Below are 288,358 nucleotides of genomic sequence, written 5' to 3'. Positions count from 1 at the left end.
GGAAGAGTTGTGCAATTGCCCAAATCGATATTCGTCTGTCCGCTAGTCACCATCCCCAAACTGATGGCCAAACGGAGCAGACGAATCAGACACTAGAGCAATACCTACGGTGCATGTTACATCAAGTGGAAGAAAGCTGGAAGGATGTGCTGTGGATAGCTGAATATGCCTACAACAACTCGCTACACACCAGTACCGGACAGAGTCCATTCTATACCGTACATGGAAGGCACCCACGTACTTCCGAATTAGATACCCCCATGGCCTTGGAAATGCCTGGGGTAAAGACTTTACATACAACCATCACTCAAGCCTTAAGAAAGGCAGCAGAACACTTGGTCCAAGCCAAAGAAAGACAGAAAAGATTCTCTGATCAACACTGAAGAAAAGCCTGAGACTACCAATTCAGAGATGAAGTCTGGTTGGCGTCTAAGAACGTGCCCATAAGAGGAACTCGAACATTTCATCCCAGATATCTAGGGCCCTATTCAATCAACGCTTTTATAAATCCTGTGGCAGTAAAACTAGCTTTACCACCAAATATGCAGATCCATCCCGTATTCCACGTGTCACTCTTAAAACCTGTTCAGCCTGGAACTTGGGTCAAAACACCACCAAATCCGGTACTGGTTAACGGAGAACGCAAATTTGAAGTCAAGGACATCCTGGATTCTAAACTCACCAGGTCCAAATTATATTACTTAGTGGACTGGAAGGGATACAGCCCTCAGGACAGGACATGGGAGCCTAGCGAGCATGTCCATGTGCCACGCCTGGTAAGACGATTTCATTGGAACCATCCGACCAAACCAGGGCCAGACGGAGGAAATACCTTGAGAGGGGCCTCAGGGGGGAGTGCTGTCATGATCCAGGCCCCTCACCCATCAGGTATAACAGCCTCGTGGCAGCAGTGGGGCTAAAGCCCTTCACACTGGCCCCAAGGGCCTTACAACTCCATCAGAAACATGCATGGAGTCAGTCCACACCCAAACAGCAGAACGTGCTTCACGTTATTCTGCACTCCTGCAGCATAACGCTCATCATGTCAAGCTCCTGCTCATCTGCTTCTCTGGTAGCCCGATCCTGAAGCCCTAGATCCGGATTCCATTAATAACGTGGAAGAACAAGAACAGCATTAGCAAGCAAGAACACTTATCTGTAAAGTAACCTGTCTTGAATCCATCCTGCGCTTCGCTTACCTCGGCCATCTCCGGAGTTCGCCACAACCTGCAAAGGTAAAGAAACAAGGACAGCATTAATAACAGTTCTTACCTGGGCAAGCAGCGAGTCCTGGCAGCACCCTGCACTTCTCTTACCTCGCCCATCTCTGAGTTTCACCACAACCTGCAAGGGAGAAGGAACAAGGTCAGCATTAACTAACCACTTACCTGGGCAAGCAGCGCTTCGATCGCTCATCACTCCGGAACATCACCACAACCTGTACAAAGAGAAGAGAACACAGGTTAGGAATTAACACCAATAAACAGCGTAGCACTCGGTGCATCAATAACTCACTGTGGTCTTCACCATTGGCGCAGCAACTCTGAGATCGCAACCATCCCTGTGAAAACAATAAGAGACATTGTTAGGTAACAGCATAGTGGAGCAAGATGCCGAGAAGACAGAGAAAACGGAGGGAAAGAAAGAGACAGAATAAAGACGAAAAAGACATTATAACTTAACTAGAAGACAGGAAGCAGAGTCGGATTCACAGCCGGTTTGGACCCAACATAAGGGCACATGGACCTGTGAGTCAACTAGGTCCATGGAAAGCCTGCACCAACCACGCGCCCCTGCACAGAGACGCAAGACGGAGAGTTCAACGCACAAAAACCTAAGGTGAGCAATAACCCCAAGGGAGGGGATTTGGACCAGAGGGAGGTGGGAGTCCACCCATCACAGAACCAGTATCTTAACACTCCATTCTCCTCTTATAGGTGCTACCCAATGTCTGGCACATAACCAAGCAGAGAGGGGTCCCGGATAGTGCTTAAACCTCCGTCCAGTATCATGTGGCGCCCCGTGGATACAAGGTGAGCATAACAGTAGCGGACCCCGTGAGATGAGAGAGTGCTGGACATTAAAAAGCAAGCATATTTATACTTTTCTTCCACAATCCCGGACACATCGTCCAGCCCATCTTTAAGCTACATATTCATTAGGGTTCACAGCCCGTAAACATACTAATACAGATTCAAATAACTATACATTGTTCAATGTTTTCCTCAAACACTAGACATGTTTTTCTATACATAAAATACAATGGTAACATTTGTTTTCAAGCTTAAAGTTAATCCAGTTTCAAGGAACGTACACACAGATTTCTGCAAAGGCACACGGTTTCAGCTATTCAACATTCTGTTACACTGTTTGAACGAGGATGACGCTCTTGGTACAGACAACATTTAAATTACTGTTCAGTTTAACTCTAGTTTAGCTCCAAGGTTTCTTAGTGCAGGACAAACAATCCACTCTCAGCAGCCACAACATGTTTATCTGTGTTGACACAGTGCAAAGTTATTTTTTCTCTGCTGGAGCCGGAAACACAAAGTTTAACATTAGACAGAAACAGAAGTTAATCAAAATGGCGGATGATTCTAAAATGGCGGCGTGGTCAGCCTTATTCAGGATCATTCAAATGCGATTTTCAGTGTGATGCGAATGTGCTTAGGGCAATGTTCATTATCAGGTGGGATTATGTGAAATATACTTTAACAAACCCTCCTTTTGGCCTAAGCCAAGAGCATTCATTCAAACATCAGCATTATCAAAAACCATTTATTATTGTCAGAACATCCTGAGTCACTGTCTTTGAATACATTAATCGCCATTAACTCCTTGATGGTAATATCCTGCATTATTAAGCATTCAAAATGTTCCCAGCATATGTGTCTTAGGTTCTAGTGTACCTATTGCCTTTGCACAACTTCCTCCTATCAAAGAACACATGACAGGCAGACATTGTATGCAACAACAGCAAAACAGTATAATGCCAAGAATTACCATTAAGACTGAAAAGATTTTCCAACCCCAAGATCAGAACAAGTCCCAGAACCATGTACTACTATCCCAGTTTCCCTCTGGAACATGTAATTCAGTACTTAGGACATGTACTTTCTTAATTGCCTTAAATATGGTGGGGGAGGAATCTGGTACAAAGACACAACACGCAGATCACAGGATTTGGCATACTCCACCACACTCAGCTAGAATGATGTGTAGCACCATCCTATTTTGGAGAGCCACTCATCTAATAGGCTTCTGCTCTAACATCATATTATACAGAATGTCAGTTGTCTCATTGATGGTTTTCTCTAACACTCTTGCCAATTTCTAATGTCTTGGAAATTTATTATTTGTCCCCAGAACGGCACCAAGAATTTGGCAACATCACCCTGAATTTGCGAAGGAGTGTCACCATTCTCATCGTGCCTGACACAAGTTTTTGAGACTTCAGCAGTGGTGGTGACATATACTCCTGGCAACAATATGCCCAAATAACAAGTACCCTACCAATCTCTGGAATACCATGGATATGCCTCATCTCCGCAAATGAAGTAAACAGGATCTCCTAAGTACAGAGGTCTATCCTCAGTGGTTAGTACGGCAGTATTTGTACATCCCTCAAGTGTACCCATTCGTTGGGAATCCTCTCTTTGTATACAGAATGAAACAGAGTTTGGACTATGGTTGATGGTATAGGAAGGAGGCATGACATCCCAATTACCTACGGAAGCCATTTTGAAGGTAATCAATGACTGAAAAGGTCTAGAGAGTCTTTCAGAAAGCCTAATAGAAGCAACATTCAGCTTGCTCCTATTCGCAAACAAAGAATATCCTAAAGGTGTTAAAACTCGCTTTTCAAATTCGTTAAGATTAGACCCATCAAAATTCCTCGTAACACTATCGTTCCATTGGCCAAAGAATAATGCCCTAAGTGAAGCGTAGCAAGTAGTATTTAAAGGGAGAGCATGTATATACCAGCCCAGTCCCTTTTCCCCATGTTGTGGCAAATGCAAACATACCCAGCAATTTGTTTTATTCAGAATGTCATGGGTGGTATTCATAATCATTAAAAGTGTTATTATGATAATGCCCTCTGTGTTGGAGGTCTCAATGATAAGAGTGTGCAAATGCACATAAGGTGGAGACACAGTGGGAATACTTGGAGTCGGTAACAGGACAACAAGTGGATGTGCATTTTCCAAATACCAAAATCCAAATGTCATTAATTATAAAACAAGCTGTTATTGTGACCAGTGTCCATTGGGTCCTAGGAGACCATGACACTTGACCAGCAGGTTTATTATCAGAAAAGTAACCAACATCCCTTTTGTATGAGTGGCCTGTAAAATAGGCATAGTTTCTCAGTGTCTGTTACAAAGCCTCACTGTTAGGCTTTTTTAATTCATCCGTGGGTGGCACCTGCCACATGGCCTATGTTGATTGAGGGTAGCTTTGCCGGTCCCTGCCTCTTAGTTATGCAGCAGAGGAATGACAAGGGACTGGCTCAACGGTGGCTTCTTGTGGGTTTCTTGTGGGCACAGCCTAGCCGCATTTTCCTATACTATTTACATTAATGTAATGTCAGAAACTCTAAATCTAAATTCGATTCTGTGGTCGCAGATCATACCTTGAGACTCCAGGCACAGAATGGTCGGTGAATAAAGTGTTGTTTCCTGGAGAAGATGAAGAAGCAGAAGCAAGATCGGTCGACGGTGAAGAAGGATTTGAAGAAGAAGCAACAATCTCCCCAGGCCCCACAGGCTCAGGAAGGTCTTTTGTAGAATAAACAGCAGTCTCCCCAGCCATCACGGGCTCAGGAAGGATTTCTGTGACAGGCTCGGTGTCAATCAGAGCAGGCTTGTTGTGAGCATCAAGATCACCAATTCCCTTCTCCTCCCCTTTGTCACAGGGCAGAGGAAAAGGAATCCTCTTCACGTGTTGCGTGGATCCAATTGTCCTTCCCAGCCACTCATACGGTGGTCTGTGTGGCCGAAAGGATTTGATGTGGTCCCCTCAAATGTGGTGCAAGACAGGACCCCCTCTCAAAGTTCTTCAGAAGGACCTACTGGCCAGGTCGGAGTCGATGACCTGGACCCTCGTATTGTACAGGAAGGGCTGCTCACACATGTTGATGAATCAAACACAGGTTTTGAGTCAACTGGTCACAATAATCGGACAAAAGTGGATACTGAGTTTCTTTCAACTGCTTGGGTTTTGGAACATTCCATATATTTGCTGGTCTTCCCATTACAATTTCAAAGGCGGAGGGCCCAGTTTTAGATTGTACGGTTGTCTGCATTGATAATAAGGCTATTGGCAAAGCATCAGGCCATTTCAAATTGCTATGTACACAAACCTTTGCTATTTTGTTCTTTAGAATTCCGTTATGGTGTTCCACAAGACCGGCACTCTGAGCATGCCTGGCGGAATGGAACCGTTTATCAATCTGTATTCCCGCACAGACTTGCAGGATGACAGCAGTGATACAATGTGGACCATTGTCAGACCAAACTACCCTCGGCAAGCCAAACCTGGGAAAATATTCCTTCAACATGGTTTTTGCCGTTGACATTGCCGTAGCATTTTTTAAAGGAAAAGCCTCAATCCATTTACTGAATGCACAAATGACGACTAAAACATATTTGTAGTTTTGAGAACGTTCCATCTCAATAAAATCAAAATGAATCACCTCAAAAGGCATACAGGGGGGACCAAAACTGCCCTTTGGTGTCGGTATTCCCTTCCCAATGTTATGTTACAAGCATATCATGCGTCTTTGGACAAAACGTTTAGCAGTTTTCTGAATATTGGTATTATACCAGACAGGATCTAACTGCAAATCATTTTTGCACATATATGAGTTGGAACATGAGCCATAGTGACTATAGCAGTGACATAGTTATTGGGAACCATCCATCTTTGTTTTTCACTATCCACCCAACAACCCTCATCACCTAGACCCGCTGGACCCTTCGCCCACTGTTTGGTTTCTTCTGGAGTAGCTTCAGCCAGAATTTCTTTTATACTGCTAATACCTTTATCTATCATACAAGTGTCAGTGACCCCCTTTGGTGGATCCAACACATACATCTTTGAATGCAAATCAGTGGCAGCCTGTTTGGCTATTCTGTCAGCAAAAGCATTTCCTTTTCCCACATCGTCCATCACTTTCTGGTGTGTGGCACACTTCATTATTGCCAACTGCGTAGGAAGCGCAAGTGCTGAAATTAACCAAACTATTAAGGTACCATGCTGAATCTTTGTTCAATGCGAGGTCAAGAAACCTCTCTCAGCCCATAGTCGCCAAAAGTTGTGAACTACCCCAAATGCATATTGGCTCTCTGTGTATACATTCACACTAAGCCCTTCAGAAAGTTCACAAGATCTGGTTAGCACAATAATCTCATTGGCCTGCGCATAATTATGTGGAATTTGTTGGTATCCACAATAGTGTTTAATGTGATATCGTGAGCAGCAGTCGATGTGCCATCCGGAATTTTAAAGCAGGAGCCATAACAAAAGAGCCACCATTGTGGATTCTTTAAGGGTGTATCACTTTAATCAATTCTGCCTTTCGTTTCTTGCTCTGTAGTATAGAGGCAGTCATGTGACATCTTGTCACTACAGTTTGTTTCTTGCGGAAGAGGCGATAGTTCAGCAGGATTTAATGAGCAACATCTTTTAATTTGGATATGCGGAGCAAATAGAATCAGCTTGTACCTTTTTAGTCAAGCTGATGTGAATTGTTGCATTTGCGTTCTGTTTAATAGAACGTATACGCAGTAGGGTACCATCATGGTTAAAGAATGACCTAAAACCATACCCTAACTTTGTTTCACGGATGCAGTGGCAGCAGCTACAGCTCTCAAACATCTTGGCAAAGCGCATGCAACAGGGTCTAACGTGGAGGAAAAACAATCGTACGGTCCATTCGTGCTCCCATGTTCCTGTGTCAAAACAGCCAAAGCACATTTATCACAGTGATGCACATACAACACAAAGATCTTTTCATAATTTGGTGTGGCAAAACTTGTGCTGAACACAACGCAGCCTTGAGAAAATCAAAAGCATTCTGGCAATCCGTGTTCCACCGTATAGGCAAAGAAATACCCTTCTTTTTCAGTGCCAACATATGTTTTATCATGAATGAAAAAAGCGGGTTCCACTGTCTACAATATGAAGCCATGTCTATCAAAGCTCTGACCTCTTTCTGTGCATTTGGGACAGACATACTGGAGATGCTTTGCATCCGTTCAGGTGTCAGCCTTCTTCCCTCCTTCGACAGGAGATAGCCTAAATAGGCGACCTCCTATTGACAATACTGTATTTTTTCAATGAAGCCTTATGCCCATGTTCTGCTAAATGAATAAGCAGCAACACAGTGCCTTCTTTGCAAGCAACTTCAGAATCAGCAGCTAGAAGTAGATCGTCAGGAGATCTCCTTGAGCAGAACCATCTCATGTTCCGGAAGCACCTCAAGACTTGAGAAGAACCATCTCCAGTTCTTGAAGCACCAGAAGACCTTCCTCTTTTCTTCTGCCTTCGCTCCCCCTCTCCCCTGCTGATCTGTTCTCTCTTGGCACTGTGCACCTGGCTACCCTCTGTCCTTCGGGCTCGGGTAACTGCTCACCCTGCCACCCTCCCGCACTGCCTCCGGGCCACCCCTTGCACTGGGGTCTGTATCTGTACCCATACAGCCCCCACTTTTTCTTCCTGCACTTATCAGACCTACCCTGTCTGCTGCCTTAAACCTAGCACTTGCAAATTGCTGGCTGCATTACCCCTGTTTGTTGCCTTTATTATTTATTTATTGTTATTTATCTGTTTCTTCTCTGCTTCACACTTTCCACTTCTCACACCTTCCATGCACTTTTCCCCTCCCCCTCTCCCATGCTCTTGCGTGTTCTCAATGTCACTGGGCCTAGTAAGATCGCTGTTTTGTTCTCCCCTGTTCCCCTGCCTTGCCTTGTCGCGCTCTGAAACACTTGTGTACGAGCGCGATAGAAATAAAATATCAATCAATCAGTCAATGGACTGCAACAACGTGCAGGTAGAAGGTAACTCAAGCGTATCAAGCTGTTCTTTCAACGCTCTATTATAAATGCTTGGACTCTCAGTGTATCCTTGTGGCACACGAGTGAATGTTAACGAGCGTCCCCCTAGGGTGAACCCAAACAAATATCTGCTTTCAACATGTACAGGAATACTGAAAAAGCATTTTTCACATCCACAACACTAAAATGTGCAGCCGTAGCTGGAATCATTGTCAATATTGTAGTAACATCAGGTAAATCGGAAACTTATGAGCAACAACCTTATTAATGGTATGCAAGTCAATAATGAAACAAAAAGGAATCGCATTATCCCCTTTCTTATAAAATGGCAGAATATGCTCCCTGCAATTTCCTCAATCACACCTATGTGTACAAAAACAGAAATAATAATCTTCAAAGCCTGTTCACCTTCAACCGAAATCTTACATTGCGGAATACTTGGCAATTTAACACTTGGTTTCAACACAATTTTAACTGGTTCAATTTGTAAAATGCCAACGTCATTATCATTAATTGCCCATAGATGTGTCGGAACCTTATTCAATTCAGTTGGTAAAGGCCTAGACAACAATTGTGCAGTGGAAGTTTGTTGAGGTGAAATCGTTAAATGCACTCCATCCGGAGAACAGTAAATAACAGCATTCAATTTCTTCAATACATTTAATACCAACAAATTTTCACCACAATGTGTCGTCAACAGAAATGGACAAGAATCAGTGAATGGTCCCAGGGAAATCGTTACCGGCGGAGAGACTGTGCTAACCACTGGTGTACCAGAAAACCCTACAGAAATATTGCTCTGCCCTGACAGTGGAATATCTGGAACCTGTGAATGATCAAAAGAACACTTCTCTGCTCCAGTATCTATCAAGAAGAGATGCTCCCTATTCCCCACCTTGATTTCAACGTAGGGCCCTTTCTGATCAACCGGAATAGGTACTGGTTACAGACTCTGCTTCGGGCTGTCCTAATGGAACAGTATATCGTCAAATGTAAAATCCTCAGAAAAATGGACAAAGTGTTATCGAACATGTTCCCACTAGTAACACTCTGTTGCTGGCTAACTTGTGACGGTGCCTGTTGATTCTGCGCAAACTGACTTGTACTAGGATCCCAAATCACAGTACAGTCTCTGGATCATCTGCCCATGGCACCATATGTGCCATTTGATCTCTGCTGAAGGATCGTGCATTGTGCTCACCAATGACCCTCCTGTCTACAATATTCACATTGGTTCATAAGTACAGGACCCAGTTGTGCATTACTCTGTAGTGTAAATTGGCCTCTAATCTGTGTATTGCTACATCTAGCTCCTCTAGCTATTTGCTGCAATAATACTCTAGTTATCAACTCTCCCTTCTTCTTTTCCACCTTCTCCGTCTCTATATTAACCCTATTCTCATAGGACTGAGCCATATGTCATACTTCAGACTATGATTGTGCTTGCCAAGCACTCTCAGAAGTCCTAATTTGTGATTGGAATTCAGGCAGCAATCCACGCACAAAATTGTCTACAAACAGCCTTTTTCCTGACTCTGTACTGAAGTCTTGAGCACGAAAATCTGAGAACAATTGTTCAAACCTATTAAAATACTCTGTTGCACCCTCAGACTTCAATTGTATGCAAGCCGTAAGTTTATTACATATAATTCTTTTCTCTGGAACCAGAGTTTTTAATCTAGCTACTATTCTGCCTGGCAACACTAGTGTCACTTGTGGTGGTTTCTCACCAGCATTCCTTCCCCATCTAGTCGTACTAAAGCATCCCTTGTACCACCCATCCCTGCCTGATCATTTACAGTTCTAATCTGTTTCCACAAATCAGCAGATCACGGGAAACAACAAATCTATATCACCCAGCATGAAAACTGATTAATGCAAGACAGACTCAATTTCTTTATAAAATCCTGTTGGATTCTTCCTAATATCTGGAATTGTTTGTCTCATAGTATTCACCTCCTGTCTAGAAAACGGAACATGAACAAACTGTGAGACACAATGTGCTTCAATAGTAGTAGCAGGTGTTGTTGCTGCGGCATTAGCTGGAATTTCTACTTTCGGGAACAAATGTAGAAGGAACCACCCTCATCGGCAATTGTAAAGAAGACAAATCTGAACGTCTATTAAGCAATAAGGCTAAATCAAGTAACAAAGTAGTCAAAGCAGTATTGGGCGAAAATTCCCTCTTATAAATGACCATCAAATCTGCAGGACAACAAACCTTTCTTTTCCTAAACTCATCATGTAGATACTCTACCATCACCTGTAACACTTTCCTTTGCATTGCCGGAGCATACTGACTAAAGGTGTCATGCACTTCAATGGGAGAAATTGAAACATCCATAATCCATCTAAGAGCGTCTCTTGTGCAAATGCGCACTTCTTCAATCATTGGTTTCAATGGAGGAAGAAATTGTTTCTGCACATGTGAATCTTCCCGTCCATTACCATCCATGTCATCTTTCTGTAACCAATCTAGATCCCTTTTAAACTCAAATACCTTCTCTACATGCTCATATACTTTCTCTGCAGTGTCCCTTGAGCTGGCAAGGACATTCAAATCCCTCAACCCCTGTGGGACATTCATGTCCGTCAAATCACTCCACATATCGACTAAATATGTTCCCATCCATTCTATCCAAATATTCTGTTCAGGAATACCCCCTTGATCAGAAATCGCAACTAGAACAGATGATTCATCACCCTTTTCGATATACTTTTTAGCACATGCATATAATTCTCTTTTTCTGCCCCTTCAACCACTACAGGTGAAGCAGAACCACTTAGTAAAGAGTCAATAGGTAGCAGAGGCAATACCACTAGCGGTACAGATGGAATTATGGGGACGGCAACTGTCGGTAAAGGTGGAGGTGCAGGAGGAGTAACAGCAACAGGAAGAGCAACAACAACGGGAAGAGGAGGAACTACGATGGGAGGAGGCACATAAGGAGGTGGTGCAGAGGAAACAGTTCTATGTTCATTCAGCAATTTATTAATTAATTCATCTGATGTATGAAAATCTGGAAACGGATATATCTTTTGCACATCAAGTTGGACAGCCCTATCCATACCTCTAATAGATTCTGACTTTTTATGCTGATCATGCAATAGTGCTTTCTCTACATTTTTCATATGTCTACATGCATGTTTTTCTTTACTTCTGAGTTGCTGCATAGCTTCTTTTCTCCAATCTTTAACTGCATCAAATGCTGCAGTGCTAGCCTTTTTCCTCAACAACACAGATTCTAAATGCTCTAGGCGGGAAATTTCAAAACTGCCATAAACTGGCCACTGAAGTTCGGAAACATGTCTAGTCTGTCTGTGCCAAATATCATTGAATACGATAGTTCCTAGGCCATACTTACAGTACATTAAAAAAAGCCGTTGCCCATTGGGTGGCGCCAGTTGGCCTGGTTCCAAAGATTGTCTATCTGTGCGGAATAATACCCTGAAACAGAATGACAATTTCTCAGGCATATCAGATCACTGGTGTTACCTGGCATAGTTTGTTTTTGCAAAAACAAATCTGCAATCAATATCAGGATTCTTAGGAATCAGGGTCCGATCAGATTACAAATAATTGTGGCTGGAGTTTTTTTCGCAAAACAGTTCTCAATACGTGGACCCTCGTTGTGATGTGTCACTAAACGCTGCTCACCGTCCAGGGATCAGGCGTGCAGTACTGCAGAGGAATCGCATCTCACTTTGCAGGGGTGCTCTTCACTCTCCCATCCCGGTCCTCAGCCTCGTCTTTGTTTTAACAGTGTGACATCGATCCTGAGGGTCCCTATTTGGGCGCCATCTGAAAGATCAAAGAAATATCAAGGCTAAATACCACTCAATAGAAATACAGCAGGCACGAGTACAATGGTACAAGTACACTTTTATTTCACTGAACAGCTGTCTGGTCTCTCAACACCTCCCAATGTGTGGTAGTGGACACCGTGAGATGAGAGAGTGCTGGACATTACAAACCAAGCATATTTATACTTTCCTTCCACAATCTCGGACACATCGTCCAGCCCATCTTTAATTTACATATTCATTAGGGTTCACAGCCCGTTCACAAACTAATTCAGATTCAAATAACTATACATTGTTCAATGTTTTCCTCAAACACTAGACATGTTTTTCTAGACATAAAATAAAGTGGTAACATTTGTTTTCAAGCTTCAAGTTAATCCAGTTTCAAAGAACGTACACTCAGATTTCTGCAAAGGCACACGGTTTCAGCTATTCAACATTCTGTTTCACTGTTTGAACAAGGATGACGCTATTGGTACAGACAACATTTGAATTACTGTTCAGTTCAACTCTAGTTTAGCTCCAAGCTTTCTTAGTGTAGGACAATCCACTCTCAGCAGCCGCAACATGTTTATCTGCGTTGCCACAGTGCAAAGTCATTTTTCTCTGCTGGAGCCGAAAACACAACGTTTAACATGAGACAGAAACAGGAGTTAATCAAAATGGCGGATAATTCTAAAATGTCAGCGTAGTCAGCCTTATTCAGGTTCATTCAAATGTGATTTTCAGTGCGATGCGAATGCGCTTAGGCCAATGTTCGTTGTCAGGCGGTATTATTTGAAAAATACTTTAACAATGTGATTGCGATTAAAAGGGTTAGCTAACTCTTTGGATTACCGCTGGGGTTGGACAAACAAGTTAAGATGTGCTTTTTAAAGTATAAACTTGCTTACTTCATAGGGGCTGGGTTACTAAAGTACTAAGTGCATTCATATTTGATAAGTCAGTGCTTACGTGGCTGGGCCATGGTACAACAACAGGCCCGGATTAGTATATTATAGGCCCAATTCATGGCATTTTTGGAATGGTTCAAAGTGACTTTGCATGGCTGAAAAGTGACTTTGCACTACCGACACAAACCCTGATTCATGGGACTGGGCAAAGTGTATTTTTGCAGTGCAAAGTCAGTGCCAAGTTCATTTTGTTCTGCAAAAATGTCTTTGCACTGAATTTGCACTGCAAAAATACATTTGCACAGTTCCATGATTCAGGGTTTGTTTCGGCAGTGCAAAGTCACTTTTCAGCAGTGCAAAGTCACTTTAGAACTGTGCAAAAAATTCCATGAATCAGGCCCCAAGACCTTGATGATAAAATGGTTTTAACAGTCTTATTATTATTCCTTATGTGCATTCAATGAACCACAGGTTCTAAAGAAAGGACACGTTCAAGATAATCTAAGTTCAATTCACTGTGTGTAGCAAAGTCGGTGAAGAATGTAGAAAGTTTTTTTTAATTATTTTTTACAATTTGCAATGCTGCAACGTCTGAAAAACCCAAAGAGTAGTGTCATATGTGGCTACGACTGTTGATGTTACTTTGTTCCTGCTGCATATAGCTCTGGTCTCTAAAACCTGAGCCTGTAAAACCTGTACTCTCTGAGGGGTAACTATGCTGTCAAATTCATACTGCCACGCAATTTGTGTAACCTAGCACTTTCTCTGCTTCATGAGACCTAATTATTTATCGTCAGTGTTCACATAAGACTTACCTGTGCCTGTAAATTCAGTGAAAAGTGACCTATAACGTATGAGCCAGTAACGACTATATAACTAGAGGATCCATATGAATTCTAAGGACTGGGCCTGTTTGATATGTTTAATGTTCCCCACTAGTGCTACATTCCAATTCTAGGGGTTTCTCCACTGCTGCTGTGTTTCAAATCTAAGGGCCTCATTACACGGATGGCGGTGGACCAAGGTGCTAGTAGCACCTTGGTCCATGCCGGTAAAATACCGGCACCACCTTGGTGGAAAGGGGAATTACCGCCCTATTCCAAGGTTGGTGGGGCGGTAATTCCCCCTTCCCCCATTGCCCTTCCCCATTCCCATTTTTGCCCCATAGGGTTCTATGGGAATGGGGAAGGCGCTAATTACGGCACCGCAAATTGCGGTACCGTAATTATCTCCCTGGTCCCTTTGCGGGTTGGTTTTTAACGCCTGCAAAAAGCAGGCGTTAAATTCCCCAATCCGCAAAGGGACCTCGTAGTAAGGCGGTAAGGGTTTACCGGTACCGGTAAAATTCCGGTACCGGTAAACCCTTACCGCCTACCGTGTAATGAGGCCCTAAGTGTTTTCCCACTAGTACTGTGTCCTAATTCTAAGGGTGTGCCCACTACTCCTGTGTTCCAATTCTAGGTGTTTTCTCCACTACTGCTGTATTCCAATTCTAGGGGTTTTCCCCACTGTTCCTGTGTTCCAATTCTAGATGTGTTTCCCAATACTGCTGTGTTCCAATTCTAGGGATATGACCCACTACTCCTGTGTTCCAATTCTAGGTGTTTTCCCACTGCTGTTGTGTTTGAATTCGAGGGGTTTGCCCACTGCTCCTGTGTTCCAATTCTAGGTATTATTCCCCACTTCTGCTGTGTTCCACTTCTATGGGTTTGTCTACTACTCATGTGTTCCAATTCTAGGTGCTTTTCCCCATTGTTGCTGTGTTCCAAATCTAGGGGCTTGCCCAATTGGCATGTGTTTCAATTCGAGGTGTTTTTCCCACTACTGCTTTGTTTCACATCTAGGTGTTTCTCCGCTGCTTATGTGTTTCACATCTAGGTGTTTTTTTCACTGCTACTGTGTTCCAATTCTAGGGGTTTCTCCGCTGCTGCTGTGTTTTGGATCTGGGTGCTTTTTTTCACCGCTGCTGTGCTCCAATTCTAGGTGTTTCCCCTCTGTTGCTCAAATCTGGGTGTTTTACCACTAGTGCAGTGTTCCAAATCTAGGTGTTTTACCACTGCTGCTTTGTTCCAATTCATGTTGTTCCTGCACTGCTGCTGTGTTCCAATCCTAGGGATTTCTCCACTGCTGCTGTGTTTTAAATCTAGGTGCTTTGCCGCTTCTTCTGAGTTCCAAATCTAGGGTGTTTTCCCAGCATTGCTGTGTTTCAAATCTAGGTGTTTTACCACTAATTCTGTGTTTAAATTTGACCTATTTCCCCAATACTGCTGTGTCTCCAATCTAGGGGGTTGCCCACTACTCCTGCATTGCATGCATGGGTGTTCCCCACGATTGCTGCGTTCCAATTCTAGGTGTTTGCCCACTACTGCTGAGTTTCAAATCTAGGTGTTTTTCTCCAATACTGCTGTGTTCCAGTTCTAGTTGTTTCCCCATTTCTGCTGTGTTTAGAATCCAGGTGTCTCACCACCACCACTGCTGTGTCTCCAATCTAGGGATTTGGCCGCTACCCAAGTGTCCCAATTGTAGGTGTTCCCCATTTCTGCTGTATTTCAAATCTAGGTGTTGTCCCGCTATTGCTGTTTTTCGAATCTGGGTATTTCACCCACTGCAATCAATAGTTAGTCACACAGTCCAAACCTCCCTACCCACAGCCAACCATGTGCCCTCCTAAATTAATAGGAACTGAATAGAACTATACCCCATAGCCAGATTCATAGGCTCTGTGTCCAAATTAGTCTCAGTTAGAGGTGCTAAACTGTATTTCTCCTCATAACCAACCCCAATACTCAACGACCCAAAGCTAGCGAGAGGTGTACTGTGTAGGTCACCATCATCAAGCCACAGAACTGAACAGTGCTACTCCTTACAAAAAAGAACCACAGCACCACACACACACAGCGATGGAGGCACATAAGCCCTCTTCCTCACAGAAAATGGGTTATCTGACAACTACAAATCGACTGTGCATGAAGCCAGACCAGACAAATTGGTATTAATACACACCAACAGAGAAAACCAAAGAGGAGGCAGAATCGCAATAATGCACAAAGAGTACATCTGAGCCGCACCACTCCCCTCAACCGACATTGAACACTGTAAATCCGTCTTTATCGAGATCAAACTCAATGACCAAGCCAACATAGTGTTCCTCCTGATCTACTGACTGCCGCCCTACAACCTGAACCTTGACACGAAACTAGCAAGCTCCATCACTATACTATCAACCTACCATTGCAACCTAATCATGTTGGGAGACTTCAGCATCTGGTTTGAAAAAGAAAAGGAAACCTCAGTGAACTCACTCAATGCACTCCTGAAAACACTTCACTTCAAGCAAATAGTAAATGGATCCACCCACAAGACCGGACACATCTTGGAGGCAATCTTCTGCAGAGAAGGACTATGCGCATCTGTGCCACCTACATCGATGGTATGGAGCAACCCCTACCTGATACCGTTCTACATCAAACTCCAAACCCGCTTACCACCGGGAAGTAAAATACTACACGCCACTAAGAAAAGAAACTGGAAGAGCCTAAACCTGGAGTCCTTAGCAGATTTCATACAATTAACCAAACCTAACATCACAGAGCCAATCAAAACAAACCCAGTGGTAGTGAAAAACATAATCAGCATCTGGTTTACTGAGGCCCTAGTCTGCCTGGAACCAGCAAAAAGGTTAAAAGCCACACCAAAAAAACTTGCTGCAATATGGTTCAGAGAAGAGCTGAAAGAACTAAAACAAAATGACTGCAAAATGGAAAAAATATGGAGAAAACAGTACAACCGAGAGGACAATATAAAATACCAAAGACAACTCAGACTATACAAATCAACAGTACTCAAAAACAAAACAAAAATACTACACTACAAGAATTGAATCGCCAACCAACCCAATAAAAGAATCATCAAAGAGATTTAAAAAACGTCATCCTGCAAAGAAGTTGTCATTCCGAAACACACACTGTGTGACGGCCTCACCAACCACTTAAGATCAAAAATAGAAACAATCCAACAGATCATCAACACAAACTGTTCTTATACAATCATAACCGCTGAAACACAGACAACGGGCGACACACCCACTACAGCAAGACTCACCTGCTTCAAACCTATTCCCGAAGAAATCTTCTCCACACTTATCAAGGACACTAACCTCGCAGGATCTCCAAGTGACGCTTGCCACCCAGACATATTCAAAGAAATCCTCAACCACAAAACCCCAGTGACACACTTCCGGAACTTAATGAACCTGTCACTTAAAATAGGAATTGTACCAACTTCCTTCAAATCAGCAAACATCAAACGACTGATAAAAAAAGTATCAGAAAGCTCAGAATATCCAAGCAATTACAGAACTATATCCAACTTGCCCTATCTTGGAGAACCATGTATACATAATCCTACTTAAATACGTCAAAACAAACGGAATACTCGACCAATCGCAAGCCGACTTCAGACTAATGAGAGGAATAGAATCAGCGCGCATATCGATATGAGGCAACCTGAAAATAAATGCAGACAACAGCATCCAATCTGCCCTCATACTACTGGAAATATATGCGGCAATCGACACAATATGCTACGCAACCCTAATAAAAAGACAGTTGGAATGTGGCATACGGGAATCCACCATAAGGTGGCTCTCCTCATTCCTAACAAATCAAACCGAAAGAACTTACCTGCCACCTTTCACCTCAAACACCAAAAACATCTCCTGTGGAGTTCCACGGTTGTCCTGCCTCTCGTCCCTGCTCTTCAACATCTACATGTCCCCCTGATGAAAATCATTCAAACCCATGGACTAACCACCACCAACTATGCAGATGGCACACAACTGATTGTGAAGATGATCACAACCCAGGAACCAGAAAACAATCTCAAAAACTGTCTCACGGATATCTAAATTTGATGACAACGAACAACCTCAAACTGAACCCAGCCAAAACGGAAATAATTATCTCATCCCCAAAATGCTACGCAACCAACCCACAACTGGACTGGGCAACAGGCATGGGAACAGAGCCAGATATTTCCAATGTGATAGACAACCTAGGAATATTCATGGACAATGGACTATCCCTGGAAGCGCAAGTCATGCAATCACTAAAAGTGCTTCTATCGCTTAAAACTACTCAGGAGGTTGCTCCCAGACCTCTCCTTTACACACAGAACCCTTTCAATCACATCCCTGATACTAACAAGAATTGTCTATGCAAACAGCCTCTACCTGGGAATGCCATAAAGACTCACCAAGAAAGTCTCACGGGTCCAAAACAAAGCAGCCAGGATTCTTCTGAGATTAAGCAGAAGAGACTACATAACTCCAGGTCTCAAAAGCCGTCATTGGTTACCAGTAAAAAAACACATAAAATTCAAAGGCCTTTGCATTTCCCATGAGTCCCTACACAGACAAGGAGCTGAACTCCTCCATACCAAGATCAGCCGCTACGAGCCAAGAAGGGACTAAAGGTCAAGCGACAGCCTACACAAAGAGACAAAACAATGCGAAAGAGGAAATTCTGAGGAACAGCATTCTGATGCCTAATTGCTAACCTATGGAACACCATGCTACAGAAATTAGAATCACAGAAGACCACCTCATCTTCAGGAAATTACTAAAAACCTGGATATTCAAAGGACAATGACAAGCGCCAAGGGACAACAGTAGCAAAACATTGCAGACCAAAAGAAACACACTGAGGGATGCAGTCACAGATAACAGTGGCAAAACCAAGGAGGACCAGAATACCCCACCGCCCACATTCCCTGCCTCCCCCAGTCATGCCACACAACTAGAGGGATCAGCAAAGAGTAGCCTGCCCAATCAGCAGACTCAGGCAGACACCCAATGTGCAAATGTACGCATTGAGGAAAGCCCAGCCAGGTAACGCATTAAATCGAAGTATCAGACTAACCATGTTTCACCTACATAACTACATAACTAGGGTCACCCGTCGCTCCGCTTCCTCAATTTAGGAAGTGATGGCAGGGGAGGCCGGGTGGGCTGACAGACCACAACCAAGAATGTTGGAAGGTACCATTGAGCTGCAACCAAAGGCACACTCCAGAGGCACTGTCAAAATAACCGATGTACTAACCCCCTTTCCTGCTCCTCCAACATAACCAATGCCACTATACAGGACAATAGGCTAGCCACACGAAACATAGACACACATAGAACTAATCTAAGTCTCACACTCAACCACCCCTCTGTGACTCTGGAAATAACCGTACAGGGAACATACGCATATACATAGTCCAAAAATCCATCCACACTACACAAAAGCACAACACCATTCAATCAAACACCTAACAGTCATCCGTGACTCTGGACCCCCTTTATGGATACAACCAACCAGTGCACACAAACACAATCCCGCCCTAACCTCATACGACCCACACACACACAACACAAACTTTAGCACACATCCGAGGCACTGAGTCCTACCCTGAAGGTTACAACAAGCGGGAATCTCAGCTAACTCCCACATGCAAATCAACACACACAGACGCCAGTTGCTCCTTGTGTTGAACCTATCAAATTAGTCTATCATCACTACCACAACCAGACCTCTTCTCCTGCAGAGCCACGTGAGCGCCTGGAGACTGCCCTTGGGTGGTAGCAGTGTGTGGTATAAATCTACATATCTTGTTTTACCGGATCGGAAGTCTCTTCCATCTAAAGGCATATGACAACAATGTTCACATAAAGTGAGGGTTACCTCAGTTTATTAAGGAGAGAGCCAGTGACCATCATATAATGTGAGGCATAGCTCTGCTATTCGAGAAATGACCCTTTGAGATTGGTATAAGCACAGAAATGTCAAGCCATTGCAGAATGAACGTGAAATGTACATATGACTTGTAGAAAAGACTCAGGCAAACAAACGAGGCCCATCAGCGTCGCACCTCGGGGTGCTTGGCAGACAGGGCCTGATTCTCAAATAATTGCACTGGACTGAGGAAGGAGATGCTTGTGAGCACCTTAGAATTGCTCTTGCTGCCTATACCTTTTCAACAAGCACACAACTGGAGCAAACCATGGATGCTGCTAATGAAACCTGTGTGAACCCCATTTGCACACGATCACCTCAGAGAAGCTGCAGGCATCTCCCGGTATACTCCAATGTTTGGCTTTTTGAATCAGATACAAGCCAGCAGGTTCAAATCTGAGATGCTTAACGACACCCCCTTGTTTGCTCCAGAGCCTCCAGTACAAATCTTTGTGAGCCAGGTGCAAAATGTCCACTATACCAGTACACAGGAAGGAGAACTGCACGTAGAGCAGTCGACGCTACTGGCAGAGGCTGCGCCACGTTTTGTTGTATGTCACCCCTAAAGTGGTCGCCACGTGACCAACTCAATAAAAGGGATAGGCCGTTTCCGGCTCATCAGCCTAAGAAAGAGCTGGCTCCGGTGTGGTTATTTTGAGCACCATGCTGGTGCTACACCGAGTGCAACAGGCCCAATGGCGGGGCACTGCACGTGGATGGTGCCCCTGCTGGGCAGTGCCGTCCCACTTGAAGGTATTGTCCATGAAGGTATTGTCCATGTGACCACGGCTCTCTGTGCATTCCCGGCCTGGGTGCCCCCAAAGCTGGGCTGCAGTGAGCTGGTAGCCCCCAGCCCAAGTGTACCGCTCCGGTGACCCGGTGCTTGCAGGGTGACCCCTGTTCATTGTCTGAAGCATTAATGCAGCCCAACGGTCCATGTCGGGTGATCCCGACATCAGATGTGGCCCGCTCCAGTGATCCGGGAGCAGTCCACAACAATGGTGATGAGACTGTCTGGGCAATGCGGGCGTGTGCGAGCTGCTGGAAGCCCCTTTGCACTGTGAACATAGCTCTCAACTCACCCGCTTTTGGCGGGTGTCACCCGCCTTGCAAAGGGCTGACTCACCCGCCAAGCCTCCTGCACGCCCATTCATTCCAATGGGCGTCTCACCCGCCAAAAACAAAATCGGGTGATTTCACCCGCCTTTGCGAGACAAATGGTTGAGAGCTATGCTGTGAAGGAGGAGTGGCGGGTGGTCAAGGACCCCGTGTTTTTGCTAAAAGTGAAGGCTGCCTGATGCCTGCATCCTGTTGAAGGAGCGGTGTCGGCCGCATGTGGCGGGGGGCATGGCCTGGTGTGCCCCGGGCCCACGATGCTGGAGGTGAGGAGGGGCGGGTACACGGGCGCCCACTCCCCGTGCCATGAGGAGAAGCACAAACGGAACAGTCCGTGTGGCCAGACCGCGTGTGGGCTCGGCGGCCTGCTCAGTGGCTGCATCACAAACACTGTGAGGGGCCCCAAGGCCGGCTGGCGTCTGCCTGCGATTCCCAGCAGCAGGGAGGGCCAGCCAGCGGGGCCTCCTGTGCCTGCCCATTTCGGAGGTAAAGGGAATTTTAGGGGAGTATCGGGCCCCGCGGTGGTCCCGATAAGACTGGGCGTGGCCCATCAAGATACAGTGGTGAACAAAAAAGGAAAAAAACAAACAAGGGGCGAGCTCTGCAGAGCAAAAAAGGTAGTGGGCAGAGCCTAACAGATACCCGGGCCGGCCACGGTGAAAGCAAGAAAAAATAGGGAAAGTATGCAGCGCCGACAGTGAGGCCTGCAGTGAACCCGCAAAGAGGGGGCGTGGCCCACCATGACCCGGGCTGGTCGTGGTGAGAAGAACCGGAGGGAGGAGAAATGGTTTGCTGTTGTGTGTGCCCTGTCCCACAGAAGGGCTGCATTACCAAGCCCCCATCACATCAAGACCGTGGGCAGGGGCGGGGGAGCCCCCTAAGTGAACATTGGGTGTGCATGCGGAAGGGCCTTTGGTTGTTTTGGTGCACGTGTGTAGTCATGGTGGGGCTGGGCAAGTCATCAGTAAGAGGATAGAAAACAGAATATAGCCCTATGCAGTGCCTCGTCCATGGACATCAAGCAGGGGCAGAGGTGAACACAGCCCTTTGCAACTTGTCAGCTACCTCCCCCAGGATGAAGGTACGCCTTCTGTGGCAACGGACCCGGAATGGTAGCGGTTCCACAGGGAGTGCTTGTGCGCCCTCAGTACCAATAAATTAGCCAAGCCACGCCAGAGGGCACCGAAACTGCTGGCACCACCCCGGGGCAATGTGGCAGAGACTCCCGAGTGAGAAGGAAGAAGGAAGGAACAGAAAAGGGTGCAGCTCTTGCGAGTGCTGGTCATCAGTGACTGACATCTTCAGTGTCCGGCCAGCGGCCCCAGTGTAAAGGGTGAAGTGAGTGGCTCGTCATTCCGCCACTAGCATCCTGTAACAGTCTTTGCCCACCAGCGAAGGACTAGGCCGATATGGCCCCTGGGTGTGCTTTGCTAGCTCGTGAACTCTGGACTGTCCTGAGAAGATCCCTATCGAAGGCGGACCGGTATCCTGCAGACCTGCAAGAGTGGAAAGTGAACCCAGTAGTCGTGATATCTAAGGCTGGGAGTCCGCAGACCCTGGATATGCTACAAATGGCCCAGCCAAAATGTTGTTTGACATGGCGCTTATGAGTTTGAGGGTTTGGTAGTAAGGGGTGCCAGGTGCGAGCGATGGTGGTGTTTTGGTGGTGCAGGATGCACTCATCCAGGTTAATAGGGGGTGCTTGTGTGTAGAGTTTTCCAACATGTCACCAGTAGCTCACCAACCCTAACTGCCAACCCGAGGTATCCTGGGCCCCTAAGTGTGTGAAAATTAGGTGTATGTATAGTCCTAGTATTATTGGGTGTAGTGTAGTGGGATGTTATTTTGTTTGCTCATTATCAAAAAGGAGGAGTGTTGTATCGCACCCCTCCTGGGAGCATGGTAGCTCCCAGGACTTGTGTGATAGGTCACATAGTGGTCACCATGTGACCAACTCAATGAAAGGGAGGAGCCGTTTCTGGCTCGTCAGTCTGACAAAGAGCTGACTCCGGTGTGGTTATTTCGAGCACCATGCTGGTGCTACACCGAGTGCAGCAGGCCCAATGGCGGGGCCCTGCACGTGGACGGTGCCCCTGCTGGGCAACACCATCCCACCTGAGGGTACTGGCCGTGTGACCACGGCTGTCTGTGCAACCTGGGCCTGGGTGCCCCTAGCCCATGTGTACCGCTCCGGTGACCTGGAGCTTGCTGGATGACCCCTGTTCATTGGCTGCTGCGTAAACGCAGCACACCGGTCCACGTCGGGTGGTGATCCTGACATCAGCTATGGCCCGCTCCGGTGATCCGGGAGCGGGCCACAGCAACGTTGACGCGCATTATTTAAAGACGTGAGATGTGCAACCGAGCGACATCTTGTGCTGATACCCATTGTCAGGCGCTCCTTGGCTGCAACCCCCAGGAGAGGCGGCAGATGGCTCGCCTCATCCCACGCCGACTCTGGTGTTTGACAACGGCTTCTTGTAAACTGTCAAAAGTTTGTTTCCTTAAATATTCAGATCTTTAAATAATGTAGAAACAGAAAGGGGCAAAAGAAAAAAACCGTGGCAGATTTCAGTTTTCTTGCAGACTCCGGAGACCACGTCTTTACGTCAAGACGTGAGGGTGACAACTGAGGAAGCGGGCAGCACGAGGGATTCAGGGGTACAATAGCTTGCAGAACACTAGCTCAACGTTCCAATCAATGATTTCCCCCATGGCACGGTGGTTAAAGCGCATCAAACGCATTTCTAAGAGCTAGCACACTAAATAGGGCAAAGGCATGTTACAAAAGCAGCAATTAGTACCCTGGAGGGGACAGGCTAGTGATGTGGGAAGATGTTGTATAGTGTTGGGGATTTATATTGCGCTTAACGCCAGACTCCTCCACAGGGGAGAATCCAGCATTGTGAGGGGGGCAGCCATGAAAAAAGTCCTGCTACTTTCCCCCCAAATCCCGTGCCTGCAATTCCATATGGTCTCATTCGCGCCCCAAACCGCCCACCACCGGCCCAATCTACTTTTTTAATAACATTAGTGACAGACGGCATTTTAACACATTAAACAAAAATGACGCAGGAAACTCATCTATTAGAGTTCTGTCCAGGCGCTCTGGGGAAAAATACATACAAACCTCCTAATTTGCATATGGATTGTACCAACAGAAGTGACTTCACAGAAAAGGCCATTGTAAGGAGCATCATCAGTCTTTGATACGTGGAGGCGTCATGGATGTGACTTTAGTATAAGTTGCCATGAGTAAGCCAATTGGCAAATCACTTTGTGGTGCAAAATACCTCAATTGCACTATTATTTTATATGGTGCAACTCTATATTATTCCGATCCCCCGCTTAGAAACCACTCCTGGTATTAGGCGTGTTATAAATGAACAATTATTATTAGGCTTTTTTTTTTTAAATAACAGTATGATTCATTTACATGAGGTATGAAATGAATCACTTACAAAGCTGCACATCAGACACAGTGCGGTTAAATGATTTGCCCAGGATCACACACTTGTTTACATGTTGAAACCTGGTTGTGGTCAATTTAAGCAACTGAGCACATCATCCCAGGTATAATTGATATAGATATTTATTAAGGTTTTGCTTTGAATGCCATGTGCTTAAATAATACTGTATTTATAGCAATGCCTTAGAAGCAAACCACATTACATAATAAACTAGCCTTTCATAGTAAACTAACTATACACTACATACATTGTCATAGAAATAGGTTGAGCAATAAGAGTACGGCTTTAGTTTTATTTTCCCAATCCTGCATTCAAAGTCACGATAGCACCATGCAGATTAATGCAAGCCTAATAAATCCCCCTGGGGTTTTAAAGCCATAGGGCCTCATTCCGACCTGGGCGCAAAGGGATACCGGGCGCCGTTAAGGACATTGGTGCCGGTAATCCCTTTGCGCCCTACTACGAGTTCCCTTAGCGGGTCCCTTCCTTAACCGAAATTCTATGGCAATTCCTCTCTAAACAAGAGTACCATCAGCAACCCCATACGTGTTTCAGCCTTGTTGGGCATCATCAGTGAGGGTGACCAACCCCAAGTTCCTTTCAAAAATACAAAAAAGGTAGCAGGCGCCCCTCTCTCGAAAGAACAAGGCGTGATAACATGTTCTGGGTGCAACCAGACGTGGACTTCCTGCACACTGTGCTTAGAGAGGCTCAGCTTCAACTCACTGATGATGCCCAACAAGGCTGAAACACGTGTATGGGGTTACTGATGGTACTCTTGTTCGGAGAGGAATTTCCATAGCATTTCGGTGCTGGACTGCCCTTGTGGGCGGGACAAAGACTGATATGCAAATGGATATTTCCCATCTGTGAAGGTACAGTGAGCAAAAAGCAATGGCTGCGAACTCTCAATGTGGTTAATAACCACTGAACAGGTTATCATGCCTTGTTCTTTCGAAAGAGGGGCGCCTGCTACCTTTTTTGCATTTTTAAAAATATAAACACACTAATCAAAATCACAACCCTCCCTGGAAAAGAAGACACAGAATATGCAGACTTTGTGATGAAAGTGGGAACTCTGAGTCTGAAGAAAGGGGTGAACAGGCAATCATTTCATCAGCCATGTCAAGATCACTGAAGATGTCTTTTAAAAATTTGGGGTCTTACTAGTCACAAGGGTCTCTTAAGGCAGGCCAGGAGACAGATCCCTCCAAAGTCTTGTAATGCTTGATCTTGGGGCTCAATGGCATTGATCCAGGCTTTGAGGTGCTCTAAGTGGGTTGAGCCAGCATCAAGGCATTTTAAGTTGATTGTTCCCAATGGATCGCAGGCGTAGAGCCAGTCGAGTCAGCTCAGGACAGCGATGCGGTGCAGTCCTGTAGAGAAGAACGGCTTGAATCAGGTGAAGGGTCGAGTCGGTGTCTCGAATCAGTCGAGTCACCGCAAGAAGGTCCAATTATGCAATAATAGTCTCGAAAATGGCTGAGGTGAAGGTAGCAAGTCAGCGGCTCAACAGTGGATCAAAAAAACGATGAGTGCCAAAAGCATCTCCAAGTGCTTGCAGTGGCCCGAAAAGCATCTTGAGAAGACAAATCAGCTTGAAAATGGATCCTGGATGAAAACAGAGTCCAGGGCTGTTTCCTGACTTCTGGTTGCTGGGGGATTTCACCCATGGTTCCAGGGGCAAAGGTAGTCTGGTGTTGTACAGTTCCCAGCAAGGAAACATGAAGTTTTCTAGAGATCAGCTGCAGGGTTCTGTCACCTCCAGGTCACCACAAATATTCCTCTGGGATGGTTGAGGGAAAAGCGTGTCCTTTTCTTGGAGGTCTTTGTCTTCATCTCTGAGACAGAGCACTTTGCAGCAGACTGTACTACCAACAAGGTTCCAGGTGTAATCCTTCTTCTAAAGTAGTCCAAGGTTATCCAACATAGTGAGGGTCTTACCCTCCTTAAATAGCAATCTTCTCCAGCGGATTGGGTCGCTTCTAGCCGTCTTTTAGGGTCACATCTTGGCTGCTGTGTTAAGAATCTTCTGCCTGATGATGTTAGTCCCAGGATGCCTTTTCTGCAAGAAGTGGGGCTTGGTAATGGAGGCTTAGAAGCCCTCACAAATCCAAAGATGCTGGAACCCCTCTCTTGCTGGAAAGTCCTCTCATGGGCTACTCTGCCCTCTTCCCCCATCTGCCAACATCCAAGAGTTACTGGTAATTATTTCCCGTGTGAGCTCTCCATTGTCCTGACAGTGTTTGCCTTTGAAGCAGTGGCTCCCAGCTAGCGTCATTGGGAGATTGTATGTCCAAAGGCGTAGGTGACATATCTTCGCTGGGAGATAAAAGGGAAGTTTTCTGGGCTCATCTCAACTGGTTGCTTTGGATGAACCCCCTTACCATACGCTGGCACCCACAAGGCTCTGTCAGGGAGTCACCAGCATCCAAGGTAAGAATATTAGGACAGACATCAATATGTCTTGAACAGTATAATTATAGCTTCCCAGAGGCCACCATGTGAAAACTAGACATGGCTAATCATTAGTTTCCCCTCGGCCACTAGGCTATGAGGCACACAGTCATAAAATACAATTTAAAAATACCATGGTTACAAAAGGGCAGCAACTGTCTGTTGGAGCTTTGAGTTCCAGGAGGGTTGCCTTTGGAATGTAAATGTGACTCTGTGACTGCTATGCTGCCAACTACAGGGCAGCTGCAGTAGGTGTCAGTAGAGTAACATTGTTGTACTACATTTCTCTATCAGCAGTATGAAACTGAAGTTTAACTAGCAGATCTCACTTCCAGAGATAGAATTACCAGAATTGTGTTATTCTTAAAAATCAAAAAAGCTCAGGCTACTCCACCTTCACAGGTGGCATTCTGTCACAGCACAGCACACTCTTCTAAACTTAGAATCAGCTCAAGCTGTTTTTAGCTTTAATAGATAGTCAGGTTGGTGAAATCAAGGGGTAGGCAAAGCAGTCCATAAGGACAGCAAGCAGCAACATTGGCCTACTGATCACTAGCTCAAGTTACTACCAAATGATGCCCATGACTAAAGAACGCTGGCATAAGCTTGGACTCTATTGAGATAGGATCCAATACCTTGTGTCTACAGCCTGATCCATGGCATTTTTGCTGCCAGCAGAATAGATTGTCATGTGAGGCATTACAGAAGGACAGAGTTCTATTCTATTCTGTTATGCTTATAAAGCGCCAAAAGCCCTCAGGAATCTAGGCGATGTAACAGGGAACAAGACAAAATACAAAAACGCAGACCATGGTATAATTCTAAGCAAACAGTCTGGTCTTAAGACGTTTCCTAAAGGTAAGATGGTTTTCTTCCTTCCTCAAAGATTCCGGGAGCTCACGCAAAGCCTGTGTGACTTTCACTGGGAAGGAGCGACCATTTCCCCAAACTCTTTTCAAACGGGAGATCCTCAAGCTACAGGCCTCTTTTGAGCGTAAAGTTCTGTTAGGCATATAAATCTCCAGCTTCTCTTTTAAATAATGTGCTGCAGACCTAAAAATACATTTGTGTCCCAGTGTCAGTAGCTTAAAAAGGATTCTTGACCTATCGGTTGCTGAAAGGGCTTCCCGACTCAGATACCAAAACCAGGAAAATGTCCAGTGACATTTCCCTAGGACTTAAATTAACTGGACAAAGTACCACTAACTGCATTTGCAACTTTTACGCCAGTTTGACAGTTTGGTGAAGATTAGCATAGGACCATGCACCTAAGCACACCAATGCCAGCCCCAAGGACAATTGCACGCCACCGCTGTTATCCAGTGTGTGTCACTATTATTCTAGCGACGGTTGCTTGACCTATCGGTTGCTGAAAGGGCTTCCCGACTCAGATACCAAAACCAGGAAAATGTCCAGTGACATTTCCCTAGGACTTAAATTAACTGGACAAAGTACCACTAACTGCATTTGCAACTTTTACGCCAGTTTGACAGTTTGGTGAAGATTAGCATAGGACCATGCACCTAAGCACACCAATGCCAGCCCCAAGCACAATTGCACGCCACCGCTGTTATCCAGTGTGCGTCACTATTATTCTAGCGACGTGATATGTGGCTACAGCAGTGCTAAGTACTGAACATGTAAATGGGTATGAACATTGGCTGTGAGGCTGGAGCAGGAAATATATTGGTTATTAATACCCTTACCCGTCCCACTTAGCTCAATGGAGCAACTGTTATAATCAAGCTTTACAGACCCAGTCCGAGGGTCTAACCGAGCATGATGTGCCCGGAAGACCAAGCAAAAGGGCAAAAAAAAGACATGGCTTGACGATGTGCCACTGGACCAGTGGCGTGTTCAGGGAGTGGCCTAGATTGGCACATGCTACCCCTGGGATCTGATTGGCAACCCAGGTTCCACCAAATCCTAAACTATGATCATTAAGTGTTTGTGCTCTCGTATTTCGTGCTAACCCTGCATAAGTCAGTGCCCCACTTGGGCCGCCCTAGTCAAAAGAGTCTGGACGTGCCACTGCACTGTACAATTGCATTGCTTATCCCCCACCCAATGCCAGCCTTTAGCACACTTAACTGCAAATATACGGGGCACAGTGGCCACCTGCAGAATTGGAAAGTCTCCAACATTGAAGCCCAGGATACTAAGCATGCCAATCTAGTAAAAGAGACTCGGACACCCTCCACAGCAGGGAACATAAGAGCACAAAAAAGTCTGTATGGCAAACAAACGTGTCGTTAAAGTGACTATAACACAACCTTTAACTGCATGTGTGCTAATCCGTCTTACACAATAAAGTCTGCCGAAAAAATAAGAAAATCCTTCAAGCGTTACCATTAGAATTCATCAGCCATTTATTTATTTCATGTTGAAGTTTTGCGTAGCGCCCGGCTGTAGTACAATTGCTTCAAAGCACAGAAGTGAAGTGAACTTGCTCTCAACTTTCTGCACAATCCTTTCACATTCCAGGTTTATTGAAGGATCATAGACCCACATTTTCACTAACCCCTCTATTTTGCACACTAGGTTTTGTGTTGCCCTGCTTTTCCATTTTTTTGTGTAACCCATTCTTTCTCTGGGCCTGATCACGAGTTGGGCAGCATGTCGGCTGTGATACCGCCCCCAACGACATTAGTATTAGCACCCACCGGTCCGGTGGAATTAACGCTGGATCACGGGTTGGGCGCTGTTATTCCCCATTCCCCATATTAGACCCAATGGGGATTTTTTTGGTGCTATTACCATATTGTAATACCACCGGCAGTAATTGCACCGAAAATGGGTATTTTTTGGCAAATGTACCCCCAGCTCAGAGCTGCGCTTAATAAGCCAGACTTGTGATAGGGTGAGCCCTTAAATGTGGCGGTAATACCGTTACCGCAGCATTTAAGGGCTACTGCCCAACTCATGATGAGGCCCTCTTTCTCCCCTCTCTCCCCTCTTCCTTTGCCTCACCGACTACGTTCTGTGATGCCCTGGCGGGGACACAATAAATACACCCCTCTATGGACAAGCCTAGGTGAACGGAGGCTACTACAGTGTTGACTCAGTGAGGTATAAAACGTTTGCAACATAACATCCAAAGTATCTATGCATTCTACACCTGATGACTATTAACCTCGCCATCCTGTCCCACTATTATCACCCCTCATTCGGGCCACGACTCCACCTTTTAAGTGCTAAGGACGAGTATGCTCTTCCTGTTTGCATAGAATGTCATAGCGCCCAGCATTTAAGGGGTTAAACGCTTACTGTGCACCCGGGAGCACGTGTCTTGAAGTACTTATGCTCGGTGCACTAGCCTCCATGCAGGCGGGCCGCCTATCATCCCAGATAAGCGACTGCAGCACCTTTTATGGGGCGTCACACTGGGTCAGTAGAAGGCTACGTCAATGGTTCACCAGTCATGAATACATGAAAACTAATAAAAATAGCAGAATGATTAATGGAGGAAAATAAAGACCCCAAAATGGGGGAGGAGCACATCATTTGTGTCAGAAGAAAGTTACCTACTCAGAAAAAAGTAGAAGATTTTTTACCACAGTAAGTTGGAATTTTATTGAACTATGGACTGAAAAGAAGCTTTAGTTCCTAGAGAAAAAAGAATGCCGCCTATTGCCGGGGCGCAGACTTTTGATTTTCCCGGTGGGGGGTCGTGGCAAAGCAAAAATAGCCCCATTTTTAACACACGCAATTGGACTTTCCTGGGGGGAGGGGGAGCCCGGCCCCTGAGCACCCGAGTATTCGGCACCACTGGGATATAATGAATGCTGCAAATGTTTAAAGCAGACTTATGCAGCTTAAAGAAATGTCGCCACCAGCCCCAGGATTGTGACCGAGACTTAAGTGCAGTTTTATTTCTAAATCCTCATTAAGGAAATTCTCCTCTTCTGACTAAAGATTAAGCAATATACACCAAATTAGAGACCTAAGCAAAGCAAAGACCTTTTCACAAGCCTTAGTTGCCACCTGGTAAAGCCCCCGTCTGAGATGTTTGTAGCTACTAGAGCCCCAGGCATTTGAGCTGTGGTGCAAAAGGCTGTCTTACGAGAATTTAGCTTCGCACAGTTTGCCCATGCTCAATTCTCGTTAAAGAAAAATAATGATAAACAAACATGGCAACCTGGACTTAGAAATGGAGTCCCCTTTCGATGTCCATAGTGACTGCAGGGTTGAAGGGCGGCCACCCAGGGAGAAAAGGTGAGGTGCAGGCCTGGTGTGGGATTGCAAAGGAGATGGCTGTAGCAAGGGTGTAGGTGCGGGGACAATGTGTGGGGTGAGGTTGGCGACGAGGGGACTGCTAAAAGGCCGGGAAAAATGTCAGCCTGAGGAAATGTGTGCGTGGCCTGCACTGAACGCTGGCATTACCATATATTAAAGCCCGCATTCATGGTTACTTGATTGGCTGGTGCCTTTTCCCCAGTACTATTATTTGAGACGCTTTGATTATGATTGTTGGAGGTTTTCAAGCAATATTTGTTTGTTTTACAAAAAATGTACAAAAAATGTGACGTTATTGGAATGTAACAGAAGATTAAATTGCAGGCCAAGGCCCTAAACCCAGAGAGATCCACTCTGTGGATTGAAGGCGGCCTTGGTAGTGGCTATTGGCCAAGCTAGTGGGTCATAAAAAGTATGGGACAGAGTCCTGCATCCAAAGAAAGCATTAGCTGCGATTGCAACATTTTGGAAGGGAATGGAATTTACTTTAGAAAAAAAAGCGAAATACATCCGTCCATTAACGATTCTCTATTTTGCCTTCTCAGGTGTCTGCATTCTAAACAAATCAGTGAAATAGCAACATTCCAGATAACAGGTCTAAGATTGCATATGGGTGAAACGCCGCCTTTGCCCACTTCAAATAACCACTCCTGACTTTTTCATTCTGATTATTGCTAATCAGTGCAGACTATCTTCTCCTGTAGACTTTACTCAGCGTAAAGGAGCTCTGAGGCGACAGCAGTCAGGTGTATTCTAGTTTGAAATGTTTTATTAGAGCTGGTTATATAGAGGAGACCTGGGGCGCGGGGAGGGGCTGTGGCAGTAGAGAGCAATAAAGGACACACACACTGTGTACAATTGAGCAAGCAAAATAGAGTGTTTCTGGTGAAGTGATGTTTTTCATGGTATCCAGTGATAATAGAGAATACACTTACAGAGAATGCTATATCAAAGAAACAAAAATTGAAAAAAGAAATCAACCTTTTTTAAAAATAGATATGGGGTGGGGAAAGGGTTTAAGACGTGTGGGAATGGGGTTGGTTTAAGCACATAGTGAAATTGGGGATTTGAGGGGGGAACCCCCTAAAAATAAATAAATCAGTATTGTTTTCACTATTATTGTTTTCGCTGAAAAAGCATTCTCTGTTATGTATTCACTGTAATCACACAGAACCGTTTTTCACTTAATCACATCTAAGAAAGTGCCCCAGAAACAGATGAGATTCAGGTACAACTATTGTTTCCAAAGATGGATCTTTACAGGGGTTGGGTGCCAGAAGCCTTCAAACTCCTTTAGGTCTCCCATGAGAGGTATTCCTCTAGATTTAGGGAAGGGCCTCATGTGCCATACTCAATGGCCCTATGACAAACTGTTCAAGACCCCTTTCCACCTGTATCCTGACTACTCCCAGATGCTGGTACCACTAAAAAATAACAATGAAAACCATCCCCAATTTGCAGGGTTTCTACTAGAAATACACGATTTGATGGCCATTGACGGACTCTGCCTTACTGGAAGAAAAACACAAATCCTTATGCTTGGATCTCCTAAAAACCCGATCATGCCGGTTGCGTTGCCTAAGTCGCTGGCGGCCACACAGCACTTGAAGACACCGTCAGGGCTAACATTTGATTCAGAGATGGCCCCCACATTGAACTCACCACAAGGAATGTTCATTACCCACTCCATGCGGACACTGGGGAGTTGAAGCCACTGCAATGTTAAGTGGCATGGTGTGTACTTGTGCACATTTTATTTTCTCACATCAATTTTCAGTTCGCTTGAGAAACGTAAACGCTATTGATGTATTGGGGAGTTCTAAATATGGATGGGTTTTACTCAAGTTGGATTTTATTGCATTGTAATGACTAATGTCTACTTTTAGTAAGTTGCAAGCCAAACAATGTTGGGTGTCATTAACCTACACTGCAACATATTCATGCTTGTGAATCCTGCCATGTATTAGCTAATGAGCCCGTGAAGATGGTTTGATTGCAAATTGCTCATCTTATCGTGGCGTTGTCTTCAATTGTGCTCCATAATCGCCAACCGCATAAGCATTGGGAAATGGTGGCATTGTTATGGAAGTGCACCAAATTTTAATCTTACGTTGGTTATTTTCATAGGCCATATGATTGGCATAGTGTACTTGGCTCTGTTAGTTAAATCCTTGTGCCAACTCATTTCAATTTCCCAGTTTCTCCTCCGAGATGACAAACTAGAATGAGTGACCCCCTGACTCTCAGTTAAGCTTCGTCAGATGACTTGACTTTGTAATTATACCAAGGGACCTCACAAATCTCCCCTAGTCAAATTGAAAGGATCTTCCACAGCACAATGAAAGTCCTACCTCCTCCCGCATGTGTCTCATATAGCCCTTTCACAGCATGCATTAGTGAATTTACCCTCACCAAAAGGTCATGTGTGTATGACTCTTAGAGGGCTGACTCACTTCCTCTTCCCTAGGCTCTAGATCCCACTGTAGTCCCTGCCTTAAAACTTCAGCACAGCTAATTCTTGGATCTGGCACTTCTGGCAGTTGGATTGATATTTAGAGATTAAATCCCAGAGATCAGTAGATGGAGCCTAAAAAAGCCAGCTGCCAATGAGGCCCCTACACTTCAAGGACATGACTGAGTACATCTTGTTTCCATTACACTGCCATGCCTACACTAATTACCAAATTCACGGCAATACGCTTGAAACTGGCAGCACTGGAAAATGCTCCCAACCATGAGCTATTTCATATTTTCCCAATTCATTTGTATATCTAACCCATTCTTATTCCCACATCTCCACCACCCTCACTTTGGACCTACAGTGTGGCTAACCCAGCACTAAGTCCATTTTTCAGTCGTGGTATGGTACCATGGTATGGTACCATGGGCGTACTATACTCTTTCCCTCCATCTCTCTGTTCTCTCCCTCCATGGTGCTCTCCATCTCTCCAATTTACTCTAGCTGCTACTCTATCACCCTTCCTGCCTCTCCCTCAAAGCCTTGGAGGAGAAAATTCAAAAATCATCTCCTGGTCTACAATCCAGGCCTGCCCATCGCTGACAACTATGTCAATGCTTCTTCGAGGCAGACTGTCACAGACATCCTCTTTGATGCTCCCTCTACGGACCTATGGACTCCCCACATTGTGTCTGTCTTCTCCCCTTTCTCTGCGTCGCCCATTAATGGTGGCAACAGATGGGAAGTACTCTTGGCAAGCTTCTCATCTTCTAGGTGCATCATGCATCACTCACAAATGTCTATCGCAATCAGCACCCCCTATCTTACCGAACGTATACACCAAGCACCCACCATGAGACCCAAACGTGACCTATACTCACACCAACTCACAATCCCCGCCTTTAACAGAGTCAAAGCAGGAGGCTCTAGTTTTGAAGTGCTAGCACCAGAATCCTGGAACGCTCTTCCACTCAGACTTAGGAAAGAAACTTCTCTCATGGCCTTCAGAAAGGCCCTGAAAACCATACATTTTAAGTAGACCATACCTTCTCCTCAGTTTTGCCCTGAAACCATACATGTATTGTAACCAACAAGTACTGAACACGTAAACTGCACGTATGTAACAGCAAACAAATTGTATGTTAACCTAGTAACTAAGACTTGCTCCCATGTAACCAGCTCCTAAGTGAATATTCTTGTAATAGTGCCTCGATGCCCGAGGGCTGTTGTGTGCTTTATAAATGGAAATAAATAAATGAATGTCTTTCAGAATGGTACTGTCATGGCCCAGGGCTCTCAGCCCAACCTCCTTTCTTGATAGGCGTCTTCCATCTCTCATCAACTTCCTCCCTTCTTCTGCCACTTCTCTTTCAGCCAACCCCTCCTGTCCCATCTCCACTGGCAATAGACATACCACATCCCCATACACCTCCTCAGAAGACCTTCAAAGGTGGCAACCAGCTTCACCTAGCTACCCTCAACTCTCGATTTGCTGTTAAACACTCCTCTGATATCTGCCTCCTTCTTGAACACTATAACTTTGACGTTCTCTCTCTCACTGAGACGTTGTTCACTGCCAGCTCTGTCACTGCTTTTGGCACACGCCTCCCTGAGGACTACAAGATCCTCTCTAAGCCCAGGCCCAACTGGTCTGGAGGCGGATTGGCATTGATCTTCCCTGAATGGGTCCCTTCTACTATCATTCCCACTATGACTTATTCTTCCTTCAAATGCCTTGTCTGCAGGCTTGGTTTCTCTCCAACCCTCTTGCCACCATCTACAGGACCCAATGCATTCAGCTGGACAAACCTTGCATGCTCTCATCTCAGCAGACATGCCTATCTCCAACCCTCCCACCACACCGCTCTCTCCGATTCTGAGCTAAGCCTCTTCCTGCACTGCACTGCCAGTCTCCTTCTCCATCATTCGACCGATGAAGCAAGTGTCAGTTGACGCCTGCTCCAAAGGCAATACAGACTCTCCATCCACCCGAAGAAGAGGGCCCATTTATTTCCAGGCCTGCATCTCTGAGGCCACTAACAACATGGACAAACTGTTTAAAATCTACAAGGAACTCAACAATCCTACTGCAGTCTCCACTTCTACCCTGCCATCCCTGTCCCACTGTACTTTACTGACAACCCACTGATTAACCAAAACTCAGGACATCCTGTCCTCACTCTCCTGTACTCCCCTCCCTCCTACTATCCTCTTTCACACCCATAGCACCAGATGAGGTCTCTAGATAAGTCTTCCCTATGAAAGTCTCCTCCAAGCAGGTGCTCCCCTGCTCCTCCAGAACTATCAAGGAAAACATTGCCAGTCTTGGCCAATTTCTATATTAACTTATTTGCCACTGGCTCCTCCCAGCTACCCTCAAGCACTCCCTTGTGCATCCTCTCCTCAAAAGGCCCTCTGCCTACCCCTCCTGCCCAGCTTACTACTGCCCTATCTTCATCACCCTCTTCCTAATCAAACTCCAAGAGAAGCTGGTCATCTCCCAACCGATCCAACATACTGAATCCGTTGGTTGTTTCCACGACCACCAGTGTGGTATCAGAGCAGCCAGAGTCACGGATACTGCTCTACTGAACACCCGTGAAGATTTGCTCTCTAATCTTGATTCCAACTCTCCGACTGTTCTTATCCTTCTGGATCTTTCCTCTGCCTTCAACAATCATGGCACCCTGACAAATCAGCTCTGTGACACCCTTGGCATCACAGGGCCGTCCCTGGACTGGCTGACCTCATTCCTTTCTGAATGACCTTCCCAGGTTCAACTGGGCCCTTTTCTCTCCCCTAATGCACTCTCCACCTGTGGTGTCCCTCAAGGCTCTAGCCTCTTGCTCTTCAACATCTACCTGATCCCTCTGGCACACCTGATCTCCTCCTTCTCTTCTCACTTCCAGTTTTATGCAGATGTCACACAGCTCTCCTTCAAGCATGGTGGGCTGCCAAACATCCCTGCCTTAATGCCAGTAAGACTCAGATCCTTCTCAATGGGACCCCAGCTCCCTCCTTCCCTCCTACCCTCTGGTCGCTCTCAATGGGTCCCCTCTCCTCAACCTCTTGTGAGGCAAAAAACCTTGGTGTAGTCTTTGACTCTTCTCTCTCCTTCTCTCCTCACATTGTGGACTTTGCAATGAAGGCTCACTATCAGCTGCAATCCTCAGAGGCATTCTCCCTTTCCTCACCTAACCCCAGAAACTCAATGGGGCTCATTCTGAGCCTGTCAATCCGGAAACAATGGTGCCGGTAAGCTTACCAGCACCATTGTTTCTGGACCGGCATACTATAGGTCTGCCTGATGGAGCCACCGTGCCCGACAGGTCTGACCCCGCTGGGCACAGCGGCCGCGGTAGGCAGACCGTCACGGAAGCACCGCAATGGTTAGCAATGGTGCCAGTGCTTCCGTGGTCCCCCTCTATACTCTATGGGAATGGGGACCTACAATTTACTGGCGCCTGACTTTCTTAATCCCCCAGTGGCACCAGGAAGTCAGGGGCCTGTAACTATTAATGGGCCCGGTGGCAACCCGCCAGTATCACCAGCACGGTTACCGCCGGACCTGTAATGAGCCCCAATGTCTCCAGACCTCTGGTCCTTTCTAAGCGGAACTACTGCAACAGCCTCTTCCTCAATCTTCCTTTATCCTCCCTTCACCCCCTTCAACTAATCCAGAAAAGAACTGAGACTTATCCTTGGCCTCAAGCCCAGGGACTGCATCTCTCCAGCACTAACATCTTTCCACTGGCTCACAGTTGCTGCTAGGATCAAGTTCAAGAACCTCTGCATTATCCACAAGGCACCCCATAACACTTGACCAGCCCCTGTGGCCCTTTTATCCCCCTCCTCCACCCATCTTCCACCCCCGTTCACTTATACACTCTCCTCTGTACCCTTCACTTCCCTTCCCACCCCAGCACTTCGCACTCACCCCCTCTCCCTCGCACTTCTTGTTACTGCACTTGCACAATACAAATGTCACAAGGCCTAGTAGGACCTTTATTGTTATTGTTCTCTCTTGTCCCCCTCTTTTTTTTGTCTTGGTGCGCCTTGAAACACCATTACTTGTATAAGCCCTTACAAATTTCCAATAAAATAAATTGGTGTGATATGGAAGCTTCGTAACATGTTATAAGATGACATAACATGCCATAACATATAAAATTATAACATAGAATACAAGACCAAACCCTCACCAACTGCCTCCCACAAATAAACAAATAGATGAACACCATCAGCCTTAACCTTTTAATTGCCATGGGTTTTCCCCCCCAGTGCCAAGGCCTTTTTTGGTGATTTTGGTATTTCGCCATTCAATGCCTTCTAATGTTTTCTGTTTCATTAAACCCTTAAGTTCCAAGGTCGAGGTATCTCGTCCTTGGCAACAGGGAGGTAATCCCAAGGATGAGATACCTCGCCCTTGACACTTACTCAACCTGGACAAAACAGAAATCATGATCACGGCCAACAATCCTTCAGACCAAAATCACATTTCATGGTCTAGCGAAATGGGAAACTGTCCGGAACCTTCAAAAGTAGTCACAAGTCTTAGAATATTAACAGACACCAACCTAACACTGGAAACACAAGACAATGCAGTCGTGAAAAAAATACTTTTTACGCCTGCCCACAATCCAACAGATTCTACCTTTCCTCACTTTCCCACACAGAACACTTGCTGTCATCTTCCATGTCGTGTCAAGAATAGACTACGCAAACAGCATCTACATTGGAATGCCAGATCACGTCACCAAAAAACTACAGTGAATACAGAACGCAGCGACAAGAATACTGAACAAGAGAAAACACATCAAACCAGTCTTGGGAGGATAGCTCAGCTGCAACGTGCTCACCTTCGAAGCACCACATGTTCGATCCCTGGATCCACACTTATCATATCATAGCATTGAGCACCATACACTGCCTACCAGTCAAAAAAGGGATTTACTTCAAAACTATTTGCATAGCACACTGAACAATGCATGGCCAAGGAGCAGAATTAAGAGCAAAACAAACATTCAGATACAGCAATGACACATTACTCAAACCAAAGCAATACTCAAAAGTGAAATATGGCGGACCAGAGTTATTTTGCATTTCAGCAAAACTTTGGAACTTACACCCCAAGGAATTACAAAAATCAGAAGAATACATAGAATTCAGAAAACGACTAAAAATCTGGCTCTCTAACTCACCCACCTATCAGGTGAGCACTAAAGAGAAAAAAAACAACAGCAAAAATAGGAAAGGCACCACAAACCATTGAAAAACCAAATCGAACAAAACAAATTGGACTGAACCAAAGAAAGATAGCATAATATCAGCAGACCCAAAATAAGGAATTCATCCAATTCAAAACAATGCAGCCTCCATCAACTCTAAGCCTACCAAAAAACGTTAAACTATCCTACAAACTCACAGCTCAATCACCATATACAACACATGCATACCCCTAGCACAACACAAACTAGGGATCACACAGCAAACGGCACACCCCCTCTGTACTCTCACTCAACCCAAAACCAGTGGTCAAAGTGAGCGGGAGCGGTTGGGAGCGGTGCTCCTCTACTTTTTTAAATTAAGTTTTACTGCTCCTATACTTTTATTTTTAAAAGAAACTGTTCCGGAACGGTTTCATTTTAATATAACAGTGTAGGAAGAAGTTGAAACTTGCACTTTCAGTGCACTACAATGAACGGCCCCTTACACAACAGGTACATGTGTTTGCAAAAGAATATAGCCCCGAACACGAAATCACCACTTTAGCCATACCATCTGGAAGCAAACCCAACACACAGTAATTGTTTTTCTGAACTGAAGCTAACAACCGCACAGCTAAAAGTTCTCTTGCTTTATCGCGCTCAGTCTCAATACCTAAATCTCTGCAAACTCTTCTTCCTTTCAGATCTCTGTAGCGTATGGAGACCATGAAAATTTCAGTGGTGCGTAGTATACATCTCAATAACATACCACAACATAAAATAGTGATAAAATAACGTCCTATGTGGCTGCCTGGAATGCACTTATTGGAGTGCACAGGGCAGACTGAGCCAGAATTGACCACCTAAGTGGGCTTTTGCTTGCTGCTTGCTTGACTCCCCAGCTTCAGTGTTTTTGGGGTACCTCACAGGTGAATTGACGATTCTTGTATTTTGTTTGCTTTAGCTTGAACTTTTAGCAAGGAGAGCTGTAAGAGGATTCAATTCAACACTACAGCTAAGTCAACGCCTAGTCTATAATACTGAATGAAAACCCTTATTGATATATCTTTATGTCCAGTTCATGCGTTCTGGATGACTACCCCTATATAACACCCCTCTCTTGGAATCCCCCTGACCCCACTGAGCCAAGAAGTAGTTCTGTTTTGCAAGTTTAAAAGGTTTATTTGATAATTTAAAATATATATATATCACACTTTATAATAAATTAATAATTGAATAGCACACTTAATCTGATATGATAAAGATCAACAACGGAGAATCTGGCACTAGCACACTTCTTATAATCACTAATGAGTTGACATGAAATGGATAAGGTAGCACACTGGTAAATAGGAACAAAAGTATAATGTGGTAGAGGATGCTTTATGTAAGCTCAGGTGGATGCAATATTCAATGAATGCAGTACAGAAAATACTCAATATGATTTCAACCAAACAATGTAATCACTTTTCTCTGGCAATCCCCTCCCCCCCTTGATGCAAGGCAAGGAAATGGAAGGAAAACACACAGTTCTCAGAAATGCAATCAAATGTGATTCAGTTCAATCCAGCAAGCTTAGACTACATAAGTTTGAAAACACAGGCCCAAATTGCTTTGATATGTGCTAGCAATGGATGAGAAATATGCTGGAAATGCTTTTAATTCCCTTTCAGAGGTTCAGGGTGAGTGGTATCTAGTTAATATTAGTCCAGGCTCACACTAGCAATGAGGCAGGGATAGTTAGCAGGTTAAACGAATTTCTGGCAAATGGAAGGCAAGCAGCAGCAGTTTTTACATGTGAAGAAATTTGCAAATCGCGGTAAAATTCGTGAATGCGTGTTCCGCGATTGCGGTAAAACTATAGGGGGTAGGAATGCGGTTCTAGGTTCGTAGGAAAGCCACGATTCTAACCTTTCAGATGAAAGTTATTGCAAGTCTCTAGCACAAACGGTTGCGGAGATATGAGCGATTTTGTGAAGGTCGTTTTTCAGATTTGAAATTTTAAAGTTCAAAAAGACAAGTGCAGCTTGCAACTAGGAAATGACAAGTGACAGCTTTACAAATGACAGGTGACAGTTAGGAGGCAGTTCTACTTAGATTAAATAGATTGAATTATATTATTTTAACTAGGAGATTGGTTCTGCACAGTTTTCTAGGTACTCACACTATATTCTTGAGTGAAATGGGCCTCGCCATGGATCTGGTCAGGTTTTAAACTCGCCTCTGGTCTCTGCACTTCACAGTGATCTGGGTCAGCTCTCTCTGGTTCTCTGGTCTGGGTCTCTAGTTCTGGATAGATTGAAGTCTCTAGTTTGGCTCTCTGGAGGTTTGATGGAGGTAAGTATGGATTTTTCCGGCAGAGCTTCCAGCGGCAGATGGATTTGAAGAAAGTCCCTATCTGTCCTGTCTGTCTGCTTTTATGTGTTTAGAATGTGGGTGTGTTCTAGCATCACTGACCCTACCTCTCTCTCAGCTTCTAATTGGTCAAACTTCCATTTATCATTTGATTGGGGAAGGAAGTGTGAGTCAGAGGGATGTCATTTTATGGCTTGCAGATAGGACACTCCTCTGTCAGATTGCACACATTCTATATTTGATAATAAAAGACATATTTCACAGTTACACAGTTGCTTGAAATTACATATACATGGTGTGGCTGAATTTAGCCATGTCTCTGTCCAAATCTGCTGTTTCTAAGAGCTTGCATTCAGAAATGGCACATAATTGACTTTTTAACTGATTTTTCACTTTCTGACATTGACCCAACTTTACATACATGTGTGCAGGGAGTATGGACATTAACTGATGAAGTTTCAGATTTTTAACATGCATACATTTAGAGTAATATCCACTTTTCCGCTAAAACCCCCCTGAACACGCCACCGGGTCGAAAAACCTCTTAAAATGTGGGCAGAAAAATCACAAGAATTATGGTATCATTTATAAAATTTTCACATGTCTGCTCTATGAGTTATTCATCTTTTTAGAGTTATGTTCTGGCTCCAAAGGGGTGTGGTTTCCTCTCAGCACAAGGTAGAAATACTGGTTTATCCAGTTCTGCCAAGCCAGCTTGCTCTCACAGGCAGTGCTCCTCCCAGCTTCTGCCAAGAGGAAGCTACATTTTACGACTGCTGTAATAAAACCTTTGCCTGAGTCAGGAGAGGCTCATTGTTCAAGAGGAAGCCATTTATGATCCTCTCAATAAACCCTCTGCCTGGGTGAAGGGAGTTGCATTGTTCACTCTCCTGCAGAGCACAGGTAATTCAATTATCAGATAGATGGCATATCCTTAGTGTGAGCAGCAAAAGGGCAGCTAGGCCTGGGAACACAGCTGTGACTCAAGTTTCACTCCTGATGGGGGTAGTTGCCAGGCAAATTGGAATCTCTTTAAGCTGTCATTTCTGTTCCCCAGTTTCTGCATTCAAATAAAACTAAACATTTTCACATATGCAGCTAGAAGGCTGATTCTAAGTTTAAAACTATGACATTTAAACAGTTACAAAGGCATGTGACACCAAACATAGGTCACTCATTTAATCTAAACATTTTCGATTTTAGTATCTTTAAATCCAGTGCAACTTAAACTGCTGCAATCCACAGCTCAGCCAGTCTTGTTATAAACCTTCAAGTCACTTCAGAATATCACTTTACATTGTATCCACCTCTCAGTAAGTCTTTCTTTAGCCTGCTTTGGGTTCATTCAGTTTTACACAAAAAAGTAAAATCTGGTGTGGTTTTAAAATGCCGGCTTTTGGATAGTGGTGAGTACTGGTACTGCACCCATTTTTGGGATTTAACAAATTAATTCCCCACAATTCTAAGTTGCATTTGGCAATCAGCATTGCCATTCCCAATGCTTTCAGACTACTGTGCGGGTAGTCCAATGGTGGTTTTAAAGCGCTTTGAAGCTAACCGGCGCTACTGTTTTTCCTTTGGCAACCCATTTCCCTCATGGCAACCCGGCCTTTCGTTCTCGCACTGGTGGGTGGCAAGTGAGGCAACCATTTCGGTGTGCGCACAAACTGCGCAGCTTTCCTGGATTTCGGCGCACATGTGGGTTTTCCGCCATCTTGAATTTTCTAAGCCCACAGCACCAAATGTTGTGGCATGATAGCTTAAACGTGGGTCAGGACACCCAACAGAGCACTACCACAATGGATACCAACTAGTTGTACCCATTACGATCTTTCCCCTTGCGGTGCTCGCCAACGTTCTCTGGTCTCTCCTTGTTTGCTGGTTCTGGGGTGTGTGTCACTCGTGATCTTATTGATTGTACAAGCTAATCCCCTAACCGCAACTGCTTAGCTTCTTTTAGAATGTATGCATGATAGCAAAGATATCTCTGATCTTTCTACTCTCCCCATTGACCTTACCCACCCCTTTCGTCTTTCAGCTCAGCCAGAGCGCATGGACTCCGCGTATATGGCAGCGGGATGTGGTGTAAATCCCAGTAATGTAACATGATATATTCTGAAATAGAGTGTGGAAGAGCCCCCAGCTACGTGCACTTGATTTGGGGGTTGGGCGGACAAGTGCCTCGCCTTTACTGTAACACCACATATAGGACGACTGAGCACAAAACTGCAGGCACTTAAGCTTTCAGTTTGCTCAAGTTCATGGGATTGCAGATTACAGGGTTTTAAGGGAAAAGGCCTTACACAGGTTTTATCATCTGATGGGAAAAATAATATAATTCCTTCCAATCCTGCTGGTGATGGATCTGGGTGTTTCTTCTCTTTATCACTTGGGTGGTAAGAAGGGTAAAACAGTTTTGGGAAACCTATTATACCAAACTAATTATAAGCTTTGGGCCTATCAATATGCTAAACTAGCCAATTTCCAATTTGAGGTAAGTGGTGCATTCACTCAATTATTAATTGTCTGTGGGTACAAAAGAGTTCCCATGCTTTCGCTAATGTTATTCCGAAAAATCCTGGAGGGAACAGGATCTCTCTCCAAGCAATAATTTAGGCAAAGGATACTCGCCCACCAATGCTGCAGAGAATAATATCCTAGGTAGTGGGTAAAAGTCATACTCCTGTTTCAGATACTCTTTATTCAACCTGATATATAATACATGGTACCCACTTCTAGTTCACACAATGTTGCCAAAAACCTTTAATAGAATTACGGTGCTAAGGCAAGCACACAACCAGAAAAACTGATCCTGTTCTATCCTGATTTCCCCCAATATTTCTGCTCATATTCATCTATCACACATTGTATCCTGGACTTGGATGCTCCTTCCTGATTGGCTTGGCAGACCAGATAGCAGGCTGATGTTTGTTTAGTGAGAGACAATAATTGCATTCTAGGACAACAAAGGCCTCCATTCTTAAGAGGGTTATTTGAGCACATCTTGATTAAACACGTACCCATACACTATATTTTATATTATTCTGTTCTGCATTAAAACTGCTGCAGAGGAGCAGGTGAGGGCATCTCTATTGCCTGCCCCCTCACCTCTGGCATACTGGAAGAACAGCAAGAGAGTGCTGTGTGTGACGGTGTGACGAATCAACTTCCAGGGCACCAGTGGTCCAGGGTGAATATCGGTTTCTAAACCATCAATCAGCCCCACACCTCTAGTACACCAAAAGGGATCTGAACAAATTGGAAACACAAGCAAATTATAAGCCTACATGTCCAATTTTGGTAACGTGGACGAATGTCAAGCTTATCTCCGCAAGGTTGTGTATCGTTGGTTAGTTGCAACACTGCAAAACCACAATTATTGCCCAGTGTTAAAAGGGACTTTCCAGTCATGCTTGTATACAAATATCTACTTTATTATTCTTCAGCAGAAAGTTCTAACACGCTAAAAAATACTACCCACCCTGTAAAGTAATGCAGAGGACAGACAGTTTCAAGAAGGAAAAGGCATGCACTCTGGATACTGACAGGAGGGTAGTCGGTAAAGTAATTAATCACAATAGTTCAAGGATACTTGGTTTCAACACAAAGGTATCAATGGGTCATAAAATGCCACTAGGGGCCTTCGGAGAGGGACCAGGGGGACTGAACCACAATATACCTTGTGCTTGTAGAGGTTCTTGGTGCTTGACAGTGTAGAGTCGGTTTCAGGGCGTTTTTGCAGCTTCTGCAACAGAGTTCAAGATGGGAGACAGCTACGGGTATCAGGTGGCAGGCAATTTGTCGAGCAAAGCTGGACAGATGGCTGCAGGCTGGCTTACACGGTGGCTCAGCATCAGTAATCATTGTCTCAGTGCTGGTTGGTGGGTCTGAAGCACTGTTCGAGGTGTCTCGGATGACATGAGCGACTGTGGCTTGACATCAGTCAGTGGTGCAGTCGGTTGCAGCTCGAGGGGCTCGACTGGCTCGAAAATGTCCTTTAAAGCAGACGCTGGTTGATGCTTGTCAATGCACTCCTTCTAGCTTCTTCGCTGGGCTCGTGTTGTCCTTTAAGATGGATGGGCCAAAGATGGGGAGAGTGTTCCAGGCAACAGCCTTGTCCTTGGTTTGGTTCAGAGACTCTCTAGCACTTCCCCACCTCGGAAGCTTGCTTGTAGATCCTAACAGGGTAGGCCGTGTGCTGGCTGGGTACCGATTGTGGAGCTGCTAGAGGATCCTCTGGATTCAAAATCTCCCTCTGTACCCTGGGAGATGTTTAGGGGAGGAATCTTGCTTCCCTCTTAGAATTCCTGGCCTTCCTTCACTGGCGGAAGCTATAAAGCAGACTGTACCTTCAGCCAGTGTCTAAATGAGTTCTCCTTGTTGAAGTGACTCCTTGCGAAGTCTTCAGATGATCTGCCCAAAAGACTGTCTCAACTCTCATTTAAAGCCAAATGGGTCCCAGGGATTGGTGTAGGCAAAGCCTTCCTTAATTATCCAATTCCTAAGTCCGCTCAAACAATCTCCTGTAGGCATGAGGTCATAACCAGAGTGCTTTGCAACAGAAATGGTAAAGGGTGAACAGATGTAATACTAAGTCCCACCCATCTTCCTGTCTGTTATGGATCAAAGTGTCTCTCTAGTTAAATGAGCTCCCTGTGGATCCTGAATAAAGTGGAAGGTCTCCCCTGAAGCTGCAGTGGGACCGGTCTTTTGGTCTCTGCATAACCACATACTTGTACCTTCTGAATGGGGTCATCCTGAGGGGATGACTACTGTAAATACATAGTTCCAGACATGACAGGCCACTTGATAATGAAAGGCGGGAGCTGGCTGCAGATTGACACAGGGCATATTATGATATGGTTGTTGAAGTTTTCCTGTCCTTTGTTAATCCTACGACCAGGCTTCCTGTGGGCCTGTTTGAATAAACTATGATTAATATGTGAAGCTGACACCAGCAGCTAACAAAGGAAAGGGCGGATCCATGGAGGCTTTGTTAGTTAATTAGGCTGGCCATGGCAGAAGGAAAGTTTTGCCCTCCCCCTTCTGAGATGCAATGATGTACTCTTGGCTGTCATATTCCATCTAAATATGACAGGGGGTATGGTGCCTGTAGGCTGTTTCCACCCAGAGTACACAGGTTTTATGCATATGTCATACTGTGAGCATAGGAAAATGTGTGCAGATTAGCCCCACACATTTTCTGGAGGTTGATCAACCATCATTCAATTTCATTTAAAATTTCCAAAAGGTCCAGGCAAGCTCACACACACACCGGGTGGATGATCAAATTCCTCACATGCACCCTATCCTCAACGTGTGAACCACCATCCTTCTGAGTGTCTGGTTTGGCATCAAGGCAAAAGTACCAGCGGAAGCCATATGCATTTCCATGCTGTGAGCCAGGCTTGTGCTGGATGTCCATATCTGACCCCTGTAGGGATATGGCCCAACGCAAAAGCTTAGGGTTCTCCCCTTGCATGGCCATAAACCAACAAAGAGGCCGGTGGTCTGTCTGGATCATAAAGTGCGATGTAGAGTTTTAGCTTCTTTACGGCCCACACAACAGTATAAGCCTCTTTTTCAATGACAGCCCATTTCCTTTCCCTTTTTGTCAATCACCTGCTAATGTAGGCGACAAGTTGCTCTACCCCTTGAGAGTTCAGCTGTGCTAACACTGTTCCAATCCCAAAATCACTGGCATCTGTCTGGATAATGAACTCCTGACCATAGTCTGTCACTTTCAGAACTGAGACCCTGCACAATCCATCCTTTAAATCCTGATAGGAGGTTTGACAGTTGGGGGTCCAAGTTACCTCTTCGGCATCTTCTCAGAGGTTATATCATTCAGGGGCATGGCAATGGTCCCATACCTCTTGATGAATGACCAGTAGTACCAGTGAGACCTAGAAAGGCTCTCACGTGCATCTGTGTGGTTGGGATGTCCCAGTCCTTCACAGTCTGTACCTTTGCTTTGAGAGGTTGTTTCTTACCTCCACTGACTAGGTGCCTAGATAAGTCACTTTGCCCTACGCTATCTGGCACTTTGTGGCCTTGATAGTCAGACGTGTATTCTGTAGTCCTTGAAACACTGGTTTCAGGTGGGAAAAGTGATCCTTCCAGGTGAGCTGAACACAGCAATATCGTCTAAATAGGTGACACTGAAGTTTTCCAGACCAGATAAAACCTGGTAACCATCCGCTGAAGAGTCACAGAGGCATTCTTCAATCTGAAAGGCATCACAGTGAACTGATAATATCCTTACGTGGTTAAGAATGCTGACCTCTCTCTCGCTCCATCTGTTAAGCCGACCTGCCAATACCCTACTGTGAGGTCAAAGTACTCATGTACTTGACAGCGCCAAGCTTGTCAATGAGCTCTTCTGCCCAAGGAATGGGGTGAGCATCGGTCTTCATGGCAGAATTGAGTCCCGTCTAGTCCACACAAAAGCAAACTTCAGTATTCCCACCACTGGTCTTGTTTAGGTACCAGTATAGCTGGGCTAGCCTAGGGGCTTTGGGATGGCTCTATCACTCCTACGTATAGCATCTTGGAAACTTCCTCCTTGATGGTGTCCCTGACCTTATCGCACATTCGGTGAATCCTACTCTTCACTGACTTACTGTCTCCAGTGTCCACGACCAATCTGCACGATCTGGTGGCAGCGAAAACAGACCAGCAAACTGTACAAGTTACCACAACATTCTCTCAGTTGCTGTTCTGACTTGCGCCTCGAAACACTTGTGTAAAGGCGCGTTATAAATGCCATATAATATCATATCATATGTCCCTTGCAGGGTTGGCACCTTCAACTGACCCATCTGTGGCGTCAGTGTGCAGGAGGCCTGGGAGGGGATCGGTCTCCTCCTCAGTCTCTCCATCAGTAACTAATGCCATGACCAAGTCATCCTGGATATAATGGGGTCTTAGCCGGTGGACGGGAAAGTCCCTGCACAACTGTTCAGGTCGCTTCACATCAATTAGATCATTTACCTCACTGACTTTTTCCAGCACATAGTAAGGCCCAGTCCACATGTCCTGAAGGGCACTGGGTTAGACAGGCTCCATAATCCACACCCACCGCCCTGAAGAATAGACTCTCACTGTGGCCTTCCGGTCATGCCAGTGCTTCATCAGCTCCTGAATAGCCTTTAGGTTTCTTCTTGACTGTTCCATGTGCTTAGCCATTGTAGACCTAAGGCCAAGTACATAGTCCACCACATCTTTTGCAGGGTATCAGACGTTGCCCTCCCATCCCTCTTTCGCTAGACTGAGGGCATCTCGTACAGGGTGTCCAAACAGAAGCTCAAAGGGGCTAAACCCTACTCCATTCTGTGGCACCTCCCTGTAGGCAAACAGAAGGCATGGCAGAAGAATATGAGAAAAAAGAACTCGAAAGAAATTCTAGTTCAAGGCTTGCCCGCACCATGCTCTTCTGAGAAGATGCTGCTGATGGTAATCTTAATTTATCAAATGTACTTCAAATATCAGAACATAACATTTGTTGAATTTTGAGTTATTTAATAGCATGAAAAAGGCAAAAGTGCATCCAGATATCAAGTGTCTCAATTTCATGTGCTAATGCATTTCAGATATAGTCCGTCTTCAGGGCTAGGGCACTAGTTAATGTATCAGTCAAAAGTAACAATTGGTGAATCATAAAGTAAAGATTTGCATACCAACACGCATTACATTAATTATTTCATGTGCGATTAGTGGGTGATCTGTGTGATCAAATGCATGGTGTTCAGTAACTGCCGGTGTTCAATACACAGTGATTACCTGGCTAAGGAGCCTTGTGGCATTTCTGCAGGAAAGTGTTCACCCTCATGGGGTCAACCTAAAGGAAAGCATTGGATGCAATAGTTGTTCTAAACTGAGAGTAATGGTATAAAGAGATTTTATGCTGCAGGGGGCCGGGGTCTTACCTTATTTGTGCATGAAGTTGCGCAATAACTGGGAACATCAATGAAGAGAACAATTACACGGGCTACTTATGACATTTATTTCCTTTTGACCATTTATTCCCTCCTAGGGACCAATTATGTGGTTTTTGATCTATTGTATGACAGTGTCCTATTTTTGATTTTCTTTTTATACATTTTTCACTTGCTGTTCTTTTTGTTTGATGACATTACCCATTGGAGTTCAACCACTTCTAGTTGTTTTTTTCGTTTTGATGAGATAGTCCATTGAAGTTCGAAATATAGTTTGTTGTAAAGTTGTTTTCAAGAGACTACCTTATAGTGAATGTACTTCAACAAGGAGAGATCTATTCTTCACTGGCGAGTTATCCAGTACCAGAAGAAGCGTTCGAGAGACTATCTTACAGTGAATGCGCTGAAGAAGAGCACGATCAATTAGTCATAATTGTGCCCTGACACAGATCAGTACACGTATTAGCACTAAGACCAACAGCCTAATCCCCCGATTGTTTATCTATAGCAACCATCTTCCCATAAACATTGGACCAATAGTCACTGTTATTTTATAATATCATACAACAAGTCCATTTGCACTCCGTCACAAAACAAAACGAGTCCTGAGTAATCTCTTTGTCCGTATTGTGAACTTGACTTGGCCGCTATACTTAGCCAACCACAATATGGCGGTTTAACAACCACTCTGTGTTTCTCTCTCTGTTGTCTACGAGAACAGATACATTAACTGTTTTTCCCTCTATGACTGCTTTTACACTCGTCAACATCAAGACAAGTAAGCACTGACTATCCGGAATTGATAATCGTTCCACTCATTCCGCTTGAATGATCCACAAATATCCCCTCGATACAGGGCCAGTGGGACGCAATGCAAACCTCGAACAAGTTCACACATGTGTTGCGACATGTCGCCTAGCAACGGCCCCTACACGTAAATAGTGATACTCCACACGTCCTACGCGTTTGCCGAGTTTGTTCCAAGTTAGAGCATAACTTCATGCTCGAATAAGGTAAGACCCCAGCCCCCTGTGGTATAAAATCTCTGTATACCGTTACTCTCAGTTTAGAACAACGATTGCATCCAATGTTTTCCTTTAGGTTAACCCCATGAGGGTGAACACCTTCCTCCAGATATGCCACAAGGCTCCTAAGCCTGGTAATCACTATGTATTCAACACAGGCAGTTACTAAACATAATTTATTCGATCACACCGATCACCCACTAAACGCTCATGAAGTAATGTATGTTTTATTTTGGTTTGTTTTGTTTGATATTCCTATTCATCTGCTGAATGAAATGCATGTTGGTAGGTAAACCGTTTCTTTATGATTCACCAATTGTTACATTTGACTGATATATTAACTGGTGTCCTAGCCATGTAGACGGACTATATCCGAAATGCATTGGCACATGAAAATGAGACACTTGATATCTGGAAGCACTTTTGCCTTTTTCATGCAATTAAATAATGGAAAATTCAACAAACATTATAATCTGATGTTTGAAGTACATTTGACAAATTAAGCTTATCATCAGCAGCAGCTTCTCAGAAGAGCACAGTGCGAGCAAGCCCTGAACTAGTATTTCTTTCTAGTCCTTTTTTCTCATATTTTATGGAACCTTGTGACAAGTCCCAAGGGTTTGCTCTGATAACTTTCAAAATATATCAATTTTTTTCAATCAAAGAGTGTTGCCCACTTTAATCTGCCCTGATGGCAGAAGAATATCCCATTTTCTCCTCAGGCGCTCATCCAAGCCACCTATCATGCCTTTCAGGGTTTTGTTGAACTGCTCAACAAGTCCATTTGTTTGTGGATGGAAGTATCTAGAGAACTGGTAGGTGACTCCACACTCTTCTACATAGCGTTCATATACGCTGATATGAAGTTTGATTTCTGTCAGAAACAACTTTCTTGGGGAATCCAACGGGAGGAGAATTCCCATTCAGAGCCTTCCAAACCACTGGGACTTTCATGCTCCCTAGAGAGACAGCCTCAGGACACCTTGTGGTGTAGTCTACCACCACCAAGATGTATCTATTCCTTGAGCTGGTTTGAAGATCCAAAAGGACCCACAATATCCATGCTTATACTCTCGATCGAAAGGCCACCCAACCACAGGTATTAGAATTGGGGGCCTTTGTGGCACCACCTGACCTGCCAGAAGCTTGACAAGTTGGGAAAGACCGAACATATTCCTTAACGTTCAAGGTGAACTGCGGCCATTAAAAGTGCGCAGACCATCGGTCCATGGTCTTAGTCACTCCCAAGTGACCCGCTAAAGGAATTTGGTGAGCCAAATCCAAAAGGAACTTTCTCTGGCACTGGGGAATCACCAATCTTCTGGTGCCCTCACTCTCAGAGTCTTTTGGCTCACTGTACAGAAGTCCATCCTCCCAGCACACTTTGAACAGACCAGGGTCTTCGTCCATACCCTGCTCCTGTGCCTGCTTCCACAGACCCGCCAGAGTGAGACACTCTTTCTGGGCTGTGAAGAAGTCACTCTGATCTGGGCGCCCAGCTGATGCAAACTCATCCAGCTTGGGCAGGCCCTGCAGAACTGCACCCACCTTGTCTACCACCCAAGCGCCTTGCTCTGTGCCAGGTAATTCTGAAGTGACTGAGTCCCCTACTATGAAAGTAGGGTCCTCAGTGGCTACTGGCCCGTTGCCTCAGGAGGAGGTGACTCAGTAGTCTATGGAACTGGACTAGGGGCTGTTGGCGACACAGGTCATTCCAACAAGACCTCTGAAAGCACTTACACAATGGCCAAAAGAATTGTCCTAATTATGCCAACAATGATTCGATTCACACAAACATTTACCCACAACCATGCCTCATCCCTTCTTCCCCAAAGAAAACATGAAAAAGGATGAAAAATCTAGTAAAAGTGACACTCAACACAAAGACCACAAAATCACAAAACGCAACCACAAAGAAAGAGGTGTGGCGCGAGAATATTCATAGCAAAATGGCCACGTAAAGGTGTAAAACAACAACAAAACACTACCAGCATGAAAAACAGTTGTGTAATGTAAATACCAACATTTGCAAAATACCAATCAGACACGCTACAAAAGATGGAATATGTGTGTTGTGATCTGAAAACTCCAAAATAAACATTTTATAAGAAGAAAATATTCAACTGAACATAAAATTCAGTAAAACCCATGCCAGTGTATGGACCCTACCTGATCCAAAATTCACAAAAATTTCAAAACAAATAACAACCACTGGCCTACAATCTGTGTGCCCTCGACTACAATTCAAAACCAAAAATTAACACTGGCATGCAAAACTCCTCCCAAACACAACGCCTGGCACTACAGAAACCAAACATAAGGAGAAAAAACAGTGCTCCTAACAAAAATTCAACCTCAAAATAGAGGAAAAATTGATGTGCAGTAACCCTCAAGGCACACAAAACTACTACTGTGAGACTACAAACCACAAAAATGGGCCCCCTGCCCTTGTCTCTATCAGTTACCCAACTCAGGGTTAAAATACTGGAGCACCCTTCCCAGAGTGTCCAACCTCGTCCATAAACTTGGGGTTCCAACTGAAGGTTTTTGCTACAAGGGCAAACACACCTGGCCAGGGTGTGTAAACTAAACCCCATAACTTCAACTCCTAAAATGCGCATCTACTACACAACAAAGTGCACACTCCCACACATCACATCTACAAGCGTGAAATACCAACACGAACACTACTACAAGACACATGTGCAACCTCTCACACACATATTACAAATACACAAATTCTACTTACAGTGTGCACCCTTGCGTCACATACCCAATACTCCACTTGCACACACATACGCAAACTTCGAAGCTCCTTCATACTGCCACTTAAACATATGCAAAACACACACACAAAAAAAACTAGCATTTTCCACATTTTGCATTTCCCAAAATGTACATTTCCCAAAATGTGCATTTCTCAAGATGCAGATCACATTAAACATAAAATGATCATTGATTTCTCAAAAACATATCATAGGCATTTGCTCCAAAAATTTGAGCATTTCAACTCCCCATAATGTATATATCCTGCAATTTCATTTAAACATGCTTCATTGTGCTTCTGAAGTTCTTTGCACCTTCAGTAAAATCTTACATCATGCTAAAATAATTGCTTCAAATATTCCACTGCAGTCCGTATAAAAATAGGACAAAGATAACTTAATGCATTTTTCGAAATTAATGCCCAACAATCCCCGCGGCAAACATACAAATGAGACTTCATGTGACTCGTCAGAAAAAATGCATTATTATTTTCATAACGTTCGTTATTCTGCAGCAAATATAGAATGTTCTCCTGTAAGATAAACACGTCATAAACATTAATACTGCGCTAGATCACTATGATTCTGCAAAACTTCACCACCATATGTACTGCATAAGCTGCTACTTAAAAACCTCACTGTCTAATATTGGTGACGTGGATGGAACTGCAGGCTTATTGCTGCAAGGTCATGGATCGTTGGTTAGTTGCAACACAGCGAAAATATAATTATTACCCAAAAATAAAAGCGACTGTCCAGTCAAGGAGGTATACAAAAATCTACTTTATTATTATTATTATTATTATTATTATTATTATTCAACAGACAGTTCTAGCACATTTCAAAGTACAACCCCCCTTGTAAATGAGTGCAGAGGACAGACAGTTTCAAGAAGGAAAGGGATGCACTCTGGATACTGACAGGAGCGTAGTCGGTAAAGTAATTACTCACAATAGTTCAACGATACTTGGTTTCAACAGAATGCGAGCAATTGGTCATAAAAGTCACTAGAGGCCTTTCGGAGAAGGACCAGGGGGACGGAACCACAATGTAGCTTGTGCTTGAAGATATTCTTGTTGCTGGACAGTGTACAGTTGGATTCAGGGCTCTTTCCAGCTTCTGCAACAGAGATCAAGATGGAAGACAGCTGCGGATATCACGTGCCAGGCAGTTTGGCGAGTGAGGCTGGATGGAGGGCTGTAGGCTGACCTACACAGCGGCTCTGGGTCAGGAATTGTCTCAATGCTGGTTGGAGAGTCTGAAGCACTGGTCGAGTCATCTCAGATGACATGAGCGACTGCAGCATGACAACAGTCAGCGGTGCAGTCGGTTGCAGCTTGAGGGGCTCGACTGGCTTGAAAATGTCCTTTAAGGCGGACGCTGTTTGATGCTTGTTGATGCACTCCTCCTAGCTTCTCTACTGGGCTCATGTCATCCTTTAAGGAGGACGGCCCAAAGCTTAGGAGAGTTTTTGCAGGCAACTGCCTTGTCCTTTGTTCAGAGACTCTCCAGCACTTCCCACCTAGGAAGCTTGCTGGCAGAACCTAGCAAGGAATGCTATTTGCTGGGTGGGTACCGGTTCTGGAGCTGCTGTAGGGTCGCTGGATTCAGTTTCACCCTCTGTACCCTGGTAGATATTTAGGGGAGGAATATTGCTTCACTCTTGGAAATCCTGGCCTTGCTTCACTGGCGGAAGCTGTAATGCAGACTGTACCTTCAGTCAGGGTCCAAATGCAAAATCTTTAGATGATATGCCCAAAAGAGGGGACTGACTGACTTTTAAAGCCAAATGGGCCACAGTTATTGGTGTAGGCTAAGCCTACCTTAATAAACCAATCCTCGGTCCTCACCAACAATCTCTTGTATGCATGAGGTTATAACCAGAGTGCTTTGCAACAGAAAAGGTAATGGAGTGAAAACATGTAATGCTTAGTCCCACCGATCTTCATAGGTGTTTTGGATAAAAGGGTCTCTCTAGTTAATTTAGCTCTCTGTGGTTCCAAATTGAAGCGGTAGTCTCCCTTGAAGCTGCGGCGGGACCAGACTTTTGGCCTCTACCAAACGACTTACACCTTGTACCTTCTGAATGGGAACCCCCCTGTGAGGATGGCTACTGTAAACGCATAGCTACAGGCATGACAGGTCAACACCCTTATTACTGAGAGGCAGGAGTTGGCTTCAGGTTGCACAGTGCATATCAAAGGTTGTTGGGGTTTTCCTGTCCTTTGTTAGTCCTGCGAACAGGCCTCCCATAGGCCTGTTTTAATTAACTCTGATTAGTATGCGAGGCTGCCACCAGTAGCTAACAAAGAAAAGGGCGGATCCATGGAGCCTTTGTTAGTTAATTAGGCTGGCCATGGCAGGAGAAAGATTTTGCCCTCCCTCTCCTGAAATGCCTGGATGTACTCTTGGCTGTCATATTCCATCTAAATATGACAGTAGGGACCGCACCTTGGGCTGTGTGCACCAAGAGTACAGAGGTCTATGTGTACGTCATGTGCTGAGCATAGGAAAATGTGCACGGATTAGCCCTACACATTTTCCGGAGGTTGATCTACCATCATTCGATTTCAGTTAAAATTTTAAAAAAGTCCAGGAGAGCTCACAACCACCGTACGTATGGCCAAACTCCTCACAGACGCCAAGTATCTTACCAATACAGCACCGGGGATATTGATATTTTATTTGTATTGCGCTCATTCACACATGTTTCAGATCGCAACAAGGCAAGGGAGGGGAACAAGGGAGAACAAAACAACGATCTTGCTAGGCTCAGTGACATTGAGAACGCGCAAGTGCATGGGAGAGGGAAAGGGGAAAAGTGCATGGCAGGGGGGTGAGTGGAAAGTGCTAAGCAAAGGAATAACAAATAAATAATAAATAAATAATAAAAAGCACGAAACAGTGGTAGTACAGCTAGCAAGTGACAAGTGCTAGATTTAGGGCAACAGACAGGGTGTGTCTGATAAGTGCAGAAAAAAAGGAGAGGGACTGTAGGGTACAGAAACAGACCCAATTGCAAGGGATTGCCCGGTAGCAGTTTGGCTCAGTGGCAGGGTCATCAGGTACGTTACCCAAAAGTCAGAGGGTAACCAGGTGCACGATGCCGAGACAGAACAGATCAGCAGGCGAGAAGAGGAGCGAAGGCAGTAGAAAAGAGGGAGGCCTTGAGGTGCTTCTGGAACCGCAGTTGGTCCTCCTCAAGTTTCAGAATATGGGGATATGAGAGACAATATGCACTCACAGAGTCGTATCAAGTGTACCCTCATACTGAAGTGGTGGAAGGATGTCAACGTGTACCATTGGACATAGAAGAGCGTAAGAGAAAACTGGCACATGTAAAGTGACATCATATAGGGAAGACACAAGGACTCACAGAAACGCTATGCAGATCATTTAAAAATGAAGGTGCAATTGAAGTAGCAAAGTAGTCATGTTGAAAGAGATGAAGAAATCGTCTATGCTGGAAAGATGAGTGAGATGAAGCTCAACGAATGTACATATGCAGAAAAGCAAGGTAGACAAAACATTTAGAAGCTTGCTGCAATAGAAACTATAATGTAAATAGAGCAGCCATGATGGAAAGATGGCCGTCTACTACGTGAGAGACAAACCAAGGCTGCAGCACTAGGAGACGCTGCAGAAACAGTTTTGAATATCTCTTTTACAAAGACTATGGATGACACAGCAAGACATAGTTGGAAAGTAAAAAGGGAGTTGACCAGGATAAGCTAAAAACCAAGGGCCCATTTCTCTTAGATTTAGCAGAAGCGAAAACATCTGTAAGTGCCAAGGTGCAATAGGACAATTAACGATGACAAAAGCACATGTAACATGGAAGACCAAGTCTCCAGAGGCCAAGAGGAGTAATAGCACCAAGCACAATTAAATCAAATAGCAGTAAATAAAAGGACGAAATGGACACATTCGTGGTCTACTAACACATGGCAAATGAACAGAAGACAAGGTATATTCATTAGGCCTCAGATGAAGATAGCGGTGTACCTTGACTCCCTAAAACTCCCAGAGAAGAAAACAGTCAGCAAGGTCAACTATAAAGGAGAAGCCTTGGCTTGTGGCCTAACTTCTGAGAGATGGTATGCTAATTGACCAAAGTGGGCAGTGGACTGACATTGTTCTCTGTGACGGTTTGGTTTTGTTAACATGCTGCTGTGAGAAACCTGACGGTGACTCACTCACTAGTCCCCGGGGGATCTATCATCCAGGTGGCCAAGACATGGCCATCGCTATTGGTTCCAGTTCCTGGGGGTGGACCAGTGCGGGAAGATCACCTGGGTGGGGGGTCTTTGAGAAGTGGAAGTGGGACACTGAGGGTTGAGGCCTGGTATCCCCTTTCTGTGACACCTTTTCCGCATCCTGCCTAGTAGGATACTTAAAAACTCTATTACCCCCCTTTTCCAACACTAACACTTTATCACAGCGTGAATGACAATGGACTAATACCAGAGCCATTTACCTGACATGTCCCAACACAAGGGTCAGGCAGAGTCAGGCAATTACTGAAAACTACAAACACTACCCTTTCCCTTCCCCATAGAGATAAAAGGCAGAGCACAAGAGCACACTCTGAGAAAGGCTGAACGCACAAGGAAGCAGCCATTCCAGGACGGCAGTTCAAAAGGAGGAGAAAGGCAGTGAGACCTGAAAGGACGTCAAGGAGGAAGTTGCCATTGCCCTTTTCAACCCAGACCCGCAAAGCCTCAGATGAAAACAACATAAAACCGGGAATTGCAGCTTGCAAATGGTGTAATGGATGTCAGCGGTACATGGCACCCTCCCACACTGATAGCCAGGGTGGGGAGACGCGGATTCCATCATGATACCGTCCTTGACTCCAGCAGCAAAGGAACAGCCAAAGAGTTCAGCACAGCTGGTGAGTCGGAAGAACAAGAAAGGCAAACAAACTGTGTTAGACTCAAGGTTGCAGTGGCAACATTTCATTTTTTTTTTTAACACTCTCTATTGAACAATTCACGTCTCATCAACATTATTCAAACATAATTACATTACGGTGTATAATTGGAAATCTGGTGAGTACTATATGGAGCTCATACAATGTCGGGCAAAGCTTACATTCAGGTAGTTGAACACTTCGGGAACATACATTGTTCGGCAGAGCACCATAGACATTTTGGGAGGTTCTGTAAAGGTTAACAGAAGGAACTTTTGGTTTGTTGTTTTGGCGTATCAGACCCTGTAAAGCAAGAGACTTTGCATGAAAAGAGACTTGGGCCCAGAAGGCCCCGATACTGAGAAAAGGAACTGTAAGCTCATGCCAGAGAAGCCCAGAAGTGTACTGTGCTCGAGAGTCACAACTCATCCCGTGCTAAACACATGGGGAAGGGAGACCCCGGCCATATCCCGACTTGTCTTTTTGTGAACACTTCTTTCTTTCTTGTGAACATTAACCCACACTTTTTTTGTAACATAGCGGTAAGGATTGGCAATAGTTTTCTTTTATTATAGGCCCTTTTTATTTGATACGACTCCACCAGGACTGTATTATTATTATTTGATGGTCGTAGCTTGCTCCCATCTTAGATTTAGGTTTAGATTAGTCGTTTATCTCACCCATTTTACAGTTTAATAAACACCCTTGAACTGTTATCACTTGTGTCTGTCTTACTTTGATGCCATGCCGTCCTTACACTGCTGAGACAAATGTCCTAGGTTGGGAGGCTATGCCAACTAAGCATGAGTGGTTATGAAGCAGCATGCTATAGAGTGTTGCAAAAGCCAATCCGTTGTTAGTATTTTTCTATAGTCAGTATTATACGTATTTTAGAGGTAGTTTGAGGCGGGCCTACTAGATGAGGGGCAGCCAATGATGTTATTAACACTTAACCATAATATAAGTATATATATATTCCACTAACCAGTCCCTCCCCTCGATAGGTTTTGTTGTTTGTCACGGAGGATGACATTTTAGCTGACGTACATCGAAGTATAAACTCTTTGTATAATCAAACGTTTGACGAGAGTGAGTGAGCTGCATTTTGTATGATCACCAGATTTCCCTTCTTTATTTGAGTGGACAATAAAGTAGTACTTTTTCATATCCTTTGAGTCTGTCCGGTTATTTGCGTCTGAGATCGTTTATTATGGTAATTCCATTCTGGCCCTAAGATACGCTCCAGGTGCTTGTGCACACTGCCGTCAAGCAAATAGTCATCTATGGACACCTTTGAACCCACACTTCACTTACTGCGCAATTCTATCATGTTCTGGGATTGTTGGAGCATCGTCCGCAAAGGTGTCTACAAATATAGCACCTCTCCTTGTATTTTAAGTATGGGCACACGAAATATCATAAACTGAGGCCACATCTAAAAAATATTAAATATCACACTTTACAGTTAATTTCACAATGGACATTTAGCAACTTTGAATGCTCCAAACCTCTTTTTTATTTTTTTTTTTAAACAATGTGCAGGCTTCCATTTTATAATACTGGCACGTGTTTGTATGCTTCAATGCCCTGGCGTAAAAAATCAAACACTGGCCTCCTCCAATGTGTTTCCAGGCACTGGTTAGTTGTAGGGAGCTCATGTTTGTTTACTCCCGTCAACACATTGAATTCTAAATATACACAGTAGTGTTATAACTTTCATAAGACGGGGGTGTTGTTAGAATTGCATTCTAAAGACATGTCAGGCTTATAAAAGTTATAAAACTGCAGTGTTTCTTTAGAATTATATTCTAAAGAGACAGCAAACATGTCCAATATAGCTGGCTGCATGTAAGTAGAAATTCAGCTATAAAGGATGTTTGCTCTGTCTTTAGAATGGATGTCTATGTCCTCTATAGTCCTTAGATAATTTGGAGGAAGTGGGCATAACCATTCCCCTAAATTATGTTGTTTCATTTTAACTTTCATTGAGATATTTATTTAATAGTTGTTTGCAGTCATTTCAGAGTGAATTGGGTAGATGCACACAGATGTTATAATGGTCAATGGGAAAATAATTATTTTGGACAGGGGTGAGGAGAAGAAAGATGGAGAGTGAAAAGTTGTAGGGGCAAGGAGTTCCAGAGGATGCGTTGGAGAGTGGGTTTTGGACAATGATCAGAAGCCACTCAGTCATTGCTTAGAGAATGTTTAAACCAATGGTAATAAGGTATCTGATGATCTTAGGGGATGCTGAGGTTGTAAATTATTGTTGTAGCTTTTGAGAAGAGCTGGGCTTGTCCAGTTGTCAACATTATTGAATTTTATTGATTGGAGACAGGGGAGCAGATGAAGTTGTGACTGACCTTGAGGCTTGTGATTGGAGTATTTCAGGTTAAAGATGTGTCAACCAGTTTTGTTTTATAATGTCTGAACTTTGGACATGAGGATTATGTGAGGCTGATATAAAGAACATTTGCATAACCAAGTCTGGAAAGAATGTAGGCTTTGAGGAGTGAGGATCTTTGGATGAAGCCATTGTAAGTGTAAAGGCTCACTGCCCGTTGTACCAATACAAACTTACAATAAATGACACATCCCAGTAGGGAATGAGACTAAGAGAACAGGTTGCAAGGTTAACAAGTCTTTATATAAAATTGGCATCCAGAGAACTCTGCTGCCTCGAGAGCGCTCTGGCAAACAATACACGTGCATGGGGTTATAAAGTAAAATAGCATCATCAGTGAGGTCATTAACATAGGGTATAACATTAGTACAGGATTGGTTGGGGAGTGATGTTGCATATAGTCCTGTAGGCGCTGCTTCTTCCGGATAGGCTGCCCAGTTGGCAGGAGGGCGAGCGTCACAAGGTCCAGCTGCCTGTGTCCGGGTGGGGTGAGAGTTAAATTGCGGTGAGATAGAGTTGACACAAACTAAGCTGGCATGAGATACTACCACTAGACATATAATAAACAACAATCATTAATATACCTTTGAGTAAATCTTTGCAAACCTATAAATTGCATACACATGATTACACCGTCTTTCATTGGGACTTTTATGAGATACAGGGTTTAGGGGTTTTGTCCTCCATGATAACCTGGGTGACTGGGCGGGTCTTAGCACATCAAGGCGAGTAGGGAGTATAGTGACATATGTTAGTTTTACGACACAACATACTGCGACAGAGGTCTGGATTTAGTGGGAGCACTCTGGGGTGGGTTTCACAGCAGGGTCACACTTCTGCTACATCAAGAGAATACCTTAGGAGGGCACAGGGTTACATTGGCAGTCATTTTCCAACAGCGGGGGTAAGAGGGCAGGAGCAGGTTTGTGGAGATGGATGAGCTACAAGTCATGGCTCGAGCCGGTTCACACACAGGACAGTGATCTCAGAGGAAGAGTGAGAAGATACATGTTGTTATTTGTTTCAATTATCCCCGGCGCATCAGTGAGAAAGGGATTTCTGAAGCTTGAGACAGTGGAAGAAAAGGTGGAGGGCCATGAGCGCGCTGTGCGCGGAGCTGCAGAGAGGAGAGAAGCTTTTTCGTAGTATCGGAGTGCGGCCTAGTTCAAATATGGAGTCGAGGGCACACAAAATGGAAGCAAGTGTATCTCACAATAGCCCCACCTATGCTGATGTTAGCATATGGGCCATGGCGGTGTCCCCCGCTAGTGCATGAGCAAGTGGTCCATTTCATATAGAATGTACAGGGGTGCCCGAACGGCCCTTCACTCCCTCATATTGATCTCTTTCGTTACATCTAAAGTAACAAACTAATCCATACGATTATTTTCACTCCGATAGTACTCTGCTTCCTGCACTGCTTCATCCCATGCTTGGGTCCCTTATATTGGCATCCAGGCTTTGCAGACACTTCGTAAGCTCTGATCTCTTCTAGCGTATTCATCAGGTGTGCATGTCATGTATATTCCCCCATCCCCATCCAGGCACACCCATACCCATATATGTAGTCAAACCAGTTACTTGGCTCTATTCCTCCTTCCTTCGGCATTGTTTCCCCTAAATTATGCACCGCCGAGATGACGTGGGAGAGGGTCCCATTATCCGTGTCTTCAGAGGGTATGAATGTACATCAGGCACTCCCAATTTTTCGGCAAACACTTCCGTCCATTGCTTTGAGGAGATCCAGGACGTACCGGTTCTGTATAGTCATTAACCGCAGGGCGCGGAGTTCCACCTTAATCACGATAAATCTTTCTTCAGTGTCGTTGGGCAGTTGGATCAGCTCCCAACAGAGGATCTGCAGCCATTTGGCATTTGTTCGCGCCTGAAGTCCTGGCACCTGAAGGGAAGCAAAGAATGTTTCTGCAGAGCTGAAGAGCTTGTATTTATTTGGAGTTCTGATGACTTGCTGGAGATTTAGTTGGATGACCTTCTCTTGCGGGACACTCTGTCTTGTAGGTCGTTTTCAGACAGAATGTCGTATGTGGAGTGCTCCTTTGTTGGTGACTTGGGTGCTGCCGATTGGTCAGCTGATTTTTCCCCCCCTTGGATATGGCTTTCTGGAATCACCATTAAGGCCAAATGCAGTGTGGCCATGGCACAGGTACCCCTCCACGATGGCTGGAGATACAGGTATGGTTGTTTGCTACATACCCAGTAATTGTCCATTAGTGCTGCTGTCCCTTTCTTCGTGTCTGGAATGATAATTGTTTTGTTATATTGTTTGTTAGAATCTATCTGTTCTTTCCCTTCGCCATGGAAACAAAGTTTGTGTGCAATTTCTTTCTGTGTTTTGATGGGTTTTTCGAGAGCTGTAATCCATGTGAGCTTTGCAATGTGTTGGGACCATATTGGAGTCCATGTCTCTTTGACCCATTGAAAGTTCTCTTCCGTTAGATCTCGCAGTCCCTCTGCTTTACACGTAATTGTCTCTATGTGCCATTTGTTTCCTGTGAACCATGTCCCTTTGATAACAAAAAATGGTTCCTTGATGCAGATCACTCGTTGTGGTTTACTCGTGTAGGTTTTCTCATTCTGCAGCATTTCTATTGTAACTGTGTGTGACTGGAAGGTGCTTTGAATCCTACACAATACTAGATGAACCAAACACTAGGCGTCCAACATGGGCACTTCATGGGGTATGAGAACTTTGGGAGTGCCAGAGGCATGAGAAATGAGAGAGCAAACGTAACAGCTCTCATTTGTTGCTTGTTTGGCTGTTGCACTCATGTCTGAGAACCATTTGTTAGACTGGTCTGGGTGGCGGGGGTCTTCGATCTCGTCTAATCCCAGGCCATGGTATGCATCGTAACCCTTCCCTCCCGCCCCCCCTCTTTTGTCTCTTACTCCCGCCTTGACCATTATGTAGCATCTTTACCCTCTGGTACTTTATAGGAAAAATATTTGCCCATGTTTTGTCACTCTGTTCATTAGTATTTTGCCAGGACTGTGGTACTAAATAATCTTGGGTGGTTGGGGCATTGCGACTAAAGTGCATATCAGTGCCATGTGAGGGAGGTTCTTTGGTTGCGTGTGTGCTTTTATATGGCAAGTCAGGGGTACCAAACGGAAAATAATCACTATCGTAATCATTGGTTTCATCATCAATATCGTACCCCATAGCAGCAAATGTACGAACGGGGGGTTTGACAGTTCAGATTTTATACAATGTTGTAAGATTAGCATTCAGGGAGGCATTTTGTGACCAAATGGCCTTACCTTCAGCCCATATATGGCTTGATCCTTCTTGTATTAGGTGTACCCCACTCCCCCTCCTTCATATCACCCAATATGAATGACAAACTCCAGTAAAGGCCAAGGCAAAATAACATTACAGAAAATAATATTGCAACAAAGTACAATCCACAGTCATAACTGTAGTTTCTACAGACTCTATTATGTACCCTATCACTATCTAAATTGGAGTCGTTATTACGGGCCCTCCTCTCTGTCATATTTCCACCTGAAGGGGTGATATAATAGCGTTAAGTACACAAAAACAATATATATATATATATATCAAAAACAGGTAAGGGGCACAAAAAAGCCAATGCAGGAATCTTGCGCTTGCTAGTTAATGGTATGAAGGCAGCAGGTAACCAGAGAGTGTGAATGCTTTGCCCTGGCACTGCACAGTAAGACAGAACTAAGGTGGGTTTCCAGTCTCACTGCACCAACTCAATAATCAATCAGATATTGCTTAAGTTGCAGATTTATTGCAAAAATGAGAGAACAGCCTGACACGTGTTTCGAGCAGTTCTTGCTCTTCCTCTGAGGCTGATACGATGCATATAATTATATTCAGAGTTATCCAAAATTATTACATACAAAAAACAAAACAAGACAAAAGAAAAGAAAACAAATGTGTGTTATAAGTAAAAAGTTCAACATGTTAGGAAGCAGTGATATAATGTAACACACAATTTGCATGTGTACATTGTCACATAGACCGTTAATGGAGAATTGGGGTGGGCAGTGCAACAACCCAAAGGAAAAAGACAGTTTCCAGTTGGTTTAAACCAGAACAATTATGGGTTATCACACCCACATTTTGCAATGTTGCCCATAATAGAGCATGACACTATAATTCAGTAGGGTACAATGAATCATAAATTGACACATAATCATCCATTATATGCAAACAGAATATTATAAATACCATGAATTAGATGTATTTTTAGATGCACCGTAGCACAATTTGAGTTGTGACGGATTGAGGTAGAGTAGTCATAGGAAAGAGAGAGAGGGAGGGAAGAGACAAAACGGTGACACTTGAATTAGCGCTCCATTTGGAGTTGATTTTAGTGCCAAAGTTAGATACATCGCCCCCTTTATCGGCTTCCTTGATTATAAGGTCTTGGTTCTGTGCACAGAACCAAGACCTTATAATCAAGGACGCCGATGTGCACAAAATCAAGACCTTACATTCAAGGAAGCCGATGTGCACAAAACCAAGACCTTATAATCAAGGAAGCCGATAAAGGGCAATGTAGTCTTGATGAATAAAACCGACTACATTGCCATGGCACTTTGTCATCTCAACCAGGAGGGTTGTCATCAAAAACTACCCTCTAACCCAACTCATCAGATTAAAAAAGAAATCAATCAGATTATCCTTGAATGGCACAAAAAAGGTGTTATATCGGATACAGAAAGGCAATTTCTAATAACAGATGGCCCCACCACGCCAACAATATATTTCTTGCCTAAACTTCAAAAGGAATTCAGTGATGTACCTGAAGGCAGACCAATTGTCAGCAGAAGGGGACGTGTATTGGAACCAGTCTCCATCTACATTAACAAATGTCTGTTACCTGCAATGTTTACCACACCGGCATATATAAGAGGCACAATGCATGTTCTTCAAATTCTCCAAGAACTAACATTCAAACCCAATTTATTGATGGTTACTTTAGATGTTAAATCACTATATACCTCAATCAAACATGACATGGCAATGCAAAGTGTTGACTTCATATTTAGACAAACTTCAGCTTCATTCTACGTGCATATTGAAATGCTCAAACAACTTTTGCTATTTACCCTCCAAAATAACATTTTTCTTTTTAATGAGACATATTACAAGCAACTAATCGGTATAGCAATGGGTGCGAGTTTCGCGCTAGGAATAACTAACATATTCAGGCACTTCTTTGAAGAACATGTATTTTGCCAACATCCATACAAACAATTTATATATATTTCGAAAAGATATATAGACAATGTTTTAATGCTTTGGTCAGGTAACAAGGAACAACTTCTTCAATTTGTAGATGTGCTCAACTCTAATACATGGGGCATCCAATTCACTTGCTCATCCAGCACTAGCAGTATCGATTTTCTCGACCTTACCATCATGAACACCAATAAAGGGTTCATTACTAAAACCTTCAGAAAAAGCACCTCAGTCAATTCGATTTTGCACTCAAAAAGCTGTCATAAAAAACCTGTTATCTCCAACTTCCCGAAGGGGGAACTTATCAGAGCACGACGCAATTGCACATTACTTTCGGACTTTGCTACAGAGGCCAAACTTATTCAAGCGAGATTTTTACAAAGAGGCTACAACGGTAAACAAGTTGGAGATACCATTAAACAGGTCCACGAGTAGAAGAGAGATTTATTACTTCAACCCAAAACTGGCACCACTAAAGAAGGACCCAACAAGATTCGACTCATCACTAGATACAATAAAGAAAGCCATTTACTTTACAACATTATGAAAAGACACTGGGCCTCATTACACGGAAGGCGGTGATCCAGGGTGCTATTAGCACCCTGGACCATGCCGGTAAATTACCGGCACCGCCTTGGCGGAAAGGGGATTTACCGCCCCATTCCAAGGTTGGTGGGGCGGTAAATCCCCCTTCCGCCATTGCCCTTCCCCATTCCCATTTCTGCCCCATAGGGCTCTATGGGAATGGGGAAGGCGCTAATTACGGCACCGCAATTTTGCGGTGCCGTAATTAGCTCCGAGGTCCCTTAGCGGGTTGGTTTTTAACGCCTGCAAAAAGCAGGCGTTAAAGCACCACCCCGCTAAGGGACCTCGTAGTAAGGCGGTAATGGTTAACGGTCACCGTTACCATTAACGGTGGCCATTAACCATTACCGCCTTCCGTGTAATGAGGCCCACTGGCACTTATTACATCTGGATGTGGACATTACCAAATGGATTGATCCCTCTCCCAATTTCACCTACAGCAAAGGAATCACTTTGAAAAATCAGTCCATCATTCATGCAACAGCAAGAATGACCGCCTACTTGGCTCAGTCAAGATCACCTTACAGGCTTCTGCAAATGTGGCAATTGTTCAATGTGTCCTCATGCATTAGAGACTACGATTGTTCTGTTCAACCAAGGACAAACTCATCACATTGAAACCTTTATTAACTGCAACACCAAATTCACTGTATACTGCATTATTTGTGTTTGCAACAAAAAATACATTGGCAGCACTATCAGACCTCTCAAAATTCGTATTCGAGAACAGGCTTATTTTGACATTTGGAAGCCACTCACGTATTATCAAACAGATAATCAATAAGTATTGGAAAGTGCTGAACGCAGATAAAAACATAAGTGGTATGTTACAAAATTATCCTGATATTACCTTTCGCAAAAGCACATCCATAAAAGATTTATTGGTGAAAAGCTATATGGCTGTGGAAAGGAATGATATGAATACTAATTGGCTTTCCACAACAGGAGTTGGTTTCTTTTAATGTACCATGTGGAAGATTTGCAAATACGCAAGGAATTGCAAAAGCTATATGCATCCAATATTGAAACATCTGGTCCATATTAAAAGCAAAATTACATGTGAATCAGAACTGGTGGTATATGTCCTGATGTGCCCATGCCTCAAATGGTACGTGGGAAGTACCAAATGCAAGCTTAAAATACGTATCCTGCAACACGTTAGAGCTATTACTAACAAGGACTGCTCTTACCCCATGGCAAAACATTTCTCTGAAACTCATAATGCCGACCCAGCCTATTGTACATTTTTTGGCATACATAAGGTCATTCCAGGTCCCAGGGAAGGCAATAATGAGAGAATACTCCGACAAGAAGAGACTAAATTCATTTTAGACTTTGAGAGTAAGGCCCCGGTGGGACACAGCATTGATGAGGATCTATACACTTTTTTGGGGACATAAGGACCACACTCAACATGATATAGTACCCCAATCAGCTCATCTACTTTAATGACCTTACATTGCAACCTTAAGTACTTGATTATTTATGCAAAGTTTTCTTTTTTTCCGTTTTTCTTATCACTTTTTATCTTTCACTTTTTATGGTGACTTACAATATGATTTAAAATGTGTATTTACCTAGCTAATTAGTATACACAAGTAGGCATTTATATTCATGACAACACGATTTTAGCATGTTATCTGCGCCGTGGTATCGTTTATACATCCTTTAGATATCTGATTTTTTTAATAGTGCGATCAGAAACTTATTTCAGTGTTAGGACTTTGTTATTTTTTGTTGTATATATGCACTTGGCACTTCAGAACATATTTCTCTTTCATACCCATTTCGATATTACTATACCCAAAATAGAAACTATATGAATACATTATTGCTAACTTACTATTTGAGGCAGATCCTATGTATATGATTCTGTAAGAAATTTGGTTTTTAGTGCTGTATCATGCTATTTTTAATGTATTTAAACAGTTTAGAGAACATCAGTAGTTTGCACTATGCACTTTATACTATGAAAATGTTGTTCTTATCAATATGAAACTATCCCTATCATAGGAATGCATTCTTTACACATGAAAATATCAATGTATATTGAAACATCCTTGAATACATTAGGTATGCACTATGCACTTTATATACTTTTACAACACTGCCTACTAACTGAGATAGTAATTAGAATCACATACACAAATCTCCATTATGTCGGTGATATATATATATATATATATACATATATATATATATTCAGTGAAAAAACTTTGTTAAAGGGACGTTATGGTTAAGTTGCGCTACTAAAAACCTATGACATTCAGTGAAAAAACTTTGTCAAAGGGACGTTATGGTTCCAAGTAAAACCGAAAAACCGTTGAAATTCGCCAGTTATGGTTAGCTAAGCAACCATAACTCGCGCCACCACCGTGCCCTGCTAAGACTAACACCCAGGACATCAAAGATGACATCACAATTGTCATTGATGACATCACTGATGACATCACATGTGTATGTACTTTTCATGAAATATGTGTACAAGGGATTCTTATTATAATGTTGTGAAACAAGTGCCAAGGATCATTGCAATAAATATCATACCCTAATTAGTGCATTGAACGATGCATTGATATAAATAGCATTCTATTATGGGGTTCTATCTAGTACACTAAGCTACTCATACAGAAACATAACATTGTGTGCAGTGTACAAGATGAAGGTATAATATTCGTAATGTTAATATGTTGAATAATGAAATGATAATTGTTTTCTTAATAGATTTTTGTGTACTGTGAAATATGTAATTAGTAGCTAATAAAACACATGTATTACATAATTGCATTACTATAGACAAAACACAAAGACACAAGAACACATACCAATATGGGTATATACAGGGAAAGTGAAGTTAGCAAAAAAGCACAAGTAGTAGCAGAAACAATTAATAATTTAACTGATTATTTTCATGCAAATAAATGATTGCTCTGTTTCAAAGCTGCAATTTACCCTAGGTATATGTATCACTTGATGTGATTGGACCCTAAGGAAAGTAGTTTGAGTACAATGTATACAAATATGACCATATACAGGGAAAGTACAGCCATAAAAAAAACAGAACTATCAGAAAGTGCTCATAAGTCTATTGATTATCTTTATGCACAAAAAGGATTGCTGTCTTTCAAGCTTGTGTCTTCCCGTATGTATATGTTTCATATGATGTGACTGGACTCTAAGGGAATTACTGTAAGAACCTACTTGAAGGATACGTCTACAAAAAAAATAAAATGTTTAGTTTCTGACTGTTACTGAAGAAAACCATGTGGCCTAGATATGTCAGTAAAAGAAAAAAGAATGAGCCAGACATGTGATGTCATCAGTGATGTCATCAATGACATTTGTGATGTCATCTTTGATGTCCTGGGCGTTAGTCTTAGCAGTGCACGGTGGTGGCGCGAGTTATGGTTGCTTAGCTTACCATAACTGGCGAATTTCAAGGGTTTTTCGGTTTTACTTGGAACCATAACGTCCCTTTGACAAAGTTTTTTCACTGAATTTCATAGGTTTTTAGTAGCGCAACCTAACCATAACGTCCCTTTAACAAAGTTTTTTCACTGAATTTCATAGTTTTTAAGTAGCGCAACTTAACCATAACGTCCCTTTAACAAAGTTTTTTCATTGAATTTCATAGGTTTTTATCAGTGCAACTTAACCATAACGTCCCTGTAACATTTTTTTTAAACTAAATTTTAAAGGTTTTTATTAGTGCAACGTCACCATAACATCCTTTTCAATAGATGAAGACCACTAACATCTTATGTCGTCACAGTGGGAACACCGGGTGGTAAAAAAAAACAAAAAGATTTTCCTTCCTACACCGGGACGCCTGCGGCGTCCCGGTGTAGGAAGGAAACTCTTTTACCAAGATGGCCACCATGGAAAGGGAAGGCGGGGTGTATAAAGAACACAACAGGGCATGAGCGGGGGGTGGGGGGAACAGGGGAGACACATGGGCATGAGCGGGGGGTGAGAGGGAACAGGGTACAAACGGGGCATGAGCAGGGGGTGGGGGGAAAAGGAAGGAAACACGGGGCATGAGCGGTGGTGGGGGGGAACACGAGAGAGACACGGGGTATGAGCGGGGGGTGGGGAGGAACACGAGGGAGACACGGGGCATGAGCGGGGGGGTACAGGGCACACACGGGACATGAGCGGGGGTGGGGGGGAAAGGGGAGAGACAAGGAGCATGAGCGGGGGGTGGGGGGAACACGAGAGAGACACGGGGCATGAGCGGGGTGGGGGGAACACGAGGGAGGCACGGGGCATGAGCGGGGCGTGGGGGGCAACAGGAGACAGACACGGGGCATGAGCGGGGGATGGGGCCAACAGGAGACAGACACGGGGCATGAGCGGGGGGTGGGGACAACAGGAGACAGACACGGGGCATGAGCGGGGGGTGGGGAGAACAGGAGACAGACACAGGGCATGAGCGGGGGATGGGGGAACAGGAGACAGATACAGGGCATGAGCGGGGGTGGGGAGAACAGGAGACAGACACGGGGCATGAGCGGGGGGTGGGAGGGCAACAGGAGACACATACAAGGGGCACGAGTGGGGGGGTGGGGGGCAACAGGAGAGAGACACGGGGCATGAGCGCGGAGTGGGGGGATACAGGAGACAGACACGGGGCATGGGTGGGGGCAACAGGAGACAGACACAGGGCATGAGCGGGGGGTGGGGGGAACAGAAGACAGACACAGGGCATGAGCGGGGTGGTGGGGGGCAACAGGAGAGAGACACGGGGCATGAGCGGGGGGTGGGCGGGTACAGGAGACAGACACGGGGCATGAGCAGGGGGTGGGGGGCAACAGGAGAGAGACAGGGGGCATGAGCGGGGGGTGGTGGGGTACAGGAGACAGACACGGGGCATGAGCGGCAGGTGGGGGGTAACAGGAGAGAGACACGGGGCATGAGCGGGTGGGGGGAACAGGAGACAGACACGGTGCATGAGCGGGGGGCAACAGGAGAGAGACACGGGGCATGAGTGGGTGGGGGAAACAGGAGACAGACACGGGGCATGAGCGGGGGGTGGGGGGGTACAGGAGACAGACACGGGGCATGAACGGGGGTGGGGGGCAACAGGAGAGAGACACGGGGCATGAGCGGGGGGTGGGGGGAACAGGAGACAGACACGGGGCATGAGCGGGGGGTGGGGGGCAACAGGAGACAGACACGGGGCATGAGCGGGGGGTGGGGGCCACAGGAGACAGACACGTGGCATGAGCGGGGGTGGGGGGAACAGGAGACAGACACGGAGCATGAGCAGGGGGTGGGGAGAACAGAAGACAGACACGGGGCATGAGGGGCAACAGGAGACAGACACGGGGCATGAGCGGGGGTGGGGGGCAACAGGAGAGACACGGGGCATGAGCGGGGGGTGGGGGGAACAGGTGACAGACATGGGGCATGAGCGAGGGGTGGGGGAACAGGAGACAGACACGGGGCATGAGCGGGGGGTGGGGGGAACAACAGACACGGGGCATGAGCGGGGGGTGGGGAGAACAGACACGGGGCATGAGCGGGGGGTGGGGGGCAACAGGAGACAGACACGGGGCATGAGCGGGGGGTGGGGGGGCAGCAGGAGACAGACAAGGGGCACGAGCGGGGGGGTGGGGAGCAACAGGAGAGAGACACGGGGCATGAGCGCGGAGTGGGGGATACAGGAGACAGACACAGGGCATGGGTGGGGGCAACAGGAGACAGACACAGGGCATGAGCGGGGTGGTCGGGGGCAACAGGAGAGAGACACGGGGCATGAGCGGGGGGTGCGGGGGTACAGGAGACAGACAGGGGGCATGAGCAGGGGGTGGGGGGCAACAGGAGAGAGACACGGGGCATGAGTGGGGGGGTGGGGGGGTACAGGAGACAGACACGGGGCATGAGTGGGGGGTGGGGGGCAACAGGAGAGAGACACGGGGCATGAGCGGGTGGGGGGAACAGGAGACAGACACGGGGCGTGAGCGGGGGCAACAGGAGAGAGACACGGGGCATGAGCGGGTAGGGGGAACAGGAGACAGACACGGGGCATGAGCGGGGCGTGGGGGGTACAGGAGACAGACACGGGGCATGAACGGGGGTGGGGAGCAACAGGAGAGAGACATGGGCATGAGCGGGGGTGGGGGGAACAGGAGACAGACACGGGGCATGAGCGGGGGTGGGGGGCAACAGGAGAGAGACACGGGGCATGAGCGGGTGGGGGGAACAGGAGACAGACACGGGGCGTGAGCGGGGGGCAACAGGAGAGAGACACGGGGCATGAGCGGGTGGGGGGAACAGGAGACAGACACAGGGCATGAGCGGGGGGTGGGGAGTACAGGAGACAGACACGGGGCATGAACAGGGGTGGGGGGCAACAGGAGACAGACACGGGGCATGAGCGGGGGATGGGGGGGCAACAGGAGACAGACACATGGCATGAGCGGGGGTGGGGGGAACAGGAGACAGACACGGAGCATGAGCAGGGGGTGGGGAGAACAGAAGACAGACACGGGGCATGAGGGCAACAGGAGACAGACACGGGGCATGAGTGGGGGGTGGGGGGCAACAGGAGAGACACGGGGCATGAGCGGGGGGTGGGGGGAACAGGAGACAGACACGGGGCATGAGCGAGGGGTGGGGGAACAGGAGACAGACACGGGGCATGAGCGGGGGTGGGGGGAACAACAGAAACGGGGCATGAGCGGGGGGTGGGGAGAACAGACACGGGGCATGAGCAGGGTGTGGGGGGCAACAGGAGACAGACACGGGGCATGAGCGGGGGGTGGGAGGAACAGGAGACAGACACGGGGCATGAGCGGGGGGTGGGGAGAACAGGAGACAGACACGGGGCATGAGTGGTGGGGTGGGGGCAACAAGAGAGAGACACGGGGCATGAGCGGGTGGGGGGAACAGGAGACAGACACAGGGCATGAGCGGGTGGGGGAACAGGAGACAGACACGGGGCATGAGCGGGGGGTGGGGGGCAACAGGAGATAGACACGGGGCATGAGCGGGGGGTGGAGGGAACAGGACACAGACACGGGGCATGAGCGGGGGGTGGGGAGAACAAGAGACAGACACGGGGCATGAGCAGGGGGTGTGGGGGGCAACAGGAGACAGACACAGCACATGAGGGGAACAGGAGACAGATACGGGGCATGAGCAGGGGGTGGGGAGAACAGGAGACAGACACGGGGCATGAGCGGGGGGGAACAGAAGACAGACACGGGGCATGAGCGGGAGGTGGGGGGAAGGGGAGAGAGACACATGGGGCATGAGCGGGGGGTGGGGGAGGGAGAGAGACACACGGGGCATGAGCGGGGGGTGGGCGGGGGAGAGAGACACACGGGGCATGAGCGAGGGGTGGGCGGGAGGGAGAGAGACACACGGGGCATGAGCGAGGGGTGGGCGGGAGGGAGGGAGACACACGGGCATGAGCAGGGGGTGGGAGGGAGAGAAACACACGGGGCATGACCGGGGGGTGGGCGGGAGGGGGAGAGACACACGGGGCATGAGCGGGGGTGGGTGGGAGGGGGAGAGACACACGGGGCATGAGCAGGGGTGGGGGGGAGGGAAAGAGACACACGGGGCATGAGCGGGGGGTGGGGGGAAGGGGAGAGAGACACACGGGGCATGAGCGGGGGGTGGGGGGAGGGAGAGAGACACACGGGGCATAAGCGGGGGGTGGGGGGGAGGGAAAGAGACACACGGGGCATGAGCGGGGGTGGGTGGGAGGGGGAGAGACACAGGGGGCATGAGCGGGGGGTGGGCGGGAGGGGGAGAGACACACGGGGCAGGGGTGGGGGGGATTCAGAAAGACACACGGGGCATGAGCGGGGGTGGGAGGGAGGGAGAGAGACACACGCGGCATGAGCGGGGGGTGGGGGGAAGGGGAGAGACATGGGGCATGAGCGGGGGTGGGGGGAGGGAGAGAGACACACGGGGCATGAGCGGGGGTGGGAGGGGGAAAGACACACGGGGCATGAGCGGGGTGGGAGGGGGAAAGACACACGGGGCAAGAGCGGGGGTGGGCGGGAGGGGTAGAGACACACGGGGCAAGAGCGGAGGTGGGCGGGAGGGGGAGAGACACATGGGGCATGAGCGGGGGTGGGGGGGAGGGACGAGAGACAAACGAGGCATGAGCGGGGGGTGGGGGGAAGGGGAGAGAGACACGGGGCATGAGCGGGGGTGGAGGGGAGGGAAAGAGACACACGGGGCATAAGCGGGGGTGGGAGGAGGGGGAGAGACACACGGGGCATGAGCGGGGGTGGGGGGGAGGGGGAGAGACACACGGGGCATGAGCAGGGGGTGGGCGGGAGGGGGAGAGACACACGGGGCATGAGCAGGGGTGGGGGGAGGGAGAGAGACACACGGGCATGAGCAGGGGGTGGGGGGAAGGGGAGAGAGACACACGGGACACGGGGCATGAGCGGGGGGTGGGGGGCAACAGGAGAGACACGGGGCATGAGCGGGGGGTGGGGGGAACAGGAGACAGACACGGGGCATGAGTGAGGGTTGGGGGAACAGGAGACAGACACGGGGCATGAGCGGGGGGTGGGGGGAACAACAGACACGGGGCATGAGCAGGGGGTGGGGAGAACAGACACGGGGAATGAGCGGGGCGTGGGGAGAACAGGAGACAGACACGGGGCATGAGCAGGGGGTGGGGGGCAACAAGAGAGAGACACGGGGCATGAGCGGGTGGGGGAAACAGGAGACAGACACGGGGCATGAGCGGGTGGGGGAACAGGAGACAGACACGGGGCATGAGCGGGGGGAGGGGGGCAACAGGAGATAGACACGGGGCAAGAGCGGGGGGTGGGAGGAACAGGAGACAGACACGGGGCATGAGCAGGGGGTGGGGAGAACAGGAGACAGACACGGGGCATGAGCGGGGGTGGGGGGCAACAAGAGAGAGACACGGGGCATGAGCGGGTGGGGGGAACAGGAGACAGACACGGGGCATGAGCGGGTGGGGGGAACAGGAGACAGACACGGGGCATGAGTGGGGGGGTGGGGGCAACAGGAGAGAGACATGGGGCATGAGCGGGGGGTGGGGGGAACAGGACACAGACACGGGGCATGAGCGGGGGGTGGGGAGAACAGGAGACAGACACGGGGCATGAGCGGGGGGTGTGGGGGGCAACAGGAGACAGACACGGCACATGAGGGGAACAGGAGACAGATACGGGGCATGAGCGGGGGGTGGGGAGAACAGGAGACAGACACAGGGCATGAGCGGGGGGAACAGAAGACAGACACGGGGCATGAGCGGGGGGTGGGGGGAAGGGGAGAGAGACACACGGGGCATGAGCGGGGTGGGGGGAGGGAGAGAGACACACGGGGCATGAGCGGCGGGTGGGGGGAGGGAGAGAGACACACGGGGCATGAGCGGGGGGTGGGCGGGAGGGAAAGAGACACACGGGGCATGAGCGGGGGGTGGGCGGGAGGGAGCGAGACACACGGGGCATGAGCGGGGGGTGGGCCGGAGGGAGAGAGACACATGGGGCATGAGCGGGGGTGGGCGGGAGGAAGAGAGACACAGGGCATGAGCAGGGGTTGGGCGGGAGGGGGAGAGACACACGGGGCATGGGCGGGGGTGGGGGGGAGGGAGAGAGACACACATGGCATGAGCGGGGGGTGGGGGGAGGGGGAGAGAGACACACGGGGCATGAGCGGGGGTGGGGGAGGGAGAGAGACAAATGGGGCATGAGCAGGGGTGGGGGGAGGGAGAGAGACACACAAGGCATGAGCGGGGGGTGGGGGAAGGGGAGAGACACGGGGCATGAGCGGGGGTGGGGGGGAGGGAGAGAGACACAAGGGCCATGAGCGGGGGTGGGGCGGATGGGGAGAGACACACGGGGCATGAGCAGGGGTGGGCGGGAGGGGGAGAGACACACGGGGCATGAGCGGGGGTGGGAGGGGGAAAGACACACGGGGCAAGAGGCGGGGGTGGGCGGGAGGGGGAGAGACACACGGGGCAAGAGCAGGGGTGGGCGGGGGGGAGACACACGGGGCATGAGCGGGGGTGGAGGGGAGGGAGAGAGACACACGAGGCATGAGCGGGGGGGGAAGGTGAGAGAGACACATGGGGCATGAGCAGGGGGTGGGGGGAAGGGGAGAGAGACACACGGGGCATGAGCAGGGGTGGGGGGAAGGGGAGAGAGACACACGGGGCATGAGCGGGGGGTGGGCGGGAGGGGGAGAGACACATGGGGCATGAGCGGGGGTGGGAGGGGGAAAGACACATGGGGCAAGAGCGGGGGTGGGCGGGAGGGGGAGAGACACACGGGGCAAGAGCGGGGGTGGGCGGGAGGGGGTGAGACACACGGGGCGGGGTGGGGGGGAGGGACAAGAGACACACGAGGCATGAGCGGGGGGTGGGGGGAAGGGGAGAGAGACACAGGGCATGAGTGGGGGTGGAGGAGAGGGAAAGAGACTCACGGGGCATGAGCGGGGGTGGGAGGAGGGGGAGAGACACATGGGGCATGAGCGGGGGTGGGGGGAGGTAGAGAGACAAACATGGGGCATGAGCGGGGGGTGGGGGAAGGGGAGAGAGACACACGGGGCATGAGCGGGGGGTGGGGGCAACAGGAGAGACACAGGGCATGAGCTGGGGTGGGGGGAACAGGAGACAGACACGGGGCATGAGCGAGAGGTGGGGGAACAGGAGACAGACACGGGGCATGAGCGGGGGGCAAAAGCAGGGAGACATGGGGCATGAGTGGGGGGCAAGAGCAGGGAGACACGGGGCATGAGCGGGGGTTGGGGGGCAAGAGGAGAGAGACACAGGGCATGACGGGGGTGGGGGCAACAGGAGAGAGACGCAGGGCATGATCGGGGGGTGGGGGGCAACAGCAGGGAGACACCGGGCATGATCGGGGGGTGGGGTGAACACGAGGGAGACACGGGCATGTGCGGGGGGTAACAGGAGAGAGACATGGGGCATGAGCGGGGGTTGGGGCAACAGCAGGGAGACAAGGGGCATGAGTGGGGGGTCAGGGGGCAATAGCAGGGAGACACGGGCATGAGAGGGGGGTGGGGGGAACATAAAGGAGACACTTGGCATGAGCGGGGGTTGGGGGTAACAGGAGAGAGACACGTGACATGAGCGGGGGGTGGGGGTCAACAGCAGGGAGGCACGGGGCATGAGCGGAGGATGGGGGCAACAGCAGGGAGACACAGGGCATGAGCGGGGGGTGGGGGAAACACGAGGGAGACACGGGGCATGAGAGGGGGGTAAAAGGAGAGAGACACGGGGCAGGGGGTGGGGGGCAACAGCAGGGAGACACGGGGCATGACCGGGGGGGTGGGGGACAACAGAAGGGAGACACGGGGCATGAGCGGGGGGTGGGGGGCGACAGCAGGGAGACACTGGGCATGAACGGAGGGTGGGGGGAACACGAGGGAGACACGGGGCATGAGCGGGGGGTGGGGGTAACAGGAGAGAGACATGGGGCATCAGCAGGGGTTGGGGGGCAACAGCAGGGAGACACAGGGCATGAGCGGGGGGTGGGGGGCAACAGCAGGGAGACACGGGGCATGAGCGGGGGGTGGAGGGTAACAGTAGACAGACACGGCGCATGAACGGGGGGTGGGGGGCAATAGGAGGGAGACACGGGGCATGAGTGGGGGGTGGGGGGGCAATAGCTGAGAGACACGGGGCATGAGCAGGGGATGGGGGAACATGAGGGAGACACTTGGCATGAGTGGGGTGCGGGGTAACAGGAGAGAGACACGAGGCATGAGCGGGGGTGGGGGGCAACAGCAGGGAGACACGGGGCATGAGCAGAGGATAGGGGGCAACAGCAGGGAGACACAGGGCCTGAGCGGGGGGTGGGGGGAACACAAGGGAGACACGGGGCATGAGAGGGGTGTGGGGGGTAACAGGAGAGAGACACGGGGCATGAGCGGGGAGGGGGGCAACAGCAGGGAGACACAGGGCATGACCGGGGTGGGGGGCAACAGAAGGGAGACAATGGGCATGACCGGGGGGTGGGGGGCAACAAGAGAGGGACACGGGGCATGAGAGAGGGGTGCGGGGTAACAGAAGAGAGACACGGGGCATGAGCGGGAGGTGGGGGGCAACAGGAGAGAGACACGGGGCATGAGGCGGGTGGTGGGGGGCAACAGCAGGGAGACTTTGGGGATGAGCCGGGGGTGGGGGGCAACAGCAGGGAGACACGGGGCATGAGCGGGGGTTGAGGGGAACACAGGGAGACACGGGGCATGAGCGTGGGTGGGGGGTAACAGGAGAGAGACACGGGGCATGAGCAGGGGGTGGGGGGCAACAGCAGGGAGAAATGGGGCATGAGCGGGGGTGGGGGGAAATAGGAGGGAGACACAGGGCATGAGCGGGGGCCAACAGGAGAGAGACACAGGGCATGACCGGGGGGTGGGGGCAATATGAGAGAGACACGGGGCCTGAGCAGGGGGTGGGGGGCAACAGCAGGGAGACACAGGGCATGAGCAGGGAGTGGGGGGAACATGAGGGAGACACGGGGCATGAGCGGGGGGTGGGGGGTAACAGGAGGGAGACATGGGGCATGAGCGGGGTTGGGGGGCAACAGCAGGGAGACACGGGGCATGAGCAGGGGGTGGGGGGCAACAGCAGGGAGACACGGGGTATGAGCGGGGGGTGGAGGGTAACAGGAGACAGACATGGGGCATGAGCAAGGGGTGGGGGGAACATGAGGGAGACACCGGGCATGAGCGGGGGTGGGGGGTAACAGGAGAGAGACATGGGGCATGAGCTGGGGTTGGGGGGCAATAGCAGGGAGACACGGGGCATGAGCGGGTGTGGGGGGCAATAGCAGGGAGACACTGGGCATGAGCGGGGGTGGGGGGAACATGAGGGAGACACTTGGCATGAGCCGGGCATGGGGAGTAACAGGAGAGAGACACAAGGCATGAGCGGGGGGTGGGGGCAACAGCAGGGAGACACGGGGCATGAGCGGAGGATGGGGGGCAACAGCAGGGAGACACGGGGCATGAGCGGGGTGTGGGGGGAACACGAGGTAGACACGGGGCATGAGAGGGGGATTGGGGGTCACAGGAGAGAGACACGGGGCATGAGCGGGGTGTGGGGGCAACAGCAGGGAGACACGGGGCATGACCAGGGGGTGGGGGGCAACAGAAGGGAGACACGGGGCATGAGCGGGGGAGGGGCGCAAAAACAATAGGGAGACACGGGGCATGAGCGGGGGGTGGGGGGAACACGAGGGAGACACAGGGCATGAGCGGGGGGTGGGGGGTAACAGTAGAGAGACATGGGGCATGAGCGGGGGTTGGGAGGCAACAGCAGGGAGACACGGGGCATGAGCGGGGGTTCGGGGGCAACAGCAGGGAGACACAGGGCATGAGCGGGGTTGGGGGGCAACAGGAGAGAGACACGGGGCATGAGGCGGGTGGTGGGGGGCAACAGCAGGGAGATACGGGGCATGAGCCAGGGGTGGGGGGCAACAGCAGGGAGACATTGGGCATGAGCGGGGGTTGGGGGAGAACATGAGGAAGACACAGGGCATGAGCGAGGGTGGGAGGTAACAGGAGAGAGACATGGGGCATGAGCGGGGGTGGGGGAAAAAGCAGGGAGACATGGGGCATGAGCAGGGGGTGGGGGGCAATAGCAGGGAGACACGGGGCATGAGCGGGGGGTGGGGTCAAGAGGAGAGAGACACAGGGCATGACGGGGGGTGGGGGCAACAGGAGAGAGATGCGGGGCATGAGCGGGGTGTGGGGGCAACAGCAGGGAGACACGGGGCATGATCGGGGGGTGGGGGGAACATGAGGGAGACACGGGCATGAGCGGGGGTAACAGGAGAGAGACATGGGGCATGAGCGGGGGTTGGGGGGCAACAGCAGGGAGACACGGGGCATGAGTGGGGGGTCGGGGGGCAATAGTACGGAGACACGGGGCATGAGCAGGGGGTGGGGGGAACATAAGGGAGACACGTGGCATGAGCGGGGGGTGGGGGTCAACAGCAGGGAGACACGGGGCATGAGCGGAGGATGGGGGGCAACAGCAGGGAGACACAGGGCATGAGCGGGGGTTGGGGGGAACACGAGGGAGACACGGGGCATGAGAGGGGGTTGGGGGGTAACAGGAGAGAGACACGGGGCATTAGAGGGGTTGGGGGTAACAGGAGAGAGACATGGGGCTTGAGCGGGGGGTGGGGGGTAACAGGAGAGAGACACGGGGCATGATGAGCGGGGGGTGGGGGGCAACAGGAGGGAGACACGGGGCATGAGCGGGGGTTGGGGGGTAACAGGAGAGAGCCACAGGGCATGAGCGGGGGGTTGGGGGGCAACAGGAGGGAGACACAGGGCATGAGCGGGGGGTGGGGGGAACACGAGGGAGACACGGGGCATGAGAGGGGGTTGGGGGGTAACATGAGAGAGACACAGGGCATGAGCAGGGGGTGGGGGCAACAGCAGGGAGACACGGGGCATGACCAGGGGGTGGAGGGCAACAGCATGGAGACATGGGGCATGACCGGGGGGCGAGGGGCAACAGGAGAGAGACACAGTGCACGAGCGGGGTGTGGGGGGCAACAGCAGGGAGACACGGGGCATGAGCAGGGGGTGGGGGGAACACGAGGGAGACACGGGGCATGAGCGGGGGGTGGGGGGGAACACGAGGGAGACACAGGGCATGAGGGGCAACAAGATGGAGGCACGGGGCATGAACGGGGGTGGGGGGCAACAGGAGAGAGACACAGGGCATGAGCGGGGGGTGGGGGGTAACAGGAGAGAATTCAAAAATGAAGTATGAAGGTGGGCACTACAATACTTTTCATATATCCAAAAAATATGTATTATTTCTTATAAAATAAAAAAAACTTTAGCCTGGGGCTACCAGTTATGAGGAGGTCCTATGGCATAAGGACCAAATAGTAATGAGAGAAAAGATAGAGTTGATCTACTCTATCAAAAACCTGGTGCTCTCAGTTGGCCCTAAGGAGGGCTGCACTTTTAGAAATCCTATACGTGACCTTTTGTTAAAGTATTTGCAATCAATTATCACCCTCAACGGTAATTCGTTCCAGGAACTGAATTTCATAGGTTTTTAGTAGCGCAACTTAACCATAACGTCCCTTTAACAAAGTTTTTTAACTGAATTTCATAGGTTTTTAGTAGCGCAACTTAACCACAGGGGCATGAGAGAGGGGTGCGGGGTAACAGAAGAGAGACACGGGGCATGAGAGGGGGTGGGGGGTAACAGGAGAGAGACACGGGCATGAATGGGGGGTGGGGGAAATGGGGTAACGTCCCTTTAACAAAGTTTTTTTTACTGAAGGTTTTTATTAGTGCAACTTAACCATAAAGTCACTTTAACACATTTTTTTTTACTGAATTTCATAGTTTTTTTATTAGTGCAACATAACCATAACGTCCTTTTCAATGGAGGAAGACCACCAGCATCCTAGGTTCTCAAAGTGGGAACGGGCTGGTAGCTGGTAAAAAAAAGATTTTTCTTCCCAAATCGGGACGCCACAGGCAGGCGTCCCGGTGTAGGAAGGAAAATCTTTTACCAAGATGGACACCAGGGAAAGGGAAGGCAGGGTGTATAAAGAGAACACAAAAGGGCATTGGCCGGGGGTCGGGAAGACCACGAGGGAGACACGGGGCATGAGCGGGGGGGGAAGAAGGAAGAAACTGGGCATGAGCGGGGGGTTGGGAGGGAAGAACGAAGACACGGGCATGAGCGGGGGGGAGAAGGGAGACACGGGGCATGAGCGGGGGGAGAAGGGAGACAGGGGGCATGAGCGGGGCTGGGGGGGAACAAGGGAGACACGGGGCATGAGCAGGGGGTAGGGGGTGCAGGAGGGAGACACGGGGCATGAGCGGGGGGTGGGGGGATACAGGAGGGAGACACGGGGCTTGAGCAGGGGGTGGGGGGAACAGGGCAGACACCGGGCATGAGCGGGGGTGGGGGAGGAAAAAGGGAGACACGTGGCATGAGCGGGGGTGAGGGGGAACAAGGGAGACACGGGGCATGAGCGAGGGGGGGGGGAAGAAGGGAGACACTGGGCATGAGTGGGGGGTGGGGGGAAGGGGAGAGAGACACATGGGGCATGAGCGGGGGTGGGGGGGAGAGAGACACACGGGGCATGAGCGGGGGGTGGGGGGAAAGAAGGAAGACACGGGGCATGAGCGGGAGTGGGGAAAAGGAAGACACGGGGCATGAGTGGGGGGCGGGGGGGAAGAAGGGAGACACGGGGCATGAGTGGGGGGAAAAGGAGGGAGACAGACACGGAGCATGAGCGGGGGTGGAGGTGAACAGGAGACACACGGGGCATGAGCGGGGTAGGGCAAGGTGGGGCCCCCACCCCCGCTCATGCCCCGTGTCTGCCCTGTTCCAACAGGGCAGACACGGGCATTGAGCGAGGGGTGGGGGGGAGAAGGGAGACAGGGGGCATGAGCGGGTGGTGGGGGGAAAGAAGGGAGACACTGGGCATGAGCGGGGGGTGGGGAGAAGAAGGGAGACACGGGGCATGAGCGGGTGGTGGAGGGAAGAAGGGCGACACGGGGCATGAGCGGGTGGTGGGGAGAAGAAGGGAGACACGGGGCATGAGCGAGGGGTGGGGGGGAAAGAAGGAAGACACGGGGCATGAGCGGGAGTGGGGAAAAGGAAGACACAGGGCATTAGTGGGGGCGGGGGGAAGAAGGGAGACACGGGGCATGAGCGGGGGGTGGGGGGGAGAATGGAGACACGGGGCATGAGCAGGGGGTGGAAAGAAGGGAGACATGGGGCATGAGCAGGGGGTGGGGGGAAAGAAGGGAGACACGGGGCATGAGCGGGGGGTGGAAAGAAGGGAGACACGGGGCATGAGCAGGGGGTCGGGGGAAAGAAGGGAGACGCAGGGCATGAGCGGGGGGTGGGGTGGGAAGAAGGGAGACACGGGGCATGAGCGGGAGGTGGGGGGAAAGAAGGGAGACACGGGGCATGAGCGGGTGGTGGGGGGGAAGAAGGGAGACGCGGGGCATCAGCGGGCGGTGGGGGTGCGGAAGGGAAACCAAGGGCATGAGCGGGGGTGGGGGAAAGAAGTAAGACACGAACCATGAGCGGGGGGGGGGAAGAAGGGAGACACGGGGCATGAGCGGGGGGGAGAAGGGAGACACGGGCATGAGCGTGGGGGTGGGGGGAAAAAGGAAGACACGGGGGATGAGCGGGGGGTGGGAGGGAGAAGGGAGACACAGGGCATGAGCGGGGGTGTGGGGGGGAGAAGGGAGACACAGGGCATGAGCGGGGGGAGAATGGGGACACGGGGCATGAGCGGGAGGATAAGGGAGACACGGGGCATGAGCGGGGGATGGGGGAACAAGGGAGACACAGGGCATGAGCGGGGGGTGGGGAGGGAGACACAGGGCATTAGCGGGGGGTGGGTGGTACAGGAAGGAGACACGGGGCATGAGCGGGGGGTGGGGGGAACAGGGCAGACATGGGGCATGAGCGGGGCTGGGGGAGGAAGAGGGGAGACATGGGGCATGAGCGGGCTGGGGAGGAACAAGGGAGACACGGGGCATGAGCGAGGGGAGGGGGGATAGAAGGGAGACACTGGGTATGAGCGGGGGTGGGGGGAAAGAAGGGGAGACACGGGGCATGAGCGGGTGGTGGGGGGGAAGAAGGGAGACGCGGGGCATCAGCGGGCGGTGGGGGTGCGGAAGGGAAACCAAGGGCATGAGCGGGGGTGGGGGAAAGAAGTAAGACACGAACCATGAGCGGGGGGGGGAAGAAGGGAGACACGGGGCATGAGCGGGGGGGAGAAGGGAGACACGGGCATGAGCGTGGGGGTGGGGGGAAAAAGGAAGACACGGGGCATGAGCGGGGGGTGGGAGGGAGAAGGGAGACACAGGGCATGAGCGGGGGTGTGGGGGGGGAGAAGGGAGACACAGGGCATGAGCGGGGGGAGAATGGAGACACGGGGCATGAGCGGGAGGATAAGGGAGACACGGGGCATGAGCGGGGGATGGGGGGGAACAAGGGAGACACAGGGCATGAGCGGGGGGTGGGGGGTACAGGAGGGAGACACGGGGCATGAGCGGGGGTAGGGGGTACAGGTGGGAGACATGAGGCATGAGCGGGGAGTGGGGGTGGAAGAAGGGAGACACGGGGCATGAGCAGGGGTGGGGGAAAGAAGGGAGACATGGGGCATGAGCGGGGCAGTGGGGGCGAAAGAAGGAAGACACGGGGCATGAGCGGGGGTGGGGAAAAGGAAGACACGGGGCATGAGCGGGGGGTGGGTGGGGAACGAAGGGAGACACGGGGCATGAGCGGGGTGGGGGGAAGAAGGGAGACACGGGGCATGAGCAGGGGGTGGAAAGAAGGGAGACACGGGGCATGAGCGGGGGGTGGGAGGGAAGAAGGGAGACACTGGGCATGAGTGGGGGGTGGGGGAAAGAAGGAAGACACGGGCATGAGCGGGGGGTGGAAAGAAGGGAGACACGGGGCATGAGCAGGGGGTGGGGGAAAGAAGGGAGACATGGGGCATGAGCGGGGAGTGGAAAGAAGGGAGACACGGGACATGAGCGGGAGAGAAGGGAGACACGGGCATGAGCAGGGCCTGGGGGGAGAAGGGAGACACAGAGCATGAGCGGGGGGTGGGGGTGAACAGGGGAGACACGGGCCATGAGCGGGGGAAAAGGAGGGAGACAGACACGGAGCATGAGCGTGGGTGGGGGTGAACAGGAGAGACACGGGGCATGAACGGGGGTAGAGCAAGGTAGGGCCCCCGCCCCCACTCATGCCCCGTTTCTGCCCTGTTCCAACAGGGCAGACACAGGGCATGAGAGGGTGGGGTGGGGGGAGAAGGGAGACACAGGGCATGAGCGGGGCTGGGGGGAAAAAGGAAGACACGGGGCATGAGCGGGGGTGGGGGGAAGAAGGGAGACACGGGGCATGAGCGAGGGGTGGGGGGGAAAGAAGGGAGATTCCGGGCATGAGCGGTGGGTGGGGGGAGAAGGGAGACACGGGGCATGAGCGGGGGGGAAAGAAGGGAGACACGGGGCATGAGCGGGGGGTGGGGTGGGAAGAAGGGAGACACGGGGCATGAGTGGGGAGTGGGGTGGAAAGAAGGGAGACACGGGGCATGCGCAGGGGATGGGGGAAAGAAGGGAGACACGGGGCATGAGTGGGGGTGGGGGGAAGAAGGGAGACACGGGGCATGAGCGGGGGTGGGGGGCTACAAAGGGAAACACAGGGCATGAGCGGGGGGTGGGGGGAAAGAAGTGAGACACGGGCCATGAGCGGGGGGGGGAAGAAGGGAGACACAGGGCATGAGCGGGGAATGGGGGTGAAGAAGGGAGACACGGGCATGAGCGGGGGTGGGGGAAAGAAGTGAGACACGAACCATGATCGGGGGGGAAGAAGGAAGACACCCGGCATGAGCGGGGGGGGAAGAAGGGAGACACGGGCATGAGCGTGGGGTGGGGGGAAAAAGGAAGACACAGGGCATGAGCAGGGGGTGGGGGAGAGAAGTGAGACACAGGGCATGAGCGGGGGGTGGGGGGGAAAGAAGGGAGACACGGGGCATGAGCGGGAGGAGAATGGAGACACGGGGCATGAGCGGGAGGAGAAGGGAGACACGGGGCATGAGCGGGGGATGGGGGGGAACAAGGGAGACACGGGGCATGAGCGGGGGTGGGGGGTACAGGAGGGAGACACGGGGCATTAGCGGGGGGTGGGTGGTACGGGAGGGAGACACGGGGCATGAGCGGGGGGTGGGGGGAACAGGGCCGACACGGGGCATGAGCGGGGCTGGGGGAGGAAGAAGGGAGACATGGGGCATGAGAGGGGTGAGTGGGAACAAGGGAGACACGGGGCATGAGCGAGGGGAGGGGGATAGAAGGGAGACACTGGGTATGAGCGGGGGTGGGGGTAAAGAAGGGAGACACAGGGCATGAGCGGGGGGGGTGGGGGGTACAGGTGGGAGACACGAGGCATGAGCGGGGAGTGGGGGTGGAAGAAGGGAGACAGGGGGCATGAGCTGGGGGGTGGGGGGAAAGAAGGGAGACACGGGCATGAGCGGGGGGTGGGGCGAAAGAAGGAAGTCACGGGGCATGAGCGGGGGTGGGGAAAAGGAAGACACGGGGCAGGAGCGGGGGGTGGGGGTGAACGAAGGGAGACACGGGGCATGAGCGGGGGGTGGGTGGGAAGAAGGGAGACACGGGGCATGAGCAGGGGGTGGAAAGAAGGGAGACACGGGGCATGAGCGGGGGGTGGGGGGGAAGAAGGGAAACACCGGGCATGAGTGGGGGGTGGGGGGAAAGAAGGGAGACACGGGGCATGAGCGGGGGGTGGAAAGAAGGGAGACACGGGGCATGAGCAGGGGGTGGGGGAAAGAAGATAGACACGGGGCATGAGCGGGGAGTGGAAAGAAGGGAGACACGGGACATGAGCGGGAAAGAAGGGAGACACAGGGCATGAGCAGGGGGTGGGGGGGAAGAAGGGAGACACAGAGCATGAGCGGGGGGTGGGGGTGAACAGGGGAGACACGGGCCATGAGCGGGGGAAAAGGAGGGAGACAGACACGGAGCATGAGTGGGGGTGGGGGTGAATAGGAGAGACACGGGGCCTGAACGGGGGTAGAGCAAGTTGAGGCCCCCACCCCCGCTCATGCCCCGTTTCTGCCCTGTTCCAACAGGGCAGACACAGGGCATGAGCGGGGAGTGGGGTGGGAAGAAGGGAGACACGGGACATGGTCAGGGGCTGGGGGGGAAGAGGGAGACACGGGGCATGAGCGGGGGTGGGGGAAAGAAGGGAGACACGGGGCATGAACGGTTGGTGGGAGGGTACGAAGGGAAACACAGGGCATGAGCGGGGGGGAAACAAGGGAGACACGGGGCATGAGTGGGGTGGGGGGAAGAAGGGAGACACGGGCATGAGCGGGGGGGGAAAGGAAGACACAGGGCATGAGCGGGGGGTGGGGGGAAAGAAGGGAGACACAGGGCATGAGCGGGGGGTGGGGGGGAAGAAGGGAGACACGGGGCATGAGCAGGGGGTGGGGGGAGAAGGGAAACACGGGGTATGAGCGTGGGTGGGGGGAAGAAGGGAGACACAGGGCATGAGCGGGGGGTGGGGGGAAAAGGAAGACACGGGGCATGAGCGGGGGTGGGGGGGAAGTAGGGAGATACGGGGCATGAGCGAGGGGTGGGGGGGAAAGAAGGGAGACACGGGGCATGAGCAGGAAGTGGGGGGAAAGAAGGGAGACACGGGGCATGAGTGGGGTGGAAATAAAGGAGACACGGGGTATGAGCAGGGGGGTGGGGTGGGAAGAAGGGAGCCACGGGGCATGAGCGGGGAGTGGGGTGGGAAGAAGGGAGACACGGGACATGGTCAGGGGGTGGGGGGGAAAAGGGAGACACGGGGCATGAGCGGGGGTGGGGGAAAGAAGGGAGACACGGGGCATGAACGGTTGGTGGGAGGGTACGAAGGGAAACACAGGGCATGAGCGGGGGGGAAACAAGGGAGACACGGGGCATGAGTGGGGTGGGGGGGAAGAAGGGAGACACGGGCATGAGCGGGGGGGGGGAAAGGAAGACACAGGGCATGAGCGGGGGGTGGGGGGAAAGAAGGGAGACACAGGGCATGAGCGGGGGGTGGGGGGGAAGAAGGGAGACACGGGGCATGAGCAGGGGGTGGGGGGAGAAGGGAAACACGGGGTATGAGCGGGGGTGGGGGGGAAGAAGGGAGACACAGGGCATGAGCGGGGGGTGGGGGGGAAAAGGAAGACACGGGGCATGAGCGGGGGTGGGGGGGAAGTAGGGAGATACGGGGCATGAGCGAGGGGTGGGGGGAGAAGGGAGACACGGGGCATGAGCGGGGGGGAAAGAAGGGAGACACGGGGCATGAGCGGGGGGTGGGGTGGGAAGAAGGGAGACACGGGGCATGAGTGGGGAGTGGGGTGGAAAGAAGGGAGACACGGGGCATGCGCAGGGGATGGGGGAAAGAAGGGAGACACGGGGCATGAGTGGGGGTGGGGGGAAGAAGGGAGACACGGGGCATGAGCGGGGGTGGGGGGCTACAAAGGGAAACACAGGGCATGAGCGGGGGGTGGGGGGAAAGAAGTGAGACACGGGCCATGAGCGGGGGGGGGAAGAAGGGAGACACAGGGCATGAGCGGGGGGTGGGGGTGAAGAAGGGAGACACGGGCATGAGCGGGGGTGGGGGAAAGAAGTGAGACACGAACCATGATCGGGGGGGAAGAAGGAAGACACCCGGCATGAGCGGGGGGGGAAGAAGGGAGACACGGGCATGAGCGTGGGGTGAGGGGAAAAAGGAAGACACAGGGCATGAGCGGGGGGTGGGGGAGAGAAGTGAGACACAGGGCATGAGCGGGGGGTGGGGGGGAAAGAAGGGAGACACGGGGCATGAGCGGGAGGAGAATGGAGACACGGGGCATGAGCGGGAGGAGAAGGGAGACACGGGGCATGAGCGGGGGATGGGGGGGGAACAAGGGAGACACGGGGCATGAGCGGGGGTGGGGGGTACAGGAGGGAGACACGGGGCATTAGCGGGGGGTGGGTGGTACGGGAGGGAGACACGGGGCATGAGCGGGGGGTGGGGGGAACAGGGCCGACACGGGGCATGAGCGGGGCTGGGGGAGGAAGAAGGGAGACATGGGGCATGAGAGGGGTGAGTGGGAACAAGGGAGACACGGGGCATGAGCGAGGGGAGGGGGATAGAAGGGAGACACTGGGTATGAGCGGGGGTGGGGGTAAAGAAGGGAGACACAGGGCATGAGCGGGGGGGGTGGGGGGTACAGGTGGGAGACACGAGGCATGAGCGGGGAGTGGGGGTGGAAGAAGGGAGACAGGGGGCATGAGCTGGGGGGTGGGGGGAAAGAAGGGAGACACGGGCATGAGCGGGGGGTGGGGCGAAAGAAGGAAGTCACGGGGCATGAGCGGGGGTGGGGAAAAGGAAGACACGGGGCAGGAGCGGGGGGTGGGGGTGAACGAAGGGAGACACGGGGCATGAGCGGGGGGTGGGTGGGAAGAAGGGAGACACGGGGCATGAGCAGGGGGTGGAAAGAAGGGAGACACGGGGCATGAGCGGGGGGTGGGGGGGAAGAAGGGAAACACCGGGCATGAGTGGGGGGTGGGGGGAAAGAAGGGAGACACGGGGCATGAGCGGGGGGTGGAAAGAAGGGAGACACGGGGCATGAGCAGGGGGTGGGGGAAAGAAGATAGACACGGGGCATGAGCGGGGAGTGGAAAGAAGGGAGACACGGGACATGAGCGGGAAAGAAGGGAGACACAGGGCATGAGCAGGGGGTGGGGGGGAAGAAGGGAGACACAGAGCATGAGCGGGGGGTGGGGGTGAACAGGGGAGACACGGGCCATGAGCGGGGGAAAAGGAGGGAGACAGAAACGGAGCATGAGTGGGGGTGGGGGTGAATAGGAGAGACACGGGGCCTGAACGGGGGTAGAGCAAGTTGAGGCCCCCACCCCCGCTCATGCCCCGTTTCTGCCCTGTTCCAACAGGGCAGACACAGGGCATGAGCGGGGAGTGGGGTGGGAAGAAGGGAGACACGGGACATGGTCAGGGGGTGGGGGGGAAGAGGGAGACACGGGGCATGAGCGGGGGTGGGGTAAAGAAGGGAGACACGGGGCATGAACGGTTGGTGGGAGGGTACAAAGGGAAACACAGGGCATGAGCGGGGGGGAAACAAGGGAGACACGGGGCATGAGTGGGGTGGGGGGGAAGAAGGGAGACACGGGCATGAGCGGGGGGGGAAAGGAAGACACAGGGCATGAGCGGGGGGTGGGGGGAAAGAAGGGAGACACAGGGCATGAGCGGGGGGTGGGGGGGAAGAAGGGAGACACGGGGCATGAGCAGGGGGTGGGGGGAGAAGGGAAACACGGGGTATGAGCGTGGGTGGGGGGAAGAAGGGAGACACAGGGCATGAGCGGGGGGTGGGGGGGAAAAGGAAGACACGGGGCATGAGCGGGGGTGGGGGGGAAGTAGGGAGATACGGGGCATGAGCGAGGGGTGGGGGGGAAAGAAGGGAGACACGGGGCATGAGCAGGAAGTGGGGGGAAAGAAGGGAGACACGGGGCATGAGTGGGGTGGAAATAAGGGAGACACGGGGTATGAGCAGGGGGGTGGGGTGGGAAGAAGGGAGCCACGGGGCATGAGCGGGGAGTGGGGTGGGAAGAAGGGAGACACGGGACATGGTCAGGGGGTGGGGGGGAAAAGGGAGACACGGGGCATGAGCGGGGGTGGGGGAAAGAAGGGAGACACGGGGCATGAACGGTTGGTGGGAGGGTACGAAGGGAAACACAGGGCATGAGCGGGGGGGAAACAAGGGAGACACGGGGCATGAGTGGGGTGGGGGGGAAGAAGGGAGACACGGGCATGAGCGGGGGGGGGAAAGGAAGACACAGGGCATGAGCAGGGGGTGGGGGGAAAGAAGGGAGACACAGGGCATGAGCGGGGGGTGGGGGGGAAGAAGGGAGACACGGGGCATGAGCAGGGGGTGGGGGGAGAAGGGAAACACGGGGTATGAGCGGGGGTGGGGGGGAAGAAGGGAGACACAGGGCATGAGCGGGGGGTGGGGGGGAAAAGGAAGACACGGGGCATGAGCGGGGGTGGGGGGGAAGTAGGGAGATACGGGGCATGAGCGAGGGGTGGGGGGGAAAGAAGGGAGACACGGGGCATGAGCAGGAAGTGGGGGGAAAGAAGGGAGACACGGGGCATGAGTGGGGTGGAAATAAGGGAGACACGGGGTATGAGCAGGGGGGTGGGGTGGGAAGAAGGGAGCCACGGGGCATGAGCGGGGAGTGGGGTGGGAAGAAGGGAGACACGGGACATGATCGGGAGGTGGGGGGAAAAGGGAGACACGGGGCATGAGCGGGGGGTGGGGGAAAGAAGGGAGACACGGGGCATGAGCGGTTGGTGGGGGGGTACGAAGGGAAACACAGGGCATGAGCGGGGGGTGGGGGAAAGAAGTGAGACACAGGCCATGCGCGGGGGGGATAGAAGGGAGACACGGGGCATGAGGGGGGGTGGGGGGAAGAAGGGAGACATGGGCATGAGCGGGGGGTGGGGGGAAAAAGGGAAAAAGGAAGACACAGGGCATGAGCGGGGGGTGGGGGGAAAGAAGGGAGACACAGGGCATGAGCGGGGGGTGGGGGGGAAGAAGGGAGACACGGGGCATGAGTGGGGGGTGAGGGGGGAAGGGAAACACGGGGTATGAGCGGGGGTGGGGAGGAAGAAGGGAGACACGGGGCATGAGCGTGGGGGGTGGGGGGAAACAGGGCACACACGGGGCATGAGGGGGGTGGGGGGAACAGGGCACACACGGGGCATGAGCAGGGGGTGGGGGTGGAAAAGGAGGGAGACACGGGACATGAGCGGGGGTGGGGGGGAAAGGAGGGAAACACAGGGCATGAGCGGGGGTGGGGGGAACACAAGGGAGATACAGGGCATGAGCGAGGGGTGGGGGGGAAACAGGGCACACACGGGGCATGAGCGGGGGGTGGGGGGGAACAGGGCACACACGGGGCATGAGCGGGGGCTGGGGGGAACAGGGCACACACGGGGCATGAGCGGGGGGTGGGGGGAACGGGAGGAACACACGGAGCATCAGAGGGGGGTGGGGGGAACGGGGGAGACACAGGGCATGAGCGTGGGGGGTGGGGGGGAAACAGGGCACACACGGGGCATGAGGGGGGGTGGGGGGAACAGGGCACACACAGGGCATGAGCAGGGGTGGGGGTGGGAAAGGAGGGAGACACGGGACATGAGCGGGGTGGGGGGGAAAGGAGGGAGACACAAGGCATGAGCGGGGGTGGGGGGGAACAGAGGAGACACAGGGCATGAGCGGGGGTGGGGGGAAAGGGGAGAGACACACGGGGCATGAGCAGGGGGTGGGGGGGAGGGAGAGAGACACACGGAGCATGAGCGGGGGTGGGGTTGAGGGGAGAGACACGGGGCATGAGTGGGGGTGGGGGAGAAACACACGGGGCATGGGGCATGAGCGGGGGTGGGGGAAGGGGAGAGACACACGGGGCATGAGCGGGGGTTGAGGGGGAAGGGGAGAGACACAGGGGCATGAGCGGGGGGTGGGGGGACGGGGAGAGACACATGCGGCATGAGCGGGGGGTGGGGGTAACAGGGGAGACAGGTCATGAGCGGGGGGTGGGGGGAATGGAGAGACACAGGGGGCATGAGCGGGGGGTGGGGGGAACAGTAGGGAGACACGGGGCATGAGCGGGGGGTGGTGGGGAAGGGGAGAGACACACGGGCATGAGCGGGGGGTGGGGGGGAGAGACACACGGGGCATGAGCGGGGGTGGGGTGAAGGATAGAGACACACGGGGCATGAGAGGGGGATGGGGGAAGGGGAGACACACGGGGCATGAGCAGGGGGTGGGGGGAAGGGAGACACACGGGGCATGAGCGGGGGTGGGGGGGAACAGGGGAGATACGGGGCATGAGCGGGGGTGGGGGAACAGGGCAGACATGGGCATGAGCAGAGAGTGGGGGAACAGGGCAGACACGGGGCATGAGCAGGGGTGGGGGGAACAGGGGAGAGACACACGGGGCATGAGGGGGGGTGGGGGGAGGGGAAAAGACACACGGGGCATGAGCGGGGTGTGGGGGGGAGGGAGAGACACACGGGGCATGGGTGGGGTGTGGGGGGGGAGAGACACACAGGGCATGAGCGGGGGTGGGGGGAGGGGAGAGACACACAGGGCATGAGCAGGGGGTGGAGGGGAGAGACACACGGGGCATGAGCGGGGGTGGGGGGGAAGGGAAGAGACACACAGGGAATGAGCGGGGGTGGAGGGGAAGGGGAGAGACACACGGGGCATGAGCGGGGGTGGGTGGGAGAGACACACGGGGCATGAGCGGGGGGTGGGGGGGAAGGATAGAGACACACGGGGCATGAGAGGGGCATGAGCGGGGCGGTGGGGGGAAGGGGAGACACACAGGGCATGAGCGGGGGGTGGAGGGGAGAGACACACGGGGCATGAGCGGGGGTGGAGGGGAAGGGGAGAGACACACGGGGCATGAGCGGGGGGTGGGTGGGAGAGACACACGGGGCATGAGCGGGGGTGGGGGGGAAGGATAGAGACACACGGGGAATGAGAGGGGGATGGGGGAAAGGGAGACACACGGGGCATGAGCAGGGGGTGGGGGAGAAGAAGGGAGACACGGGGCATGAGCGGGGGGTGGGGAGGAGAAGGGAGACACGGGGCATGAACGGGGGGTGAGGGGTACAGGAGGGAGAAACGGGGCATGAGCAGGGGGTGGGGGTGGAAAGAAGGGAGACACGGGGCATGAGCGGTGGGTGGGGGGGAAAGTAGGGAGACACGGGGCATGAGCGGGGGGTGGGGGGGAAAGAAGGGAGACACGGGGCATGAGCGTGGGGTGGGGGAAAGAACTGAGACACAGGGCATGAACGGGGGTGGGGGAAGAAGGGAGACACGCGGTATGAGCGGGGGGAAGAAGGGAGACATAGGGCATGAATAGGGGTGGGGGGAAGAAGGGAGACACGGGGCATGAGCGGGGGGTGGGGGGAAGAAGGGAGACACTGGGCATGAACAGGGGGTGGGGGAAGAAGGGTGACAAGGGGTATGAGCGGGGGTTGGGGAGGGAGAAGGAAGACACGGGGCATGAGCGGGGGTGGGGGGGAAGAAGGGAGACACGGGGCATGAACGGGGGGTGGGGGGGAGCAAGGGTGACAAGGGGTATGAGCGGGGGTTGGGGAGGGAGAAGGAAGACACGGGGCATGAGCGGGGGGTGGGGGGGAAGAAGGGAGACATGGGGCATGAGCGGGGGATGGGGGGAGCAAGGGAGACATGGGGCATGAGCAGGGGGTGGGGGAAGAAGGAAGACAGGGGGCATGAGCGGGGGGTGGGAGGGGAAGGGAGACACAGGGCATGAGCGGGGGGTGGGGGGAAGAAGGGAGACATGGGGCATGAGCAACACGGGGCATGAGCAGGAGGTGGGGGGAAAGGAGGGAGACATAGGGCATGAGCGGGGGTTGGGGGAACACAAGGGAGACACAGGACACAGGGCATGAGCGAGTGGTGGGGGAAACAGGGCACACATGCGGCATGAGCGGGGGGTGGGGGGAAGAAGGGAGACATAGGGCATGAACGGGGGGTGGGGGGAAGAAGGGAGACACGGGGCATGAGCGGGGGGTGGGGGGAAGAAGGGAGACACTGGGCATGAACAGGGGGTGGGGGAAGAAGGGTGACAAGGGGTATGAGCGGAGGGTGGGGAGGGAGAAGGGAGACACGGGGCATGAGCGGGGGTGGGGGGGAAGAAGGGAGACACGGGGCATGAACGGGGGGTGGGGGGGAAAGAAGGGAGACACGGGGCATGAGCGGGGGTTGGTGGGGGAAGGGAAAGACACGGGGCATGAGCGGGGGGTGGGGGGGAACAAGGGAGACATGGGGCATGAGCAGGGGGTGGGGGAAGAAGGAAGACACGGGGCATGAGCGGGGAGTCGGGGGGAAGAAGGGAGACACAGGGCATGAGCGGGGGGTGGGGGGAAGAAGGGAGACATGGGGCATGAGCGACACGGGGCATGAGCAGGAGGTGGGGGGAAAGGAGGGAGACACAGGGCATGAGCGGGGGTTGGGGGGAACACAAGGGAGACACAGGGCATGAGCGAGTGGTAGGGGGAAACAGGGCACACACGGGGCATGAGCAGGGGGTGGGGGGGAACAGGGCACACACGGGGCATGAGCAGGGGGTGGGGGGAACGGGAGGAACACACGGAGCATCAGCAGGGGGTGGGGGGGAACAGGGGAGACACAGGGCATGAGCGTGGGGGGTGGGGGGAAACAGGGCACACACGGGGCATGAGGGGGGTGGGGGGAACAGGGCACACACGGGGCATGAGCAGGGGGTGGGGGTGGAAAAGGAGGGAGACACGGGACATGAGCGGGGGTGGGGGTGAAAGGAGGGAAACACAGGGCATGAGCGGGGGTGGGGGGAACACAAGGGAGATACAGGGCATGAGCGAGGGGTGGGGGGAAACAGGCACACACGGGGCATGAGCGGGGGGTGGGGGGGAACAGGGCACACACGGGGCATGAGCGGGGGCTGGGGGGAACAGGGCACACACGGGGCATGAGCGGGGGGTGGGGGGAACGGGAGGAACACACGGAGCATCAGAGGGGGTAGGGGGAACAGGGGAGACACAGGGCATGAGCGTGGGGGGTGGGGGGGAAACAGGGCACACACGGGGCATGAGGGGGGATGGGGGGAACAGGGCACACACAGGGCATGAGCAGGGGTGGGGGTGGGAAAGGAAGGAGACACGGGACATGAGCGGGGTGGGGGGGAAAGGAGGGAGACACAGGGCATGAGCGGGGGTGGGGGGGAACAGAGGAGACACAGGGCATGAGCGGGGGTGGGGGGAAAGGGGAGAGACACACGGGGCATGAGCAGGGGGTGGGGGGGAGGGGGAGAGACACACGGAGCATGAGCGGGGGTGGGGGGAGGGGAGAGACACGGGGCATGAGTGGGGGTGGGGGGAGGGGAGAGACACACGGGGCATGAGCGGGGGTTGAGGGGGAAGGGGAGAGACACAGGGGCATGAGCGGGGGGTGGGGGGACGGGGAGAGACACATGCGGCATGAGCGGGGGGTGGGGGTAACAGGGGAGACAGGTCATGAGGAGGGGGTGGGGGGAATGGAGAGACACACGGGGCATGAGCGGGGGGTGGGGGGAACAGTAGGGAGACACGGGGCATGAGCGGGGGGTGGTGGGGAATGGGAGAGACACACAGGCATGAGCGGGGGTGGGGGGAGAGACACACGGGGCATGAGCGGGGGTGGGGGGAAGGATAGAGACACACGGGGCATGAGAGGGGGATGGGTGAAGGGGAGACACACGGGGCATGAGCGGGGGGTGGGGGGAAGGGGAGACACACGGGGCATGAGCGGGGGTGGGGGGGAACAGGGGAGATACGGGGCATGAGCGGGGGTGGGGGAACAGGGCAGACATGGGCATGAGCAGAGGGTGGGGGAACAGGGCAGACACGGGGCATGAGCAGGGGGTGGGGGAACAGGGGAGAGACACACGGGGCATGAGGGGGGTGGGGGGGAGGGGAACAGACACACGGGGCATGAGCGGGGTGTGGGGGGGAGGGAGAGACACACGGGGCATGGGTGGGGTGTGGGGGGGAGAGACACACAGGGCATGAGCGGGGGGTGGGGGGAGGGGAGAGACACACAGGGCATGAGCAGGGGGGTGGAGGGGAGAGACACACGGGGCATGAGCGGGGGTGGAGGGGAAGGGGAGAGACACACGGAGCATGAGCGGGGAGTGGGTGGGAGAGACACACGGGGCATGAGCAGGGGGTGCGGGGGAAGGATAGAGACACACGGGGCATGAGAGGGGGATGGGGGAAAGGGAGACACACGGGGCATGAGCGGGGCGGTGGGGGGAAGGGGAGACACACGGAGCATGAGCGGGGGGGAACAGGGGAGACATGGGGCATGAGCGGGGGTGGGGGAACAGGGCAGACACGAGGCATGAGCAGGGGGTGGGGGGAACAGGGGAGAGACACACGGGGCATGAGCAGGGGGTGGGGGGGAGGAGGAGAGACACACGCAGAGCGAATAGGGAAGTGTGTCCGCAAAGCGAACACAGATATCACTGATTTTTTTTACCTACTTTTTGGTCATTTTTTAAAAAACTGCTGGATGGATTTTCACCAAAATTTGCAAAAGCACGCTTTCGGGACCAAGCCCGAAGTGGGTGGGGGGAGAGACACACGGTGCATGAGCGGGGGGGTGGGGGGGAGGGGAGAGACACACGGGGCATGAGCGGGGGGTGGGGGGAGGGGAGAGACACACGGGGCATGAGCAGGGGGTGGATGGGAGAGACACACGGGGCATGAGCGGGGGGTGGGGGGGAAGGGAAGAGACACACGGGGAATGAGCGGGGGGTGCGGGGGAAGGGGAGAGAAACATGGGGCATGAGCGGGGGGTGGAGGGGAGAGACACACGGGGCATGAGCTGGGGGTGGAGGGGAAGGGGAGAGACACACGGGGCATGAGCGGTTGGTAGGGGGAGAGACACACGGGGCATGAGTGGGGGGTGGGGGGAAGGATAGAGACACACGGGGCATGAGAGGGGGATGGGGGAAAGGGAGACACACGGGGCATGAGCGGGGGGGTGGGGGGAAGGGGAGACACACGGGGCATGAGCAGGGGGTGGGGGGGAACAGGGGAGTCATGGGGCATGAGCTGGGGTGGGGGAACAGGGCAGACACAGGGCATGAGCAGGGTGTGAGGGAACAGGGCAGACACGAGGCATGAGCAGGGGGTGGGGGGAACAGGGGAGAGACACACGGGGCATGAGCGTGGGGTGGGGGGAGGGGGAGAGACACACGGGGCATGAGCGGGGGGTGGGGGGGAGGGGGAGAGACACACGGGGTATGAGCGGGGGGTGGGGGGGAGGGGAGAGACACATGGGGCATGAGCAGGGGGATGGGGGTAGGGGAGAGACACACGGGGCATGAGCGGGGGGAGGGGAGAGGCACACGGGGCATGAGCGGGGGGTGGGGGGGAACAGGGGAGTCATGGGGCATGAGCGGGGTGGGGGAACAGGGCAGACAGAGGGCATGAGCAGGGTGTGAGGGAACAGGGCAGACACGAGGCATGAGCAGGGGGTGGGGGAACAGGGGAGAGACACACGGGGCATGAGCGGGGGGTGGGGGGGAGGGGGAGAGACACACGGGGCATGAGCGGGGGGTGGGGGGGAGGGGGAGAGACACACGGGGTATGAGCGGGGGTGGGGGGGAGGGGAGAGACACATGGGGCATGAGCAGGGGGATGGGGGAGGGGAGAGACACACGGGGCATGAGCGGGGGAGGGGAGAGACACATGGGGCATGAGCAGGGGGTGGAGGGGAGAGACACACGGGGCATGAGTGGGGCGTGGGGTGGAAGGTGAGAGACATACAGGAGATGAGCGGGAGGTGGGGGGAAGGGGAGAGACACACGGGGCATGAGCGGGGGGTGGGGGGAGGGGAGACACACGGGGCATGAGCAGGGGTGGGGGGAGGGGAGAGACACACGGGGCATGAGCAGGGGGTGGGGGGGAGGGGAGAGACACACGGGGCATGAGCGGGGGTGGGGGGAAGTGGAGAGACACACAGGCCATGAGCGGGGGGTCGGGGGAGGGGAGAGACACACGGGGCATGAGCGGGGGTGGGGGGAAGGGGAGAGACACACGGGGCATGAGCGGGGTTGGGGGGAGGGGAGAGACACACGGGGCATGAGTGGGGGGTGGGGGAAGGGGATAAAACACACGGCTCATGAGCGGGGGGTGGAGGGGACAGGGGAAACACGGGGCATGAACCGGGGTGGGGGGGATCGTGAGGGAGACACGGGGGATGAGCGGAGGGTGGGGGGACAGAGGAGACAGGGATGAGCGGAGACATGAGCGGGGATGAGGGAACAGGGGAGACTTGGGGGATGATCGGGGGGTGGGGGGAGGGGGAGAGACACACGGGGCATGAGCAGGAGTGGGGGGGAAGGGGAGAGACACACGGGGCATGAGCAGGGGGTGGAGGGGACAGGGGAGACAAGGGGCATGAACGGGGGTGGAGGGGATTGTGAGGGAGACACGGGGGATGAGCGGAGGGTGGGGGGAACAGAGGAGACACGAGGATGAGCGGAGACATGAGCGGGGGTGGGGGGGAACAGGGGAGACACGGGGATGAGTAGGGGGTCGGGGGAATGGGAGGAAGACACGGGGCCTGAGCTCACTGTGCAGGCGGCAGATCCCGCTCCTCGGCCCTCCGCAGGCCACCGTGTGCCGATGGCGTGAGCGGGGGCTGGAGGAACAGGGGAGACACGGGGGTGGAGGTGGGGGCTGGGGGGTAGAAGGGAGACACGGGGCATGAGCGGGGGGTGGGGGGGAAGAAGGGAGACACGGGGCATGAGCAAGGGGGTGGGGGGAAGAAGGGAGACACAGGGCATGAGCAGGGGGTGAGGAGGAGAAGGGAGACACGGGGCATGAACGGGGGGTGAGGGGGAAGAAGGGAGACACGGGGCATGAGCGGGGGGAAAGAAGGAAGACACGGGGCATGAGCGGGGGCTGAGGGGTACAGGAGGGAGAAACGGGGCATGAGCGGGGGCTGGGGGTGGAAAGAAGGGAGACACGGGGCATGAGCGCTGGGTGGGGGGGAAAGTAGGGAGACACGGGGCATGAGCGGGGTTGGGGGGGAAAGAAGGGAGACACGGGGCATGAGCGTGGGGTGGGGGAAAGAACTGAGACACAGGGCATGAACGGGGGCGGGGGGAAGAAGGGAGACACGCGGTATGAGCGGGGGGAAGAAGGGAGACATAGGGCATGAATGGGGGTGGGGGAAGAAGGGAGACACGGGGCATGAGCAGGGAGTGGGGGGAAGAAGGGAGACACGGGGCATGAACAGGGGGTGGGGGAAGAAGGGTGACAAGGGGTATGAGCGTGGGGTGGGGAGGGAGAAGGAAGACACGGGGCATGAGCGGGGGGTGGGGGGGAAGAAGGGAGACCCGGGGCATGAACTGGGGGTGGGGGGGAAAGAAGGGAGACACGGGGCATGAGCAGGGGGTGGGGGAACAAGGGAGACATGGGGCATGAGCAGGGGGTGGGGGAAGAAGGAAGACACGGGGCATGAGCGGGGGGTGGGAGGGGAAGGGAGACACAGGCATGAGCGGGGGGTGGGGGAAGAAGGGAGACATGGGGCATGAGCGACACGGGGCATGAGCAGGAGGTGGGGGGAAAGGAGGGAGACATAGGGCATGAGCGGGGGTTGGGGGGAACACAAGGGAGACACAGGGCATGAGCGAGTGGTGGGGGGAAACAGGGCACACACGGGGCATGAGCAGGGGGTAGGGGGAACAGGGCACACAGGGGGCATATGCGGGGGGTGGGGGGAACGGGAGGAACACACGGAGCATCAGCGGGGGGTGGGGGGGACAGGGGAGACACAGGGCATGAGCGTGGGGGGTGGGGGGAAACAGGGCACACACGGGGCATGAGGGAGGTGGGGGGGAAAGTAGGGAGACACGGGGCATGAGCGGGGGGTGGGGGGGAAAGAAGGGAGACACGGGGCATGAATGGGGGTGGGGGGAAGAAGGGAGACACGCGGCATGAGCGGGGGGTGGGGGGAAGAAGGGAGACATAGGGCATGAACGGGGGGTGGGGGGAAGAAGGGAGACACGGGGCATGAGCGGGGGGTGGGGGGAAGAAGGGTGACACGGGGCATGAACAGGGGGTGGGGGAAGAAGGGTGACAAGGGGTATGAGCGGGGGGTGGGGAGGGAGAAGGGAGACACGGGGCATGAGCGGGGGGTGGGGGGGAAGAAGGGAGACACGGGCGGTGGGGGGGAAAGAAGGTAGACACGGGGCACGAGCGAGGGTTGGTGGGGGAAGGGAAAGACACAGGGCATGAGCGGGGGGTGGGGGGGGACAAGGAAGACATGGGGCATGAGCAGCGGGTGGGGGAAGAAGGAAGACACGGGGCATGAGCGGGGGGTGGGGGCGAAGAAGGGAGACACAGGGCATGAGCGGGGGGTGGGGGGAAGAAATGAGACATGGGGCATGAGCGACACGGGGCATGAGCAGGAGGTGGGGGGGAAAGGAGGGAGACACAGGGCATGAGCGGGGGTTGGGGGGAACACAAGGGAGACACAGGGCATGAGCGAGTGGTCGGGGGAAACAGGGCACACACGGGGCATGAGCGGGGGGTGGGGGGGAACAGGGCACACACGGGGCATGAGCGGGGGTGGGGGGAACGGGAGGAACACACGGAGCATCAGCGGGGGGTGGGGGGGAACAGGGGAGACACAGGGCATGAGCGTGGGGGCTGGGGGGAAACAGGGCACACACGGGGCATGAGGGGGGTGGGGGGGAACAGGGCACACACGGGGCATGAGCAGGGGGTGGGGGTGGAAAAGGAGGGAGACACGGGACATGAGCGGGGGTGGGGGGAAAGGAGGGAGACACAGGGCATGAGTGGGGGTGGGGGGAACACAAGGGAGATACAGGGCATGAGCGAGGGGTGGGGGGGAAACAGGGCACACACGGGGCATGAGCGGGGGGTGGGGGGGAACAGGGCTCACACGGGGCATGAGCGGGGGGTGGGGCGAACAGGGCACACATGGGGCATGAGCGGGGGGTGGGGGGAACGCTAGGAACACACGGAGCATCAGCGGGGGGTTGGGGGGAGCAGGGGAGACACAGGGCATGACCGTGGGGGGTGGGGGGAAACAGGGCACACACGGGGCATGAGGGGGGGTGGGGGGAACAGGGCACACACAGGGCATGAGCAGGGGTGGGGGTGGGAAAGGAGGGAGACACGGGACATGAGCGGGGTGGGGGGGAAAGGAGGGAGACACAGGGCATGAGCGGGGCTGGGGGGAACAGAGGAGACACAGGGCATGAGCGGGGGTGGGGGGAAAGGGGAGAGACACACGGGGCATGTGCAGGGGGTGGGGGGGAGGGGGAGAGACACACGGGGCATGAGTGGGGGTGGGGGGAGGGGAGAGACACACGGGGCATGGGGCATGAGCGGGGGTGGGGGGAGGGGATAGACACACGGGGCATGAGCGGGGGTTGAGGGGGAAGGGGAGAGACACGGGCATGAGCGGGGGGTGGGGGGACGGGGAGAGACACATGCGGCATGAGCGGGGGTGGGGGTAACAGGGGAGACAGGTCATGAGGGGGGGTGGGGGGAATGGAGAGACACACGGGGCATGAGCGGGGGGTGGGGGGAACAGTAGGGAGACACGGGGCATGAGCGGGGGGTGGTGGGGAAGGGGAGAGACACACGGGCATGAGCGGGGGGTGGGGGGGAGAGACACACGGGGCATGAGCGGGGGTGGGGGGAAGGATAGAGACACACGGGGCATGAGAGGGGGATGGGGGAAGGGGAGACACACGGGGCATGAGCGGGGGTGGGGGAAGGGGAGACACACGGGACATGAGGGGGGGTGGGGGGGAACAGGGGAGACACGGGGCATGAGTGGGGGTGGGGGAACAGGGCAGACATGGGCATGAGCAGAGGGTGGGGGAACAGGGCAGACACGGGGCATGAGCAGGGGGTGGGGGGAACAGGGGAGAGACACACGGGGCATGAGGGGGGGTGGGGGGAGGGGAACAGACACACGGGGCATGAGCGGGGTGTGGGGGGAGGGAGAGACACACGGGGCATGGGAGGGGTGTGGGGGGGAGAGATACACAGGGCATGAGCGGGGGGTGGGGGGAGGGGAGAGACACACGGGGCATGAGCAGGGGGTGGAGGGGAGAGACACACGGGGCATGAGCAGGGGTGGGGGAAGGGAAGAGACACACGGGGAATGAGCGGGGGGTGTGGGGGAAGGGGAGAGACATACGGGGCATGAGCGGGGGGTGGAGGGGAGAGACACATGGGGCATGAGTGGGGGTGGAGGGGAAGGGGAGAGACACACGGGGCATGAGCGGGGGGTGGGTGGGAGAGACACACGGGGCATGAGCGGGGGGTGGGAGGGAAGGATAGAGACACACGGGGCATGAGAGGGGGATGGGGGAAAGGGAGACACACGGGGCATGAGCGGGGCCATGAGCGGGGTGGTGGGGGGAAGGGGAAACACACGGGGCATGAGCGGGGGGGGCAGGGGAGACATGGGGCATGAGTGGGGGTGGGGGAACAGGGCAGACACGGGGCATGAGCAGGGGGTGGGGGAACAGGGCAGACACAAGGCATGAGCAGGGGGTGGGGGAGAAGAAGGGAGACACGGGGCATGAGTGGGGGGTGGGGGGGAGGAGGAGAGACACACGCAGAGCGAATAGGGAAGTGTGTCCGCAAAGCGAACACAGATATCACTGATTTTTTTGACCTACTTTTTGGTCATTTTTTTAAAAACTGCTGGATGGATTTTCACCAAAATTTGCAAAAGCACGCTTTCGGGACCAAGCCCGAAGTGGGGGGGGGGAGAGACACACGGGGCATGAGCGGGGGGGTGGGGGGGAGGGGAGAGACACACGGGGCATGAGCGGGGGGTGGGGGGGAAGGGAAGAGACACACGGGGAATGAGCGGGGGGTGCGGGGGAAGGGGAGAGACACATGGGGCATGAGCGGGGGGGTGGAGGGGAGAGACACACGGGGCATGAGCTGGGGGTGGAGGGGAAGGGGAGAGACACACGGGGCATGAGCGGTTGGTGGGGGGAGAGACACACGGGGCATGAGCGGGGGGTGGGGGGAAGGATAGAGACACACGGGGCGTGAGAGGGGGATGGGGGAAAGGGAGACACACAGGGAATGAGCGGGGGGTGGGGGGAAGGGGAGACACACGGGGCGTGAGCGGGGGGTGGGGGGGAACAGGGGAGTCATGGGGCATGAGCGGGGGTGGGGGAACAGGGCAGACACAGGGCATGAGCAGGGTGTGAGGGAACAGGGCAGACACGAGGCATGAGCAGGGGGTGGGGGGAACAGGGGAGAGACACATGGGGCATGAGCGGGGGGTGGGGGGGAGGGGGAGAGACACACGGGGCATGAGCGGGGGGTGGGGGGAGGGGGAGAGACACACGGGGTATGAGCGGGGGGTGGGGGGAGGGGAGAGACACATGGGGCATGAGCAGGGGGATGGGGGGAGGGGAGAGACACACGGGGCATGAGCGGGGGGAGGGGAGGGACACACGGGGCATGAGCAGGGGGTGGAGGGGAGAGACACACGGGGCATGAGCGGGGCGTGGGGTGGAAGGTGAGAGACACACAGGAGATGAGCGGGAGGTGGGGGGAAGGGGAGAGACACACGGGGCATGAGCAGGGGGTGGAGGGGAGAGACACACGGGGCATGAGCGGGGGGTGGCGGGGAAGGGGAGAGACACATGGGCCATGAGCGGGGGGTGGGGGGGAGGGGAGAAACACGGGGCATGAGCGGGGGGTGGGGGGAGGGGAGAGACACATGGGGCATGAGCGGGGGTGGGGGGGAAGGGGAGAGACACACGGAGCATGAGCGGGGGTGGGGGGAGGGGAGACACACGGGGCATGAGCAGGGGTGGGGGGGAGGGGAGAGACACACGGGGCATGAGCAGGGGGTGGGGGGGAGGGGAGAGACACACGGGGCATGAGTGGGGGGTGGGGGGAAGGGGAGAGACACACAGGCCATGAGCGGGGGGTCGGGGGGAGGGGAGAGACACACGGGGCATGAGCGGGGGGTGGGGGGAAGGGGAGAGACACACGGGGCATGAGCGGGGTTGGGGGGAGGGGAGAGACACACGGGGTATGAGTGGGGGTGGGGGGAAGGGGATAAAACACACGGGGCATGAGCGGGGGTGGAGGGGACAGGGGAAACACGGGGCATGAACGGGGGTGGGGGGGATCGTGAGGGAGACACGGGGGATGAGCGGAGGGTGGGGGGACAGAGGAGACAGGGATGAGCGGAGACATGAGCGGGGATGGGGGAACAGGGGAGACACGGGGGATGATCGGGGGGTGGGGGGAGGGGGAGAGACACATGGGGCATGAGCAGGAGTGGGGGGGAAGGGGAGAGACACACGGGGCATGAGCGGGGGGTGGAGGGGACAGGGGAGACACGGGGCATGAACGGGGGTGGAGGGGATTGTGAGGGAGACACGGGGGATGAGAGGAGGGTGGGGGGGAACAGAGGAGACACGAGGATGAGCGGAGACATGAGCGAGGGTGGGGGGGAACAGTGGAGACACGGGGGATGAGTAGGGGGTCGGGGGAATGGGAGGAAGACACGGGGCCTGAGCTCACTGTGCAGGCGGCAGATCCCGCTCCTCGGCCCTCCGCAGGCCACCGTGTGCCGATGGCGTGAGCGGGGGCTGGAGGAACAGGGGAGACACGGGGGTGGAGGTGGGGGGGACAGGAAGGACACACGGACATGAGCGGGGGGTGGCGGGAATTGGAGGAAGACACGGGCATGAGCGGGGGTGGGGGGAACGGAAGGAAGACACTTACTAGCAACCCGCTTGCCCAATCCCTGTCCTGTCCGCGGAGCGAACAGGGAAGTGTGACCGCAAAGCGAGCACAGATATCACTAATTTTTTTGACCTACTTTTTGGTCATTTTTTTAAAAACTGCTGGACGGATTGTCACCAAAATGTCAAAAGCACGCTTTCGGGACCAAGCCGCTGTTCCTGGTCCAAATTTGGTGAAAATCCGTCCAGCGGTTTGGGCTGTAGGCGCAAGCAAAAAAATGTTTCCATTCAGTCTATAGGAAAAAAAAAAGAAATTTTGGGACCCCCCCTATAACTTTTCCCCCCCTGGACGAATCCTCACCAAACTTTGCAAAAAATATTCAGAGTGGGCCATTTACTTTTTTTGCAAAGTTTGGTGAGGATTCGTCCAGGGGGAGCGATGTTATAAGCCACCCAAAAAGTGGTATTTCTATGGAAACAGCAACTTATCCATAACTACATGGCCACTACCGTGGCCATGTAATATATCAAAAATAGGTAAGGGGCACAAAAAAAGCCAATGTAGGAATCTTGCGCTTGCTAGTTAATGGTAGGAAGGCAGTAGGTAACCAGAGAGTGTGAATGCTTTGCCCAGGCACTGCACGGTAAGACAGAACTAAGGGGGGTTTTCCAGTCTCACTGCGCCAACACAATAATCAATCAGATATTGCTTAAGTTGCAGATTTATTGCAAAAATGAGAGAACAGCCTGACACGTGTTTCGAGCAGTCCTTGCTCTTCCTCTGAGGCTGATACGATGCATATAATTATATTCAGAGTTATCCAAAATTGATAACATACAAAAAACAAAAGAAGACAAAAGAAAAGAAAACAAATTTGTGTTTAAAGTAAAAAGTTCAACATGTTGGGAAAAAGTGATATAATGTAACACACAATTTGCATGTGTACCATGTCACATAGACCGTTAATGAAGAATTGGGGCGGGCAGTGTAACAACCCAAAGTAAGAAGACGGTTTTCCAGTTGGTTTAGACCAGAACAATTATGGGTAATCAGACCCACATTTTGCAATTTTGCCCATAATAGAGCATGACACAAAAATTCAGTAGGGTACAATTAATCATAAATTGACATATAATCATCCATTATATGCAAACAGAATATTATAAATACCATCAATTAGATGTATTTTTAGATGCACCGTAGCACAATTTAAGTTGTGACGGATTGAGTTAGAGTAGTCATAGGAAAGAGAGATAGGGAGGGAAGAGACAAAACGGTGAAACTTGAATTAGTGCTCCATTTGGAGTTGATTTTAGTGCCAAAAGGAAGCCGTTGTGCTCAAAACCAAGACCATATAATCAAGGAAGCCGATAAAGGGAGCAATGTAGTGTTGATGAATAAAACCGACTACATTGCCATGGCACTTTACCATCTCAACCAGGAAGATTGTTAACAAAAACTACCCTCTAACCCAACTCATCAGATTAAAAAAGAAATCAATCAGATTATCCTTGAATGGCACAAAAAAGGTGTTATATCGGGTACAGAAAGGCAATTTCTAATAACAGATGGCCCCACCACACCAACAATATATTTCTTGCCTAAACTTCACAAGGAATTCAGTGATGTACCGAAGGCAGACCAATTGTCAGCAGAAGGGGACGTGTATTGGAACCAGTCTCCATCTACATTAACAAATATCTGTTACCTGCAAAGTTTACCAAACCGGCATATATAAGAGGCACAATGCATGTTCTTCAAATTCTCCAAGAACTAACATTCAAACCCAATTTATTGATGGTTACTTTAGATGTTAAATCACTATATACCTCAATTAAACATGACATGGCAATGCAAAGTGTTGACTTCATATTTAGACAAACTTCAGCTTCATTCTACGTGCATATTGAAATGCTCAAACAACTTTTGCTATTTACCCTCCAAAATAACATTATTCTTTTTAATGAGACATATTACAAGCAACTAATTGGTATAGCAATGGGTGCGAGTTTCGCGCCAAGATTAGCTAACATATTCATGCACTTCTTTGAAGAACACCATGTATTTTGCCAACATCCATACAAACAATTTATATATCTTTGGAAAAGATATATAGACAATGTTTTAATGCTGTGGTCAGGTAACAAGGAACAACTTCTTCAATTTGTAGATGTGCTCAACTCTAATACATGGGGCATCCAATTCACTTGCTCATCTGGCACTAGCAGTATCGATTTCCTCGACCTTACCATCATGAACACCAATGAAGGGTTCATTACTAAAACCTTCAGAAAAATCACCTCAGTCAATTCGATTTTGCACTCAAAAAGCTGTCATAAAAAACATGTTATCTCCAACTTCCCGAAGGGGGAACTTATCAGAGCACGACACAATTGCACATTGCTTTCGGACTTTGCTACAGAGGCCAAACTTATTCAAGCAAGATTTTTACAAGGAGGCTACAATGGTAAACAAGTTGGAGATACCATTAAACAGGTCAGTGAGTACAAGAGAGATGTATTACTTCAACCCAAAACTGGCACCACTAAAGAAGGACCCAACAAGATTCGACTCATCACTAGATTCAATAAAGAAAGCCATTTACTTTACAACATTATGAAAAGACACTGGCACTTATTACATCTGGATGTGGACATTACCAAATGGATTGACCCCTCTCCCAATTTCACCTATAGCAAAGGAATCACTTTGAAAAATCTATTGAGTCCATCATTCATGCAACAGCAAGAACGACCGACTACTTGCTCAGTCAAGATCACTTTACAGGCTTCCGCAAATGTAGCAATTGTTCAATGTGTCCTCACGCATTAGAGACTACAATTGTTCTGTTCAACCAACGACAAACTCATCACATTGAAACCTTTATTAACTGCAACACCAAATTCACTGTATACTGCATTATTTGTGTTTGCAACAAAAAATACATTGGCAGCACTATCAGACCTCTCAAAATTTGTATTCGAGAACATTTGTCCACTATATTTAGCCAGGACGCTAAATTTCCACTTGCCAACCATTGGCAGAAATATCACCAACTGGATCAGAAACAAGATATCAGATTTGTGGGACTAGCCAAAGTGACATTACCCCCGCGGGGGGGGGGGGGCAACCTCACATTAATGTTACAGAGACTTGAAGCAAGATTTATATGTCAGTACAGGACTGTATGCTGTGGTCTTAACACAGACCATGAACCTGGAGTTTTTCTTTCATTTATGCAATGTTCTGTTCAAATAACCCCCCTTTTCTTCCCTGCAGCCTATATAGTCTTCTAGTCAATTTAGGTCATTATCCACATTCCAGTATGAATCTGTGCCTTACATCGCACCTAACTAATTAATCAGCCAGACATAATTTGAAATGGGTACAATTGGACAGGGAATCTTTTAGAAACCACACGGGACACGTATATGTCAAACCATATGACACAGGTTCAGCGACACTGTAGTAATCACAATAATGGTTGCCTCCAGACCTTATGTCTCTTTAAGCAGCATGTGATACAGCCGGGCGTACATATCAGAGTACGCAATGCCGTACAACAAATGTACCACTGTACCACGACATAATCTCAATCACGATAACCTCCCTTTAGTTTGGAATAAGTTGTTAACTGTACATCACATACTTTGGTCAGCCGCAACTTGTTAGGATGGAAACTAATTAATTAAGATCCAGGCACAATTCAGTATCTATCATCAACTTAGTTATTTTTAGTTGCATGACCCCTATTACATATGTACATATAGTTTTCTATGGAATGCCCATTACCAATAACTATGTCGGAACCCCTTCCAAGATGGCCGTCCTGTATACCACACGGTGTGGACTACTGCCATTTTGCCCAGCACACGTGATCATATTAAATCACTGCCAGATCGGCGGTCGCGTAGGAACCAGCCACGCCATTCACAAGACCCCTGAGGTAAGCACTTTGAAAATGGTCCCTTAGACCTCTGTTCACTGACAGCGGAGCACTATTAGAGCACCTGGAATGACAGCAGTGATGTTTGATTACTTGTCACGTCTGTAATCAGGCATGTTGACCTTTTCTTCTATTTTCTCCGCTACACCGGAATCCACTCGATGTACATTCGCTTGGTTGAAATCACGCATCAATTTCTTCTAACACGTACAGCACAGAGGGTCACATAACAATTGCCGGAAGTGTGAAGAATTGTAATTCAGGTACCTGTTTAATACTTAAAAAATCTTCTCACGACAAACAATGAATTGTCACGTTATACCTAATTCGATTGATTATGTTTAGTTTTGTTCATTAAACTGGCTATACATGATACTACACTAATCCTAGAATCCTTTCCAACAGCAATCCTACAACTTATATGACCGCGTTAGTACGTCCTCATTTTTAAGGTACTACTCAAATAATACAACCCAATGTGAACTCATTATTGCTTGTATCTAACTTTGGCACTAAAATCAACTCCAAATGGAGCACTAATTCAAGTGTCACCGTTTTGTCTCTTCCCTCCCTCTCTCTCTTTCCTATGACTACTCTACCTCAATCCGTCACAACTCAAATTGTGCTACGGTGCATCTACAAATACATCTAATTCACGGTATTTATAATATTCTGTTTGCATATAATGGATGATTATGTGTCAATTTATGATTACTTGTACCCTACTGAAAAATTGTTTCATGCTCTATTATGAGCAAAATTGAAAAATGTGGGTCGGATAACCCATAATTGTTCTGGTCTAAACCAACTGGAAACCGTCTTTTTACTTTGGGTTGTTACACCGCCCGCCCCAATTCTCCATTAACGGTCTATGTGACAATGTACACATGCAAATTGTGTGTTACATTATATCACTTCTTCCTAACATGTTGAACTTTTTACTTTAAACACAAATTTGGTTTCTTTTGTCTTGTTTTGTTTTTTGTATGTAATCAATTTTGGATAACTCTGAATATAATTATATGCATTGTATCAGCCTCAGAGGAAGAGCAAGGACTGCTCGAAACACGTGTCAGGCTGTTCTCTCATTTTTGCAATAAATCTGCAACTTAAACAATATCGGATTGATTATTGTGTTGGCGCAGTGAGACTGGAAAACCCACCTTAGATACTAATCAGCGACCACCGTCCAATTTGGATATTAACTGTGTTCCGAAAATTTAATTAAATTAGGAAATATATATTTCACGGACTCCAATGACAAAATAGAGTGGATTTTAAACTTTACCTATTATGGCTTCCCAGGCCAGCAGAGAGGCAGCAAGGAAAGAACAAACAACTTCTCTTTTCAACGAAACTTTGACAACAATTAAAGAAAAGGATTTACCCAGAACAGACAAAACTAAGGACAATAATGAAATAACACTACTAAAAGACCTAGAAAAGGCGCAGAAAAAAGAGATCAGTAAATGGTGGGAGGAGCACTCCTTACAGAATTACTTAGACGTGGGCAGAATACCACGTGGGCTACGAATTCTTACAATACCATCATTTGAGGAGCAGGATCCCTTAATGCTGCAAGAATGGGGCGACGCAACCAATCATTGCTCAAAAATATTCTTACAACTGCTGGTGAAATATGCAGGAAACAATCGTATCAAAATTCTGCAACAAAATGTGGATTTGGAGGGAAAAATGAAAACTATAAAAGAAACAGAAGAAGGAAAAAAGCTCCAAGCTAGCATTGAGATAGGATTACAGTCCTATGAGGAAGAAATTAAATTGAGGAAGCAACGGAAGTTTCTAAGAGATAAAGGCGACTACGAACAAGGCCGTGTTTATGCCTTTGCACACAGATTTGACCAAATACAACAAAAAGCCAAGGAAACACCATTGCAAATCCTCAAGAATCAACAGCCTCCACCTCGGAGTCAGATGTGACTGAAGGCGAAGAAGAAGAGCCTATTGCACGCCTCAATTTTTTAGAGGAAATGAGACTGTTGTGTCAGGACGGGCGGACAAAAAACAAAAAAGCCAGAGAAGATGCCTCAAACACAAATGGACGAGGACGAGGGGGAAGAAAAAATCGATGAGGGGGCAGAGGGGCAACAAATTCAGACAACTCTATGCCACCAAGATCGCTGCACTCTGGGAAATAACTAATCACGTTAAAGAAGCCACCAACAAACAGCAGATAATTCATCTATCCGATCATGTTCTCACTACAGAAGAGAAACACATTTTGAAACTGGGACTCAATTTCTGTCCACTTGCCAGTTTGAACTATGTGGAAACTAGGATAGACTTGGACAGATTTATCGGCAAACTGTGACTCAAGAAGTTCTTTGCCACTTCTACATATAAAAAGAAGCCGAAAGACATCTTAGAGGGAAGAACAGAAATCACTATTGCAGAGATGGACACCTTGATAACTCTCGATGACTTAGAACAGGAAAGTCACACAGAGAGTAATGAGTTTGGTACCAACTTGGAAAGATTGGGAATTTGCACAGACTGGCCAATCGACTAGCAAGCTAAGATGCAAATCAAAGTTTAACCCGCTAAGTGCCCAGAACAGCCACATCGAAGCCTTTGCCAATGTAGTCATCGATGACCTAAAAGAAGAGAGAAGAAAACCCATAGACAACCCCGGAGCAATCTGTTGAAAAAACAAAAGAAAGTGCTAACAGATATTGCAAAGCTGGATAAATACATAATAAAACCAGCCGATAAGGATTGTAATATAGTCATCATGAACAAAATTGACTATATTGCTGAAGCTTATAAACAACTGAACGATGTGAGCTGTTATAAACGATTAAAGACCAATCCCATTAAGCAATTGGAAAATGATGTATGGACTCTCCTAACTAAATGGCAAAAAGCAGACATTCTTGAGGAGGAAATGGGAAATTTTTATTTTCCAAGAACTCAATAACTCCCAGTATCTACTTTCTTCCAAAGGTCCATAAGAATCCCCTCAAGCCACCTGGGAGACCTATTGTGACACTGTGCGGGTCACTTTTGGAAAACATGTCCCATTTATAGATGAGGTTCTTTGCACCTTTGTAACTACACTACCGTCATAAGTTAGGGACACAACGGATTTCCTTTTGAAAATTGATGAACTTCCTTGGGAATCCACCTACTTACTGGCAACCATAGACGTTGTGCCCCTTTACACGTCTATTAAACATAATGATGGGATTTCCACCTGCAAAAACGTCCTCAATACAAGATCATTGAATTATTTACAACATTCCCAGATGATCTTAGAGATGATCGAAATATGTTTGAATAACAATGTTTTCATATTCAATAATGACATTTTTCGCCAAACAAAAGGCACCGTGATGGGCACGACTTTCACACCACCATATGCAAACTTAATGATGGGATATTGGGAGAAAACAACAGTATGGGCAGAATCTAATGAAAAATACAATGAAAAAATGGTGTTGTGGCTCTGTTACATTGATGATTTATTTGTAATTTGGACGGCTCCGCTGAGTTGTGGTGTGAATTTGTCAAAACACTCAACACCAACAATGTGAATCTTAAGTTCACTGAACACCACAGCCACCAATCCATCGTATTCTTGGATGTAGAAGTCAAGATAGAGGTGCAAAAAATTGAGTCTTGACTCTACAGAAAAATCACAGGTGCCAACATCCAATTACACGCAAACAGTGCCCATCCCAAGACTCTTCTATGGAGCATTCCATATGGAGAGTTCATCTGCATCAGACGCAACTGCAGCAATATTGTGGATTTTGATTCAGCCAGTAAAGTAATGGCCCAAAACTTCCAACAACAGCAGTACCCAAAAAGATCGTTGAAAGGACATATGTAAAGGTCCGAGAAATGGATAGACATAACATTTTAATAACATCTAAGAAGGACCAAGCAAAAGAAGAGGAGGAAAACACCACCAGGCTTATTTTGACATTTGGAAGCCACTCACGTATTATCAAACAGATAATCAATAAGTATTAGAAAGTGCTGAAAGCAGATAAAAACATAGGTGGTATGTTACACAATTATCCTGATATTACCTTTCGCAAAAGCACCTCCATAAAAGATTTATTGGTGAAAAGCTATATGGCTGTGGAAAGGAATGATATGAATACTAATTGGCTTTCCACAACAGGAGTTGGTTTCTTTTAATGTACCATGTGGAAGATTTGCAAATACGCAAGGAATTGCAAAAGCTATGTGCATCCAATATTGAAACATCTGGTCCATATTAAAAGCAAAATTACATGTGAATCAGAACTGGTGGTATATGTCCTGATGTGCCCATGCCTCAAATGGTACGTGGGAAGTACCAAATGCAAGCTTAAAATACGTATCCTGCAACACGTTAGAGCTATTACTAACAAGGACTGCTCTTACCCCATGGCAAAACATTTCTCTGAAACTCATAATGCCGAACCAGCCTATCTTACATTTTTTGGCATACATAAGGTCATTCCAGGTCCCAGGGGAGGCGATAATGAGAGAATACTCTGACAAGAAGAGACTAATTTCATTTAGACTTTTAGAGTAAGACCCCGGTGGGCCACAACATTGATGAGGAGCTCTACACTTTTTTGGGGACATAAGGACCACACTCAACATGATACAGTACCCCAATCAGCTCATCTACTTTAATGACCTTGCATTGCAACCTTAAGTACTTGATTATTTGTTCAAAGTTTTCTTTCTTTCCGTTTTTCTTATCACTTTTTATCTTTCACTTTTTATGGTGACTTACAATATGATTTAAAATGTGTATTTACCTAGCTAATTAGTATACACAAGTAGGCATTTATATTCATGACAACACAATTTTAGCATGTTATCTGCGCTGTGGTATCATTTATACATCCTTTAGATATCTGATGTTTTTTAATAGTGCGATCAGAAACTTATTTCAGTGTTAGGACTTTGTTATTTTTTGTTGTATATATGCACTTGGCACTTTAGAACATATTTCTCTTTCATACCCATTTCGATATTACTATACCCAAAATAGCAACTATATGAATACATTATTGCTAACTTACTATTTGAGGCAGATCCTATGTATATGATTCTCTAAGACATTTGGTTTTTAGTGCTGTATCATGCTATTTTAATGTATTTAAACAGTTTAGAGAACGTCAGTAGTTTGCACTATGCACTTTATACTATGACAATGTTGTTCTTATTAATATGAAACTATCCCTATCATAGGAATGCATTCTTTGCACATGAAAATATCAATGTATATTGAAACATCCTTGAGTACATTAGGTATGCACTATGCACTTTATATACTTTTACAACACAGCCAACTAACTGAGATAGTAATTAGAATCACATACACATATCTCCATTATTTCGGTGATATATATAAACCTACGTGGTCAAGCGGTTTGCATACCGCAAAACGCGTCGTTCTTTTTTGGTTCCTTTTCCTGATGCATTTATATCAATAAAGAAAACATGCTGCCAGGAAATATTGAGGTGTCTTTTCCACTTATTCGCCGCAAGGATATTTTTCCCCTGTTGCAGCTGCTCTCTGGAGTTCATTCCACTGGTTACCTTTCCTTCGAAAAGCTTCATTTTGACTACCTTGGTCTGCAAATATTCTTTGCAGATTTTTATGCATCATATTATTTTTGCTATGGCTCGGGGTAGAGACCATTTCATGCTCATGCATTAGGCAAACATTTTTTCTTAAAAATTGTTTATGATGATGAATTTGCATGTTGTAAATGATTTGCTGTAAATATCCATGATATCTAATTTCGAGAAATGTGTCAAACTCCTTTTGAAATCATGTCCTTAACACTATACTAATAACATTGTAGCACGCATGACTAGGCTTTGCCTTTTCGGTCATGGACTGAGCAATATGTAATTGTTCGGTTTGAAAACACTAACGGCTATAAATTGCGCTTCCATTATTCATGCTTAAAAGTTAGATCTTATTTGTGTAACATGAAAATAGGTTGAATTGGGAGTTACTTTACGTGATTAGCAATGAGTCCCAGTAGCCCAAGCCAAAATGTCTAACAGCCATCATGTTGACTCTGTAAATCACCTTTTCTATGTTTTTCACTGAGGTGTGTTTTTTATAAAAACGAACTTCCTGTGGGTGATGAGTGACTGTGAACAAGTCACTGGGTAGTGGCGAAATGCGTCAGGCTGCCGTCTGCCAAAGAAAACTCTCTCTTTCACCACGGTGGGCGTGCAATAAATCACTTTGTAAGGGCCATGAAGTCACGGAGAGTTCCCTCTCTGCACGAAACTGCGTACATATACCTTCTCTCCTGGCATTAGCTGTCCTGTAGGGCTGTCTTGTGCTGGCGTGTTGTATCTGTTTCACTGTCTTGTGTGAAAGGGGTTGCTATTTGCTTTGCTATACTTCGCACTGCATGTGTCAATTGGGTTAAGTATTCCTTAAATTCGTTCCCTTGCACTGTGGCAGCTCTGTGAGTGTCTGAAGCTCTTCTCGCTAGAGATAGCGGCATATGTTTGCACCGTCCCATCACTATTTTATGCAGGCTCAAATGGTGGTCCTTACTTGGTTGTGTCCTGAGCTGGAACAGTTTTAGAGGCAAGCAATACACCCAGTTCTTCTTAAGTGTGTGGCATAGTTTAGACAATTTAGTTTTGAGAAGGCGGTTCATTGTTTTTACCATTCCGTTAGCTTGCAGGTGATAAATCGAACAGAGTTTATGTTTAACCCCTAACAGGGTAGTTACTTCTTTGAAGAGGTCGTTTACAAAATGGGTGCCGTTATCTGACCTGATCACATCACATATGCCCCACCTAGAGAATACCTCCCTCACTAAAAACTTCACTGCGCACTTGGCATCTGGGTGTGCACAGGGTCCAGCTTCCACCCACCGACAAAAAGGGGCATACTATTACAATGAGGTATCTTGCCACGTTACATCTTTCTCCCATGTCAGCATAGTCTATGTGTAGCTCTCTGAATGGCCCTACAGGGCGTGGCAGTGTTCCTCGTAATGTTCTGAGTGTCATACCTGAACTTTATGTTTGGTATGTTGTGCATTCTATTGTTAAGTTCGACAAATGTTCCTGTAAATTGGGGACAAACCATTATTCTTGGATGTCTGCTGCAATATGTTGCTTGGTTACATGTGTTGGAAAATGTAATTGTTGAAATGCATTCTGTAACAACTCTAAGGGCATTACTACTTTGCCTGTCATTTCTTGTCACCATATTAAATCTGTGGGCGATTCTTTGCACCCTCTTTTTCCCCATAATTCTTGCTCTTCAGGGGGTGCATGTCTTTGTAACTCTATTATCTGTAGTATCGGGGTGCAGTTATACCCTTCCTCTTGTGCATCTTGGGTGGGTGTTTTCACAACACATTCTATTGGTTGTGGGACCTTAAAGTACGCTGCTTCTTTCGCGGTGGCATCCGCTGCCATGTTTCCGAGTGAGATGGCTTCCGTGTTGTTGGTGTGTGCTTGGCACTTTACCGACGCTACCACTGATGGTTCACTAGTGCTTCAATCAAATCATTCAATAGTGCTGCATGTTGTACAGGTGAGCCATCTGCCCTCTTAAACCCTCTTCTTCGCCATCGTGACAACCCGTAATGTACCGTCGTCATCACGTATGCCGAGTCAGAATAAGTTGTTACTGCACATCCTTTAGCTGTATGTAGTGCCTCAATTAGTGCAATTAATTCTGCTGCTTGTGGTGAATAGTGTGATGGGAGGCATTCTGCACTATTAGTCCGTACTCGTCCCCTTCTATTCTGACCACAGCTGCACCTACATGTTTTTCTCCTGTCTCACTGTCAATTGACGGTGACCTATCCACGAAGTATATCCCCCCTCGAGGGCATTTTCTCTTGCTTTTGGAATGTCATCTTCTTCTCCCTCATAGGTGGCACAATCATGTGCAGGGCTTGCGTGTCTTCTATGGTGCAGGGCTCTGTAATGAATGTGGCGGGGATTACAGTTTTACATCTGACCACATGGACGTTTGGGCTGGATATTATGATCTCATATGCTGTTGCTCTTTGTGTTGTAAATGTTGATTTGGATCTTTCCAGAATGGGAAACAGTGAGTGCTCCGCATACAGTGTCACAGAGAAACCCATTACTATGGTGGCGCTTTTCTCTATCACGAAGGCCGCTGCTGCGAGTGCTTGTTTGCACGCGAAGTGGCCCTGCATCACTGAATCTGATGTGCTGCTGTAGTAGGCCAATGGCTTGTGGCCTAGCAATGTTTTCTGTGTTAGTACTGCTGTCATTAATATTCCATTGTAGTGTGAAAAGAGGTAGTTGTCCCGGTCATAACCGGGGTGCGCTAAAACTAGTGCGTGTGTGATGAGGTCTTTCAATTTAAAATATTGTGTCATCATTTCTTGGGTCCATTTTAGTGGGGCACTGTTCTTCTCTGCTTCTTTTAACCCTTGCAGTAACAGGCGTGTGTATGCAGCATAGTCCAGTACATGGCAATAATTAGATATGCCAAGAAATGTCTGCATGTTCTTCACTGTTTTGGGTATTGTTGTGTGATGTATTGCTGCTGCTCTGTCCAGTATAGTTCTTTTACCATCTTTTGAAATCAACTGTATCAGGTATAATACCTCTGCTAGGCAGTATTGAAGTTGCTCTTATCTACCTTGTGCCCCTTTGTAGCTGGTAAATTTAGCAATGTTATGGAATCTGCTCTGCACTGTTCCTCACTCTCACCACAGATGAGGAGATCATCCACGTATTGGATTATCGTGCTTTTTACATCCACATTACCAAGGTCTTCATGCAAAATCCTGTTAAAAATGCTGGTGCTTTCACAGTACCCTTGTGGCAATCTATCATATCTGTGTCCCCTCAAGGTGAATGCCGTGAGATACTGACAACTGGGGTCGATGGCACTGAGAAATGGCATTTTTCAAATCTACAACCGTGAAATATGTGGCCTATTTTGGGACACTACACAAAATGGACGCAGGGTTAGGCACTAAAGGGAATTCCTTTTGTATGATGTCATTAAGTGGCCAGACGTCCTGTATCATTCTCCAAGCCCCGCCCCTTGCTTTCTTGATCGGGTAAATCGCTGTATTACAAGGTGAATTCGATGGCACAATTATACCTTGTTGTAATAAAGCATTTATACTTTCTTTTACTGGAATTGCACCTGGTTTCAGTTTTATTTTTATAGGCGTGACCTCTTGCAAAAACCCTACATCATGCGGGCCTGTTGTTCATAATTCTGGCAGTACCTTTTCCATATCTTCATTGAATATAGTGGGTGGTGCACTGGCCATGAGGGGGTTGTGTATTTCTCCGTGCTGAATCATTATGACACATGGTACACTTATCTCCATTATTATCTCCTTTATTATTTCCCCATCAGTATCATTGACAGTAAACAACTCTTTGTCAGTCAAATCACGCAAAGCTATGTTTGGATTTATGCACAAAACTGTTCTCCATTTGCATCCGTGTGTGTCTAGTCCTATTACTGCGATATGTTTGCTTGAAACATGTACGCCTTCCACATCAATTGACATGATCGTGCCGGGCACAACATCTGAGTTTACAATGGGGCAGAACACAAAGTCAGATGTCACTCTCCATTCTTTTCGTGTTATCTCGAGCACCACTCTAGCAAGGACCTGTATCCCATTAATGACATGTCAATATCTATGGGCACTCCTCTCACTGCAATTTCATTTGTCGTAGTGCTAATCATTAACATTGCTCTTACTGGACATCCCTGTAGTGGAGCATACTATCCCTCTTTCTGTAAAGGAAATGGTCATATTCAATTTACTTAAGAGATCCCTCCCTAACAAATTTACAGTCAAATCTTCATGATATAGTAGGGGTGCTCACACTGTTTTCCCCCCACTGTTATGTCTAAATCTTTTGTGTAAGGAACTTTCAAAATAGCCCCAGAAAACCCCTATGTTTCCACATTTTTTCCTGAAAGTGGGAACCAGCCTTCCATGAGCCATGGTTTTTCAGCTCCCGAGTGCAGAATGATGAACTGTTTGTTGCCTATCTCTGCACCCACCAGTGGTTCCTCTTCTGCACATAGGGTAGTTGATCGGACTGGACACGCAAGTACTTTCTGTGGGCTGTCCTAATCTGGGTACATATCTGGTCCGGGGACGCAAAATAGATTGTCCCCAACCATGCCTGTGCCGCAGAACGGTGCTGGTGCACCATTTGCAGTTGTTGCAAAAATGTTAGTGTGTGTGTTTCCCATCGTATTCTGGCGTGCTACCTGTGGTTGCATACCATGCTGCTGGGGTTGTTGTCTAGGTGACTTCTGTTGTGTTTTCTGCAGGTACTAATTATAACCTGTTCTTGTTGCCCACTCCCACCCATTGGTAACCCATAGGGACTGCCTGATTGTGGGTGGCCAAATAGCTTTTCGTTACCCATGGGAGGGGGCCCTTGGTAATATCCCGTTGGTCGCATTCGGCATTCTCTAGAAAAATGTCCCCACCACCCACACTTCCAACATGACCCTTGGGGTCCTCCCCTCATTCCTTGTCCTCCAAACCCTCTACCTACCATTCCCCCAAATCCTCATCTTTGCCCTCGGTACCCACCTCGTCCAAGTTCCTGCCATCCTCGCTGGTGTATTTCCTGACCCCTCCTTCCACCTCTCTGTCTTTCTGCGGGTAGGGCTGAATTGATTGTCGCGACCTTCACTAATTTATTCTGAACCAACTTTGCTTCGTCTGCCAACCTTCTCTGTGCTATCTCCTTTTCCCTCTCTTTGATCCTCCTACAATGATGTACTATTATGCTCTGAATCTCGGGCCAGCCTTTGGCTTCTATCCCAGATATTTTATCCAAGGCCTTCTGTCCCTCCTTCGGGAGCCCTCGGTTAATTATAAAGTAAAACAGGGTGGTGGATTGGTCCCACGCCATGCCGGTTTCTGATCTCCACAAGTCCTGCACCCGAAGGATGAATGGCGCAGCCTCTTCCTCCTCTCCTATAGTACAGTGCATTACTAATTGTAACTCTGGGGTCTCTGGGAAGGTTCTCCACAATGCATCCCACACTTGTGCTCTCACATTGTTGAATGATGACCCATCATGGCGGTCACAGTTTATTGTTACTCCCGGAAAACCAGCCTTCACCCACACCCCATCTGCTTGGTCTCCCACTGCGGAAGCTAATAAACTTTTTACATCCCCGATGGCCAAGGGCACCCCTTCGGTGTTCTTTTCGAATGCGGGTATCCACTTCCCCGCCCTGCCTGAAAGTGGGGGAAGGAGTTTTAACAAGTTGTTTTTGTCCATCTGTGCCCATGGTATGTAATGGGGCCTCCCTGCCCCCTTATGTTTCAGGGGCATCTGTAGTTTGGCCTTGCCTCCTTTTTTACTTACCGTTGCTTTCTTTGCTTAACTTAATGGCATGTTTCCTAACCTCTGCCTCAGTCTCCCTTGCCAACTTTTGGGCCCCCCCCATCCTCTGGGTCCTCCCCTAATGGGAGCGATAAGCCTGCTGCTGCTACTCCTTCTTCATATTCATCTAGATCACTCCAAACTTCATCTATCTTTCTAACTGACTCTCCATCTCCTTGTCCCTCTCCTGCCTGTTCGTCTGTGGGATCTGCTCGGACGATCCTTATTGGCTTGTCATTTAAATGGAAGAAAAACTCTCCTGATTGCCGCTCATTTTCCGGTCCTTTGGGTAAATTTCCCTGTGGTGGCAGGGAAGGTGTAGACCCTCCCGCTACACTGGGTGGGGGCATCAAATCACTGGCTACACTGGGTGGTGCCTCCCCTCCCCCGGGAATCATCTGTCCCCTATCACACAGAGCTCTGTCCCCTATCAGACAGAGCCCTTAATCGTGTTAACTCCATTTGTGTACTGGCGAGTTGTCTTTCTAAATCCCCAGTAAGCTGTGCTATGTTTACCGGAGGGGAACTAGTGGGCCCGTATAGGCCTGTTGGGTCAAAAGGCAGAGGAGCTGTGGCAGCTGGGGTTGTCGCGGTGCTTGGCGTAGGCATGTACATTGGATCACTGTATCCTGCAGTGGGCCTAGTTAATAAGGGGTAAAGCCTGGTGAGGTCATTTTCTCCTGTTTTTACTGTACAATCTTCTGCTGTAACTCTCTCCTCCCCCATCGGGGCTGTTGGCCCTTCCGAGGATACGTCTTTAGTTGCATCGCTGCTCTGGGATGTCTCTTCAACCATCCTCCATGAATCTAATATTTCACGTCTGTTTTGCAATTATTTACCTCAATACTTGGCTAACAAATGTGTTGTTACGAGATCTAATGCTCTTTTCTCAAAGGACCCTCCCTCCTGCCAAATTCGGGATGATCCCTCTCCCTTTATCTCTGTAAGCCACTGTTCATGGTACTTCTGTATTTTTTCACTGTAGAAGGGAGAGAGGAGATAAGCTTTTTTCGTAGTATCGGAGTGTGGCCTAGTCCAAAGATGGAGTCGAGGGCACACAAAATGGAAGCCAAGTGTATCTCGCAATAGCCCCACCTATGCTGATGTTAGCATAAGGGCAACGGAGGCGTCCCCCGCTAGTGCGTAAGCAAGTGGTCCATTTCGTATAGAATGTACAGGGAGGGCCCAAAGGGCCCTTCACTCCCTCACATTAAGCAGAATGCTATAACAGGTTGAAGTGATATTTGCTGATTTGATACTATGATTGATCTATGTTCTAGAGACAGAGTTCAAGGTCAAAGATGATTCCAAAGTTGTGGACAGATTTAGGGGGAAACAGAGTAGACCCCAGCTCAATTAGTCCGATAAAACTGTTAGGAGATAAGCAAACGGGTTTTCATCCATACTGCTCAGCTGAGCTGGCTCACATAGATGTCTAAGAGAATCAGCTCCAGAAAATGGACACTCACCAGGACACGCTACCTGCTAAAAACCTCATTGACTGTGACACCGTTGAGCACTGCATTATTTTGGATACAATTGTCGTTGTTTGTCGAGGGGTACAGCACCACTCTCAGATGGATGGCCACTTTTTTATGCGATCAATTAACCAGTCAATCTGCCAACGAGGTTACCAAGGAAAAACACCTAATAACATGTGATGTCCATCAGGGGGGCTAACTTTTCCCTTTACTGTTCATTTTTATTCAAATCCATTGCACAATCTCTTTGACAAACAATGTTGTATATCACAGCCTTGTAGATGATACTCGGCTGTACTTTATAATGTCAAAAAATCATGCTGCAAACATTGATTAACAAAATTATATCCACTCTGACCATCATCAAAACATGGACAATCCACAAGTACTTAAGTTATAGCACTGCAAAAGCCAAGATATCCATCATTGGCACAGCGGCAAATGGTGAAGACTTTGGTATCCCAAACCAGTGTTTTCTACCAACTGAGTTCTACTGCCAACCCTTTCTAAGATCAAATCGTTGGCGGTGTATTTTAACCCAACCCTCTGCAAGTGCTCCCATACAGGTTATCTTACATGTTCTACTGCATTATATATTTATTATATTTACACGTTTAAGAAAATCCGATATCACCTCTCTGAGTAACACCTTGGATATATTGCGAGAGACATTTTAGGAGCCAACATTCATGAATAAAGCCTTTTTTTACATCAGCTGTTTGCAAAATCCATTAATCAGGTTACAAAACCAGCACACAAAACAATGCAAAAACTGGGACAAATACTCCCCTTTCCTGTCATATACCCAGAACTCGATGAAGACTATGCTGGCTTCTGTTGCAAGCCTGAATCAACTTCAAGACCGCTGTCCTTTCTCAGACATGCCTGATTTAAACATCTACGCAATATTTGACTACCAGAGTTTTACTCTGCACGCCTGCAAAAGTTTCATATCTACTTGCAGAACTCTTGCACAGCTAATTTTAACCTTGAAATGTGCACGTGCAAATGTCTGAGAATACTCAGGCAAGTTACAGTAGGATAGATCAAGGTTGTGAAAAAGTTGGATTCCTAAATATTTCAGACTACAACTCCTCCCATCAGCCTTAGCCAGCACAGTTGATGCTGAATTCAGGCAAAGAGCCTTAAATCAATCGGTGGGACATTTTGGATCCTAGATCTTTTTTTTTAACGAGCAATGCTTATAGTAGATTCAATTGCAAATAAGTATACAAAGGAAACTACATTTTTAGTTTCCTAGGAAAAATATATTTTTAATGCAATCAATATTATTTTCAGTCTTAGGGCCTGGTTTACAAAAGTGTTGTACAATGGTCCAATACCATTGAAAAAGGTTTTGTAAATCAGGCCCTGTATATTACAGTTTGCACATTCATTCTTTAAATTCCGGCTTCTAGTCTATAAATCCACCTTTGGCCGCCCCACTCGACATCGCTCACTGTAATCTTCGTCACCAGCTCCCCACTCCTTTTCTCTATACGAACTATCAGACCCCTGCTTCCCTATGCCTCTTCCCGCTCTAAGCCCTTTCTCTACTTGCCAGTCTCCTCTAGAATGCCCCTCCCCCACCATCAAATCCATCTCTTCAGTGGAATGAAATGGCCCCCCAACACTTTGCACCATCTTATCCAAACTAACTGTTATACCCGCAGTTCCTGCATTGAGAACTATTATGTGTGATTTGTAAATATGTAAATACTGACCTAAGGCTCTCGAAATAAAAATAAAAAAACTGTGATGTTCTCCGGTCCCTGTCCGTGGTATGTTTGTAGTGTTACCCTTTCACAAGCAATATGCATCATTCAATCCAACAATGCTCTTCCTTACTTAAAGGCCCTTTGTTACGTAATGTTATGTTAACACAGTGGGCCTCATCACGAGTTGCGCGCTAACCCTGGCAGTATTACCAGGGTCCATAAACGCCATTGCACGAGACTCATTATTCCTATTGGTGCATACTATGAGCCTGCCTGCCGGAACTGGAAGCAAATAAATATGGACCTATCGAAAACCATAACACAGTCCACACTAGAAAAACATTTAACCTGCACTTACCAAACACCAAACCCCCACTCACCTAGCAAATTGGGTAATAATAATAATAATAATAATAATAATACAAATGAAGCCCGTGTTCATTGTACTTAGAAGCAGGATGATACTACCATAAAGCACTATATGAGAACACAAATAATGATGATTATTATTTGCCTATAGATTTTGACAATTTTATCAAGCGTTTTAGGATTATCTTTTAATGTTTAATGTTCTTTTTTTTTACAGGGCTCAAGGAGGTACAATGGCGGGTGAAGGGTGGATTGCATACAGGGCACAAGTCGAGGGACCATGCAGGTGGACCGCATCGACCCTTTTTTCTGAGAGGGCAGATGCCTTTCCCCCTGTGTGTATAAGGAATTTTAAATAAAGCAATTTGCTGCATCCACTTGAAGTAGGCACTGCTGTGGCAGATTGGAGAATCAAACTCAGGTCCTGTGACTGTGAGACAAGACATCTTTTGTTACAGAATCTTAGATCTAAAAGGTGCGTATCTTTTTATACTTTGCAGTCCTTGCCCTTGGCAATTGCTTATTTGTTGTCCTGTGCACTTTCTTGAATTGTGAAAGGCAAGTTAAATGAAATGTGCATATTTCAAGATAGGATATGTTCTTTTTTCGTGACATCACTTCCCAATGAGTGTGTCAGAGCCCCCAAACTTTTTTTTCTAGAACTCGATCCCTGAGTACATAGAACACAGTCAGACAGGTCGTACAATAAGTTAGTTATAGACAACTGCCTACAGTGTCACCAGAAGAACGAAAATTAGTGGTTACCTATTTAGCTCTGAACACATCTAGTTGTGTTATAATGAAGGGGAAAGCACCAAAATGACACTTCTCTGGGGGAGGCATACACCTTTGCTTCTGGTGCTGCTTTCAGGGAAAGAGTCAAGCAAGTATGTGGAGGGTAGCAAAATCCAAGTGCAAGTGTGTGGAAGGTTGCAAAATCCAAGTGCAAGTGTGTGGAGGGTAGCAAAATCCAAGAGCAAGTGTGTGGAGGGTAGCAAAATCCAAGTGCAAGTGTGTGGAGGGTAACAAAATACAAGTGCAAGTGCGTGGAAGGTAGCAAAATCCAAGTGCAAGTGTGTAGCAAAACCGAAGGCTGGTAGAAGTGGATTAGGTTGGGAGTGTCTCTAGCATGACCTGAACAGTTTTGCATGCTTTCCTCAAAGAGTTATAGTGAGTTGGAAATATCGGATTGCAGAAAGTTTCCAGAGTGCAGGAGCTTGACCTGAGAATGCCTGGTTCTTGGACTTTCCTTCGTTGTAGTGGAGAGCGGGGGAAGGGTCTGAATCTCCGTAGGTGACTCAATGGCTACCAAGTCATCAGGGTTTTCTTCTTGATGTATTCTCCCATTGGCTAGTCCATATATGTAAGTGTTTAAACAATATGTAGGGCCTCTCAATCCACAGCCTACCCAAAACCCACGTAGGTGCAGCAAAGCACTACTGAACACTTCACAGTACTACAAACCCACAGCTGTGGTGGTTTAGCACTTTGAAAATACTCGGATAGAACAATGTAAAGACTTTTGCACTAGGAAGAACAGAGGACATGTTTTTCTAAATGATCTTTGATACATTATGGGTTTTTTTCAATTCTAAGGTTGGCACATTTGAGAACCATTCCCATTCGTATTTATTTTCATTTATTGATAGCGTGGAAGCCACACTCTCTTTGGGTATTTTCTCTGCTAGACAACCATTTTCCTTTGAATTAACTGAGGAGTCGCCAAGTGCAAGCGTTGCCATCTACAATTTTGAAGAAATACATTGCTATACAGAAGCTTCCCAGGCAGACACTGGACTATCTCAACATTTCTCAAAACATTACAGATTTAAGAATCATTAACAAGATGGAAGAAGCATTTAACAATAGAGAGGCTGAAGCAGAAGAGCTTTTTCTGCGACACAGACAGTCACGTTCTACTCAAGCAACACAACAACGGAATTCGTCACTTAGATATCTCGTTGAACAATTGGAAAATCTATGCAAGCAAGAACTAAACACATGGTGGAAGATAAAAACACTAAAAATGTATCTTGAAGTGGGGTAGAATCCCATGGGGCCTCCTCATTTGTATCTTTCCATCATTTGACGAAGAAGACAGAACAGCAATTAAAGAATGGGCTGACCATTTGGTCAACACATGTAAGGAAATGATGATATGGATAATTAATCAATCAGCACTTAATCATGAAAGAATACTAAAAGATATTGAAACATTAAAAGAGAAAATCAAACTTTTGAACTGTCCAGAAATTATCTTTAAAAACTACCAAATCTTAGATGAGTACCTTCTTAATTATGCTAAAGAACTCAAACTTAAGAAACAAAAGACATTCATTAGAGACAAAAATGATTATATCAATAATAGAATTTATACTTTCCAAAGAAAATACAATTAGAACTACAGATCTCAGGACAAACAAAACAGAAATCTAACACGATTAGCAATACTTCAACACCAACTTCATCGGACACGGAAGCCACCAGTGATTTAGAAGAAAGATAAACTCAGACAGATACAGTTCCTACTGACATCACAGATGAAAATGCTGCATCCAGCTCAACTGCTATCTAAGAACAAGACTGTCCTTTTTTAACAGAACATTTGAAACACACGAAGAGCTCTTGTATACCAAATCAAGCTTACAGAAGTACTATGGCAAATCCAAATTTCACACCAATTACCTCACAATCCGTCTTAGAGGAAAGAGAGGAGGAAATAAGATGCAAAAAGAAAACCAAGGAGTAGAAACAAGGTCGCAAAAACGAGGAAGGAGGAAATAGATCTAATTATCAATCTTTATGATTTTCAAGTGACCCCTGCCCTCAAATCTGTAAAGGTCTCTGCTTCAGCCCAACATTTCATGGAGATTATTTCCAAACACAACTGGACATTTAGAAATTCTGCAGAAAATTAAAACTTAAAAAATACTTTGAGGAAACACCAATAAAGACAACTGTCAAAATCACATTTACTCTGTCTTCACTGTCGGAAACAATGGTGGAGAACACAATTGACCTTTTGAACAAAGAAGGGGACATTGAAAATACCACAGAATTGTTTCTGGAAGAACAAGGAATAGAATCATTCATGTCAGAGGAAACTTCTCTGAAACTATCCCAAATCGTCACCAACATCTCAATAATCAAGATTGTTATGAAAAATGATCCATCAACCCTCTACCTAATCTAAAAACAGAGTGGAACAATAACATAAAAATCTGGTATGAACAGCAAATCCTAACAGAAAATGAATATTGCTGCCTGTTAACCAAAAACTCCACAATGTCTACAATTTACTTTTTGCCAAAAGTGCATAAACAATTCTCAGGATTACCATCTTGTCAACCCATTATAAATGGTATAGGATCAATTACTGGGAATATATCAAAATATATCGACACACATCTCCAGCCTCTGGCATCAGGTCTAGCCTCACTCGTAAAAGATAGCAAACATATTATTCAACAATTTAACCAAATACCATGGGAGCAAAATTACCTCTTTGTTACTCTGGACGTCGCCTCGTTATATCCGAGTATTCAACATGATAAAGGTTTAAAAAGCACAGAATATTTTTTAAAACAAGATCGGTCTCTTACAAACAGCAAAATTAAATGATCCTGTCCATGCTTAACCTTTCATTCAAAAACAACATGTTTGGCTTTGACAACAACATCTACAGACATCTCCAAGGAACAGCAATGGGGTTCAAGTTTTCCCTAACTACGCAAACCTCTTTATGGGGTTCTTTAAACTAAAACATGCCTGGAATCACACACCTTTTTCAACAATGTTAAATTTTGGGGTTGATTCATTGATGGCATTCTAATTATCTGGAAGGGAGATACCAAACTCCTGGATCTGTATATCTGTCATCTAAATCAGAGCGAATATAATCTCTCTTTCACTAAACAAGTTAATTCTGATAGTATTGAATAATTAGATCTTGAATATTTGGTGGAAAATTATCAGATTCAGTCCAAACTCCACACTAAACTATCAGCAGGAAATAGTCTCATCCACGCTACAGCTCACCATCCAAGACATATCATAAATAACATCCCACATGGTGAGATCTTAAGGACTAAAATGGCACATCTACCATTTATCAAGAAAATCTCCCGAAACTTGAAACCAAATTTTAAAAAAGAGGATATGAAACAGAGATTGTTAAAAGAGCAATACGGAAAGCAGAGCAAATCTCCAGAGACTACTTTTTGACTGGCAAACCGAAAAGCACCAACAAGGAATTACTCCCAAATGTATTACCACATACAGCACAGAAGCAATTAAAATAAAAAATGTTCTTAACAAATATTGGAAGATTCTTCTGACTGACTCAAGTTTGAACAAATATCTGGAAAATCATCCCAGTATTTGCTATCGTCGTGCACCCACAATTGGGTACCAAATCAGTCCCAGTTTTTTAAAACACACCATAAATCAATTTCCAAGAAATATCTTCAACCAATTACCCATACTGGGAACCTCCTGATGTGGAAAATGCAAACTTTGCCCATACATACAACATGGCAAAAAATACTTCTTATTACCCAATGGTCAAACTAAACGAATCAATCAGTTTATCAACTGCAATTCCAAATACGTGGTATATGGGATGTGTAACGCTCACCTGGTTCCCACGGACGCGCAGGTCTAGTCTGGATTGCTGTGGCCTCTTCAAGCGTGATGCGCAGAGCCCGGAACACCGATTGAACTGGTTCCCCAAATCTTGCTTGACTGGCCCGTAGGAATATCCTTCTGCAGATGAGAAAGGGAATTAACCGTCTGAAGAATAGTGTGCTTGATTCCCCCCTTGTTCCCCTTCGTTCTCCTCTAACTTCCTCCTCCAAACCCCTGGTTTAAGCTCACCTTATGGTTTGGAAGGATGAACTCTCCATCCTGCGTCTGGTGCAGGGGCGCACGTTAGTCCAGTTACTTCACTGTTTTTCAGAATGGCGCTGGCAAAATCCTCTTGACTTTTCTGAGCGAAACGCCATAAGTATGAAGATTCAAAAGTTCAAGAGTGAGCCCCCTTTTATGTTGTCTTCCTAACTTGTGATCTGTCCTTTATTTCAGATGCAGAATGAAGACGATGCGTTGAAGGTGTTAATTGCCGATGGTAAACTCAGGTGAGTTAGTGAGGGCGATTCCTCTAAATGTCTTTATCATTTCCCAATAATGTCTTTTGTCCTTTCCCCATAGGGGTCGGGGTGCGGTACCTGCCAACGGAGCGGCGCCGACCCGAAATATGGGATGACACCAAGAAAAGCTGGTAAGTATTATGGCTGTAAATTAGGCTTTCCTCCGGTGTTCCCTTTGCTCACCTTTTGTCTCTTCTTCTCTCCCCTAGGCGCAGAGATGTGGCGACATGTGCTGACAGCCGCGATGGAGCCGGGAGATGTCTCGAGGACAGGTGAGTGAAGAGCGTGCTGCAGCGAGCAACGCAATGCTTTTAAATGGAAGTCCTTCTTCAGGGATGCTGGAGTGAAGATTACGGATGCAGGTAAGAAGTTTGAAATAGTTTGTGGTTTTCACCTTTCTCTTCTCTTCTTTCCTAACAGGAGTTCCAGGTTCGAGGCGGGCGTGGCTGGAGTCCAGGAGCAGGAGCAGTCACGGTGAGCGTTCAGCTGCTGGAATGCAGAACAACGCGAAGCATGAGCTGCTGTCTGGGCGTGGCTTAAATAGCCTCCAAAGAAGTCCCAGGTATGTATCCTTCCCCAACTAGGTATTTATCCTTCCCTGGCCACGCCCGAGTGAAAAAATAGTCCCTATGAAAAAATAGTCCCTTTCAGGTCTCAGGGAGGCCTGAAGCGTGCAGCATGGTCTGCATCAGGTAAGTGCACTAAACACCACCCTTTATGAGCCTGGCGCCTATTGCGCCAGGACTGATGTCCAACATGAGCCTGGCGCCAAAGGCGCCAGGACTGAGTCCAAAGAGCCCCTATAAGGGGCCGCTGGGCTTTTACCCGAGGACATAATGCCTGCTTCCGGGGGTGCTGGGCCTGGCCTGGTGCTCCGGGGGCAGGCATCATGACATGATGGTATGCAAATGTGGAAAAACATATATTGGAAGCATGATTAGAATGCTTAAAACAAGGATTTATGAACATATCAGAGCAATTCGAAATCAGGACCTCAGATATCCATATACAGTACATGTCATCACAGAACATCAGCATTTTAAACCTGAGGACCTCAAAGTATGGTTTAGATAAAATGAAACCACTACCAAGAGGAGGAAATAAAGAACGCATCTCCTGACAAAAGGAATTCAAATGGATTTATATTATGCACAGTTGGATCTCTGGATTAAACCATGATTCAGAGATGGACTCTTGGTTATAATGATCTTTGTACAAACATTAAGTCAAAACTTTGTTTTTCATGGCTTTAACCTGTATCATTGTTGTATCGAGATAATTGTTTTGTATATATTATTGTATATATTTTTTTTTATATGACTGTGGTTCTTTTTCCCAACTCCCTTTTTTTCTTCAGTACCTTTACTGACTCTTCCTATTTTCTTTCCTTTATACCCTTCATTTGTTCTTAAATTTCTAAATGACTTCCAAAAAATTGTACATATCATGCATAAAATATCTTTTTTATTGTTAATTATCCTTATTTTACATTATCCAAGTTTGAATTACCAACAAAAAATCTAATACCTAATTTATTAGAAATTTCCATTCCCCATATCCTCAAAATGCTACTTTAGACCTGCATTTCTTAAACTACTTAACTTTGTGTCCCAACCTAAAATGGCCACGGCACTCACATGATGACGTCATGACGCACACGCAAGTAGTGCATGACGTCATCATGCATCCCATGTTTTTATATGCCATATATAGCGCAAATTGACATTTCTTACCTGTGCCTCCGATTGGAATCCACAGGTCACCAAGGATTATCAAGGCCTCTATTTCCTAAGACCACAAAGATAAGATTAATTACTCTTAGTCTCTCTTTCATACTTAAATACATAGCATAGGGCACTAAAGTCCATCTTTACTGACATATCACTACAAAGTCAGTCAAAATTATAACTTTACTATTCCTCCTTTTTCCTTTTTCCTCTTTTTTTTGGGCATCACCTTATAGCTTAACAGCTTTGTGGAACTTACCTTAAAAGAACTCTACCCAACAGGGACCTATGAATGAATGATTACTGCGTATTACCAATGTCAAAAAGAAAGGGTGAGTCATTGTTTTCCATGAAGTAATTCATTTAAAAAGCTAATGCTGTCATGATCCAAAAAAGCAATGAATAATGATCTACGTGCTAATTTGCAAGACAATTATAGCTTGCTGTATGAGTTCTATACTTTAGAATTTTCTTCAACCCTTTATTTTATTTATTTCGTTTTTAGCTACCTTTCTCTCCTGATGAACCATTCAAAACAAGAATGGGAAACACGTGTTGAGGTAATAATCCATTTGGAAAATCATTAGGATATATATTATTAAACAAGCGTGAAATCAATTATTTGAGTGATTAAGGTGTGAAGTAACACCAGCATATGAGATCAATGAATTTGGAAAACCATTAAGATTTATATTAATGAACAAACTTGAAATCAAACAACTTGAGTGAATTAGATGTGAAGCAACACCAGCATATCAAGAATACAATTTATAATAGAGCACAATCTCTATAACAATTCAACTCAGTGTCAGCTTGTTATTTCAATATTTGACTCGCCTGAAAACATTGTGCTTGCTTTAATTCTAAGGTTAGTGTATTTGAGAACCATTCCCATTAGTATTTATTTTCAATCTTTGATACAAGCATGACAGAAGATGAGGAAACCGATCGTGCTGCCTCTTTAGCCCAACCCTTATTAGCACTAATGCCTTACTTACCAGGCAAAATTCCCATTCAAATGATTTTGGACTTGTCTTACTCAGAGGCGCCACCAAGGGGTGGCCAAGAGGGGCCACGGCCATCCTTATAAAAATGCTGGACCCCCCCACCAGCCCGAAATTCAGTTATGTGTTTGTTTTGGTGTGCCACCCCAGTGACCTCATCCTGTCATCCCTATGAAAAATGTCTGTGGGTGCCACTGAATTCCGTCCAATTATACACATAGCTCCTACTCCTTTTCTTTCTGGTGCATTCCTGAGCAGCCTATCTATCCCTCATCCCTACCATTCACCAGGCTTTGCCACTGCCCCCACTACTGCATGTTCTATCATACTCTGCCTTTCCCTCTCTGACAGGCAAAGCGCTTAGACGCCATAAACTATTGAAAGTTATACAAATGCAAGATAACATAACATGTTAACATAAGTGGTAAACTACATTTTGCACAGTTTTTCTAACGTGAGAATAAGCATGAGACATATTAAATTAAAGCCAATAATTTCAACACATTGTAATGTGATATGCGTATAAGCACAACATGTTTGCATCATTCTACTCTAACAAGGAAGCAGAAATGTGCTCCGCGTTTGCTTTGTTTTTAGCCAACTTACTGCAATATGGCAGCCTGCCTGTTCCAAAGTATGTGGCGAAACAATGGGTCTTCCTCCCGCATAATATAAGGGTCATTGAGGACCATAATATATCCAGGAGACATTTACCTGTTACCCCAGCAGGAGCTCTTGAGAGCTATCTGGTTAGGGGGAGTCATAGGGCGATTGGAGCGATTGGAGGCCAACATAATGAAAGCCAGGAGGCCAGGTTAGATTCAGCAACAGCTTTATTGCAGACCCTGCAGAGGCTGCACCTCCGCAAGCACCAAGATCCCCACCAACCGTGCCCGCCTGGAATGTTGCAGCACAAACCAGAGCAACATTCCAGTCACACACACATTACAACAAAACGAGCACGCACATACTACGACACATCTTCCCCACTTACAAACTAAAAATGGAAAAACAAACACGGTATAGATGATAGAATCAGGTTAAAACGTAATGCAAAAGAAATACATGTATAAAATAGGAACTGAATACATTGGAAAGAACACACCTATATGGAAAGGATCTAACTGTAAAGCACACTAAAATTTACAGATCTCAACTACATGTGGGATGTTTCAACCCACACATCTAAGCCCTGCAACATCATTGTGCAGCGGAACCATCAGAATGGCCACTGGAAAGCATGCTGCTCGCTCAAAACCAGCCAAAAATGCACAGTACAAATCTAAAGAATAGGCTGCCACCCACTTTTGCCTATATTAGTGAGCACAGGAGGTCACTGCCTAAAACCACCATTGGGCTACACACACAGTAGCCTGAAACCATTTGTGAATAGCAAACCTGATTGCTAAAAGCAACCCAGAGCTGTGGGGAATTAATTTTTTTATGTCAAAAATTGCTAAAATTAGGGCTCACCAAAACCACTAAAAAGAGCCCACCTCCTTGTTGGGGGGGGGGGGGTCAACATCATTCTCCCGCAAGAATCTACATGAATCTGAGGTCCACAGAAGTGCATCCATATTTGAACAAAGTATATTTTGAGGATTGCTTACTGGTAAGGCAGCTGTTAAAAATGGGTGAAATACCAGTGCTTGCCACTGACCGGCGCTGGTGATCTAAATTCCGACAGGAGACCTGTATTTCTGAAGCTAAACTGTACCCGGAGTTAGCTGAGACTTCAAAGGATGGCTGTCCCCGGGAAGTCTTAACACCTAGTCTTCTCAGCAACAAGGCAGGAAATCACATGGTTCGTTTAATCAGATGGAGAGTGGCACCCTGGACTGATGCCCTGCGAGCAGGAAAAACAGGACAAAGGATTCCTTCAGCTGAATAGGGTATGCTGATTTTGGGTGTGAACTGTCAACACTGCTCTGGGGGAAGGCAAGACATTTGACCTCTGAGTTTCTAGGGGCGGGGACAACCAATGGGTGTACTGAATTGAGAGCAAATGTATGTTTTATAAGAATACTGATAACTAATTACACCAAGCGGACAAAAATGTACAATTTGGAGATTCTTAATATGAAAAATGTACCCACAATTTGAGACTAAGCTGGATGCTGTGGGATGTTCTGAGATCAAACCCCATAATTATTAATATTGTCACTTCTGTGTTTATGCTAGAAACCTAAGAATTTACAGTCATATGCGCAGAGAGGGTGTGCACCTCTGTGTAAGGTTTAGGCGAACCCAATATTGCGAAACCGACGAGAATCGCGAATAAGTTGTCATTTCTGAACCCAAGCTCTTAGAAAAAGCAGGGTTGAACAGAGACCTGTCTTAATTAATTTGTGAAGTGTACATGTAATTTCAACAACTTGTGTATCTGGGAAGCATGTTTGGTTATGAACAATTGTTTTCTAAGTAAATGCAATGGGGAGTGTTCTTTCAGCCAAGCCATAAACATAGAATCACTCTGACTCATTCTGACTCACTACTCCGTTCTCCAGTCAGGTCACCATAAATACTTTAACCTATCAGCATCCTCAGAGGGTTGGGCATAGAAAGTCAGCCTTCCCACCCACTTTCAAAAGACATAAAAAGAGACTGCTGAGACCCAGATAGGAACTTCATTTTCCACACTTCAATCGATTTCTTGGCAAGCACTTTGCCGGACGACTTCAAACCCAGATATATCCAGAGACCAGACTCTAGAACCCAGCTCTAGAACCTTAAGCAGGGGCCTAACCCAAAAGCTGAACCCTTCTCAGCAGGCCTCAAAATCCAGCAACCTGGCTCAACTATTGAACAGCCGGGCGAGCTGTTTGATTCTGGCTAGAACCCGGTGCCAGAACCATATCCAGACCCAGAAAGCAGAGCTATATCCAGACCCGGACCAGACAGCCATGCAGTGCCGATAGCACACCAGAGGCCCTGCTGTGAGCAGAACCAGTGCCAGAGACCGTCCCCTGGCGAGAGAACCGCAGCCCAAACCTGACCAGATCTGTGACGAGGTCCATACCCTTTCAAAGCTAGGAGTGAGTATCTAGAACTGTCCAGAACCCATCTCTTAGTTTAAAGTAATCTTATTCAAACCATTTCAACCTGTCCAGAACTGCATAGAAATCGTGTGTCCATTCTGTGATTTCAAAGCTGCAAAAGTGTCATCTGTTATTCTGAAATCTTGACTTCATTTCTGAAAATCTACCTCCACAAAAACGTCCGTATCTTTTGAACCATATGTCCTAGAAGCGAGATTTAACTGTCATTTTAAAGCTAAGATCCTCCTCCTTATAGTTATTCACCACTTGTAAAAATAGCAGCTTCTTGCTTTCCACTGCTGAATTTCGTTTTCACTCTGATAAATCATTCATGGATCATTGCTAGTGCTGACCTGAACTAATTCAAAGTAGCTTTCACCTACCCTGAATCTCCTATAGGGAATTAAAATCATTTTTAGCATATTTTTCACTTCATTGCAATCACATTTAAAAATATTTGGCTTGTGTTTTAAAATCATACCTGTTTATCTAAGCTTGTTGGTGGGAACTGGAATTTGAACTGCATTTGATTGTATTCCCGAAAACTGTGTGCTCTCCTTTCCATCTCTTTCTATTGCATAGGGAGGGGCGGGGGGGGGGGTGAATTGTCACGGGGAAAAAGTGATCATCTTATCTATTGTTGAAACCATATCAGTTTATTTCTGTGCTGCATTCTTTCCATCATTGCTTTTCATTGAAACCATACAAAGTATTCTCTGCTACCTTATCCTTTCTATACCAACTCCTAAGTAATTAAAGAATTGTGCTACTGTAATATTATCCACTGTTGATCACTGTCATATTCATAAGTGTGCTATCAAGTATTAATTTATTCATAAAAGTGTGATATATATATATTGTTTAATTTTTCCAATAAACCTTTTAATTTGCAAAACAACCTACTGCTTGGCTCAGTGAGGTCAGGGGGATTCAAAGAGAGGGGCGTTATATAAGGGTTTATCATCCAGATTTAAGAACTTGACATAAAAATATATGAATAAGGGCTTCCGTTGGGCATCCCAGACTAGGCATTGACTTAGTTGGAGTGCTTGATTGAAGTCACTTACAGAGTGGGGACTCGTAACGGGACATCTGGATTAGATCTACCACTTGTGCAGCTTAATACAGTGTGCTAACTGACAGAATACAAAATTCCTGTTGGATCACCACGCTGTGTTACGCTGTAAAAGCACTCCTCAAAGGAACGCTCTAAGGAAATGGTCTGTTTTGCAAAATAAAATACTAACTTCTGTAAATCAGGAAGGAAATCAATTTCCAGAATGACGACACTGGTAGACATCAAAATAGCGAGAGAGCACCTCTTACATAAGCTATTTGTGAGAGGTGAGTGGACTCAGCAGGACCAGACGGTGTGGTTTCAGGCAATCGCACCCCAGATCACTGAAACAGGGTCAGACAAATGGAGAGATCAGGGTCCCTTACATGTGGCCCTGAGTGAACTATATATGGCCCCTAAAGCCAAAGATGAGCACGACAAAATTGCCAGGATAGCGGCATATTTATATTTATATATGTGAGCCATACAGGACAAATGTGCTGAAGGCCAAGATCTGGCAAATAGGCAACTGATGGCATTAGAGAAGGCCCAATCTGACCTGGACTCTTCTGAGCAGAGGCTGCACAGGAGCCAGGAGTCCGAAAATGATAGTAGACAGTATCTCATTAAAATAAAAGAGGATATGGATATCCAGCAACAGGAAATGGCAGACCAGGATACCAGATTTCTGGCCTTGCAGAAGGAATACCAAGAAGGTTTGGACTCCCTACTGCAGAGCCAGAAAAAGCTGGAGCAACAACTGGACTTCAACAGGGCATGCGCAGAGCAGGTAGTCACCCTGCAAAGCCACCTAGATAAGGAAAAGACAGAGAGCAATAAACTGATTTTGAAAGACCTGGATACCCAGACAGAGATTGATGAGGAGCGCCAGAGAGCTGGTGCCTTTCAAAGGCAGAGGGACGACCTGGCGGCACTGATGCAGGCTCTTACTTAGGAAAGGGATACCTTAGTCCAGGAAGTCTGCCACCTAAAAAGAAAATGGAAGAAAATCACCTGGCCCTCCAGGGACTGGGTGACCTCCAAAAAGAGCATCAGATCTTGTTAGAGCACACCAGGAGGGTGGAAGATGCTCTGGCAAGAAAGGAGCAGGCCCGTAGGGACGGTACTCAGGGGGTAACCCTCCTGCAGCAAAGACTGGCCCAGTACTCCAAGACTAACCTGGAAGCACAGAGAGAGAGAATGAAGCCCTCTGCCTGCACAATGATAGGCTCCAGCAACAGGTAGCCATGCAGGAGAGACTGATAGAGTCCAGTAAGGCCCTGATTGAGGAACTGAAAGCACAGGCTCTTGCAGGGCAACAGGGAGCAGGGGCTGATAGAGATGAGGTTCGCTGGGAAAGGGAAACACCTCAGCATAACCTCAGGAGCCCAAGTACCAGAGGCCTCCATCTCTCCCAGTCCCTGGACTCTGCCACCCCCATATCCCCTGGCGCACAGGAGCCCAGGACCACAGGGATGGCAGATTACTATCCAGTTAGGAGAATGGGACTCATGAACCAGTGCCTCCCAGGAATGGATGGGCGGGCATCCGGGTATGGGCACCCAAGTACAGCGCAATTTAGTGGGGAACCCCGGGAGAGTAGGCCCTCTAAGGGCATTCTGAAAACCTCTGCCCAGTTAGGACAGTGGGGGGGGTACCCATCAAATCCGGGCAGCAAGGTGGAATCCGAAGACTCCTCTGCACGTCCCAGGACACAAGAGACTAGGGGCCTCATTACACGGATGGCGGTAAGGATTTACCGGTACCGATAAAATACCGGTACCGGTAAATCCTTACCGCCTTACTACGAGGTCCCTTTGCGGGTTGGGGGATTTAACGCTTGCTTTTTGCAGGCGTTAAAATCCAACCCGCTAAGGGACCTCGGAGCTAATTTCGGCACCGCAAAATTGCGGTGCCGTAATTAGCGCCTTCCCCATTCCCATAGAGCCCTATGGGGCAGAAATGGGAATGGGGAAGGGCAATGGTGGAAGGGGGATTTACCGCCCCTCCAACCTTGGAATGGGGCGGTAAATCCCCTTTCCGCCAAGGCGGTGCCGGTATTTTACCTGCATGAGCCATGGCGCTAATAGCGCCATGGCTCACCGCCTACCGTGTAATGAGGTCCTAGGTCCCCACATTCTGCCGGCCATTCCCAAGCTCGCAGAATTTGGGAAAACCTGGAAGATCAGACGGGCACCTCTGGGAGCAGTGCTTCTGAGTCAGAGGATGAATGGAGCAGGGTTACCCGAACCAAGAAGGCCAATAAGGCAAAAAAGGGCCTTGCTTAACAACCCCTTAAAACAAATTAAGGCAATAAGGAGTGTCATCACGCCTTATCACAAGAACGCTAAGTATTCTGTGTGGGAACACTTGGAGCTCTTTTGAGCAAATGATGGAGACTTTCCATTTGAAAGACAGCAGTAGCTGCATGCAGTACGTCAAATGGACATTCTCCCCAGAATACTCCAGTTTCTTTGCGGGGCTGGGGGACCAAAATCATGCAAGATGGTCCACCTACAGGGCGGCCATCTTACAGCACTTTTCTGTTCACAGAAATCCCCAAGAGGCTCGCAAGCCAGCCTACAATTTGCAATGTGGGGAGGATCAGGCCCCACAAGAATTTGTGCAGGAATTGAAGCGTGCCTTTGCGCAGACTACCAAAAGGGTGCGCACGGACAGCAAAGAATTTGTTAATACTTTTTTCCATGCTTTGCCCAAATACATCATGACCCAGCTAGTGAGAGATTTTCATGAGAAAAGGTCGCTAGACTGGGTCATTGAACAGGCCACCCGAATCTATGAGGTGCACAAGCCCATAGAAAATAAAAGTAATGCGCAGAAAAGCACCAAACCGACCAGCACCCCTGCTGCTGCCAAGGTGGCAGAGGTAAAGGTTGCCCCCATTTTAGATTTGGAGATGGGGGCGGCCTAAAAACTTGCCTGCACAGAATAATTCCAAGCCAAGAAGGCCCTCAGGCCAGTCACAGACAAAGAGTCAAGGAGGTAGTCCCACAAATGGGATCCCTCACTCCCCTGATTAAGTCCCCGCTACAAGGGAACCCGACCAATCCTGGGTTATGTGTGGACTCCTCCAGCCCAAGGGGGGGATCCAGCCAAGCAGCTAACCCAGGGAACTTCCCTCCTAACTTCCCACAGGAGGGCAGAAATTCACCAAATCCTGGGCAGAACTTTTTCCCCAGGTATCCACCCAATTTCCAACCCCAAAATCATCTGTCCTTCTTTCCCCACTTCCCTGAGTCCAGACCACCTAATCCGGGAGAGGGGAGGCCAAGGGTGGAGGGGTACCCAAATCTTCCCAACGTGGGGTACTACCAGAGAAGGGATAGCTACCCTTCCCAGGATCAGCCAAGGGGAGAAAACAGAACCCCATATCAGCCTGAGCGGGTTTCACAGTTAGAGCACCAGGTCCAAAATATGGCACAGGAGCTGGGTCGCGTGCTAAGGGCTCAGCAGAACCCTCAGATGGGCATGCTGGCGCAGAATGCACCAAACCCTGGGCCTGGTGCTCCAGAACAATGACGAGGGCAGCACCCCGATAACCCACTGGTTCCCAGGGAGGAGGGACAAGGGTAAGGGGGGTGTAAAGCCTTGGAGGAAGCTTCCTTCCCCACTTGTAAACAGCCCCGGGAACCCCGGAACTGGAAACAAAATCTCCTACCCCTGAAGGTCAGCAACCCAAAGAGCGGAGAGGAGGTAGGAGAAACAAAGGACCCAAAAAGACCCACTTTGTGGAGGAGGTACAGATCTTCCAATTTGAGGGAGAGGGATCCTCAGAGGATCCTGGGAAAAGGATCTTCTCCTTCAGAGATGGGGTAACTCCTCCCAAAGAAAAATGGGTCCCAAGGGATTCACAGAAAGACCGGGTAGATGTGGGGACTGAGCTAGTGCCGCCCAACATCTCATCCCAGAACCAACAGCATCAAAATCCCATGGATCAAACCCATTCTGGTGACTGCCTCCAAAAAGTGGGGGGCGACCCAGAACCGGAACCCGGGGAACCCAAAACGTCTCCCATTTCTAGTTGCCAACTTTTTCTTTCAGATTCCCAAGACTCTCCACAGAATTCTGCCCAAATCTCTTCTCTTTGCATGTCCAAAACCAGAAAATTGGCCCACCAGTTGTCCAAAAATGGGCATTATCTGTGCCCCCTTGAGGAGAAGGAGGGAAGATACTATGCCCCGGTACAAGTAGAGGGGCAGGGTACAATTTTGGCACTGGTGGACACTGGATCCCAAGCTACCCCCTTCTGTCCAAAAGAGCCTTTGACAAACTAAATTCAGGAAGGGGGAGAATTATCAAATTCCTCTCACCTCTGTTCCTGGACAACTTCAGAACTTTGACAGGAAGGAAATTCCAGTCGAGGGGACTGCGGATTTGGGCATTAAAAATGGGCGACACAAGGTGAAACACCCAGTCATAGTAGTGATGCCAGAGGGCACCCCTTGTTTAATAGGGAATGACCTTCTGAGAAGGTTGTCACCCCTAATAGATTGCGTAAACAAGGTCCTCCGGACCCAGACTAGCCGACCAATAAAATTAAAACAGAGTGTCAACCATGTTAGTTTAAACGGCACATGCCACATGGTTGAACAAAAATCTGACCAAGTAGAATTTCACTTCCAGAACAACCAAATTCCAGACGTGACAGTAATAACAGTAGGACAACAGACTGGTGATGGGGGGTCCTCTCTATTTCTGAAAATCAACAGTCCTTCCAGTTTAAGGTGGTATTCCACAATGGAAGGAAACACTCTGAAATTCTTTACTAATCCACAATCAGACATTCCCACTCCAATAGTCCAGAAAAATGTGAAATTAGCTCAGAGCCTGGCTGATATTCAGCAAATTGGAGAGCAGTTGTTCATCCCTGTTCAGTTAAATGAAGGGAAGTACTCTGTTCTCGCCCGAGTGTGTGTGAACAACGGTAAGAGCTTCATCAGTGAAGCCATGTTCCGAACAAACTCCCAAAAGATCCTGCCATTCCCACATTCAAACTGATAGACAAATGGGAAATGGACCTGGAAGCACCCAACTCCAAACATCTCCTGCCAAGCAGGTGTATGCTCAAAATCTCCATTGGCAACAAGAGCATAGTCCATAATTGTTGGGTCGTGCGAGACGTCACTGGTGCCTTTTACTTAGGCAGTGACATTCTCAATCGCTTTGCCATTAGTTTGGACCTAATAAACTTCAAAGCTTGGTCCCGATTAGTGGACGATCCCATGGGCTTTGATGATCCAGAAAAAGCATTTAGGTCAGCTCAATTGCTACCTTATGCAGTTGAAATTCAGATTAAAGAGGAATTCACCATCCCAGAAAGGACCCGACAATTCTCCCTGGAAGTGAAAGTCAAAAGAGGACAAAAATTGAAAAACCCTGATGCTTATATTCATCTAAATGCTTCTCTCCAACAGCAAGGGTTGGGGGTAAACCCAACACCATTAGTCAATACAGAACATGACACCATTCCAATAGAGGTGGATAACAGAGACTTAAAGAGTATTACTCTAGCCGCAGGCACCATTATTGGAATGGCGGTTGATGACCGACATTTCTCCATTGATTTAGGAAATTAACTGTTAGGACCAATCCCCAAGGACTGTTTTGACAGTGACAGTGATGACAATACAACAACAGACAGGATCTTTACCCGGCATGGGGGGAACTTCCTGGTGTACACTTCCTGCCCTTATGGTAAGGAAGATGTGACTTGTGACTTCAGAGGGGATGAGGTGATTTTCCAGGTCCATGAGGACTGCCTTTCCCACCTGAAGCCACCAATCCAAATCAGCACTCTGACTAGGGACTTCTCCACCCAGCTGGAGGAGGCCACTGAGATAGCAAAACCAGAAGTCTTTCAGGCTTCAGGCAGATGGTTGAAGAGAGAGTCAACCTAGCTGATGCCTGTGTGACTCTGGAGCAGAATCAAAAGTTGAAAAAAGTGTTCCTGGATTTTCAAGATCTCTTTGCGGTAGACTCATATGACTGTTGTCGCACCGACATCCACACAACAACAATTCCCACGGAGCCAGGCATGACTCCAGTGTTTGTGAAGCAATATCGCTTGCCTCTTGCATCCATGGAGTCCCCTACTGAAATAATTAAGAACCTTGAGTCCCGGGGGATAATCCCTCCAGTACACAGCACCTTCAATCATCTGCTGCTGGGAATATTGAAGCCAAACGGCCAGTGGAGACTCTGCTCCGACCTTAGGGAGCTCAACAAACGGGTCCATACTTCGCGATGGCCTCTTCCCTACATTGACCAAGAGCTGGCCCAGATCCAGGGGTCACAGGTATTCACTGCAATAGACCTGACCAATGGATACTGGACCATGCCTGTCAGTAGGGAGGACCAATACAAACTGGCTTTTACCTTTGGGGGCCAGCAGTACACATGGACCCGGACTCCCTATGGATACCTCAACTCCGGCAATGAATTCAACATTTTCCTATACAAGGCCATGCCCGACCTGGGTGTTTGCGGGGTAACCTGGCTTATGTAGATGATGTCCTCATCAAAAGTTCATCTGTGGATTAAGACATAGCGGAGATCCGTTATGTTCTGACCAGTTGAGGGTGCCGGAGCAAAACTTTCCTTTCAGAAAGCACAGTGGTGTAGAACCTGTGTTAATTTCTTGGGGTATGAGATTACTCCTCAGGGTCTCTGTCCCCAGGAAAAGAAAGTGGAAGCACTTCAGACATTGAAGGACCCCACAACTCTGCAGGAGCTAAAGAGCCTCCTTGGACTGACTAATTACAGTAGAAAGTTCATTGAGGACTACGCAGAGATCACTAGACCCCTGATTCATCTCTTGAAGGGGAGGGTCAAGTGGGAATGGGGTCCAGAACAATCCAAGGCAGTAAGACAGCTCAAAAGAAGCCTCTCACAAGCGCCTTGCCTAGCTTACCCTGTCAGAAACAAGGAGTTTTTCTTGGAGACAGGGTTTTCTAATACATGCTTGACTGCAGTATTATATCAAAAGCATGACAAGGTCAATAAAGTAATCTCCAATGCGAGCAAAACGTTATCCTCGGTGGAGGAAAAATTCAATGATTGTGAGAAGGCACTCCTGGCAACGGTGTGGGCATTGAACAATTACCGCCCGTTTATCCACGGGGAACACATCATAGTGGAGACTCCACACCAGCCCCTTGCAATATCTCCAAAGTGACAGAATCCAGGCCGAAAATGTGAGTAATTCCCGAATTACTTCCTGGATCCTGTCAATGCAAGGCTTTCCTGTGGAGGTCAGATATGGCCAATACAAGAAGAGTCCCCTCGTGCAATGTCTGGCTGACTTGCATGATTGTGCCAGAGAAAACTGTCTCGAGGACGAAAGTCTAAAAATCAAGGACAATATGGAGGCATACCATAATTCCCCACACAACGTCTTTGAAGAAGACAAGTGTGAGGGAATGCCCACTGTCTATGTGGATGGATGCTCTTACCATGCTGACAAAAACAGAGAAATAACTTGTGGCCGGCGTAGGGGAATGCATGGGTGAATGAGTCCCCAGAACCCTCCACTGGGTACAAGATTGGTCCCCGAAGTAGTCAGGTGGCAGAGTTGATGGCTGTGCATCAAGCCATCCACACTGCTGTCCAACATCAACTCCACGAACTGGTCATAATTACAGATTCAGATTATGTACGGAACGGGTTCGTTGAGCACCTGGTTAATTGGAAAACCAGAGGCATGTTATGTGCTAATAACAAACCCTTGAAACATGGGAAGTTAATCCAAAATATTGATGATCTGGTCACCTCGAATGGGATGACCATCTACTGGAAAAAGATCAAGGGTCATTCCAAAATAGAGGAACCAGACAAAACTGGAAATGACTTAGCTGATCAGCTGGCCAAAACCGGGGCCATCCAAGGGGATCTAATAGAAATTGAGTCCCTGTTGGGGGAAATCCAGGTCACTGCTATCACTAGATCCCAGACAAATGCTCACAATGATCTTTCAACTGCACAATGGAGTAAGGAGACCGCAGATGTTGATTTGATTACGGCTCAGAAGGGGATCCAAAAATTGGTAAGTTTTACCAACACATTGAGGACCCTGAGAACTTTCCCCTGACTGATACCGATTACATTGGGAAAGAGGACCTTAGAGTGTTGATGAAATTTCCAAAAATGTTCTGAATCCAAGATGGTTTGTTGTTAAGGAAATCCCAAGCTGGTCATGATCAGTGGGTGGTTCCTACCTCATTCCGAAGCCTGATGTTAAGTCACGCTCATGATGCGGCCACAGCCGGTCATAAGGGGTTTCATACAACACTTGAGATCATAAGAGAGGTTGCATACTGGCCACACATGGGGCAGGATCTCGACCAATACTTGAAGGGGTGTCTTGTGTGTTCACAATTTCAGCCAACATCCCTCACACACCGTGCGCCTCTCCAAAAGAGGGGGATGACACTGCCATGGTCAGATTTGCAAGTCGACTACATAGGGTCCGTGACTCACTCCTCTAGGGGAAATAAGTACATGTTGACTGTGACATGCTTATTTACTAAATGGGTGGAATGTTTCCCGGCCCCAAACTGCAAGGCAGAAACAGCAGCTGCACTGATGATCAACCACATCTTTTAGCGTTTTGGACTACCCCAAAGGATTGAGTCAGACAGAGGTAGCCATTTCACCAGCGAAGTAATGACAAAGATGTGGGAGATACTGGGGGCTAAAAGGAAGCTACACATTGCTTACCGGCCAGCCTCTTCTGGTGTGGTAGAACGTTACAACAAAACTATTGTGAGCATCTTGAAAAAGTTTGTGGCAGAATCTGGGCCAAGTTGGGATATCCGATTACCTCTGGTCCTAATGGCCATCAGATCTACCCCTTCATCTACAACTAAAATGTCATCGTTTGGGCTGATGACTGGACGCAGGATGGTGCTTCCCCAGCATTTGCCCTACAGGACCCAAGAGCAAACATTGATCAATGCCTCCACAACTCATGAGTATGGTGAGAATTTAAGGAAACACCTTCAACATGCTTTTGCCTATGCTCAGCGAAATCTAGAAAGATCAGCCAATAGCATGAAGACCCACTATGACCTGAAGACCACCAGAAAGGAATACAATGTAGGAGATCGGGTTTATCTGTACAATTTCCAAAGGAACCAGGCCAAACAGCAGACATTTCTGCCTACCTGCAAGGGACCTTTTGAAATTGTAGACAAGATCTCACCAATCGCCTACAAGATCCGCATCCGCAAAGGAACTTTGGCAGAAGGGGAAGACAAGTGGGTCCATATTAATCAGCTAAAGTGTTGCCATCCCAGGCACACTCTGCAGCAACTGGAGGAGTACTCTGCAATCCCAGAGGGGGCCGCTCCAGATTAATAAATTTCCAACTCTAAAATATAGTGTATGAAATACCATAATGAGAATGCAAATGTCTCCTGATTAAAGTGTGAAATACCATAATAAGAATGCAAATGTCTCCTGATAAAAAAAAAATGTATATGTTCACCCCACTACATTAATAGTGTTGGGGAAATGTCTACGAATATGTTTCTGCAGCTTTTGCTTTGTCATCCTAGGAGAGATGAAACCATGGAGACTGCCCAAGGAGGACGACCTGGGGGCCGAGAGCAAAGATCCGAGGGGCCCGGAGTACTGCCCAATACTCCCATCAGGACCGCGAGGAGAACCGATTGATCCACCCTGATGGAGGAAAAGATACCGAACTTTGCCATCTGTGGAATCAGAAGAAGATGAGGCGAACATTCCAGTCTTGCGAATTCCACTGATGGAAAATCAATGCCATCGCAAGAGGGGGCTTGTGGGATGTTTCAACCCACACATCTAAGCCCTGCAACATCATTGTGTATTACTGGCAGCGTAACCATCAGAATGGTCACTGGAAAGCATGCTGCTCGCTCAAAACCTGCCAAAAATGCACAGTAAAAATCTAAAGAATAGGCTGCCACCTACTTTTGCCTATATTAGTGAGGACAGGAGGTTACTGCATAAAACCACCATTGGGCTACACACACAGTAGCCTGAAACCATTTGGGAATAGCAATACTGATTGCTAAAAGCAACCCAGAGCTGTGGGAAATTCATTTTTTTATGTCAAAAATTGCTAAAATTAGGGCTCACCAAAACCACTAAAAAGAGCCCACCTCCTTCTTGGGGGGAGGGGTCAACATCATTCTCCCGCAAGAATCTATATGAATCTGAGGTCCACAGAAGTGCATCCATATTTGAACAAAGTATATTTTGAGGATTGCTTACTGGTAAGGCAGCTGTTAAAAATGGGTGAAATACCGGTGCTTGCCACTGACCGGCGCTGGTGATCTAAATTCCGACAGGAGACCTGTATTTCTGAAGCTAAACTGTACCCGGAGTTAGCTGAGACTTCAAAGGATGGCTGTCCCCGGGAAGTCTTAACACCTAGTCTTCTCAGCAACAAGGCAGGAAATCACATGGTTCTGTTAATCAGATGGAGAGTGGCACCCTGGACTGATGCCCTGCGAGCAGGAAAAACAGGACAAAGGATTCCTTCAGCTGAATAGGGTATGCTGATTTTGGGTGTGAACTGTCAACACTGCTCTGGGGGAAGGCAAGACATTTGACCTCTGAGCCAAGCCAAGTTTCTAGGGGCGGGGACAAACCAATGGGTGTACTGAATTGAGAGCAAATGTATGTTTTATAAGAATACTGATAACTAATTACACCAAGCGGACAAAAATGTACAATTTGGAGATTCTTAATATGAAAAATGTGCCTACAATTTCAGACTAAGCAGGACGCTGTGGGATGTTCTGAGACCAAACCCCATAATCATTAATATTGTCACTGCTGTGTTTATGCTAGAAACCTAAGAACTTACTGTCATATGCGCAGAGAGGGTGTGCACCTCTGTGTAAGGTTTGGGGCGAACCCAATATTGCAAAACCCACGAAAATCGCGAATAAGTTGTCATATCAGAACCCAAGCTCTTAGAAAGAGCAGGGTTGAACAGAGACCTGTCTTAATTAATTTGTGAAGGGTACATGTAATTTCAACAACTTGTGTATCTGGGAAGCATGTTTGGTTATGAAAAATAGTTTTCTAAGTAAATGCAAGGGGGAGTGTTCTTTCAGCCAAGCCATAAACATAGCATCACTCTGACTCATTCTGACTCACTACTCCGTTCTCCAGTCAGGTCACCGTAAATATTTTAACCTATCAGCATCCTCAGAGGGTTGGGCATAGAAAGTCAGCCTTCCCATCCACTTTCAAAAGACATAAAAAGAGACTGCTGAGACCCAGATAGGAACTTCATTTTCCACTCTTCAATCGATTTCTTGCGCAGCACTTTGCCGGACGACTTCAAGCCCAGATAGATCCAGAGACCCCGACTCTAGAACCCAGCTCTAGAACCTTAAGCAGGGGCCTAACCCAAAAGCTGAACCCTTCTCAGTAGGCCTCAGAATCCAGCAGCCTAACTCAACTATTCATTAGCCGGGCAAGCTGTTTGATTCTGGCTAGAACCCGGTGCCAGAACCATATCCACACCCAGAAAGCAGAGCTGTATCCAGACCCAGACCAGACCGCCGTGCAGTGCCGATAGCAGATCAGAGGCCCTGCTGTGAGCAGAACCAGTGCCAGAGACCGTCCCGTGGCGAGAGAACCGCAGCCCAAACCTGACCAGATCTGTGACAAGCTCCATTCCAAAACTAGGAGTGAGTATCTAGAACTGTCCAGAAGCCATCTCTTAGTTTAAAGTAATCTTATTCAAACCATTTCAACCTGTCCAGAACTGCATAGATTTCGTGTGCCCATTCTGTGATTTCAAAGCTGCAAAAGTGTCATCTGTCATTATGAAATCTTGACTTCATTTCTGAAAATCTACCTCCACAAAAACGTCTGTATCTTTTGAACCGTATGTCCTAGAAGCGAGATTTAACTGTCATTTTAAAGCTAAGATCCTCCTCCTTATAGTTCTTCCATAATCATGGTTCACGCACTTGGAGAAAGTGCTGCGAATTGCAAGTTGGCTCAATTTTACCACTTGTAAAAATAGTTGCTTCTTGCTTTCCACTGCTGAAATTCGTTTTCACTCTGATAAATCATTCATGAATCATTGCTAGTGCTGACCTGAACTAATTCAAAGTAGCTGTCACCTACCCTGAATCTCCTATAGGGAATTAAAATCATGTTTAGCATATTTTTCACTTCATTGCAATCACATTTAAAAGTATTTGGCATGTGTTTTAAAATCATACCTGTTTATCTAAGCTTGCTGGGGGGAACTGGTATACCTTAAAGGCATCTACCCACTGATCCCAGGGAGCAGCTGGCTCACCAGGAGAGGGCAGAAATGCATTGACATGTTGCATGTTGGCGGGAAATACTGTGGAAGCGCAGATTCCAATGAAGAAAAACCGGAAGTGTGGTGAGGGGCACACCACTAGGGCCTCCTTATGCATCTCTTTCACGGCTAAAACTGAAACGTGTTCCAAATGCAATAGGTTCATTCAATCCGCCCCATGCTACCCCACTCGTGGCAAGGGGTATCCAGGCCCAAGTCCCAACTTGCGTGTCTGGTGTCTGATGTTTCCATTTATGAAATAAGGAGGAACCCCTTTGTTATCCTCCCCCTTACCACTTGCCTTTAACTTGGAAGAGTCACATATGCCTGCTAGGCCCATAAAATGCAATGCAGCTCACCTCAACAGAGGCACGGGCGGGCAGACGTGGTGGGCCCGTCACACAAATAACATCGCGGTCCTCCAATTCCGCTGCCAGCGCATGCACGGAAGGCACACAGACGTGGGAACACGTTAGGTCCTTTCCTCCAGACCTGCAGCACACAGAAAGGGCACAGTGTGTGCTCGCCAGAGAAACCTGGTGTGCTCCCACTTGTCCCGGGATCACAGGTGCGCCTCAACAGACTTTCCTCTCGTCACTGTAGCAGCCTCTTCCGTGGGATTGGCCATGCACACGCGTCGGTACTGTGGGGTCTGCTCCTCGTCGCCACTGATGAAAGCCAGGAGGCCAGGTTAGATTCAGTAGCAGCTTTATTGCAGACTGTTATGATTAATAAGTTTTACATTTTCTAGTGTGCAAACCAGTTTATAGTTACGTACATATTTATACACAAGTTATATGAAGTAAATGCATTGTTTTCCATTGTACTGGAGTCAAGTCCTATGATGAGCTCATATTGTTCCATGTTAGAATGTTTATCCACGTATGTATGTTCTAGAGTGATTAATGTCAGTTGGAGTCTGCTACTTGTAGCAGTGCCTGCTGTCGTGTATGTCTCTACTAATAAACTCTAGTTACATACTTTATTTTGTGAGGACTTCTATAACAATGTTGACAAGGATTTTTGGATGGCGCGGCCCCATTTCTGACTGCTGCTGGTGCCTCTCTTGGGCGACTGCCCCGCCGATTAGCCTCCCGGAACAGACGCGACAGCAGGCGACAGACGGAAGGTCAGGAGGTGTGTCCGGGAGGGTCAGAGGGCCGCTGGCACCAAAGTGCCTTCATCCCAGGGATTGGTGGGCCCCGGAGCAGACGGGGTGCCTGTTCTGTCTCGCTCGAGCCCATGCATCGGCCGCATCCCGCGAGCTTTACCCTGCTTTCTTTTGACTGTCATTGTTGTGCATGCGCCAGGGGGCATGGCCGCACGCACGCAGCTGTGAGCGCTGCCGGAGCTTCCTCCACTCGTTCGCATCCTTCCTTGTGACGTCCGTTGCTCAGCAACATTCCTGATTGGCTTTCACACTTTCAGCCGGGCATTGTGATGTCAGCCTGATTCACAGCTGGGATTCAAGTGAAAAGCCTGCAACGACGCTGCTGCCAATCTGAGCTGCACGGCATACAGTAAACAACAGGGCACTCAAGGACATATTGCTGGGTAGCACTGCCTGGTGTATTGTGCCAACACACGCAACTCACCATAAGGAAGTAAAAGTGCTCACAACTTTTTTACCACTGTCCTGGGCTTAACTTGCAAAACACGATAAAGGAAAGGGCACATAGGGCAGTGATTTGTTTTTTTGGATACATTGTTGCCAATTGTTGCCTGGAGTATTACGCAAACACCTGCTTGTATTGATATTTTACATTGGTCTGAGTATGGCTGCAACAATTCCTCCACCCACATGTTTTTTGAATGAGCCTGGCAGTCCACCCATCAGATGGGATAGGTGGAAAGACATTTTTGAAAATGATCTTGTGGCTATGGGAGGAGATAGGTTCAGCTCAGCGAGGAAAATGGCATTATTGCTACATAACCTAGGAGTGGAGGGACGCAGCATTTTTGATGGTTTAGCGAGAAATCAAGGAGCAGAAGCAGGAGATGCAGATGAGTATGCCATGGCTCTAAAGCAACTGGAAGAACATTTTGAGCCAAAAAAGAATGTAACCTTTGAACGGCATAAGTTTTTTCAGCACACATAAGAATCATCCGAGTTGGTCGAATCTTGTGTCGCCTTGTTAAGGACATTGAGTCATACATGTGATTTCGAGCCATTGACTGACTCGTTGATAAGAGACCAACTCGTGAGGTGCACGAATAATGTGAGGATTCAAGAAAAAATACTCGCCAAAGATATGAAGTTGGAAGAGGCAATCGAATTGGCCAGAAGTATAGAGCAGACATCTCAATATATCAAGGAGTTGAAGGTCGATAAGCAGAATCCTCATGCTGTATGTGCAGTTGATCAAAGGAAAAAACCTAGTTTCAACACAAACAGAAGAGTGGGGTGGAATACTAAATGCACCAGGTGTGGCAGCCCCAGGCACGGTTCAAATTACCCCACTTGTCCAGCCAAGTTTGCTGAGTGTTTTAGGTGCAAGGGCAAGGGGCATTTTGCCAATGTTTGCAAGAGCTCATCTATCAATCTGGTGGAACCCAGGACGAGCAGTGAAGAGAACAACCGCATGAGTTACAATGCACAAGAAGTGACGGCCACGCAGGAGACTACTCCTAGACATGTATTCAAAATATATGCCATCTTTGGGGAGACAAAAGGACCCGTGGATGAGTTTGAAATTGGTGGGTGCAAGCTGATGATGAAAGTCGATACATGTTCACCGTGGACCATCATCTAACGAGATACTGTAATAAAAATCTTAAGTAAGGATGAAGACTTGCTTGAACCAACTGATGTTCAACCATGTGGTTATGGTGAATTTTCAACAGAGATTCTGGGACAGTTTCTTGCACAAGTAAAATACAAGGAGAGACAAGGCATGGCAAACATATTAGTAGTAAAGAGAGGTGCCTCACTGCTAGGGTGGGAGGAGCAAAGAAAGCTAGGAGTGAGAGTACAAGCGAATGCGCATGAACCAGTTACCATTTGCTGACATTGAGGATGTGTGGTCCAGAGAGTTCCCAGAGGTGTTCACTGAAAAGCTCAAACATTTTGAACATCATATCAAACTCAAGGGGGACGCCCAGCCTATCGTTCACAAAGTGAGACATGCACCGCTGAACATGAAAGGACAACTACGTGCTGAACTGAACAATCTCATAAACAAAGGTGTAATTGAGCCGGTTGCGGCTACAGAATGGTTGTCACTGGTGGTATTAGTTGCTAAAAGCAATGGGAAATTAAGGCTATGCGTAGATTTACGTAGTTTGAACCAGAATATATTATTAGAGAGACATCCCCTACCCAATATATCAGACAATCTTTCCACGCTAGGTGAACCCAAGTTGTTTTCTGTTATTGATCTTTCAGCAGCATATCACCAGGTTCCTATAATCTGAACAGTCTCAGCATCTGACTGTCTTTATCACACCTGAGGGCACATTCAAATTTAATCGGATGCCATTTGGACTGGCTTCGGCTGCGTCTGTATTTCAGAAAGTGATGGAGGAAGTTTTGAGGGGTTTAGACAAAGTAACAGTGTTTCAGGATGATATATTGGTGTTTGAGGAAGATGAGTGTGAGCATGACAAAGTTTTGAGAGCTGTGTTAAACAGACTTAGAGAAGCAGGTTTGACAGTTCAGAGGAACAAGTGCAAGATAGCTGTCAATGAATTGGAGTGGAGTATCTGGGCCACAAGATATCTAAGGATGGTATTTCTCCCAACGGATCGCTCATTGAAAGTATCAGTAATGCTCATCAGCCCCAAGATAAGGACCAATTACTTTCTTTCATGGGTCTGGCAGAGTATTACCACACATTTGTGAATAGATTTGCAACAATATCATCTCCTTTGAGAGACCTACTTAGAAAGGGGTGAAATATGAGTGGTCTGAAGAATGTCAGGAGGCTTTTCTACAAATTAAGAAGGGAATTATTCAAGCACAATCCTTGGGGGGATTTGTTTCAGGCAGGAAAACCATGTTATCAGTTGATGCCAGTACTCTAGGTTTGTGTGCTGCTTTAGCTCAATAAGATTCTGGTAAAGTTGAACACATTATAGCCTTTGCGTCAAGACTGCTGAGAGGGGCGGAAAGGAATTATTCGGTGTCATGGGCCATTTCACATTTTAAGTCCTTCCTATGGGGTCAGGTTTTCCTTGTGAGGACAGACCACAAACATTTAGTTGATGGGCAGCGTTGAGTGGGCCAAGGGATCCCCAAGAATATCAAGGTGGATGGTGGAGTTACTAGTTACTGGGATACAACTTCAAAGTGTGTTATATATGCCTGGAACAGAAAATGTTGTGGCAGACTGTCTATCCAGGTTGCCGGTAGGACGCAATGAAGTCTGTGGAATTCCTGGGGATCAGGAGTTCAATATTTCAGAAATTGAGTGTAATGCCATTGACAAAAGTGAATGGGAAAGTGCAGATAAAGAGGACTCTGTGTTGAGGCAAATCAAAATGTGGACAAGAGAAGGGTGGCTTCACAAAAATGAGATTGGGAGAGATTATGAAGGGTACTATGGAGTGAGAGAGGAACTGAATTTGTCGGAGGATGGACATAAACTCAGGAAGGGAAGCAAGGTAGTACCCCCATGTGGTGTCAAGTCCCATTTGATGAATATAGCTCATCAGGGGCATTTAGGTATGAGTGGTACAAAGAGGTATCTGTGGCAATCATTTTGGTGGCCTGGGATAGATAGTGATGCATAGAGGAGTGTCAGGAATTGCAGAGAATCTGAGAAGAGTGATAAAAGTAAGACAATCAGAGAAGTCCCAAAATTTCCAGCTAGTGTACCCAGCAAACCTTGGCAGAACGTAGCTGTTGATTTAGTGGGACCCATACAATATCTTGGTGATGACTATACACACATAGTAGTATTAGTGGATACTAAATGGATTGAGTGGAAGACACTTCGCGAGGCCACTACTACAGAAATGATATCATTTTTTGAAGAAGTGTTTCACAGGGAGGGTTTTCCCGCAGAGGTGGTCACTGACAACGGTGTACAGTTTTGTTTGGATAGAATGTTGGCTTTCTTGAGGTAATTCTATATCAAACATTTCAGGATGGCTTTGTATCACTTCACGGCCAATGGCCTAGTAGAAAGGGCCAACAGGTTTGTGAAGAGTGGGATACAACTAGTAATGGCTTCAGGGTTGAAATGGTCAAATGTACTAAGAGAAATGGTATGGAACTATTGTACTATGCCACATTCAATTAAGAGAATATCTCCATTTATGTCATTGAAGGGAAGATAACCGGGCACAAAACTTTGTCCGGGTTGGCTGGATATGGCAAAGAGTGCCAATATAGATTGAGAGAAAATGATGGTAATCATTAGAGAGGCACAGGATGTGTATAAAAAAAAATTTGATGAGGATAAAAGAACCAAGGAAACAAATTGGGAAAAAGGTGATATGGTTCTTCTTAAAAATCCAAGATTAAGTCCTAAATGTATAGAGAGCAAATTTATTGAACCTAAGAAGATTGCTGCTGTAAGAGGGAATGTTGTGATTCTGGAAGGGGAAGAGTGTTGGTCTATGTCTAAATTAGTCAAGTGTCCATCTAGTGTTGGAGAGAGTGACCACTTGGAATACAACAATGAAGCAAATGATAAATGCACAAACAACAGTGTTAAGGAAAGTGAACATCATCTAAAATAAAAAACTGTTGATGACTCTCAGTCCAATTTTGGTACAGGAATGAGATTAGAGAGAGTAAGAAATAAACCAACTTGGCTCAAAGACTTTTAAGTAAAAAATAAACTATTTCAAATTGTAAGGGAGGAGATGTGTTATGATTAGTAGGTTTTACATTTTCTAGTGTGCAAACCAGTTTATAGTTACGTACATATTAATACACAAGTTATATGAAGTTAATGCATTGTTTTCCATTGTAAAGGAGTCAAGCCCTATGATGAACTCATATTGTTCCATGTTAGAATGTTTATCCACGTATGTATGTTCTAGAGTGATTAATGTCAGTTTGAGCCTGCTACTTGTATGCAGTGCCTGCTGTCGTGTACGTCTCTACTAATAAACTCTAGTTACATACTTTATTGTGTGAGGACTTCTATAACACAGACGCCGCAGAGGCCGCATCTCCGCCAGCACCAAGATCCCCACCAACCGTGCTCGCCTGGAATGTTGCCGCACAAACCAGAGCAACATTCCAGGCACGCACACATTACAACAAAGGGAGCACGCACGCACTACGACACAACACAACATATTTCCATTCACAGAATCATGCTCCTGGCACATTTCCACTCACACAGTATTTAATAAACATGCTCAAAGAGATCCCAGGAGGATGCGCTTAGAGGTGTAGCATCTAGAGTGTGGGAATGGCCATAGTGGTTCATAGTGGTTCCCAGGGCCATGGACAGTCAATTGGTGGGTAAATAGACAAACAACAGCCATAAGCTGTGAGTACCTCATCACATCTCCTCCTGCCCATTCTGCAATGCAATGGTTTCGGCTTATAGGTTGTGCTTAAGTGCCACCTTAAGCCCAAAACTAAAAATGAATAATGTCTCTGCTCCTCCCCCTTTTTCAATGCTACAATGCAGATTCCTAAATATGGCATTATATTTTCTCAACTAGAACATTTCTGAATGCCTTCTTCGGCAACCAAATCAATGTTTTGACTGTAACATAAGTGAGTTTCAGTGACTCCTGTCACACCTCAGCCTATCCCCAGTGGCCAATCAGGGACCGTGGTTCATTGTCCCCATTTTCTCGGGGACATTTATGTAATTGCGGTGGCCCATATCTGCGCTCTTAATGTGCCATTAATTGCCTAATCAAACACTGAGCGCGGAGCTGCTTCGCAATGCATTCAATTAAACTCTCTTCGCTTTTACATCTGCGCCCAGGGGAAGATGGCTTCTGGAATCAGGTTGTCATTAGTCTGACTTATTTAACACAGCCTTAAGGGGTGTAGACAGAAAGGGGGCGATGAGGGGGCTGGGATAACGTATGTGATTTATCTGCAGCCCGGGGTTAAAAAACAAAATCCATAGCCCAATCGCCTCTGAAGAGAAGATGCCGGGGTACAGTCCCACAAGGGAGCATGCGCCATTTTAATGGACGTGGTGAGATCTGTGCCAACGGCACCGAGTGTCTGTCACAGTAGAAGAAAAGGATGCGCTACCGAGGATGCATTCTGCAGGGGTGAGAGAAAAGATAAGGAGGGTTGATGACTAAGGTGCAAGAGTGAGAGAGAGAGCGAGAGAGAGAGAGAGAGAGAAGAGCTTAAATAGGAGGGTGTGCGAAGTATCAGCAAGAGAGAAATATAAAGCAGACAAGGAGGGTTGAAGACTATTTATTTATTTTATTTCTTGTTTTCTTGTTAGGTGGAAGGTGGAACAGTTAGTGAGAGAAAGAGGGGGGAAGCAGTAGAACCTAACTAGACGGAGGATTTCAGAAGTATCATCAAGAGAGATAGAGAGAAAAAGAAAGCAGATAGGATGGCTGACGACGAAGGTGGAAGAGTGAGTGAGAGAGAGAAAGAGAGATAGAGGGGGCGGAGAGTGGGAGGGGAGACGGACTAGAGTTTAACTAGGCGCATGTGAGGAGTATAAAGAAAAAGAAAGCAGATACGGGTGGTTGAAGACTCTTTATTTCTTTTATTTATTGTTTGCTTGTTAGTTGGAAGGTGGAAGAGTTAGTGAGAGAGAGAGAGAGAGAGAGAAAGAGAGAGAGAGAGAGGGAGAGAGAGAGGGTGAAGGAAGGGAGAAGGAGTAGAGCTTAATATGAGAGGTATCAGAAATGCCAGAGAGCTATGAGGCAGAGATAAAGCGGGAGGGAAGAAGAAGCGAGATATTGGAGCGACATGAAAGAGATATGAAGGCGAGGATGCATGAAGATAGAAGACAATTATACAGGAGGTGACAAGGTCAGGAAGTCACGTGGTGAGAGGGTGTAGTAGTCTGCTTGCCAGGAGGCTTGGATGTGTGCATGGTATTCCAGCCTGAGATGGAGAGCAGCAACATAAACAGAAACTCACAAAGGATGGGGTGGGGGGAGCGTTGCGAGTGGGAATGTTGCAAAAAGAGGGGGGAAGAGAGAGCGAGTGAGACATAACATGAGACGACAATGAAAGCGAGTGAACGTTGAGAAGGAAGCAATGTTTGAGAAGGTGACAGGAAATTGAGTATCAAGGTAGGACTTACATGTACTCTGCCAATATGAGGAAGGAAGTGGGAGAGTCAGGTGGGTAAGACACAAGCCCACCATGATGTATCGAAAAGAGATCACTAGCATTCCCGGTGCGAAGTTCAACAGCAGGTGGATTGATGGAAAGTGTTTGGGGTTAGAATCTTAAAAAGAGCACTAGACTTAGGCGACTTTGCCAACATACACACACCTTTGATTCATCGCCTGGACAGACCCATCATCTCCACAGAAGACTCTCAGATCCAACAGCTATCTTAATTTTATGACTTTGCCCTTAACCTCCAGTCACTAGAACTTCCTCTTAAGGTCAGCCAGCACAAAGGGTTTCCGTGCAGATGTTGCGCCATCTTTTTAGATATGGTGAGCTTATATCACATTTCACGTTTTTTAAAACAGCTGTTGGGAAGGAGAGAGGGTCTTCCTGCTCCCCTAAGCGATTCTGAATGGAAACAAACTATAAACCGTACACCAAGGGAACAGGGGGGCGTATACACAAGCAAGTGTATAATAGCATATAATAGAGGCGAGTGTAGACGCCACCTTGGTTATTTGCAGCCATTTTTTATTAGTAGGATCAAGCGCGGCAAGACACACCTTACTTGTTAGTAAGAGATTTTCATGGCCCACATAGACATAACCCCGACCACGAGTAAGCTTCGGCGAGCTACAAGCCTGCCATTGTCTCATTTATTGTCTCAAAATAATGAAAGCATGTATTTTTTAATAGACCTAAATGTGCTTGGAGTGCCATACACCATTCTAGCGCATTCACTTGTCTTGGGAGGATGGCTCAGCGGCAATGTGCTCGCCCTGGAAGCCAGACGACACAGAGCAACACGGATTTGATCCCCAGGTCCTTGCTTAGAAACCTCTGGCTATTAATTGCGTCATAAATAACCTATCATATCACCCTCTCTATGCACTCACTCTCTATGCCTCTATCTATCTTTCTCCACGAGAGAGTTATCTTGTCATGTGAGTATTTTCTAACCTTACTCCAGCAACTGCTGACAGCAGCACAATCAGAAAATAATGACAGTTTTGTTGAAGGGAAAGGGGGGAATGTTATGTGTGTTATGGTGGCTAAGCTCAGAATGAAAGCTGTGCTGACAGAGGCAGCCCCAGTGGTGGGGGCCGGTCTAGTTTTGGGCGACATACATTATTATTGCTTGTGTCCTGCCAGAATGTCATGATCATACTAAATTCACGTTGTCCATACGGGGGGGTGGGTTTAGGGGGGCTGACAGGCAGGTGGATAGGTTCTGAGATTGGGGTTCTGGCAGATCTTGTTATTGCCCAGAGGACCAGTCTGCAGGGTCTAGAACTGCATTTATTATTTTCTGTGCGTGCAAAATGTAAGAAATGTTCAGATTCAGCAGCTCCTGTAACCAATCAGTGGCTAGCATGTCAAATTAAACATGACCTTGGTGACCAGGGAAGAAACACATCATTGACTTCAATCCGACTACATCCCTTTCCAAAAAGGAATCATATTTTGAAAGACTAAATAGTGTGTATTAGCAAAAGAGTCTATCAGAAATTGGAAATATGTAATCGTATTAAAATTGTATGCCAATTTCTTAAATTGTATCTATTTATTTATTTTTACATTTGTAAAGCGCGCTAAGCGCTGGGGCATCAAGCGATGTTGCTTGACCAGTTACTTGCAAAGACAGTACAGAAATTGTATAAAGGTGAACAGGTGGTGTCATACATTGGTCTCAGGTAGGTACAGGGGCCAATGACTTGCTTCAGTTAGACAAACAATAATGTTGGTAATGCTTTTCGGAATGTCCAGTAGGAATGTTCAGCCCGCAGGGTAGGCAGCAGTAGGTTCCAGTGTTTGGACGCAATGGCCGGGAAGCTAGATCCTCCAGCTTTGCAATGTTTATATTTAGGTGTTGAGATGCGTTGCCATTATATATTGCAGTCATACTAAGAATGTATGTAACTCTTGTCTTACTGAGCAAATCACATTATCAAAACCTAGAATAACCATATAAACTACTTTATGATAGAAATGTATTATTCCAATGTGAACTATCTGGTGAACTACTATCATACTCTTTCGAAATACCCCTACAAGAAAGGCAATGGGAACAAATAGTACCAATGAGGGTTCCTGTTGCTTTACATCAATAATCAAAGAGCATTTAAAGAACAAAGAATGGCCACCCATCTATATTTGACAAATACATCTGTGATAAAGTTCTGTATGCGTGCATCATCACGCTTAAACAGAGCCAAGTTGTCCTCTTTTTTTTGGTTGTGTGGATGAGGACTTGAATATCACAAACCAAGGATCCCACCAGAACAGCTATCTGACCTCACACCTGTTTGTGTTGAATATCCTCCTAACAAAGATTTACACAAAAGAGATCATGTTTGATATAGACCAAGGTACACCAACTAAAAAAATATGCATATTTTAATCTTTACAAGTACAAATTTATACACATACTAAAACACATTAAAACCCTATAAATAAGTCTTGTTTAACAGAAGCACATTACTACCTCAATATGATGTCACCTTGTTTCAAAAAAAGCTATTGAAAAATTGTGTTCCAAAAGTCACTGAAAGAGATAGTTTTTCACCTTTCAGTGTCACAATTTCACGATTGCACTAATAACCTCACCCCAATATGCATATTTTTTTAGTTGGTGAACCTTGGTCTAAATTAAACATGCTCTCTTTTGTGTAAATCTTTGTTAGGTGGATATTCAACACCAACAGGTGTGAGGTGGACTATGCCTGAATGATGACAAAACTGAACTCATCACCTTGGATACCACTGCTAGCCTAAAGAAATTAAGCCCAGCCTACTCATCCTTCATGATCGATGGCAACATTATCAGAGTGGGACACAAAGTCAAAACTTTGGGCTTCTATCTGGATTCCAACTTCTCCTTTAACAGACAGGTGAACTCACTAGCCTCCTCCACGGCTTATACGTGTAAATTGATCCGTGCAGCCAAACCCTTTCTATCCGATACCAGCTGCATGACCCTAGCCAGAGCCCTCATACTATCCCGCTTAGACTACTGTAACGCGCTCTATCTTGGGTCCTCCAAAGCCACCACCAACAAATTACAAATCCTCCAGAATAATGCACTCAGAGCGGCCCTGGGCATCTCCAGAAGAGACCACATCACAGCACACAGTCAACAGAACAACTGGACCCCTATCACAGACAAAATCTCCCTAAAAACTGCTTCACTCACCCACAAGTCCCTCAATAACGTGGCCCCTATCTACCTGATCGACAGATTTCACAGACCGACATCCTTGAGACCAACAAGGACAGCATACAGAGACTGCCTCTCCGTCCCTAACTACAAACGCTCTACCATAGGAGGTAACAGTTTCCCAGTGAAAGCGGCTAATCTGTGGAACTCCCTACCACCCACTCTTAGAATGGACTTACCCTACCAAAATTTCCGTTCCAAGAGGATGTCTTGGCTGAAGGCAGCCGTTGTCTAAACATACTGAGCCATGATCTGCTTCTCCCTCTTGTCACTTGGACACACCGTAGACACAAATGTTAACTGTATATATGTATATACTCCTTGCTTTTCTTTTATCATTACTGTGCATATGCCATGTATATATTTTATTGTCTGCAACTAAGTTTCGCAAATTCCTGTATCTGCTGCGCCTTGTTACCCTAGGGTATTCCGGGGCATTACAAATAATAAACAAACAAACAAACAAACAAACAAACAAACAAACAAACTAGCTGTTCTGGTGGAAGCCTTGTTTTGCTTGCATCATCACCAAGTATTAAATCAACACTGAACATGGCACTCATTTTATTTTTCACACAAATCACTTCACCATGAAAGTGTTTGTATCAATGAACTCCATATACTTACTCGGACAGCATCAGGAGTTTGATCTGAGCATAAATCAGTCATTACATTTGGGCCCTATTGGCTTATGTGCAGTATTTTAGAAGAGGGGGGCTAATAGGTACAGTTGGGTCTCAGGGTAAGGATATCTGTGCACATGCCGGTCCCCGATGCGCAGACAAGCTTAGAGAATTACATATATATATATATCAGAATTGAAATAGTCATATCCCTCTCTGATGCGTTTGAATGATAGCTGGTTATATTTGGCTAATTTACATGATTGCCTTTGAATCTCTGGTTGAATTATTCAAAAGAAATTGTACTTGTACATTGGAATAGCCGAGTTTGATAAGAATGAAACATTATGAACAATGGTGATGAGAGCCTAAAGGCAGATAGCTCCTTCTGTGACAGGCGGTTCAGCTGAGAAATCAGGATTGGCACTAGGGAAAGGTTGCGTAGCCAATCAGATCGCTCGGATCGCAGGCTTCACCTAAATGTATAGACCCAGGTTCAGTGTGTGTTCTGGGGACGCTAATAGTTGATCACTTTTTAAAGAACGAGTAAAAACGAGATATTTCTTCATGTTTCCAAAGTGGCCCAGAAGACAAGAAAAATGCAAAAGCTGAGAGCGAGGAGCAGAAGAATAGAGATGGCAGCAAAGGGCAATGCATGGAGTTATGTATTTATTTATTTATTTATTTATAACGCGCCCCAACCCGAAGGCATCAGGGATTTAATAAAAGGCAGAGTGTGGGAGGAGCGCATAGATGGTTCAAGGAGGGAGTGGAGAAGCGTGGGAGAGTAGCCAACACTATGCGTGACATACGAGGTCACACCAGAAGATCCAGGGCACTGGGCATCACAAATGGGTTCAACTCGCAGGGTCAGCGAAAAGAATCCGCTGAAACCATATTTATTGAAATTGCAGCTATGTGCTGTGTTGTAATTGGAACCTGCACATCCTGTTAAGCATGTTGTGCTCCACCACAACGAGTGCCCGTTAAAGCTACGAAAGCCTTTCTGGTTTGGTAACAGTCAGTGCTTTAAGTGGGGTAGTAAACTGAGGGGGGCCTCTCGTTAGGGGGTGTGGCCTAAGTACGAGTGCTAAGGCCACGGCCTCCAACAAGTGCCTCCCCTGCCCTTGCATTCAAAGAGCCACAATAAAATGCCTGCGGGAGTCGCTTACCCCCCCAGGCAACCCTTTAATCACACAGTTGCTTGGATGCAATGGGCTGCCTGCTGTTTGACGACTCCCTATTCCGAAACAAGAGGAGGGCTGAGTTGGCTAGCCTCTAATTTAATTTTGTTTCTGAGTAAGGTGCGAACACGCAGTGGAAGCCCTTTAACCAAGCATGGTTAATGGACTTCCTGTTGCATGTTAGCTCTTTACTCAGAAACAAAAGGAGAGGCTGGCCAATCCAGCCCTCTTCCTGTTTCTGAATAAAGAGTTATCACGCAGCAGGTTTAGCCGAAGCGCTGTTCGGTTACACGGCTGACTGCAGGTGTCAGCATTTCAGATTAGAAAATGAAAAGGTGATTAAGTGCCATATTGACTATGCTCTATGAATTCAGGCCTTTTAGCTTTTTATAGAACTGCTTCAAGGTTTTATTGCATAATTTATTTTAATTTTTATTTATTTCGCATATTTAAAGCGCTCACACAGCCACAGTCTTAGTTGCGTATTTATAACGTGCTTAAATACCTAGAGGTTTCGAAGCGCGGACCCGGGGATCGAACCTGTGTTGCTTCTTGTTGTCTTGCTTCCAAGGCAAGCACCTTGCCGCTGAGCTATCCTCCCGGGGTAATGTGTTTTTTTGCTGATGGTCAAGAGTGATTTATGAGAAAATGTAATAATTGTCACTGTGTGACACATGAGTGTTAATTTGGTTTCCTTACAGAATTGCTCTGTTTCGTAATTCTCTGTATATAGAGTGGACCTCAGCGTCTGGTCCTTGTGTCAAGTATTAACAGCCCAACCTAAACCAGACTGCACCACACCCCATTCCCACATGCTGTGCTGGTCTTTGGGGTGGATTTTCACGGATCTGGGATCCGTCAAAAAAAGTCTCCTCAGATCTTGGATCTGAAAAAATTAGTTTGCAGTGTTCAGTGTGTTCGGACTTTAAACAGTGCCTAGGCCAGGTCTTGAACCCAGGTCATTAGAACCAGGGACGGGACACATACGCACAAGATAACTAGAATGACTGAGCAAGATGCCTGTGAAATCTCTTGTGTGTGCACCTTTTTCTACTTTGCCAGCAATATTATTGGAACCACGCTCCTCTCAAGGGTTATTTTCCAGGTGTTCATGTTTAATCTTCTGCGGGGCACCTGCTCCAAGTAGATGGTTTCCATTTCCAAGACTGCCCACATGCCATATTAGGCATCTGAACCCCGCTCACCATTAGAGAGGGAGTCGGCCTCCGACATCGTTCTGTGAGCCGTGTGCATTGAGGAGAGAGAACGCTGGACAAATTAGAATTCTGGTGCAAGTTCTCCATGGCATGAACATAGACAAAAGACTATAAATGAGCCGACACAGAATCTCCCAAAAGATGGCATCAGCACAAGAGCAGGGGTGGGGCAGGTCATCTTGTGGTCCAGGCTCCTGGCTCTCCCCTGGCCCTCTCCGGACTAATCCCTGTCCTCCAAAAAAAGAAGACGGGACTGAGCAGTGTCGCTCATGGTTGCAGAAACCTCTCAACATCATTCCCATAAAGATCAAACCAGGAAAGATCAAGCAAGAATCTCCAAGTCCTTGTGATTTTGTCATGCTTATTTTATTTTGTATGTTGAATATTGCACTCAGCTCTAAACCCCCATCAGAGGGATATAGTTAAGGAGAGCTTTTTTTTTTGTTTTTTTTTTAAATCTTTTATTTACATTACCTCTATTACAGATAGCAAGACAATCAATGAATAATAAAAAGAACAATACCAATAACAAAGGAAAATCACAACAGTGTACACAGGAAAATGTACAAATCAAGATATATTAAACATTAAACCCCCCCCTTACCCAACATCAACAATGCACAGTCAAAACAGCTGCAAAAATCTACCACATATTTTCTCAAACAAACCCAATTTGCCAATTCTCCGAAACAGCACCCGCTTCATGTTCGCCATGTCATGCATCTCAGACAACCATGTCCCAATGTCCAATGTCAAAGCATTTTTCCAATTTCTCAAGACGATTTTTTTGCCAATCATCGCCCCTCTGAACAACCACTTCTTCTCACTCAGAGTGAGATCATCCAAAGGCACATCACTCCCCAGGATAATCACACTAAAGTCCAGAACAGGGAGACCAACAATCACCTCACCAAACACCCGTTCAATCTCACCCCAGAACAGTCTCACCTGCCTACAGTCCCACATTAGATGTTCCATCGTCCCAGTCCCACTCGAGCATCTCCAACATTCCGCATTCTCCAACAACCCCCTTTGAGACAGTCTCTCAGGCTACCAATAGACACGATTCAGAATTTTAATCTGTCTCGATCGCTCCGTGAGTCCCAACGAACACAACTTCACATTCATGCACATGTTTTGCCACAAATCCTCAGTTACATCCAAGCCGAGCATCCTGCCCCATTCCTCTCGTAAAGAATAATTTCCTTGAAAGCAAGACACAAACACTTTATATAGGCGAATGGCCAGTCCCCCATTCGATCCCTCCAAATTCACTGCAAACAGACTCAACGCAATTTTTTTCTCAAAATCCACAACACCAATCGCACGTTTAAGCTTCAGATAGTCAGAGGCTCTAAAGTTTTCAATACCATACTGTTGTTGCAATTCCCTAGCGGTCATCCAACGATCATTATTAAACAGGTCAGCAATCCACCTCACCCCACCTAAAAACCAATCCGCCCAAAAAAACCACCTTGCCATATATTTTGATAGCAGGATTCAGCCACACCGATGCGCCAGGCTCCCTGAAAGCATCCACATCCAAAAAGCAACACAAACTCTTCCAGGCACTCCTCAAGCTACCTATCAAAAGATCATTACCACAACTCTGCCTAGAGACCGAAGTCAACACGCTCTCAATGTAAGTGGTCCATTGAAGCTAGTTTCCGCCTCCACCCAAACATCCTGTAATTCATCAACAAAGGGAACCAAGAATTCCGAAAAGAAAGCCAGATGGTATTCCCTGAAATGCAGCACTCCAAGACCCCCCTTATCCAATGGCAATTGTAATTTTCACAGTTTTAACCTCGGGGTCTTCCCATCCCACAAAAACTCTTGAATCATCCAAGTCTCTCCAAAACGTCATAGGAAACATCAAAGGAACCATACTTAGAACATAATTAATCCTCAGGTCAGATATCATCTTTAAGGCATTCACCTTTCCCCACAAAGAAAGATTCAAAAGGCTCCATCTCTCAAGATCCGTCCGTAAACCACTACACATCACCCGCGCATTTTCCTTCACCATGTCACCAATCCCCGTAGTCAGCCAAACACCCAAATATAGCAATTTATCCGGGCACCATTTAAAACCCAAATCCTCCACGAACTTTCTATCAACCGAAAATCTCAGAGGCATAATCTCCGATTTCAACCAGTTAATTTTATATCCTGAACAAAGATGGAATTCAGCCATAACATCCATCAATGCCGCTATAGTCTTCTTAAGGTCACCGAGGACTAAGAGCATATCATCTGCAAACAGCCAAACCTTCTGCGCTATCCCCCAACATGAATGACCAACCACATCCTCAGCCTTCCTAATAAACTCGGCCTCCAAAGCCAACACAAACAAAAGAGGCAAAAGGGGGCACCCTTGCCTCGTTCCTCTCTCCATATAAATCCTCCCCGACCTCACCCCATTGGTGACGACCTCCGCAGTCGGCTCACTATATAACAGCTAATATTCCAAGGCTCTTACTCCCCCTGAGGTAGGGAGACATGACCATGCAAGCTGGACAGACCTTCAAATATGGGTTTGTGGGAAAAGAGAGAAGGAGGTATGTTTACACTCCTGGTTTCCTGCCTGTGCTGCATAGTCCTTCTCTGAAGAAAACAGAAGTGGTCGTGTGGTGGATTTTAGAGTAATCAGCAAACTTCCTAACAGTGTTCCTCTTCTACTTACTGCAGATATGCTGGACCAGCCGAGGCACGCTCCACGCCTTGCACTCTGCACTACTACCTCTGAAAACCTGCTGCTGCATGTACTTCAGGAACTATGGGTAATCCATCGAGGTTTAAGGTTTTCTCTCACCTCCATCTTCCAGGATTCGACATGGTGGACATTGAGTCCTGTAAACATTCACCTTCTTCAAATTTCAACCTGAGTGTTCAGCCTCACTATTGAATCACTTTGTCACCTTTTGTAATCCCCTTTATTAAAATTAGATTGAGTTGAAGATACTGTTACATAAATACCCAGTGCTTCATTTGTCCAGGTGTTTGCCAGGGCCCAACCCTGGCACTTATTTTTGAGCCCTGGCACATATTGTCTCAGACTCACTATAATAATGAAGTAAGGATAGTCAGTCAGTGCACCCATCAACCCCAATGAGAAGGTGCAAGCTGTGGTGTAACCCCAAATATGTCCACACTGTGGAGAGCAGCTATGGGTGGTGGCAGCGGTGGTGCCCACCCGCATTGCGACACGAGTTCGGAAAAATGTGGGCACTGGCATTTATTTTTTTTCCAAATTAAGCTCTGGTACCTCTCAACTGAAGCACAGAATGGGTGTGCCTGGGTCCATTAATCACGTGATATAAGTGTGGCAGTGAATTTCAGCCCATTTATATACCTCTCAACTCACAGGCTTTTGGCAGGTGTTACTCACCATGGAATCGGTTCACTCACCCGTATACTTCAATGGGCTCTCAGCTGCTAAAAAAAACAAGGACACAGAAGTCGAGAGCTATGCAGAGTCCCTCTTTAATCCCACAGATCTGATTCCAAGCTATGCCCGCTCAGCCTTTCATGCATCTCAATTCGCTACCATGAGCACCGTTGTGTTGGGTCATAGGGTTATCTGCAAGCGCTACCTAACAGGGAAAGTGCGGCAGCAAGCGCTTGATGAAATACAAGACGAGAGGGTCTGCATATTAAGTGAGGGCGAGAGAGCGCGCGCGGAAAGATGCTGTGTCAGGGAGAGTGGCACGTCAGCTGCTAATTCCGAGACGCCGCTGCGCCAGGATCATTCCGCCAGAGCCTGCAGCCGAGTGTATATGCAAATGTCGCGCTTCATCCACTGAAGCCATCACTCACTCTTCAGGAAGTCGCCTACAGCGTGGGGGGGCGGGGGATTGGGGGTTAGAGGGATTTATCCTTCAACAAGTCTGAACATCATTATTCTTGCAGAGGTGTCTGAGGGTCTAGAATAAAGCACTTTTGGAGCCCTGGGCCTGGCATGCACTCCTCTGATTCACTTCAAGGTACCACTCGAGGGCGACTTCGCCATGGTGTAGCCAGAATTTCCCTACAGCATGGGCACGCATCATATACCCAAGGGCACATGTTAGTGCTCCCCTGAACCTCACGGAAGGGCTTTTTTTATTTTTTATTAATTGGACACTTGTATGGCGCCTATACACAAGTGTTTCCAGGCACCACAACACAAGATGGGGGTTGGGAGGGGACAAGGGAAAAAAACAACAGAAAACAAAAGACGTTTTTATTTTATTTTTTATTTTTTATTGGTGTAGCTGATCAATCAACTTGACAATAATGTTTTACATCAAGAAAGACACAAAAAAGGAATAAAAAAAAGAAGAAAAAATAAATTCTACTAATAAACTTTAAAACAGTTTAGTCTCATAAAACAATCATTTAAAATGTTGGTACCAAATTTATGTCAGTTCAGCTCTATGCCCGGATTGGGTTAACCTTCAAGAACATTCACAGCACAAGGCATAATCGGAATGGCATTGTATGGTGTCACACATTAGCCACTTCTACTACTTTCTAGCCTACCATTTAAGCCACTTCCATTTCTTTCTATCCTACTATTTAGCTAGAAGACAGTTATTTTGACCTTGTGACAATCCTACTGTGCAAATTCTTGAGAAGGTGGTAAGTGAGGGGGTAGAGGGAAAAGTGGAGTGGGGCCCCCCCAGGGAAGGGGGCAGGATAGTGCTGGAGGGGGGCAAGTAGGCAAGTACAAGTGGAAAAAAGGGGGAAGGGAGGATGAGTGTGGAGAGGTTAGTTTGGACTAAGTTGGGCTAGTCCGGGAAAGGGAGCATGAGGGAAAGTGCTATCAAGGGATGCTGGAGGGACTGGTGGGGGAAGGTCTGGCCCCTGTATGACTCTGGAGGGAACAGTCCCCTGTCGTAGTGGCAGAGTGAGAGTGAGCAGGGGAGATGAGAGAGGAAAGGAAGAGGAGAAAAGGAAAGTCTTGATAAGTTTCTGGAACTTTTGAAGATCAGGCTCAAGTCAGAGGGGGGAAGGAATGCCATTCCAGAGTGATTCCAAGCAGAAAGGGATCTACCTCCCACTCTCTGCTTGGAGAAACGCTTGACCTGCAGAGAGTTGAAGCCAGAGGACCGAAAGACTCTGGTTGAGAGATATTTAAGGAGGGAAATCTGGATGTAAAGAGGTCCCAGGCCCCAGACGGCCTTGTGGATGATGCAGAGGGTCTTGAATTTGATCCTGGCAGAGAGTGTGGCGAGAGTGTTCCCTGCTGTTTGGTGTGCGGGAAACCCTTGCAGAAGTCTCTCTACACTTTCCATTTGGAGGTAGCTGGGTGTTAGGGAGAATTCTCAAAAATGTGCTAATTCCCTCCACCTTAGAGACCACCGGCAACATTTCTGGATTTGGTGGACTTGATTTTTTTTAACTTGGAGAGAGTGAGACCCTTTTTCCCACTCTCTCATGACTTTTAATGTGACTAACAAACTCCATAGGCATCATCTTTTACAATTAAGTCACAAAGCACCTTCAGTGCAGCGACACTGGAAAGTGTTCCAGATTTCCCAAGATTTAAATACCTTCTGTGGGATCAACTACTGTTTCCCAGAACAGTAAAGTGAAATTGACTTTACTTAGCATTGTAACTTTCTAGACCCAGCACACACTATCTTACAATATAGTGCCAGAGGGGTTAATTAGTATCCCCTTTGTCTAGCTTCTTAGGTACATGTTTTGTGTTACCTTTTCCTCACTGAATGGCTGGTGACAGTGGTTTTTATTATGAACTACCGTGGTTTGCAGTTACCGTTCGCGGCTCCGGTAAAGCAACCGCAGGAGCCATCTTTTTCAAAATGGCGCAGAGCCATATTTGATAAAATGGCCCCCGGTCTTCTTTTTTCACCATGTCTGTGTGTCCTTCTAGAGAGTTTTTCTGCGCACCAAACCAGGTTTGGTCTCTTTGTTCATTTCGCCTTTGGCAGGGTTTCTGAGAGAAACCCGCCTCTGGCTCCAGAGTATCTGGGGTAGGTAGGAAGTGAGGGACGTGCCCGGAACTCTGTGTGCTTAGTCTCCTAGGAGACACAAATGCACTCTGTGGTGTCCGGCAAGGACAGTCACCCTGCTGGGTGAGTGACAGCTAGGCTGGAATGAATGGGAGGGAACTGAATAAAAGGCGAGTCTCTTGGTTTGGAAGGCAGATTCGACCACTGGACGAAGGAACCGAAGAAGAGCTTGAAGAGGACGCCTGCTGCAACTCCTGGACTATTGGTTTGCCCAGTGAAGCCCTGCTGCAGTGCCAACTTGCCAAGTTCGTATCGCCGGAGCAGCCTCTGCAAGGACGACTTCTCCCTTTGAATTGGTGGGACCAATCAACTCTAAAGTAAGCCACCTGGACACCCATCTCGGAGCTGGTTGAATTTCCTCAGGGTTGCTGTAGGAAACTATATAGCCAGGGAGAGGGACACCAGATTGTGTGCTTTACTTTAAGCTGGCCTAAAGTTTTTGGAAGATCCTCCGGACTCCCACGAAGCAGGACTGACCAAGCCTGACACCCTCAGCCAAGTGCGTGACCCCAGAAGCAAGGAAAGTCCACCTTGACAGCCAGGAACCGTACTTGTTGCTATTTGCGGTAGCTGCGAGAAGCTGAAATGTGAAACAGCCACTGAAAGTGAAGTTGCCGTTTGGCAGTTTTGACAGTGCTAGTGCAGTGCAGGAGTTCCCTGATGTCCTCCCTCTTGTCCCCACAACTGAGGCCCAGGAACATTGAGATCTGCAGTGCTGCACAGGAACAGAGGTCCTCAGCTGCATCTTTTCTTCGTTACCAAGGTACTGTAAAACAAGACTAAGAGAATGTACCTCTTACTGTGGAAGTGCTTGTAACTTCTGCAACTCACAAGTCTAATCAGCTTGTGGCCCTAAATTTGATTCTTCTTTTTATCAAAGACTCCTAAGAACTTGTGCAAAGACTTTTCCATTTACTTACCTGAAGTGCTGCATCCTATACAAATACTTTTGCCCATTGACTTTGACTTAGCCTATTGAATTTAATGACTCTTCTATTGCAACCTAAAAGTTTCTTCCCTGCTGAAGAATATTGATGATCTCTTGTGTTCTAATAACCTTTGCCTTTTACCAACTTTTAAGAGTGTTCTCAATGCCAACACTAAGATATTAATGTCCCCACACCCTTGTTAGTGAAGTCACCTGTGGGTGTAGGTTGTGTCTGTGGGCCATCCCAAAAGGGTCTTGTCTGATTCAGAAACTCAGAGTGTACAGTATTGGAGAGTATTTGTGTGTTACTAGTATGTTGCTCCCATCTAAAGAAGGCTTTATAACTGACTGATAAATAAATTAATAATTGTTTATGCAAGAAACCTTGAGTGTAAGAGTTTATTTGAATACCTATAACTGTGAATCTTTGTGTACCTCCACTATAGCTCACATTTCTCCTCTTGAGATAAGCCTGGCTGCTCAGCACGCTACCAAAATTGCATAGTACAAGCTTATACCAAAGGTTGGGTTGCCTATACCTGTAGTCATAGTTGTTTGTAGTGTTCCCAGAGGCATCTTTGAAACATCCTTGGTGGACACGGAGCATCGCAGAGATTGTAACAAGAGTGTTCCCTGCTGTTCCATGCGGTTACATGGATTGACTGCCTCTTGACATGCGACCACTGGAGCACAGCAGCGACCCATCAGATCCACCTGACCGGGAAACTACAGCGAAGTAAGTACAACTGGGGAGGCCCTGGAACTGCATTTAACTGTTTTGTATAAGAACTCCAATCCAGATGCTCACTAAAAATATACAAAAATACTGGTGTAGGAGAAATTGAAAGCCAAAGTGCTAGCATCACACTAGTGACTTGAAAGAGACCTTCCAACACGCTGAGAATCCACTACATGGAACCACAGGCGATAAACCCCAGAACGGGGTGCCAGCTCCGACTGATGGCAGACATAATGCACAAACCTCATGCACCTAAACTGGGACTTTCCCTCGAGACTAAGTCCACTGAGAAAAAAGACCAAGTAATAAAAGACGCAGCATGTTGGCAGGGGGACTCGGAAGAAGTGACAGAATGCGAGAACCTAAGCAAAATTTTAAAACCAAAAACAAATGACTCGAGACCCCTACTGGCAATCCCCCCCCTCCCAACGTGTGGGTTGCAAACTCATATATATATGCTATACTGGAACAAAAGAAGTGACTGGAGAGGAAAGTGAGTGAACCTAGTAGACGAGATAACAAAACTTTAAAAGAGACAGAAAACTACGGCACAAAGGATCTGACTGAAGCAGAGATCTTGGATCTTGTTCTCTCAGCAGCAGAACATAACATCGATCGAAAGGGCCTTCAAATTTCCAGCAAGGAGGACGACCTCACGAACCCACGACAGTGGATAAGTACTACTTGGGGGGATAACTTTCGCGCCACGCCCAGTCTGAACCACCCCATGACCCACAATCCTAACAAGGAAGACAAAAGATTGCCCCAAACACAATCAAAAAGAACACAGAAGGAAACCACAGAACAACAAGAAGTGAAAAAGAGCAGTTTGCATGCACTGAAAGTGATGGAGAAACCGACTGTAGCATTGGAAAAATCATGGATTGCTGCCGTCAACAGCAACTTCAAGTCTGAATCATTCCAAAACCCATGGAAACAATTGTCAAGCACACTAGGTACAAACTCCCTAAAACAAGGGTCAACGCCCCTAATGAGACTCAAAACAAAGATAGTAAATACATTCACACTCCAGAACGGTTGAAGGTGAAAAGACGCTTGAAAGAATCCCCTGTGCTGGCAAAAAAGGAAGGGAGCAGCCAAACCCTGATCTCCATCTCATCACCCTCCTCTTAGGATGATTCAGTCTTCCTTCCACGAAATCCACCCCACAGCCATAACCCATTAAACTCAACTCTATTTCAGACACAGTGCAAAGTAATGGCGGCACTAAATATATCCTTGGCCCCATTTACAAAACTGTACAAGGTGATCAATCAAAATTACAAAGACCAGGCCACATTAATGGCAATGATCCACTCGAAGTTCATATTTGTGGAGACTTTCACAACTTCATTACAATCAAGAGTCGATCAGGAAGCCGCAAGTGCAGATGAACTAGAAAGAAACCTACAAGAACCTCTAAACATGGAGAGAGCAGAAAAATAAATATTGTTGAGCATGATGATGGAAATACTACAGGAAAGGGAGAACAACATTGAATCACCTCGAGAAATTCCAGTGGATGGAAAAATACTAACACAAGAGAATACATCTGAACGACCTCCTCACGCAGTCATTACTGAGAAGGGCACGTAAAACCAATGCCTGTGGGGTTCAGCACGATATAAACAAACATAAATAAAAAATAAATAACTTTGACTGCCCAAATACAAACATGATAAACAAAATGACCCCCAGTCAAACTTAAAAAGAATCCAAACCATAAACAAACCCATTGACGACACTACTAACCATTGCAGAATTGCCGGGGGAAACTAAACAGCGAAACCCTTACTGAGTGTTCCAAAACAGTGAAAAGAGGAAAATGGGAGAATTGAATAAGGAAACCAAAAAGGGGACAAAACATTCCAATGTCGTACACAAGAAAGAAATATAATCAAAGAGGGCACAAGTTTTTTTCTGGAACATCAAGTAACCCCTAAAAGATACAAACCATGGACCAGCATCCAGAAATAAAGACATATCTAGGAAACCAGTCATACAAGAATCAACAGAATAAGGACCCCTTTTGCAAAGAATCCTCAGAAACTGAAAACACTGGAAGATCAAAATGACAGGGAAAAAATAGACACAGAGGAAATAGACTTAACAAACCTCTCAACCTATTTGATAGAAGACACAGAACAACTGTTAGTGACCTTTCAGTCTATGACGGTAGCAGGGATGAAGGAAACTCACCAGCCCTCAGAGAATATTCATACGAAGATGACAAAACCCTCAGTGACTCACCATCACCTTTTATGACAATGGCAGAAAAGCGGCCTGTAGCAGAGAATAAATACAATCAGAAGAAGGACAAATTACAGTAGTCAGACACAGAAATTGATCACAGTAAAGATATGGAGGAGGAACTGGCTGGAAGAAGTAAAGTAGGAAAGAAAACTATGCCAAAAATCATCAGACTGAGAAACTGTACAGAAAAAGAAGAACAGATTCATCAACTAAAGGAAGAAAATGACATGTCAACCCAAGAGACAGGAGTACAAAAATCCCTATTCCCGGAAATGACAAAGGGTGAAGATCTCATGTCTCTGAGATATGACAAGAGGAACTCTTCTAATAACACATAGAGGACTGAAGTAGAAACTGTCTCTAACTAAATTGCCTTCTCACAGCAGAAGATCGGCTTATTTTGAATCGACATAATGTCCACAGACTACTCCACCACATACAGGCATACTCTTTATGAAAACAGAAGATATAAGAATCGTAGAATTTCCAAATGAGGAGTGTACAGATAAGGTAATTCTCCATCGATACTCAAAAGGAGTCAAACTCTCACTCCTGGAAACAGCAGACCTCCTCCTTCCTCTGGGATTCGAACTGATATAGGAAAAACATAAGAACTTAATGACTTTGATGATCAAACTTATCAAATCAAATTATATGAACACTGATCAGAAAGACACAAACCCAACACAAGAACAGCATGGACCTGAGGACCATAACAAAAGATTAAACATAGGGAACCCCAGGACCGAAGAGGAGAGGAAAATAGATGGGAGAATATACCAACAATTAAGAATTACCTTTACAAGCAATACCAATAAGATTAACCCACAGAAAAAACTTGGAAAGAAACAAAGCAGGAGCAAAAAGGAAAACCGGACCCGGAGTTCAGTAAAACTAATTGAAAAACATAACAAATAGCTGACCATCTCGGAAAAGAGGGAGAATTTCACAATGATATTATGGAATATAAGAGGATTCAAACACTTATACAATGCCAGTAACAGCAAACGTACATTAAATCAAATACTGTGTCTACAAGAGACTTGGATTACAACCCCACCAATTGTTGATGGTTACAGCATACACTTATAAGGGGGCAAAGGGAGGACCATTATCGGGCCTACCCTCATTAAAATGGGAGTCAGTTTAGGAATTATTGAATCTAGGAATATCAACCCCATTGTACAAGCAACCCTCCTGTCAATGCCTAAATAAACTTTGGCAAAAAATCCTAATACTCAATCTCTTTGGGAACCCAGTGGTAATTGAGGCAAGGATTTCTTGGAAACTATCATAGAATGGGCAAATAAAGGGCAGCATACCAGGTAGACCCTCGCAGACAAATGGAACCAGATCAAGACCTTGCATTATATCAATGTCTGTCAGGAGATGAGAAATCAGACAAAGCAATTGGAAGCAATAAAGTCAACGAAAAGTGAACATGCCTTACTGAAGCTAACGCTAGATATAAAACTGACCTACACGATAAACATAGCCAACCACTGGGACATAGCCATAACAGAGGGAAGAAATAGGATTTATATTCTACCGAAAAATTGCAATAAAATCCTATTCAAACAAACTGCCCTGACGGAACAGGGTGGAGGAGTAGATTGTCTTCCTTACTCCTTGACCTCAAGGATCATCCAATACATCTGCCAAAATGAAGCCAATGTATAAACATGTACATGACAGGGAAATGGTGGAGAAGAGTTCCACATTAAGAGCAGATCTTCGGAAATTAAGAGCTTTAAATTTGAACCAGGACAAAGATATGCCGAGAAAAAGAAAACAAAAATATAAAAACTGGTTAATGGCTCACAAAGTTCAATTAAACCTAATCTATGCACAATCGATGCTGAGAGCAATAGCGTCAAAGAACATCAGGCGCATGTGGAAATGTATAAATAAAACATCAGAAACACAGGAAAGTGTCCGGCAAGCCTATTGGGACCAATAAAAGCCTTTTATACAAATACCAAAGTCCAGATAAGACTGAATTCGGATGGTCTTTTAACAAGAATATTCGCTACTTGGAGGGGCCTAAAACAATCGTAAATTTACTAGTCACGTGTGGTTCTAAGGTCGAGGATGCAGTTAGAGAGTCAGGGTCAAGGTTGAGATTATTTTTGTTAATTTCAATTTTACTTTGCCGAAGCGTGATTTTACCTGCGAGGGCTTTTTGCTCTGAGGGAAAATGGGATGATCCCTTCCCCCGATTCTCGTCCAGACCATGGCCTATGACGTCACGACGTAAGCACCCGCTGCGGGAAGAGTTCGACCAGCCAACTGCTGCCCCAGACATCAAGATCCACCGTGGTCACGCCACGCACACCCAGGCAGGCTGCACGTCATCCCAACCTCAGGCTGGGACCTCGGGTGGAGCTGACACCGACCATGTGGACCAACTCGATTAGACGTCACCCACCACCATCGCCATCGTTGGCATTGCCATGACGACATGGCCAGCAGACAAGAACACATGTGCCACCAAGCACATGGATCAGACACACACCAACCCACACGAAGAACATATTCAGTACTATGACGTAGAGGACCACTCACACTCACATATGCATTGTTGTTATTTTTCAGATAGGCCAACTACAGCACCACAGAAACGCAAGACGCCAGAAGAACTCGTGTACATGCTTGCCGACGCTTCCTCGCTACTAAAACCATGATGATGTAGCCTATACATAAACGAACACATAAGAAACCATGTTGCCCCTCGCGACCCCCATGCTATGGACTGTATACCGCCACCCACGAGCTAGGCCAAGGTAAGCCACAAAACCAGAGTCCCCAGGCCGGAGCAGCTCGGACGAAGCTGCAAGATGCTGATCATGCAGAACGAACCCTGATGAGAGCCCCACAGCCAAGGCCACAAAGTTGCACCTTACACGCCGCACTTCCCACGCCAAGGTTACACCTGCTACTGCTAAACTCTCCTCAGAGCTGAAATACAAATCAAATACTCATAATTCTGCCCCAACCACGGTCTCACAAAAAGTGACCAGGCCGACCTGATACGATGCCAAGTCCCAAGGACCAGAGAACCTCTGGGGTCTCACATCTGGGACACAGACTGCAACAATGAAGTGACAAGTTGTACAAAGACAGCGATGGGAAAGGGACACCCAACAGCCCATAGTCAGACCTGTCCATTGTACGCCACTGATATATAGTCTTACATTGTTGCCAGCACCAGGTACACTGCAAGCTGGGAACAGCGATAGTCCCAGGCTTGGGGGCTCACGGGTGAGGGGCTAATCACTGACGCCACTATAGTTTAGCCAATCACTTATTGTCCCCATGTAACTATTCTCATGTAGCAACTATTAGGGACGACCTAAGCGTACCACCTGACCCTTTCTATACCAATAACGTTTTCTTCTATATAGGCCTATCCTGACCCTACCACTCGGGGAGCCAACCCGAGATAGCGTTAGGTTTTGGGGCTAGTTTTCCCAGGTGACACACGTAGTCACATCATACAGCTAGAAAAAGGGCCGGCGAGCCCACCACAAATGAGTCGTTTTTGGGTACCTGTGATCCAAGAACCTGTCACTGTCTGTTTTGTGCAATAAACAGCAGTAACCCTTTTTGCTCTTGTGCGTGCCTCATACTCCTTTTGGATGCGGGAGGAGTTGGGGCACCCCAACCCTGGACATCAGCGGACAGCCCTGCCGACCCCTGGGAAATGACCCTGACAATTTGGAGGCACTGCTGAGATAGTGGTAGACAACAGCGAGGCAGCTTGCATCAAGGTGGCCCAGCAACGCGGCCCCCTCTGACGTTGCCCCCTTTGGAGGATTGCAGGACCATCGCGGAACTGCGAGACGACTGGACAGCGCAATCCGGAGATTGGCCATCGGGAGCCGACTTCAGAAGTATCCCGCCTGCGGTTGACGAGTGTCCAGATGTGGTCCAGACAAGGGGAGGCGGTGAGCTGATTGGGAGGTGCCCGCAGTCAAGCGGCACCGGCAGGCGAGAGCCCGATGCGAGTATGGCACACACAACCAGCAGTGTAATGTTGTGCGGGAGGTGGGAGGCATTGTAATTAGGGTGGTGACTTTTGCAGTGTGCTAAGAAAAGATTTTGGTCATTGAGCGGCGATCAAGGTGTAAGGTGTAGCGGGGATCAGCACGAAGGCCGTCCCATCTAGTGTTATAGAACATGCTGGGTGGGGCTTCAAGCACCCACGTGTGACTGGCGGATCGCACTGATTGGTATAGATCGCGGACACATGTATGAGGGGGCGTAGCATTCCTATGAGTTGGCATTGTAGATCAATGAATAGATGAGGATCCCTATTGATTGAGTGTTTTAGCTCGGTGAATAGATGACGTATTCCCGCAGGAGGTAGCTAGATTGTTTCTCAGTGCGGAAGCTAGTTGATGGTTAAGTTCCCCTAGCGAGGGAGCGTATCACACGCGAGGCGACGCAGCATGTGCAGTCCAATTGTAATAACAAAGTGATCAATGAATACTCCACTCCAGGCGTGGTGGGAAGACAGCTGTGGGGATTGTGGGGAATAACATTGTTGAAAATAGCGTGCATTTCCTTTCCTGTTACAATTGTACGTACCGGTATCCCATTGTAGTAGTGGGTGACGTCACCCATAGAGTTGCATAGGACACTCCGGTCTTTTTCAAGCATGATAGGGACAGAGAGGGGGGTGAGGCAGCCATGCACTGAGAACGCCGGCACATCCTTGATCATGGGGGATGCACTGAGAGATGATGTGACCAGTGGGAGGGGGAAAAGAGGGGTATACACTGCGCAGGCAGTGAAGTTAGAGGGGAAGGAGGAGGAGTAAGAAGTACATTGCAGGTGCGCCGAGTAGCGGCGGCGCAAGAAACATGGGGTGGCCTAAAAGCACGCCACGTGGGGCACGAAGCCGCAGGGGGCTTCGCATGCCACGGGTCAAAGGGGCCCTAACTCCAAAAGGAGGAGTGTAAAGGAAGGTGATAGTGTTGTAAAGAGAAGGAGGGCAGTGGCGCCCAGCACGGAAGTATTGCAATAAAAACTTTGCTTTTCTTTGCAGCAGAAAATCAGAAGTCCCCAACCTACAGGGCCAGGTAATGGTGGTATTGAAAAATTGAACATTTTAAAATGTGTATGTATTATGGGGCAGGGGCGGGATACAGAGCCAGCACATTAACCACACCACTCCAGCATATCTGTGCAACACTAACACTGCACAGAGATAACATAGTAAAGTACAGTATTGAATGGACTCAAGGGACGGATAACAGAATTAGGATACCATGGCCACCCGATGACATCTTTGACATGTCCACTCAACATTCATTGTTAGCATATTTACATAACACATATAAGAGGAAAAAGTTAGCACGCCACCTAGAAGTTTTCGATCTTTGGAAGATGTTTCAAGGATTTGTACCAGGTGTACCAGGAATGTTCAGCATGCAGGGAGTAAAGGAAGAGAAGGTACAGCGAGGAGGTCGGCAGCAGTGCACCCCAAGCACTGAAGAGTGTGAGTAAGAGGCAGAGGGGTCATACACAGTTGCAGAGATAAAAAAGGAAAGTGAGGGAGAGATACCCATTACTAAAGAGATGAAAAAAGAAACAGAAGGGCTGTATCCAATAAGAGAGTTGAGAGAAGCGACACGATCACAGCTAACTGCCGCTGAAGGATACTCGAACACTACATACAGCCCACCACCATATGTGCTAGCAGACAGCTACCAAAAGGGAGCGGGTACGGGGAGTGTAACAGACACAAATCTGGCACAGGTAAGCTCTGGGAGTATAAAAAAGACACAAATAGACTTGGCAAGTATAGGACCAGACAAATGGATAGCAGCGCAGGTGTTACTAAAACTTCGAGGGACGTTAACAGGAGAAGAGGAAGTAGCGGTAAACAGGGTAGGTAAGGAGGAGATAGGACACACACAGAGAGGGTGTGAGGTAAGTACAAGGGAAGGGGGAAGCATGACAAGGGAAGAAGAGGCAGTACTGGAGGAAAGGTTAGCAGACCTGAGGGAGGCACGGAGCACGTTAATTAGACAACTCGAGCAGGAGGAGCGGGAGAGAAAGGTGAAGAGGAAGGAAGGTAAGGAGGACCGAGCAGGATTAAAACAGCAAGAGGAAGAAAGAAGGAAACGGGAAGAGGACCGCATAAGTCGGATTGCAGAAAGAGTAGCACGCATGGAGCAGTGTGAGATAAGGAGGAAAGAAGAGGAACGAGAAGAGAACGACAGGGAAATGACAATATGGAAGAGGAAGATTATATCAGAGAGCACACAAAAGTACAAGGAAGGGAAAATTATAGAGAGTATATTAACAAGAGAGGGCGGGATATGGAACGACAAGGATGAAGATGCAAGGGTACTAAAACAGGTAAGTGACGCAATAATGAACGAACTTTGCAGGGCAAGAGCGGGGTTAGAGGATGATGGGACCAAAGCAATACAGGACTAAGAGGGACAAGCAAGGAACATGGGGTTAAGACATACGCGTGTGGCAATAAGCAGGCAATGATAACACCGGCACAGGGAGGCACGGAGAAGACAGGTGAGTACACAGACATAGACTTAGAAACTGTAACAGTGTGGGGGAAATGCCCAAACACAAAGCTGACATTCTCAGATGGATTTGGCAGGGAGGAGGAAGAGGGATCTTGCGGAGGACAGAGTGATGGAAGTGGGAAGGGGCTAAGTAAATTATACATAACACACACCGACTGTGGGTCATAATGGGATTGTAAGACACAAGAAGAAGGAATGACAGGAAGGGAGGGCAAAACACAACAAAAAGCAGGAACACAACAACCACTAACACCACCAGCACAACACACGCCATATGTTAATAGACTTAGAGACCTCCAGGATGCAGAATGGAGGGATCAGCTACACCACACAAGAAGAATCAGATGGGTCAACAGAGAGGACATAAAAGCATAGGAGACAATAGATTCACACAACACCTTACTGACTTTCTTGAAGAACTTTCTGACATGGAAGAGGAGAACGAATACACGCACACATCAGCGCACAGATGTACGCCAGGGGAGGTAAAAGAATACACGCGAATGCCCTTACTAGAGAGAGAGGGGGGGCAAGATCACAATATGTCCCATGGAAACATGCAGACAAAAAAAACATTACATGCAGGCTACCATCTTTGAGTGGAGGGGCCGGGAAATGGATATATGTAATGGAAAAGCAAACTGCAGGACAAAAGTAAGCAGTGGGCGATGTCAAGGGGCTATTAATCTCCATATTGCGTGATGCAGCAGATGACATTTGGAAGAGGGCGGGATTCCCAGGGGTGACAATCAGTGACACGTCACATGAGGGGGCACCATTTGCAAATTGCAGACACGCACTATGGCAAGCTCTGAGAGTACAATACCCAGACACATCAGACATAGGGGCAATAACCTCATGCAAAATGTGTGAGAATGAGGACCCTGTTGATTACATCCAAGAAATCCAGGAGAAGTGGCGCCTGGAAACGCGGGAACCATGGGACAAAACACTAGCAATCTTCTACCACATCCTGATACAGGGCCTCCAGAACCAGTACAAAGGCAGTTAAAGAAACTGGTAGGAATGGAAGCAAAAGCATAGCCAGAAATACAGCTGACAATAGTACATCATTGTAGGCTAAGGCAAGAAAAGATGAAACAAAAAAGAGGAAGACAGAAAGGCAGAGGAGGTAATGGTCCAAAAGAAACTATCAAAATATGACATGGAAGGTGCGCTAATAGCAAGCCCCGCCCAGGACACTCTAACACCAGACACAACCCAACAACAACAGCAACAACAACCAGCAGCACCACCACAGCAAGCACAAATAATAACACAGAAAATGCCACCACCGCCTCCATACACGGCCTAAAACACATATGCTCCTCCGATGGGGAGTGGGTACACGCAAGTGGGAAATGGCTATAGAAACAAATACAGGGGGAGGGTTGGACCAGTAAGAGGGAGGGGATTTGCACAAGCAACACCACAGCAAGGGGGAAGGTTCCGAGGGTATAACCAATATGGACATCAGGGGTGCTTAGACAGCACTGGAGGATACCCATGACAAGCACGAGAGCCGCTAGTAGGACACGTATCATGCACATGCAGAGCAAGGCCGGCATAAGCAGGATGGGGAGAGCAAGGACAACAGAGTTACAATCGGGGACAACAGTACTATCAGCAACCACAGCCACAACAAGTGACAGAAACACAAGCACAACAACAAGCACAGCAACAAGCCCAACAGCAAATGGCAACTGCACAACACCAACATGTCCAGACAGTACAACAGCTCACACAACTACAGGACAGCAATAAACTACCCGCGCACACACCAATACAACAGACACAATTGGGAAAGGTGACGATATTGGGTCACAACCCATACACAGGGAACGGACAATCACTATACCCGCAATAGGACAGCCCACAGACATCCTTGTTGTGTCCCATCCTATCGGTAGCACCTAACCCTGCAGAGGAACCATGCATAAAGGTGGCGATAGGTGACTTAATATTTTCTTTCTTAGTTGACACTGGGGCCACTAGGTCCTGTATTAGGGAAGGGAAGTTCAACTTGTCAGGCGAGGCCATGCACACTCAAGGATTCTCTGGGGCTGGACAGCTGGTTCCTTTTACTGATAACATCTCCTTATCTGTTGGAGATCACAATCTATCTTTCCCATTGTTGTACTCAAAACAATCACCAGTAAATATATTTGGGAGAGACATTATGAGCAGACTGAACATGACTATTTCCTTCACTGACAAGGGAATAGTGTGCTCCACACCAGGCATACACATGCTCACAGCACGACACATACTCCAAGCTTACTGGGGTAAAACTGTGGCAAGGGCAGAACCAATGGACGGAGACATCTTCCAATATGGGACAGACATGGCAATAGCATGGCTACCAGGAATTGAGGGCAAAGTGTGGAGGAGACCAGCAGCATAACCTTTTAGATCAGAAACACCCACTAGTGAAGAAGACGGGGCAATAATATCAGTGGACATCGAGAGTATTTTGGCAACGGCAGATTACATTGCAGTTCACATCCAGGATGGGGGAGGAAGAGCATGGAGAGCAGTAATAGCACTAGCAGAATGATGCAGGCTGACACATGTATCAGATGAAGAGCTGTTCTCAGATGGTGCAGGATATGGTGAGATGGTGTTCCAGATGAGCGTCTACATTTGGTTGAGTAACATACAAGGAAGTAGCACAGAAAATGGCAATGGGACTAGAAGAACCCACCACTACCCAAGTATCATTCTACGAGGAAGACTTAGCAGCTGTACCCATCTCACTATGGACTACTAGTCCCTATGACGTGGGTTGCATAAAAAGCATTGGAGGAGTACAAATAAAGCTACAGAAAGGTGCAATGGTGCCCAGGGTGAAACAGTACCCACTATCCAAAGAAGCTGATAAGGGGATCTACGAGACAATAACTGCCCTAATAGATAGAGGAATATTGGTACCATCAGAGTCACCATGCAACACTGCAGTGTATCCTCTGTGCAAGGCAAAGGGAGGGTCTTGGCATTTCATACAAGATTTGAGGCCTCTTAATCATATTGTGGAGGCAGAGTACCCGATAGCAGCTAACCGAGCCACCATACTGTGTGGAATACCAGCAGAGGCGTCACGATTCACTTTGATCGACCTCAAAAATGCATTTTTCTTAATACCACTACACCCTGATTCACAAGATTTAACAAGATTCACATACCACAACACAAAGTGGAAACACACTCGACTACCGTAGGGGTACTGTGAGTCACCATCCATCTTCAACAGGGTGATACAAATGGACCTAGGACACATAGAGATAGAAAGCATGGTGCTGCAGTATGTAGATGATATCATTATCTGCAGCACCACTGAGGAGAAGTGCAGGAGGGACTCTGTAAAGATGCTCACAGTGCTGGCTGAGAAAGGATGCAAAGTGGACTAGGGGAAACTGCAGTACTGTCAAGTACTTTATATCGGGCAGATCATTTAGAAAAAAGGGAGGAACATTGCACCACAGAGGGCACAAGCAATATAGAACACACCACAGCCGCAGACAGTCAGAGAATTGCAGCAATTTCTTGGCCTTTGCAACTACTGCAGTGCATGGGTCTTTGATTACAGCTCATACATAGGACCATTGCTTGAGGCTCTCAGAGAAGCATAGAGGGGGACAAGGAATTTGGGATGGACAAGAGTAATGACAAATGCATTCAATGAACTAAAACACGCCATTTCAACTCTGCCAGTACTAGGTACCCCTAATTACGAAGAGGAATTTTAAATCTTTTCACATTGTGATAGCGCAGTAATGAAAGCAGTACTGACACAAAAGACAAGCATGGGGCACAAACCAGTGGCCTTTTACAGTGGCCATTTGGATCCTGTAATGATGGGACATTTCCCATGTGAACAGAGCCTAGCTGCAGCAGCATTTGCAGTAGAAAAATCATCCTCAGAAACCATGGGATGCTCCACCACACTGTACGTGGAACACACCCTCTTTGCAATATTAAACAAGCTAAAATCAAACTCAAAGAACATCAGGTTACAAAATAATACTGCCCAGACCTGAGCTAAAAATAGTAAGGTGCCGTAGTGTCAATCCAGTACAGTTTATAGCCGAGGAAGTGGAAAATGGAGAGTATGCACATGACTGTACACATGCGATTGAAATGTACTCATGTACCAGAAAAGTTGAAGAAAATGCCCTGGGGTGGAGATAATGTACATCGATGGGTCATCAACAATTGATCAAGGTGATGGAATAAGAAGGACAGGAGCAGCAGTAGTGCAATTGAGGGAAGACTGGACTTACATTCTAGTAAAATGTGTCAAATTACCCCAGCACTATTCAGCGCAAGCAGCAGAACTAGTAACCCTTATTTTGGCCTTAGAAGAGAGCAATGGGAAACGAGTAACAATATACTGCGACAGTGCATACGTTATGTCAACTGTACACTCAGGATTAATAAAATGGCAAAGAAGAGGATTCAGAAGAGCAGAAGGTACTCCTGTACAACATGCTCTACTACTGGGTGAACTAATAAAGGTTGTTAACTACCCAGAAGAGGTAGCACTGGTAAAATGCCAGGCACACACTAATGGTGACGATCCCATATCAAGAAGTAATGGGGGGGGCAGACAGTTGTTAATGAAGGATGGGTACACACACATCCCAGAGACGCAGATTATGGAACTGCAGGCAGCAGCAACCATGGCAGAAAAGGAACTGTGGGTCAAAAGAGGATGCACCATATCCCCCACAGATGCACTATGGATACAGAAAAATAAGGGAAAATTGTGATGCTCCTTGCCCTACTGCAAACACCCCTGACCCAACTACACCACCCCATGCACACAGGGAAAGAAGTAATTGCAGCAAGAATAAAAGAATCATGGTTCTGCCCTGAGCTAAACTCACACGTTACAAATTTCATAAGCAACTGTCTCACATGTCAACAATACACGGCTGGTCACACGCTGCAAGTGATCAAAGGTACAATACCCCGGCCTGAAGAACCCTTTCTGCACATACACATTGACTACATTGACATGATCAACATATGTCAAGGTTACAGATACATGATTGTAGTAGTGTGCCCATTTTCAAGGTGGATCGAGGCCGGTCCATGCTCTCATGAAGATGCATTCAGAGTGGCCAAATTCTTGGTAAGGGAGGTGTTTCCGAGGAGCGGAGTATGCGAAGTACTGAGGTCAGACAATGGCCCTAATTTTTCCAACAAATTGTTTCAGCACGTAACTGCCCTTTTAGGATTTAAGCACAAGTTTGCCTGTGCGTACTACCCACAAGCCAATGGTGCCTGCAAACACCTCAACGGTCTCCTAAAACAAGAAATAGCAAAAATTCAGCAAACAACCAAAAAGAGTTGGCTGTACTGCCTCACCTTGGCCCTGTTTGAGTTGAGAAAAAGACCAGGGTCGGATCACCACTTCACACCCCATGAGGAAGTGACCAAACGTCAGATGCACCTCCCACTCACACCACCATCAAGGGCAATGACTGATTGCAACAATGCAAGTACTGTTTTTGGTGAAGAAATGAAAAAGTATGTCTCTTCCTTGGTTACTAGTGCCGCTTTTATCTCTCAACAGATCCAATGGATACAGGACGGGTCGAAGAAAAACCAACAGGGAGAAGCAGCCACCGAGGAACAGGAATTGACTACACAGTGGACAGTGAAAGAAGGAGATGAAGTTCTCCTAAAGAACTATAGCAGGAAGTGGAACGCCCCTAGATGCAGAGGGGCCCATATAGTACAAAAAATAGCACCTAGAGCTGTTAAGTTGCAAGATAAGGTTGTGTGGACACACATTCACAACATCAAGCCCTACAAAGCACAGACCTGCCCTCACGTCAGCGAAGGGGCCAACACTTCAGCAACAACAACTGACAACAACAACACAGCACAAGAGCCAAATACCCCTAAAGACACAAACAATCAACCACACATAGGCCACCCCATGACCACGAGATCCCAGACACAATAAATAAGCTTAGCTAAAATTAACACTCACCACCCACCAGTTAATGAAGAACATTGTCAAAGGACTCTGTAATATATACCACACTGTGTAAACACGTGCATGCTCTCTTCTCTTTTGGTCTCGCACATGCAGGTATTGCTCATTGCCATTGCATATGTTAGTGGATAACAAAGAATATACGCCACTGCCCAGGGGCAAATGCTGCCCATAGACGATATACCAGAATCTCTGTCACACCAATTTGTATATATTATCAAAAGGCCAAAATATTTAAAACCATGGAGGATATGCATCTATTATAACGTGTTTCTCCTTCTAATTGTATGCTCGTTTCCACACCTCCACGCAGCACTACCTGCCTTAAGATATAGGACGGTAAGGAAAGCATGGGAAGAGTTTTTCACCTGGGCATTGAATGACTACTTGATACGCAAGTCTTGAATAAAAAGTACTAACAGTAATAACGCACAATTTTCAGAGATTTTTAGGCGGGCACCTATATCATCTAAAGTAAAGTAGCTGCAGGACCGCAGCAAAGGTAAGAGGAAAATGCCAGTGGTAATAGCAACTGTAATAAAGATGATAGGGATATTTTTCACCACTGGTCTGATTAGTGCCGCTCTCTGGCAGGCCTACTATGCTTTCTATGTGATGGAATCTCCCTCTACTAACATTCCCCCTACCATGGCTGCAAGGAGCATGGTGTCAGGTGGTACCAGTAGTACGGGGCCCAAAATAAGGAGGGATAAACATAGTGTTTCTATTGATGTACATGGGGTGGACATATATCTCACAGAATCTGCACACATCTCCAACAACATGTGGTACAAGCACATGTCCAAAATCGGTAAGGACAAGACAAAGGACAACTGTTATGTGTGCTCGTTGATCCCATATGCCATGGGTGCCTCAAGAACACTCATGGCCACTGAAGTACCTGCACCAACTGCAGAATGCTTATTATATTTAGCGTTATTTCAAACACGAGGACGATGTCAGGGGAAGAGAGCAACACTAAGATGGAAATCAAGGTCGACATACCCCTATGAAGACAACTTCATCAAAACCCTACCAATGTTTGACAATTCCTGGCAGCTGACAGAAGGACTTCAGTACATAACAGATGGGCCCAACAAAGGAGAAACAAAAGAGATTACACTGAGCTATCTACCATGCAAGTGGAGCGCAAGGGAGGTTGAAGGTGAACCAGGGTGCTGGGAAAGGCCACTAATACTAATATATGGCAAAATATACATGAAGAACGGATGAGTGGATGGAGTTGTGGGAAGTAAACCCTTGACGTTGACAAAATCATCAGTGGTGACAGTGCAAGAAGAAAACGACAAATGTTACAAGGAATGGATAAAGAGTGCAGCATTGGTAACATGAATCTCACAGAATAAAGAATAAAGTTAGATAAAGAAGAAGAATCCATAACAATAATTCCCCTTACTGCACCCACACTATGTTACCAGTATGATGGGGAAATTGATGTTGAACAAATGAAGGATGCAAGAGAATGATCAAGCTTCCTGAGGGGGTGCAGGAACAGCAGTATTGATGGACCACTATTGGGCCTGTGGAGCCAAGGCATACAACAGCTTGCCACCGTTGTGGAATGGAGTGTGCACTATGGTACACATCAACGTGCCATCACTAGTAGTACCGCAAAAGCACGTCAACATGGAGAACTTCCCTACAATGGACGAAGGGAACAAAAGGAAGAAGAGATCCCTGAAGGTGATAGGAAGCAAGGTACGGAGTGACACTGCACACTTATCCAGAGTAAAGAGACAAGGAGAACCACTGACAGGAAATTACCTGAGGGGAAAGTCAGAGACAGCACTGAGTGACATTACACCAGCACACAGACAATTTAGCAGAGCAGCAATGTTCTTTTCCTCCATCATTCATCCAGGTGTGCAGGCATATGCAAATGCAAAATGGCTACAAATAACAAGATGGGAGCGGATGATGACGATTAACTCCAATGTCAACGGATTCAATGCAATAAAGGAAGAATTAAGAGCGATCAGAATGGTGGACCTGCAGAACAGATATGTGTTGGATCTTCTGACAGCTATGGAAGGAGGTGTTTTCGCAAAGATTGGAAGTTCATGTTGCACGTTAATTCCTGCAAATGATAAGGACAACGGTACGTTATCTGAAGCGGTCTCACATCTGGCCAAGATGCACGCCAAGATGGAAGAAGAAGCAAAGGGAGTGAAAAAGGATGGGAGCTGCTTTTCATGCATCTGGTCCTGGATGCCATCTTGGCTATCAGATGGCCTCAAGGTTGTGGCAGGATGCGTGATTTTGGGAATGGCTTCTCTGATGGGAATAAAACAATGCAAGGCAAGATCAAAGCATACTGCTGAGGAAATGATCGGCATGCACGTCCTAATGCAGCTGAAGATGACCAACACACAGACGTCAGGACCGTGAATGACTGTGACAGCTGATAATAGAAGCAGACTTGTACCCACCATCCATTAAAGTTGAGAATTCAAGGAACCCTAAAAATCTATGTTGGAAAATGGGTTTATTGCAAGCCTGGTGGTGGATGTGTATATAGGTACTGGTCATTTGAAGACAATGTGGACCGGTACGGACACCTGGCCGGAATAACGAAGGTATGGCGAGTACGAGGAGATAAGAGAGTGGATCATTTTGTGGTTGACAAGTCCGCCAGAGGGGGGACTGAAGAGGGAAATTGGGATGATCCCTTCCCCCGATTCTCGTCCAGACCATGGCCTATGATGTCACGAACTAAGCACCCGCCGCAGGAAGAGTTCGACCAGCCAACTGCTGCCCCAGACATCAAGATCCACCGTGGCCACGCCACGCCACGCACACCCAGGCAGGCCGCGCGTCATCCCAACCTCAGGCTGGGACCTCGGGTGGAGCTGACACCGACCATATGGACCAACTCGATTGGACATCACCCACCACCATCGCCATCGTTCGAAATGCCATGATGACATAGCCAGCAGACAAGAACACACGTGCCACCAAGCACATGGATCAAACACACACCAACCCACACAAAGAACATATTCAGTACTATGACGTAGAGGACCACTCACACTCACATTTGCATCGTTGTTATTTTTCAGATAGGCCAACTACAGCACCGCAGAAACGCAAGACGCAAGAAGAACTTGTGTACATGCTTGCAGACGCTTCCTCGCTACTAAAACCATGACGATGTAGCCTATACATAAACTAACACATAAGAAACCATGTCGCCCCTCGTGACCCCCGTGCTATGGACTGTATACCGCCACCCACGAGCTAGCCAAGGTAGGCCGTAAAACCCGAGTCCCCAGGCCAGAGCAGCTGGGACGAAGCTGCAAGATGCTGATCATGCAGAATGAACCCTGATGAGAGCCCCACAGCCAAGGCCACGAAGTTGCAACTTACACGCCGCGCTTCCCGCGCCAAGGTTACACCTGCTACTGCTAAACGCTCCTCAGAGCCGAAATACAAATCAAAAACTCATAATTCTGCTCCAACCACGGTCTCACAACACGTGACCAGGCCGACCTGATACGATGCCAAGCCCGAGGACCATAGAAGCTCTAGGGTCTCACGTCTGGGACACAGACTGCCACAATGAAGTGACAAGTTAGACACCGACAGCGATGGTAAATGGACACCCAAGAGCCTATAGTCAGACCTGTCCATTGTCCGCCACTGATACATAGTCATACATTGTTGCCAGCACCAGTTACACCGCGAGCTGGGAACAGCAATGGTCCCAGGCTTGGGGGCTCACGGGTGAACCAATCAGAATACGAGGGGCTAATCACTGACACCACTATAGTTTAGCCAATCACTAATTGTCCCCTTGTAACAATTCTCATGTAGCAACTATTAGGGACGACCTAAGAGTACCACCTGACCCTTTCCCTACCAATAAAGTTTTCTTCTATACAGGCCTATACTGACCCTACCACTCGGGGAGCCAACCCGAGATAGCGTTAGGTTTTGGGGCTAGTTTTCCCAGGTGACGCGTCATACAGCTAGAAAAAGGGCCTGCGAGCCCACCACGAATGAGTCGTTTTCGGGTACCTGTGATCCGAGAACCTGTCCCTGCCTGTTTTGTGCAATAAACAGCAGTAACCCTTTTTGCTCTTGTGTGTGCCTCATACTCCTTTGGGGTGCGGGAGGAGTTGGGGCCTCCCCAACCCCGGAGGTCGGCGGACAGCCCTGCCAACCCCCTGGAAATTACCCCGACAGCACATTGGTGCACCATTGCTGATCTTTGATGGAGTGGTCTGGTGATTCCAGCTCACGGAGAATGGCAAATAATTCTCTGGAGCTTGATTGGGCATTCTGTTGTAGTTGTTGGCTAGTGTCTGAAAGGGCTTTGTTTGCGGGTGTTGGTGATTTTAGCCAGCTACTTTCGACAGCCTTTTTGGTCACTTTCAGGGTTTGCAGGTCTGAGGTGAACCAGGAGTTAGTGCGTGCTTTGGGTTTAGCTTTTTTAGATTTCTGTGGAGCTAGTTTTTCAATAGCTATTAGCATGGTTGTATCATACTGGCTGACTAGTAGAGGCGGATCAGCGTCAGGGTAACTGGTATTCGTTATTGGTGATAAAAGGGGGAGCATGTTGTCACGATTAATGTTTTTTGAACTTCTGGATGGTAGAGTGGATGTGAGTGGAGAATGTTTGATGGGTTTGGTCGTTATAGTGGTGGAGAAGATTATGGTGTTATGGTCTGACCATGGAGAGGGAGTGTTAGATAGGATGTCAATGGAACGATTGGTGTCAGCAATCCAGTCTAAGGTGCATCCTTTTTCGTGGGTCAGGAAGCAGATACGATGTGTGAACCCTTGGGCTTTCATGGAGTTGGCTAGGAAGCCTGCATGGGTGTCAAGGGGATCGTTCAGACCAAGGTTAAAGTCACCTAGGGCGATGGCTTTGGAATGGGGTTTCATGTTGTAGGCTAGGAGAGAGGTAATAGGCCTCATTATAACCCAGGCGGGACGGGGTTAACAGTGCAGGTACAGGTGCTGGCGCCGTCAACCCTGTCCCGCCTGATTACGAGGTCCCCTCGCGGGACCCGGTCTGCACATCTGGTTTCACCAGACGTGCAGATCGGGTCCCGCGAGGGGAGGAGGGAGCAAACAACGGCCGCTCGTAATTGGCCCGTTGTTTGCTCCCTCGTCCATTCCCATTGAGCCCTATGGGGGCTGAAATGGGAATGGGGAATTTCTGAGTCCGGGTTCCTAGAAGGAGGAATTACCGGGCCCTCCGAACTCGGAATGGCCTGGTAATTCCTCATTCTGGGAACCCAGACCCAGACGCGAGGTCGTAATGAGGCCCAATGTCATCTTTGAAGGTGGATATAGGACCTTGGAGGTCTATAGACAATTTGGAGGATACAAGTACAAGTATGCGTGAGTGTAATTTTCAAGGTGATTACTTCACCATAGGTGATGGGCAATTCTCCTGAAATTCTTATAACAAGGGTATTTTTGGCTAGAAGAACTACTCCGCCTCCTTTGACTGTTGTTCTGTCCTTCCTATAAATTGTCTATCCCTCTGGGATGGCTAGTGATAGGGAGCGGCCTGATGCCATATGGTGCCAAGTTTCTGTGACTGCCAAAATGTCTATATCTTTGGTTATAACGAGGTCTGCAATGTCGAGGGCGTGGGCTGTCATTGATCTTGCATTAATAAGGGCACCTTTCAAATGTAAACAGGTGTCGGTGTGGTCTGACCTTTTTAATATTTGAATTGTAGTTCTTTGAATTTTGTAACCTTTCTCCATTTGTAGGTGATGCTTGGTTTGCTGGAATGTAGACGGTCAGCCTTATAGGTGGTGGTGATCTATGGGTTTGCCGAAGGGTTGTCAACAAAGGAGCTGATGTGTCAGGTATCCAGGGATAGGGGCTGTAGTATGACTTTGGATGTGGTGTAGGATGTCTGTGAAGAGAGCCTAAATCTCATTAAGTGTCCAATAATAGGACATGTAGAGTGAGGACTGACTGAGGCAGTGGAGCATGCGGTCTCGCTGACGTGTGTTAGCGTGATGATATAGGGTAGGAGTTTTAGCGCAGGGAAGGGGGGTGTTTTGGGGAGGATAGGGGTAGGGTCGTGCATACCATAAGTGGGCAAGGCCATTTCCTACCAAGATGAATGAGCACTGCTGAGCAAGGCCGATCCCTGGGTTTGTAAAGTTCATGATGGGTCTTAGTGTTTCTTAGAAGTGGATTTGTTAGGTAAGGTGGAGAGGACACGATAGTGTCTTGACTATCACTAGAAAGTTTTAGCCGTTGGCCATGGCACAAGAGGCAGTAATAGTAAAAGTAAGCAGTGGATAAACAATGTATAGCAAGGCAATGGCAACCATAGCAGAGATGGAAAAGGGGTGACCCCTGCAGAAGGAAGGAGAGATTCAGTGGGGTAGACCAAGGCATGATCCTCCCTCGGGGGAGCGACCAGCTGACTCCCTCTTCGAGAGGTACAACCTGCCTGCTACAGGAGACCAAAACCCTGCTGGGTACCTGGCTCCACTGGGACCTGGGGCAGCTGCCAGCCGACGGGGGGGATAGGGCTCTCCCTATCAACAGTTAGGAGCTGTATAAGAGGATTGAGTGGGGCCCCACCCGATGCTAAGAAGCAAGGGATGGGGAAATCCTGGCAGTGTCCTCCACTGGCAGCACCTAGAGAAGCCAGCCTTTGCCACTGCTGGACCAAGAACAAGGGCTAGGCTCTAGGCTGCCAACCCCATTCCCACGAGCCAGGAGCAGACCCAAGAAAAATGCCACCGCCCCACACCCTCAGGAGAAATGGCAATGCACAAAGCGGATCGTGAGGCCTGTTTTAATGAATTTCAGGAGAAGCCACCTTCCAATCCCAGTTTCTCACGACTGAGGTAAAGCAGTCAATCCATGACCTGAAGAAGGACATTGCATCCTTAGGAGAGCGAACAGATACCACAGAGAGAGCACTTCAAGAGCTGGTGGAAGATAGCAGGAATACAGAAGAAGCAATAGAAGATTTGGGGAGGTTCTCTCCCAACCTAGAACTGCAATGGGAGGATCTAGAGAATAGGTCCTGCAGATCTAACATCCAAATCCAGAATCTGCCTGAAGCAGTAGGGGATAAAGAGTTCAAGGGAACTGTGCAACAACTCCTTGTGGACTTTCACGGGGATGGTTTAGCAGAAGAAATGTTTATTGACAGAGTGCACAGAACAGGCCCAGAATGCTACCCCCAAAAAGAACTAATCCTTCGGGAAGCAAGGCGTGCATAGCCCATTACGTTCAACAGCACAGAGATCCAACTATTTCAAGACCTGGCCCAGGCAACACTCCAGAAGCACTGAGAGATGGGGCCGATTGAGCGGGCTCTCTAGGCTAAAAAAAATCAAACTATAAATGGACATTTCCGTTCGGTCTCCTGTTCACATGGGTGGGGTGCCAGCATAGGATCAATTGAGAAAAAGGGGAGCATATTCTTCATCTAACGGAGGATGACACTTGCAGCAAAAACCTAGTGCCACGAGGGGGAGACATCCCCCAGCAGAGTAAACCTTGGGAATGGGCGCAAAACCCGGGGACGAGATGCAGAAATCACCTCCCGATAGGAAAACGACCGGGCATTAGCACAAAAGAAGGCCAGCAGAGTTCATCACCTTAAAAATGCCATAAAGACCAACTGGGTAACTGTGCAAGAATAATGTAGAGTGGGAAGTGTGGGAGATGGAGTGATTGCACACAAACCGGCACTTGGATACGCTCAGGGACGTGAGGACACCCTGCTGGTGTGTCCTGGTTGGGAAGGCGAACCTCCCCCAACAGCGCTAGGCCACAGGAGCATACAGGCTTCATAGTTCGCCCTAGGACTTGGGGAAGTTGGAGAGGAAAAGTTATGGGAGGTGGGTGGAGGGGGGCTGAAGGGGAAAGGAGGGGGACACTCAATTGGGTAGGGGCGGGACAAGCGGTTGAATCAAGACTGAACCAACTTTGAGGGTAATAAGGCAAAAGACTCCTTGGTTCCTCTGACCCACTCCAGGGAGTTACGGGTAGGTGAGGAGGCTTGCGAGGGGGCATGGGAGGGGAGGGGGGCTTATGGGCAACTTCAGATGGGCAGGGGGCACGCAGCAGGCAGGGGGTGGCCGGAGATGGGGGGACAACAGCATTAACACTACATTTTAGGGGTTTAAATACCCCCAACGAAACAACAAATATTAGAGCGGTTTCTCTCAATGGAGCAACCGGACGTAGTGGCCTTCCAAGAGACACATATATGGAAAAAAAGATAGATACAGATTTAAACTACAACACTATCCACACATCTACCATTCCAATGCCCAAGGTAGGGTGGCTGAGGTGCTGATGGCCCTTCACTCAGATACCAATACTCTTATCATAGACTTTAGAGCGGATAACCAGATGAGGTGTCTGTTCCTCTCTCTTCAACGAGACATAACAATGCCAGTGATAGCTTCTATCTATGCCACAAATACTGGACAGGATAGCTTTATCAGATCTGCTCTGGTGGACCAAGAGTCATTTGCGAAGGGGAGATACTCTTGATTGGGGATCTTGCTTGGGCCCCGGAGAGAGACAGAAGTTTGCGTACTTACCACGGCTAGCCCCCACCATCGCATGCTCTCTGTGCTAAACTGGACCAACTGGCTCTGACTGACTCTTGGCAGCCCTTAAGGGGAAGCAGAAGGGGTAAACCTTCTACTCACATGTCCACAAAACCTTTTCCTGCATTGTCTATATCTGGTCCTCACCTACCATACTGGGATCAGTTAGGGAAATCGACCTTGGAACTATCCAGGTCTCAGACCATGCCCCACTGACCACAAGGCTAGACTTGCCGTAGGCAAGGAGAGGCGTATGGAACTGGTAATTCCCCCAAGTGCCCCTAGCAGACCAAATACTTAGGAAAGAAATAGAATCCACGATTATAGACTTCTTCGAACTCAACGCCTCACCATAAACCACAGAACGTTGTCTCTGGAATGCTTTCAACGCAACCCTGCAGGGAGACCTAATTGCAATGTGTGCGGCTTGGGTAAAACAGTCCTTTGCGCTTGAACGTGAGATGGAGTGGTAAATCCAGGATTCATTGCGCAAAATGGAGACGGATGCGGGGAGGTAACTTTGTAAAACATATAGGAACCTCTGCAGCAAGCTTGAACTCCTCCACACCAAAAAGGTGGAGATGGGGCTGTTGCATCTTCAGCAGACATACTATGTGAAGGTCAATAAGGGTGACAGGCTCATAACGTGCCTGTTGAAGCAAAAGGTGGTATTTCAGACTATTCATGAGATAATAATAACTCCCGGTGGGTTCGAAGTTACTACCACACGGGATATCATCGAGCAATTTACAACATTCTACACGGACCTCTACACTTCCGACTGCCCGATGCATACCTACACTCAGTCCCCATTGAAAATATCTCAATTGAGGAGGTACTAAAAGCAATTAGGGAACCTCCGCCCAACACACCCCTATTGAGGACCTCCTATTTCTATTTCTGTTTCTGTGTATTTCTAGAGCACCAAAGCCCATATGCATCCAGGCACTACACTGAACAAAGACAACATAGAAAAGAGAAACAAGAGGAAGAAGAAAAACAGTATGGGAGGCCTACCTAGGCAAATAGTCTGGCTTTCAAAAGTTCCCTAGAGATTAGATGGTTATTTTCTTTTTGCAGATGCTCTCGTAGCTCATTCTAGGCCTGTGCAATCAGAATAGGAAAGGACCTGCTCATTTCCCCGAGTTCTTTTGAAGCAGGGGACGATTAAACAATGAACACCAGAGGACCTAAGGTTTCTAACTGGAACTAGAAAATTCTAGTTCCTCCTTCAAGCAGCACGGAGCAGTTCTGAACAGACACTTATGACCTAGGGTGAGTATCTTATATTGAACTCTGGCTACCACAGGGAGCCAATGAAGCTCCCTGTGGGCCATAGATACTGGGTCTCTATGTGCAATATTATACACTGTGTATTGCATCATTTTGAGTCTTTCGAAGCTTGTTCAGACATTCCCTGCTTGCACGGTGCAGTTCCGATCAGACACTTATGTCCTAGCATGAGTATCTTAAATTGCTCTCTGGCTACCACAGGGAGCCAATGAAGCTCCCTGTTGTCTATAGTTACCCTGTGCGTATTGGCATCATTTTGAGTCTTTTGAAGCTTGTTCAGACATTCCCTGCTTGCTCCACCAAGCAGTGACTTTCAATAGTCAAGCCGAGGTAGGATGATAGCTCGGACCAACTTCTCACAGTTTATCTGAGTGACCAGAGGTCAGATCTGTCACAGGACTCTTAAATAGTAGTTGGAGGTTTTGACTACATAATGAACATGAGCATCCGCTTTAAGCGAAGCCTCCATGAAAATGCCAAAGGTTTTGACCTTGCCAGTCACAGGGATGCAACCTCTGTCAATGCAAAAACTCTTATATTCCCGACTCAGGCCATCATGGGCCTTTTTGGACCCATACACCATGAGTTTTGTTTTAGCAGCATTTAAACAAAGCAAATTAGAGGACATCCAGCCTTTAACAATTGTATAAATTTGAGTTAGCTTCTCCTGGTCATTTTGATAATTCCCACTCAGTTCCATGGAGAGCTGGAAGTCATCTGCATAATTAGCAAAACACACTCCCAGATTCTCTATTTCATCACACAATGGTTTGATTTAAATGTTAAAGAGAGATGGAGATAGACATGACCCCTCCGGAAACACCACACAAGATAGGTTCTAGGTCCGAAGAGGCATCTCCCCAACAGATTCTGGAGTTCTGGCCACAGAGGAAAGATTCCATCCATGCTGTAACTTTCACTGATAAACAACCAATGTCGGTCAGAATGTTCACCAGCCTTTTATGATCGAGGAGCTCGAAAGCTGCTGATAGGTCTAGAAGAATCAGCATTTCTGAGCCACTCCTTAATAAGGCAGAAAGCATAAGGGTTTGAAGATCGAGAAGGGTACTCTGCGTCCCATGAGTGCACCGAAAGTTGGATTGCTTCTTTTGAAGGAGGCCAATGGCCTCCACATGATGTTGCATCTGAGTAGTAGCCATTGTATCAATACATTTAAACTAAACTTTCTCCCTAAACTATTACACCCAGACCAATCAGGGTTCATTAAGCAGCAGCAGCAGACCTTTGATAACATTAAGAGGGTCTTCCACCTAATCGTGAAAGCCACGAGGAAGGCCACTCTATCGGTCCTCCTCTCACTTGATGCAGAAAAAGCATTCAACCAGGTGGAGTGGTCCTTCTTGTTCTGCGCAATGGAGTTCATGGGGTTCAAAGGGCGTCCTTCCTGCAAAGGGTGCGTCCTAATGATAGCAATCCAAAAGTTAGACTTGCTATTAACGGACAGCTATCTAAGACCACCCCGTTAAGAAGAGGAACCTTGCATCATTATTTCAAGGTTAGGTGATCTTGTAATTATGCCACCTTCCTTGAGCTTAATACCCTCCTTTCTGAATATTCCTGACACTCCCTCCACGACCATCCTACAAACTAAAGTGGGAACTCTCTTGACTTTGCTTTCTCTGTAATTCACTCTTATCCTCTGACCTCCCATTGGCCTCTCTGCCTCTGGTCACTTCATTGTTCACTTTTGTTCATGTTTATTTATTGGTATTTTCAGTAACATTGAGTAACCTCCCCTCAAATCCCCTTCCCTGCCCTAGTCCAAACTGCCACCTCCCAACCCACCTTCGCCCTTCGCCCTTTGCCCCAGGAACAGATGGGATGCTTAGTATAAGTAGTATGCTAATTAAGTTTATTCCCAAGATGCGCAACTTTTGTGGGCAGAGTGGCTCGCGGTAGTCATCATGTAGGAAGGCGAAGACCCATCCCGACTTGGTCGAGAACTTGGCGCTGTTCCCCTGGAGTGAGTAGGTCAGCCACTCCAAGGCCACGAAGATCCACACTTTGGTATACCAGGTTTGTTTTTTGGGGGGGATCCTCCGCCTTCCAGTGTTGCGCTATTACAAAGAGTTCTGCCAGTGACAATATTGCATGGGCCTTCCTTTGGGGCTTCGGCCAGTCCCTATTTGCAGAGTCTCCCAGCCCCCGTATGCTTTCTTTTATGCCTCTCTTCGTCTGGTTGTCTAACACTTTCTTCATATTGTCATTAATCTCCTTCCAGTATTCCCCTAGGTTTGGGCAGCCCCCCCAGATGTGGACCCAGTCTCCCCTTCCCCCTCATGCCTGCCATCAAACCTGAGAAGCTCTCCCACTAATGGTGTGCAAACACGCTGCCGTCTAATGCTACTGAGTCAAGTCCTTATACCATATCTCCTTAGTTTGGAAAGCCTGCGTGAGTTTCGGGGTGTCCCTCCACAGCTGCTCCCATTCCCTCATGTCTATGGGCCCCCCCAGTGACCGTTCCCATCTGGCAATGTACATATTGGGCGGTCTAGGAATCCCCCTGCCAGGTATTTGTAAATGTTGGATACTAGCTTATATGGGCAAGATATATGTGGGGTACTACCAACTCCATAGTACCTGCAACAGTACGTCTGCTGAAAATTATCAACTCTGCTATTACTTTGTAATACTTTATTCAGGTTACCCAACAACAAATAATTTTCTTTCTCCCTTTCTCACTAGAATAGTTTATGAAATGTTTGAATACGTGACATTATGCAAGTTATGTAATTTTCGTTTTTATCTTTGACAATTGTATATGATCTACTTTTAAATTTTTGTAAAATGATGTAACAATTGAAGTTGACTTCTGTCACAATTTTGTAAAGATGCGTAAGCATCAAAAACAAAATCAATAATTTTTTAAACAAAAAAAAAAAATGTTGGATACTAGCTTCTTGTTTCCCGGATTGGTAGTGATATATTTCTCGAATGGTGTGAAGGGTCGTGTTGCAGCATTGTTAGAGGGAGATGACAGTCAATGCCTAAACTGTAAATATTGTAGCCTATCAATTTCCCTCAAATGTAGCTCCTGTTTGCACTACTCGAATGGTTTGACCCCCTGGCCCTGTACCACGTCCCCCATCTTGGTGCACACCTTAGATTTCCACCTGGCAAATGCTCCGAGCTCAATCTCTGAAACAGTGGTTTGAAGGGAGATGGGAATGAAGTGATGCTGCTTTGGCGTATTGCTTGGTCCCAGTTGTCTGCCAATTGGCCTGTAATGGTGCTTTTCTGAATGTTTTGTGGTCTGTCTCCTCTGCTCAGCCACAAGACCTTCCCGGGAGGGCACCCATCACCGCCCTGTCCCTGATTAGCCATATTGTTTCAGGGTACCCCATAAACCAATCCTTGATATATCGCAGTTGTGCTGCTTTGTAGTAAAGAGAAGAATTGGGTATACCCAGCCCCCTTTGTGCACCGGGGCAATCACCTTGTGAAGGGCCACCCTCTGGGCTCCGTCGTTCCACGTGAAAGCTGCTAACATCTTGTTCATCACTCGGATGAAGGGTTTGGGAACAGGAATGGGTAGTGCCTGGAAGTAGTACAGCAGTCTGGGCTGGATCACCATCTTAATTCACCAAGCCAGGAGACCGATCGGAGGGCCCAGCAATGTAGCTGGGCTTTGGTTGCCTCTAGCAGAGGTTTATAGTTCAAGTCATAAGACCACTAGGGATTTGGTTATTGGTACCCGCAAAAGCCTTATGCTTTATATTTATATAACGAAAAGTAAACTGTATCATTAGATATATTTAAAGGAAAAAGTCTCTATAATATCCTAAAACCAAAAATAGGAATTTTGCTTTAATTCAAAGGGCACACGCTACCCCTAGAAGGGAATGAGTAGGAAAAGTATTAATCGATGCTTACATAGTGGTAAGAATTGTGAAGTGGCAACAATAATAAACACAACTTTGACCTGCAGACTTATATAATGCTGGGTAGATGAGGAAGGCTGAATATGACCAGTAAGGATTAAGCTATGAACGAAATCTATTGCAGTTGATTCCGTAAATCTGCCGACAGGGATAATAGTGGTTTACTCTCATAGCTTCATAGAGATTGGCAATGTTCCCTCCTTATGTGAAGGCAATCAGAATTTAGTAAACGACAGACTCTTAAACAGATCAAAAGAAAACTACACAGTGGGGACTAAGTAAAGACATGTTTTGAAAGACATAGGGCCTCATTACATGGTAGGCACTAAGGGATTACCGGCACCGGTAAGGTCACCGGTGCCGGTAATCCCTTAGCGTCCTACTACGAGGTCCCTCAGCGGATCCCGTCCTTAACACCTGGTCTGACCAGGCATTAAGGACGGGGCCCGCTGAGGGACTTCAGAGCTAATAACGGTACCGCAAATTGCGGGACCGTTATTAGCTCCTTCCCCATTCCCATTGAGCCCTATGGGGGCTCAAATGGGAATGGGGAATGGTATTTGGAATGGGGACTTACCAGGTCATCCAGGGTCGGAATGACCCGGTAAGTCCCCATACCGCCTACCCGGACCCGGTATGCGGTAAGGGAGTAGCCATGCCGCTAATAGCAGCATGGTTACCTCCTACTGTGTAATGAGGCCCATTATAGCAGACCATGGTCTATCTGCACCATGACGAATGATCCATCCTCTGTCTAGAGAATTCACATACATGTCATGGCACATGGATGAGATTGTATTATTTTCTCATATCACGTACATTACTAAATTCTACACACCTACCTAAATACACTTACTACTAGGTCTCTCGGATCATGCACTAGTTATATTATGGATTGGGATTGTCGTTGACCTTTCTTGAGCCAAAACCTTTACATTGCATAAAAACATGAGCTCATATGCAGTTTCGATTAGTAAAATGGGCATGGAAAATACACCAAAGGGCTATTAAACAATAATGAAAAATCGGTCTCATCCGCCTTTATTTTGTGCAATTGGTCACACAGGGTCATATGATAAACACTTCCTCTAATTACTAGAAACCTTGGTTGACTACTGTATGAGCTGGAGGAAAGCATTAAAGATCTTAAGCAATGTTATTTGTCATATCTTGCCTCTTCATTGATAAAAGAATTGACCAAAGCCAAATTCAATCTATAGGAAAATAATTCTAAGAAAGCAGAATGAGCACTATTTATAGTTAAATATAATCAATATGAAAGTGGTGAAAAGACAGGGAGATTACTTGCATTCTAACTTAAGAAGGGTGACAAGCAGAGTTATGAATATTTTTTTTCAAGGATACAAACTATTCAGCCATTACTGACCCAGATAGGATAGCAAATGCTTTTTCACAATTTTATAAAATACTTTATATGACGTAGACTAAATATGATTCCAGAATGTCCAACCTTTTTTGGATTCTCTTACACTGCATACACTATCTCAAACAGATGGAATGTCTTTGGCAGACCCTATTCCGGAATAAAAATGTCAGGACCATCGTTTAGGTGTGATCCCACACACACACACATAGTGCATGAACACTACCCTTAGGGGAAACTGTAGGACCCCCTAGCGGAGGTGGTAGCCCCTTGATATGGAGAACCCTCATGAAGCAGCAACCCTCAGGACCCTAGGGAGAGGGAGCAACAAGAGTCTATTAGTGTCAGTAGTGGAATGATATATGGAATATGTTGGCATAGGTACTTATGAGTACCAGTTTATGTCTCATAGATGCCAAGAGGATCCAGTCCAAGTCCATGCAAATCCTGCCAGGCCCAATGACATGAGGATGACCCGCTGGCAGGTGGATGCAACAAGCAGCACAACAATCCAGGTAGCGTTCCAGGTAAGAGTTCCGGGTAGAAGAAATGTCCAGATTTTCAAGAGCCAAGGGAGGGTTCTCAATGGTACAACTTGGAGCCAGGCAGTTCTGAGGCTCATTCATGTTACCATCTAGAAAGGGAAGATAAGCAGCGGGCGCTTGGCTGTGGGACCCTGTGAAGTGTGGGAGAAGATAAGCAAAAGGGACAAGGTAGTTAGGGGGCATGAGGAAGGTGAAGCATCAACCCACAATCAAGGGCCGAAGGAACAGTCCGAATCGATGTTGAGGAGCGTAGCATTACTAGAGAAAGGCACCTTTAAAAGCCATTTTATGTGTCTATCATGAGGGGATTATGGAACATGAAGTCTCTACTCATGGAAGTCGTATGGCGTGGGACTGGTGCAGCGGCAGTACCTGACAAAGAAATATGACAGACTATAAAAATGATGTCCACAGGTAAATCACCAGGTACAGATGGACTCTCATTAGAATGTTATAAGATTCATATTTACTATATTACCTGGGTATACTTAGAAGCAGAGACATCAGTACACTTTCTTAGAGTTTCACACATCATTTATCTCCAAATCCGGTAAGACCCCATGATAGGTCAAAATGTCCTCCCAATAACCATACTTCATTTGGATATTAAAATATGCACTAAGGTGTTGGCCACCAGGTTACAAGAATACATGACTATTTTTATTTACAGATCCAAGGTGAGATTTTTTCCAAATTGGTCACCAAGTGAAAACGTGAAAGTTATTATAGATATTTTGGAGTGAAAGATCATCAACTACACCAAAGATCGCCCTGTGCCTAGATGCTGAGAAAGCATTGGATAGGGGTGAATGAGAATATCTATTCAGTACACTGTCAAATTTTGGTTTGAACACCCCTTGCATAATTAGTGAGAGTTTTAGAACTTTCTGGGTGTATTTTGCCAAAAAGTGAAGCTCGCCCTATCTCTGCTTGGGGGAGGTATCTGGGTTTAATTTTAAGTGGCTGTCTAAGGACCTAAAATATTTTGGAATCCCATTAACAATGGGCCATTCCGATATGTCACTAATCATTTTGATCCTCTCTTGAAGTCGAAATCATTACATCTGGACAGGTGGCAAAAAAGTAGCCTTTCTTTTTGGGTACAGGTAGAACTTATTAAAATAATGGCTATTTCTAATTCGAAAACAAGAAAGTGTCGCTCAGCCAATCAGGTGCTGGAACAGTGGATGAGAACAGACACTCTCTGCCCACTGAACCAGCCACTCAAGGCCCTTCCCCGGGTGGCGCCATTTTATTTTGTTTTGTTAATATGGGGAGGCAACAGGAAGCCTGTTGACTCCCCCTCCCTAACCTACCCCCAAAATCCCCTGATCCCCTTTCCCACCCACTCCATCCAGCCCCATGAACTTGTGGGACCAGATCTCTGTGCTCCACTCGCAGCACTCCTCCCATCTCCCAACTCTGCAAATAGCGCAAATCTCCGGGCGAAAAATCATGAAAGCCATTTGCGCCCCGGATGAACCCCAGGTTGCGAATGCTTTTCATGCCCGCTCTGGAGAGCAGACATGGCCAGTAACAGCCGATAGCCTGAACTGAAGCCCGAACATCACTCGGGACTACCTTAGCTTAGGCTGGCTTGCCATTACCGAACATGTCCGCCCTCCTGAGCGGGCATGAAAGCCACAATGTAACCATGTTTTCAATATGCTATCACTTTGACCTAACCTGTACTTTTTAGAGAAAGTTACAATATATCACTCGTAAGGATTGTTGTGACACCAAGATTGAGTATTCATAAACTTTACTCAGGACCCCAAACCAACTTACCCATGATGAACTTCACTATTTAACATTCTGAGTTACATCAGACTTTGATCAATTACAAGAGTGGCTGGTGCTTGAACAAACTTTACTGAATAATTCCACTAACAAAGTGATTGCATATGGCGATGACAGCAATCACTCGTACGCCCAATCCTGGCCTCCTCGTTCAAAAACTGCACTGGACTATAGAAAGGAATGCATCTGGGTCCATATCTGCACTTAGAAGCCCCTGCATGGAATAACAGAACATTGAAAAGAAGAGGGAACAGCTTTAAATGGTGTGACTGGTCCAGTGCTGGTGTATACCGGATATGCAATGTTTGGCAAATTAATGGAATGCCATTGTTCGAAGATCTAGAACAGAAATATGTAATTGCGGATAAACAATTCTGGAAATACATTTGAAGGTTTTCTTGGGAAAAGCTATGAAGTCATCAAAACAAGTGTCCATTTATCGCAGAGCTATTGACCACATGGAATTGCAAGAAACCTATTGTATGCAATATATACACCAAAATTGTGGACTTTGCTTATCACAAAACTCCCCTGATTCATGGATTATTTGCGCCAAAAAAAACGGGATTTGTGCGCCATTCTGGCCGTAAATCCCTGTATAAGTCATGGGGATTTGCGGGCAGATTGACGCCCAAATCACGTTTTTTTTAAGCGCAAATAATCCATGAATCAGTTCTAATCTTTGTTGCAAATGGGAGGATGGCCTAGAATGTACTTTAACAGACACCAAATGGCACAAAATCCATGTACGCTGTACCAATTGGCATAGAGACGGTCAAACGAAATTCGCCTGTTTTAAAATCCTCTAAGGATGGCACTGGTCGCCAAAAAAACCTGATAAAGCAGGACATCTTCCAGCTGATATTGGCTGGAGATGTAGGAATACAAATGCAAATATCTTACACAGGATATCGTCTTGTCTGAATCCATGATCATATTGGCCAGCAGTTATAAACACTAATGATACCGTGTCAGAACCCAATAAGAAAGAATAGTCATGTTGGAAAAGATAGGTAAAGATAGTGCTTTCTGAAGTGAAATGGAGTGTCCTGAGTGTATGCTGATTGGCCGCCTGCCCCACCTATCAGCATTGGATAAATCACAGGGTATGGTAGGCTTCCTATGAGCCGCTTATTTATAGGCTACAAGATGATGTTTCCTCATTTAGGGCCTGGTGCACAGAGCATGTTTCCAATGGGGTTTTGACATTATAAAACGCTTCTGTGAATTAGGCCATTAAAAAACGCTTCTGTGAATTAGGCCCATAATGCGCTCTGGTGTAGCGTTCTGGAAAACATAAAACCTGCTTTCAATATGACTATATGGTATATTGCTTTCAGCCTTTCCCCCTTCACTTCCCACCCAGAACTGCTGCTTTCGAGAGCCAAAGACATGTGTTTTATTTTTTTAATTTTGCAAAAAATATTACCTATCTAAGTTTATTAGCCACCACAAGTGTACTGTCAACAGCTGTTATCATTTAATGCTGACACTGTATATTGCTCAATTATCTCTTATCGCTTCCTAATCCAAACACAGCTATTCTGACTGATGGAATGACTCACCGACCAATTAATTACTCTGAATTGCTATTCTGTGTACCAGCACCCTAAACTTCTGCTCGCCTTTTATTTTTCACTTGTTTTCTCCTCATAGTTGAGGGATCCTTTAAATATGTATATATATATTTTTTAAACGTTAATAAAATATTGTTAAAACAATTCATCATTAAATGTAAAAAGTATGTTTTTTTCCTCAAATATCTGTCTGCTCTTCTATGACCCTTCTTGGCCTGATGACAATTATCTACTGACAAAGCCAACCACACAACACATCGCAATGCAATTTTGCTGTGCTGACAGGCACCAATACACATGCGCTTAATTTTTTATATGAAAGAATCTGGGGACAATGCGGATGAGGATGAAGCTATTGTATAGGGAGGGTGAAAGGGTGAGAGGTAGAAACTGGGAGGGCCGGTGGGGGGGCGACGACCACGGATCTGGAATATTGAGGTTGATGGATTTATGTCACTGTTAGGGAGAATTTTCAAAAATGTGCTAATTCCCTCCACCTTAGAAATCCCCAGCAACGTTGCTGGATTTGGAGGACTTGATTTTCTTTACCTGGAGAGAGTGAGACCCTTTTTCCCACTCTCTGATGTATTTTAATGTGATTTTATACACTGTGCTTCTTTTTGGTTATGGAGTCTAACCAATTCCATAGGCATCATCTTTTACAATTGTGTCACAAAGCACCTTCAGTGCAGTCCCACAAGGAAGTCTTCCAGATTTCCCAAGGTTTAAATATCTTCTCTGGGATCAACGACTGTTTCCCAGAGCAGTAAAGTGAAATTGACTTTACCTAGCATTGTACTTGCTTGACTGTAAGCGGATTCAATTCAACACTACAGCTAAGTCAATTCCTAGTCTGGGATGCTGATGGAAACCCTTATTGATATATTTTTATGTCCAGTTCATGTACTCTGGATGACAACCCTTATATCACACCCCTCTCTTAGAATCCCCCTGACCCCACTGAGCCAAGAAGTAGGTTTGTTTCGCAAATTAAAAGGTTTTATTTGAAAAATTAAACTATATATATATATATATCACACTTCTATTGTAAATTAATATTTGATAGCACACTTGTGAGGATGATAGTGATCAACAATGGATAATGTTGCAGTGGTACACTCTTTTTGATGGCTTAGAAGTGATATAGAGAGGATGAAGTAGCTGAGAATGCTTTTATGGCTTCAAGGACAATGCAATTAGGAATAAAATGCGGTACAGAAATAACTTGATATGATTTAGCAAATGATAATATAATCACTTTTTCTCTGGCAATGCACCCCCCCCCCTTTGCAATGTAAGAAATGGAAGGAGAGCACACAGTCTTCAAGAATCCCAACAAAATAACAAAATGCAATACGAAATGCAGTTCCCCCTAGCAAGCTTAGAGAAAAACAGGTATGATTTTAAAACACAGGCCCAAAATGCTTTGAATGTGGTGGCAATGAAGTGAAATGATGCTAAAATTGATTTTAATTCCTTGTAGGAGGTTCAGGGTGGGTGATATCTAGTTTATATTAGTTCAGGCTCACTTTAGCAATGCTCTATGGGTAACTAGAAGGTAAAACGAATTTTAGCAAAGGAAAGCAAGGAGCTGCTGATTTTTACACGTGGCTGAAATTGTGCAAAATGTCAAATCGCGGCAAATTTAATCGCGTGCGTCGAGCGTGATTACGGTGGCCCTATAAGGAGTAGCAAGTCGGTTCTAGGTTCGTTGGAAAGCCTAGAATCTTAGCTTTAAGATAAAAATGTCACTCCTAGCACAAACGTCCCGGAGATACGGCCAATTTTGTGAAAGTAGTTTTTCGGATTTGAAATTTTAAAGCTCAGAATGACAGATGACAGCTTTCAGTTTTAAAGATGACAGAATGACACAATTCTAGGAGGCAGTTCTAATAGGCTAAAATAGTTTGGATTAGATTATTTTAAATAAGAGATTGGTTTTGCACAGCGAGTACTCACACTATATTTTGAAATAAGCCGTCAAGTTCTGGTCAGGTTGGATGGGACTTCCGGCGGGTGGTTCTGAAGTCCCGGCTATCTGGGTCAGCTCTGCTCTCTGTGTCTGTCAAGCACCGGTTCTGCTCACAACAGTCTGGTTTGTGGTTCTCTCTGGTTCCGGATACAGGACTGCTTTCTGGATACTGCTACAGGTTCTCGCAAAAGTTCTTGGCAAAAAATTCAAACAGCTCGCCCAGCTGTTGAATCGTTTGGTTGGTTTTGAGGCCTGCTGAAGAGGATTCAGCTTGTGGATTCAGGCCTCTCTGCTACAAATTCTGGAGTTAATTTCTGGTCTCTGGAGATTGATGGATTTGAAGTCTGGAGTCTCCCGGCAAAGCGTCCCACAAGAAAGTGGAAAGTGAATGTCCCTACCTGTCCTGCACGGTCTGCTTTTATGTGTTTAGAAAGTGGGTGCGTGCGTGGCATAACTGAGCCTGCCCCTCTCTACTTGTCATTGGCCCAATTCTCCCCTCTCCCACGATTCGGGGAAGGAAATGGATTGTCATCATGATGAGGGTCTGTTTATGGGTCAAAGGATCCTCCCCTGGTCAATTTGCCCACAAATCTATATTTGATTCAAATACATATTTCCCAGATACACAAGTGGTTGACATTACATGTACATATTACAGATGAATTAAGACAGGTCTCTGTTCAAGCCCCATGTTCCTGCGAGTTGGGATTCAGAAATGACAATATTTTGCGCTTTTTGGTCGGTTTACCAATATCGGACATTTACCAAAAATTACACAAATGTGCGCAAGAAGTATGGACATTAATTGATGAAGGGTCAGATTTTTAACATGCAGACATTTGGAGTAAGTCCCTATTTCTGCTAGCAACCCCCCAGAATACACCACAGGGTCCTAACACCTCTTAAAATGTGCACAGAAAAATCACAAGAATAATGATATTACTTATATAATTCGGACCAGTCCGCACTATGAGTTATCTATCTTTTTAAAATTATGCCCTGGTCAAAAAGGGGTGTGGCTTCCCACATCACATAGTGGAATAACTGGTTTATCCACTTCCCCCAAGCTCAGCTGGCTCTCACAGGCACTGCCCCTCGCAGTTTCTCCCAAGAGGAAGCCATTTTACGACCCCCCCAATATAACATTTGCCTGAGCCCAGGACAGGGCTTTGTTCAACCTCCTGCGGTCTGCAGGTACCCCTCCCTTAATTCAATCAGAGAGGTGTGATCTCCTTTTTGCAGGGGCAACAGGATGCAGCTAGGCCTGGGAAGAATGGCTGAGCCGGTTTCTCCTGTCGTGGGTAGTTGTCAGGCAGAATTCAGCTAGATTTCACTTTACTTCCCAGTTTTCTACATTCAAATCCAACTTACATACAGCTATTTTTTATATATACATTAAATAATTACTTCCTTCAAGTCATTTCAGAATATAGTTTTACATTGTATCCACCTCTTAGCAAGTCTTTCCTTGGCCTGGTTTCGGTTCATTTGTTCAGTTTTACACAAAAGTCTGGTGGTTATAAAACGCCGGCTTTCTGATAGTGGTGAGCACCAGTACTGCATCCATTTTTGACATTAAGAAAATTAATTCCCCACAGTTCTGGGTTGCTTTTGGCAATCAGCATTGCCATTCCCAATGGTTTCAGGCTACTGTGTGTGTGTAGCCCAATGGTGGTTTTAGGCGGTGCCCTCCTGTGCTCACAACATAGGCAAAAATGGGTGGCAGCCTATTCTTCATGTTTTCCCTGTGCACTCTCTGGGGAGTTCTGGCGATCATGATGTCTTCCATGCCAGTACTGCACAGTTTTATGGTAGGGTTTGGCTGCATGGGTAAAAACATCCCACAAGCCCCCCCTCTTGCGATGGCCATTCTGATCTTTCACTGATGGAACTCGCAAGATCTGGGATGTTCGCCTCATCTTCTTCCAATTCCGTAGATGACACAATTCAGCATCTTTTCCTCCCTCCAGTCGATCAATCAGTTCTCCTTGCTGGTTTGCTGGTCCTGATGGGAGGATTGGGCAGTACCCCGGGCCCCTCGGATCTTCGCTTACGGTCCCCGGTCGTCCTCCTTGGTCAGTCTCCATGGTTTCCTCTCTCCTAGGATGATAAAGCAAAAGCGGCAATACCTATTCATAGACATTTTTCCACCACTATTGATATAGTGGGGCGGCATATACATTTTATACATCAGGATACATTTTTTCAGTCTTGTTTAAAACAAGATATAACATGAAACATTTTTTTTCCCAATCATAATATTTTAGAGACTATGGCCCTCATTACAAGTCAGGCGGTGGACCATGGTGCTATTAGCACCATAGTCCATGCCGGATTCCGCCATGGTGGATGGCAGAATTACCGCCCCATTCCAAGGTGAGTGGGGCGGTAATTCCCCATTCACCATTTGCCTTTCCCCATTCCCATTTTTGCCCCATAGGGCATAATGGTGATGGGAAGGCGCTAATTACGGCACCGTAAATTACGGTGCCGTAATTAGCACCAAGGTCGCTTAGCGCCTTGGACTTTAACGCCTGCAAAAAGCAGGAGTTAAAGTGTGAATCAGGCGTTAAGGGTTAACGGCGCCGACGGCGCCGTTAAACCCTTAACGCCCGACTTGTAATGAGGGCCTATGTGTGGGATATTTTAGGATGGGAACTGAATTAATCTGGAGCGGTCCCCTCTGGTATTGCAGAGGACTCCTCCAGTTGCTGCAGAGTGTGCCTGGGATGGCAACACTTTAGCTGATTTATATGTACCCACTTGTCTTCCCCTTCCGCCAGACTACCTTTGGGGATGCGGATCTTATACGCTACAGGGGAGATCTTGTCTATAATTTCAAACGTTCCCTTCCATGTAGGCAAACATTTTCGCTGTTTGGCCTGGTTTCTTTGGAAATTGTATAGATAGACCCAGTCCCCCACCTCGTATACTTTCCTGGTGGTTTTCAGGCCGTAGTGGGTTTTCATGCTATCAGCTGATCTTTCTAGATTCCGCTGAGCCTAGGCAAAAGCCTGTTGAAGGTGTTTCCTTAAATTCTCCACATACTCATGAGTTGTGGAGGCATTTATCAACGTCTGCTCTTGGGTCCTTTAGAGTAAATGCTGGGGAAGCACCATCTTGCGTCCGGTCATCAACTCAAATGGTGACATTTTAGTTGCATATGAAGGGGTAGATCTGATGGCCATTAGGACCAGAGGTAGTCGGATATCCCAACTTGGCCCAGAATCTGCCACAAACTTTTTTAAGATGCTCACAATGGTTCGGTTGTAGCGTTCTGCTGCCCCAGAGGAAGCTGGCCGGTAAGCAATATGTAGCTTCCTTTTGACCCCCACTATCTCCCACATCTTTGTCATTACTTCACTGGTGAAGTGGCTACCCCTGTCTGACTCAATCCTTTGAGGTAGACCAAAACGGGAAAAGATGTGGTTAATCATCAGGGCAGCTGCTGTTTCTGCCTTGCAGTTTGGGGCCGGGAGACATTCCCCCCACTTGGTAAACAAGCATGTAACGGTCAACATGTACTTGTTTCCTCTAGACGAGCGAATTACAGGGCCTACGAAGTCGATTTGCAAATCTGACCATGGCAGTGTCATCCCCCTCTTTTGGAGAGGCGCCCGGTGTGTGAGGGATGTTGGCTGAAATTGTGCACACACAAGACACCCCTTCAAGTATTGGTCGAGGTCCTGCCCCATGTGTGGCCAGTATGCAATCTCTCTTAAGATCTCAAGTGTTGTGTGAAACCCCCTATGACCGGCGGTGGCCGCATCATGGGCGTGACTTAACATCAGGCTTCGGAATGAGGTAGGAACCACCCACTGATCATGGCCAGCTTGGGATTTCCTTACCAACAAACCGTCTTGGATTCGGAACCTTTTTGGACATTTCATTAACACTCTTAGGTCCTCTTTCCCAATGTAATCGGTATCCGTCAGGGGAAAGTTCTCAGGGTCCTCAATGTGTTGGTAAAACTTACCAATTATTGGATCCCCCTTCTGAGCTGTAATCAAATCAGCATCAGGGGTCTCCTTACTCCATTGTGCAGTTGAAAGATCATTGTGAGCATTTGTCTGGGACCTAGTGATAGCAGTGACCTGGATTTCCCCCAACAGGGACACTATTTCTATTAGATCCCCCTGGATGGCCCCGGTTTTGACCAGCTGATCAGCTAAGTCATTTCCAGTTTTGTCTGGTCCCTCTACTTTGGAATGACCCTTGATCTTTTTCCAGTAGATGGTCATCCCATTCGATGTGACCAGATCATCAATGTTTTGGATTAACTTCCCATGTTTCAAGGGTTTGTTATTAGCACATAACATGCCTCTGGTTTTCCAATTAACCAGGTGCTCCACGGACCCGTTCCGTACATAATCCGAATCTGTGATTATGACCAGTTCGTGGAGTTGATGTTGGACAGCAGTGAGAATGGCCTGATGCACAGCCATCAACTCTGCCACCTGACTACTTCGGGGACCGATTTTGTACCCAGCGGAGGGTTCTGGGAACTTCTTCACCCATGCATTCCCTACGCCAGCCACCAGTTCTTTTTCCCCGTTGTGGTCAACATGGTAAGAGCATCCATCCACATAGAGAGTGGGAATTCCCTCACACTTGTCCTCTTCAAAGACTTTGTGTGGGGAATTAAGGTATGCCTCCATGTTGTCCTTGATTTTTAGACTTTCGTCCTCGAGACAGTTTTCTCTGGCACAATCATGCAAATCAGCCAGACCTTGAGCGAGGGGACTCTTCTTGTTTTGGCCATATCTGACCTCCACATGAAAGCCTTGCATTGACAGAATCCAGGAAGTAATTCGGGAATTACTCACATTTCCGGCCCGGATTCTGTCACTTTGGAGGTATTGCAGAGGCTGGCGTGGAGTCTCCACTATGATGTGTTCCCCCTGGATAAACGGGCGGTAATTCTTCAATGCCTGGAAAAGGTTGTTTGGCTCCCGGTTATCTTGATTGTAGAAATTTTTCCGAAATGATATCCATAACACTTTGGTTGGTACGAAGTGATTTGTTTATTCGTGGTCAGCCGACACGTGTTTCGACCCGTAGGGTCTTTCTCAAGGCTGAACAGTTTTCAATGGTGACAGGTGTATTGTGTGATTTGTGACAATTGTGTGACAGATTATATCATATGCCATTGTGGTGTAGGCGTGATGTGCAGTAAGTGAACAAAAATAACAAAACAAAGCATCACATCAAAAACCGTTGACGTGTTGGTTTATAAAAAGCATTGTTGCATGTAAGCGAGGAGAAAAGGAGGAAAAAGAAGAAGGAGAAGGTTAGCAACTAGGCAGAGGGCGAGAAATCGGAGGTTGTTCTTTGATGAGGTGGAATCCTCTTACCTAGTCTGTTTGCTGAGTACCCTCAGTGGGGTGTTGTTCAATTTGGAACTGTCCTTGCGGCAGTCCTGGCTCCTATTGGGCCCTGTGATAAGAAGTCCAAGAATAGTGGTTGTTAACGCCTTGTGTTATCATATACCTGATTACTTTCTAGTGTTACCCAGGTAGTGAGTGTTCTTGGCGGCGTCGAAATCACATCACGTGCATGATCCGGCTCGTGTGTGTTTCTCGGCCGTGTGGGTCGTCCCTAACGGATTTCTTGATTTCATTATGGGTCGCCAGATTGGTGACGTGAGCTGGTCTGGATTGACATCAAGGGCTCTTGTTAGAAGCTCTTGTGTGTGGCCAGCCACTCAAGGGAGGCTGGCGTTGTTCCGGGTAGCTCGAGTGGGGAGGTGGTCAATGGGAATGTCCCTACTGGTTGGGAGGTCTGCTATCCATGAGGGTAGGCGGGGAGTCTTACCTTTGTATTGTGTCTGCGTCCCTGGGCAGTGATCTGCTACTCTCCTCCACCGCTCTGGGGGCCGCCATTATATGGCGCTTGTGAGCTAGCTGAATCACGTGATGTGACGGGTGCGCATGCTCTGTGGTATAGGGTTCTAGCTAATGGCACTGTGCATGCGCTTGTCTTGTGGTGTCTGCGCATACTCAGTGGATCACTGTTAATACTGTAGTGTTCGGAATGGTGAGATATGGGAGATGCGTTGTGGGGTCAAAGGCCCATAACAATTGTCTAGACGGTTGCCCGGGGGGGGGGGATTAGCGTTGGGAGGCGCATGAGCGAAATTGTTGCTATAAGTTGAGAGCCGTTAAATTACTCTGGCTGTGTGTCAAGGAGCTGAGTTGGGCAAAGAGTGCCCTCAAGTTGGAAAAAATATATGTATAGGTGAGAGTAGAAGAAGTAATTTACAAGAAGACATTTAGATCGTGGTCTTTGTTCAGGCCATTTTTAACACATCTGAAGTGACAAATTAGCCGTGCTTCTTCTTGTCTTAGTTTCTGAATTCTGTCTCCTCCTCTTGGTCCCAATCGTACCATCTTGAGTCCGATGAACCTGATGTCACTCTTTTTGTCCATTTGGTGATACTTTTGCCAGTGGTTTGCCAGTGGCAGTTTCGGATCTTGTGAATGTATGCTATTGACGTGCTCTCTTATCCTGAAACGTGTCTCCCGGATAGTGCTGCCTATATATATCTTGTTACACACACAGATTATTGCATACATCACATATTTGCTTTTGCAGTTGATGTGCTCATTGATATTGAAGATTGGGCAGCCTGAGAACTTTACACATTTGGTCTGGGTCGCATACTTACACATGGCACAAGTCCCGCATTTCGTGAAACCCATTGGTGTACGTTTACTGAGCCAATCTTGTGCTGTAATATTTTTGTCTGACAGGAAAGAGGGGCTCAGTAACGTTCTTAGAGTTGGTGCTCTTCTGTAGGACATACTGGGATATGTTTCCAGTTGCGGCTTGATATGTTCGTCCAAGCGGAGTAATCCCCAGTGCTTAGTCAAAATTTTTTGAAGTACATAGCTGTCCTTGTTATATCTGGTTACAAATCTGATCACAGGTTTGTTGTTTTGTATTCTGGGTTTGGGTTGGAGTAGAGTGGATCTTTCTAATTGACAGGCCTGTTTTCTTGCTTCTGCCAAGTTCTTGTGGGAATATCCCCGACTTTCGAATCTTCGATCTAGTAGGTTGCACTCCTCTGTGAAGGATCTCTCTGTGCTGCAGTTTCTTCTTGCCCTAATGTATTCCCCTTTGGGGATGTTGCGTATGACGTTTTTTCTATGGCAACTTTCGGCATGCAGGACGGAGTTGACTTCCGTTGGTTTCCGGTAGGTTCTGGTAACAATTTGGTCCTCTTCTATTTCAATCGTTAGGTCCAGAAAGTCAATTCGAGTCTTGCTGGTGTGGCTAATTAGTTCGATGCCAAAGTCATTGGTGTTGAGATAATCCATGTATTCAGTGAGCTCTACTTCTGTTCCTCTCCAAATTAGGATGATGTCATCTATGAATCTGGCCCAGTTGACAATGAGCCTGGTGTATCTGTCTTCCTTCATCGCATGCTTGATTTCGTAGGAGTGCATGAAGCAGTTAGCTAGAGCTGGAGCATAGCTGGCTCCCATTGCGATCCCCTTTGTTTGTTTAAAGTATTCGCCATTAAATATGAATACATTGTTTGTGAGGGAGAATTTGAGGAAAGTTTTAGTCATTTCCACCTGGTCTAGGTGTGAGGCTGATTCTTGTCTAAGAAGGAATCCCATGCTAGTTATCGCAAGATCATGGTTAATTGATGTATATAGGGCCTTGACGTCGAGCGTGGCCATTAGAAAATGCGGTTCCCATTTGATACTGGCTAGTATCTCCAAAGTGTGCATTGTGTCTCTTAAGTAGCTCGGTATTTTTGTGACAAGTGGTTGTATGACATTGTTGATGTATCGAGCCATTGTTTCCGTGATTCCTCCAATACCGCTTAGGATTGGTCTACCTTCTGGAATGGTGTCGAAGGCTTTGTGGACTTTGGGAAGGAAATAGATAGTTGGCATTATCGGGTGATCTGTTTTAAGGTGGCTGTATTCATCATCAGTAATCAGTCCTGCTGTTTTGTAGTTGGTAAGCAGTTCCTGGTGTTCCTTCAGTATCATCGCCTGCGGATTGTTCTCCAATTCGACGTAGATGCCTGGTATTTCCAGGTGGTTGAGTGCCATTTTCAGGAAGTCTGCTTTGTTCATTATTACTATGTTACCACCCTTGTCGGCTTCCTTGATTATAATATTGGTTTCTTCTTGTAAGTTTCTAAGTATATTCTGTTCTGCCTTGGTTAAATTGCCCTTGGCCTCTTTACCTTTGGCGCGTTGGTCTTCCAGTTTATGAAGGTCATTGATTACCGCTTGGTGGAAAGTGTCTATATAGTTTTCCGTAGACAGTTGCGGTGTGAATCTCGATTTGCTTTTGAGTTCCGGGATTTTCATTGCCACATTCTGGATACCCAGTTCTTCTAAGCATTCTTGCTTGCTTTTGTCATTTTCTACGAGTGTACTGAGGAGATGGATGTCCTCAACATCCCCTATAGTAAGTGTGCTAGGTTTTGGTGTTTTTTCTTTTGGTTTGTATACCGATGTCTTGGTGGCAAAGAATTTCTTGAGTTTGAGAAGTCTTGTAAATTTAAATAGGTCTATTTGTATGTCCACAAAGTTGTTTTTGCTCGATGGTGAGAAGGAAAGTCCCTTGTTGAGTACTTCTGTTTCAGCATTTGTGAGATCTCTGTTTGACAGATTCATGATTAGATTTTGTTCTGTTTCTGGCCCCCAGTTTTCTGTGACTGGGACCTTGTCCGTCTTTGTTCCATTTCTTCCTCCAACTGCCTTGCGTCTTCTGGTTCTTCCTCTTCCTCTACTTCTGCTTGTTGTGTTTCTGTATTTGTTAATGGTTTTGCGAAGGATACCGTTTTTTTGTTGTTGCTTTTGGGTTGTGGTTTCAAACGACTTGCTTTCTTGTGTAGTTTGATTTGATCTAAAAAACTACGTTTTATTGGTGGTTTGTCTGTTGTTTTCTCTGGTAGCTCTGATATTTCATCTGGTTCACTGTCGATTTCAGAGCTGGCCCCTGAGCTATTTGGGGTGCTTTCTCTGGATTTGGGTCTTTGTTGATTTTGGTCATATTTGGGTTGATAGGTGAAGACCCTGTCTTCTCTGTAGTCTTTATCATCCCTGAAAAATGTATGTAGTTTTCTCACTTTGACTTCGTCTTGGTGGATTTTCAGAATTCTGTACATTGTTTTGTAGTTTTTCTCTTTAGTCGTTTTTGGGGCATCATAATCTTCTATTTCTTTTTTTAATTCTTCCAGTAGAATCACCACTCTATCGTGTTTTCTTTTTGCGTGTTCTATTAGTAATTCAATCATCCTAGTTGATCCTAATATGAGATTCTCTTCCCATTTGTCTGCTAGGTCTGAGTCCAATGGGTCATCAAAGTCTGGAAAAATCAGGATCCTGAGGCCTCTCGGTATTTTCTTTTGTTCTGCATATTCCTGCATTGTTGTTTTCTCCCAGAATTTGTTGATTTCTTTTTTTGATAGTTTCTCAAGCCTCATGAATTTATGTCTGAGGTCTTCCTCTAACTTGCTGTCTTTAAACGCATTGTCCGTTGATCCTCGTGGGGCAAAGAGTGCCCTGATGTCTTCGTTCCTTGACATCATATATTCTGCCATAGCTACGTTTTTATTTTATCCAGTTCGTTCGTATTGGAATTTTCCAGGTGCGTTAGCAGTGGCTGGTTCCCTAGTGTAAAGGTGCTGTGGGTTGTGGCTTCTAGGAATTGAACCTGCCTGTGCTGTGCAACGGTTATATTTAGATTGTGAGTTTGGCAAGATCACAGGAGCCGTTTTGGGGTTAAGCCAGGGCCCCTATTTGGTACGTGGAAAAGGTTGTTTGGCTCCCGGTTATCTTGATTGTAGAAATTTTTCCGAAATGATATCCATAACACTTTGGTTGGTACGAAGTGATTCGTTTATTCGTGGTCAGCCGACACGTGTTTCGACCCGTAGGGTCTTTCTCAAGGCTGAACAGTTTTCAATGGTGACAGGTGTATTGTGTGATTTGTGACAATTGTGTGACAGATTATATCATATGCCATTGTGGTGTAGGCGTGATGTGCAGTAAGTGAACAAAAATAACAAAACAAAGCATCACATCAAAAACCGTTGACGTGTTGGTTTATAAAAAGCATTGTTGCATATAAGCGAGGAGAAAAGGAGGAAAAAGAAGAAGGAGACAGTCCTGGCTCCTATTGGGCCCTGTGATAAGAAGTCCAAGAATAGTGGTTGTTAACGCCTTGTGTTATCATATACCTGATTACTTTCTAGTGTTACCCAGGTAGTGAGTGTTCTTGGCGGCGTCGAAATCACATCACGTGCATGATCCGGCTCGTGTGTGTTTCTCGGCCGTGTGGGTCGTCCCTAACGGATTTCTTGATTTCATTATGGGTCGCCAGATTGGTGACGTGAGCTGGTCTGGATTGACATCAAGGGCTCTTGTTAGAAGCTCTTGTGTGTGGCCAGCCGCTCCCAACGCTAATCCCCCCCCCCCGGGCGCAAGGACAGTTCCAAATTGAACAACACCCCACTGAGGGTACTCAGCAAACAGACTAGGTAGGAGGATTCCACCTCATCAAAGAACAACCTCCGATTTCTCGCCCTCTGCCTAGTTGCTAACCTTCTCCTTCTTCTTTTTCCTCCTTTTCTCCTCGCTTATATGCAACAATGCTTTTTATAAACCAACACGTCAACGGTTTTTGATGTGATGCTTTGTTTTGTTATTTTTGTTCACTTACTGCACATCACGCCTACACCACAATGGCATATGATATAATCTGTCACACAATTGTCACAAATCAAACAATACACCTGTCACCATTGAAAACTGTTCAGCCTTGAGAAAGACCCTACGGGTCGAAACACGTGTCGGCTGACCACGAATAAACGAATCACTTCGTACCAACCAAAGTGTTATGGATATCATTTCGGAAACATTTCTACAATCAAGATAACCGGGAGCCAAACAACCTTTTCCACGTACCAAATAGGGGCCCTGGCTTAACCCCAAAACGGCTCCTGTGATCTTGCCAAACTCACAATCTAAATATAACCGTTGCACAGCACAGGCAGGTTCAATTCCTAGAAGCCACAACCCACAATTCTTCAATGCCCACACCGTTGCCAGGAGTGCCTTCTCACAATCGTTGAATTTTTCCTTCACAGAGGATAAAGTTTTGCTCGCATAGGAGATTACTTTATTGACCTTGTCATGCTTTTGGTATAATACTGCCGTCAAGCACGTATTAGAGAACCCTGTCTCCAGGAAGAACTCCTTGTTTCTGACAGGGTAAGCTAGGCAAGGCGCTTGTGAGAGGCTTCTCTTGAGTTGTCTTACTGCCTTGAATTGTTCTGGACCCCATTCCCACTTGACCCCTTCAGGAGATGAATCAGGGGTCTAGTGATCTCTGCGTAGCCCTCAATGAACTTTCTGCTGTAATTAGTCAGTCCCAGGAGGCTCCTTAGTTCCCGCAGAGTTGTGGGATCCTTCAGTTTCTGGAGTGCTTCCACTTTCTTTTCTTGGGGCAGAGACCCTGAGGAGTAATCTCATGCCCCAAGAAATTAACACGGGTTCTACACCACTGTGCTTTCTGAAAGGAAAGTTTTGCTCCGGCGGCCCTCAACTGTGTCAGAACATAACGGATCTCCGCTACGTGTTCCTCCACAGATGAACATTTGATGAGGACATCATCTACATAAGCCAGGTTACCCCTCGCACCCAGGTCGGGCATGGCCTTATGTAGGAAAATGTTGAATTCATTGCCGGAGTTGAGGTATCCGAAGGGAGTCCGGGTCCATGTGTACTGCTGGCCCCCAAAGGTAAAAGCCAGTTTGTATTGGTCCTCCCTACTCACAGGCACGGTCCAGTATCCATTGGTCAGGTCTATTGCAGTGAATACCTGCGACCCCTGGATCTGGGCCAGCCCTTGGACAATGTAGGGCAGAGGCTATCAGGAAGTATGGACCCGTTTGTTGAGCTCCCTAAGCTCAGCGCAGAGTCTCCACTGGCCGTTTGGCTTCAATATTCCCAGAACCGGATTATTGAAAGTGCTGTGGACTGGACGGATTATTCCCCTGGACTCAAGGTTCTTACTTATTTCAGTAAGGGACTCCATGGATGCGAGAGGCAAGCAATATTGCTTCACAAACACTGGAGTCATTCCAGGGTCCGTGGGAATTGTTGTTGTGTGGATGTCGGTGCGACCACAGTCATATGAGTCTACCGCAAGGAGATCTTGGAAATCCAAGAAAACTTGTTTCAACTTTTGCTTCTGTTCCAGAGTCACACAGGCATCAGCTAGGTTGACTCTCTCTTCCACCATCTGCCTGAAGCCTGGAAAGACTTCTGGTTTTGCTATCTCAGCGGCCTCCTCCAGCTGGGTGGAGAAGTCCCTGGTCAGAGTGCTGATTTGGACCGGAGGCTTCAGGTGGGAAAGGCAGCCCTCATGGACCTGGAAAATCACCTCATCCCCTCTGAAGTCACAAGTCACATCTTCCTTACCATAAGGGCAAGAAGTGTACACCAGGAAGTTCCCCCCATGCCGGGTGAAAATCCTGTCTGGTGTTGTATTGTCCTCACTGTCACTGTCAAAACAGTCCTTGGGGATCGGTCCTAACAGTTCATTTCCTAAATCAATGTAGAAATGTCAGTCATCAACTGCCATTCCAATGATGGTGCCTGCGGCTAGAGTAATACTCTGTAAGTCGCTGTTATCCACCTCTATTGGAATGATGTCATGTTCTATGTTGACTAATGGTGTTGGGTTTACTCCTAACCCTTGTTGTTGGAGAGAAGCATTTAGATGAATATAAGCATCTGGGTTTTTCAATTTTTGTCCTTTTTTAACTTTCACTTCCAGGGAGAATTGTCGGGTCCTTTCCGGGATGGTGACTTCCTCGTTAATCTGAATTTCAACTGCATAAGGTAGCAATTGAGCTGACCTAAATGCTTAATCTGGATCATCAAAGCCCATGGGATTATCCGCTAATCGAGACCAAGCTTTGAAGTTTATTAGGTCCAAACTAATGGCGAAGCGATTGAGTATGTTCCTGCCTAAGTAAAAGGCGGCAGTGACGTCACGCACGACCCAACAATTATGGACTATGCTCTTGTCGCCAATGGAGATTTTGAGCATACACCTGCTTGGCAGGAGATGTTTCGAATTGGGTGCTTCCAGGTCGATTTCCCATTTGTCTATCAGTTTGAATGTGGGAATGGCTGTATCTTTTGGGAGTTGGCGGAACATGGCTTCGCTGATGAAGCTCTTACCGTTGTTCACACACACTCGAGCGAGAACAGAGTCCTTCCCATCATTTAACTGAACAGGGATGAACAACTGCTCTCCAATTTGCTGAATATCAGCCAGGCTCTGAGCTGATTTCACATCTTTCTGGACTATAGGAGTGGGAGTGTCTGATTGTGGATTGGTAAAGAATTTCAGAGTATTTCCTTCCAGTGTGGAATACCACCTTAAACTGGAAGGAAGGTTGATTTTCAGAAATAGTAGGACCCCCCATCACCAGTCTGTTGTCCTACTGCTATTTCTGTCACGTCTGGAATTTGGTTGTTCTGGAAGTGAAATTCTACTTGGTGAGATTTTTGTTCAACCATGTGGCAGGTGCCGTTTAAACTAACATGGTTGACACTCTGTTTTAATTTTATTGGTCGGCTAGTCTGGGTCCAGAGGACCTTGTTTATGCAATCTATTAGGGGTGACAACCTTCTCAGGAAGTCATTCCCTAGAAAACAAGGGGTGCCCTCTGGAGTCACTACTATGACCGGGTGTTTCACCTTGTGTCGCCCAATTTTGACGTCCAAATCTGCAGTCCTCTCGACAGGAATTTCCTTCCCGTCAAAGTTCTGCAGTTGTCCAGGAAGAGAGGTGAGAGGAATACGGTAATTCTCCCCCCTTCCTGCATTTAGTTCATCAAAGGCCCTTTTGGACAGAAGAGTAGCTTGGGATCCAGTGTCCACCAGTGCCAAAATTGTACCCTGCCCCTGTTCTTGTACCGGGGCATAGTATCTTCCCTCCTTCTCCTCAAGGGGGCACAGATAATGCACATTTTTGGACAACTGGTGGGCTAATTTTCTGGTTTTGGACATTGCAAGAGAAGAGATTTGGGCAGAAATCTGTGGAGAGCCTGGGGAATCTGAAAGAAAAAGTTGGCAACTGGAGATCAGAGCCATTGTGGGTTCCCCTGGTTCTGGTTCTGGGCCGCCCCCCCCCCTTTTTGGAGGCAGTCACCAGGATGGGTTTGAACCAGGGGATTTCGGTATTGTGGGTTCTGGGATGAGATGATGGGCGGCGGTAGCTCAGTCTCCATATCTCCCCAGTCTGGATTGGAATCCCTTGGGACCCATTTTTCTTTGGGAGGAGTTCCCCCATCTTTGAAGGAGAAGATCCTTTTCCCAGCTTCCTCTGAGGATCCCTCTCCCTCAAATTGGAAGACCTGTTCCTCCTCCACAAAATGGGTCTGTTTGGGTCCTTTGTTTCTCCTACCTCCTCTTTGCTCTTTGGGTGGCAGACTTTCAGGGGTAGGAGATTTTGTTTCCGGTTCCTGGTTTTCCAGGGGCTGTTTACAAGTTGGGAAGGACGCTTCCTCCAAGGCTTTACACCCCCCTTCCCCTTGTGCCTCCTCCCTGGGAACCGGTGGGTTATCGGGGTGCTGCCCCCGTCATTGTTCTGGAGCACCAGGCCCAGAGTTTGGGGCATTCTGCTGTGGCATGCTCATCTGAGGGTTCTGTTGAGCCCTCAGTATGTGACCCAGATCCTGTGCCATATTTTGGACCTGGCGCTCAAGTTGTGAAACCCACTCAGGCTGATACGGGGCTCTATTTTCTCCCCTGGGCTGATCCCGGGAAGGGTAGCTATCCCTTCTCTGGTAATACCCCGGATTGGGAAGATTTGGGTACCCCTCCACCCTTGGCCTCCCCTCTCACGGATTAGGTTGTCTGGTCTCAGGGAATTGGGGAAAGAAGGATGGATGATTTTGGGGATGGAAATTGTGTGGATACCTGGGAAAAAAGTTCTGCCCAGGATTTGGTGAATTTCTGCCCTCCTGGGGGAAGTTAGGAGGGAAGTTCCCTGGGTCAGGTGCTTGGCTGGATCCCCCCCTTGGGCTGGAGGAGTCCACACATAACCCAGGATGGGTTGGTTTCCCTTGTAGCGGGGACTTACATAATCAGGGGAGCGGGGGACCCCATTTGTGGGACTACCTCCTCGACTCCCTGTCCGTGACTGGCCCGAGGGCCTTCTGGGCTGTGAATTATTTGGTGCAGGCAGGTTTTTAGGCCCCCCCATCTCCAAATCTAAAACGGGGGCAACCTTTACCTCCGCCACCTTGGCAGCAGCAGGGGTGCTGTTGGTTTTGGGGTTTTTCTGCGCATTACTTTTATTTTCTATGGGCTTCTGCACCTCATAGATCCGGGTAGCCTGTTGAATGACCCAGTCTAGAGACCTCTTCTCATGAAAATCTCTCACGATGTATTTGGGCAAGGCATGGAAAAAAGTATTGACAAATTCTCTGCTGTCCGTGCGCACCCTTCTGGTGGTCTGCGCAAAGGCATGCTTCAATTCTTGCACGAATTCTTGTGGGGCCTGATCCTCCCCACACTGCAAATTGTAGGCTGCCTTGCGAGCCTCTTGAGGATTTCTATGAACAGAAAAATGTTTCAAGATGGCCGCCCTATATGCGGACCATCTTGAATGGTTTTGGTCCTCCAGCCCTGCAAAGAAACTGGAGTATTCTGGGGAGAATGTCCATTTGACGTACTGGATGCAGCTACTGCTGTCCTTCAAATGGAAAGTCTCCATCATTTGCTCATAGAGCTCCAAGTGTTCCCAAACAGAATACTTGGCGTTCTTATGATAAGGCGTGATGACACTCCTTATTGCCTTTATTTGTTTCAATGGGTCCTTAAGCAAAGCCCTTTTTGCCTTATTGGCCTTTTTGGTTCGGGTAACCCTGGTCCATTCATCCTCTGACTCTGAAGCACTGCTCCCAGAGGTGCCCGTCTGATCTTCCAGGTTTTCCCGGATTCTGCGACCCTGGGAATAGCTGGCAGAATGTGGGGACCTGGTCTCCTGTGTCCTGTAACGCTCAGAGGAGTCTTCAGATCCCTCCTTGCTGCCAGGATTTGATGGGTACCCCCCGCCACTGACCTAACTGGGCAGAGGTTTTCAGGATGCCCTTAATGGGCCTAATCTCCTGGGGTTCCCCACTAAATTGCACTGTGCTTGGGTGCCCATACCCGGATACCCGCCCCTCCATTCCTGGGTGGTACTGGCCTATGAGCCCCATACTTTTGGCTGGATAGTAATCTGCCATCCCTGTGGCCCTGTGCTCATGTGCGCCAGGGGACATGGCGGTGGCAGAGTCCAGGGACTGAGAGAGATGAAGGCCTCTGGTACTAGGGCTTCTGAGGTTATGCTCAGGTGTTTTGATTTCCCAGCAAACTTCATCTCTGTCAGCCCCTGCTCCATGTTGCAATGCAAGAGCCTGCACTTTCAGTTCCTCAGTTAAGGCCTTACTAGACTCTATCAGTCTCTCCTGCATGGCTACCTGTTGCTGGAGCCTATCATTGTGCTGACAGAGAGCCTCATTCTCTCTCTGTGCCTCCTGATTGGTCCTGGAGTACTGGGCCAGTCTTTGCTGCAGGAGGGTTACCTCCTGAGTCCCATCCCTACTGGCCTGCTCCTTTCTTGCCAGAGCCTCTTCCTCCCTCCTGGTGTGCTCTAACAAGTTCTGATGCTCTTTTTGGAGGTCACCCAGCCCCTGGAGGGCCACGTGATTGTCTGCAGTTTTTCTTTTTAAATGGCAGACTTCCTGGCCTAAGGTGTCCCTTTCCTGACTAAGAGTCTGCATCTGTGCCGCCAGGTCGTCCCTTTGCCTTTGGAAGGCACCAGCTTTCTGGCGCTCCTGATCAAACTCTGCCTGGGTATCCAGGTCTTTCAGAATCAATGTATTGCTTTCCTCTTTCTCTCTGTCTAATTGAATTTGCATGGTGGCTACGTGCTCTGCGCATGCCCTGTTGAAGTCCAGTTGTTGCTCCAGCTTTTTCTGGCTCTGCAGTAGGGAGTCCAAACCTTCTTGGTACTCCTTCTGCAAGGCCAGAAATCTGGTATCCTGGTCAGCCTTTTCCTGTTGCAGCATATCCATATCCTCCTTTATTTTAGTGATGTACTGTCTGCTGTCATTTTCTGACTCCTGGCTCCTGAGCAGCCTCTGCTCGGAAGAGTCCAGGTCAGATTGGGCCTTTTCTAACGCCATCTGTTGCCGATTTGCCAGTTCTTGGCCTTCAGCACATTTGTCCTGCATGGCTCCCATATGTAAATATACATATGCCGCTACCCTGGCAATCTTGTTGAGCTCATCTTTGGCCTTAGGGGCCATATATAGTTCACTCAGGGCCACATGTAAGGGACCCTGATCTCTCCACGTATCTGACCCAGTTGTAGTGACCTGTTGTGTGATCGCCTGCAACCATACATTTTGGTCCTGTTCAGATCATTCACCTCTCACAAACAGTTTATGTAAAAGGTGCTCCCTAGCTATCTTTATATCTACCAAGGTCGTCATTCTGGAATTTGAGTTCCTTCCTGACTTACAGAAGTTTGTATTTTATTTTGCAAAACAGACCGTTTCCTTAGAGCGTTCTTTTGAGGAGTGCTTTCACAGTGTAAAACAGCGTGGTGATCTAACCGGATATGTATCCCGTCAGTTAGCACACTGTATTAAGCTGCACAAGTGGTATATCTAACCCAGAATATCCCGGACGAGCCCCCACTTTGTAAGCGGATTCAATTCAACACTATAGCTAAGTCAATGCCTAGTCTGGTATGCTGATGGAAACCCTTATTGATATATTTTTATGTCCAGTTCATGTACTCTGGATGACAACCCTTATATCACACCCCTCTTTTAGAATCCCCCTGACCCCACTGAGCCAAGAAGTAGGTTTGTTTCGCAAATTAAAAGGTTTTATTTGAAAAATTAAACAATATATATATATATATATCACACTTCTATAGTAAATTAATATTTGATAGCACACTTGTGAGGATGATAGTGATCAACAATGGATAATGTTACAGTGGTACACTCTTTTTGATGGCTTAGAAGTAATATAGAGAGGTTGAAGTAGCTGAGAATGCTTTTATGACTTCAAGGACAATGCAATGATGAATAAAATGTAGTACAGAAATAACTTGATATGATTTAGCAAATGATAATATAATCACTTTTTCTCTGGCAATGCATTGCCCCCCCCCTTTGCAATATAAGAAATGGAAGGAGAGCACACAGACTTCAAGAATCCCAACAAAATGCAATACGAAATGCAGATCCCCCTAGCAAGCTTAGAGAAAAACAGGTATGATTTTAAAACACAGGCCCAAAATGCTTTGAATGTGGTGGCAATGAAGTGAAATGATGCTAAAATTGATTTTAATTCCCTGTAGGAGGTTCAGGGTGGGTGATATCTAGTTTATATTAGTTCAGGCTCACTTTAGTAATGCTCTATGAGTAACTAGAAGGTAAAACGAATTTTAGCAAAGGAAAGCAAGGAGCTGCTGATTTTTACACGTGGCTGAAATTGTGCAAAATATCAAATCGCTGCAAATTTAATCGCATGCGCCGAGCGTGATTACGGAGGCCCTATAAGGAGTAGCAAGTCGGTTCTAGGTTCGTTGGAAAGCCTAGAATCTTAGCTTTAAGATAAAAATTTCGCTAATAGCACAAACGGTTCCGGAGATACGGACGATTTTGTGAAAGTAGTTTTTCGAATTTGAAATTTTAAAGCTCAGAATGACAGATGACAGTTTTCAGTTTTAAAGATGACAGAATGACACGATTCTAGGAGGCAGTTCTAATAGGCTAAAATAGTTTGGATTAGATTATTTTAACTAAGAGATTGGTTTTGCACAGTGAGTACTCACACTATATTTTGAAATAAGCCGTCAAGGTCTGGTCAGGTTGGACAGGACCTCCGGCGGGTGGTTCTGAAGTCCCGGCTATCTGGGTCAGCTCTGCTCTCTGGGTCTGTCAAGCACCGGTTCTGCTCACAACAGTCTGGTTTGTGGTTCTCTCTTGTTCCGGATACAGCACTGCTTTCTGGATACTGCTACAGGTTCTCGCAAAGGTTCTTGGCAAAAAATTCAAACAGCTCGCTGTTGAATAGTTTGGTTGTTTTGAGGCCTGCTGAAGAGGATTCAGCTTGTGGATTCAGGCCTCTCTGCTACAAATTCTGGAGTTAATTTCTGGTCTCTGGAGATTGATGGATTTGAAGTCTGGAGACTCCCGGCAAAGCGTCCCGCAAGAAAGTCGAAAGTGAATGTCCCTACCTGTCCTGCACTGTCTGCTTTTATGTGTTTAGAAAGTGGGTGTGTGCGTGGCATAACTGAGCCTGCCCCTCTCTACTTGTCATTGGCCCAATTCTCCCCTCTCCCATGATTGGGGGAAAGAAATGGATTGTCATCATGATGAGGTCTGTTTATGGGTCAGAGGATCCTCCCCTGGTCAATTTGCCCACAAATCTATATTTGATTCAAATACATATTTCCCAGATACACAAGTGGTTGACATTACATGTACATATTACAGTTGAATTAAGACAGGTCTCTGTTCAAGCCCCATGTTCCTGCGAGCTGGGATTCAGAAATGACAACATTTTGCGCTTTTTGGTCGGTTTACCAATATCGGACATTTACCAAAAATTACACAAATGTGCGCAAGGAGTATGGACATTAATTGATGAAGGGTCAGATTTTTAACATGCAGACATTTGGAGTAAGACCCTATTTTGCGCTAGCAACCCCCCCAGAATACACCACAGGGTCAAAACTCCTCTTAAAATGTGCACAGAAAAATCACAAGAATAATGATATTACTTATATGATTCTGACCAGTCCGCACTATGAGTTATCTATCTTTTTAAAATCATGCCCTGGTCAAAAAGGGGTGTGGCTTCCCACATCACATGGTGGAATAACTGGTTTATCCACTTCCCCCAAGCTCAGCTTGCTCTCACAGGCACTGCCCCTCCCAGTTTCTCCCAGGAGGAAGCCATTTTAAGACCCCCCAAAATATAACATTTGCCTGAGCCCAGGACAGGGCTTTGTTCAACCTCCTGCAGTCTGCAGGTACGCCTCCCTTTATTCAATCAGAGAGGTGTGATCTCCTTTTGGCAGGGGCAGCAGGATGCAGCTAGGCCTGGGAAGAGTGGCTGAGCCGGTTTCTCCTTTCGGGGGTAGTTGTCAGGCAGAATTCAGCTAAATGTCACTTTAGTTCCCAGTTTTCTACATTCAAGTCCAACTTACATGCAGCTATTTTATATATATACATTAAATAATTACTTTCTTCAGGTCATTTCGGAATATAGTTTTACATTGTATCCACCTCTTAGCAAGTCTTTCCTTGGCCTGGTTTCGGTTCATTTGTTCAGTTTTACACAAAAGTCTGGTGGTTTTAAAACGCCGGCTTTCTGATAGTGGTGAGCACCAGTACTGCATCCATTTTTGACATTAAGAAAATTAATTCCCCACAGTTCTGGGTTGTTTTTGGCAATCAGCATTGCCATTCCCAATGGTTTCAGGCTACTGTGTGTGTAGCCCAATGGTGGTTTTAGGCGGTGCCCTCCTGTGCTCACAACATAGGCAAAAATGGGTGGCAGCCTATTCTTCATGTTTTCCCTGTGCAATCTCTGGGGAGTTCTGGCCATCATCGGGCCTCATCACGACTTCGGCGGTAACCCTTAAATCCGGCGGTAGCGCTATTACCGCCGGATTTAAGGGTCCGCCAAAGCAGGACTTCGCCGGATTTCTCCCCAGCTCTGAGCTGGGGGGAAATCCACCGAAAATTCGCGCTATTACCGCCGGCGGGAAATCCGCCGGCGGTATTAGCGCGAAATTTCCCCATTGAGCCCAATGGGTAATGGGGCATTCCCGAATGGGCTCAATGTGGAATGGGGATTGACATTACTGCCGAACTCGTGATCCGGCGCTATTAGCGCCGGGGAGTTCGGCGGTAGGGCTAATACCGCCCGCGCTAATAGCGTTACCGTTACCGCCCAAGTGGTGATGAGGCCCATGATGTCTTCCATGCCAGTACTGCACAGTTTTATGGTAGGGCTTGGCTGCATGGGTAAAAACATCCCACAAGACGTAGCACACCCTATCTTACAATAGAGAGCTGGAGGGGTTACTTAGTATCCCCTCTGTCTAAATGCTCATGTAACATGTTTTATGTTACCCTTTTCTCAATTGACTGGTTGGTGGCAGTGGTTTCATTTTCAAATACCTTGGTTTGCATTTACCGCAACCGTTTGCGGCTCCGGTAAAGTAACCGCAGGAGTCATCTTTTTCAAAATGGAATCAAGCCATCTTTGCTAAAATGGTGCCCAGTGTTCTTTTTTCACCAGGTCTTTGTGGAAAGGTCCTTCTACAGTTTCCCTGCGTGCCAAACCAGGTTTGGTCTTTTTGTTCATTTCGCCTTTGGCGGGGTTTCAGGAGTGAAACCCGCCTCTGGCTCCAGAGTGTCAGGGGTAGGCAGGAAGTGAGACAGGTGCCCGAAACTCCCTGTGCTTAGTCTCCTAGGAGACCCAAATGCACTCTGTGGTGATTGGCTGGCTTACTGTCGGGCAAGGACAGTCACCCTGCTGGGTGAGTGACAGCTAGGCTGGAATGAATGGAAGAGAACTGAATAAAAGGCGAACCTTTTGACTTGGAAGGCAGGGTCGATGACTGGACGAAGGAACTGAAGAAGATCTTGAAGAGGACACCTGCTGCAACTCCTGGACCATTGGTTTGCCCGGTGAAGCCCTGCTGCAGTAACTACTTGCCAAGTTCGCATCGACAGAAAAGCTTCTGCAAGGATGGCTTCTCCCTTTGAATTGGTTGGACCAATCAACTCCAAAGTAAGCCACCTGGACACCCATCTCTGAGCTGGTTGAATTCCCTCAGAGTGCTGCAGGAATCCGTATAGCCTGGGAGGGGCCACCAGAATGTGTGTGTTACTTTTAAGCTTGCCTAAAGCTTTTGGAAGATCGTCCGGACTCCACCGAAGCAGGACTGACCAAGCCTGAGCCCCCTCACCAGAGTGCAGGACCCCAGAAGCAAGGACAGTCCGCCTTGACAGCCAGGAACCGCGCTTATTGCTATTTGCTGTAGTGCAAGAAGCTGAAACGCGAAACAGCCACTGAAAGTAAAGTTTGCCAGTTGCCAGTTTTGATAGAGCCAGTGCAGTGCAGGAGTCCCCCGACGTCCTCCCTCTTGTCCCCACGACTGAGGCCCAGGAACAGCAAGATCTGCAGTGCTGCACAGGAACAGAGGTCCTCAGCTGCATCTTTTCTTCTTTACCAAGGTACTGTAAAACAAGACTAAGAGAACTTACCTCTTACGGTAGAATTACTTGTAACTTCCATAACTCACAAGTCTAATCAGCATGTGGCCCTACATTTGATTCTTCTTTTCATCAAAGACTCCTAAGAACTTGTGCAAAGACTTTTCCATTACTTAACAGAAGTTCTTTATCCTATCCATACTTTTGCCCATTGACTTTGGCTTAGCCTATTGAATTGAATGACTCTTCTAGTGAACTCTGAAAGTAGCTGCACTGCTTAGAAATATTTATGGTCTTGTGTGTTCTAATAACCTTTGCCTTTTACCAACTTTGAAAGAGTATTCTGAATGCTAACAGTAAGGTATTAATGTCCCCCAGCACCCTTTTTACTGAAGTCACCTGTGGGTGTAGGTTGTGTCTGTGGGCCATCCCAAAAGGGTCTTGTCTGATTCAGAAACTCAAAGTGTACAGTATTGAAGTATATTTGTGTGTTACTATTCTATTGCTCCCTTCTGAAGAAAGCTGTATAACTGACTGATAAATAAATTAATTGTTTATGCAAGAAACCTTGAGTGTAAAAGTTTATTTGAATATCTGTAATTGTGAATCTTTGTGTAACTCAACTACAGCTCACATTTCCCCTCTTGAGATAAGCCTGGCTGCTCAACACGCTACCAAAACTGTGTAGTACAAGCTTATACCAAAGGTTGGGTTGCCTATACCTGTAGTCATAGTTGTCTGTAGTGTTCCCAGAGGGTACTGCATACAAACTTTGCCTAACAGTGACACTACACGTTATGACTGTTTTATACCCACTGTAATGCAAAACTCAATCAAAAGTTGTTTTAAAAACTAAAATGTGCTTTTTGTTTTCTAATCCTATCATGTTTTTGGGCAATGTCCCGGCGCAATGTGCTTTAAATTGCACTATTTGCTGCTCATCTGAAACTAGCTCCCACAAACATTCCTTGGGGGTGAGGGAGCTTCATGTAAGCAAGTCTGTCCCACCCCCCAACTGTCTCCATATGTAGCACTCTCCCCATCCCTTGAATCATTAGCCCCATCCTAGCCGAACATGGTGTCTAGTTGAGTCACTGACCATGGGAACCTATTGGTTTGCATCTGGTTGAACCAGCTTGAAGCAGCTCAAAGTCACAGTGCCAGCCAGGAGAACCTGCATGTCTTTCTGCCCGCTTCATGCCGCCATACTATGAGCTGTGCTCACGGGCGCTTGTCAGCCCACCAGTTCTGACCTGGCGGGCAGAGCGGCACCCGCGAGCACAGCATGTCGAACGCACCAGCACCATTCTGAATGGTGCCGGTGCATCTGACGTCACATTCCCATTCAGCCCTATGGGGCCGAAAGGGGGCGGGGAGTCCCTTATTGCCGGGACCCGCAAATGGGCAATTACCATCTCTGCCGAACTCGGCATGACCCGGTTCTTGCCCATTTGCGGGTGCCGGTAAAAATGCAACTCCGGTGGCAGCCGTGACGGTTTTGCCGGCACGGCTACCACCGGAGTTGTAATGAGGCCCGAATTCTGAAAGATTTACTCACACCGCTACTGGAGATGCATGCGCACTGATAACCAAGATGCCAACTGAGCAGTGAAACACGTGCTGAGGAACGGCTACTAGAGTGATTAACACAAGCAAATCCCATCTAGTATCGCACAATCGAGGACTCTGCTGTTTGATTTGATATGAGTAATAATCGCAGTTTATATGCCAAAATTCATTTTTGGGGGAATACGCTCCTTAACACCTGCTGCAAAGCCGAGTGGGTGTTGCTTTGGTTTCTGGAATCTGGAATTCATGGGGGTTCCACAAACTGAACCCTCTAGATGTCTTTAGAGAACTGTGATTTCGCTTTGTCAGAGTAGCTTCTCAGGTCCGGGTAGCCCCTGTTCAGCCATTCCACGTACAAATAGCTTCATAGGTTATCTGGGCTTTACGTAGCCACGCAGCATTAGTTTTTGTCCATTTAGGTGGCACTGTAGCACCTACATGGGAGCTAAAGGTTTTGCCACTGATCTATCAATATTTGGATTTGCATATCACATAGTGATGTTGCTCGTGAGGACTGGTTTGCTGCACTGCTGTGTTTCTCCATTACCAACCATTTCAGGTTTAGGCTTTTTTTTAATGAATGTCTTGCACGTTCAGGCTAACCTTATTCAGATGAGACAGTTCTTCTTTAGTGGATGGAAGTGTAATGTCCTACCTTTATTGTTATTGTCAGTTAAAAGGAACAGTCCTCTGTTCATTACAGTTGATTAGTGGGCTGTGACCCACGTGGGCAAGGAGGCGGGGTTACCGCCGAGGAGGCAGTTCGCGCCTGCATAAAGCTAGCATTCAGACATGCCATCATTGTCTCCTGGTTTATTTGAATCATTTACTTTTTGCGATATGTGACCGCATGCTGTGCCAATGCTACGCGCTGAGAGATTGCCAATGCAACAATTAACAATGGCGACGAGGATTATATAAAGCGGCGCCGAGGTCCGGAGGTTAGCCCAGCCACTGCGACGCAGTTCCAGCAACTGAACGCCCGGATCAAAGCACCGGAGCCGCTCAGGACACACGCGGCATCATTACAAATCACAAGTAAGGACTCGTCAGTACAAGACTGCAGCATCCTGCAAGGAACGTTAAGCTGCCAGCACACGTGTTTCGCGCATCGCGTATCACACACAGTGAGAGGGCTCATTCATACGCTTGCGCTTTAAAAACAACAGACTCCTTCAAGGCCTGAAATCATTCACTGCTAATTGACACGCTCCCCATAAAGCGTGCACCGCAATAATCAACCTAGCAGCATTTTGACTGGATCTAAAGCCACAGTCTACCAGCAAAGCACTATCACTATCAGGAAAGCCCAGTCATGTCTGAAGACAACCCAGACAGTGGTATTCTGAGCCCCTCCGCCAGCTCCACACCCCGCAAAGCCACGCACAAAGAAGACAGTGGTTCTGAGTCCTTACAGCTACAAGCCCTGCAGCCATTTGACATGGCTGACACCAGCAGCCTCGCCCCCAGGTGTGCTAGATGGCTCAAGGAACTACACATCTACATAGATGCATCGGGTGTAAGGGGTGAGCGCCGACTAAGAGGTATCTTGTTACATTCGTTGGGCCCAGTAGTACGTGACATTGTGTTTGAAATGCCTGAATGCAATACAGACACTTTTCAAGGCATTATTGATGCATTAAATGTTAATGTTAATGTTAATGTTAAAGGACATTTGTACCGCACACTATCACCACCGTAGTGGTCCCTTGGTGCTCTGGCGGCTCTGAAAAGGGAGAGGGGGAGGAAGCAAGAAAAATGCAAGAGAGCAGTGATGTGCTGTTGGCGGCCTCAGCCCGGTGGGTCCGTTGGCTGGGCCTGGGGTGTTTGCGGCCGGTAGTCGTCGTGTACTGTTGTGCAAGGCTATGTGTGTTTTTGTTTTGTTGTTGCAATGAAGTGAAGTTTGTGCGGTTTGTTGTGCTGTAGGTTTTGGTTGTGTTTGGTTTGGAGTTTGAGAGGTGTATGCAGAAAGGGAAGTTATTAGTCGGGTTGGTTAGTTTGCATCTCTATCCTGAATTGAAGCTCTCGGCTTGCGTAGTCTCCCCTGTTGCGGCTCTGTCCTGAACTGCGTCTGACTGGCCTACAGGTTCCTTACTCCTCTGGCCCCCACCTCTAACATGCTCTCTCATGGCTCCCCTTATCCTCCATTTAGACTCTAGTGGCCAGTGCATCTGCTAATGACAACCTCTCAGGTAGTGGGGGGATTGTCAATGTCTTGATAATTCCACACCAACGTGGTACCTGTCGGTAATTAAATAATGGTGCGGGCGAACGAGTTGGTGGGATTGTCTGGGTTAGTTGACTCAGTCTCCGTGTGTGCCGCCTGTGTTCCTGTCTATCCGATGTCACCCGTCCAGCAGCCGTGGGCTTTACTCTCCCCGGTCAGGGATGTCCGTGTCTTTTCGGTTTAGTTATCCTTTTTACCAGTTTCGTTTGAATTAAATGCTTATTTTGCACCGCTGCGAAACATTGACTATGAACGACACATTTTCCACACATCCACACAAGAAAGTGGTGAAAATATGGACAACTTTGTAATGAGGTTAAGGAAAAGAGCGAAATATTGTGATTTTGACAAATATTCAACAGACGAAGCACTAAAAACTCAAACTATAGCCGGCTGTGCATCGCACGAGTTTAGAAAGAAGCTACTTCAGAAAAGCGGAACGCTAGAGGAAATAGTACAACTTGCGTGAGCTGTCTCGGCTCTCACACTACAGACGGAATCTTTGGGTAACATCAAAATCACACAGTCAGCTTCCACTGCATCGGTATGCCCCATCAGAACAACCAAAGACCCCCTCCGCACAGAACAAAAGAAATGCTACAGGTGTGGTTTTAAGTTTTCACATGTTGGGCCGTGTCCTGCCATTGGTCACAACTGTGACAAATGCGCAGGTGAAATCCACTTTCAGTCCGTTTGCAGAAAAATTAACTTCTTCCAATCGACAGAACCAAACAGAGATACATGGAGACAAGACCGCAGCCCAAGGCGGGAAAGTTCAAGATCCCGCATGAGGCACTCGCCCACGGCCTCCAGACACCAGTCACAAAGCTCACCACGTGACCTACCGTGTGAGGAGAGAAAGCGGGAAGAAAGAAGAGATTACTCGAGTCACACCAGCACCAGGCATGAATCACAAAGACATCATTCCAGGCAAAAGATTAGATACCTAGATGACTCGCCTCGTTGGCAACGTGAGTCGCACTCATCTTCATCAAGCGGAGACCGAAAAAGGGGATACGTGCATGCCATCGGAAACAGCATAGCAGCAGAATACAGCCCCACCCTACTGCTACAAGTAAATGGACAAAACAAAGAATTTCTAATTGATACAGGAGCAACCGTCGATGTCATAAATGATGAGACGTATAAACTACTCACCTACAAGAAGGCATTGAAAGAAGCAGACACATTGATATATCCATACGGCTCGAATAAGCCACTGAACTGCCATGAAATGTTTATGGTGCACTGTCAATACAAGGACAAGAGTCAGAAGATCAAGATATATGTCATTAAAGGGGAAGTGCCAGGCGGCAGCATCCTAAGCTTCAAGTCTGCAGTTCAGATGGGGCTCATTCAAATAATGTATCAAATAATGTCAGCATATACCACTAGCCCGAAGGACATGATGCAGCAAATGTTCCCCGCTCTTTTCACAGGTCTGGGAAAGCTAAAGGACAAACAAGTCAAACTACATATCAATACACAAATACCTCCTACGGCACAACACTACCGAGGCATACCTCTCAACATACAGAAACACATGGAAGATACCACCAGCTGGAGTTACACCCTGCCTCAAGATATATCACCACCTTTTCAACACATCTTGGCCTGTCCAGATATAAAAGGCTCAGCTTCGGGGTATCTTCAGCTGCAGAAATATTTCAGAATGAAATACATCAGGTAATAAAACACATCCCCAACTGCCTAAACTATTCCGATGACATCTTAATATTCGGTACCACGCAAGACAGTCATGATGATACCCTGCGGAGAGTCTGCATGGCTTTGGAAAACGCCCACCTCACACTCAACTCGGGGAAATTCTTCTGGCATATTTTCTCAAAAGACAGCCTGAATCCCGACCCGAAAAAGGTTCAAGCGTGGGTAGAAACGCCCCACACCCACGTCAGTCTCAGCAGTACGTTCTTTCATTGGCATGGCGAGCTACTGCACAGGATATATTCAAGATTTTGCATCCGTGAGTACGCCTCTGCGACTTCTTACAGGGAAACATCATGAATTCCAATGGTCAAACGCATGTGAAGAAGCTTTCCAAGAAATCAAAAAACGGATCGCAACTGCGTCATGCATGGCATACTACGACCCCGACCTTGACACGGGACTCACTGTAGATGCCAGCCCTGTAGGGCTAGGAGCGATTCTAGCACAATCGAAGCGCAGATCATCCCCAGCCTCCCCGAGGAAAATTGTGGCATACGCAAGCCGCAGTCTGTCTGCCACGGAATGCGCCTACTCCCAACCCCAAAAGGAAAGCCTGGCAGTAGTAGGGGTGTGCGAACATTACCATTTATTCCTGTATGGGCGACCGTTCACCATAATCACGGACCACTAGGCTCTTACCACGATCTATGGCAAACCAACAGCAAAAATGCCGCCTCGCATTGCCAGGTGGGGCCTGAGGCTACAAGAGTACTCTTTCAAAATAATCCATCATCCCGGCAAGGACAACAATCCAGCAGATTTTCTCTCGAGATACCCACTCCCAGCTCGAGATGAGAGACAATCACACAAAGCAAACCAATACTTACATTACCTGGTCAGCAGTGCACTGTCCAAATCCATCACTACAGCTCAACTACTAGAGAAGACAAAAAAGACCAACTAATTCAGGCGGTACAAGCTTGTCTATGGTCAAATCAGTGGCAGAGCAAGCAGAGAGGAATACCACTCATGTCCGCTGAGGAAGAACAACACTTTCGCACATTCAAGCTCGTCCGCAATACCCTGTCCACATCACCCGAGGGCCTGTTACTGAAGGAAAACAGACTTGTAATTCCTGCAGCCCTGCAAGACCAAGTATTAGACATTATACATTTAGGGCACAGAGGCATCATATCAACCAAACAACATTTAAGGACCAAGGTGTGGTTCCCATCCATAGACGAACGAGTGGAACAGCTGCTACGGAAATGTCTGCCATGCCAGGCAGTGGCCCCGCGCACGTTCCCTGAGCCCATCCAACCATCTGAAATGCCGCTACAAGTGTGGGACGAAGTAGCTGTTGACATGTTTGGGCCTTTAGCCAATGGCAAATATGCTCTAGTAATCATTGACGAAATGTCACGATTCCCAGAAGTCCATCTGATCCACTCCACCAGTGCTCAGGCTGTCATAATATGGCATCCCTTCCATAGTCAAATCGGACAATGGGCCTCTTTTCAGTGGGCACGACTTTGCTATGTTCGCCGAACACCTAGGATTTCAGCACCTCAAGGTTACACCATTATGGCCACAAGCGAACGGAATGGTGGAACGATTCATGGGAAATCTCAAGCGCACCCTCCAGATATGTTCCATCACAAACGGCTTATTCATGCAAGCCATTTGCAATTTGCTACGGGAATACCGAAACACGCCCCACAGTTCGACCAGTGAATGCCCATCAATGTTAATGTTTGGGCGTGTCATAAGAACAAGGCTCCCACACAATCCACGAGCCAAGACCGAAGCCACCCATGTGGAGGACGCCTGAAACAAGGATCGAGAGAGCAAAGCCAGGATGAAGGAATATGCTGACACCAAGAGACAAGCACGACCAAGCTCGATCCAGATAGGAGACCAATTCCTGGTAAAACAAAATCAAGTCACGAAGTGCACACCCGTTTTCAAGCCGGATCCCATGACAGTAACTCACATTCAAGGCTCCATGATAACGGCAGCAAGCCCCCAAGGCACCATCACCAGAAACTCATCCTTCTTCAGGACATTCAGAGGCACCAACACCAGTGCCAACATCACAAGAACATTGATGGAGGACTCTTCAGACATAGACTCTGAATACTGTGAAGAAGAAAGAGACGCCGATGACAGCGACAGCGACAGTGACGGAGCAATCTCAAGGCTGTACCCACCAGCACGCAGTCCATCCAAGAGGGTCATCAGAAGGCCCACAAGGTGGATTGAGGAACTCAATTAACATAGTCCAAGTTTTGTTTTAGTGACGGGGAGATGTAATGTCCTACCTTTATTGTTTTTGTTAGTTAAGAGGAACAGTCCTCTGTTCCTTACATTTGATTAGTGGGCTGTGACCCACATGGGCAAGGAGGCGGGGTTACCGCCGAGGAGGCAGTTCGCTCCTGAATAAAGCTAGCATTCAGACGTGCCATCATTGTCTCCTGGTTTATTTGAATAATTTACTTCTTGCATTATGCGCCTGCATGCTGTACCAATGCTACGTACTGAGAGATTGTCAATACAACATTTAACAGGAAGTCTGTTTACTAGGTAGGTCTATTAGGTTTAGGCTTTTTATAATGAATGTATTGCACGTTGTGGCTAACCTTATTCAGGTGAGACAGTTCTTCTACAGTGGATGGAAGTCTGTTTACTATGTCTACTAGGTTTAGGCTTTTTATAATGAATATATTACACTTCGTGCTAACCTTATTCAGGGGAGACAGTTCTTCTACAGTGGATGGAAGTCTGTTTACAATGTCTATTATGTTTAGGCTTTTTATAATGAATGTATTGCACTTTGTGGCTAACCTTATTCAGGTGAGACAGTTCTTCTACCGTGGATGGAGGTCTGTTTACTATGTCTATTATTAAAGGCATGTGCGCAAACACTAACTTGTGCCAACTTTTTAAAGTAATTACTGAGTATAGAGAGACTATTTGTTTCAGGATGGTGTTCTCAGATCCCCTTAGGCATCTGAGCTTTACATCAGTACTGGTACATCTTAAAACGATTGAAGTAGGATGAGATAACAGGGAAGTAACAACACTGTTTGAAGAAAGCCAAGCGTTGCCACACTAATTAGGGTGGCATTTTCTGATGAGGTGACTAGTCTATTAGATCAGCGCAGAGTGATGAATGCAACCTCTATGGAATTTAGTCCAGTCTCAGAAAGATTCATTACTACGGGAAACTGAGAAGCCTGTGGCTAGGAAAAGAGATACTAATAAGCATGTGTTGGTACTGGCTAAGTGACAGATGACAAAGCATGTTGGCTCGTATAATGCGTGGCACGGCGAAGGTTGTGAACAGTGGGATTCTAATGGTTCACTGCTGCGGCAAGATGTCTTCTAAACCCCCATTACCTGCATTGCTGATAACTGGGAGCTGCAATGTATCTTTTATATGTTGCAGGAACTAATGTGTTGGAAAGAACTGAGGTATCCATCAAAACCTTTGTCTTTCACAATAATGTTCGCCAGGAAAAGAAATTCAACAAGGTATAATGATCCCATAGTGTGTAGGAGACTGGCTGGAGGCTGGAGCACTTGGCATTAATGGATGGCACAAGGTATTGTTTTTTTTTTAATGGTAGGGAATATGTAACAGGCCCTGAATGTCGAAATTGATTTTATTGCTATATGGGGAACACCTGGAAGGCCCAGGGGGGTGGAGGGGGGGGGGCATAGCTCACGGGAAACATGTTTGTCTTTGACAACACTGAGCAGCATGGGTTTGATACGGTAACAGGTTCTGTGCTTAGAGGCTGGAATCTTTATTTGGCATAGAACTATTAATGCAATCGGCAAAATGTTTATATTTTTTTGTACATTGATTTTATTGGATGTGGGAAAGGGGGGATTTCTCTAAAAGCTCAGTGAAGCGAGAAGGAGGTTGAGCAGTCATCCTTCATGAGCTCAACTGTGGCCCAGCCAGTCCAAGGAACAATGCACAATAAAATGTCACAGAAACAGTTTACAAGTACACATAGCTCACATTTTGGTAGCGAGGCCAAACACCCGGGCTGTATATTGTAGAAGATGCATGGACAGGATCGGGTTACAGGACTGTGCATTGATGGGATCTCAATAAATAAATAAAAATGTTGGCAGCTGATTATTATAAAAATGTATTAATTTATTCACAGAAAAGTGAAACAGGTATACTTTAGCAAATCCATTACTAATAATAACAAATAAAAAAAACTCTAAAATAATCTTACAAAAATGAAAAAGTAGGTATAAGAGTATCTCACGTCTGCATCCTACTCAAACAATAGATAGTAAGAATATAGATTCCTGGATAAAATAAATAATGGCTAACTAGTCTCTAGCATAGCTGGCGATTGGGAATCTTTATATTAGGCCAGTTGTGTGTACTCCAATGCCCAGTTGGCATTTCACCAAGATGGGGTGAGCTTGCAGTACGGAATGTTCAAATTGATGTACATAACAAAGGGACAGTGCCTGGTCTACTCTCAATGCTAGCTCACTGACCTGTTCAAGGCAAAAAGAGTGTGTCCCATCTTTGAGATCATAAGCAGATATTTTAGGGTGCCACTAGGTGCTACATAGCTCCACTTAATCCACTTAATAGAGAGTTCATGCTCTAGGTAGCAGCTGCAGTAACAGAATCGTTCCATAAAGCTCTAAACTTAAGCAATAATCACCCATCCGAAGGGCTGGAACGGGTGATAGCGGCCTTTAACGTAGGTCCCCAGTGCCGTTATCACCCGTTCCAGCACTTGGAATGGGTGATTATTTCTATTATCACCCCAGGTTGCCAATCTGGTACCCGGGGTGCAGAGAGCAAAGTGTTTTGTTGGTATGAATGGGACGTCTAGCAGCGTCCTGTTTATTCAAATGAAATACTCACTAAAGATGGCTGCAATGGATAAGGAAGACGGGGCTACATATGGAGCCTCTCTTTCATTTCCATGGTGGCCAGCAAGGCCACTGGGAGAAGGCAGCAGCAATGGTGACGCAGACCGCCGCCGTGTTAATCAGGTAAGGGGGGCTGGTGCAATGAAAATTAAGAAGAGAATGGAAGGGAGGATGGTGGAGGATGGCGGGGCGTGGGAAGCAGCCATTAGGTTACTCAGACCACAGGCTTGGATCGGTTGTTTCAGTCCATGATCCGAGCAACCTGATTGGTTGCTGCCCCTCCCCTGGGTGCTAAAATGATACCCGGCCTCACACAATGCATGAATGTTGGCCCTCCACATTGTAGCAAGGCATACATTAGTTTTCAAAAACTGATTTGCAGAGTTTGGTCATGAAATGCTTCTTGATTAGCAAACAAACCTATTTGGTTTAGCAATGTACTCATATTTTTAATGTCACCAGAAGTTATTTGTCATCAAGTTATGAGCACCAATACAGCATTCCTTTGTGTCAGTGAAGTAAGACAAATAAATAAAGAGATATGATCAAATTTCTCTGAAAACAGTTTTGAGTGCAAGGTTATGTGCGTCTGGGTGTAGTCGGTTTTGCACAGGGCACTGTCCTATATACTGTACACTTGACCCATCATTAGCTGCATAAGGACATGTTCAGAAGCTTCATAAATCAAAAAGTTCATATGTTAATGGAAAGTGATAGCCTGAGACTAAGTTCATAGCATGGTGTTGTGGCAGGCAGAGTAATTGTCAACTTCAAGTGGGCAAGATGGCCCTTGCCTGCCATTGATATCAACAGTTTTCAATATAGCAGTAAATACCTGTGTCAGAGGAGGGCAGGGCTGCTAATGGCCCACAAGCCAGAGAAAATTATGCCTAAATGCAGCATTCCAACCCTGCACACACATGAAAGCAGTGTCTATTGCAATTAGCCCTCAGAGCTGCCATCTGGAGTGCTGATACCTTTTCTGTTTCTGAGGTGCCAGGCTTTGCACAATTCATGCTTCCCTAAAATAGAGCTACACATGTTTCTGTGATTAGAAATAACTGTTTTCAGGACCTACAGGTGTTCCAAGAAGTGTGCAAGTGAGTGGGCAGGGGGTTCAAGGTGTGACACTCCAGTGGAGACTAAGCCTGGAGCACAGCCTCCAAGCACAGTTGAAGGCTGGGCAGAGGAACAGCTGGCCAGTAGAAAGTGCAGGTGGCTACTTGCAGATTCCGCTTGTGTTCACAGCCTCCGGATTGGCCAGTTCTCTCCGGCAGGTGCTAATATATAATGCCATAATTGTAGAGCAAAGCGAGCTCTGGAGACTACCACAGTGTATGGTATTCCAGCAGATACACATATGACCAGACTGGATGGAACTATTGATCACTAGTTTACGTAAACAGCTAGGTAGCTTTGTGTATTCATTATGTAAGAGGAAATAAAAGAGACTAAGCAGAGTAGATGGCATAGAAGGCAGAGAACTGGGAAAACTAGGTGGGATATTGTAATTTGTGGCCAGCTCACTTTCAGGATAGCTGGTATGAAGCAACAGGCTGATGAGATACAATGTCAAGGAGTACGGGATCAGCTCATGGGTTGAGCACCAGCTGCACAGATGAATGCAACCAGCAGGTCACAGAACGGGGTTTGCAAGCAAAAGCATGCGGCTGTGTGATCATGTACATTTTCTGAGGTGTTCACTCATCAATACGATGCATTGTTCTCTACAAAATGAAATCTAGTGGACACTTTGAGATTTAGATACACTAACTAAAATGTACTGGAATACATGGAAACAATGCAGTAAAACAACATTTCTTTAGGCATGTAATGGCAGGACTTTTCTTTAAAAAAGAGAAAGTTAACACCTGCTGGTCTTTACCAAACAGGTTATTGGTAGTTTAGTAAAAGTATCATCCCAATTACTTGACCATCATTCCCACAGATGCCTCTGGCAGTTTTAAGAGTGAAGGAGATGTGTACTGCTGCACTCTCTCTCCATTAGCCCCTTTAAACTTGCGAACAGAGAAAAGAGGGTGGAGAGCCCTGAGGGCAAGAGAGGAATGGAGGGCGAGCTGTGCTTTCATCGAACAGGGTAATGTAAAAAGCTAGCTGTGATACACAAGTGTTAGTTTAGCTGGCAAACCTATAGAATCGCAAAGCAAATTGCTAGGTGACACTGCTTATTTCATGCCTTGGCATAGGCTAATGCATAAGGAAACGGTTTTAGGTTCAATGTTCTTGAAGCTCTTTCACAGGACAACACTTGAATAATAAACAAACAGCTGAGATTAGAGAAGGCCTTTCAAGGCAGGCTGGCATTCAGGCAGGTGGGTTGATGTGGGCCCTAGCAAGTGCGTATTCTTCTTTCCTGCTTCCCACTTCCCCGACTGCTTCAAGCAACATTTGAATACATCAAAGTTCACATGCCTCACAGCTTCCGTTCCAAGCCCGACTTCAACTTTTCCTTGTTTTTTGGACCATCAAGGAAAAGGAAGATGGATTCTTCCAAAGTGTCCCTGTGCTATAGTGATCTTGTTTCCTTTTTGTTTAAAAAACTGTGCTCCCAATGTGAACCTTTTTTGCCAATTAAGAAATTAAAAACGTACTTTGCAATGGTCCTAATGGCAATGTTCATATGCACACCTTGAAAATAAAATGAAAAAACAAAATGCATCTTAAGCTATGATTGATATATTTTACCTTAAACATGGATGCGTTCAACGTTTACATATAGGATGTGGGGGCATTCCCTGGTCATAGCTTCCTTTGCAGCACTGCAAATAGTTTTCATAAAGCTGTGTTGGCTCGCCTATACAGACAACATGATTTGATTTGACTATAGACAGCAGGGCTTACAATATTTAATGACCGCTGTGCAATAATACGCAATCAGTAATGATCTGGTAATAAACCACAATGAAACCAAGATGATAAGATTCTCGAAGACTAAGCATAAAGTGTGATACTCTGTATCGGGCTTTCCATGTTGGTGCCTCACCCAACAAAATGAAAGATGTTGCAAACTTGAAGGAGAATGCTCTTCTATTTGTCAACACAAATGAGGTGTATCAAAAAGTCTTATGGGAGATTTTGATTATTACAGCTCATTAATTTGTATAAGTCAAACTCGACTTACTTTCCTTGGTAGGCTGGTTTAACTGGAAAGTTTACTTTTCTATACACTTTTTTTCACGCCTCCATCAAGTTTCTTGTATATTGATCTTCAAAAAATAATGTGTGAGGGACAATCTGGTGCTATACTGCAGTTTATGACCAGATGTGGAACCCTATTAGCCTCTATTTTCGCTGATATTTTAGCACGAAGCCCCATAGAGGTTACAAAAAAGCTTTTTTATAATCAATAGGATTGATATTATTGATATCAGCAAGAGGCTATCAATCTTGAGTCATTTTGTGTGCGGTGAAAAGAGCTTTGTGTGGGGTGAAAAGAGCTTGGGCCATCTCCCACTATATTTATGTAAACATTGTAATGCTTACTTGAGATCCCAGTTCTTATAGTTTAGAATGAATTTATTAACAACCAGCCAAATTATTAATATTACTTCTAAGTCAGAAGACCCAGATTTATGATATTCTTATTATGTTTATCCGAACACGGCTGAATCCTTATTTCATACTGTCCAATATTGAAAAGTGTGAGGGTTACTCTGTTTGAAAATGTGTACAGAAATCAAATTGGCTTTCAACGTACACATTTTGGAAACGTTTGTCAACAGGACATGAAACACCATTTTCTTTAGCGGTAATTCAATTTTTGTATCTTCTTAATCTGATAAATGTGAGATGCTGAGTACTTATTTGCAGCCTTTTAAGACAATAGTATTTTAAAGGTAATTTATCTAATAACAATGTTTTTTTTGGAATTTTCGTAGACATTTGTATAATTGTGTAAGGTTTATCTTTAATAAACCAATTCACACATAAATATTTGTGAAAAACAGCTCTAACCCTGATGCCCCACAATGCATGAGAAGTACCGAACAAGGGCAAGAGGAGCACAGGGCACAATTTATACAGTTTTGCAAAGAGGTGAACATAAAAATGATAGATTAGGAAAGACCATTCTCAAATTGAGACCAATAGTGTTGAATTCATTGTATTTTAAGAAAAATAGATAATAGATAATACAATAGAATCAAATTGGGACATAGAAAAATGTGCTTTAAACAAATGCAGCAAAATGCAAAATGTACAAAGGGACGCAAACAGTAAGAAGAATGCATATGAATACGATTAAATAAAATTAATAAAAAACAGTACATTGTATGACCTGTAACGACTGGAAAAACAACCCCATTCACCAAAACACTCATCATCTTATACACCTCAATCATCCATCATCATAGTAATTCATATCCAAAACCAATCAAAGTACTTGGATGTCGTTATATGTAAAATAGACAGACAAAACACAATTCTGGTGTATGTAGTCCAGCTGGCGCCACCCTTTTCCCCCCAAATGGGTACCAATATTTTATATCACCTGGCGTTTTAATGACTTGTCATCTATGGACATAGTTTAACCACAAAATATATATCACACGAAGTTCATCCTTCAAATACTACTGCCAACTTGAGTTTCGGCCTTGAGTATGAATGATGCTTATTGAAACCCCCAGCCTTCATCAGGACAGTTGCAACTTCTTTTGCTGATGGATGGAGCATTCACATTTTCAGTTGCAAACTTGACCGATGTAAGTGTGTTTCTCGGAATTCTGATGGGCGCCAGGGCAGAAGCAATCTCCCTGCACTCACTCCGGCCAGAACGGGCACCCGGCCAGGCAATGAACAACTGTTCACACGGGTAACCGACCTTAATGTGAGAACATCAAGACCATCTCGCTGAAACATCTGATGCTACCTTAATGGTGCAGTCTCAACAGCTTTCAAGCCAGAAAACATCAGGAAAAAGTTTCTCTCAGTGGAATCACCACCCTGAGCCCCTGCAACCGGTGTCAGGGGCTTTCCTTTCTGCCACGTCTGCACGGATCCGTGTGGGCATCCCATACAGCAATGCATGAGAGCAAGGACCATATCAGAGAAACTGGGGTATGACTTCTGTACTGTGACTAGCCACCACAGACTCTTCCTCAGTAAAATCTACCTCATGTCCCCAAAATCAAGGAACTAAAAAGAAACAGAGTGTATCTCCCTATGGCATTATATGTCTCACACAGGACGGACATCTTCAGTGATGTATATGCCTGTTAGAGATTCTCTACCATTGGTTGCCACTGATGGAGGTATGCCAATTAAGGCCAGCCCCAAATATAATATTTGATGCCCCTATGTCCTTAGCAGTTTACCTAGTTCTGCACCCCGAAGAATTATAGTCTCTGCCTCGTGAGCGCATCAGCATCTGATGTATTATTTCAGAATCCTAAAGAACATTCAAAGTGAATTAACATATTGTACATTTGTATGAATACGTCATATGATGATACTGATGTGTGCATTTAAAAATAAACATCAAACTAGAATTTATACACGATAAAGGTACACACATCTTAGCAATAATTGAAGACTGTTAAAATATCCCTTCACACTACAATGCAGGTGCAAAACAGGCACTTGAAATATCTATTCAGAAAAGGCATTGTTCAGAAATTCCACATAATAACTTTGTGAGAATATCATGATGTATATCAAACACTTCGAGGATTTAGGATTGGTTTTACGTTTATGCTGAGGAAAGGGAATAAATAAGTTATATACAATTGTATCAAATGCTAAGTACTGTTTAGTTCCTTCCTTACGAAATATTGATGAACTGCCAACATTATTTAAACTCCATTACAAGAATGGTGTGTAGTACATAATGTGGCAATAAACCCTGAGACGGCGGGCCAAAACCGCCCAAGGTAATGTTCTTTGGACTCAGTACCATCACCTTTAAAATCTCAGACGTTGTGCGGAGCAGGGCAAGGAAAGTGGTGAGGCAAGTAGTTACCTGGGGAAGATTTTGCGGTCTTTATTCTGTGTTCTTGGTTTGGAGGCGGAGACCTGTTCTTTGGACTCAGTACCATCACCTTTAAAATCGCAGACGCTGTGCGGAGCACGGCACGGAAAGTTCTGAGGCAAGAGGTTACCTGTGGTTTGTATGGTTTGTATAGGAGTGAATAATTTTTGTACTTTAACATTATATTGAGATGCCTGAAATTCCCGGGAAATATCCGCTCCTGGGTAATGGCTGCTCAGTTTGCACACATGCACTCGCTGTTTGCCGAACACTGAAAAATAAGGGTCGGAAAAAAACATTAACTCCCAACATCTGCTGCAACAGGAATCATGCACACCATATGTGAGGCAAATGAAATTGAAAGCTCAGTGGGAGGGGAAATGACAGATTTCCTCAAGTCTACAACGAATGGTAATATTACAGATATTGCCAGAGTTGGGCCCTCTACATCTAAAATGGTGACCCCTGCTACTAGCAAAGATCGTAATGAGTAGGATTTATCATGTGGAAATCCAGTGGGAAATGATTCAATACTGAATGTATGCTTAATATCACAGAAATAATCTAATCCTGACAAAAACCCTGATTTATTGACTTTTTTATTTTATTCTCTAATCAAAACTCTATACCACTGACTAATCTTGCCAGGACACCCGAACGTACTCATTTTGCGGCTAATTCATCCTCCCCAGATTCCTCTTACACTGAACCTCCATCTAATACCGAATTTATACTTATTTTAAAGGCACTCTTCTCTTTCTGTAACACCCTGCACAAAGATCAACAAGTGATTAAACCAGGCTTAATGGACCTGACTGATGTGGCGCTGATTCACATGATCCGTCTTTTATGGGAAATGAGTCTAATGAGTCACCTCAAAAAGAAGTGCTTGATACATCAGTGATAATTATCTCTGATACCACTGTCCCACAAGAACAGCAAGCGCGACGAGTGAATCCTGAGCAGACTGATAAGTCTGTAGAGGGGAATCAAACTCTCAATTGTGAAATGACTAAGCAAGTAGTGTCAAGCATGAACCCTGTTGGAAATAACAGCCAAGAGAAAAGAAAAAGACCGCAAAAACTAAAACATCTCGCCACAATAAATGCAAGAAACAGAATAAGAACAATACACCAGCTACTGTGGCTTCGCAGGGATGACCTTTCCAAAGAACATGACCTTCTCAAGAGAGGGACAAAGGAATTGAAATAGTATACCTGAAAGTCTCCTGTCGCTAAAACCACTGAAGAGATGAAGCGGAAAGAAGAATATCAGGCTGGCAAAGAGAGGTGTCTGATGTTCATGGCAAGGGCGAAGCCATGGTGACTGGTCAAGTATTGCTTTGACAGAGGGAATTTGTTCCAGAACAAGATTGAGGTAGCAGAGATGGATGTTCCCACAGATCTAACTTTGTCAAACCTGGGCATTTTAAAGAGCCATTCAGAACTACATCTGAGACGTGGTGATGTATGGCATTTGATGGGTTTCATCAGAAGGAAAGGGTGACCTGTGCAAAAGGGCCACGGTTGCATCCTTAAATTGAATCCAGCTGACCACTGGGAGACAATGCAGACAATGCTTGTGGTGCTCCGTAGCCAGAAGAAAGAGGGCTTCCCCATTCTATGCTATCTGAGGACATCTATCATACATTCTGGGCTGCCAAAGTCACAGAAAGGTGCAGTTATCCAGAATGCTAACAACTGTCCCTGTGACTACGGCCTCCGGTATTTAAAGGGGAAATTAAGGTATAAATTAGTGCTGGAAATTGCAGAATAGTGTACTTACCTCAGAGAGATCTCTGCGACGAGTGGCAGATTCTTGCCAAAATAAAACCCCAGAATCTTCACCCATCATGCTGGAGACCATGGGTAACCCAAGTCTGCAGAGCATAAGGAAGAGTTTCAGAGGTGAGTGCCAAAACACTCATATCAGAATTCAGGTGCAGCCAGCTAGCGTGCATGCAATTATGCACGACCATTAGGCACCCCTTAACTCATGCTGCTGATGGTTCAGTTTCTCGGTGAGAAGGAGGAGTAGCTGAAGATTGAAAAGAGAGGTCAAAAGAGCGAATGATGAACATGAATGCCGGAAAGCACAGGCGAAAGCGAGCAACTCTGTGGGGCCTAACATGAAACAGCGATTGGCTTAGAGGAGCAAGGAGGCAGGAGCACCCACTGAGTCCATTTCACCAGAAACAATGATAAGGGCAGAGCTTTGAAAAACAACTCTGTCAAGGAACTGATGAAGTAGTTGGTTGTAGGCTTTTTGAAGGATGGTGAAAAATCAGGGAATTTGTGGGTCACGACTCCATCCCATCAACCACAAAAGGAAGGTCATTCATCACAGAGGCCAACACAGATTCTGTATCTTTTGTTCGAAAACTTCTTGTTGGAGTGCGAGGATAAAGCCATTAACTTCCATAAAATCATGAATCTAAAGAAACAGTGATTTCTTTGTGATCTTGGCCAAATAGGGGATCAGGGAACTGGCCCTTAAATTATGGGGCTCTGGGATCAAGAATAAGCAAACGAGTAGGTTTCCCCCTTCAAGGAAGGAGGCAATCACAATTTAGGGATTACTGGAAGTAAGGCCCAGAGAGCATCCTGAGCACCCCAGTACACTGTGCTCTACTAGTAAGCCTATGTTACAGCAGATAATCAAGAATAATGACATGGTTTCCTAAAATTCTTAGGCGAGACAACCCTTGCTCATCAACTCCACACAATATTATAGAGTTCTATCAAGAAGTTAATTTAATTACTCAATTTCCTCATATGAATACAGGAAATCATGAAAAATTGAAATCACTTAAGTATTTTCAACATTTCACATCATGACCGTTGAAGTACACTAAAGTTCAACAGAGCCTTGAGTGTGTGCTTTTTGTGTTTTATGTTTTTAGTCTATGGACCTTCTTCAGAAGCACCAGGCTACAAAAATTCATACAAAGAAAAGAGAAAAACAAAGATGTCACAGATATGTCAGACTATGATGATATACAAAATCATGAATGAATCAATTCATGAAAAAAAGGTTTTCATGTAATGTTTGGCTCACTCCTCCTTCACCCGAATTCCAAATATATGTGTGACAAAAACCTTAATTTTCTAACATATGTTCCTCAAATAACGTTGTCTCTATCTCTGCGGGAAAGAACAAGATAAGAGGATCCATAAGGATAAGTCTGAACATCGTTAATATTCTCCAGCTTTGATTATCGCATGGATCTTAGAGAGAAGAAATAAATTGAATCAGTTTATTACCCCCTATTCCAGATGCAATCGCCATAAAAAAAGTAAAGAATGAAACCATCAAATAGTCGATGAAGCCCGTGTGAACCTATCAGACATAAGCGGTTGAAAAGAATAACCTCAGGTATCCTTCACCACCTGCTTATCATTGCGCAATCTAGGTGAATCTTCCAGTTAGCAAACATCAGGTTGCGGAATTGAAATGGATTGTGTGGCAATTTCATGTTAAACACTTAATTGCATAGTCCGTAAGTAAAATGGTGATACGTTACCTAATGACATCATCACGTAATGGAACGTAAGTGACATTTTTGCGTAGTGACGCAGTAATGTCATAATGCAGGGTAAGATAGTGTTTTCGGTGCATGATTGGAATATAATCAAATTCCGTTATGGGATATCAGACTAGGACATTTTTAAAGTGGCAAGAAGCGCAACACAATATAAATTAGCGTCTTTTTTGGAATTACATTGTATATGAATTACAAAATGAACCAGTAAAAAGGAACAATATCTGTGACTGTACATTATGAGAAATGCATTTAGGCAAAGTCACCGAAGGTGGATATTCTGTAATCCGTGTTAATGGACAAGTTTGTAATGAATTCATAATTGACAGTTGACTTGTGTTATTGATACTAACAATTGTTGGGCTTCACATACAGCTACAATGTCCATTGCAAACAGAGTGTTTGCAAATATTTAACTGAATACATCCAAAACACTGTGATCCCTTTCTCACATAATAAATTGTAATTCATGATGGTTTTAACCCCCTTAGGGATTAGGGTGTCTTTGGACTTGGGCTAGTATCTTGAATTAAAACCAAGTATTCCATTGGCATCCTCTGATGTGAATCCTAAGGTATTCTCCTTCTTACCTGTTAATGTGTTGATTTTTTTTAGAAGAACTTTATGTGTGGGTGCAGGTCACTGAATTAACCGGAAACCAATACCAAAGAAATCAATGGGTGGTGGGATGCACATCAAATCACTCTAATAGTGTATACAGTACTAACTAAATAGCCCTCAATAATACTATTTTAGTATTTGTTTTTTTTAGGAGCACAGGTACACCGCGGCTTGGTGTGGAAAATACAATAGCTCTAGTCTTCAACCTATCTAGTTAAAATCTTTCTGAATATGAACATCTAACATTACAGAAAGGCCTATCTTTCACACTGAGTTACAATTTGTCTTTATTTAAAGATCAGATAGATCTGTTCACATTTACCAGGAAGCTCAGATTGAGACTGTTTATTAGCCATTAATCGACCAGAGAAGGAGGACCTTTCTTCTTCCACTGACCTAAGACACTTTAGACCTAAAAGTACATGTTGTCCAAATATTCCCAGCAAAGCAATAGATACATTTAAACATCTGTACTCAAAGATCTAATGAAATTCAACTTCAAAGATCGTAGCCTTAATGACTCGAAACAAAACACAAGTCACAGGGGGTTTATTCCAGAGCCAGTCTGTCACAATTAAACCTGCAGACAAAGGGGGCTCAATAGTTTTTATGGACAAGAGAAATACATTGGAGCAGTAAACTTACTTTAGAGGACGAAAACACTTCCCAGTGGAAACAAATAGAGATCTGATTAAAAACCATTAAAAACACCCTTAAATGGCCCCTCGAACGATAATGGATCTCTGACAAAATATTGAGTTTGTTGACAAATTAACCTCCGATTATGCCAGTATTTTAGAGACAGCCCAAAATCCATGAAGGTTTACTCATCCCTCCCCCTCGCCCCATTCTGCCAGGAAAAGGAGGTCTTCTGGAACCTCTGGCTCAATATGTGGATTCAATTTTACAACCTATCACACAATCCACAGAAACTTTCTTAAAAGATACTGTATGTAAAATGCTAGAAATCAGGATGGGAGATCCGTAGACAGCTGTCTTGTTTTGAAGCTATTTTATTTTGCCTTCAAAACGATTTTGCACAGATAAATCCAATTAAACATTTAGAGGACTTTCGATAAGCACGAAAGTATGGACAGACGTTTTTTCTTAAGGGAAATACAGGTGAGTATAGTCCTCTTCAATTTTCGAGAGACAATTTCCACAGTGGTGCACGAGTATACAATACAGGTAGGTAGTGACATAGAACTTGTGCAGGGTGTGACCCAGGATTGTAGTAGGTCCGGGGGTATTCAACAAAATAGTGTACACAACACTATCAATCAACACATATATACAAAGGGTGTGCCACAAAACATTGACACAGAGGTGTTTTGGCCAAACAGGGCTGGGTAAATGCCCATGGTGGTGGTGGCCTTCATCAGCATGATCACTGGTAGTGGTGCTGTCCGTATAGGTAATCGTCTGCAGTGGTGCAGCGGGGATGCTGTGCTTGGAGTACTGTTATGGGTACTGGACTCTGGGAACCATGACTGCAGTGAGCATGGGAAGTCTCGTATGATTCGGGTCTCCTTGGCCAATAAATACAGCCTTAGGCCTCTAGGAGCAAATGCAAAAAATGGCCTATGGCTGTATTTATTGGCCTTGCTTAAAAGGCTAGGTTCTTAGGACTACAGGCAGAGTCAACCACTGGAAGAAAAATCAGAAGAAGAAACTGTGAAGAGAAGTCTGCTGCAACCTCCTGGACATTCAATGGCCTGGGGAAGCCCTGCTGCTGTGCTGACCTCCTTTTTCACTTTGACAGAGAAGCTCAAACGGAATGATCTCTCACCTTGGGTTAGTGGGACCAACTAACCCTGAGACGAACTCCACTTTGGCATAATCCCTGACTTGCTTTGCCTTTCCGTTGCTGCCGAAGCCCAATTCCAGGTGTCGAGTGTCCATAGTCAAGTGCAACATCGGCCGCAGAACGAATCTAGCCAAAAGCTCCATGAGCCTCCTAAGGACCATCCAGAGGCAGGAAATACAGATCCAAAGTCCCCTCAACAGAGTGCAGGACCAAGGAAACAAGGAAAGTCCAACCGGTGTCCATCGTTCTGCATCAGTGCTATTTGAGAAGCTCTGAAACTGCGTAGTGCTGCCAATGACTTTTCCGAGTATTTCCGCAGGAGCCCTCTAGACGACCTCCCTCTTGTCCCCACGACTGAGGCTCAGGAACCAGGGTCTGCTTGGCTGTAGCAAGACGGAATCCAGCTGGACCCCTTTCTTCTAACCAAAGGTACTTTTGCGGGCAAGGGGGTACTTTCCTTCTTGCCTTAAGTCGTGCTATCTCAGTTGAGACTTGCACCAGTTTACATTCTGAGTTGATTTCCACTCCCTTTGCACAGGCTTAATAGCTTGTGTCCCTACAAGTGATTTTTCTGAACTCCCTAACTGTGTGCAAGACGTTTATCCATGAAGTACTATGAAGTACATCTACATTATAAACTGTATCCAAATGACTTTGGCTGTCCATCCTCCCTAAAGGCTCTCTTCTAAGTCCTTTGACTTTGGTATTGCTTAACCTCCCGTAGGTTGTGGTTTGTTAAACACTGTTACTGCTGGGAAAGGCTTATCTACACTTCATTCGAGGATTCAGTTGTCCTCACATGTTCTGAGAAACTGTTCTAACCTTTTTTTACTTTCCTTAACCTTTCCGTTCTGCAACCCAAAATCTACAAAGTATACTGGTGTAATATATAAATGCAAATACTATCCTTGTGATTGAAGTCACCTCAGGTTGTAGGAATAGTGTATGAAGCATATCCAAAGATTATTCACTGGCTTCACTGATTCTGAAAAGTAATTTCAAAGTTCATTCGTATTCTTATAATACTTTGTCTTTACATAGAATGCTTATTTAAAACTGATGTTAAATAAATAAATAACTATTTATAACCAAAACCTTAAGTGTGTTACTTGGCTACTTGTATTTACAGATTGCATTGCTACAGTTCTCCAGCTCACATTTACCCCTCTTGAGATAGGCCGGGCTGCTCAGTCACACTACAAACCTGTGTAGTACAAACCTTTGCCAAAAGGTGGATTACCTAATACCAAGCAGATACGTGTTGTGTAGTCTCACACAGTGTGACTGCACCAATTCTTACCTTACATAAGGCTCTCACAAAATCTGTAAATGCCCACTCAGCAGCGCTGTGTTACAGATGTTAATTTTACAGATGTTAATGTCACTGCGGTGTGCACAACTACATTAGCTTCAGGCCCCGATTGTTAGACAATCCTAGCTATGCCTCTGCGGTGAAGAGACACAAAGAGATCAAACAAGCACCTCATTCTCACAGAGCACTGGCACACACAGAGCAGCAGGCATACACACACACAGGGCTCGGCGGAGTCTCACACTGTGAATTTGAGTGCCTCGTGCTCGCGAGTAGTCCCCCTGTCATCGCAGAATACCTCACGCTTTACTGACAAGTTTGCTGGTCTAGGACGATCGGTCATACTTGCTGCGTGCCATTGAAGTCGCGGAACAAGAGCTTAGAGATCTGCTACTATTGCAATTACCTTGTTCTTGCAGCTCGACACTCTCTGGCACATTTTTGCCTCATTAGTGGGCGGAAAGAAGTTCCAGGGCACGCATCCGCTCGCAGCAGTTTTCCCACCAGTCCTTGGAGGCCCTGTATTTACAAATGGCATCATTTGCTCTTCCTGCTTTTCTGCAGCGTTGACTCATAAGGGACAAAGCAGGGCAGATTATTGCTGTTTAAGCCACCGTGTGTCAAAGCTCTGCCTGCTTCCTTGCATTGCTCTGTTAGTGGGGGGCAGGGAAGGGGAAGCACACTCCACCCGCTGCCGCCATTACGCCAGCGGGACTGGAAAGTTCCCTCCACAATAAGCAATATGATTGTGTATATGTATACTGTATGATTGAAGGGAGCATTCATTGTTATTATCAAATAATGTTCACTTCAATGTTGCAGTTTAGAAAAGCCAACGTGTTTCGCATAACAATTCTTCTTCAAGGCTATAAGTCAAACTGTGTTTTCAGTGGAATGTTCCTCGTCTGTCATATGCTGAATGGTGAATTAATAATAATAATAATAATAATAATAAAGTTTTTCTTATGTTGAATATATACATTATGTAATATGTAATGTATAGACATAACGATATATCTTAACTCATTGTGCCCCTGTTGATGACCACTAGGATCGAATGATCTAATGATGTGTTATTTATATCGCGCTTATGCCTAAGTGCTTTATGTAGAACACATATACATACAATATCACCCAACCAGAGTTGGTACTCATTTATCAACCTTAGAAGGATGAACAGCTGTGTTGATCCTGTCGGGATTCAAACCTGCGACCTGCAGAACACACGCTGATTGCAGCAGCAAGTGCTCAACCCACTGAGCGATCTTGCAGGCCTCTAATTGTGTATGTTATTGTGATTACCATCTGTTATGTATGGGTTGCAGGGCTTTGCAGCAGTGGGGTACCGAGTTAAGATGATCATCACTTCCCACATCTGCTGAATGTCAAGGTTTTTGTTGCCTTAAATAAAATCACCTTAACTGTCCCTTAACTAGAGTTTTTCCATGAATTTTCAAGGGTTTTGTTATACCATAGTTTATTCGAGGGTCCTGGCCAGTGTACGTATTGCACCAATAGGTATCTATAGGGCCCTCTATCCCTGGCCTTTGGCCGTAGCCATTGTACATCTTCCACCTATATGTTTCTTTGGGCCCACAAGCCATGGCCTTCGGCACTGGACAGCAAGCATGGCCGTTGGTCGTGCCCACTGTATATTTTAATACACTAGGTTTCTTTCAAGCCCACTTGTCATGGCATTCGGCTGTGGCCGCTGCACATGTTGCACCAATAGGTTTCTTTGGGGCGCACTGACCAGGGCCAATAGCACAAAGACCCATTTCCCCCTGCCTCGTAAAGTTATTCCAACAGATGTCGCCCATTTATTTATTTTTCCTCAGTTTCCATTCCCTGATAATTACTGAGGTAATCTTGCGCAAATTACAGCGATAGCGCTCGGAAATTAAAAAGTCTGCACATGCGCTCCCCATGTGTCTCCTTCCTTTTCCCTAGGCCCCCACCCTTCTCAGTTGATGTTTACCCCCCGCCTCCTTCCCATTACTTCCTTTCTCTCTTTGCATTATGTGACGCATTTTTGTTTCCGAGGAAACAGGTTGAAATGGCATCAGGATAGAGGTGGGTGGGGGGGAGGGAGAGCATCCTGTGAAGATAGGGAGGTGGGGGTGGTTTGGGGAGCCCGTTACAGCTCAGATGTTTTCACATTATTTTGGGAATCTGAGAAGATGTGCTCCGGAGCGAAAATGCACCCCACAAAGCAAAGGAAGGAAAACATGGGAGGGGGCCACGGAGGTAAAAGTCACCTTAGGTGGATGGAGCTCATTCTTTCTGGCCACATTGCAGGAAAGGTGGGAGATAAAGTGGCAGTTCTTCCTAGTTGGCATGAATCTTTGCACCAGAAATGAAAATTATGTGATGTGTGTGCTATTTACATACCGAATGCTATGATTACTTTCTGATAATCTTCATTACTCCTAGTCCTTAATCTTCCTCGTCGTAGTACTTACCTCTGAAGCCCTGCCTTCGACCCAGGAAACCTTCTTCTCTTTCTTTTCTGTTCATCTATAATGCCACCTCCTTAATCATAAGCTCCAGTTCTTAATGACCAAGCCAGAGTAAGGGACCCTCCCCATAGGGAGAGAGTGGAGGGTTGGCAGTACTGTGATGAGGAAGAGTAGGACTAGGAGTAATGAAGATTACCGGTAAGTAATCATAGCATTACCTTCATTCCCTCTTCCTTGTCCCAGTACTTAGGGTACCAAAGCATAGCTGACGGGGAGAGGTCCTAAAGAAACACAGAGAGTTGGAAGTGCTGCAACACAAAATAGCATTCCAACCCCTAAAGAATCACATGCCAAAAGACAAAACCCAACCGCTGGGGCGAGAAAACGCTGTGCTGGGTACGAGTGAGAAATGTGAACTGGTCCGCCCAGGGAGCAATCCCACAAGTCACCTGCAGAGACACTCCAAGTGCGTCCGCTCAGGAAGCCGCCAACCCCCTTGCAGAACGACTATGGACATGGACAGGCACAGACAAACCAGTAAAGACTTACGCCAGGAAGAGGACAGCCCAGATCCAATGGAAGATGGGCAGCAAGAAATACTGCCTATTGGCAGCAGAGACAAACGAAACAAGCATGCCAACAGAACAACGGACCAGCACTGGCTGAGAAAGGTGGTCCAAAGCAGACCACCGAACAGCAACGGCGTGACCCTGTCGGAGGTCCAGGGATCACAGAAAACCGGGAGAATCAGAACCAGGAACGTGGTATATGAGACGCCACTGTTGTCAAAACTTGGGGACAGAGTGCAAAACAAAGGAAAAAGGGAGCACCAGGAAAAAGGGAGTGCGACACAACAGAGCCCCCAACCTTCCCAGAAGTAGGGCAGACGAAAAAGCAAAGGAATGACGATGTCCACAAGGGGAATCAAAATGCAGACCCAGGAGGAAAAACCACAATACCATAGGAAGAACCCAACAACCCATGTTGGAAAACACACATATGCACAGGGGCGAGAAGCTGCCAGATCCCTAAGGAATGGGTGCACCAACCATCTCCCACTACGCGGCCCACAGAACCCCCGCCCCATCGAGGACCGAAACAGATGCACGCAGGGAGCGAAGTGCTGAAAACGTTAGCCCCTTGGCAAACCCCACCTGGAAGAATTGGAGAATATAGGGCAACCCACCCTGAAGGGGGAGGATGTCAGACTGCCGACACCAATCCAGAAAAACGCCCCCAGCGTTAGTCCACAAAGTAGTAGGGGCACTGAGCTCAAAGGACAAACCACAGGACCAAAAAGTCCCTGAGAAATCAACTGAGACAGAAAATCACAGGGCCCTGACAACCTCATCCATACAGCCAGATAAGCGATGAAGCACCACTGGACCCAACAACCCCGCCCACAATGCTAGAAAGAGCAGTCCACGTGGGCTGAAGCAGGGACATCCCCACCGGGAGATGACGGACCTGCAACCACCACAGCAGCTCCACCATCAGACACTGAGAGACCGGGACAGCGTCAACATGTGCCTGAGAAACCGGGAGCCAGTGGCCCAGAAGGCAGCAGACCAGGGGACGGAGGTGGAGGCGGGCCAACAGGACCAGAAAACACAGGAGGCCAGGTGCCCCAGGATAGGATGCAACAGGCGAGGCAGACTCACAGCCACCCAAGAACTTGGACGAGGACAGAATGAAGATGCAGGATCCCCTCCATAGGCAAGGTAGCCTCCCCACCCAGGAGCAAACTTTGGCCGCAACAAAACCAGGCCCAGGGAGGGACACAGACAGGAAGCACACACCAGTCGTGCAGAAACCCCCAGAGGTGTAGAGCCCGGCAGACAAGACATAGATGAGCCAGGACTGACCCCTGATGGGCCCGCCAGACCAGCCGGTCGATCAGACAGGGGAAAGCAGAACACCCTGCAGGAGGAGATGAGCCATCAGGGGAGCCACCAACACAGGAACCAACCCAAGGGCAGAAACGCAGCCCAAAAGACAATTTCCCACAGCAAAAAGGAAGAAAAGGATCGGGGAGAGGAGCAGCGTCACATGTGAATAAGTGACCTGGAGAACCAGGACGCCAATCAGACCCCATCGAACCAGAGGGAGAACGTAAAGCAGAGCCACAAACGGGAGAAACCCAAGAGAAAGACACACTGACTCTGCTCGCAAACGCACACAGGGACCTGCAGAGGAGCAGATAATGTCATCTCTAGAACCCGCCCTCTCCCCTGCATCATACTGGAAGCAAAGCAGGAAGACTCTGTGCATGGCAGCAGGTATCGTTCCAATACCACACCAAAGATATGAGAGACGTTATGCACTTAGACAACCATATCAAATGCACCCTCACACTGAAGTGGTGGAAGGATGTTGGCATACACCATTAGACATAGAAAAGCTGTAATTGTGAACAGATGAGTGTAAAGTGACATCACAAAGGGAAGACACAATGACACACAGAAACAATATAAGAATACTTAAAGAATGAAGGTGTAAAAAAGTAATCAAGTATAAAGAGAAAAAGAAATCTTCTATGCCGAGAAGACAAGTAAGATCAAGCTCAACTATCTATATATGCAGAAGCGCAAAGTAGATGAGTTACATAGAAGCTTACTGCAGTAGAAACATTAACATGAGTAAAGTGGCCATAGAAAGATGGACATCAGATCATGTCAAAACTACCTCAGAGACAAGCCAGGACCGTAAATCAAAAACACTGCAGAAAACAGCTTCCTGCAAGGAGCAAAGTAAGGCCCTCATTACGGGCCCGGCGGTAACCCTGCCGCTGCTGACGGTGGATTGCCACCGGACCTGTAAATATTTACCAGTGCCTGACTTCTCGGTGCCACTAGGAGATTACAACTCCGGCAGCCCGGAATGTCAGGCACCGGCAAAATGTAAGTCCCCATTCCCATAGAGTCCAAAAGGACTCTATGGGAGTGGGGACATGGAAGCACCGGCACCATTGCTAATGGTGTAGGTGCTTCTGTGACCGGTCTGCCTACCATGGCCACTGTGCCTGGCAGAGTCAGTCCTGTCGGGCACAGTGGCTACGGCAGGTACATCTGTAATAATCTGGTCCGGAAACAAGTGTGCCGGTGAGTTTACCAGCACCCTTGTTTCCAGATCGGCTGGGTCATAACGAGGCCCAATATCTGTTATACTAAAAATAAGGATGACACAGCAAGACATAATTGGAAAGTACAAAGGGAGTTAACCAGGATAAGATATGAATGAAGGGCACAGTTCTCTTAGATTAGGCAGAAGCAAAAACATCTGCAAGTGCCAAGTATTGGATATTCAAGAGTGCAGAAAGGACAAGTAAGAAGGGCCAACCAAGTCTTCAGAGGCCAAGAGGAGTAATAGCACCCAGCATAATTAAATCAAATAGCCATAAATTACAGGTCGAAATGGACAAATTCATGGTTTATTGAGGCGTGGTGCAAGGCTCGAAAACAAGGTCTATTCATTAAGCCTCAGACGAAGATAGTTGTGTACCCTGAATCCCTTAAAAATCCCAGAGAAGAAAACAGCCAGCAAGGTCAACTACAAAGGAAAAGCCTTGGCTCTTGGTCTAACTGATGAGAGATGGTTTTCTAATTGACCAATGTGGGCAGTGGTCTGGCGTTGTTCACTGCACCTGGGTTTCGTTCTGTTCACATGCTGCCGAATGTCCAAGGTTGGGAGAGTATGCCAACCAATCATATGTCGCGACATGCTATACAATGTTGCAGAAGACAATCTGCTGTTATAATTTTTATAATCAGTATTGTATGTATTTCGAGGACTGCCGGTTAGATAAGGGGCAGCCACTCATGTTATTAACACTTATACATACTATAAGTATATATGGTCCCCTAACCAATCCTTCTCCTCAATAGGTTATTCTGTTGACACATAGGATGACATCATTGCTGACGTACATCGAAGTATAAAGTCTATAAGAGCGTAAGAGAAAAGTAACCAAGAGTGTTTGAGCTGAATTATTTATGGTCACCAGATTTCCCTACTTTATTTGAGCTAACAATAAATTAGTACTTTGCCATATTCTTTGAGTCTGTCTTTCATTTGGTTCCAAGGTCATTTACTATGGTAATTCCATTATGCGCATGCGATACGTGCCAAGGTGCTACTGCACATTTTGGTAGCGGTGCGGATGGTTCAAATCCAGCTACCTAGGCCTAGATCTAGACTCTTGGACTTTCGATGAGTTTCGCCGTTAGCCAGAAGTTCGTGGAGCTTCCTGTGGAGAGCAATGTGCAATACACATGTGAGTAAATAATTTGTCAGCAGGTGCCTCTTTGAAGAAATTCCTGCCGAGTCCCCGCAGGTGCCCTGTGGACTGAAGGCAAACTAGTCGATTGGGGAAGAGTCGATGCTGAGGGACTCGAGCTGAACCACGAATGTAAGTAGAGCATTGAAAGTGGCAAATAAAGGGGAGGGGCTATATTCTACGTTTAAATATATGGTAAGAAGATGTGTGTTTAAAGAGATAGATACCTCGATTTCTGGTTCCAATGGATTTAAAGAATATGCATTAACCCCTAAGTAGAGTATATGTTGGGGATTCCTGATTCAAGTGTCAATTAAGATGAATGCGTATTACACTCCATAATTAAGTAAATAGTGAGATGAAATACTTTTACTAAGAGAAAGTAAAGATAGGTGGTCACAGAAAAGGAAAGTGCACGTTTATTCAGAGTTATAAATACGTCAGTGTAAAACCTTCATTGTGTATAAACCGAGAAATATAAAACGATAGTAATAACATCAGTTGGATATCAGGCCTTAAAATCAAGCGATTGACATCAATCAGAGCAGGATAAAAGCTGAGAAAAAATAGTAAAAATTAAATAAAGGTTCTTTCGATGGTAGTAATAGAACAACAGGCCAGCAAGAGTCGATAGAACTATAAATGGATTGATAAAGAGAAACGATATCATAAGAAATTTTAAAATTGGATAAAATATTGATCTTTATTGGTAAAGGGCAGGGATCGATAGTGCTTGCCCAAATTGATTTTGTAATGCAGGTGTTTTAAGAACCCGGTAAGTATTGTCAGTCAAGATCGACTTGTCATCATGGGGACACTCCTCGTTTACATCTATGCAGAACATTACCAGAATAAGCACCTAAAACTAGGCAGTATCACGCGGAATGGGTTAAGGGTAAGACTCATAAAACACTTATGCCGTGGCCTCACGAAGGCTTGTTGTCAAAAACAGCATTGTTACATATGAAAACGTATCTGAATGCTATGTACACGGGGAAGAAGTTAAAAAGATATTAGCTGTTTTAGAGTTATGCAAGATGTATCAAAATGAGAAAGAAGACCCGAAATGAGAAGGACTGGATGCTCAATCAGCATAAGGAGGAGGAGGTAACTCCCTCAGCTCCTCTTAATCCTCCCAAAAACGATAGTGCAACAGAAGATAAACAAGGAATGTTATCTTCTGCATACCAAGGGGGTGACAAGGTGGGAAGCAACCTAGCCCTTTCCAACAAAGGCCTGTGAACCCTTCACAGAAGGAATCTTAAGACCGGGAATAATAGCCAGCGTGTGTTGCAGAAGATGTCAAACGTACATGAGATCCTCCTATACTGATAAACAAGCTGGGCAGAGATGCTGGTCTCCGTGGTACAGACCTTGACTCCAGATACTCCGAACAGCCAAGCGGTTCATCACAGCCAGTGAGTCGAGGGGAGAACCGATGAAAACCGAACTGTGTTGAGTGAAAGCCGCAAAGTAGCAAGTTGAAAAAAGGTTCAAAGAACTGTTAAGAATAAAAGGGAGACTAGCTGCAGAGGGATTTAGCACCATGTGGGTGCTCACTCGAGAGACTCTGGTCTATCCCATGTTTAGTGAAACTGCAAATACCAGAAGGTCTTGGGAAGGCTGTAAAGGAACAGTTAAAGTGGTTATACAGCGGTCTTGCAAAATCCTCTGTACATTCAAAAGACTTTGACCGACAGGTTATTACGAAAGGCATGATTGATGAAGTCGACAAGAGTGCACCCGTAGAGGTATGCTAACAAAGAGGGGCAAAGCCTGAAGTCCCTGAGTACAGTGTGTTGACAGAAGTGAACCCGATCAGTGGTCCACAGTGAACTGTTTGTGCAAAATTGGCAAAAGTAAACCCAAAGGAGGGATGCCGACAAAAAGGGGCTAAACCTGACACCTAAAGGAGCATTTTTGTGTTGACAAAGGCGAACCCGTGAAAAGGAAGTTCACAGTGAACTGTTTAAAATACACTGTGCGAAAGTGACAGCGAAGATTCTTGAAGTACAAGCCAGAGTGAACCCTGCAGAGAGAGGCTAACATTCAAGAGGGGGCTGAGTCTGAAATAGGGGAAACCAGGGGTGAAGTCATCATCACCCAGAAAGAGAAGACCTGTTTGAAAAGAAAATAAGACTTATGAATGCCAGGAAAGCCATAGCGAACCCGAAGAAGGGAGGCTGACGTTTGAAAGGGGTTTGAGCCCGAGAGAGGGAGATCCAGGGGTGGAAAGTCATCACCCAATGCTCGCTGAGAAAGAAACTGGTTTTGGTTTTATTTGTTGAATACGATTTGTGAGGGGTCGGCGCCTGGAAGCTGGGGATCCAGAGGTGAAGCCATCTCCCAAAATATACGTAGAGCAGAACCTTGTGTCTGTTTGTGTGAATTCCTCAAGCCCACAGCGGCAAGAGACTTTTGACAGGAATGAGAATTAACCACTGGATGTCTTGATTGCTGAACGTGCTTGAAAAGCTTGAGCGTGCGCTGTGCTCCAAAGTCCTACCTTGTTCCGTGCTGAGAACGCGGGGAAGGGAGACGTCAAGTACCGTATCCTGACTTATCATTTTGTGAACACTTCTTTCTTTCTTTTGGAACATCATCCCACACTTCTTTTTTTGTATTTAGCGTAAGGATTGGCAACAGGTTTTCTTAATATAGACCCTTTTTTGACAAGACACCACAAGGACTTCCTCATTTTTCATTTGATGGTCAAAGCTTGCTCCCATATTAGATTTAGGTTTATATTAGGCATTTCCCAACCTGCATGCTGTTTGAATAAACACCTTGAATCGTGACCACTTGTGCCTGTCTATTCTTGGCACCATGCCTTCCTTACAGTATACTAAACCATTTACGTTGTTTGTGTATGAAAAGCAAGGCTGTGCATTATCAGTACTAACTCAACAGTAGGGGGTAAAAACAGACTGTGTGCATATTTTTATTCCACATTGGACCCAGTGGCAAGAGCACTTCGAAATAGTTTTACGGGGTGTAGCTGCTGCGGCCATTTCTATAAAGCAAGAAGATGCCATGATATTGGGACACCAAGTTACATTGTCTGTGTCACTTGCGATTGATATTTTATCTAACAAAACTAAAAACACAGCACCTGAAAAATGCCAGGTTAGTTAGCTATGAGCTGATGTCATTGGCTCTAAATATTGCCATACAACGTTGTAACACTTTAAATCCTACCACCTTGCTACCCCTCCCATTGGATGAATCAAAAGTAATGCATGATTGTGTATTTATAACAGATAATGAAATGAAGGGATGGGTAGATTTTGTCGATACTCCAATTGATAAACCTAATGGATGGCTGGCCCAGATGCCAGTGTGCTCACAGCACACACAGTGAGTGCAGTGTATTTTCTGATCTCCTTGGAGCCTCTCGGCGCTTTCTGGCACCAGTGCCGTATGGTAGGCCAAACCTCCCCTGACCTGCTTCCGTATTTGTTAGTTTCTCCCCATTTCCCACTGTATCCTTGTTCCCTCCAATCCCCGCTCCCCGACCCCTTCTCCCTCCTCCAATCCCACCCATCACCTCCCATTGTACCGTAGAGCCCTCTTTAGGGGGCCACCCAGGGCAGCCCTCTGCCCGGCAGCCCCTGCGGCGGAAGGGCCCCAAGGCAAAGGGCGGCTCCCACAGAGGCGGCTCCTGGTTGTGTCTGCAGGTGTCAGCAAGGGAAGCCAGTGGCCAGCCATCAACCAGCAGCTACTAAGTAAGCTAGGAGTGGTCCGGGTTAGGAATAGAGCCTTCACTCTACCCTAATAACCTGGCCACATAGAAGACTCAGACTTAGGTGTGTTTTTTCTTTATTTTCCTCCAGTATTTAAATTGCACTGTGAACGTTTTTAAAATTGCATTGTGAAACCTAGGCCTTTTCCCCCACTATACATGACTCTCAGACTTAGGTCAGTTTTCTCCAGTATTTAAGTTGCACTGTGAAATTATTTAAAATTACATTGTGAAACCTAGGCCTTTTTGCCCACTATACAGGACTCTCAGACTTAGGTGTGTTTTCTCCAGTATTTAAATTGCATTGTGAAAGTAGTGCCATCCTATGGTCTTGACTCCTAGCAAAGAATTAATCTAGCTCATTTTTCTACCATTATCTAAGCTCCTGTCCTCTTGTCCAATTGTCTACTTGTCTCGTCTCTCTCTGTCTCATCTGCTTGCGTTTCTCCTGTGTCCTTCCCTAGTGTCCTCCCCACCCTCCCCTTCCTCTTCTCTCCTCTCCCTACCTACTCTATAGTGCTCTCTGTCTCTCCTATCTTTTCTAACTGCTTCTCTATCGACTATCCTGCTCTCCTCACTAAATCTGGTAGGAAGAAGTTTAAAAAGCACATCCTGGTCTCCAGCCCAGGCCTCCCTATCGCTGACACCTATACCAGTGCCTCCTTCAGGCAAACCCTCACTGACATCCTCTTTGTTGTACCCTCCCCAGAGCTAGGGCTCTACATATGGTCTCTGGGCTCCCTCCTTTCTCCTCTTCTCCCATTAATGGTGACACCCAGTGGGAGGACCTCCTGGCCTCCTTCCACTCCTCTAAGTTCATCATTAATGTTTACTTGAATGGCACAGTCTTGGTCCAAGGCCCTCAAGCCAACCTTCTCCTCTTTGATAGATGCTTCCCGCACCTCATCAATTTCCTTTCTTCTCCTGCTGGCCCCTCTCTCCCCTCCATGGCATCCTCGCCTCCCCCTGCTGTCTCCTCCTTGGCTACCTTGCCCTCTCCTCCTTCCATGTCAGCCCCCCCTCGGGCATATTCTACACCTCCGCAGGGCATACCTCTGATTTGTACCCCTCCCCGGAAGTCTTTCAATGGTGGCAAACTTCTCCATTTTGCCAGGCTAAACTCTCGCTCAGCTGTGAAACACTCCTCTGACATCTGCCGCCTCCTTGAGGAACTTGACCTCAATGTCCTCGGTCTCACAGAGACATGGTTCACGGCCAGCTCTGTCATGAGCTTTGACACTCTTCTCCCTGATGGCTACAAGATCCTCGCTGTGCCCAGATCCAACCGTTCCGGAGAGGGTGTAGCCCTGATCTTCCGTGAGTAGATTCCTGCCTCTGTCATTCCTACACAGGCCTACTCATCTTTTGAATGCCTCGTCTGCAGGCTCTCTCTCTCTCCTGACCAGTCCCTTACAGTGGCTACCATCTATCAGCCACCTGGTGTGATCTCCTCCTTCCTCTCTGTTTGGGCTGACCTCTCCTCTTTCCTCCTGGTCTCGACCACTCAACTCCTCCTTCTTGGAGACTTCAACATCCACCTGGATGCTTCCTGTCCTTCCTCTGGACCCATTGGCAACCTCTGTGACTCTCTCTCACTCTCTATTTTCCCCTCTGACCCGACTCACTCTGCAGGACACACTCTGGATGTTCTATCTCCACTGACCTTCCCTTTCGATCCCTCTCACCAATCCTCTCTTCTGGAGTGATCACTTTCTCCTTTCCTCCCAGTTTACCCTCTCCACCCCTCAGGTCAAATCAATTCCAGCACTTCTCTGTTATCCTTGGTATCTCGGAGCGGCCAGTGGACTAGCTAACCTTCTTCCCCAATGACCCTCCATCCCAGGTTATTCTGGGCTCTTTCTCCTCCCTCACCTCTATCTCCACTGGCGGCATCCCCCAGGGCTCCAACCTTTCTCCCTGGTTCTTTAACACCTATCCTACTCCACTTGCACACCTCATCTCCACCTTCTCTCCTAACTTCCAGTGGTACACAGATGATGCGCAATCTTATTCAAATTCCCCTCTGATCCTCTCCTTACTTCCTCCACCATTCCTGACTGCCTATCTGCCATCCAGTCCTGGTGTACTTCCAATGATCTCTGCCTCAATGCCAGCAAGACTGAGATCCTTCCCATTGGGACTCCTGCTCCCTCTTTCTTCCCCTCACTCTGGCCACCTTCTATCGGCTCTCCCCCTTCTCCTTCATCTGAAGCCAGAAACCTTCGAGTCATCTTCGACCTCTCTTTCTTTCCTTCCTCCCTCACATTTAGGACCTTGCCAAGAAGGCCCACTTTCAACTCCACCTCTTCAAAGGAATCCTTCCTTTCCTCACTTTCCACCAGAAGTTCATTTTCTCTAGAGCTCTGGTTTTCTCTCTAGGCTAGACAACTACAATAGCCTCTTCCTTAATCTGCCCTCTTCTTCTCCACAACCCCTCCAGCTAATCCAGAACAGGGCTGCAACACTTATCTTTGGCCTGAAGCCCAGGGACGGCATCTCTCCAGCCCTAAAATATCTCTACTGGCTCCCGGTTGCTGCAAGGATCAAATTCAAATCCCTCAGCATCATCCATAAGGCTGTCTGGGGCCAGGGACCATGTTATCTACAACTGGCTCTCACTAAATAATAACCCTCTAGATCTTTATGTTCCTCCAGCACCAACTCTGTGTATGTGAAGCGCTTCACTAAACAGCAAGCTGGTGGCCGGTCTCTTTCATCGTGAGGCTACTAAAGCTGTGCCTAAGCAGAAGCACACCCGGTCCCTATCAGGGGGTGCTGTGCCTAGAGTGATGTTGACGCGCTGGCTATCTAAAAGAAAAGAGGGAGAAGACTGTCCCTACTCAACAATGCACAACAACTTTTGCGTGTAGTTTCATTTTCTAAAAACCACGTTAATGGTAACCCATGACAGGAAAGAATCATCTCTGTCTCGACTTACTCAGGACGATGACAGATCCTGAATGAGTGAATGAGATTTCTTGCTACGGGCTACACGTAAAAGTCCTGCACTAGCTACCTGGGCTAGCACATGATTTATCAAACGTATGGAATTGAAGTCACGAGATGGCGGGCCGGTCCTGAGTTAAGGATCCAAGGGATTGCTTTGAAACACAATTTACTTGATGTACAAGTGCCTTACAAATGCACAATAAATAAATGAATAAATACTAATGGCAAAACCTCAACATAATAACATGCTGGAGAAATCAAATAATGTATTCTCTACATTACATATACCCTTCAGACTATTTCAAAACAAATAATCTAATTCCAAATGTATGCAATTGAAACTGGTAATGTGATTCGAAACATTGTGTGATAATGACATTGATCACCCCATTCTGCTGTCCTGTCTTGCCCAGATTAGTAAATCTGGGCAAGTGCTGGCCTGGTTCTCCCCATTCCTGGCGGATTGTACTCAGGCTCTCGCTATGCCCCCTTTTCTACCTGCCTGCTGCCATCTCAGTTGAGGGGTGCCGCAGGGTTCCTCCTTGTCTCCGATTCAATTTAATATTTACATCTGGGCACTTGTGTGTCTCATCCCCTCTGTTGGCGTCAGATGCTACTCATATGCAGACGACACCCAGATCCTGATCCGTTTAGATCTTGATCAGTCTGCGGTGTCGTCGTGCCTTCAGAGGTGCCTTGTGGCCATGAGGGATTGGATGAACCACAATTAGCTAAAATTGGACGGAGACAAGACAGAGGCTCTGGTGGTGGGTTGTCCTCCTGATCCCTAACTTTGGGTGTCCTCCTTCTGGCCCCATCTCTTGGCACCCTTTCTGCTCCGGCGGTGAAGGTGAAAAACATGGGCGCAGTCTTGTCTGCGTCCCTGTCTATGGACACCCAATAAGAAACCGACTGTTAAGCCGGCCAATTTCAGCTTAACATACTGAAAAAAGTGCTTCCCATGATCCCTGCCCCTCTCTGTCCTCCAGTGGTGGCAACTATGGTGCTTAGCCGGTTGGACTATTGCAATTCCCTCTACCTGGCACAGCCGAAGGGGCTGGTTCAGTGGCTACAATGTTTGCAAAACCTAGCAGCTCGCGTTGCTACGGGTACGCCCTATGGAGCCCATATTTCACTGGTGCTGTGGGCCCTACATTGGCTCCCGGTGGCCCAATGCACAGGTTCAAAGTGTCATGTTTGTTTGTTTGTTTATTTGTTTGGTAATGCGCACCAAGCCCTTGGGTAGACGGGCGCAACAGAAACAAGAAATCTTAAAAACTTAGTTACAGTGCAAAGGTAGCAATACATAGAGCAGTGATTGCAATAGGAGCAGAGTACATAGGCAAAATACATAGACAAAGTACAAGATACAAGATATATTAAATACATAGCAATGGTCTTGGTAAGTCAAGAAAGCATTAACATGAGTATCAATATATGCACACATACATATATGTATATACAACCTTACATGTCTATGTCATTGATTATCCATGGTGCATGCAAATATGACAGAGCAGACGACCATGCGTGCACGGTTAACCAAAGTACAGTGTAGTTTGGCAGAAACAAGGGTCGTGTACGAGCTGGAGAGGTAGACGTGTGGAGCGTCAGTTAGGTGTTATTGGTGTGTAGCCAGTTAAGTATCTTATGTCTGAATTTAGGGTAGGGTTGTTCTAGTCTGAGGTCAGCTGGTAATTTGTTCCAGCATTGTGCAGCTTTGACAGGGAAGCTGGTTCCTCCCGCTGTCGAGTGTTTGAACCTGGGAATCTCCAACATAAATGAGTTGGCAGATCTCGTGGGACGGGTAGTTGTTCTCCTAGTAATTTTATCCATTAGGTATGGAGGTGTAAGGTCATTCAGGCATTTGGAGGTAAGGGATGCTGTTTTAAGGAGAATTCTGTCCGTAATTTTCAGAAAGTTAACCCCTTTTCTGAATTCAGCAATATGCTCTCTGTAAGGGATGTACAATGCTGCCCTCAGGGCGTTATTTGCAGTCTTTGAATTTTGTCTGTAATATATTTGTTGGCTCCTGAGTACAGGGCATTACAGTAATCTAATCTTGACATAAGAGCATTGGCTAGTGTGGTACAGCTCGCTCTCGAGAGGTATGGTCTGGAAGCTCTGATGATTTTGCAAGTGTACGTTGTGGATGAGGCGAGGGAATTGACTTGCTTTTTGAGAGTGAGAGAGGAGTCCAAGTAGAATCCTAATGTTTTAACTACAGACATCACCTTGATAGGGTTGTTATCAATGTTAAAGGATGTGTAGTTTAGGCTGAGTTTTTGGATATTGGCTTCAGAGCCTAAGATTAGTAACTCAGTTTTTTCGTCGTTCAGGCAGAGGCCATGGAATGCCATCCATGCCTGAATGAGGGTGTATATTTTGTTCAGCAAGGCTGAGTCCGCCTCGAAGGTGCCCAAAAGGGGTATGAGGATCTGGGTGTCATCTGCATAGTTAGTGTAGGTGACACCCAGTCTGTCCAACTTGTCAAACAGAGGCTTTGTGAAGATATTATACATAGTGGGGGATATGCAGGAGCCTTGTGGGACCCCGCAGGTTATTTTGATAGGGTCGGCAGAGGCTGAAGTAGAGAAGACTCTCATGGTTCCATTAACTAAGAAGGATTGGACCCAATCTATGGCATCTTTGGTGAAGTTGGCGTCAGATTGGAGGTGGTTGCATAACACTGCATGGTCCACCAAATCGAACGCTGCCGACAAGTCCAGTAGGAGTAGCAAAGCTATGTTTCCATTATCCTTTAAATCTTCAATTTGTGTCTTGAGGTCTAGTAGCGCTGTTTCAGTGCCATGGAGAGGGCGGAAGCCCGATTGTCATGAGCCAAGTAGGTGGTTGGCTTCCAGATAGTCCTGGATTTGTATGTATCTAAAATTTTAAGTAGAAAAGACACAGTGGTGATGGGTCTGCAGTTGGTGGGGATAGTGGGGTCCAGAGTTTGTTTTTTAAGTAGCGGTAGGACCCAAGATTCTTTAAGATTGGCCGGTAGTGTATTAGTTTTAAATGAGGAGTTTATCAACTTGGAGATAAAAGGGGCTAGGTCTCTCGCTGCATCCTTTATTATCTGTGCTGGGGTATGCGTTGTCCAGCGGCGCTGCATGATCAGGTTGCGGAATATCTTCGCACGAAGTTCACCTGCTACTGTCCTAAGTGCTGTTTGCGCTCTGCCTCAGCCGATTTTTTTTGTGTTCCTTCCTTCCGCCGTATGCAGATTGGGGGACGAGCCTTTTCCATAGCAGCGGCTCAGCTATGGAACAAGCTCCTGTCGGCCACAAAAAAATTATCTAACCATCTGGGCTTTAACAAAGCTGTAAAAACATATATGTTTTAAGCATAGGGGTGCTCTGGTTTATGGCTGTGTGCCCTGCCTCTCTAGTGCCATGATACCTCCGGGTAGCCGTGCGCTTTAGAAATTCCCATAACATAACATCTACTGGGAAAGAGCATTTTGCTCACTCATCATTTTTCATTGACTTCTAATACAGAAAAAACAAGTCTGGGTGCTCCTGCAGGACGCCAGAGCTAGAGAGAAATGTTGGGACCCTGCGGGGGCTGTACTCTGATTTGACGCAGCGCACTTAAAGCCTTGCTTTCATCCTTCCAGAGTCAACAAATTGTGTACCATTAAATATGATACTAGTCCCAGCTATTATTACAACACTTAAAAGGGTAATGGCCCAAAATGTCACCCTCATAATTGCGACGGCCAATTTTTTTTAACACCCCCCTTAGACCACATATATATGTGGGTGGGTGATATTATAGTAATATGGGAGGCTGCAGGGGTCTCCCCCGCATATCTATGTGGTGTAATGGGCGTTAAATAAAAACATTTTTTTTTTAAAGTCGGCATTTTCGGCCGTCACAATTATGGGGGTCGCAGTGATCACATAGATCCCTTTAAAGCAGGAGGGAGCTAGCATGAAGCGCTATATGAAGCCTGATATAACTATGGGTGTTTTGGTGCTTACCATTAGTCTATACACGTCCGTATGCTGAAGGTGCACTTTTGAATAACTCAAAGAACAATCGCTGCAAAAGAAATGGTACTCTTTACCTTAGAGATTTGTTAAATTTGTAAGGTACCTTTTTGGCCGGGGCTAATGTGCCAAATCTTGCCCCTGAACAGCATCATATTCATGCATGATTGATGTAAATAAATGCCACATCAGACCTAACATTTTGAATAGATATTTATTAATATTATACTTGCACATTTCAAGTTACATAAAAAGGAAATATATACAGATAAGAGTCTTGATATGTCAGACACAAAATGTGTGTACAAAAGAAGAAATAGTAAAGACTTGTTTCACAATCCTGTTGTTTAAAGATATTGGCGTGGAGAATGAAATGGAGCAGATAGTAATCCAAGTGAACAGAAACCCAGTGCTGGAGGGAAGAGGAAATAAAATAAAGAAATATCAGCAAACAAACATCTCAAGTCAGAGAGAAAAAATAGAAGTGGGGGGCTTGGTTTTCAGGTGAAATCTAAGCCAATTGTTCTCGCAACAAAAAAATAAATGAGAATGAAAATTAGTAAAGGAACAATTTGCAATAACAATTCTGGGTATTGGGCTATTTCACCAGAAACTTATTTGTGTATACTTCAAGTCCAGTGTGTATACACATTTACCCTGTATTTTGAATTCCAGGTTAGTCTGATTTTCACAAATGTAGTGCTAAATCCAAGTTTGTAGATAATTAGATAAACCAATCAGTTCTGTAGTTCTTGCTACTGTATTGGTTTGTTATATTGTGCTTATATGCTGGAGTCCATGGGCCTCATTACGACCCAGGCGTTAAGGGTTAACGCCGTCGTTAACCCTTAACGCCTATTCTGATTTTAACGGCTGCTCTTAGCAGCCGTTAAAATCCATGGCGCTAACCTGCCATGATGCTAATTACGCCACCCTAATTTACGGTGGCGTAATTAGCGCCTTCCCCACTCCCATTATGCCCTATGGGGCAAAAATGGGAATGGGGAAGGGAAAATGGGAAATGGGGATTTACCGCACCACTCACCTTGGAATGGGGCGGTAAATCCGCCATCCACCATGGTGTAAACGTAGTTTACACCATGGTGGTAAAGTTGGCGCAATTAGCGCCTGGGTCGTAATGACCCCCCATAAGTTTAAATGATTCACTCCATGGATTCCATGAGGAAATTCCCATTGGGTCTGCCAAGTGATTCACTCCATGGATTCCATGAGGGAACCCCCATTGGGTCTGCCAAAAGGTGCACTTTTGGACTTCTTGCGTAGGTTCCTGTCTGCACTGTACATCTTGGGTGTGCCCTGCAAATTGTTTCATTATTACCACCTCTGGCCATCTTCGGAACATTGCAGAAACTAAGTGCTGTGGGCTTGTGAAATAAGTTTGGGTTTCTGTATGCATGTGTCAATACGGAATGTTTGCGGTTGAGACCATGTTGTACCGCATTGGTGAGTATCCGTGATCAAACATGCACAGGCATAATTCCACTATCCCTGCCAACATCCTACTAAGCCTTAATCCTTGCCAATGAGCCAAATATTGATCGTGGGTGCTGTGGTAGATCAGAATCAGTACTTGGACATCAAGACATGGGTCAAGGGTTTTTTATTTTCTCTCTATCAAAGAGAAAACCTACTGTTTCCCTACTCTTCAAGATCAAGCCCTATTCTATAACACCAGAAAATCAAAAAAGGTGCTATTGAGGATGCCTAGGAATAAATAATCATCAGTTTGGAATACCATTCACCCTAACCACTTTTCCTGTCTTACAAAAGAAAATAGAAAATAACAAAACCCTCAGACGTAGATTAGGGAACTACCCCCTTAACATGGAAGGCTGCAGGCTCCCGACACCAACCCTTATCCTTCATTGTCATAGTCCTCTTGCCTATGTTTGCAGACCAGGTTTATACAGTTCTTGGAGACTGGAATGTTGTACATGTTCTCTAGCTCAGGACTCTCTGGGTCTGATCTCCGTTTGGGTTTTCTTTCAGTCTCTTTCCCCACTCTGGGCCTCATTACGAGTTTGGAGGTAGCCATGCCATCATTACCCGCATGGCTACCTCCAAACTCGTGTCCGGGTCCCAAAAAAAGGGAATTACCGGACCATTCTGACTTTTGCAGGCCCGGTAATTCCCATTTTCGGGACCCGGACCTGGTACGTCCCCATTCCCATTTGAGCCCCCATAGGGCTCAATGGGAATGGGGAGGATGCTAACAACGGACTCGTTAATGACAGGTCTGTTGTTAGCATACTGGTCTGCCAGACCAGACGTGCATACCACCACCCGCAACCAAACTCGTGATGTGGCGGCCCGGTATGAACCGTCCTGGGTCGTAATGAGGCCCTCTGTGTTCTTCCTCCTTCTCACTCCCCACTTGGGAGTTCTTTTAGTCCCCCCCCCACTCTGGGGTTCATGTCTTTCTCACTCCCCACGTAGGAGTTATTTTAGCCTTTCCCAACCCATAGGTTCTCCTCTGTCTCACTCCCCACTCTGGTGGTTCTTTCTCCTTTCTCTCCCCACTCCAGGGCTTTACTTGTTCTCCCTCCCCACTCTGGTGACCCTTCTTAGAGTTCTCCCCACTCTGGCACTGTCCTCATTCTCACTCCGCACTCCGGGCTTTCTTCCACCTCCCCCCACTCCGAGGCTTTGCTCGTTCTTACTCCCCGATTTTGGATTTTTTCTTGATTTCCAACTCTGGGGCTTTACTAGTTCTCACTCCCAACTCTGGGGTTTCTCTTTCCTTTCCCCATTCTGGGGCATTACTCGTTCTCACTCCACATTCCGAGGCTTTACTCATTCTCACTCCCCACTGTGGTTTTTATGTGGCTCTACACACTCCGGGGCTTTACTTATTGTCAAACCACTCTCAGGGATGTTTCCGCCCCTCCACCCTCTTGTCCTCTTCCTTCTCTTCCTCACCCGCCCACCTCCCTCTCTACGGGAGCCACTGCATTCCTGGTTGCTGAGATCAGGGAACCTCGGGACGAGCATCAAGTTGGGTTGGGATTTCTGGCACCGTAGAGCCCCTTATTTGACTCTTCAGCTGGGCTCTGCGTTGGCCTCTGTCGAGTCCTTCCTTCTGCGCGCTTGGTGCCGGGTCATGTAGGAGGATTCTCGGCTGTGTAGCCGTTCGGCACTCCAAACTTCTAGATCCTTATTCATTCTGCCTCTTGCAGTGTGGTGGCAGCGGCGCAGGCCAATATTGGCGTTCTCACTCTCTCATCTGCCGCACCTGCTGTGATCACTGTGATGCAGTAAAACTAGGTGGGACCTGCAGAGACAATGGGCCTCATTACACGGACGGCGGTAAGGGTTAACGGTCACCGTTAACGGCAACGGTGACCGTTAACCCTTACCGCCGTACTACGAGGTCCCTTAGCGGGTTGGAGTTTTAACGCCTGCTTTTTGCAGGCGTTAAATACCAACCCGCTAAGGGACCTCGGAGCTAATTACGGCACCGCAAAATTGCGGTGCCGTAATTAGCGCCTTCCCCAGTCCCATAGAGCCCTATGGGGCAGAAATGGGAATGGGGAAGGGCAATGGCGGAAAGGGGATTTACCGCCCCTCCAACCTTGGAATGGGGCGGTAAATCCCCTTTCCGCCAAGGCGGTGCCGGTATTTTACCGGCATGGTCCAGGGTGCTAATAGCACCCTGGACCACCGCCTTCCGTGTAATGAGGCCCAATCTCCTGACCGCTCCTCGAGGGGGCTGGTCTGTTCACCCATTTGCTGTCTTTTGTGGCGATTGGGCCTGGTTAGGGTTAGAAGTTGAGTCAGTTTAAATGGAGTATGGGGTTTTCATACCACCTAACCCCTACATATCCCACAAAGTTCGCATCCGAGGGGGAACAATGGTGACTTGTACTTCTTTCTGGGGTGTTCCTGTGCCCTAAGGGGGAGTCACCTCCAGAGGTATCCTGCTCACCCTAGGGGTGTTCAACGCAGGGGCTAACCTCCCTAATCCCAAAGCGGGTGCATCCCATTGGGAAGGGGTGACCATCTCCCTGGGTCTTTCACAGTGCAGAATAAGTATTTTGCATGCATTTGCATTTCCATGATTCTGTCACAGTAGTGCACATTTGTGATTCTGCAGGAATACTCAAGTGAAAGTCACTGCAACACCACCCTCTCTCTGCACAGGTTGTAAAATAGGGTCTAGAGACTGCTCTGTGGCAGAGTTAACTGTCCATGCACACTTCCCACATCTTTCCAGAATCCGACCACCTGGGACCGGTTCCATGTACTAATGTCGCCACAAACATCTCGCCATGCAAAAATATTGCCGAAAAATGGCCGTTTTTTGTGGCGACATTATTGCATGGAACATGCGGGGGACACCCCCGCAACCCCCAAACTTTTTTTTTCTTTCATTTTTTTCTTTTTTTTCTTCTTTTTTATTTTTTTTAAAACATTTTTGCCCCTGTCCCCATATATATGGTCACCCATCTAATATCGCCACAACCTTTTCCCGGCAATATTATTTACGGCGACCACATATATGGGGATAATATTACCTGATACCCTGGTTGAGGGCTCATATATTCGTCTTGAATTGCATAGGAAATCATTGCAAGCCCCGCCCATTCCAGCATGTGACTATGCATCACTGCATGCAGTGTCACCGCACATGTGCTGTGTATGTGTGTTCATAAATCCATTCTGCATGGGGCAAAACCACACTAATTAGAAGATGCAGAATCCATAGATATTTCTGAAAGCCATGTTGCCTGGATATTTTCTGGTTCCAGACGCTCTATAATAAGTCTGTTGGGGATCTCTGTGGTTTCTTGCGGTAGCCTAACCCATGCTCTTATGTCTACCCTAGATGGTGCAGATTTCTTAATGCTTGTCAAAATACTTGTTATATATGTCATTTCTGGGCACCTTGCCAAAAATCTCAATTTGCACTTACAACTTTAGAATGTTCCAATTGCTCTTCCCAATGCCTTCCTCACAAACCCACTGCACGCGTCAGCTTATCTAATTAGCCATCATTAGGTTTGCAAGTATTGTGCTCGTGAATCGCACATTTCACAGCATCTGCCAGCTCCTTAAACGCAAGGTTCACACACTATTAACACATTTGTTGACACCAACCCTTTAACGACACACTTTAACTTTTCTATCCAGTAAAACCTGAGTTCTGGGTTGTTTTTGCCACAGCCTTGACGTTTAAAGGTCTGGCCACGTGTTAAAATCTTATGCTATCTGTTATGCTATGCTATGGAGTCTTACCATAGCTGGGATTCTTCTGCTTGCAGGGCCTCTTTGCGCTACATCCAATGTCCCATGTGATGAGGTGATGGGTCCAGGGAGAGCGACTGTCATTATAAAGTACGTCTAGCAATCTGTCAGTCAGCTCAGTGAGGGAGACACCTACCAGGACAAACTGCAGACCTTAGCTGGCATTTCAGGAGCTTGAGAAAGGGAGTCTTTGTTAACACTCCTAAAGACATATAGTGCTTGAAAAGACCTCTTAGCAGATTTAGGGCCTGTGAAAGATGGTGGTTTGAGAATGGTCCATTCCATAGAAAATGAGAACTCTGTAGGGTTAAGTGTTAAAGAAAGTAAAGGCATCCTTTCCTCAAGGGCACTGAGAAAGATTGTCCGGAGAAAGATGTTCCATGGACTAAGGTTTAGATAAAGTTGTGCACCATTAGAATTCTCCACTTGTAAATTAAGAAGCCCCACATGGCATCCTGATCTCCCAGCGTACCATTTAGATATTGAAAAGCAAACGTGAAAGGATAGACCCCTGAGGGACACCACACTGCACTGGGATGTGGTATGACCGGGTTGCACTCATTTGCACATATGACCTTTCAGAAAAGAATAGAGCCAAGCAAGGACAAGCCTGGCTGGAATGCGGGTAATTGAGATGTTAATCTAAACCTCATGTTAATCATATTGAAAACTGCCGAGACATCTACAAGTATTAGCAGACAGTCCCCTCTGACATCCAGAATACCACAAAACATCACTTACCAGCTGTGGGACAGTGGGCTACACTCTGCACAAAGGATGGACATCAGGTTGCAATCCATAAGAAAGTGTTGGTTATAGATGCTGTAGGAGAGCACATCTGTTGCAGACCCCTTAAAGAATGTATCCAGGAAAGGCAGGGAAGTCCTAGTTTGAAGGTCGGAAAAATCCAGATGATCGACACAGTTTTTTTTAATTTATAATTGGCTTTACCTGACCAGCTCTCAATGTATCAGGGTAAATGCCTTTCTTAGAAGAGTAGTGCACTAATGACAGCCGGAATGAGGGCAGTCAAGAGTTTGTTAAATATAAACCTCAGGGATTGGATCATCTTTGTAAGCTAAAGAGCTTTCAGGAACATGAACAAAACGGTTCTATACATTCAAGGTAATATTGCAGGTGCGGAAATGGGTGAATTTGGAGTCTTTAGTTTAATCAAATATTGAACTGTTTGCATTTTTCCCTGGACTACAGATTACATTTTGTGTTCTTGATCCTCTGAAGTTGGTCAAGTGCCATGGGTCACAGCAATATGTACCGCTCTTAAATAATTCTAATTCTGTCAATGTGCTCATCTACATGTTATGGTCTCTCTTGCCAAGCAATAGTGTCCTTCTTAATTCCATTGGGGCTGGTGTGTATGCTGTAGGATTGTTGTTCAGCTTGTTCAGGCTTCATTATTATGCTACTGGTTCTCTTGTGCCTGCAACAGTTCTCTTGGGCCTGCAACAGTTCTCTTTTTAATTCCATTGGAGCTGGTCTGTATCCTGTAGGATTGTTGATCACTCTGTTCATGCTTCATCATTATGCTACTGTCTCTCTTGTGCCTGCAACAGTTCTCTTCTTAATTCCATTGGTTCTCGCCTGTATCCTGTAGGACCGTCGATCTGCTTGTTCATGCTTCATCTTTTTGCTATTGGCTCCCTTGTGCCTGCAACAGTTCTCTTCTTAATTCCATTGGTTCTGGTCTGCTTTCTGTTGGTTCAAATCAGCTTGTTAGTGCTTAATAGTTATGCTATTGGTGCTCATCTGCATGCGGTTGGCTCACTTGTGTCTTAAACAGCTCTCTTCTTAATTCCATTGGTGCTCGTCGGCTTCCTGTTGGTTCTGATCAGCGTGTTAGTGCTTGAACGTTTTGTTATTGGCTCTCTTTTGCCTGCAAAAGTTCCCTTTTTAATTCCATTGGTGCGGTGTGCTTTCTGTTGATTCTGATAAGCTAGTTAGTGTTTTATCATTATGTTTTGGTGCTCATCTACATGCTGTTGGCTCTTGCGTGCAGGTAACAGTTCCCTGCTGCTCGATCATTATGCTCATCATCTACATGCTACTGGGTGTCTCTCCTGGCCTCGTGCCACGCCAGTAAACCACTCTCACAGTGGCAAGCTGCTGTCTGGGAATGCCTGCGTACTCCTTCTATGTCAGCACAGTCCTTTCCCACACTGCTTCCTTCTCTGGCACTGCCTTCCTCATTGGCTCTGCCTTCGTCTTGAGTGCAGATACCATCTTTAAATGTCCCACACACTTGAGACCCACAAAAACAACTAATCTGTGCATTCAACTTGGTGTTTCGTTCAATCTGCACCAACTCCTTAGTACTTAAGCCTTTATGGTAGTTGAAGTCCATAGAATTGCTATGGTTTTTAAAATAATGTTGTTCAATTGTTCAAACGGTTATTTAGAAAAACATTAGAAACAGGAGATGTTAGGTGTGTCTTATGTGTGTGTGAGGTATGAATGGACTTTTGTCTATAGAGATTTGCAGGAAGGGGTTTCTGTGTTTTACAAGGGGCGGGATTTGTATAGCGACAACCAGCCATCAAGAATTTAGGAATGATGAGGTCTTCCCTTGTAAAGGAAGAATACTGTGTCCCTCCAGATGGGGTGACCACCTTCCACCGACAGCCGTTTCCTTCCACGTGATCCTCCTTCATGGTACACCCTGCAGGGTAGGATCAGGTAGAAGCTGCCTTTCCCTGGCCACATGGTAGGAGATTCATGGCGGGTAATCAATGGTGACTCCACAGGATTCATCACATTGATGATTACTCTATTGGCTCTCTTGTACCTGCAAGAGTTGTCTTCTTAATTCCATTGTTGCTGTTCTGCTTTCTATTGGTTGTGTGAGAAACCAGAAGGTGTCTCACCCGGTAGTCCCCGGGGATCTCTGTCTCAGGTGGCCAAGGCACGGTCATTGCCTTTTTATCCAGACCCTGGGGTTGGACCAGTGCGGGAGGATCACCTGGGTGACGGGTCTTTGGGGAGTGGGAGTGGGACACCAAATGGCGAGGCGCAGTATACCCCCCCAGTAACACCTTTAGCCCATCCTACCAGGTAGGATATGTGGTACTTTACCCACCAACCCCCCCTTTCCCTTCACAAACACACAGACAGCCCGCTTTTGGAGAAAAAAGACTCACACCCTAGCAGTGTACCTAACATGTCCCGCTACTATGGTCAGGCAAAGTCAGGCAATTACTGACAATCACTCACACCTGACTTCCATTAAACATCCCCACACAGATAAAAGGCAGAGCACACTCTGAGCGAGGCAAAGCACACAAAGGGACAGCAGTTTTGAGTGAGCAGCTCAACGAGGGGAGAAAGATGGGAAACCAAGAAGGGTTTGCAAGGCAGGAAATAACCTTGACCTTTTTCAGCAAGAAACAGACACTTTCCAGAAACCTTTGGAGCAGAAAGGATAAGGCCAGGAAACCTGACTGAAGACTCCTGCATTGCGTGTCGGAGATACCGAAGGCCCTCCTGCGTAACCAACAACGGTGGGGAGGAGTGGCAGCCGGCTGAGTATCATCCTTGGCTCCAAGAAAAAAAGAGCATTAGAGAGATCAGCAGAGCCGGTGAGTTGGGGAGACTAATGCAAGACCAGTCTTTGTTGAAGTCATAGCTGCAAGAGGCAGCATTTTATGACGAGCACTGGAAGAAACATTGATAAACGCATGTGATGAAAGATGTAAGTAAAGCTAAACTGCAGATGAATGTTTGAACTTGAGCAGGAAAGATACACTACTGTTAACAGAGTGGTCCAGCACCGTGAGTGTGCTTAATCGAAGGTCTCTGTATGGTATCCTGCCAAGAGAAACGAAAGCCAAAAGATTGATGAGAATATTGTATGAAGTGAGTCGAAGTGGTCCTGCGATGGTTTACTCAAAACCAATCGCACATTCAAAAGTCTTTGATTTTGATATGAAGAGGATCCGAGCACAAACGAGGGAGATCCATGGTCGGAGCACAAAAGAGGGAGACCAAGAGTAAACATTGTGGTACAAAGGGGTCCAAGACTGAAGGAGGGAGACCCACAATAAATATTGGAAATGAGAACTTGTGCATGTGAAGATCCTAATAGAAATGGAACTTTGATATTTGTTTGTTATGACAGGCCCTCTGCAGTAATTATAATTGATTATTAATAATGCGGTTAATACCCAGAGGTTTCTAAGCGTGGACCCGGCGATCAAACCTGTGTTGCTCAGCGTAGTCTTGGTTCCAAGATGAGCGCGTTGCCCCAGAGCTATCCTCCAGAGACAGTAAGACAGTAAGAGACTGTTATTGGAAAAGAGACTTAGGCAGAAGGCCCCAATGTCTATGCTTTGAAATGTGTCCTCATGACAGAGAAGCCATAGTGTTTGCGAAGCTCAAACTTGCTGCCTTGCCCCGTGTTGATAACGTGGGGAAGGGAAGCCAACTGCTCAACTGTCCTGACATATTATTTCTTGAACACTTTTCTTTGTTGCATACATTATTGTCCCACACACTTTTGTATTTAGCAGTAAGGATTGGCTATAGGTTTATTAGTATAGGCCCTTTTATTTTGACAGAGACTCGACGCGTTATGATGATTTGGTGGTCATAGCTTGCGCCCATCCTTAGATTTAGTTTAGATAGGTGTTCAACCAACCCATTGAGATCAAATGTCAAAAACCTGGCTGCGCAAGGGAAGATCGTCCAGCGGAGATTCAGGATATTTACAATGATTCCCCTACTTACCTTCTATTTTAAGAAAGTTAGTCCCATCCTTTCTTATGGGGCAGAGGTGCGTCTTAACCTGCTGTCGTAAATATGGGAAATTCTAGAAGGGGCGTTCTGGAAGAGAGTCTTACGGCTTCCCAGAAGCCTACCGATGGCCTGCATTCATTTTGAATTAGGGCTCCAATCGCTGACTTTATTTATGAAATCCCTCATATTCCATACTGCCCCCCAATTTACCCTTTTAGGCAATAGACCAATTGCAATAGGTGATGTCCTGCTAGATTTGTGGAAAGAGAAATGCTCTCTTTGTGTGGTGGGGCTAGACTCTTCTGTGAAGCTCCTGTTATCCAACCCCATGGTTGTGAAAAAGAAATTGAAGCAGGAGGATTGAATTGTGACCGAAGAGAAAAGGAACCAGCTATCCCCGATTAAGGACTATCGGGGTGAATGCAGAGCTATGAAAACAATTCCAAAATAATTGAGGATGTTTCCAATCCTTCTTATAGAATATTCTTTATGAGAGTGCACCTGAATCTCTATACGACTAAAGAGATCTTGGTTGCACAGAGACAAATGGATAAGATACACAGGTCATGAATTCCTCAGGACCAATTTTTGCCGGGTTCCAATATAAATTAAGGATAATCAAAATAGAGTTCAAGGCAGCTTTCCTATGGGTTATTAAGATCACAAACAGTTGAGTCCATGAGTTTGGAGAGTAATGGTTTTGGATTTTCATTCCCTGACCCCTTTCTATTAGTGTAAAAAGCCCAGAGAATGGTCTGCCCGTAGGGCCCTAAACCGCCGGATTTAGGAGTGGGAGGTAGTCTACACAGGTCTGCACCTCTCTAAAGCAACTTTCTTGGAAACACAGAATGTAAAAAATCTGCCAAATTCGGTGACTCGTTGTTGAGGAGGTCAGTGAATCCCCTTGTGTTCCATGAACCAATTTGAAGGGGGCGATTCTCATCCTTGGCGTTACCCTATTCATTTTACCTAGGGGCTAAGGCCTTGTGGATCCATGAGCAGTATTCTCCTTTTTGTTTACCCGGGACACAGGTTTGGGCGTATATTCGACCCACCTATCATCCGTTTTAAGACTTGAGAAGGTGACTTTCAGTGGGCCAGAATTCCTATAGTGTGTACTTGGGCCTTGGGACCTGGTGGGGTTGCCTTGCTTTGGAGAATCAGAGGTCAGAGGCAAATTGCTGGGCCATTCGATCTTTACTCTTGGCTCTGCAGACAGCTCAATCCTTGTTTTCAGATCCGATGTCCAGAAAGCCTCCTGACATTTTAGTTGTTGTGTCAGTTCAAAGGTATCAGCATAATTGACCTAAAACATCTGATCTCATTTTTTGACTTTTTTTTCAGTCAAATTTAATTAAATATATATATGGGGGTGAGTAAGAACAGGTTGAGGGGAAGTGGGGGGGATAACGAGAGTCTCGCCACACATTTTAAAGTGAAAGAAGGTCACAGAAATTCGATCAAATGTGATTAGGTCAAATGTTTTAGGTCAGATAGACCCAAACCAGTTCAAACCCTAATGGCAGGAACATATGGGCCGCCTCCCAAAGTGTTTTTATTTAATTAGACTTGTTTTTAAGTGCAGCAGCCCCCTTGATTCTTCAACAAACTCAACTACTAGAATGTCTTCTGTAGTTATTGAGCGCAGAATTTGGGATATGATGTAGAAAAGTCATAACGTACCTCCTATCATTCATATGCGCCCCACACTCCAAAGATATAGTTATTGGCTTATATGTCGCTTTCTTGGCTGGACCTCTGCTCAGACTGGTCTGTGCTAATGGAGGGCAGGAGGATCCTTTCTATGTACTTTATTTTTTCTTCCACTGCTCTTTTTTGAACAAAACGTTTGGACCGCCATCTACAAAGATGGCAGGGCATAGACAGTCTTGGCTGGCTTGTCCTTCATAGGTGACTGCTCACTGCTTCTACAGGGGTCACCCTGGTACCAGCCTTGGATCATTTCCAGTTCTTCGTTTGTAGATTCAGTAGAGTAAATAGAAACCACTTCATTGTCATCAGTCAAAGCATTAAATGGTCTTTCTTCTCTCAAGGAGGGGTTTTCAGCCAGCTTGGTTACCCCTATTGTTTCAGAGCATGGCTGCACCGATGTCGGATGGTTTCTAGGTGGCAGTTGGCTTGCCGGTCTTACTGGTGGTGGTGGTTTTTGGATTCTGCATAAAAGCTCATGAAGCGTTTGAATAAGGCCTTCTTGTGGATATCATGTTTTTTGAATTTTTCCGGTGAGGGGAAGGTTCAGGTTGAGTAGAATGTACATTTTTCCCCAAAAATGGCAAAGGTTGCATCCGTGCTGTTTATGTTTCCCTTCTTGATTCCTGAGACCGTTGGTTGTGGTACCTCGTCTGATGTCTGGCAAGGACCGCCTATAGCCGTCACTATGGCGACTGGTGTATAGGTGGAATTTGTGGGATCTGCATCAGCATCCCGAGTTTCAAGGTCAGATTCTGGCTGCATCCCGGAAGGCTGCTGGGGTAAGCCGTTTTTTTTTCTCTGCATTGCTCATTACTTTTTCGGGTCTCTTTGCTTCCTTTACTGATCCTTCATAGGGTATGCTCAGTATCAAGCCACTCTGGAACTGAGCTCTGATTTTACATCCAGTGGTCCCGTTTTCTGGGCCCTGCTAAAGCAGGTTTTTACCACTTGCTTCCATTTTCACTTCTGTGAGTCCTGTATAGCCTCCATCATTGCTGACTTATCAGAGAGCTCTGCTCGGGCTATATCGCAGAGACGGTTTCGCCATAGCTAGATTGTTCTGCTTCGTAATTGAGTCGGTTTAGGAGCTCCGGTCTATAATGGCCTGATTTTTTTATTGTTCACTGAAACTTGGATAAGAGCAATGTCATGGGACAACCTGGATGCCAGCATTGAATTTAACATAGTATTTGACATGGAAGTTTCATCCCTGTTTCTCTCCTTCGATGAGTGCTCTGGATGGATCACACTCAGAGAAGGGGGCGGGAGTTAGGGGTGGGTGAGAGGAAGCGGGTAGGTAGTCTGCACCTGTTGTTTTGATTCAGCTAGATCCTCCATGGTCACTGCCGCCCCCGCCAAGCTCTGAAGTTGAGTGTCAGCACCTCCGACCTCCAGCATCTTGTCATCTGTTACATCCAACAGGGCAGTGGTAGATTGTCTGGCTAGCATGCCGACAAAGACTTATTGATAGTCACTATGGAGAAGGGGGCAAGGCTTACCTTTAAGGTATGAGCTGGAACAAAGCCAGAATCCAGCATCCGAGGAGTAGAGGTCTGGACTGAGGCTTGTCCATGGATCTTCAGTTGCTGCCGGGTTCGGGTTCCAGGAGGCTCTGCCCATGCCCCAGGTCCTTCCATTCTTTCCTTCTCTCAGACTCCAGACAGATTATCTAGGCAGGTCATAGGTCGAAGCGGAAAGGGTGCAGCCACACGCTGCCAACAACTGCAGAAGACTCTTCAGCAGGCTCTGCGGCGCTCCGCGCAGGGATGGGGTTTTTAAGCCGTCTCCTCTTCAATTTCTCACAAACAGCGAGGAAAGACTGTATGCACTGCACAAAACACTGCCAACAACTGCAGAAGACTCTGCAGCTCTCCGCACAGGCATGGGTTTTTAAGCCGCTTTCTCTTCACCTTCTCACAAACAGCAAAAAAGACTATAAGCACAGCACAAAACACTGCCAATAACTTCAGAAGACTCTGCAGCAGACTCTGCGGTGCTCCACACATGGATGGGGTTTTTAAGCCACCTCCTCTTCACTTTCTCACAAACAGTGAGGAAAGACTGTATGCACCACACAAAACACTGTCAACAACTACAGAAGACTCTGCAGCATTCTCATTTGACAGGGGGTGTTTAGGACAATCTAAGACCCAAGCTCACATCAGTGGGAAATTCTACTGGCCTGGTATCCATGCAGACATAAATAACTTCATCCAGACATGCAAAATATGCCAGAAAACCAGTGCACCTATTCCCTTACCTGCCCCTCTAAATCCCTTACCAATCATAGAGGTCAATGGGCCACATTACGACTGAGGCGGAACGGGTTAAAGGGCTCCACTAAAGGAGGCGGACCCGTTAAACCTGTCCCGCTTCATTACAAGCTACCCTCGCAGGACCTGGTAAGTAATGCCTGGTCAAACCAGGCGGCCTTACCGGGTCCCGCGAGGGGAAGAGGGAGCAAACAACGGGCACTCTTAATCGACCCGTGGTTTGCATCCTCTCCCATTCCCATTGAGCCCTATGGGGGCTCAGATGGGAATGGGGAAGGTCCGGGCCCTGGTTCCTGGAGGGAGGAATTACCAGGCCCTGGGAACTCGGAATGGCCTGGTAATTCCCCATTCTGGGAACCCGGACCCGATTTCGGCGACAGCCATGCCGCCAATAGCGGCATGGCTACCGCCGAAGTCGTAATGAGGCCCAATGTTTTCCTAATTGGGATGGCTATCATTGGGCCATTGGATAATAAATACATCATTCATATGCTACCTAATACCCAGAGGCGTTCCCTATGCAGAACAATACAACCCAAACAGATCTTTAAACATCTTTTACCATTCTTTTCTAGGGTTGGTTTCTCCGAAGAAATTCTAACGGATAAGGAATTCAATTTTATGAGCAAATTGATGAGTGAAGTCAAGAATTAATACATATCTCCACATTAAGACCCTCTGTTTACCACCCCCAAATGGAGAGATTAAAACCCTTAAAATGATTTTGAGAAAATTGGTAGATGAGGATGGAAAGGACTTGGATAGCATCATCCCCTGGGCTATATTTGCAGTAAGAAAGACCCCTCAGGCCTACACCAGTTTCTCTCCTTTTGAACTACTTTACGGTATAAAACCAAGAGATCTCTTACACATGCTCTGAGAGACCTGGGAAGAAAGGGAAGAGGCACCTATTCCCCTTTCACAAACGGCTACCGGATTACGAGAGCATATCTCGTGGAAATCTTGTCTACACTCACATGGAAAAAGCTCAAGTCCAATAGAAATCCACCTATGACAAGAAAGTACATCTAAGATCCTTTCTAGCAGGACAAAAGATGTTAATCTTCGTACCTACCTCTGAAAATAAACTTGTCTCGAAGTGGCATGGGCCATATGAGGTACAAGTGCAAACAGGGACCTGTAGCTATAAAATAGCGCCATGATAAGAAGCAAAAAAAAAACACCTTTAGCATGTAAATCTCTTAAAGGAGTGGAAAGAAAATCCTTCCGCTGCCTCATCGTCGATATTATCTTGTTTGATACTGGAGGAGATAGACAATTCAGAGCTCATTCCCCAAAAACTATCTAGGCAAAAGCAAGAAGATTTAAATGACCTGGTCATGGCATTCCCCCGATGTATTCTGAGAAAAGCCAGGGTGAGTACCTGGTACTTATCATTTGATCAAAACTCCAAAGGTAAACATGGTCCATTTAAAACCATATAGAGTCCCAGAAATCCAAAAACAAATAGTGGTAGAGGAAGTGAAAAAAATGCTGAAGGCAAACGTTATAAAGCCTCCTTCTAGCCCATGGTCCTCCCCTATTGTATTGGTAACAAAACCTGATAATTCTTGGAGGTGTTGCATAGACTTCAGACAGGTTAACGCCATATCTTCCTTCAATGCCTATCTTATGCTGTGCATCAATGAGTTAATAGATAACCCCTGAAGTGCCATCGTTCTAATGACCCTAGACTTAAACAAGGGATAAAGGCAAGTCCCAGTACATGGACCCAATAAGGAAATGACAGCTTTCTTGATGCCCCTGGGACTATTGCAGTTTCAAGTCCTCCCTTTTGGCCTGCATTACACCCCAGCATCTTTCCAACAGCTTATGGACAGGATATTACAGCCCTACTCTGATTTATGTGGGGCTTATATTGACAACATAGTCATTTAAACCATATTCTCCATCTCTGTACTTATATGAGAACCCTCAGAGAAGCCAGGTTTACTGTCAATTCATCCACATGTAAGCTGGCCCAAATAGGCAATAAAATACCTCAGCTTCTTTGTAGGGAATAGCAGTGTCCAGCCCCAATGATTAAAGCGAAGGCTGTCCTAGTTACCCCTAGATGCCCCCACACCTAAGACCAAGAGAGACCTCAAGGCCTTCCTCAGAATTATTGGTTATTGCTGTAGGTTTATCCCTAATTTCTCTGATAAAACAGATAGGTTAACCGACAAATTAAAGAACGCTGAACCCCAGAAGATTCATTGGACTGATGAGGATGACATGTTACAACACTTTAAAACAAACATTGTGCCAGAGCCCAATCCCCAAGGTGGTAGACGTTTCAAAGGAGTTTGTATTACAAACCGATGCCTCTCTCACAGGGGTAGGAGCCGTCTTATCACAAATGTGTGATGGATTAGAACACCCCATTCTATTCACTAGTCGAAAAATCTTCCCACGTGAAAAGAACTACTCTGTATTGGAGTTAGAGGCTCTAGCCATCAAATGGTCTATCACCCATCTAAGATACTATATTTTATGAAGGAATTTCAGTCTTGTCAAAGACCACTCACCTTTAGTACAGATAAGCCAACAAAAGGATTCTAACCCTTGAGTAATACGATAGTTCTTAGACATGCAACCCTACTGTTTCACTGTAGAACACCGAAAAGGTAAAAACAAGGGGAACCTCAATTTCCTTTCCTGGTTTCCCTGTGAAACAGATGCGGCTACATCGCATAGGGGAATGGTATGTGAGAAACCATAAGGTGTCTCACCCACTAGTCCCCAGGTATCTCTCTCTCAGGTGGCCAGAGCAAGGTCATCACCTTGGGATCCAGACCCTGGGGTTGGACCACTGTAGGAGGATCACCTGGGTGAGGGGTCTTTGAGGAGTGGGACACTGGATGGCGAGACACAGTATCCCTTTGCCTTTAACCCCTTTACCCCATCCTACCAGGTCGAATAGGTGGGAACTTTAGTCCCCCCTACCTTTCCCTTCACAAACACTTCCACATGGGCATCCCGCTCTGGGAGAAAACAGATTCACACCTGAGCAGTCTACCTGACATGTCCCATTACTATGGCAGGCAAAGTCAGGCAATTACTGACAGTCACTCACACCTGACTTCCATTAAACTTCCAAACAGGGACAAAAGGCAGAGCAGGAGAGCACACTCTGAGCGAAGCAAAGCACACGAAGGAACAGCAGTTTTGAGTTGGCAGCTGAACGAGGGGAGAAAGTTGGCAAACCTAAAAGGGTTTGCAAGGAGAGAAATATCCTTGACATTTTCTGCAAGAAACTGTTACTTTCCAAAAGCCTTCGGAGCAGAAAGCACAAGGCCAGGGAACCTGACTGAAGACTCCTGCACTTCTAATATGAATTCTGACCAATACTGCTATTGTGACTTCTAGCTGCTGTTACTGCAGCCACCTTCACCTCGTGACCTAAATCCCACTACAACACCTGTGTAAACACTGTTTTCTTGCATTCAGGTCAGCGTCTCCTGTGGAACTCAATTTTCCTGAAGTGTGTTTCTAAATCAATTGAGCAACTTTTCGGTGGTATTACAAATAAGCCACCTTCCTCAGGACCTTCTTTTGTATGAGACCCTGAAAAGCAACAATAGATGTATATGAGCCTGTCATCTAAAAATATTAAAAAGCAACTATTAACATCAGTGAATCAGAGCTTCTTTGAACTCTGTGATCTAGTATCTAAAGTACTAACCTCGTGTAGTACAAAATAATCTCGAGTTAATTTTGTTCTGAAATACTTGTGTTTCCAGTCTATGGTCTGTGACCTGTTGACAATGAATAATTAAGTGTAAGTGGTATTATATTCAGTAAAAGTAAAATGTACCTACAGACCACTGGGTTTTGTGGAAAACGTGGCCCCAAAAAAGGTTTGTGGGTGCGCACCACTAAGGTAGCAAGAGCTTACGTTAATATTAGCAGTATAGGAGCGGCTGCAGCTGTGTGGTTAGGCTGGTGATTTTCCACTGTCACCTATATAGAAACTGAACTTAAAATCATGCTTACCTCACAGACTGCACTCATTCATTCATATTCTACAACAGTGTTGTATTAGTTGATAGCGTTTTTGAATTTGAAAAATGAGTAAATAAATGTGAGAAACACCTTGTAAGTGTATAGAGTAAGGTTCCTGTATTTTGTATTCCTGTTGTCTGGCGCCGTCGTAACCGCACACTGTAACCGACGGCGCCAGACAACAGTCGCAGCATTACAACTCAGCCGAATACAGCATGAATATATAACGGAGACCAATGTTGGTGAACCGTCATTAACTGCAATGGAAATACTGACCATTCAGGAAAATGATTTCTAGCAAATATTAACTCTGAACTGCCAATGAGCCTTATATATCCTTGTCAGAAGAGAGCATATTTTCAAGGTCGCTACTAGTAATTACACATAAGACTTTCTCTGCAAACTAGGATTATCCATTGACTATGTTTACTGCACCAATTATTAGTAGCTTTACGCCCTGAAGACGGCCTAGTCAGGTTGAAACACGTGTTGGCGTGACCAAGTTCTTTTTCTAAATGTATATTTAGTATGTGTAAAAATAACAAAGTGTGACAAAGTTCCTTTCATGAATGACTAATTGTTTGTCAAGTACGACTTTCCTTTTTTTGAGACAACAATGTTTGAAATGAATACACTTGTCTATTGCTGGATCTAAAATACAGGAACCTCACTCTATACACTTACAAGGTGTTTCTCACATTTATTTACTCATTTTTCAAATTCAAAAACTTTATCAACTAATACAACACTGTTGTAGAATATGTATGAATGAGCGCAGTCTGTGAGGTTAGCATCCTTTTAAGTTCTGTACCTACAGACACAATCATAGCCTGTAGTTGCAAATCCTTACCATGTGTCCAGTCCCTCTACATGCATGCAAGGGTATTCATATAGGTGGGAGCATCTGATGTTCAGTCTTCCTGCTGGAAAGTGTTGTGAAATGTATGTTACTGAATCTAACCCAAGGTGTCAGGAAAATGTATGAACACTAGTTCTTATGAGTTATTGATCAGAAGATGTTCATTTGTCTATGTAATGTGGAAGTTGTATGTATATTGTTGCCAAATAATGAAAGCAGAAAATGAAATGACAAACAAAATGAAAGAGAAAAAATTGAAATGTTAAACAAAAAGAGAAATTGATCAATCCTGCGACAAAATCAATAATGCAGAACATTGAACAATCGATTTAAATATTG

Source organism: Ambystoma mexicanum, chromosome 13 (genome assembly GCF_040938575.1).
Source record: "Ambystoma mexicanum isolate Mex_15411 chromosome 13, UKY_AmexF1_1, whole genome shotgun sequence".
Classification (NCBI taxonomy): domain Eukaryota; kingdom Metazoa; phylum Chordata; class Amphibia; order Caudata; family Ambystomatidae; genus Ambystoma; species Ambystoma mexicanum.
Note: the sequence above shows the minus strand (reverse complement) of the source record.